At 37.7% G+C, this 288,358-nt stretch overlaps 2 protein-coding genes across 3 annotated transcripts; both read right to left on the minus strand.

The window, feature by feature from the left end:
* Positions 1-4,651: 4,651 nt before the first annotated feature.
* Positions 4,652-183,696, minus strand: dnah2 (dynein, axonemal, heavy chain 2). Its single transcript, XM_051115409.1, has 88 exons — positions 183,560-183,696; positions 181,370-181,551; positions 180,539-180,609; positions 177,954-178,124; positions 177,356-177,584; positions 172,820-172,930; positions 170,157-170,395; positions 168,638-168,829; positions 162,817-162,974; positions 153,272-153,359; positions 152,541-152,743; positions 150,021-150,150; positions 149,159-149,341; positions 144,864-145,078; positions 144,194-144,340; positions 142,188-142,344; positions 133,151-133,390; positions 132,138-132,326; positions 130,237-130,384; positions 129,687-129,879; positions 127,882-128,082; positions 126,256-126,412; positions 125,903-126,077; positions 123,623-123,786; positions 123,243-123,404; positions 121,017-121,120; positions 118,349-118,505; positions 113,152-113,234; positions 97,652-97,832; positions 97,037-97,175; positions 95,455-95,672; positions 95,260-95,361; positions 95,055-95,180; positions 94,858-94,968; positions 91,666-91,854; positions 91,484-91,587; positions 87,106-87,295; positions 86,833-87,013; positions 86,151-86,278; positions 80,619-80,771; positions 79,888-80,013; positions 76,801-77,019; positions 72,672-72,789; positions 63,463-63,599; positions 61,748-61,885; positions 61,515-61,673; positions 59,556-59,708; positions 59,001-59,092; positions 58,205-58,403; positions 55,123-55,347; positions 54,924-55,028; positions 49,407-49,595; positions 48,919-49,004; positions 48,711-48,841; positions 46,245-46,394; positions 45,136-45,303; positions 44,456-44,616; positions 44,223-44,362; positions 42,386-42,518; positions 40,351-40,490; positions 39,968-40,178; positions 39,248-39,364; positions 38,974-39,115; positions 38,517-38,686; positions 36,421-36,537; positions 36,143-36,307; positions 35,905-36,030; positions 34,820-34,968; positions 34,447-34,513; positions 33,274-33,424; positions 32,740-32,888; positions 32,523-32,656; positions 32,235-32,379; positions 31,829-32,028; positions 30,056-30,182; positions 29,717-29,903; positions 29,011-29,159; positions 28,314-28,497; positions 25,825-26,015; positions 25,516-25,707; positions 23,902-24,086; positions 20,447-20,681; positions 20,203-20,354; positions 18,809-18,923; positions 14,244-14,420; positions 10,691-10,762; positions 5,982-6,132; positions 4,652-5,877 (listed from the first exon to the last, which is right to left on the minus strand). The coding sequence occupies exons 2-88, from the start codon at positions 181,515-181,517 to the stop codon at positions 5,723-5,725; spliced, it is 13,521 nt and encodes a 4,506-aa protein (XP_050971366.1). The 5' UTR covers positions 181,518-181,551; positions 183,560-183,696; the 3' UTR covers positions 4,652-5,722.
* A 7,415-nt stretch (positions 183,697-191,111) lies between these two features.
* On the minus strand, positions 191,112-224,891 carry serpinh2 (serine (or cysteine) peptidase inhibitor, clade H, member 2). 2 transcript variants are annotated; one of them, XM_051115993.1, is made up of 5 exons: positions 224,525-224,891; positions 221,869-222,491; positions 212,691-212,783; positions 212,384-212,616; positions 191,112-193,826 (listed from the first exon to the last, which is right to left on the minus strand). In XM_051115993.1, the coding sequence occupies exons 2-5, from the start codon at positions 222,482-222,484 to the stop codon at positions 193,524-193,526; spliced, it is 1,245 nt and encodes a 414-aa protein (XP_050971950.1). In that variant the 5' UTR covers positions 222,485-222,491; positions 224,525-224,891; the 3' UTR covers positions 191,112-193,523. The 2 variants fall into 2 exon arrangements, with proteins under 2 accessions (XP_050971950.1, XP_050971948.1); XM_051115991.1 differs by having other exon boundaries at positions 191,112-193,829.
* Between the last annotated feature and the right edge of the window lie 63,467 nt (positions 224,892-288,358).

The following is a 288,358-nucleotide window of genomic DNA, read 5'->3' on the forward strand; positions in this document are numbered from 1 at the left end:
CTGGGTTTTCTGACATTGTCGAAAGTGTCAGAGATGGGAAGTAACTGGTTGCATGTAATCTGGATTACGTAATCAGATTCCAAAAATAAAACAATTGTAATTAAATGACATTTTAAAATCCTCGGAATAAGACTACGGTTACTTTTTCATGGATTACATGATTATTTACACATATAGAATCATTTATTCATAATTAGTTTCTCCCTAATTCCCCTTTTTCATCTTTTACATTTTCCTTTCTATACACTCAGAAAGTCTTCCAGTTTGGTGGACATTCACACAGAGATTTACAAAAATCATCAGGTTTCAGGAGTGTTTTAATGTTGTGTCAGCTACTGATAAGCATTTTCAATTTTATTTAAATGATCACTGTTATTTAACCATGTATTTCTGTCTTTGGAAGGCTTTTGTTTTTCAAACACATTAAAATGCACAAATGTACAAATTCTGATCCTCTTTACCTAATATATTTACTTGAAGTACACCTGAGATTTTAAAATAAATATTTTAATAATTATCAATTTTGCATGTTCACTGGTTCTCTGACATTGGTTTTGGTCACATGACATGCAGGTCAACAAATATAACATTTCATTTTTCTTAATAAGTTTTTTATTTTGATTGTATGGTTTAATTATTAATTAAATATGATTTAATTCATTATTAGCTTCTCATGAAACTCATAAACCCCCTGCAGAAACCTTGACGTAATATAATGTTTAATGCACTTAATGCTGTTAATAACAACAAATGGAATATGTTTTTCTTACTTTTTGATTTTTTATGTGAATATGGTACAATATTATCCTGTTTAAATCAATGTGATAAACCAGTTAGATCTAAAGTAATCTAAAAGTAGTCTGATTATATTACTTAAAATGTGTAATGTAATGTAATTATGTTACTAAATTTTTTTAATGTATTTTTTTTAATTAATGATATTTTTTTGAATTTTAAATATATTTAAATATTTATTTTTAAGTTTTAAAAATGTTTACATTTAAAAGTATTTTTTTATTTTATTTTATGAATTAATTAATTAATTTTTTATTTTATTTTTTTGTTTAAGAAATAGTTTTTATAAAAAAAAAATACATTCTGGTCATGTGGATTCAATTTAAACCACACTAGGTGAACCTGACATGGGCTATTCATTTTAAAATAAATTCCAGCTTTCAATAAAAAAAAAACATTTACCTGCTATTTTCTACTAGAAAAAAATAAAATAAAATAATACTACTACAGCGCATTTCTAAATACCTGTAGTAGTGCAACAAATTAAATAAATGGATTTGTGCAAAAATAGTGGTCAATATGGACTGCTCCTATAAAATTAGTAATTTATTTGTAAAAAATATAATTATTTAAAATTATTATAAAATGTTAGGTAATATGAAATGCCCAAAATAATACATTTATTTAAAGTGTTACTCTTAAAAATGTACAATTTATAGGAAAAATATTATAAAATATTATTATTAAAGAAATATTTATACATTAGTTTTTCTCTTTTTTCAATAATGGTGTTTAAACCTATTGCACTTGATTTGATCAAGTTTTGATCAAACTGTGTTTTTGATACAAAAAAAAAAGCAGACTTGGAGAAACTTTATAAAAAATTAATAACAATATTTATAAATAACGTTTTGCACAACACAGTTTGGGACTAAATTTTTTTCATTAGTTTGGGGCCAAAAAATTCAACAGAGTGTCTTTAAACCAACTGCACTGCAAACAAGAATTAATTAATTTGAATGTTAATTGAATTAAAATTTTTAATTGAATGTTTTGTGGGTCAAATGTAATTCTTAGACAACAGAAGGGTTAATAGTTATTGCACAATGACACATGCCTCTTGGTTAGTTGTTGAGTTCAGGCCGTGTGCGTGTGTGCGTTTTCAGTGTATTCCTCCTGGAATGTCTGCGGTCGGTGCATCACTGCCATAATTGAATACACAGATGGAGGACGTTTGATGCAATACCATACAGAGAAGAGCTAACTCGATTATGTCGGTTCAAATGTAGCGAGACTCGGGACTGGTGTCCCCGAGGGACCCAAATCACTCGAAACGCAAATCAGATTGTCCACTTGTCTTCAGCTGGCGCTTGCAGACCATTATTAAGTTCTCATCTGGTGTTTGAGAGGGGGGTTCAGGACTCAGTTTTACACTGACGCTTTTGCATCTCTCCACGAGCTGCCCGGGAGCAACAAGTGTCAGATTCGTGTGAGGAAATGCGGGTTGTTTCTTGTGAACGACCCCTCTCACAGTCTCAATGGGTCTGAGGTGGGAACATCGGGGTGATGAATAAACCCTGGGGACTTCATCCTCCATTTGGCGACTCAAAAGATGTCTTTCTCTCCCTTCTTCTTTTTAACTTCCATTTTTTTAAGAAAAAAAAAATCTGAAGTACTCTAAAAGATTACAATGGCGCCTCGGAGGCCAATTTGAATGTGAATTAGACATGTTGCTATGAGCACCCCAACAACCAGTTAGAGGTACAGAGACACACAGACCTGTGGCTGAATAAAGAGCTCCTTACAGTCTGAGCAAGTCTGGCTCTTTCAGAAGAGGATGGCAGAGTGAATGCAGCCTTACACGGAGGCCACCCTCACTCTCCCCTTCCCTCAGAACTATTCTTCTGTTCCAGTTTCTCTGCTCTCTTGTTCTCTTCTTCCAAGAATTTCCCTCAATCTTATGAGTGTCCTGAGGAGATCGCTGCTTCTCTCCCCCCTTTGGCACTAAAGAATCACCTCGAATCATCGAGGTCCACGCCGACTGGAAAAGTGGAGTAAATGACCACAATTGTCAAATCTGAAGGAATAATTCCTTTGAAATTACTAATTGGATCACAGTTGCACAATTTTGAGAATGTTCTGAAATTATAGCGCCCTCTATTACTAGAAATTGGGCGTGTGAACTCCGATTGTCCTAGACTCATCTCGGAGTTGTTGTCAAAGCAACAGGTCTGTAGGTGCAAACCTACTGGGAAACAGGATTAGATTGTGGCTTCACCTCATTCTTACAAGAGCGCCCTTCTGTATCAAACCAAATAACAAATCCATTTAACATTTTACTTATTACTATTACTTAATAAAATGTTGAAGCCTCTATAGAACATCTTAACAACATATTAGAATGATTTCTGAAGAATAGTTTGTATTGGGTGCTGATAATTCTAATGAATTTGCCATCAAAGGAAAAAAATGCATACATAAAATTGCTAATAAAAAATTGAGTATATGAGTATATGCCTTTACTATTAAATATCTGTATGACCAAATAAAACCTCCACTAAAGTCAGATGTAACATCACAAATTCTATTTAAATCAAAACAACTGGCTTGCATTCCTCAAAAAATTCAAATAGTAGAAAATTGTCACTGTAAATGTGTTACTTCTCTAACACATCTACTGCTTACACAAGCGTTGATCACACTACAAACAAAACAAAACTATAACGCTATAAGAAACAGAAAAGATTCATTGTTTACCTGGGTATTTAGTCTATGATTAGATCACCTCACCTCTTATCTGAGAAGTTTTCGGGTTTGAGTCATTCGTTCATCACGTGACAGCCCCATAAGATATAAAACATAAAAACCCGAAGACCCGAAACAGGTGATCTAATTCCAGTACAGAACCTAATAGGATGTTGCGCATGCGCGACTGAACAAATCACTCCCCGAGAGGACTCGTTCTTCCCAAATCACATTAAATATTTGTTCAAAATGAACGAATCATTGTGCTACACGAGCTTTTGTGCTTAAAAAGTATACAAATCTTTATTTTTCGGAAAAAATGACCAATCATTTCGCTGGATAAGACCCTTCTTCCTCGGCTGGGATCGTTTAGAGCCTTTTGAGGCTGCATTTCAACTACATTTTGGAAGTTCAAAATCGGGGGCACAATTGAAGTCCATTATATGAAGAAAAATCCTTAAATGTTTTCCTCAAAAACCATAATTTCTTTACGACTGAAGACAGAAAGACATGAACATCCTGGATGACAAGGGGGTGAGTAAATTATTTGTAAATTGAACTGAATAAATAAAACAGCACAGTTCAGTTCATTTCTGAGATCTAAGCAAAAATGCCACCTTGTGGCTGAATCTCACAAAATTGGATACACAGCCTATTGCTGACATCCTGCAGGCATATACTGAATTACATGCTGACAGCCCAATCAAATGAAATTATTGGTTGTTTTATGTATAAATCCATCAGGAATTGAAGTTGGGGATTGTGAATGAACAGTGCTCTTTCCACCTTCAATATCATGACTGATGTGCCCTTGAGCAAGGCACCGAACCCCCAATTGCTCCCTGGGTGCTGGAGCAATGGCTGCCAACTGCTCCAGGTGTGTGTTCACAGTGAGTGTGTGTGTGTTTGTTCACTTCTCACTGCTGTATGTGCACTTGTGATGGGTTAAATGCAGAGCACCAATTTCGAGTATGGGTTGACAATACATGACAATACGTCACGACTTTTACTTCACTTTCATATATACATTGCCAGTCAAAAGTTTGGGATCAGTAAGATTTTAATGTATTTTAAATACGTTTCTAATGCTCATCAAGGCTGCATTTATTTATTTGATCACAAATACAGAAAAAAATTGAATTGTGAAATATTATTACTATGAAAAACAATGTTCTTCTACTTTAATATATATTAAAAATCTCAATTATTTTTATGATCAAAGCTGAATTTATTTTTTTCATTTCATTACATAATTACTCCAGTATTCAGTGTCACATGATCCTTCAGAAATCATTATAATATACTGATTTATTATCAGTGCTGCAGTTGTGTTGCTCAATATTTTTTTGGAAACTGTGATGCTTTTTTTAGGATTCTTTGATGAATAAAAAGTTAAAAAGAACAGTACTTATTTAAAGTAGTTTTTTTTTTTTTTTTTTTTTTTTTTTTTTTTTTTTAATCTATTTAATCTGGGGTCAGTAAATTTTATTCTTTCTTTTTTTGAAAGAAATTAATACTTTTATTCACCAAGGATGTTAAAAAAAAGAAAAGTGATAGCATAGATTTACATGGTTAGAAAAGATTAAAATTTTAAATGAATGCTGTTCTTTTTAACTTGAAAGAATCCTGAAAAAAAAAAATCACAGGTTCCAAAAAATATTTTGGCAGAACAACTGATTCCAACACTGATAATTCTAATAATAAATCAGCTTTTTAGAATGATTTCTGAAGGATCATGTGACACTTAAGACTGGGGTGACAGCTGATAAAAATTCAGCTTTGCATCACAGGAATAAATTATATTTTGAAGTATATTAAAAGAAAAAAACATTATTTTATATTGTAATAACATATTGCAGTATTATTGTTTTTTTTTTTTTCTGTATTTTTGATCAAATAAATGCAGTCTTGATGAGCATAAGAGACTTCTTTAAAAAACATTACAAGTCTTACTAATCCCAAACTTTTGTGCAGTACTGTCTATATATATATAAATATATCCGGAAAATCTGCAACACTGAATGAGAAAATTCTGAGCTGTTTTATTTGACACATTTAAATTATTTCACAATTCCTCAAGTTTTCATTTCAGGTCTTGGGTTTAGCACACTTAATTCTCTTCTTAAATTAAATTGACTCTGTATATAAGTGTGTGTATAACAAGTGCTTGTCCTCTGTTGTGCACTGTATAAAATTAGACATGGAGTGTTAATCAAGTGTCACTGAAAGTGTGAGTGTGTGTTTAGTTATCGAGGCTCATGAGCAGAGCGGTTCCTCTCTTGATCCAGTGATCGTAAGGCGCAGCTCCAGACTTTAGATCCACTGCCACCACGAATGACGGCCGACCACTACCGCCGGACCGCACAGGGTAGTAATAGCAGGGACAGGAGTACATATCTGCACACACAAACACCTGAAAATTACTGAATGTACGGACATCAAGTTGACAGCTGAATTCAAGAGAGAGGATGCAGTAGCACAGGGATATGTGTAAGACTCACTCTTGGCGACCCTCTTTCGGCTCTCCACGGGTTTGAAGTGGATGGAGGGCATGGGGCACACCAGCTGCATGGGGTCTGCCTCCACCAGACAGGAAGCTTTCTTATCCCAGCCCGCCCCCTCCAGATACAGCCCCTGGATGAACACTCCATCCTGGAGGAGAGAGGGGGAAAAACAAGTGGTCGAGTGCAAAACAATGACACTGAAAGAGGACACGCAGCAGTCTCCAGTGCAAGAATTTAACTAGGAAAAAAACGTGTGAGTATTTTAAAGGGATAGCTCACCCAAAATTAAAAATTCTGTCATTAATTACTCAATCTCATGTTGTTTCAAACCTGTAAGACCTTCATTCATTTTAACATAAATTAAGATATTTTTGATGAAATCTGAGAGGTTTCTGACCCTGCATAGACAGCAACGCTACTGACACGTTCAGGGTCCGAAAAGGTCATAAGGGCATTAATTTTATGAAGTTACAAGAATACTTTCTGTGTGCAAAGAAAACAAAATTAACGACTTCATTCAACTATTTCTTCTATTTTTGTAGCTTCATAAAATAAATGTTAAACCACTGATGTCCTTACTACTCTTCTGGGCCTTGAATGTGTCGGTTGCATTGCTGTCTGTGCAGGGTCAAAAACGTGCGGTTTCTTCATTAGGGCGACAGGGTGATGCACTACCAAAGCACAAAAGGAAGGGTTTTTTTGTCTTTCACATTCAATCACAGTGTTATGCTAGTTTTTACTGTTCTAGACTGTTTGTTCTGCCTCTGGATATATAATCCAATCATCGTTGCCTCTGGATATGTAGTCCAGTTACGTTCTGTCTGGTACTGCCCCTTTTTGGGCGATTTCTCTCAGACTGAGAAACCAGTATTCTACCAGTGAAGTTTTGATGGATGACAATTGTAATGGAGGTAAAGACGATCACAGTGACATACAGAAAGGGTACACTATTAGACGCACGAGTCTGTTATTATTAGTGTGCAAATAAACAGGCTGGCTTTATGAGCACATTTCAGTATGGTTGCGTGTCTGGCAAGTGTTTTATAATGGACATTTGCTGAAGAAGTGTGTTTTTATTGGAGTAGACAGTATTATTTACATTGCTCTCCAAAAGTTTGGAAACACCCTAGACAAGTGGGGGTTTGGACAATATTGGCATGAATCCTTTTTAATTTGTGATAATTTTGCACTGATAAGGGACAACACAAATTACGAAAACATATTTTATTACATAAACAGTTTATACATATAAAAAAACTTAAATTTTCGATTCATCAAAATATCCAGCATTAGCAGCTATTACAGCTCTGCATAATCTGGGCCTAAATTCATTGCATTCTAAACTTAATTATGAAGGTGTGCTGACCCAAAAATCTTTTAAAAACCTGGGCCAAGATTAACCCTGTAACCAGGCATCACAGCCGGCAAAGGGGCATGTCTGACTTTGACATGTATATATTGCCATTATTATGTAATCAAAATGAAAATTATTATTGCTGGTCTTTAATGATAATGTCAAGTTACTTTAATGTATTTGCACCAAAAAATGATAAGGATTTATGCTGATATCGTCCAAAACCACACTTTGCCAGGGGTGTTTTCAAACTTTTGGAGGGCAGTGTATATCGGCATCAACTCTCAAAGTGACAAAGGAACTGTTCAATGGTCTTGGTGAGCTTCCTTCAGATCACCATATTTGACAAATTCAAAATGTTTTTATTTACTTTCTTTTTTGTGTGTTTTGCTCTGTTTAATAATTCTGAATAGAGATTTGTATATATTTATATAAATTTAATTCGACTGGGATAGTGGTCTGTTGGTGTCTCCATGTGGTCCTGCTTGGTATTACAGCTTGACTTGTCGTTATTTATGTATGTATAGAAAATGGTCTAAACAAATGTAACATTTATTTATTTTTTCTCACAGATTTTGCTGTTGCACTGTATACATCAATTTTGAATTATTATTAAAATTAAAAACAAAATGTTTTAATTTTTTTTCTTGAAAAAAGCTTGCAGAAAATATAGTTTTGTGAGAATCGTCCTCAGTCTTGAATTTGAATTTTAAGTCTTAATACTTTTCCATTTGTTATACTGGGATAAATCATACTGAGATGTGTGCTAAAATTGTTGGATGTGGTGCCCCACGTAGAAAATTTGCCACCAGCAGCCACTGGTCAGAAAGCTCTCAGACTTCATCAAAAATATCTTAATTTGTGTTCCGAGGATAAACAAAGGTATTACAGCATTTGGAATAACATGATGCTGAGTACACTCTTAAAAAGAAAGGTGCTCAAAAGGTTCCTCTGTCAGACCCTTTGGACTGTTTTGTGTGTGTTTTCCCTGTATTGACCTTATTTGGTCTTCCTGTTCCGTTTCTTATTATTTAAGTAACTGTTTGATTGCTCACCTGTCTCCCCCTGATTGGTTGTTTCCATGTACAGTACCGTTCAAAAGTTTGGGGTCAGTACATTTTTATTGTTTTTTTTTTTTTTTTTTTTTTTTTTTTTTAAGAAATTAATACTTTTATTCACCAAGGATGTATTAAGTTAATAATTAAAAGTTTATCAAAAGTTAATAATAAATAATTTACATTGTTATAAAATATTTATATTTTGAATAAACACTGTACTTTTTAAACTTGTTATTCATGAAAGAATCCTGAAAAAAAAAATCACAGGTTCCAAAAAATATTTGGCAGCACAACTGTTGATATTATCCAACATTGATCATTCTAATAATAAATCCGCATATTAGAATGATTTCTGAAGGATCATGTGACACTTAAGACTGGAGTAACAGCTGATAAAAATTCAGCTTTTCATCACAGGAATAAATTCTATTTTAAAGTATGTTAAAATAAAAAACATTATTTTATATTGTAAAAACATTTTGCAATATTACTGTTTTTTTTCTATATTTTAATCAAATAAATGCAGCCTTGATGAGCATAAGAGACTTCTTTAAAGACTATTACAAGTCTTACTGACCCCAAACTTTTGAACGGTAGTGTATATAAGTTTGGTTGTGTTCCTGTTCAGATCGTCGGTTCTTAATGTCTTTTTACGTTGTGTTCGCTGGTTCCCTACTGTTTCCTGTTTGTTCCTATTTCCCTGTGGATTATATTAATAAACTCATGCATCGGACCTCCTTGCTCCTCCTCGTCATTCCCCATACGCAACAGCGTGACATCCTCACAATAATGCCATAGAAGAACCATTTTTGCTTCTACAAAGAACCATTTAGTCAAAGGTTCTTTAAAGAACCATCTCTTTCTTACCTTTTTATAATCTGAAGAACCTTCTTTCACCACAAAGAACCTTTTGTGAAACAGAAAGGTTTTTCAGATGTTAAAGGTTCTTTATGAAACCACTTAGAAAAAAAGATTGTTCTATGGCATTGTGAAGCACCTTTATTTTTAAGTGTGTAATTAATGACAGAATTTTCATTTTTGGGTGAACCAGCATGAGAACTAGTGATGACCAATTAAAAAATCGAAACAAAAAAATTCATATCAAATATCATAAGTATGCAAACTCCATATTTAAGCATGCATCGAAATTACATTTCACACAGTAATTTATGTTTTCGATCAATGTCAGCAGAGTTTAAGGGGGTGTTTACACAGAATTTGTTCTTACAACACATCTACATGTTTAAAAATTGTCAGTCAGTTCACACATACATGAACGTTTTGGCCGTTCCATCGCATTATGCTGTTTTTAAGATGCTGTGTTATAATAGAGAAAATCTCTCTAAACCCCTGCGCTGTCAGATTTTTAAAATGTTTTTGATCACAAAAAATGTATCCTGTTTTGATACGAAAATAAAGATACATTGTTAAAATATTAATTGGGTCTGGGAGTATACAGTCAAATAAATGAAAAAATATTGTTGATCCATACCTTCATAGTAGAAGGATGCATTTTTGTTCAACAAATAATTAGACTTTACCTCAACTACAGCATATAGACATGAAATGTGATGCACTCTGTGCATCTCGCACAGATATACAGTTACCTTCAGTTATTCACATTAAGAAACACTATACAAAGTTACATAATTAATCATATACATTTAAATAATTATGAACTCAATTTTTTTCAGTGAGGATGCATAATTGAACAAAAGTGACAGTAAAGACATTTATAATGGTATAAAAAATGTATATTTCAAATAAATGCTGTTCTTTTTACTTTCTATTTATCAGTAAATCCTGAAAAACCTTTTTTTCAGAAATACTAAGCAAGTGACGTGATACTGAAGACTGAGTAACTGATGCTGAAAAATACATTTTAAAATAAATACATATAAAAACATTTTCAATTTGAATAATATTTCACAATAGAAAACGGTTATTTTTTAAATAGTTATTTTAATAATAGTTCACAATATTGTGTTATAATACAGTATTGTAATACCGCCTTGGGGAGCAAAAGAGACTTCTTTAAAAAAACATACAATTTTTTTTAATGACCCCAAACTTTTAAATATAATACAGCTGAATGTTTATGTACTACTAACAATAGTCAAGAAGATATTTGTGCTCCCAAAAACTACTAAACAATTAAAAATGTGGGCTGTTTTTTTGTTTTGGAGGCATGCCACATGAGTAGTGAGACAGAGAGACAGCAAGCGAAACTGAGCGAGATGCAAATGTCAGGTGCATCAGCTCCTAATGGACAGCGGATGGCAGCAGTTACTCACCTTGGGAGGGGAAAGCAGATTCTTGTCATCCAGAGTGACAGTGAACTCCCAGGATAGAGTGTCTACAGACACCTGCACAGAAAACACAATACTGATATCAGAATCACTGCCAGCAGAAAAAAACTCTCTCTCTCCACATACACACACACACACACGGTTACAGTACTGCCAAGATACGGCCACTTTGAGTGTATCTTCAGTTCTTGCTAGCCACCTGTCGGTGTGTGGGGACATTACACATTAGGACATTTGTTTTTCAGTCCATTTGCTGCAGAATTGGCTGCCCCGAAGCGTCGCAGGTGTCTCTTGATCATCAGATGCAGCTCATTTTCCTGCTATGCTCCTGAAGCTATTGAGCAGCTGAGCAGAGTGTGATTTTGGGGGAGCGTGTGAGAAAACTCCTGTTTGCAGATCCCAAAAGAAACCGAGAATAAACATCATCACTGGGGCATTAGAAAGGTAATGGAGCAGGACTGTGCAGTGTCCTCTGCAGAATGTGTGAGTAAGTGAATGTGAATGTGAATGTAATGCTGTAAAAATGTGCTACCGTGCATTTTACTCGATTATAAACTGACGATTTGGTGTAATTGAAGTCCATATGAGAAATATAATGCTGCATTTAAAAAAAAAAATCCTCTTGGGAAGTTTCCACTTGTGAGTTTGGAAACTGTAATTATAAAGTGATTTGTTCAGAATAAAATGAGCACATAGAGCAATTTCATACTTCTTTCTCTCTCTTCAAATCCCCAGGAAGATGTTTTAGAGGCTGATGCACTAAAGTGAAGTGCAGAGGACTGACATTAGCTGTGTAATTGATGCTTTAACTGTGCATTTTATCATTCTTGTGCTTCTACAGAGAATGATGGGAATTACTGCTTAGACACAAGCCTGTTGCCTCATAATCCGGCTGTTAATGCAGTTGTACTGCATTTTGTGGTAGGATTTATTGATATTCATTATTAATAGTACACACAATGCATAGAAATCAATTGGAACTTATTGCAATCAATAGGAATTTTTTAAACAAATAGAAATTTGTTTCTGCCATGATTTTTTAAAGTGATAGTTTGGACAAAAATCATTATTTACTTTAAAATAAATATTCATGTACAAAAGAAGATGTTTTTAAAATGTTGCATTGTTGTTTTGACGATACAGTGAAAGTTGTTTTTGACCCCACTGACTTTCATTACATGGATTCTGAATCTGGTTAGTTGCCTAGTTACTTCAAGTAGTTATACTACCATTCAAAAGTTTGCGGTCAGTAAGTATTGTTAACCTTTTTGAAAGAAAGTCTCTTGCTCACCAAGGCAGCATTTATTTAATCAAAAACAAGTAAAACAGTAATATTGTGAAATACTATTAAAATAGTCTAAATAAAGTAAAATATATTTTACATTTTTATTTTTTTCTTTGATGACAAAGCCACATTTTTAGCAGCATTTATGCCAGTGTCACATAATGCTTCAGAAATCATTCTAATATGCTGATTTGCTGCTCAAGAAACATTTTTGATTACCAATGTTAAAAAATGTTATGCTGTTTAATATTTTTTTGTGGAAACCATGACTTTCTTTCAGTGTTCTTTGATGAATATAAAGCTACAAAACTGCATTTATTTAAAATAGAAAGTCTTTACTATGACTTTTGATCAATTTAATTGTCCTTGCTGAATAAAAGTATCAATTCCTTAGGTTGTGTTCATGCTTGTCATGTGTGGTTCGATTAAAACAAACTCTGGTACGATTGCTCTGTTAGTGCGGTTCATTTGAGTAAATGTGAACGCTGTCATCCGAAACCTGGTGCGCATCAAACAAACGGACCGAGACCATTAAAAAGATGGGTCTCAGTCCGCTTCCAAATGAACTCTGGTGCGGTTCGAAAGAAATATGAATGCAACACGGACCAAATACTTCTAAACGAACCAAAAACAGAAAGTAATGACAAGATGCAATGCTATGTGACATGATTTCACGAAGGGATCAAGCAGTGTATCCAAAACAAAATGAGCAGAGGGCAAATGTGAAACAACGAGAAGGTAAAGTGTCTTTTATGAGCTCTTTGTGAGTTCGCAGGTGGTGAAAATAAAATCATGTACATGCAACAATGAGCACGCTTAGTCCAGCAGACGGCATTAAGTGTAATCGACTTAAAGGAGAAGTCCAGAACAAAAACGTACATATATTGTACTCACACCCTTGTCATCCAAGATGTTCATGTCTTTCTTTCTTCAGTCACAAAGAAACTATGTTTTTTGAGGAAGACATTTCAGGATTTTTCTCCATATAGTGGACTTCTATGGTGCCCCGAGTTTGAACTTCCAAAATGTAGTTTAAATGCGGCTTCAAACGATCCCAGATGCATATGTAAACAATCCCAGCCAAGAAAGAAGGGTCTTATCTAGCGAAATGATCAGTAATTTTCATAAAAATAATATAATTTATATACTTTTTAATGTCAAACAATCATCTTCTCTGCCTCAACTCAGTTTTTTCTGATTCATGACAGTTAGGGGGTATGTCGAAAAACTCCCATCTCATGTTCTCCCTCTACTTCAAAATCGCCCAGTATCGCTGTTTTACCTTTTTTGTTAAGGATGTTTGATCTTCTTTACATGTTCACTTTGCAAAGACTGGGTCGGTACTTCTGCAGCGATGTAGGATGATTTTGAAATGATTTTTGAAGTTGAGGGAGAAAATACAATCTGAGTTTTTCGACATACCCTGTCTTGAGCCAGAATACACAGAGTTCAGGAAGAGCAAGACGAGCGTTTGAGATTAAAAAGTATTTAAATTGTACTTTTTAAATGAAAATAACTGATCGTTTCACTAGATAAGACCCTTATTCCTCGGCTGGGATCGTTTACAACTGCATTTGGGATCGTTTGAAGCCGCATTTAAACTGCATTTTGGAAGTTCAAACTCGGGGCACCACAGCAGTCATTACATGGAGAAAAATCCTGAAATGTTTTCTTTAAAAAACATAATTTCTTTACGACTGAAGAAAGAAAGACATGAACATCTTGGATGACAAGGGGTGAGTACATTATTTGTACATTTTTGTTCTGGAAGTGGACTTCTGTGGTCAGCAGACCGATCAGTGAATGGGTACTTTAATGTCACACACCCGCAGCGCCACTTTAAGTCGAACGCACCTTTTGCTTTTGTTTGGAACATTCGGTGAGTTGGAACACCCGGCCAATCAAGTTGTCAACGTATCACTATGCCTCTAGGTTCGGTATCTTTAGGTTCACTGTCAAAAATGCCAGTGTGAACGCTAAGTGGACCAGGACCAAATGTGTAATTTTCCTTTTTGGTCCAGATCAAATGAACCGAACTACAAGTGTGAACACCCTTAAAAAAATCTTATTGACACCAAACTTTTGAATAGTAGTATATCATTGACTAAGCTGAGTAAGTATAAGAGGACACTAAAGAGTCTTCACCACATGTGTTTGATATCCTGAGAGTGTGCTAAGACTCCGTTAAGTATGTGTGAATATGTATGAGTCTCATGATGTGTTGTTGACTTTACGTGTGTGTGCGAGTCTCACGTTGTTCTGGCGTGCAGAGCTCTGCAGTACAGCGGTGAGGAAGCCCGTAGGGAAGGTGAATCCAGACAGCCAGAAGAGGACAGGAGGGTGAGCAGTTTCCGCCCAGCGAGCAAACTGGTCCACGCGCTGGCACAGGTCCCTCGTCCAAGACGCCAAGGGCTTCAGAGACGGATACGCCTAAGGATGAAGAGCGTCTTATTACTGATGCGTGTCTTTTTTAGTGGTGTAATTAAAATGATCTTACTGTTCTGCAACAGTATTTGCTCTCAGCAGGAACTTGACACCAGATGAATGAAATCTCGTCAAAGGCATAACATCAACTTCAAACAGAACAAAATAGCTTAGTGACATCTATCTCCGCTTACAGTAAGGCCTTTCATTGAGTATTGTGTAACTCAGAGTTCAGCTGGTTTATGAGAACCGCCGCTCAAGGCCATTGAGAGGATACAAAGGAAGAGTTTCTGTGGGTTTGGATGAGATGCATTACTGACTGTCATGAAGAATATCTTGACTGGCTGAACCGCTGAATATAATATTAAGCCTGGACTTGAAAGATTTTTAAACAAATCTTACATAACCAGTTCCAATTGAGCAATTAAACTAACATAAATCTGACGGTGCAGAACAGTACGGTGCAATGTTTTCTGGAATTCCTGGGACTGAAGAAATGATTCACCCTTCAATGTTATTTTTGGTGTTCAAACAACAAAGATATTTGGATTTGATAAAAAAAAGAAGAAGAAGAATCAAACGTGAGTGTGGCTTGTGCCAAAGGAATTAGCATTTCAAACGCAGCGACTGCCACACAGCACTAGGAAAATACTCATGATTAGTTTCATTTCACGCTGCGCCATAAAAAAACCTTTATGCGTTTAGGTTTTCGCTGGCATGAAAATTAGAACGTTTTGAGATATTTCTAGGCAGAATAAATGCTGTCGCTTTTACCCTTTAAAACTGGGACAACATGGAGTGATATAAATGAGGATAAAAGGTTTTGATGGAGTATCTGCTGATGTTTTAATCTGATCTAGCACTCAAGAGCAGTAGTTCCCAAACTTTCCCACCACCCACGCACCAAATTGAAGCTGTGCATGAAAATGGGGTGCCCTAAATAACCCATCAAACCCTTGCTCTCACAACGCAGCACAGAGGTAGTATAAATGTATTTACAAATTAATAACAATCTTGGGAACAAGTGCATGATGTCCATTGTTGATTTTTTCTAGGCAGTTTTCTAGGCTTTAAACTAGGCAGTTTAAAGACAGATTTGGTCAAACAGACACATTTCAGCACCACTGAACAAGGATTGACAAAGAAATAAAAGCAAATAGTCATATAGAATGCTATTAGAAATGACAAATAAATGATGAACTGTCCTGCAGAGATCAGCTAGCGTTAAGGGCACATGCATTAATGAATTACACATAACTTAATTTGTTTTTATTAACATAATCTTGTGCTTTCCGCACAGGTGATTAAAACTTTGAACTTTTGAACATCAGTTTTAATTTTGTTGATCAATAATTTTCATCATAATTTACATCAACAACATTTTTCACAGACGATAATGAAATGAAAACTTGTTTTGAACAACAAAAACTGACAAAAATCTACTGACATTTTCGTCCATGAATAAAGAGGTGAAAAGAGATTCATTTAGAACGAATCTGTTGTGTAGTTAGAGGGTTAGATCATACTATGAACTATATCACAGTCTATTGATCTATCCAGCGGGACATAAGGTAGAATACATTTGCTGCACATTTCATAAAACGTCAAAAATGTCAATATCTGGGATTAAGAGAAGAGCAGACATATGGATAAATATGAAAACGCAAAAGTGAACTCAATTCAGTCTGGTTTTCTGAGCGCACACACAGCACATGAGTACTCTTTCATGTCTCATGAACGGAGAAATACACACAAAATGATTTCAAATTGTCCGTTTTGACAAGTATTAATGTAAATATACTCAGTTATATCTTAGGTGAATGTAAACAGTTGTGAGAATATCGGATGTGCATCAGTACATTGCATCCTTACATTTGGTTTTAAAGGACAGCAGCCTAATTTAGTTGCTACTGTGGCATTGATGTTAATCAAGCAACAAAAGAAAGGCAGAAAATCACTCACTGCTCTTGACTGAATCACTTCAGTAGCGTTAATAAAATTTAATCTAAAGTTATTTATGTAAATAAATATGTCTGCTTGAAAGAATGAAGAATGTGGTAAACAAGTTGTTATAAAAGAATGCATAATTAGCCTATATAACCATTGGTATTTCACTGAAAAGAAGACCATTTTCTTGTTTCTTTATGAGAAGTGGTTTCATTCAGTTTTAATATAAAGGCATGTTGCGTGCCACAGCAGGTAAATCTGCCTATCATGATAAAACCTCAACATCAAACCTATACAATGAGTTTGCTAATTTAGAGAAATGCTTAATAAATGCAATACACAGTAAGAAAACCCATTAAAAAATCTTATGATATTTACTTGACTAAAACTAGAATAAACTAAAACAATTCAGATGACTAAAATATGACTAAACCTAAATGGCATTTTAGTCAAAAGACAATGACTAAGATTGGCACAAGTGTTGGCACAATCAACTAAAACAAAAAACTAAAGTTATTTAGTTTTTATTTAGTTTTTAGTCATTTATTACACTATTTATTAATCTTTGTTAATAAAAATACAGTTGTTCATTGTTGATGTTAGTTCACAGAGCATTAAGTGATGTTAACAAACACACCTTGTGATTTTAATAATGCACTAAAAATGCTAAATATGCTGTAGAAGTATTATTCATTCTTAGTTCATGTTAACTAATGTAGTTAACTAATGTTAACTAACAAACCTTATTGTAAAGTGTTACCAAAAAAAACTAATAAGAAGAACAGAAAATTAATAAATGTAAACTGAAAATACAAAAATAAAAGCTTATTTGACATTTTAACTATTACTGAAAGTATGTAAATAACAGTTATTGGTACATGGACCTACATTTTGCACTTTTTTTGCATTTTGTTTTCAGTAAGGAAAATTAACCTATGAAAATAAGCAGAGGTATTTGAGTTTGTAAAACTCTAATTTAGCTCTGCCAGTAATGCTTGTAATGTCAAATTTTATCAATCAATAAGCTAACATGAATGACATCAGAAGTAATTTTCCACCATTACATCTGTTTTCTTCAGTGCATTACAGGTATGAAAGCCTGGAGCTAACTGTGAAATAAAGACAAAACGTAAGACATAAAATCTCAATTGTGAGACATAAAGTCATAATTCTGAGATATAAAGCCACCACTATGAGAGATAAAACTGCAGGAAACAAAGTCACAATTATCTTTTTAATTATTCATTTTTCCTTAGAAATGGGCTTCTACAAATTAGAAACCACTGATCCAAGGTCAGCGGAAAAAGAACACCAGATTCAATAAATGGTGTGAGTGTTATCTTTTAATAGCCTTTAAGGTCGCAACGGGTTATGTCAACAGTGTCAAAGTGACGTATGAGGCCTGACACCTTCACCACTCACAAGCCAGCAGTTATAAAGAGCATGAAAGAACGGAAGATGGGAGAAAAAAAAAGAAATGATGAGTGAAGAACAGCAGAGAGAGTCAGCGGCAAATGAAAGTCATACATCTCAGCAGAGATACAACGAGTCGCTGCCAAAATATAACACTGGACAGAGACAGAGGAACTGTGCGTTCAGTGTTAAAGATAGGCTGATGGATGGAGAGAGAAAGAAAGAGAAAAAGAAAAAGACAGTAATGAGGCACCGCAGACGGCAGAAGGACAGTCCCAGCTGGAGAGGAAGTCTTAATGGATGCTCTCCACTTATTTTGTAAAAGAGGTGCAGAAAGACGGAGAACGAGACAGAATAGACCGATGGACGGATTGCCATTTGGATCGGTATATAGGCCATACGCTTACGGAAGATCTTCAAGTAAACATGGGTTTGTTTATTCAGTTTATTTGAGGCCAGTTACCCTCAGCATTGATCCAAGAAGCGTACAAGAGCACAAATCTACATCAGAATAATAAGGCTGTACTGTACACACAAGGTCTAACTTACAAGACTGCCCTTGTTGACCTAAACACACACACAATTTTTCTTGCATTCTTGACATGAATGGGTCAGCTCTCAGTCGATAACAAACACAAAGAGTGTTTAAACCCAAGATGAGTGTGTGTGTAATCCTCTCAACCATTCATTCACACACTTCTGTTGCTCTCCGCTGAACACACACCTCTGACCTCACGGCCCACTTTCACACACTCACGCAGGGCTGTGTTACAACTACAACACGACCTGGTGTGTGTGATACATAGAGTTATAGTCACTGTTCCAAAACCTAGTCAGATGCTTACCTAGATAGCATTTTAAAGGGAGCAAGTGTTACCCTCTAAGATAACTTGTTTTAGCTGAATTGTAAGCATTGCATGCATTCTATGCAGAGAAGGCAATCCCAGATATTTTATTGCATTTTTAATCAAATAAATGCAGCCTTGGTGGGAAAAAATACTGGTAAATGGTAGCGTATAGATGTTCTCTTTTACCTTTTCCCAGAGAGGAGGCACACGGGCATCGTGGATATAGTGAAATGTCTCCTCTAGACTGCTGGACATCACAACTAGACCTTTAATGCCTTTCTCCAGCTCTAAGAGAGACAATCTACACACACAAATATAGCATGGTTAGCATGTTAATATTAATAATCACATTTGAGTCTGGACCACAAAACCAGTCTTAAGTAGCATGGGGTATATTTGTAGCAATCTGCAAAAACATATTGTATGGGTCAAAATTATCGATATTCTTTTATGCCATAAACCATTGGGATATTAAGTAAAGATTATTTTTCATGAAAATATTTTGGTCCGAAAACCAGTCAGTATCTGGTGTGACCACCATTTGCCTCATGCAGTGCAACACATCTCCTTCACATAGAGTTGATCAGGTTGTTGATTGTGGCCTGTGGAATGTTGGTCCACTCCTCTTCAATGAATGTGCAAAGTTGCAGGATATTGGCAGGAACTGGAACACGCTGTCGTATGGGCCTCAGGATCTTGTCACGGTATCTCTGTGCATTCAAAATGCCATCAATAAAATGCACCTGTGTTCGTTGTCCATAACATACGCCTGCCTATACCATAACCGCACCGCCACCATTGGCCACTCGATCTACAATGTTGACATCAGCAAACCGCTCCCCCACACGACGCCATACACGCTGTCTGCCATCTGCCCTGAACAGTGGAAACCGTTTTCTGACAGTTTGTGCAAAAATTCTTTGGTTATGCAAACCGATTGTTGCAGCAGCTGTCCGGGTGGCTGGTCTCAGACGATCTTGGAGGTGAAGATGCTGGATGTGGAGGTCCTGGGCTGGTGTGGTTACACGTAGTCTGTGGTTGTGAGGCCGGTTGGATGTACTGCCAAATTCTCTGAAATGCCTTTGGAGACAACTTATGGTAGAGAAATAAACATTCAATTCACGGGCAACAGCTCTGGTGGACATTCCTGCAGTCAGCATGCCAATTGCACGCTTCTTCAAAACTTGCGACATCTGTGGCATTGTGCTGTGTGATAAAACTGCACATTTTAGAGTGGCCTTTTATTGTGGCCAGCCTAAGGCACACCTGTGCAATAATCATGCTGTCTAATCAGCATCTTGATATGCCACACCTGTGAGGTGGATGGATTATCTCGGCAAAGAAGAAGTGCTCACTAACACAGATTAAGACAGATTTGTGAACAATATTTGAGAGAAATAGGCCTTTTGTGTACATAGAAAAAGTCTTAGATCTTTGAGTTCAGCTCATGAAAAACGGGGGCAAAAACAAAAGTGTTGCGTTTATAATTTTGGTCAGTGTATAAATCGTGTAAAATTGACCCTCATGACTGTTTTTGTGGTCCAGGGTCACATATGACTGTTACATTCTCACACACAGACCTGATGGTGTGCAGCAGTGCATTGTATCTTTGGATCTCCTGCAGCAGTACTACATTCAGAGGTGAAAGGTCATCCTTCAGCAATTTCCTTGTACCCTCATAGTCTATCTCAGCAGGAATCTTTTGTAGAACATCAGCAGAAAGTTCCAACACCTAAACACACAATCAATTCTAAGAGTCACATTTGCTGAAACATCTTTAAAAACACCATTAAATAGTAAATCCCAAATCATTTTTGTACACACCTTATCTTCCCTGCTGGCTCCGGTGCTGGTGGCGTCAGTACTGGTGACTTGCGGCTGCAGAGACAGCAGTGTGTGGAAGAGGGTTCGAGCCTCTGTGATCTGACTAGCGATGTCAGCATTGGGGTGTTGTCCGAATAGTTCAGGGTGCTCCATTGCTGGCAACTGACCAATATAGTCCACATATGAGGACTGAGGCCCATCACGAGGAACATAGTAATGGACCAAGGAGGAGACCCTATACACACAAACAAACAGCTTTTAAAATGTAAAAAACAAACAAACAAACAAATTCACATTTAAATAAAATAAGTTTACAGGGATAGTTCCCTCAAAAATGAAAATTAAATCATCATTTATTCAACCTGGTGTTGTTCTAATATATGTCTTCCTCTCTTTTTCAAAGTTCAAAACAACGAGCTTACTAGAGCAGATGCGTTTACTTGCTAATAAGACTCGGGTTATGTGGCAACTAAACAGCACTGTGAGATCCAGTGTAAGGTGCGTGAATTCAGCGGAAAACACAAATGATTCGGTGATTTAAACTAGTTTAAAGCTAGATGAAACAGCGTTGACAAACAGGAGAAACACTGTGTGCAATGATACATTTGGAAGACTTTTCAATCTACAAATCGCCATCATATACCAAGGATTTACTCTAGTAGCACTAACTACACCACGTTATTGTGGTAGAAGTGGTAGAAGTATCCTAATTTATAACATAATTATAAAACGGATAGTTCCTGTCCTTGATTCTGATTGGTTGAGCTGCGTTCGAAGCTGTTGTAAATTACTCTACAAACATACACCTTTGTTTACATCTACGTGTTGCATGGCAACCACAACTTTTTCTGAGGAACTACATTGTTTGGTGGATGAATAATGTTTTTACAAAAAATGTCATTACACTTTATTTGTTCTGTTTTGTCAAACCTTACAATGTAAATGGTATAACCGTTTTATAAAAGCAATAAGCTCTGTGAAGCCGTGGTTTATAGTGAATTTATAACAGCTAAGCAGTGTTATTAGCTTCTTAGGGCTTATTGCTTTAATTTAATTTTTTAAAGTTATTTATTTTGTTAAGGAAAAATTATATGAAGGAAAGATCAAGGAAAAACGATATCAAAAACAAGAAGTGTTTGTCATGTTCTGACCATAAAGACTAGTTTAAAACCACAATTAACGGTCTAGTTTTAACAACTTTCACTTACGAGCAAAAATCTGCCTTTAGACTTAAATAAAGATTTGACATTTATTGTGATAATTAGCAATATCGACTGATATGAAAAATTATTTTTTGGCCATATCACAGTATCAAAGAGTGGTCCCAAGCGACTCGTGCTGTACATTCCAAATGTTCACGTGAAAAACGAACCAAAATGTAACATATTATTTAATGAATATCCTGACCTTGTTCGTTTACAAGTTCATGAGACTTTATTAGGACAGCAGTTCACTCTGACTCTGTGAAATTTCAAGATTAATAAAAACGCTACACAAAACAACCCCTAGAAATCCCCCAGAAATGTATCTGTGTGCTTTCTGAGTAAATATCTCTGGACCGAAACTGACAGTTGACAGATAACTTCTTGTTGCGACGAACACAACAGATATATTAACCTCAGCAGAAAGTACATAGATTGTATTTCATGTCACGTTTTTATTCATCTTGACTTTTCACATCTTGTGTTCTTTTCCTGGGTGGAGTGAACTGCAGTGCTAATAGAGTTTAATGAACCAGAGACCAATGGCCAAGGTCAGAATATTCGTTAAATAATACATTAAATTTCGGTTTCTTATTCATCAAACCCTACATTACACAGAACACTTGAAATATACTGTACTGTATGTGTCGCATGGGACCACTCTGTGATATTTGTGTCTTTTTTAAAAGCTTGATGCTGATTGGCATACACATGGACAAGCACGTATAGGACTTTTTTTTTTTAATCTCCTTTTGTGGTCCGAAATAGAAAGAAAGACATATGGCATTATAACAACACATGGACGAATAAATGACTTTAATATTTATAATTGTATATGTAAGCCTGAACCAAATTTTTGAAAGTGAAATACAACTATTTGAAAATCTGGAATCTGATGGTGCAAAAAAAAAAAAAAAAAAAAAAAAAAAATCTAAATATTAAGAAAATCGGGTCACATATACAGTATAGTGAATATTATATTTTTATTTAATTTAGTCAAAATGCAATGAGTAGTTTGTAAATGTTTACCTTCCTAATATTTAATAAAGGTTTAAATTGTTAAATAGTTCAATGTGCTAAAAAGTTATTAAAGGTTGCAAATATGAGCTTTACAAATTTGCAAAAATGCTTTGTGTTACTTAGTTGCATTAGATTTGTTGCGAATAGTGTAGGTGGCAAAAGAAAAATCAGTAAACGTTTGTCAATACGTCACATTTCTGCTACTTTTACATAGTCAGATTTGGCATGAACAATTCTTGTATTGGCTCATAAAAATGTAGAGCTTTTGGTCAATTTCATACACATTCCCAAAATAATACATTCTTTGGTTTTCATCTAGTAGCTAAACTGTTTGTTACTAAAACTTTACAGATACTGTAATTACTTCCAATTTCTATTTCACCCACCAAGTCCAGTAATCCATGCTATTTCATTTCTATTACTGCCTAAAACTTTAGAGCAGCCTCTGCTGTGCACTCAAGTCACCATGGAGGCACTGATTGAGGGTAATTATAGGATGTGGTTGCTATAGTAACAGATGTTCCATCTATGTATGCAGTATTGCTGGGTCCTGGAAGACCAGCAGACTCAGAGGAACTGGAACGCATTAAACTCCGGACGCTATGAGATTCAACTTTCAGCCCCATGGGGGAGCTGTTGGTCTTCATTAGATCTGGACCTGTGGAGGCAGACTTACCGGCTGAAGAGGACACACGGGAATCCTCACAGCAGGGTAAAGAGGGGTGTCAGGGATCAAAGAGTGTGTGTGTGATGGCTTGACATATATTCAATGCAAAGTTTGTGTGTGAGCGAGTAATGAGAAGATCTGTCCGTGAGAGTGTGTGAGATTTTCTCGTTCTTTTGCAACCAGGCAAACAGTCTCGCCATATGGGGACGCTCTATCTCTTCATAATGTTCAAAAACGGGGACTAAGAGTGACGAACATACAAACACTAAAGACTTTGTACAGTGTTTGGACCGAACAGAGAGTACATTAGAGATTCTGTGCGTGTGGTTGGGTTTACTAGGCTGGAGTTTGGGGATAAATTTGTCTCCAGAAGTGAGGCAAATGTGCCAAAACTTTACTTTAGGAATATCAATAAATTAATTAACTCATGTTTTTAATCTCAAAATGCAGTTTTCTTTAAGATGTAACGTTAGGGTTTGATTTAATTACATTTTTAAACAACTGATGTACCCATTTAACTTAAAACATTAAATTGTTTATGTGTGTGTGTGTGTTTATGAATTTACTTAAAGAAGGGAGTATCAATAACAGCAGGACAGAAATATTGGTTGATGTAGGTGGTAAGCAGACGCCGGTCCCAGTCGTCAGTCACATGTCCTCCATAGTTGATCCCAGCGATGAGGAACTTGAGAGCATCCCAGGGGATTTCCTCATACTCATCCAAATAAAGACTCAGAAGGTTCTCACTCACCTAAAAAAAACAAAAGATAGAGGAATAATTGCTGTAAACAATCAGTCTTCACAAACCTATACAGTTGACATGGATGCATATGGGTTCACAGATTTCTGTGAAGTGCATCTTATTTATGGTATATTTTTAAAATGTGTTTTTTCCAATAACAATTTCATAGCCACAGGCAATACCTATTAAATATGCAGCTTATCTTGAGCTTAAAATATTATGTGACATTTAGGCTACAGCGTCACAAGGATGCAAAGGTGAACACGCAGTTTCATTGAAGGTATGAGCCCGGATAAGATGCATGCTTTAAGCTGTAATGACTTTGACAAGCTGCCAAAATCCTAATAATTTTGCAGCCTAAAAAAATGAGTAGTGGAATAACTAAAATAAGGCCTTAACAGCTGTCAGCTCAGGTATGTGATCAGCTAAAGACAAAAAAAAAATCTATGACTATACAAGAAAAAGAAGAAAATGATTTTTATTTTAGTATTAAATGATAAAAAAATTATTACTAGTACTAATTTAATGATTTTCAGGATTATTATTTTTATTTTGAATGTGTATTTTTAATAGCTTTTTCTATACATTAAATATATTTTGGACATTTTTATATGTATTTATTATATGATTTAATTACTTTTTATAATTTTTATATTTTTTCAATTAACTTGTTTTAGAAGTAGTCAAATATCTATAAAAGCTATACTTGAATACTGATGATATTGAAAAAGTTTTGTCTTTGCACTATGCACTTTTTTTTATACTTTTTGCACTTTTGTATTTTTATGGCCTGAATAAAAATTTGTAAAGATTTTTTCTTAAAGGACTTTGTTTGCAGAATTTTACTATTGTATTGTAAAATAAAATCACAATAAATTAGTGCTGTCAAACGATTAATCGCATCCAGAAAAAAGTTTTTGTTTACATAATATATATGTACTGTGTATATCTATTATGTATATATAATACACACACATGCATGGATATATTTAAAAAATATATATGTTATGTTTATATATTAAATATATTTATATATAATATTAATTATACAAATAAAAATATACACATGTAAATACATGTAAATATTGTAAAAATACATATTGTGTGTGTGTGTTTGTGTTTACATAATAAATAAACGCAGTACACACACACATATATAATGTAAATAAAAACGTTTATTTTAGATGAATTGCGATTAATCATTTGACGGACTACGATTAAAAATAAATTATTATTATTATTTGCGAAGAGAGTTGGCACGTGTTTCATTTTCAAATACTGACCCGTGTGAACTTTTTGAGGAAGCTATGAAATAAATGCCTGAAATACATGTATTTTAAATGGATATGAAAATGCAATTTTTTACTCAAATTTATACTTCAGAAAACACAGATATCCACATAAATATGGAAAATTCACATCCTTGTCCTTTCTCTACCTCAAAGTCAGAGTCATTGAAGCTGTAGACAATGTTCCAGCCGAGCTGCAGGAACTTCCTCCTCTCCAGGATGACGCTGTGGAAGAAGCAAAGAGTGAAGAGCAGCTTACGGTACAGCAGCGGTCGCGAGCAGCGTGAGAACTGAGACTCAGACACCCGCTGATAGAGACGCTTCATATTCCACTTCACCCCCTACAGAGACACAAGACCACACACCCACACACACACACACACACCAAGAACACTTTAATTACAGCACACACCATTTCAAACATCTGACTATATTGTGCGAAGTCTGTATATGTGTACCCTGGGAGGCTCAGTAGTGATTTTGATGCCCGTCTGCAGGATGGCGATGGGGAATTCTGGGTGAGGGGAGGAGCTTAGCCACAGTCGGAAATCTGGATGACATTCTTGGACTTGTAACTCGTCTACTAGCTTATCCAGCTCACACATCCAAGAGAGAGACAGGTGACAATTAGCCAAAAACACCCAATGACCTGCCAGAGAGAAAGAGAGTTTGATTAGTAGATTTAGTAAAAGTAAATTAGATTTGACATTTTCTGAAGATAATGTGAATTGTGTTTGTCAGTGCTAGGGTGTTATGTTTGTCCTTTTTATTATTATTATTATTTTATGGGATTGCTAAGCTGCTTTTAAAACATGTTTTTAACAAGTTGCTATGAAGTTTCTAGGGTGTTGCTTATTGGCTAAAGACAAAATAGCCCTTCCCAAGTCTCTATGCTATTCATTCACTCTATCCCTAAATATGGATCACCCTGGGGATTTTGTATCTTCACAACCATGAGCACATTTACATAGAATCACCATACAATATCTATTCAGTATTCGGCAACCTGATGAAGCACTGTTACTTATTTTATGTGTGAAGAGGCTAGTCAGTCCTAGCTACTAAAGCTACTGTAGCAACATTCTTGAACTCAAACAGCAGAGCATGTTGCTAGCAACACCAAGGCCATGGGTTCCCAGGGAATGCAAAAACTAATAACATTTATAAGTTGAATGCAATGTAAGTCGTTTTGGATAAAAGCATCTGCCAAATGCATAAGTGTAAATGTAAGCAACAAATGGTTTATTTCTCAGGGTCAGAGATGGTGTGGAAAATACTCTTGTAAAAGTAAAATAAAGCTGCATTTGGTGCTAAAAGTGGAATATATAGTACACTACCATAAAAACTCTTTTGTGCTTATCAAGGGTGCATTTATTTGAACAAAAATACAGTAAAAAGTAATATTTTTAAATATTATTACAATTTTAAAATGTAATTTAATCTTGTGATGACAGGGTTGCATTTTTAGCAGCTGTGTATAGAGTACCCGAAAACCATACTTGAATAAAAGTACAGTTGCCTTACAGTGAAACTGACAAGTTATGTCACCAATTCCAATACAACTTGAGTAAAAAAAGTCTTAGAGAATCTGGTTTTAACAGTACTTAAAAGAGAAGTCCACTTCCAGAACAACAATTTACAGATACTGTACTCACCCCCTTGTCATCCATTCAGTCGTAAAGAAATTGTGTTTTTTGAGAAAAACTTTTCAGGATTTTTCTCCATATAATGGACTGGTATGATGCCCTGAGTGTGAACTTCCAAAATGCAGTTTAAATGAGGCTTCAAACGATCCTAAATACAGTTGTAAGCCAGCCGAGGAAGAAGGGTCTTATCTAGAAAAACGATTGGTTATTTTCATAAAAAAAAAAAATGCAATTTAAATACTTTTTAATCTCAAAAACTTTTTAACCCCATTCTGGCTCAAGACAGAAAAAACACAGTTCGGGAAGAGCAAGACAAGACGAGCGTCTCTTCTATGTCCTCATCTCATATATGAAACACCTGCAATTCAGCAACTAGCTGCTAATGCACTCGCTAGATAAGACCCTTATTGCTCGGCTGGGATTGTTTATAGACCTTTACAGCCGGTTTGAAACTACATTTTGGACATTCAAACTCAAGGGCACCATTGAAGTCCACTACATGGAGATAATTCCTGAAATGTTTTATAATTTTTTTAGAACATAATTTCTTTATGACTGAAGGAAGAAAGGCATGAACATCTTGGGGTGAGTACACTGTATGTAAATTTTGGTTCTGGAAGTGAACTTCTCCTTTAAGTACAGTAATTAATTATTAATTTACTCAAATACTTTACACCACTTTCATTACTCCAGTCTTCAGTTGTTACATGATCCTTCAGAAAGCATTCTATGCTGTTGAAAACAGCTGTGCTGTTCAATATTTTTGTAGAAAGTGTGATACATTTTTTCCCATAATTCTTTCATGAATATAAATTCAAAAAACATTTGAAACAAATCTTTTGTAACATTGTAAATGCCTTAATCTCACTTTTTATCAATTAAATGCAATTAAATATCCAAATAAAGTCGTAATGGTCACACATTATTTTAAGGTCTAATTCTCGCTATTAATAAACCATTAACTATGACTTTTAGTAAAGTAGTTGTTAAGTTTAGGCATTGGGTAGGATTAGGGATGTAGAATATGGTCATGTACAATAAAAGCACTAATAAACAGCCAACATGTTAATAACAGACATGCTAATAAGCAACTAGTCCCTATAATGAAGTGTCACTGTCGTAACAATAGTAAATAGTGAAGTTTTAATTTCTTTAAAAAACAAGAAATAAATAAATCCTTCTAATCCCAATCTACTCATCAAACTAAAATATTTTGATTGCGAACCATTAACAGATAGCAGAGGAAGCTATAAACAGTGAGATAAACAGTGGCAACAACACAGACAGGGGGAACACCTCACCATTTGCGACTCCCTCTTTGATCAGCCGCGTTGCGATGGGTGCCTGGCCCTGACCCAGCGAGAGGGCAAAGAAGCGCTGACCCATGCCTGACGTCTCTGCCAGCTGAACCAGGGCTGCCGTTGGGTCCACACCAGGAGACAGCACAAAGATCAGAGGAGTCCTCGTGGTGCTGTCCGCTAAAACCTGACACACATAACACATAAACACACACACACACACACAGAAGTTAATGGGTTTTTGACTGTCCCCATTTTCTAAGTAAAAATGCATGCAAAAAAACTGAGAGAAAAATAAGAAGGGGGGTAAATCAACTGCATTAAGGTAACCCTAAAGCATATCTGATTTATTTCATGCAGTCTCTCTGTCTAGAGGGAGATGCAGGCCAGCAAAAAAAAAAAAAAAGCTTTGGTGTTAGTAAGTTGTGCTGGTTGTTATGCTCCAGAGATCCAGAGAGGTAAGAGTTAAAAAGCAGTCTCACATTCAATTTTCTGAGTTCAAGAGCTGAAAATGTCAACTTCTTATAGAACGGTGTCATTGACAACCTGAGTACATTTCCCTTTAATGTAACACAAAACTTTGCAATTTTCACATCTCACCCAAGAGCCACCATGATATAAAGATAAAGAACAAAAAAAGTTCATTTGATTTAAGATGAGTAGCCATCTTTGTGTGTGCGCGTGTGTATGTTTGACTCACGGCCTTCATATCCAGAATGGGCGGCTCTACGAACTGAGAGCCCAGGTTATTGATGATGAAAGTCGTGACGCAGAGAGAAACACGATCCTGTCTGAGAGATCGTACAATGAGCATCCTCTGCAGCTCATTGCATTTTTTTTGCCATTCTCCTGTGCAGAGAGCGAAAGAATGGAAAAACAAAACAAAGAGGCAGATTGTGGCATTCAGGTCAGGGAGAGAGGGAAGAGAAATGAAGAGGGAAATTAAGAAACAAACTGATAATGTGTTTCACTTCACTAACTTTAAAAGGGGACTTTCCATTGCCTTGTATTGTTTTCATATTGCTCTAATGATGTTTGCTATTCCCTAACTAGGAACTTTTTTTAAGTACCAGAACTGAATGATGATTGCTTCTGTTAATAGTATATGCATGTGGACTGAATGCCATTAAAAATCCATATAACTCTGACACTGATTCCCATTAAAGGCTTTTATGAATCTGTTCTTTGATTCCCAAACAAATGATTCTTATTAGTCGATTCTTTTTAGGGAATCAAAATTATACACTGCAACCAGTGTAATCGAACCAAAAGCACTGAAGGAATTGTTACTTGAACCATCAAGGAGCCAGAATCATTCTAATTGTAAAAGTTTATATCCTAAAATTAGGTTCCCACGATGTACGCAAAACTTGACCCCCCCACACACACAAACACACATATATTACCAGGAAGCGGTGCTTTCTCTGGTTCTGGATTGGTGTACCAGAGGTGCCAGTCTCGAGGGTACTGCTCAAACGAGGCCATGAGTCCATGGAAATTAGTCAGTTTATCCAGTTCAGTTATATTGTCCCAGTTAGAGTCCGACAGCCAGCTAGAGCAGGGGTTATCCATCTGTTTCTCCTTATCCAGAACCTAACACACACATATGCACACACACCACACAGAATGTTTTATGTAACATGAGGACTTTTTTCATTTTTAAACAAGTCAAGACAATCCTCTCTCATAATCCACTTTCAAAACCAGAACACACACACAAACACACTCCACACTGCAGCCCTCACCAGTCCCCCCCGGAGAAAGAAGCCGTATTCATCAACGTTGAGCTTCCTGGACGCCTCCAGGATCTTGGCGCACATGTGGAAACTGAACAGGAGCTTGTGACACTCAAACAGTCCTCGACAGGTGTATCTACAAACAGATCAAGAGAAATAAATAACTTTAATTAGCAAAGATCCACTGAACTATTCAAAAGTGACAGTATAGACATTGTTACAAAAATGGCAGTTTTTTAAATTATAATATTACACAATATTACTGTTTTCACTGTATTTTTGATCAAATAAATGCAGCCTTGGTGAGTTTAAAAGGCTTCTTTAAAAAACATTTAAAAAATCTTACTGATCCCAAACTTGTATATAGTATATATCATTTTTTATTGAAATATTTGTTATTTTGTTTATTAGCAAGTTTTATGTATATATAAAGAATCATTTTTAAAATAGATTTTAATTCTTTAAAACACAATAAAACACATTTTTAAAGGCATTTTAAAATTGTAAAAAGTACATACGTAAGTTTTAATAAAAATCAACCTCTGGGGGATAAAAGTTTAAGTACAGTGCAAATACTCCAAAAAATGGCACAGTAACAAAGCAACACTTCTGTAAATACAGTTGAAGTTCAAGCTTACATACACCTTGCAGATGTTAATTATTTGACCAAAATAAGAGGGATCATACAAAATTCATGTTATTTTTTATTTAGTACTGACCTGAATAAGATATTTCACATAAAAGATGATTACATATAGTCCGCAAGAGAAAATAATAGCTGAATTTATAAAAATGACCCTGTTCAAAAGTTTGCATACACTTGATTGATGTGTTGTTACCGGAATGATCCACAGCTGTGTTTTTTTTAGTGATAGTTGTTCTTGAGTTGTTTGTCCTGAACAGTTAAATTACGTAAAAATCCTTCAGATCTCACAAATTCTTTGGTTTTTCAGCATTTGTGTATTTGAACCCTTTCCAAAAATGACTATGATTTTCATTTTTTCACACTGAGAACAACTGAGGGACTCATATGCAACTATTACAGAAGGTTCAAACGCTCACTGATGCTTCAGAAGGAAACCTGATGCATTTAGAGCCGGGGGGTGAAAACTTTTGGAATTTGAAGATCAGGGTAAATTTAACTTATTTTGTCTTCTGGGTAATTATGCAAGTATCTTCTGTAGCTTCTGAAGGGCAGTACTAAATGAAAAAAGTATGATATTTAGGCAAAAAAAGAAAAACGTACACATCCTCATTCTGTTCAAAAGTTCACACCCCTGGTTCTTAATGCATCCTTTTTCCTTCTGAAGCATCAGTGACCATTTGAATCTTCTTTAATAGTTGCATATAAAAGTTGCATGTGAAAATATAGATCTTAAAATCATGAAAAACCAAAGATTGTGTGGGTCCTGAAGGACTTTTATGAAGAACAGCAGGCAGTCTGACTGCTCAGGACAAACAAGGGACTTATGAACAACTATCTCTAAACAAAAAAAACACAGTTATGGATCATTCAGGTAACAACACAGTATTAAGAATCAAGTGTATGTAAACTTTTGAACTGTCATTGTTATAAATTCAGTTATTACTGTCTTTTGTGGACATAAACGTCTTTTATGTGAAATATCTTATTCAGGTCAGTACTAAATAAAAACTAAAAGGCATTTTGTATGATCCCTCTTATTTTGGTCAAATAATGAACCTTTTGCAGATTCTGCAAGGTGTATGTAAAGTTTTGACTTCAACTGCATGTGTACGAGCGTGTGATTTTGTGTTTCAGACCTGTAGACGGCATAAGTGTGATATCTGTTGAGGTTGTTTATCCTCTCCTCCAGTTTGTGGCTGCGGGGGCTGCTCTCTATGCTCAGGGTGAACAGGTTGATGTAGGCGTCCAGAGAGAACTGATACATGGGATCTATATAGCCCAGATCATTCAGTACAAAGAACAGGATAGACGCCCTCTGGGCGCAGGGGCGGTAGGCCTGAACACACACAAACACACACAGAGCGGTGTCTATAGCTTTATCTGCCTTTCCTGCTATCAACATCCTCATCTCAGCAGTCTTTTTATCTCTTTGCCTTATTCAGAGGCGCAATCTTTAATCCAATCTGGCAACCCTTTCAGCACCCTCCCTCACACCATCTCTCTCTCCTTGACCTCCCCCTCATCCCTCTCTCTCCCTCTCACCTCTCTGGCGGTATCGATTTGGCTCTCGGTCAGTTCGCTGATCTCCAGTTGTTCTGCGACCTCTGTGGCCGTGACTTTGGAGGTCTGCAGGGTGTTCACCAGCTGAACGTCATCCAGCAGGGAGCCAGACGCCTCATTCAGCAACCTGTACACACACACACGAGTGCAAAATGTGAGATTTGCTAGTATAAATACACTGTTGATTAGGATTACTGATGTGTTAGTGGCACTTGTATAAAGGTGCTAATGCAGAGCTGTGATGTGTGCGAGCGTGTGTGTGCCGCCCACCGCAGGATCTCGTCCTCCAGCTCCTGCAGTTTCCTCTTGCCAGAGGCAATGTTGATCACTAGAGAGTCCTTCTGTTCCTCTAGCTCAGGACGCTCCTTCCTCACCACGATCCCCAGCAGCTGGGCCTCCAGACCCTGATACACACAGAATAATGTTTTATCCTCAAAGACCTCTGCTGCATGCTCAAACACACAATTTCATTAACATACACACTGACCTGTTCTTTAACAGCAAAGTTGACAATGGTGGTTTTGGAAGAGATTTCAGGAGTGTAATGTGGATTAGACAGTTTAGTGGTCATGTAGAAACGGAATTCAGGACTGTATTCCACTTCCTTATCTCCCAGTTTTAACAAGAAACGCCCACCTGCAGAACACACACACACAAGAGATTTGCAATATTTCCACAGATCATCCCATGTGGGATCTGAACCTACAACCTTGCTAGGCCAAATCTTTAATCACTGTGACAAGTTTACTTGCTCAGGCATTTTTTCTTACATAGATTTTTCTTAATACAGAATTTTTTAGCTATTTTACTTCATTATTTCATTATGATTTGTATGCTTTAAAGATAATTTTATAGCAAAAATACTTTTTCAAATAAAATAACCTTTAATTAGCATTATACCTGATACATATTCATATGTGCACAACCTGAACCCATTATATCCTGCATATTCTGTCATCCTGATTGTTAAGCAATGTTATTAGTCAATTTTGGGTCGTGTGTGTGTATAGACGGCACTGACCAACTCGTGTGAGGGACTTGTTAAGGATGGGAGCCAGCGAAGGATCTAGTTCTTCTTGGACGTTCTGCAAAAGAACCGGGGAACCAAACTGCACCGCGTTCTCCAGGATCCGCAAAAAGTCCGGCATCTGTAGGTCTATTACCTTCAACCCCTGCGAGAGAGAGACAATATGAGACTAGGAGAGAACATGAAGGACACACAGAGGACGAGATAATGACATCAACTAAGAAGAAAAAAAGTAAAGGTAGCAGAGAGGATAAATATGATTCAAAAGTGATAAATGGACATCAAAGAAAGAAAATGGGTTGTGAAAGAGACGGAGAAGAGCTGGAGGAGGCAGAAAAGAGGCTTCGGCTCTGTCATTTTGTTATTGTTCGTAAATGTCAACGTTTAACTGTAGCGTGTGAACGGCGCTCGCCGCTCCAGACACTCACCACTACAGATGAGAAAAGACCTGCGAAGAGGAGGAAAAGGTCACAGACAGAAAGAGAGGGGAAGAACAGAGGCTGAAGCTGAACAGCAAATTATCCCGAGAGATGAAACGAAAGTGTGTCCTCCTATATCTCCTTCTGAACACACCTGACAGCCTTTCCGCCCATCCATCCATCTATCCTTCTGGTTGTGTCTGTCTGTCAGTTCATCTATCTGTCTATCTATCTATCTATCTATCTACCTATCTATCTATCGTTCGGCAAACAAAACCATCTCTGCCCCAGCAGAGACACAGAGAGCGAGTGTATTAATGTGCTTCTGTGTTCAGAGGGAGTGATAAATGGAAGGTGTATTCTGCTGAAGGAGAGCAGGTGAGGAGACGCAGCCTCACAGGGGAAGCAGTTTCCAACTCACAGGAGTATTGAGTTTGGAGTTCTTGCATTCTAATTAAGGGCTCTGAAAACGGATCGTCTCTGGGTTAGACGGTGAGTCATGTGATGAGGCATCGTGACTCTGAGCAGGTAATGTTGGCACTGAATGTGGGTTATATTTTTCTCCACGGAGAAGCAGATCTAACACTGTCTAATAATCACGGCAGTCTCAGTTTCCATTCTTTCTGTCCTCCTCTGATGTCTATATCCGTTACCAAGACATTTACGACAAAGTAATGTAGTCTGTGTTCAGTACAAGGATTCTATGAACTCAAATATATGGGAATGTGTGTGTGTGTGAGATATTTACTCGTTTGGACTCCATGTTCTTAATCCACTTTAACGCTTGTCCTTGAGGGTCCACCATTAGTGGCCATCTGTGGGAAGGACAGGGAAGAAACATTAGCTCTCACTATAAATGCATGTCACATTATCCATAAACAGGCTATTTCCTAATAATCCATAATCTCAAAATGCCATTAATCTATTTGGTATGTGTATGTGGGTGCGTGTATGTGTGAGGGAGGAAATTAGCATTAGCTATAAATGAACAATCAGGGAAAACTGAGCTTACTATTATCTTTAGCTAATTATTCTCCAATCACTATTCATTACCGCTCATTATTCATGAGATATCATCATTATTCTAATTAGCGTTAAGGGATTGGCTCTCTGGGCCTGACCGGTTGCCACGGGTGACGATGACTCCGTTCTCGGTGGAGAAGGCATCAGACGGCAGGCCTTGGATATTCCATTCGCGCACTGCCGTGGGTTTAGACAGGAACATTGCAAAGCTGAACCCCGGAGAACACGGCACCCCCAATTCTCTCACCTAGAGATGAAAAGGGTAGCGGAGGATTCGGGCAAGGACATTTGAATGAGAGGAAAGAGAAATTAAGTGTTACAGTTGTCACCTGCATAATGTCATAATATTCTAACCTGTGAAGTACGCAATACTGAACCAGTATTCAATGCAAAATTACAGTAACTTACAGCAAGTGCTCTAGATGCATCTGATGTTAGTTGACACATATCAATAAAAGCCATTAGCACCAAGTTTATACTGGGTGATAAAGGTGAGCTTTGGCAATACAGACAGTATAACAACAGACAAATAGAATGACATACAAAGCAATAGTTACTGAAAGACAGAAAGACAAGCAGATAGACAGACTGACTCTAGATACATACAGAACAATAGACAGAACGATAGATAGATAGATAGATAGATAGATAGATAGATAGATAGATAGATAGATAGACAGATGGATGGACGGACGGATAGATAGAACAGTAGACACATAGACAGATAGACAGACAGACAGACAGACAGACAGACAGAGACATATGGACAGATGGATGGAAAGACAGGTAGATAAAACAGTAGATGGATGGACAGACAGATAGATAGAACAGGAAACAAACAAACAAACAGACGTACTGATGGAAGGACAGACAGACAGACAGATAGATAGATAGATAGATAGATAGATAGATAGACATGGATGGACAGACAGACAGACAGAAGGACAGGCAGACAGATAGAACAGCAGACGGACGGACGGACAGACAGAACAGTAGACAGACAAACAGACAGACAGACAGATAGACAGATGATAGATAGATAGATAGATAGATAGACAGACAGACAGATGGATTGATAGATAGATAGACAGACAGAGACATACAGACGGAAGGACAGACAGACAGACAGACAGATAGAACAGTAGACAATGACAGACAGAAGGACAGACAGGTAGACAGATACCTGTTTCATCCAGATATTTGTGACCAGCTCATCTCTGTAGTTGGACAGGAAAGGGCCCATGTACGACAGGAAGGCAGCAGCCAGCAGGCAGTCTCCCACCAGACAGGACATGTTCTTCTCTAGACCCTGTGCATCACATTTACTCACAATCACATCAGAGACCCCTGGCTGCATTTTCACATCCACATATAAAACACCAAGGTGACTGAAGGGTGACTATGTGTGTGTTTGTGCGTACAGCCACTGTCTCCTCCCAGCGAACTCTTTCTCCTGCCAGTCCAGATACCAGCTTGCCGGCCCGGTCCAGTTTGAGCTCCATGTCCTCCGATTTCCTCCTTAGCTCTTCTTTCTGGGCCAGCTTTTCATCATATTGCCGCTTCAGCTGATCCAGTTTCTCTCCTACCTATAGACATAGGCATAAACATTTTTAGCACAATTTAACTCGAATAGCATTAATATAATGTCACGCCCACATGCATGCAAAATGTAGAGCAGAACAAACTGACACACGCTGACCTCTCTGAGTTTGCCCTGGGCCTCGGCCAGTGAGGCCTGTTTCTCAGCCAGCTGAGTCATTGCTCCATGCAGCTTGGCTCTCTTCGGCTCAACCACCCTGTAGATACGGCCGTATACCTGATATATGCACACACAAAGGTTTGAGATCATAAAAAATTTACACCAAGAATGATAACTTTAACAATATCTAAAAAAAATTCTCAAATTCTAAAGGTGCAGTCATATTACATAAATTTTAGAGACATTTTGCAGGAAAAAATGTCCATTGTCAATAGTGTAGCAAGAAGTAAAATTCAAACAATAGTCACTTTAAAACCAAGCAATTCTCTGTTGGCAGACATGGAAAATTTGCATGACCAGCTTCAACCCCAAAAAAATCTGTTGGGAACTTTTTCACTCTCACACAAAACTCTTAATAATTTCTACTGAAATTACTCAATTTCATCTGCAAAATTTAGCCAAGAAACATCAGATGTGTCAATATCACTTTAGGGTGCCTTTTGGTGTCCTGCGCATTAATAACTAATTTGCCATAATGACTTAACATAAAAATGACTATGAAAGGGTGTGTTATATTCGGCTAAGTATTTATATTCATAAAAAACATTACTTGGCTCTTTAGATACATTTTCTAGATTTTTTGAAGTTTTGTGTAGGAGTATGTGTGTTATTTTGCTATGTCCCATGCACTGCTCATTGAATTTGAATGAGAGTAGAATATACTCAAATCATAAAATTTGAAAAATTTGTTTTCCTAATAATATTTTGTTAAATAAGAGATTACTCAATTTGAGTGTATTGACCATTTGGTAATAAAAACATTATTTTTATTTAATAAAAAAGAAGAGTTTGTCCATCTCCCTTGAATGGTCGTCCACCCTGTCCTATTGGGGAATCCGCCCCTTTAAGAAAAGGAGATCCCCTTTAGTGACATCAGGACAACAGTTTAATTTTGTCTCTTTAGTGTCTCTTTAATTTTTAAAGGCTGAGGTGCGTAAGTTGGTGACTTTTAAATTGACAAATTTTCTTCATATGAGTTTGCTTACTTGCTTTTTCTAAGCTTAACATGTCCACCCTGTCGGCATAAAATATGCCAGATGTGATTAGAATACAGTATTTTCAACATATGTAAGTTTAAATATATCAAATTGTCTTCACCAACCAGATTAACTATTTAGCTAGTCACAGTTTGCTGTAAACTAATATGCTAATTGAAGCTCCCACCTGTCATTGTTCCAAAATGTCCACCCTGTCGTTGTTCCAAAATGTCCACGCTATCAAGTCAACAGGGTGGACAATATGTGGACATTTTGGACATATTGGAACAATATGTCCACCACGTCATGTGCTAGTCCACCCTGTCATCTTGATATTTTAAAATAATATTTTTAATAATAATTCAATCATATCTATATAATCCAATGTGCTCAATAGCTAGGTGTGGGGGCAATAACATGCAAACAAAAAACTGCATCCAAATATCACTCTAAATAAGAAAAAATACATGTGCGAATTTTATGAGTTTCTTTAAAACACGTTTTTCCAAAAAATCTTTTATGCATTTATAATTTGAAAGCAAACAAATAACCCTGTTTAGGAAAGGGACATTATACCTTTCAGAAAATATCATTTGCATCTTAATATTGCAATGAAAATGTATTTAACAGTCATTTATATGGCCAGGACAGACTGGACATATCTTATGGCTTATGCTTTGAATAATGGCCCATAATTATCTAAAAACAAATGTCTGGGAGCTCAGCTAATATGTTTATATAGTACTTGAATGTTTACTATTTATGACATGACATAATAAAGCAAATGGGAAATTAAGGCCAAACTTTCTGAGCATTGTAAGGGTTGAAAGGCACTCTATGCTGATATTGACCTTAAAAGGAAAGTTACCATAGGAGTTTCTGTAGGAGCGATTGTTTTACCTGGCCTTGAATGGACCATCGGTACTGATTGTAATGTGGTTAAAATTACAGTTTTGTTCTTGGTTTGAAATTTAGAAGAAATGTTTTTTTTTTCATAACAAGGGCAGCAGAATAGCAATCTGGTGTCTTCACTGTTGTAATCGTTCATTATTACTGTACCTCCATGGCCCTGACCCACATGCAGAGGGACTTTGCAGCGAGCGAGACCCGCCCGATGATCTCAGGCTGGAAGTCGGGCTGCGTGCAGTACTGTCCAATGGTCTTCAGCACGCGGTCGGAGATGTTGTCCTTATCAAAATTCACCAAATGCTTAATGAAGGTGGACTCTCCTAAAACAAATGGCTTGAATTCAGCCTCAGGCAAACACATATTTCATTTTTTTCTGCAATCTGTTCTGTGGTTATGTGCTTTCTACCGCATTATGCTGACCTTTTTAAATATATCCTGCCATGCTAATGAATCACCCAGCCCTCCCCTTTCTCTGTTCGGCTCATGTGATTTTGGTTATACAGTAGTCTGGTATATATTTCATGCCTGAGCCAGTGCCTGAATCCATGTGTGACATCAGTGTGATGGAGTGATTTAATAAAGATCTGGAACTTTCTCTTTTTCGTACCCAGTTGTCTCTTGGCCTCTGCCCAAGTTGGATCACATCCTTTGAGAATCATAACTGCCTGCATGACGGTTTCCACTAAAGCTGGAGGTCTGCCATAAGTCTTGATCTCCGTCATATCTTTCTTATTCAGCGACTCCAGAGCCTGAAGACAGTCCAACAAGATTACCAGAGTTTTTTCATGTGCTGATGAAAACATTATGTATCACATATTCAGTGGGCACTGTAGCTGTATGATGTCGTATTGAAAGTAATAGTCACATGAATGCGGAATGACCTTCATGGCTTCCTCTAGGGCAGGAAGCGCTTCATCTAGGTCTCTCTGAGCGTTCTCAGCCATGGCCTTACACTTGATTTCTTCTGCTTCTATTTTCTCACTGTGAGCACCCACCGCCTACACAAAGACACACATTAAGAAACACACCAATCTTAGAAGGTTATAAATATTCCAAGAATGCACGCTACCTAACACATACAAAGCAAAGAAAAAAAAAAACAGAAATGCACACAGACACAAATCATTTTACCAAACACAAACATCAATATGCAATAACAAAAAAAAAGGAGGACTGCTGAGCGGTATGACTATAAACCAGCTAACGGCAGAAATGTGTCAACTGGTAAAGTATCAGCTTTGGCATTTATAGAGCAGTATATCTAGGCATATTTATGATGTACAATAAATAGTACATATTATAAATATATACATTCTATTATGTATCATAATAGATTAAAAGTCTTTTGTGTTTAATGTTACAAAGTTAAACTGTTAAATCTTATCTTTTGGTTTGTCTCAAAAAAGTTCCTTTTACTATGAAGTTATATGATTATGTAATACTTAAAACATTTCAAGGTTGATTTTCCACCAAAATGAATATATCACAATGTATAATGTTATCGTGATAAGTTGTAATTATTCATACATTAACATAAGAGTTTTGTCGTACCTTTCACCCCTAATAAAGAGCCTCAACATTAGACAAACTGACACACGCACCTTCTGCTGTTCATCTGCCTCTCTCTTCTGCTGCACAATGACAACCAGATATTCCTCACACTGTTTCTGGAACTCGGCCACTTTCTTCTTGGCCTCCTCCAACTCTACAGACATGGCCTCCACCTTACTGCGCGTGTCATCAATCTTAAACAAGCCATTCCTCAACTTAGACACCTGTTCTCCAAGCTCACTACGCTTCTCAGACAGCAACCTGAGGAAAAAAAAGAGAGTTTGAGAATAAATACTTTGTTTTAGTTAGTGTTACCGGTAACAGACAACAATAAAATAGAAACAGGAAACCACCATGTTTTTAAATCTTCACAGCAGGTAAAAAAAACGAACATCAGAAAAGGTAAACTGAAAAAAGCATGTTTGATTCCTACTTCTTGTATCCAGAAACCAGCTCCAGGTAGTTGGTGGGTGTGACGTAATTGTGTCTCTTCAGTTCTACTTTCATCCTGTGAGAGAACTGGGCCACAGACTGGTGCACGGTCACAAAGATGCTGGCAACTTTAGTCTGGATCTGTGAAGCCACCAGAGAAACGACAAGATGCGGCAGCCACGGTTTTAAACAAACCTTGCACAAGGTCGCAACAGAAGTATGACAAACCCTAATTAATCCTTAAACAACCAAAAGCAAAACTAGACTTGAACTTACTCTAAACAACAGCGTCTCAATGGAGAACCTCAAGTCAAAGTGATTTGTAGTTCAAAAATGGTAAGCGAAAAGAAACACGGTTTGTATGACATCTCTCTCAAAGGAAACAAAAGATCCACACAGAGATGAAGGATGAGCAAGTCAGAGACTCCTGATGAATCTCGACACTTGAAATTCAATTAAACTGTGATTCAATAACAGCTACTAAGAGATGAAGTACCTCAAAAAGACTACAAATTAAAGCCCAGGGGTGAGTGTCACTGATTTTATTGGACTTGCAGAGTGTGTGAAAAGAATATTCTAAGTTAAAGTTAAAGAACAAATTTAAAGGTGCACTTTATTTGCCTTTTTCCGAATTGCGAATTCTGAAATAAACTTTCAGAGAACATCAGTCTTCTTTTCCCCCTTAAAATTGGACTTAAAGGAGAAGATCACTTACAGAACAAAAATTTACAGGTAATGTACTCACCACCTTGTCATCCAGGATGTTCATGTCCTTCTTTTTCTTCAGTTGTAAAGAAATCGTTTTTTGAGAAAAAATTTTCAGGAATGTTCTCCATATAGTGGACTTCTATGGTGTCCGCAACTTCCAAAATGCAGTTTACATTTAAAATGCAGCCATTTCAAAGGCCTCTAAATGATCCCAGCCGAGGAAGAAGGATCTTATCTAGCAAAACGAATCGGTTATTTAAAAAAAATTTAACCTCAATTGCTTGTCTTGTCTAGCTCCGCATGAATTCTGTGCATTCTAGTTCACGACAGGTGGGGTATGTCGAAAAACTCCCATCTCATTTTCTTCTCCAACTTCAAAATCATCCTACATAGCTGTTTTGCCTGTTTTTGCAAAGGGTGTTTGACCCTCCTTACTCGTTCACTTTGTAAACACTGGGTCAGTACTTCTGCAGCAATGTAGGAAGATTTTGAAGTTGGAGAAGCAATGAGACAGGAGTTTTTCAACATACCCTAACTGTACTGAACCAAAATGCATGGAGAGAAATCCTGAAATGTTTGCTTTAAAAAACATATTTTCTTTACGACTGAAGAAAGAAAGACATGAGTAAATTATCTGTAAATTTCTATTCTGGAAGTGAACTTCTCCTTTAATAACTTGCAAATGCAAGATTATATCTCACAGTTGTGACAAAAAAAGTTAGAATTGTGAGATATAAACTCACAATTGCGAGTTATAAAGTCAGTTGCAAGAAAAAAGAATTGCGAGTCTGAATCTCTTGATAACTTGCAAATGCAAGTTTATATCAGGTCTGAGAAAAAAATCTGAATTGCGAGTTTATATCTTACAATTCTGACTTTATAACTCGCAATTACGAGTTTATAACTCACAACTCTGAGAAAAAAAGTCAGAATTGTGAGAAAAAAAATTCAGAATGCATAGTAAAAACTTAGTTTTTATCATGCAATTCTGACTTTATAACTTGTAATTGCAAGTTTTATCAGTTCTGAGAAAAAAGTCAGAATTAAACTCGTAATTTCAAATTTATATCACATAATTCTGAGAAAAAAGGTCAGAACTGTGAGTCTATAAATGGCTTCCATATTACTGTCACATTTGATGTACCAGATAAAGACTTTGGTTATACTGGCTGCTTAATACAAGTTTTTATTACTATAATTATAATTTTTTGGGAAATTTTTTGGTTACAAGATAAGGTAGAGTTTAATTACCTTAACCCATAATATTCCATATATAGACAGCATTTGTAAATCAATTGTTTGATCATCTTTATGTTTATGTGTCTCACCCCATCCTCACTCCCTAGAGAGAGTCCATCCAAACATCTTTCTGCCACTTCTAACAGAGCGTCACGTGGCCATTCAGAGAACCAGTCAATCGTTGTGCAGTTCACAAGTGCTGGGTACTGTCGAATACGGTTCCTAAACAAAAACACACACAAGCAAACATAGCCATAAACCATCTATTATGCAGACAGTTCAAGATGGTTTGCATTGATTTGTCACAAACACTAATATCAGCCATCGGTCCAATCATGCTTATTAAAGTCAGACCACTGCCAGACCAATCAGAGTGAGCAGTTAGATGATTTGGGCTGTCATATTTAATGAGTCAGGGCCCTACGGGTCACATTACGCACAACCGCCTCCTTCATGTGACGGCGGATGCAAATGAGTGATTAACGAGAACATTTCCCATGCATGGTTCTATAGTGCTGCAAGTGTGACAGGCATAATTACTAAGCAAGAATGTTTTTGCCAGACGGCGTCTGGGGGCCAGTGAGCAATGTACTGCGTCTACTTATCACCGTCTCTCATTTAACCTAATATATACCTGTATTATAGCTCTTCCTTGTTATTTTTATTGTCATTTTTTATCATTATTGATTTGGTCGTTTTCTCTAATTTCACACAGTTGTATCTCTCATCCACTTTGACCCACACACTGAGTCATCGGTTGATTCATAAGCAGCTATATTGTGCGCGGGTCTGTTCGGTTAAACCGCATATTGCCATTCAACGTGAATCAAGCCAACAGAGAGAGATCTTAAGCCATATGAAGCCACAGGACGGATTTCAATGTTAGCATGGTAATCAAGTCTGACTCACTATTTGAGCATGTTAGATTATAAGCAGTATGCATGCATGTGTGCTGTATTACAGTCAGCTATTGAATCCCCGCACATGGGATTTGGTGGAGACTGAATGCTGAAGTGGTGGCGGGTTACAATCATACCTTTGCATGTAATATCCAGAAAATATACTGTAACTAGCATAGTATTTCTTTGACTGCCACACTATGGAAGACACTGATTGCATTTTCTCTTTGTCTACACTCCTTTATGTTCATTATTAATGCTAACTGCCACATTGCTTAATACAACTTCTTATTAATCTTAACTGATACTTCCAAAATGTATTCTTTGTTACATTTATGCTTTTTAGTTTTAGATATTTCATTTTTTTTAATTAGGTATGTGCTTCACTACTGTTTTTCTTACTGTTAATTATTATTACTGTTATTGCAATCATGGTGAATGTCGTATTAAAAAAACGGTAGCTGATCACATGCTTAATTTAAAAAAATTGCCAAATTAATTTAGCATGGTTGGCACTGATAACTTTGTGGGTAGTGCGCCAACGTTACGCTACAGGCGTCCCGAGTTCGAATCCCAACTTGAGGACCTTTTCAAATTTGGTTCCTGTCCTCCCCAACACTGTCCAGTCAAAATAAAAAGGCAAAAATGCCAAAAATAAATCTTAAATAAATAAATAAATGTTCAGTATGACTACATAATAATAATAATAATAATAATAATAATAATAATCTTTTTACTATTGTTATTTAAAATATAAAAATGTTAATCATAAAGAAATAAATTACGATTAAAATAATACAATCGTACTGTCAAATAAAATAATAGTAGAATTTATTAATAAATAAACAATACATTTATTTAAATTATAAAAACGAATAATTTAATTCATTATATAAGTGATATTTATATTTTATTCCATTTGCACTGTTGTTTGCCCCATGTCTTATTGTATGCAGTTTTGCAAAGGCTTAGCAATATCAATGCAGTTTTTGTCATGCAAATAAAACACAGTAAAACAAAATTGCACCTGAATGGATCTCCTACAGGGCTCATACACAGTACAATGTGCAGGTTGTTTCTGACGCGCTCTATCAGGTAGTTAAACATGGCGTCTGACGTCTCCAGGATATTATCCTTCCTGGCTGAGTCTGACAGACCATTCTGAATCTACACAAAAAAACGTGTTAAAAATCTGCTTTCATTGTCACTCAGAAGACAAACTTACAGTCACACGCATTAAAAGTGTATACAAGCACACACCTCATCGAGCTCGTCTGCTTTATAGAGATTGGGCACTTCCCCTGAGCTCAGGATGTTGTTAATGTCTTCAAGGAAGGACTCGTCCACAATCTGTGTGTCATTAAACAGAAACACTGTGGGCTTGTTTTCCACTCCTGTCAGCCGATAGAGCTTTTTAATATCTGTATGGGGACAAGAAATATGTCAAATATTCCATTGAGGCCACATTAAACTGTGCTGTGAAGGCTACAATGTGCATAACATAATAGATCCTTTGGTCCTGAGCGCTAGGGCAAGAGGCGTCATTCCTCCAAACATTTACTACAACACGCCACAGGACAAAATATCAAAGCCTTTGGTATATATCAAAACAGCTTTATATTCGAGATCTGAAATTGAAAGTATAAATCAGCCAAATGCTTTGCATTAGTTGATCTTGAAATACAATTCAACATGCCTGAATGTGCATATAACTCTTTAAACAACCAGCTAAATGGCTTTCGTTGCTGGTTTGTTGGCATCTTGGCTACTTAACATTTTCTTGGTCAAGTAGCTGAATTGAGGGAAGACATGAAGTATAGGAAATAGGTCAAACATGAGATGTTTGAGAGGCTTCTTGTTCTGTAGGTCAAGATGAAGAGTTGACAAACGCCACATTTACGTACAATAAATGCAAGATGTAAATTGTGTGCAGAACTCACCCTCTCTAAATTCCTGTTTGCGGTACTGTTTGGTGACCTCCACCTGGAAGACCGTAAACTTGCAGATGTAGGCGGCGAGTCTGGTTAAACTCTGCCTGCCTGAGCCACCGATACCAACCAGCAACATGTTCCCGCGGAGCTGACTGATCACACGCACCAAACGCGTTACTGAGGGGGCAGAAAGAGGGCGCTGTTTCCATCATAACAATCACAACAGTTTCATGAATCATGTGTGTCATTTGGTCAATGCAACATTTACAAACACAAAGTTGAACACATTAAAATGCCAATGCACACAAAGACACAGGCACACATGGTTCCTGCAGGAGGCCAAACAAACAACCGATCACAAAGGAAACTAATTGGCACAAAACCATAATTAGTTATGAACACGTAGGCATATAAACACACACGTTATGCTTGCTAATTTCGTAATCAATCAGCTATGCGCAGTGGCATGTCATTGAACTAAATGTTTGTGACGTGAGACGCATTCACCGAGCTGAATGTGAGAGCTCTTTAATGTCACAGTGAGGCGTGTGCGTGACAGGATGCATATAAAGCATTCTTATATGCGCCTTTGACAGTAAATGCCTGTATGCGGGTGAGTGACATATAGGCTGGGGAACCGGTCGCTTAATTATTCTTCCTGCTGAGGGGTTTGTAATGCAGTTGCGTTCTTCTTTGTGGGAATGAGAAGGGTAATTATTCATGCTCGTGGGGGATCTGAGGGCTGAAGTGCGTGTGATTTTGAAGAAAGTTATATTTGTGCGAGCACTGAAAGAGAACCGAGGAGATCGGTCGCTGAATTATGGGACTCGAGAGTGTGCACTGAAACATGGATATTGTGATGTGGGCATAAGCAAATACTGAGAGCTGTAATAAAACTGTACCATGAATACTGATGGCTTCAATATAACACAACTAGTGGATTTTGTTTTTATCATTATTCAATGGCACCTTGATAAGCTTTAGATACAGGAGCAACAATGCACAATGGTGAAAGCGAATGGAGTTCCCATTGTACACTCAAGCCTGCAACCTTTTGGCCCAGATCTTTAAAGACTAGTATGCTAAACTACTCCATTCACTCTGACTGTGACTCTTACCATGTTCTATAGCATCTCTAAAGAGCACTAGGCTCATGGGCACCACACCAGGTGTGAGGTTATAATCCTCCAGCTGGTTCTCCATATGAATCTTAAGAGCTTTAAAGTCCAACTGGTCCTCATACACATGTGGCTCCCTCAGGAAGTCACCTACAATAAAAACACATACAAAGTCAATATATTTGTAGGGTTAGGAGTGCCACTTAAAAGTGAATAATTAAATTAAAGAGAGGTAAAGAGAGTTTCCCAAATTATTTTATTTAATAATTAGTGGGCCTGTGGATTAAGTTAGAAGTTAAAAATATCTTGAAATAACTGAACTGACAGTTTATCATTTGGAAGCAACAAATGAATTTTCAAATGAAAGAATATAAAGATTTTTTGTTTTTTTTTTAATTTACATTACCATTCAAAGGTTTTGGGTCAGTAAGATTTTATTTAGTAATGTGCATTAATTAAAAGTGGCAGTAAAGACATTTATAAAAGATTTCTTTTTTTAAATAAATGCTGTTATTTTAAACTTTCTATATACTATATAGCACCAAATGAGCATATTAGAATGATTCTAAATTAGAAAAAAAAATTAAATATTGCTGAAAGCAGCGATTACTGGGGTGCAACCGCGTAAGGCATTTAAGCATATATAAAAAAGACATTACATATTATTTAGGCTGTACCCACTTTTTTAATCAATGATTAAAAAAGCATTTAAAAGTGCAAATCCAGGTAATTTAACATAGAATAGGATGACCAGACGTGCCACTTCCCAAGGACACGATCAGCACAGGATTTCTAAATTGCCTAAAATAACCAGGTGTTGGTAGTTTGCGCTGCACCGATCCATCGTTGTACAACATCGAAGTACCGCAAGTGGTATAGAGAGCAGAGCAGATGGGTCCATGCTTTCAAATCGTTCTTGCAGTACTTTGATGTCAAAGAACTAGCAAAAAAAATAAAAAATCCTGTGCTGAACGTGTCCCCGGGAAGTGGCACGTTTGGTCACCCTACCATAGAAATATGATATTTTTAAACGTTTAAGACTGTTATTGTGCCAGCTGTGGTCCGATACCCTTTTTTTTTTTGTATGCTTCCTTACAATCACCTGTTGCATGTGCTCAGCAGGTTTCGTGAAGTTTTGAGTTTTCCTTTAGGCTTTATAGGATTTTGGGTACATTTGGACAGGCCCCTTTTCTAAACGACCCCTTTATAGCTTTCTTAAGGGTAAACTTCAAAATTTTTAATGACTATTGCCCTAGAGAATTGTGCTGCAGTGTTTTTTCAAATTTTTTTACGAAAAACCTAGGACAAGTTCGCAAAAGTAGTTTTTTTTTTAAGATCTTCTCAATCATTTAACAAATTGATATTTGATTGACAGCAGTGGTTCTAGAGGCAAAGTTGTCCAGAATGAGGAGTTCTATTGTATGATACGAATATTGTGCAGAATTCTGAGAAGTCTTTATTTCTCAGAATTGTGAGTTTATGGCTGCATCCGAAAGCTCTAAAATGCTGCCTTCGAAGGCAGCATTCCAAGGCAGGAAGGCATCAAGGCATCAAGGCACGTCCGAATTCAAATTCTGCTTCACTTCCTGTCTCAGGATGTACCTTCTTCCGATCTAATTTTGAAAGCAGCACAGATGTATCCTTCGCTGCCTTCAATTTCCCACAATCCTGTGCGTGTGCGTCATATAGGCTATATAAATAAAGATATTCTGGTGAAATTAGACTTGTTACTTTATATAATAGACGAGATCTTGACCATGATAAACTTTATGAATTGTAATAGTGTAAAAAGCATAATAAATAATATTGTTTGTAATAATAGTATTTAATTAAAAAAATGTTAAAAGGGTTCATTTGAGTAGTAAATAAGAATATTTACAATATACTACCAATAATAATGAAACAGCCACTAATAACAATGACCTGTTCTGCAATATTACTTGCATCAGTGTTTTTATTTTTTTAAGCAAAAAGTAGCTGTCATTCTCAGTCGTCTTCTCCGACGCACAGACCTTCAGAGGATTAATGACATTGAGGTCTTTATGCATTATTAAAGCATTTATACATAACTGTAGAAGATCGTTTTTCTCCAAAATCTACAACCTAGCAACGGCGTCACGTTCTGCTGCCTCCGAAGTCTGTCCGAAACTCTTCTCGGAGTTGCCTTCGCAGCCTTTGAAGTCATTGCTTGATAAGGCAGCGAGGCAGCAAGTCAGCTGACTAGGCTTTCGGCGCAGCCATAGTCTCGCACTTCTGACTTCATAACTCGCAATTGCGAGTTTATATCACACAATTCTGAGAAGAAAAGTCAGATTTGTGAGTTTCGCAATTACCTTTTTTATTTTTTTATTGAGTAGTGAAAACGGGCTTCTATACATAAAAGACCTCAAATGTTTATTTAAAAAAATCCTCAGGTTATTCACCCAGTGAAACACAAATTAGAAGTGTGTTTGTGTGTGTGTGTACCAAATAGAGGGGGCTGTTTGTTTGGGCAAATTGTGTGGTAGGGGACATCAAAATGAGAAGCCAGTTTTTCTGACAGAAGTCCCACAAATGTCTCCATGTCTGCATGATCCACCAGTCGATCAGAGAAGACCCTGAAACATACACAAAACTTAGTTGGTTTCTTTTTCTACACAAGTATCTGTATGTGCAGGCCTGTGCCTGTTTGTACCTGAAGCACTCATGAATCCAGAGGCGGGTGATGCTCTGTTTGGTGTCATGGAAGTCTTTGTGTGCTCGCAATAAACCCTGGAACACCTGGATTGGAGGACATATTGAACATGCACACAAAGCCTTCAGTCTAATTTCTTGTTAGGTAAAAAAAAATATTTTTTTTTTTGTCTGATCAAGCACAAAAGAAATGTTTTAAGTGTCCTTGCGGTCTCAGATGCCTTCAAAGCGTATTCTGAAAAGGTGTTATTTTGTACAACCATGTACGTGTCTCCAATTGGCAGTCTTTTTCGGTCAGTCACTCTTTTCCTCAGACACATTAGAATCTCAGGCATGTGGTGTTGAAGTGGCAAAGCGGACTGATATGCTTTGTTTCATCTTTCTGGAATCAATCGGTCTGATATTATGCTCACACTAGGTGTACCTAAACCACAATCTGCTCCTTGTCTAGATGAGAGACAATCACACATGACGCATGATGTTAATCACCTTGGAGATGTCTCTGAGGTTGAAGAGATAATGTATTTTTGCGGGCGTGGGTAAGAAGCGGGAGGCGATGGTGTGGTAGAGCTCCAGGGTGGCCTGAGTCAAAACCCCCCCGATGGGCTTCACCTCCTCCTCAAACTCCTGCAGCTTTTGACTGATCATAGTGCCATAGATGCGCTTTATCTGAGACTCCTGGAGAGAATAGAAGATGAGAGGGAATTACAGGGGTGGATAAAACAGAAGATAAATACAGCGGATGAGACAAAAGAGGAAAGCTGATTGGTGAGTTTGATGCACAGAAACAGAGCAATGTAAAATACATTTATATTAAACCACCATCTGAGAAAAGAGAGTGCTTCACTTAAAAGGTTTAGACATTATTGTATATATCACTGCATTAGGTTCAAATGGGTGGTGGGCAAGATTTTCAGTCAATGACTCAAATTTTAGTCTGCTCTTTTCACAGAGCTATCATATGACTTCATAAGGTTCGGAATATAGCACGAGATATTTGGACCACTTTTATGGTGCTTTTATGATGCAGTGCTTTTATGTGCTTTTTGGAGCTTGACGGTCACAATCATCATCCTCTCGTCCCGCATGCATCTCATCCCTTTTGTTTTCCACAGAAGAAAGGACGAACTACATACGGGTAAGTAAATGATGACAGATATTTCATTTTGGGGTGAACATACTGCTTCAAGTAAAACAATATCCTTTTATGTATTATTATTATTATTATTATTTGATATATTAAAAGCCATTTTTTATAATGAAAGGTTTAATGTATTTTTGCAACAAAAATATTATAAAAAACAGGCAGAGTCCAAAACCGAAGAGAGCAGTCCGAAAAGTAACAAATAAACAAGGCAAGGAACGATGGCAAAACTAGACAGAACTATGGCATGAAACAAAAGCAAAACTATGACAATAAACAAAACCGTGGCAATGACAAAAACAGGGAAAAGGAAACAGGGAAAACCGCTTGGTAGAGTCCGCATGAGCAAAACAATACTTCGCAACTTCCTGTTTGGTAATGGCCTCCTTTTATTGCCACCAAACAGGAAGTTACCAATGAAGCAGCAGAGAGAGCAGCAACAGTCAGTCAGTGGGTGAGGGCTCCCTCTGCTGGCGTGGCGTTACAGAATCCCCCCTCCTAGGAGCGACTCCTGGCGCTCAAACAACAACAGTCCAGGTGGGTGGGGGAACAGAGGCAAAACAGGGGGTGGGATGGGGGGCCAGGTCCGTGCAGAGGAGGTGGGCCTGGATCGTGGAGCAGGGACAGACAGTGAAGCACTGGAGGACCTGGGCCATGGAACAGTGGCAGACAGTGAAGCACTGGGGGACCTGGGCCATGGAGCAGTGGCAGACAGTGGAACTGGGGACCTGGGCCATGGAGCAGTGGCAGACAGTGGAACTTGGAAGACCTGGACCGTGGAGCAGTGGCAGACAGTGGACTGGAGGGCCTGGGCCGTGGAGCAATAGCAGAGAGTGGAAACTTGGAGGACCTGGGCCATGGAGCAATGGCAGACAGTGGAACACTGGAGGGCCTGGGCCGTGGAGCAATGGCAGAGAGTGGAACCTTAGAGCAGGCCATAGCGAGGCAGGCAGAGCAGGCATGGCAGGCAGAGCAGACAGGGGCAGAGATATCCACAGTGGAATTAGTGACATCCATAGCAGAGCAGTGTGTTCATTGCAGGGCCTTGGCAGTGGCATGACAGGCAGAGAGTTCATAATAGGCCTTCAGCTGTGAACAGGCAGTGACATCCATAGCAGAGTGGCTGTGATCATGACAGGCAGAGAGTTTGAGATTGGCCTTCTTGGCATGACAGGCGGGCAGAGTTCACAATATGCCTTCTTGGCTGTGACATGACAGGCAGAGAGTTCATGAGAGGACGCCGCCCCCATAGGAGGATCTACAGCAGGTGCTGACACCTCTGGAGGCATGGGCGCAGATTCTTGGGCAGACGTGGCAGTGAGTTCATACAAGGACGCCACCTCCTTAGGAGGTTCTACAGCGTATGCTGACACCTCTGGAGGTATAGGCGCGAACTCGTGGACAAACGAGTCCTCAGGAGCAGACTTGGATGGTCAGATGAGGCCTCTGGGGCAGCAGACTCGCTCAGGCAAGGCCTCTGGAGCAGACTCGTGGATAGACGAGGCCTCTGGAGCAGATTCGTGGACAGACGAGGCGTCTTGTGGACAGACGAGGCCTCTGGAGCAGATTTGTGGACAGACGAGGCCTCTGGAGCAGACTCGTGGACAGACGAGGCCTCTGGAGCAGACTCGTGGACAGACGAGGCCTCTGGAGCAGAGTGTGCAGCCCACACACTGAAAATGGCGACAGCCATTACAGGCAGCACAGTAGATAGTGGGATGTCTGTTGGTCTTGAGGGTGTGGATGCTGTGAACTTGTGGCTTGGGAGCGTGGGCTCCAAAGTAGATACATGATGGCTTAGGGGATCAGCTGAGGCGTGATGAGGTTCTTGGTGGTCAGCTGAGATGTAAAGTAATTTGGAAAGGTAGGGGACCTGGACAGGGCAGCAGTTTCTTGACTTGATTCATGGAGGTATGTCGTGACTTGACTTGACTCAGGGAGGTCTGCCGTAACTTGACTTGGTTCATGAGGGTCAGCTGTGACTTGACTTGGCTCATGAAGGTCAGCTGTGATTTGACTTGGCTCAGGGAGATCAGCTGTGGCTTGACTTGGCTCATGAAGGTCAGCTGTGGCTTGACTTGGCTCATGAAGGTCAAGCTTGACTTGGTTCAGCAGCAACTTGACTTGGCTCATGAAGATCTGCTGTAGCTTGGCTTGGCTCAGGGAGATCAACTGTAGTTTGGCTTGGCTTGTGAAGATCGGTAGTGACTTTGCTTGACTTGAGGGCTACAGCTATAGCTTTACTTGACACAGGAGCAATAGCTGTAACTTGACTGGACTTCGGAAGATCAGCTCTGACCTGACTTGACACAGGAAACACAGCTTTAACTTGACTTGATGCTGGAACAACAGCTGCAGCCTGACTTGACACTGGAACAGCAGCTGTAGCCTGACTTGACTCTGGAACAACAGCCGTGACCTGACTGGACTTGGAAACTTGACTTGACTCAGGAAACGCAGCTGCAACTTGACTTGACTTGACTTGACTTGGAAACATGGAAACTTGACTCAGGAACAACATGGCTTGACTCAGGAACAACATGGCTCGACTGACATGGCTCGGGAACAGAACAACTGCTGACTCAGGAACAACTTGACTCGACTCAGGAACAACATGGCTCGACTCAGGAACAACATGGCTTGACTCAGGAACAACATGGCTTGACTCATGGGGAACAGCTGTGACTTGGCTTGACTCATGGGGAACAGCTGTGACTTGGCTTGACTCATGGGGAACAGCTGTGACTTGGCTTGACTCATGGGGAACAGCTGAGACCGGGCTTGACTCGTGGGACACAGCTGTGACTTGGCTTGACTCGTGGGACACAGCTGTGACTTGGCTTGACTCGTGGGGAACAGCTGTATCTTGGCTTGACTCATGGGGAACAGCTGTATCTTGGCTTGACTCATGGAGAACAACAGCTGTATCTTGGCTTGACTCATGGAGAACAACAGCTGTGTCTTGGCTTGACTCATGGAGAACAACAGCTGTATCTTGGCTTGATTCATGGAGAACAACAGCTGTGTCTTGGCTTGACTCATGGAGAACAGCAGCTGTGTCTTGGCTTGACTCATGGAGAACAGCTGTATCTTGGCTTGGCTCATGGAGAACAGCTGTATCTTGGCTTGGCTCATGGAGAACAGCTGTATCTTGACTTGGCACAGAAAGTGTAGCCCTGACTTGACTTGACCCTGGGGTAGCAGCCGTGACGTGATGGAGCGCCATTTTAGCTGCCCATACAGCTATTAGGGGTGAGTCCAGCACGTGGGCCATCATGACCATAGGCGGCGTCCGAGTGCTGACTGCGGGTTCTGGGATGGCAGCCATCTTATGTGGCAGGCTGAACAGGGGATGGTGGCCATCTTGTGAACTGGCTCTGGGGAGGCGGCCATCTTGTGAACAGGCTTGAGGATGCCATCTGAACAGGCTTGGGGATGGCGGCCATCTTGTGAACAGGCTTGGGGATGGTGGACATCTTGTGAACTAGGTTTGGGGATGGCGGCCATCTTGTGGACTGGCTCTGGGATGGCGGCCATCTTGTGGACGGGTGCAGGCTCTGGAACAGGCGGCCATGCCATCTTGTGGACAGGCTCTGGGATGGCGGCCATCTTGTGGACGCTCTGGGACGGCAGGCGTGGCGTGAGCAGGCCCTGGAGCGGCAGGCATGGCGTGAGCAGGCCCTGGAGCGGCAGGCATGGCGTGAGCAGGCCCTGGAGCGGCAGGCATGGCGTGAGCGGCAGGCGTGGGTGCAGGCTTGGCAGGCGTGGCGTGAGCAGGCTGTGGCTTGGCAGGCGTGGCGTGAGCAGGCTGTGGCTTGGCAGACGTGACGTGACGTGACGTGAGCAGGCTGTGGCGGGTTGGAAGTTACTGCTGGATTGTGGTTTGGGATCCCTCATCCGCAATCCCATGACAGTAAAAAGCACTCATCCCACAGTAAATGGTGATCCAGCCAATAACGTAAAGTCAATGTATTTTCCAAAGACCAGTGAATCTTACCTCCAGGTAGGCCAAAACGAATGGGTTGTTTAGTCCTGCTCTAAAAATGTCCTTGAGTGCCACATCATTAAAGTTGACCAAATGACACAATTGACAAAAGTCCACAACATAATCCTCAATGGGCCGATTACCTTGATGGAGACGGAGGAGGCGTGATGCTGGATCCATGGTAGATCTGTGTTTGAAAGCCGCTGGATCTTTGGGAGGCGAAGTATTCTGTAATGGGACTCGTCGGAAGCGTGTAAGATCCAAGTGCGAGCTTTTATTAACAGATCGTAGTCAAGACAGGCAGGGTCGAGTAACCAAACAAACAGAATATCCAGGGCAACACAATAACGTAAATCCAATAAACAGGCAGAGTCCAAAACCAGAAGAGAGCAGTCCGAAAAGTAACAAATAAACAAGGAAAGGAACGATGGCAAAACTAGACAGAACTATGGAAAAAACAAAGGCAAAACTATGATAATAAAACAAAACCGTGGCAATGACAAAAACAGGGCAATGAAAACAGAGATAAACGCTTGGTAGAGTCCACAACAGCAAAACAATACTTCGCAGCTTCCTGTTTGATGTAGGCCTCCTTTTATTGCCACCAAACAGGAAGTTACCAATGAAGCAGCAGATTAACTATTTAAACAGCAATAATGTCATCATAAAATTTTAATAATGACTTGTGATTTGTCTGTGCACTTACTTTACTTACTGTGATTAGTCTGTAGACTTCTTTCTATTTTAGTTTTTTATCAATAGCTGCCTTTACACTATCAAGCTGTTACATGCTGTGTACCAACGGGAAAGCGTTGCTGTCACATTTCCATCATAATTCCATCAATTTACACCTAGTTTAGAGTCAATGTCTACTCACTGTAGGAAATGTCATGTTGATAAGATTAAAGCGACTCTGCAGGCGTCCTGATATCTGAGTCCTCCCTCCACCAGGGGGACCCATCGCAGCCAGTAGGAAAATGTCCTTTTAGATCACGTAAGAGAGAAGACATGTATTCACACGCACATCTAAAATATATACTCATATGAAAATTGATGAAATGCACACACAGTTTTACCTTGATACACTTGAGGATCTGTTTCTGGCGGTCGTACCAGAAGCCATAGTCGATCCAGAGGCGGAGCAGCTCCAGAGGCGGCTGGGAGCCAAAGTCGTCCATGGCGGGCATGTTGAGATCATCCAGGAAAACGACCATCCTTTTCCCTCCCACTGGAACGTACACACCTTTAATCCTCTTTTCCACCCGAGACTCAATGATCTCCTGCACGTTATTAGAGCTAGTCTGAGACAAAGATAGAAAAATAATGTTATGAAGACAAGAATGTTAGCAAGTAAACCCAGAGACGATCAAATATTCAGCGAGCGTGACTGCAGATTTGAACATTAGTGGAAAACTCTTTATTATAATAACAAATGATGATGATGATGATAGTTGGAGATGGATGATGATGGTGGTGCTCTCACCATGTGTTCTAATATTTGCTCGTCAGGTTGGGCCATCTGAGCAATGACTCAGCTCATTACAGATGTGAGAGTGGACTGCTAAAATATCACTGCACACACTGATTAAACAGAGAGAGAGAGCCCTCTGAGCATCCTGGAGGTGACTAATGCAAAAATTCAGTTTTTTTTTTCTTTGAAAAAAAATTATACTTTATTCATCAAGGATGCATTCAATTAATCAGTAAAAAGTCATGAATCAAATAATCCTTAAAAAAAGGATCACAGTTTCCACAAAAATGGTTTTCAATATTGACAATAATAACCCCACTATAAAACGGATAGTTCCGGTCCTTTATTCTGATTGGTTGAGCCTCTTTTTAAGCTGTTGTAAATTTAAGACATACACCTTTGTGTACTTTTGTCTGTTGCTTGGCAACCACTTTGTTGCAACCATAGATATAAAATATGTATAGACGCCCCATTCAACCGCTCTAAGCACGTAGATGCGCCCGCCATTTCGGAATGGTGAACTTGATGTCATTCACCATACTGTAGGTTCGCAGACCAATGGCTGTGCGGGACTGTGGCATTTCGAATATTCAGTGATTACTATGGTGAATGACGTCAATATGACCAAAACAATATGGTGGATGGCTTACGTACAGTGGCCCACAGAAAAAATCGCTAATGAGGCATCTACGTATATATATCTATGGTTGCAACCACAACTGTTTCTGAGGAACTACATTGTTTAGTGGAAGAATACCTTTTTTTATTAATATCATTACACTTTGTTTGCTCTGTTTTATTTTGTGAAACCTTACTACGTAAATGAAATTTTATAAAAGCAATAAGCCCTGTGAAGCCATGGTTTACAGCAGGGGTGTCAAACTCTGCTCCTGGAGGCCCGAAGCCCTGCAGAGTTTTGTTCCAACCCTGCTCCAACACACATACTATGCAGTTTTCAATTAAGCCTGAAGGACTTGATTAGTTGGATCAGGTGTTTTTGATTAGGGTTGCATCTAAACTCTGCAGGGCTGCGTCCCTCCAGGACCGGAGTTTGACCCCTGGTGAAAAAAACAGCATATGCTGGTAGGTATGTTTTGATGCTGGGATGCTGGTTAGGTATGTTTTAATGCTGGTTTAAGATGGTTCTTTGCTGGTTTATGCCGGTCCTTAGCTGGTCATGTTCCTGGTCAAGGACCAGCATAAACCAGCTAAGGACCAGCTTAAACCAGCATAAAAACCTACCTACCAGCATATGCTGTTATTTTTAACAGGGACACCCCTGGTTTACAGTGAATTTATAACAGCTAACTCTTCGCGTCATGCCTAACAACACTCCTTAGTTGTTATAAATTCACTGTAAACCACGGCTTCTTAGGGCTTATTGCTTTATTAGAATGATTTCTGAACGATCATGTGACACTGAATACTGGAGCAATGGCTTGAAAATTCAGCTCTGTCATCACAGAAATCAATTACAATCTAGAATATATTAAAACAAAAAACAGTTACTTTAAATTGCAATAGTATTTCACAATATTATTGTTCAATCTCAAACTTTTGAATACAGTCATACACTGAATTTTTGTTCTCTGGAGATATTTCTATTCTAAGCACCAGAACTCATAACTATTTTAATATGTCAGTCTTTTATGCTAGGAAATATTCTTAACAAAACTTAAATGACCTATTATTCATTCATTATTACTCATTCTTTTATTCAACCCAAATTACAGCTCACTTATTACAGAAACAGTCCCCCTGGAGATACCCGGTGATGGCTCATGAATGGCCCTTTTTAACATTTCTTCTGTCAATCTTTCAGTGCACTTAAGTTTTCTTTGCTTATATTTTACTTACCAGTACAAGACTTTTATTTATAGCTTAAATATGCAATTAAATAAATGCATAACAACCTTAACAGAAAAGTGAGATATTTAGCTGAAAAGCAAAGCAAAAATGATAACTGACAATTATGCCCGTTTCATGTTTGGGTTTTTAAAAGAAACAAAAATCATTCAGTGGTACTGTTGAGATCAAAGTTGGTTACGCTTGATTTTAGGGTGTCATTGTTACAATGTATTTATACATTTTTGACCCTGCACCACAAAACCAGTCATAAGGGTCAGTTTTTTGAAACTGAGATTTATACATTATCTGAAATCTGAATAAATAAGCTTTCTATTGATGCATGATTTGTTAGGACAGGACAATATTTGAAAATCTGGAATCTGAGGCTGCAAAAAATCTAAATATTGAGAAAATCGGCTTTAAAGTTGTCCAAATGAAGTTCTTAGCAATGCATATTCAAAAAATAAGTCTTGAAATATTTACGGTAGAAAATTTACTAAATATCTTCATGGAACATGATCTTTACTTAATATCCTAATGATTTTTGGCATAAAAGAAAAATTGATCATTTTGATTCATGTGATGAATTGTTGGCTATTGCTACAAATATACCCGTGTTACTTATGACTGCTTTTGTGGTCCAGGGTCACATTTAAGTACTCAGTAATATTAATTAACATGGGTAAGGATCAGGGTTTGGCTTAGGGTTACTTGCATGTAATTATGCATAATTAATTGTTATTATAATAGTAAGTACATGTAGCATGTGTAACAAGGAGACCTTAAATAAAGTGTTACCTTAACTTAGCTTACTGCTACTAAAAAGTGATTCACATCACCTGTGCAGACATGTTGATGGTGAGCATGGCCCATGTGACCGAATCCAGGCTCTGCAGGACACTCTGGGCCACTGACGTCTTTCCTGTCCCCACTGGACCCGTCAGGAGCACAGGGTGCTGAGCGGACACTAGAGCCTTAACCAGGTAATGATAGCGCACCGTGTCCACTGTGGGCACCATGATCTTATAGAACGGAGCGCTGCAGAGAGACAGATGATAATTAAAAAAGACGCCAGCAAGAAAGTTGAAAAGTGGGACGGCTAAGTATGAGACATGCTTTAAAAAGAGGACAAAAATGAAGAGAAAAAGTAGAATGCAGAGCAAGAGAGAGAGAAAGAGCAAAAATGGGTGGGAGGAAATAGAGTTGAGAGAGCAGAATGAATGAGAATACCAAGGAGGAAGAGGAGGTGAAAAGTCCTGATTGAAAGACTGAAAATTGAAAGATGTAGCGAGACATTTCAAATGAACAGAGGGATAAAAAAAGAGTCAGGTAAGAAAAAAAAAGAACCCCAGGATGGAAAAATGGACAGCCGACAAAGAGGGAGCAAAGAGAGCCAAGAGGACAAAGGACAATGAAGGGGAAAGAGTTGGACTGACATGACAAATGAGAGCAGGGGAGAGAAAAGAGAGACGAAGAAGGATGAAAAAGATGAGAAATATGAATAGACAGGGAATTCAGAAGTCTGGGAGGGAGCCAGGCGAGAGGCCTTTGACTGAGCCTGCAGGCGGCTGGCAGAGACCCCTGAATAGGGGGAGGATGGGGGCACACACACACACACACACACACACATCTCACTTGGAGGCGTAGCGCCAGCCTTTGGGCAGCTTGTCCTCAAATGACGCCCACGTTTTGTTCTTGGTGTCCACGTAGTATTCGTAGATGGTGTCCTGAGATTTAATAAAACGTGATTATTTCTCTAGTAATATATTTGTTTCTGTAGGCAAAAAGGCCTAAATGTTTGTTCTAGATGCAGAGCATCAGTACTTTTCATGTAACATTAGCATGTCTGAGCATGTGTGTGCATACATTTGCATTAATTACACATACATGTTATCTATTTCACACTGTATATAGACTACTGCTGCTCCAAAAAGTATTTGGATACTTAAAAATGTGTGAGCTATATTTAAAATGCATTAAATAACTCTACATGTATTTAAAGATAAGACAAGAACACTTTAACTATAATAAATATATATAATTAAGTAACTAAATAAATAAATGAACCAGTGGAAGCCAGAGTGAATTGGCAAAAGTCATTTTTTTGCAAGTCTGTTTGGTAATACTATTGGGAGAGAAATTACACACTTCATATTTAAGTGCCCATACACTTTTTGGGCCACTGTCTACCTTGTTAGGAAAAGTTCCCTCTATTTCCCGCAGGAAGTTGTCAATCTTCTTGCGTCCATCCTCATCTACAGAAGCGCACACAGACCATATGAGACTGAAGATGAACCAGAGCTCCACCATACGGCCAAAGTTTTCCGAGTCTGCTGGGTTCACCTGAGCATCCAGAGAGAATTACAGTATTACGTTTCTGTAAATGAGCTATATTAAAACTGATTATGCCCTATCAGGCCCCTTTTTACAACATGTAATATAAATCTCAGGTGTCCCCAGAATGTGTCTGTGATGTTCCAGCTCAAAATACCCCACAGATCATTTATTATATAATTTTGAAAATGCCTATTTTGAGTGGAAGCAGAAACACGCTTTTTTTTCCTGCATGTCTCTTTAAATGCAAATGAGCTGCTGCTCCCCACCCCCTTTTCCAGAATAGGACTGTTCCTTTACAGCACATATCTCAGATACTCTGCCCAAAACATCTGTTTGGTTTTTATTATCATGTTTATTGCGGTGAAATCATGCATTTTAAATCATATTAGTTTAAACTTCTGATATCGGGTTTTCTAAGCGCACACATCCGACGCACCGCACAGAAATCTGTCACACAGCAAGTGAGTCTATATCATATTGTGCTTAAACTGTCAAATACACAAAAGTTTATGTTAAAAACACAAACGAGTTACAAAAACAGTCTGTGTAGTTAAACAGCTGGGAAAGAAATTGCATGTTTATATTAGATCTGTGTGGCAGCAGCATAATATAGCTACAGTAAATAAATCAATAAATCCACTGCTCTCGTCTCCTCTGAGGCTGGGACTCTAAATAGTGTTTTGCTGCCAATGACAGAACTTTTTGCTCAAACTTTTGCCATGGCGTTAGAACTGGTACACTGTTGTCGCTTGCAAAAACAGAATGATGTGGGTGGAAATGTGCAATTAAGGGCAGTAATATTATAATAAGATCCCCTTTCTACATCACGGGGGGAGCGAAATCTGACATGTTTACTTTTTCACAAGCTTGCAGAGAAAGCCTTACCAAAGAAAAAATTTACTGGGTTGCCCTTTTTCACGTTATCTGGGTTGGTAGATGCACTGGGGACCCGATTATAGCACGGAAACATGGAAAAAGTCAGATTTTCATAATATGTCACCTTTAACTGTGGCTGTACACCCCAGATATAAACAAAAACATGCTTTAAAAGGACTAACTAACCCCTAAAGGAAAATCATTTCCATGTCAATTTAAATATTTTGAGTAATACATTTATATACTGTTTAATGCCAAACGCTCATCTTGTCTTACTCTGCTTGGACTGTTTTTGTTCCAGTTCGTGACAGTTAGGGTATGTCGAAAAACTCCCATCTCATGTTCCCCCTCAACTTCGAAATCGTCCTATATTGTTGTTTTACCTTTTTTGTTAAGGGTGTTTAATCTTCTTTGCATGTTCACGTTCCAAAGACTGGGTTGGAATTTCTGCAGTGATGTAGGATGACTTTGAAATGATTTTTGAAGTTAAGGGAGAAAATACAATTGGAGTTTTTTGACATACCCTGACTGTCTTGAGGCAGAATACACATGGAGAGAAAGGCAAGACGAGCATTTTAGATTAAAAAGTATTGAAATTGGGATTGTTTACAACCGCATTTGGAATCGTTTGAAGCCGCATTTAAACTGCTTTTTGGAAGTTCAAAATCAGGGCACCATACCAGTCCATTATATGGAGAAAAATACAGAAATGTTTTCCTCAGAAAACATAATTTCTTTACGACTGAAGAAAGAAAGACACGAATATCTTGGATGACAAAGGGCTGAGTACATTATATGTAAATCTTTGTTTTAGAAGTGGACTTCTCCTTTAAAAAAAAAAGAACATTTTATGTTCCATGACTGAAGGTTGGTCATATGGTCCATCTACAGTTGCACTATTGGTTTTACACATCAATGAAGCGAAAGTATTCTGACCCCGTTTTCTGCAGTGGCTAGTGAGTCGTAGAGTCTACAGAGCGACGCCACTCCATTCAGTTCAGTGATGGGCACCAGCTCTTTACAGTGAGTCTTCTTAAAAGTGAGGATCTTGTCTATGTAGCGGTCAAACAGCTGTTTGAGATGATTCATTTCAGCCTGAGAGTGAATGAGAGAGAAAGATGAAGCACTTTGCCAAATTTATAAGACAATGTTTAACTTTGTGTCCCGACCTTTTGCCGTTTTTCCATCCAGGACTGAACGTAAGGCTTCCAGGTCAAATCAGAGTAGTCGTTGTAAACCATACCACAGCGAGACACGGTAGCAGGAGACGCCACAGCTAGATCCTCCACTTCAAACAATAATGAGACCTGCAACACACTCTCTCATTAATGGTTAAACCCAACCAAATAAGCACAAAACTGTCACTTAGCTGAAAAGTGAATCGCACAAAACCTGTCAAGAACATGACAGCATCCTATTTCACACTAAAACAAAAGAAATAAATATGAAATGTTATTTTGCATACATCTATTTTAGGGCCATTGCAATTTTATGTATTGTGACATTTATTTCTATGACAATTAAGTGGAAAAAATAGAATTGTATATAAACTAATTTAAAAAAAAAACTGTAAATTTAAACTGTAAAGCTTTTACATATTTAGTGTTATATATATGAAGAGTTTATTTGGAAAAACAGATAATGCCGCTTTTTTAATTTTCAAAAATCATGGTTTTTATTATGTTATCATGTTTTATAGTGTTCTATTGTGTTAGTTAGCTGTATTTTTTACAGTTATTTTTTAATAACCCAACTGCAGTTTGATTGAGATTAACTGGAACGCACTATAAAAAAACATGATTTTTGAAAATTGTTAAAAACCGAGTTATCTGTTTTTTGCAAAGTAACTCTTCATCTATCTATCTATCTATCTATCTATCTATATATATTTCATTACCAGTTTTTTTTTTTGAAGTTTCTTAAGCTTACCAAGGCTGCATTCATTTAATCAAAAATACAGTAAAAGCAGTAATCTTGTAAAATATTATTACAATAAAATAATGTAAATTAAATTAAAATAACATTTTTCTATTATAATGTATTTTAATTTTAAGCTGCCATTATTCCAGTCTCCAGTGTCAAATGAACATGAAATATTCAGTATATGTGATTCCTGGACCCCAAATCCAGTCGTAAGAGTCAATTTTTCTAAACTGAGATTTATACATCATATGAAAGCTGAATAAATAAGCTTTCCATTGATGTATGGTTTGTTAGGATAGGACACTACTCGGCTGAGATACAACTACTTGAAAATCTGGAATCTGAGGGTGCAAAAAAATGAAAATATTGAGAAAATCACCTTTAAAGTTGTCCAAATGAAGTTCTTAGCAATGCATATTACTAATCAAAAATTAAGTTCTGATATATTTACAGGAAATTTAGGAATATCTTTATGGAACATGACCTTTACTAAATATCCTAATGATTTTTGGCATAAAAGAAAAAAAAAAAAAGATAATTTTGACCCATACAATGTATTTTTGGCTATTGCTACAAATATACCCGTGCTACTTAAGACTGGGTTTGTGGTCACATATTTGAAATACAAATTAATTTACTGTTACTTTTGATCAATCTCACATGTCTTTGCAGAAAAAAGGTATTCTTTTATTTATTTATTTAGAAAAAAAAAAATTACTTACTGAATCCAAACTATTGGACAGTGTCTTTTATTTTTCTTTAAATGCCTTATGTATTTCTTCACAAAATTCACCCAATAACTGATGAAAAGTGAAGGAAATGCTAAATAGTTCTGTGTAGTACCCTGATGGATTAGTGAGGTGATGTGTACACTACCAGGTCTGGAATCAGAAGTGAAATAACCCTGGGTGGGCACCATTAGAGGTTTCAGTGTGTGCCGAGTATCGTCTGGCACCGATACCTGTTCGGGCATGGAGATTCTCTCTCCATTGATGAGTGTGAGGACTTTGTTGTCATCCATTACAGAGTTCATGCTCTCGATCCACAGCGTGTCCACTGGCCCGTCAAACACAATCCACTTCTCATCAGGCTTCTCATCTGAGTTCGGCCACACAGAGAGGAAGTGTTAGTGCTTCACACACACACACACACACACACACACACACACAAACATAAATGTGAATTTCCTAATACACCCTGGATCTCTTTGTCTCCCGATTTTTCATTTTGCCTTTCTCTTCTTTTCTCTGTCAGTCTCATTTCCCTGTTTTGGTTTCACAGACACCAGAGAGACTTGGAGGCAATTGTGGTGAAGCCTCTAATTGATCATTTATCTTTTCCTGTCCCTTTATCAGCCCATGTGTGTCTCATTTACTGAACTCAAAACAATAAAACACAAACACGGTGCACAGCCCATCTGTCTTATACACACACATACAAACGCGCCCTGTCTGGAAGCAGCAGGCCTGCTGGCTGCCTGGGTAAGCGAATAACACCAGACCTGTCACACACAGCTACAGGAAGTGTCACATCTCCTCTGGGCCATCTTCCCTCTCTGAACAGGGAGGAGGGGACACAGGCAACAGATACGAGCCGTACTGAGCCACTGCAAATCGTGATTAGAATGGGACAGTTAGCTTAAAGAGACAGTTCACCCCAAAATTAAAGTACTGTCATCATTTACTCACCTACATGTCATTTTAAACCCATAAGACTTTCATATAAACAAGAAATCCATACAAATAATGACAGAACTTTCATTTTTGGGTGAAGTTTAAACTTTTTCCCTTTAAAGGAAATTTAAAAAGCCATTGATTGCTCATGTGGTTCCAAACCTGTAAGTCCTTCGTTCATCTTCGGAACTCAAATTCAGATATTCTTTAAAAGCAGCTGAAAGAGTTCTGACTCTGCATAGACAGCAACACAAATGAAATGTTCAGGGCCCAAAAAGGTAGTGAGGACATCATTAAAATAGTCCATGTGACATTATTGGTTCAGCCTTAATTTTATGAAGCTATGAGAATATGTTTTGTATGCAACAAAAACAAATTTCTTCTCTTCTGTGTCAGGCGCACATCTACTAGAGTGCCACGACGCACACGTATGGTGCTGCTGACGCAAGATGACCTACTTATTTGAACCAGAATATACAGACGATGAACTAAAAGAGATGGACGTTCTACATCAGAACGCCAGCTCCTCTGTCAGCAGCACCACACATATGCGGTGGAAGAGAAGAAATTGTTGAATAAAGTCATTGAGCCTCATTCATAAATCCTGCGGAAATATATGAGTAAATTCTGAGAAATTTGCACGTAAAACTCCTCTGGATTCACAAACGCTTTGTAAACTTCGGATTTGATCGTTAAAAGTGTATGTTAATAAATTCAAATCATTTGTAAATAGGGCGCATATGTACGCTCATTCACAATTATCATAATCCCCGCCTATGAATTACAGCTATGCAAAATGCGTGTCCAGGAACCCAGTGGAATATGTGACCCTGGATCACAAAACCAGTCATAAGGGTCATTTTTTCAAAATTGAGATTTATACATCATATGAAAGCTGAATAAATAAGCTTTCCGTTGATGTATGGTTTGTTAGGATATGACAATATTTGGCCGATATACAACTATTTAAAAATCAGGAATCTGAGGGGGCAATAAAATCAAAATATTGAGAAAACTGCCTTTAAAGTTCTTCAAATAATGTTCTTAACAATGTATATAACTAATCAAAAATTAAGTTTTCATACATTTACAGTAGGAATTTTACAAAATATCTTCATGGAACATGATCTTTACTTAATTTCCTAATGATTTTTGCCATAAAAGAAAAATCAATAATTTTGACCCATACAATGCATTTTTGGCTATTGCTACAAATAAACCCCAGCGACTTAAGACTGGTTTTGTGGTCCAGGGTCACATATTCTGGTCTACTTTCTCAGGTTTGGCTCCAGTATATTGTATAAATGCAAAAAAAGATTAATAGCCAATATGCCTAACAATAAATATTCAATTAAAGGGATAGTTCACCCAAAAATGAAAATGTGATGTTTATCTGCTTACGCCCAGGGCATTCAAGATTCAGTTGTCTTGTTTTTTTAGTAGAACACAAACAAAGATTTTTAACTCAAACCGTTGTAGTCTGTCTGTCATATAATGGCAGTCAATGGGAACCACAGCTTTGAGAAGTTTAAAAAAACATACACAGACCTTTTTTTTACGGCTGGTTAAATAGTGACAGTGACAAGCGCTGTGTTTTACAGTTATCAACTCAACTATAAAAAAATTAATTAAAAAAGAGGACAAGGGCAAATGCACTTTATTATGACATAGTGCATCAAAATTAAGTGTCATTAGTTTGCTAAAAAGAACACAGTACATTTTACACACCATTTACACGTGGTAGGGAGCAGGTGTACATTTCTTTCGTACCAACTAACATTTTGAAAAACATTTTCATGAATTCGAAAGTTTCAGTACAATATCAGAACAATACAAATATCTTAGTTTGTGTCCCAAAGGTATTACGGGTTTGGAACGAGATGAGTGTGAGTAATTAATGAGTTATTAGTAATTAAAGAGTTAACATTTTTGGGTGAACTATCCATTTAAGACTCCTACTGATACCGGAAAGCAACTAAAGGAGCCCCTAAAACAGAGAGAAGAGCTTTGGGCTGCAAAAAGAACGACCATTTTTCGTTAGACTGACAACTGGCAGGAGAATGGCGATGCTTCATTCGAAGTCATGTTCTTAGTCAATACGTCCACAGAGTTCCGACTGATAGGAAACTCCTGTCTATGTGATGGAAAGAGTTTAGAGTATACAATATGAGGGCTACAGACAAAACGGCTCCACAAATTAGGTTAAAAGTATGGGGAAGAACTTAAGCGCAAACTATAGGAAAATTTAATTGCAAGGGAAGCAGGAGAAAAAAAAGAGTGTTCTAAGCAAAATTAAATAAACAAACAGCCTGAGGTGTACGAATCAGCTATTGAGATCAGAATCCATTAGATCTCTGCATTACCGTGCGAGAGCTTCAAGACAAAACGACCGCATTAAAAAGCAAATGCACTAGAGCTAAATGTACTAATTCCAATCTGCTCTCCAAAAGCTATTCAATATGGCTCTTGAAGGGGGAATGAATTTATCCGTAATAATGACTAAAGCATTTGTGTGGGAGGTAACTAGGGAAGGCTGTTTTGTAGTAATCAATACCAGACTCTTAGAATTCCTCAAAAAGCACACAATCTCCTGGGTAAAAGTAAAATTGACTTTTTAATACCAAAATTACAGCACATCTGATTATATTCCTAACATTCATTGAAATAAACTACAATTGCAAGATTTTTGCCTTAACTTTATAAAAGCCTTCCATTCTATCTGCTGTTTGACATTAAAAATTATGACTATATTGCATAACTGTCTGGAATATTTGATCCTGACTGATTGAGCGCAGCACTCTGAAGTCAAATATTTTTGTGTAATGGCTGCTAAACTACAGTGTCCCTTGGCACAACCCATTTCAGACATAGCTGCATCTCGCAAATAACTTTCTGACCTCTTCAGCTCAGACTCAATATTTCAACTCAAATCGATATTCAGTGTTCATTCATTCATTTATCTTTTAAGGAACGGTTTAACAAGAAGGTTAATGAACAGTCGGCAAGTCATTAATGCAAAATAGACTACACTAGGCAATGTAAGATTTGAACATCTGACCGTGATCAAAAACAAAACGATTGTTCAGAGAAAGCATGAATAAAATGAAAATATTTGAATAAAATTAATGCTTGAGCCCATTATTTTCCAACCAGTTCAGCGTCTGTAGTTTCTGGAATCACTCAATATGGCTCAGACCTAGCTCTGATTCAAGATCACAGCAAAAGTTGGTTCTACTTGAACAATGCTGATAGCCCTGGATCATTTACCTTGGCAGTAAACCTAAAATGACTCGAATATTGACCTTCAACATTCAGATGTACGTGCATGAAAAACATATTCATATCCAATTATATCACACATTCATCAAAGTACAATTAGGCCTGAAACTCAGGTCCACAGGCAACATCAACCCTGCGGTGAAAGAATTGAGGAATGGCGCACAGGGCCCACTGTGTCATAAAAAGGCAATGTCCTGTTGAGATTTCAATTAAAATTAGGCAAAAAAAATTAGAATCAGTAATTGAGGCCATTGCTTTTTATGGCAGCGAGGCGTGTGGTCCACTAACAAACCAAGAACTCGACAAATGGGAAAAACACCCAACTGAGACCTTCCTCACTGAATTCTGCAAAAAAAGTACAAGCGACTCTAGAAATAATGCATGCGGGGTATAATTAGGCCGATATCCATTAACTAAGATGACACAAAACAGGCAATTAAATTCTGGAACCATTTAAAACTTAGTGATCTCCAAACATACCAGTATAAAATCCTGTAAATTCAAGAGTTGAGGAAAGAAAACAACAAGCATTTCACTACAGACTGAGGCTCAAGTGCAGAATAATCCTGTGATTAGACTAAACCACGCTAGAACACAAATGGCATACGTTTAAATTAAACACACTGGGAAACCTAAACAAATGCAAAGTTATCTGGCCCAGAAATGTACACCTGTCCTCTGTGAAAAATGGGAATCATCTTGACTAGGTCCATACTCAGCAAACAAACCAGCAAATGGAACAAGTAGGCTGAAAACATGGCAAAATAAACAAAGAACAAGATAAATGGCTGTTCTTTTATAGCAAACCAAACCGAACTGAGTCAGAGCTGTATTTCACTATGACTCAATGCACAAAGTTTAATGAAAACCGCAAAAGTATTTATAAAATCACAAAATTAACAACTAAACAACTTCTCTATAATCAGCAAACATAAAGAATGATTGGTAGATGCATCTGCCACTGTATGAGGGACAGTAGGTAAGCAACCTAATGAGAGATTTTTCATTTGGGTACCTTTAATGAATTTGCTTTAAAACGTTTTAATAAAAAAATGAATCTGTAATGAATAATTTTGTTCTAATTGTTTTATATAAGCAATAAGGTACTCAAGGCTGTGCTGTATTATTCACAATTTATTCACAGTCTGTTGTATCTTACTGCTTAATTAATATTTCTCTCCTTTTCATTTTGCACTTTTCTTTTTAATACTCACTGACTCATTCTCTTTGGCAAATGCACCATTACTTGTCATGCCAATGAAGCCCATTGAAACATTAAAAGGGAAACAGAGGGAGGAAGGGACTGCAGAAGTCCAGAGAGAAACACAAGCACCCGGGGAAAGGCACATTTTTGGCTCTGTCAGACCGTTTCAAAAGAACAATGCAGCGCGCACACACACACACACACACACACATCAACAGTCCAATGTTAACCATCAGAGACCCCCTGTAGTAATACAAAATTTTTATTTCATTCACACAACAGTCAACACTGTAAAATCATGTTAAACTTAGCCTTATAACGCAGTACGTATCGAAGTTTCAACAATCTATTGTATAGACAAGACTTCTATCTTAAGCTGTAGGCCTCTAAATTTGCTTTCAGTAAGGGGAATTAGGTTCAGTAGGCTTTTAAAAACTGTTTAAAGGTTAAAAAACATTAACAGCAGAGAGAAAGCCTAATGAGGGAAACTGAGAAATTCCTTGAAGAGCATTTCTTTGTCAGCCATTCTTTGTTTTGCACTATTGTTATTCTTTGCAACTATGAGCTGCAAATGCTTTGTCAATACAAATGCAGTTATTTGTCATGCCAATAAATCAAACTATACTGAATACGAAAAACTCAAAGAAAGAGAAAAGGATGGAAAAAGAGCTGTTTGTTGGTCAAGTTCAGAAGATAAGAGACAGAGATGAAGAGAAAGACAGTGAACATCAACAGAATGAAAGACCAGATCAGTGTGACAGCAGCTACCAATCGCAAAACACAGAGATACACTACAATGAAGAACAAAAAAGACACATTACTGTAATATATTAATTAAAATAATAAAAACTGATATTTTTGAGAGACACAACAACCAAAGATGTAATAATTAAAGTGCCCCTGTTATGCCATTTCAGATAGCCTTTCATGCAGTGTGTAAATGATCTTGAAAATGAAGTTGTAAAGCCAAAAGTGCACAATAAATATAGTTATTGTCTCCCAAAATAAAGAATCGACTCTGTATAGCCAAAACGAGTTGTTAGTAACTCAAATCTCACTAACACAAAATTCCCGCGTATGTTCTACATGTTCTGCACTTAGCCCACCCACAGACACGTCATTTTACTGACGACTGCTTCTCTAATCTCGGGAAGTTCAACATGGGATTCACAAAACGCTTGCTCTTGAAAGATGGCTCAGTATCAAGTTTATTAAACAAGCTGGCTCCACTCAGTCACAACTTGTAAGTATGATAAATAATAGATGCTTATATTTTCTTTTCGAGAAATACAAATTCAAAATACAGAACTATGACAATGTGCATATAATTTCACACATGCTGTACGTGGTAGACTTATCATAGCAGACTGGGCCATCTGACCAATCAGAGCAGAGTAGGCTCACGGAAAGGAGGGGTTTAGAGAGACTGAATCTTTAAACTGGTTCAAATGAATCGTTTGAAAATCGCTGGAAAATTTTTTGACCTTGCATGCATCTATTGTAGGAGACTCCCAAAACAATATTAGGAATCATGGCATAATATATTAGGAAAATAATAGGGGGCACTTTAAGAAATATCAGAATAACACAATGCATCATTTGTCAATGGCTTGAAAGTCTACTTCGGACAGATTGACAAACTTCATATTGGATTGCACATAGAACACGAGTACAAAAACTGACAAAAAAACACTCACAAGAGCCGCCAATCCCTGCTGTTTTAGCAGGCTGTAAAGTGATCAAAGAGAAAAGCTGCAATGCTATGATTTCCTGTGATACTCAAGAGACTGGCACAGAGACAGAGAAGGTTTGTGGGTAGAGACCAGGCTGGACTGGATGGTGAAAAGAAAACAAATCAACAAACTTTTCTATAACCATTTTCTTTGTTTGTTTCTTTCTTTTGTCTGTTTGTTCTTTTCTGTCACATCAGGATTCATTGACTCATTATCTTTCCTCTGTCTCTGTCAGTGCTTCAGCTGACGTTGCACCTGCTATCTGTGGCTGGTATCAGCAAATTTCTAAACTTCTTGATGAGCACCAGCTTTAAAGTCAACAGGAAATGGCATTCACAATCTCTTAGTTTCATAATGTGTCACTCAGAAATACATTAATGGGAAAAAATGCATCTATTAAGAATTAACTGAAAGCGAGCATCCTATATACCAAATATCTGTTTGTAAACATTCGGGATGCGCACGCATCATGGTTGCAGAAAACCCTGGAGAAATAGCCTTTACGGCTAGAGAATTACATGGATACGTTACAAAACAGTTAGATTTAAAAAGATTATAGGTTATATTGATTAGATGTCATTTTCAAAATGTTCTCCGCATATTACAAGAGCTTGTCACCCAGCTTATTCAATGAAATTTGAAGTTAGATACAGATCCGAATTAAGTATGATGTTTTTGTGGGCGGTTCAGGTAGCAGTCTACTGAGCTATGGAATAAAAGAATAAAACAAGGTCAATTTGATTTTATATTTCAAAATTCTGACTTTATTCTCGCAATTCTGAGATTATATCTCACAACTCTAATAAGTTGTGAATAAGCACTGACCCTCTAACAACACTCTAATGTGTTGTTAATAAGAGTTTATATCCCACAGAATTTTTTTCCCCTCAGAATTAACAAACTCACTATTTTTAAGTTAAATCGAGTTATAAAGTCCGAATTAGGAGACATAAACTTGGATTTTGCAAGGAAAAAAAGCCTGAATTGTGAGATAAAATAAATAAATGTTATGTAAAATGTTAATAATAGGTTTAAATAATATTTTATGCTGTAACTGTAGGGCTAATACAATACGTCCCCTATGAACAGCATATGTGACCCTGGACCACAAAACCAGTCTGAAGTCGCTGGGGATTATATGTAGCAATAGCCAAAAATACATGGTATGGGTCAAAATTATTGATTTTTCTTTTATGGCAAAAATCATTAGGAAATTAAGCAAAGATCATGTTCCATGAAGATATTTTGTAAAATTCCTACTGTAAATGTATGAAAACTTAATTTTTGATTAGTCATATACATTGTTTAGAATATTATTTGAAGAACTTTAAAAGCAATTTTCTCAATATTTTGATTTTTTTGCACCCTCAGATTCCTGATTTTAAATAGTTGTATCTCTACCAAATATTGTCCCATCCTAACAAACTATACATTATTGAAAAGCTTATTTATCTAGCTTTCATATGATGTATAAATCTCAATTTTGAAAAAAATGACCCTTATGACTGGTTTCCAGGGTCCATATGTGAATATTATGTAGTCCTATTGTTTAAATCAAATTTATGCTTTAAAAGTAATCATAGCAGTTTTCATCTATAGTATGTCCGTTTAAATGTCTGCGTTTAGCTTCAAATTACGTCTTTGATGACAGTATTCTATAAAAATTATTTGCATTCTGATTTTGACATCAAAAGGCACCAGCATTAAACTAATGTGTTAACTAGAATTTAAAAGACTGTAGTTTGTACTGTACATCAGTGGCTAAAAAAATCTATTTTTTGAGTCTTACGTACCTCCACGGCCCCATCAGTAGGACCAAACAGAAATGGGTTTCTTTAAACTTCAATTAACTGGCAATCATTCAGGATTATGATTAATATCATTAAAGTGTCTATTATTACAATGATACTCTTTCAAACTAAAAACAAATCAATACTACGGCTGCAAAACAGACTTACCAAGTAGCTTCCTTTCCCTTTAATGAGACACCTGAGCTTGTTTTTCTTTAACAAGTTTTGACAGTTCTGGAGGCAAATGTATTTGACGTTGTATTGATGTGAAGAAGAGAGAAGTGCGAGAGCAACGATTAAAGTGCACTGCTGCAGAAATCTACTGCAGACTGCTGTCTTTATATGCACATATATTTGACTACAAGTGTGATCCAAACAAATGGTTGAATCCAAATCGTACACAGTGTTTTGTTTCCTACCTTTAAACTGAAGCTGAAATTTATGCAGCTTACACAAGGTACACATAAAGAAAAAAACAAAACAAAACATACCTGCACAGGCCGCCCTCATGAGCGAGGAGAGGACGCCATCTGTCCACTCATTGGTGGAAAGGTTGTATTCTCCATACAGCTCTCCCAGGCTCACTGCCTTTGGGTTTAGGGGACATTCCTAAAGGGTCAAGAGCAAAGTTCAAAGGTCAGGAGGGATTGAATCAACTACGGGAGAGGAATCAAACAGAGGTGGAATCGTACAGTGATGAGAGGCTGACACACAAGAGACTCAAGGGTGTGTGTGTGTTATATGGAGTGGAGGTAATGAGGAAACAGGGTGAGGTGATGTTTGCATGGAGAGATAGAGATAGGCACCAGAAATAGATATGCATAGAGGGAGGTGTTGAGTCAGATATGAAAGAGTGAGGAGACAGGCATAGAGAGATGGAGAGACACAAGGAGGGAGCGAGAGAGAGAAAGGGAGGATGCAAATAGAAATGGCAGCTTGAGTCACAGAGAGAGCAGAGAACAAGATGGACCCCCAAACTGTAAAGAATTACACACACTAGGCAGAAAGTATCTGGAGACGTTAACCAACAGAGATTTAGACTCACACACACTCATATGCTAACACCAGGACACCAAACCCACACAGTCACCACAGGTACCCAAACCCACAGAGAATTAGACAGTGACAGGGACAGGGGCGAAAACACTGGAGGGAGAGAGAGAATTAGGCTATGTTCAGAATGGAACACCACCTTACTACTTATGGAATACAACACTGTATATAGTGCACTCTAACTACGGTTTAAAAAATAGGGTCACACTTTATTTTAAGGTCCAGTTCTCGCTATTAACAAACCATTAACTATGGCTTTTGCCTAAAAAAAACTTCCTGATATGCTGCTTACTAATGGTTAGTAAGGTAGTTGTTAAGTTCAGGTATTGATTAGGTAGGATTAGGGATGTAGAATATGGTCATGCAGAATAGGTGCTTTATAAGTACTAACAAACAGTCAATTCGTTTATAATAGAGATGCCAATAATAATAGTGAGAATTGTTCCCTATACAAAAATGTTAGCAAAAATAGTATATAAATATAAGTTTATATAAGTTTAAGATGGAATACTTGTGTAATCCTTACTGCATACTGCACAGCATAATTGCTAAAAATGAGAAACATATTGAAGTAATTAAGAATGTTTGGAATGGATAAAATTGACAGAACATAATATATGATACAGAACTTAATAGAACTGAAATGGTCAATTGTTTGTGACCCTGGACCACAAAACCAGTAAGGGTCAATTTTTTTAAATTGAGATTTATACATCATCTGAAAGCTGAATAAATAAGCCTTACAGTGATGTATAGGATAATATTTAGTTGAGACACAACTATTTGAAAATCTAAATATTGGGAAAATAGCCTTTAAAGCTGTCCAAATGAAGCTCTTAGCAATGCATATTACTAATCAAAAATTAAGTTTTGATATATTTACGGAAGGAAATCTACAAAATATCTTCATGGAACATGATTTTTACCTAATATCCTTATGATTTTTGGCATAAAAGAGAAATCGATAATTTTGACCCATACAATGTATTTTTGGCTACTGCTACAAATATACCTGTGCTACTTATGACTGGTTTTGTGGTCCAGGGTCACAATTATTGTCATGGTGTGGGCTATAGGGGAGAGTGGGGTAAATTGAGCCAGTGGGTAAGTTGATCCACCCCCTGTATTTTGGCAACTGTACACTTTTAATGTCATGTGACCATATATTTTGGAATCACATATAATTTCTGCCAGACTGTGAAAATGAGAAACACATGGGAGGAGCGGAAGGCATTCATTTACTTGAAAAACTGTTTTTGGCTTGTCAAAGCAAAATTTTTGCATAACAGATGTAATGGCTGTTAAATCAAAGCAAATTTATCCACGTCTAAAAATATTTATGATGCTTATAGGTGATTTAGCAACATATCAAACCATGCAAATCATTTAGCTAAATATTAGGCTGAATTGGTAAGCTAGCTCGTTTTTTTTTTTATTTCCAAAATTCCAACTATGGGGCAAAGTGAGCCAAAGGCTGTTGGGTAAGTTGAGCCAACACTTTAACTTATCCCACCATAAGGCACTGAAGTTAAGTTAAATCTCTGAAGTATAAACTGGTATTTTAATGTGGTATTACGGACTGGTTTAGTTTATCATATATATACATATTATTTGTAGTTTATTGGATAGGGACAGTGTAAAGGAGCACCAAATCCTTCTCTGAGAACCAGTAGATGGATTTCATCACATTATAATCAAATATTTTGAAATCTTTCTATCTGTAGTCCCTAATGGTATGTTCGACATTGCAGAAAAGCTAACATGCCAAGAATCTTCTGACTAAAATATTTATTAGTTTCAGTGACCTTTATTCCTTTATTCTAATTCAGCTTTTATTTCATTTTATTCAACAAACTCTCTGTTTAGTCTGTTTTTGAGAAGGTTAAAACTTTAGTGTTCAACATATTGTTTCAGAAATGCAAACATTTAAAGACTGAAATTAAACTTCTCTATATGATTTAACAGCTTCCACATGTTTTTTCTGTGGTTTAGACAGCATAAATTAGTAGAACAACATCTTCAGTAGTTATTAACCGCAAATCTGTGCTGTTTGCATCCAGGTATCTCCAAAATGGCCATGCATCCGGGTAACTGACCAAACTGTGACATAGGTGCAAACACTCTATATATAATAAACATACACACTTGTGATATCTTAGATGATAACTGGAAACCACTTACTCAAGGTCATGTGACAAAATGTTTTTTTTTCACCTTTTTATATAGCGCTTTATACAGTACAGATTGTTTCAAAGCAGCTTTACATGGATAAACAGAAAAATAATGATTCAGTGATGCAAACAGAGATTAATTCTGCTGTAAAGCAGCTCTAACAACAACAACAACAAAACAACAGTATCATTGTTCAGCTGTTCTGTTGTTTGTAACAGGTAACGTGCTATTCTCAACATAACTAAATACTAAAAAACAGCAATATGCTGTTACCTGACCTCATTATGTTAAATGTTTAATTTAGCAAGTACAGGGTTCCCCATTTCTCATCCCAGCAGAGGTTAGTTTCAACTCTAATTAAACCCACCTGAATAAACTAATCAAGGTCTTTAGGTTTCCCTGAAAATTGCAGCCAGGTGTGCTGAAGCACGGCTGGAACTAAACTCTACAAAAACGGTAAGAGTAGTATACTGTTCCTTACATGTTATAGGGCGAAGCACAAAAGGGGGAAATTTGGATTGCATCTAAACAGAGAAACAAGAGACTTTGACAACATCAACAGAGCATAAAAACAGTCTGTCAGACCTCACCTGCACACATACACACACACCAGGAACATCATTAAAGAAGGAAAACCTGAGAAACACATATTCCCCCCACCCCTACCCCACTCTTCTATTTTTACCCACATCAGGATGAGACACGTGAAAAGGGTTACAAAGAATGAAGGAGATGGGGAAAACAACAGAAGTGAAAACAAAACAGATCAGAACAAACATGAACGCTAAACACACGGTTTTAGACGTGAGGAGTCTCAACCGACTGGGTGAAAAGACGTCTGTGTTAAAAGCACAGCGTGGAGTGGCGCTCCTTTAGCCGCAGCCAAACCAACTGTGAAAAGAAAGAGATCATAAGCTGCGGCAATTAGCGCTAGCTGCCGTCTTGACTACGCCATCATTTTCAAAACACCCACGAGTGAGCCGAGAGTCTGTCAGGGGGGCTTTTAATGAGTGTTAAGTCCTTGTTGCCACATGTTCTCTAAACAGCGAAGAGTGTTTAAGGGAAACACTGTTGTCTTGGTGGTAAATGTATCGGGTGCTGAATAAGCGTGGCCGCTAACGGCGGTTCATTTTCATGGTAATGAGGGATAGAAGGTTGGCGTAGCCTTTTAGGCTCTAGAACAGATGCTGCAAAGACATTCGTTTCAGAGGCATGATCTTTGCCCTTAAAACTACTCATGAATGGAAACAACTCGTTTCGAAAAAGAGCTAACGGGGCCGCTTTGTTTTGAAGAACCTTGCGCTGACCTGTTGCCCTTTAGACAGCATGAAAAGCAAGACTGCTAGCTAACAATCAATGGAGAGACAGAGATTGAGATAAAGATGGAGGTCTCACGCGTATGAGGTTGAATCCTGGTTCTCCGCTGCGGTGCAGGGCGCTGAGGGCGCTTTGAAGGATTCTCCACGTGACCGTCTTGCCGCTGCCCGTCTTGCCCACGATCATCGAGGAGTGTCGGGAGTTTTTGGTCTCGTACAGTTGAATCACCTTGGTCACGGTGAAGGGGGTCACCTGGAGACCACTCTGTCGGAGTTCTGCCTCTATAGCTTCTTTCAGCTAGGGATAAAAAGAAAGAAAATCTGTGTAAGTTCTTATAACCAAATATGTGCTAATTGCTTCATAACGTTGCATAAACTCCTTCAAAGCTGGAAAAACATCCCTTCGGTGGAGGTGAATCCCACTGAAGCACTAAAGGCAAATGAACTGGCAAGAGGTGGGCGGCCATCTTAATAAAAACACCCGCTGATACTGCACCCCTGAGTGAAGTCGCACCAACCAGAACTGCTCCAGAGGCACTAAAGCAGCCATGCTAAACTCTCAGGTTAATTTAATCTCCCTCTCTAAGTTCTCTCTCGACTCGTTAAACAGATGGAGAGGAGGAATAAAGGGAACGGCTCTGAGGCGTTTGTGCTGGAGTAAGGTGGAGATGAAGATGCGGGATGGGTAATATAAAACAGCAATAAAAACACTGTATGATGTGCATGAGTGGAGGCAGAGAAGAGGAAATACAGTACTACTTTTTGTCTATGTGTGTGTGTCACACTGCGCCTCCAATTTTGCCCTTGTCGCATTTGATTGCGGAAGAAGCAGGAAGCAGCTGTGCAAACGTTCGGATGTATCTGCCTTATTTCTCCAAACCGTATTCGCAAACACCATAAACTCTTCCTCAGAAACAACATTTCTCTCTTAGACAGTCTGTATTCGGAATGGGTTTAAACACTCGATAATTCATGTGAATTTCAGAATCTTCTTTCTTTTGCAAAGTAAACTTTGTATCTGGACAATGCATTAATCACAGCAGTCAAAACAACAGAAGGCAGTAAGAGGTTTAGCCAAGTTTTGAAGTTCTTGAAGATGGTTATCAACTATTTTGAGAATCAAATATATCAAATACACCTAATAAAAGTTTTAGCTTTCTATTATTCTCTACTTTTTACCTACATTAACAGTACAGTTTGCACTAGAAAGGAGATCCCTGAAAGCCTTGGAGTCAAAAAGGTCATTTATAAAACTTTCTGTAGTGTGTACATACACACAAAAGCTAGATTTTGTGTATGCACAACAGTTTTCAGATTTATAAAACCATTCATTCAGTTCAGATTTCAAATATTAGTGGACTGTCGCTAAAAGTTAGTGCTCTATCGTGTTTGAAATATGCCCTACACCAAACCCAACTCTAAAACCTACCCGATAGTGTTAACAAATGCAAAACTGTTATAAAAATGCATTTGTTGACACAAGCGTGCCATTTGAATCTTCCTTTTGTGCAGATTTGAAGTGTTTTGTCAAACCGTAGTTACACGGGAGCTTTTCACCTCTCAAGTACATCTCCGTACTGTGTGAGCTACTGAACAAACCTACCATTTAAGAAAAACCATAGATATGAAGCTGGACATGTCATGCTAACATTCAAAAGCATCAGCTTTTCAAATCTCCCAGCATATTAAAATAGTTTTTAAGTTGTAATACAATATTCTTCAAGTAACTGTGCAAAAATAACGCTTTATCAATCTCTGTAAATCATACTTTGTGTGAAAAGGAATAAAAGGTGTCAGAGTTTTACTGCCTCTAGAGTTCATTTCTTTTTGGAAACTGCAGTGATATGTACTTATTGGTATGTATTTCGTGTCTCGTAAAAAAGTGCCCCCAGGTACGTTTTTGTCATGAGACCAAGTAGAAAATATGAGATACGGACTATAAATGCTATTTGTGCCATACACATTACATTGCTAAAATCTTCCAGTATCCTTGTTATGTTTTAGAATAAATATTTCAAAATATCCCTAAAAAATAAATTGTTTACAATACTTACTATAACTTAAAAAAAAAAGTTGATTAATTTTTTTTCCACTGGCCAAATACTAGGCTATTTTAATTGTTTTAAATAAATACAATTTATGCCGTATTGCTGATAAGGTAAACATGCTTCAGGGAATTTATATATAGTTTGGCCTACTTATATTTTGCTGTGAAAATGCAGTTGTCCGACTCAACGCGTCACTGACAAAATATTTACAAAATGAAACGTGTAAATCTTACAGTTTCCTTTAAATTCTATCCTTCAAACACAACAGTATTTTTCAGGAAATACAGAAGGTGTCTGCCTTTAAACAATATTAACATCTTCGTGCAGCAGTAGTTGTACAGTATTATCGGAGCTATTCAAACTGGCCGATGGACTGCTCAACCTCCAAAATCCATCAATGTCTGTCGTAATATCGAAGTACAGTAAGTTCGCAATTAAAATCAATTGTTTCAGAGTTTAAAATGCTTCATTGTTTTGCTCACTGCAGTAAAATGCATACGCATGGGTCAGAATTTGCATGCAGGTTTTTATAAATCCCATCTTTTGCGTAGGAAGTGGAATACACCTCTTTCAGGAATGTTTTGTGTGTACGCAATGGTTATAAATGAGATCCCAGACCAGAGAAATGTGAAGAAAACAATAAGTAAGCCATTTCTAGGTGGACGTCCTGAGTTAGAGTTATTGGCACAGAAATTACACGCTACACTTTAAAGGCACAAAGTTAAACAGGGATCTATACCTCTCCAGCTCGCAGATCAGACTGTCAGACTTGGCTTTAAAACAGCAACCTTTGTGGTGCTTGTCAGGATATTTATCCACTAAGCTCCCCCTAACACCTTTGCATTGGCCTTTATCTGTATTAAAGAAGCAGACTGTGTGAATTGTGTACAGGCAGGGCAGGAAAATATCCGCGGGCTTTAATGGATCTTTTGAAAGGTGTTTCAGTGAGAGAGAGCCTGTGTGAGAGCTGTTCTCTGAAAAATAGGATGGGTGTAATCAAAAACACACAAAAATATGCTTTTAAGAGCTGTGAGTCAGAGCACGCATTCATGCACAAATACACAGAGACTTGCTTTATGAGTCCATTAAGAGGCCAGATGCACTGTGGGACAGGCTACCTTTCCGTAGTCGATAGTGGGCGTCTCCACGGCAGGGAAAAGATCCTGGATGATCCCATTAAACAGTGGCAGATCGATGGAGGATAGTTTAGCGATGTTCATGTCCTTCATAGACATCAGCAGGATCTGAGGTCAAAGGGTAAGAAGAAAAAAAATATGATGTTAAATTAGCTCAGCGAACGAGTACATCTTCAAAGCTAAGGCGGGCCAGCTTCACTTGACCAAATGTCAACCTTAATTTATGGGCAGGAAACGCACATCAGATACATCTGAAAACCCTACTTGCTCTTCGGCTATCAAAAGCAGTAGTCCTACTGCTTCCGAATGACATTTATTTTAACAAGCGTACCTTACGCACATGTGAACCTTTAAATAAACATGGGGCACCTTTTGCATGGGTGATGATATTCAGGTAAAAAGAGAGAGAGAGAGAGAGAGAGAGAGAGAGAGAGAGACAGAGAGTAGTGAGATAAGCACTCACATGAGGTTTATGAGCCCTTTTCAACTTCTCTTTTAAGGTTTTGTCCCCTTTGATACATTTTTTATCATAGCCAGAGAAGAGCACGTTTTAGTGACATGTCCCTGTCAGCATTAGCACTTTCTTCACACACACACACACACAAACACACACACAAACTGGCTGTATTTCTGAACATACACTGCAACGGTGAAGCAGGCCTCTGAGATAATGTTTCTAGATTTATTGGATGCTGCAGGTCTGTGTGTCTCACCTCTTCATCGACAATGTCAGGGCAAGCTCTGCGCTTCTTTCCAGCATAGCGAAGCAGAGAGGTGAGAGCCCTCAAGCCAAAGTCATAGTGGTCCTGTTTAGACAACTGCTGTACTGCCAGAGAATACAGAGTGAAGACCTTCTTAGCCAACACCTGAAAGAGAGAGGGGAAGAGACAGAGATTAAAAGTGTAATATGATGTCTCTTTGAACAAAATACAATGAAAATATAATGAGAACAGTTAGCATGAACCTGCATTCCAAACCCATTAATATTCTCATATGAAAATAGATAAACAGAGAAGAAAAAAATTAGGCCGAGAGCTAATTTTGTTGAGAATTGGTTTGATTGTGAAAAGTTCACTGATGAATTTTCCACAGTAACATGCAGCAGGAAAGTAAAAGTGTCTAAAAGGTTTTCAGTTCCTGTTGACATTAACATTACAGAAATTTCTTATGGGAATAAGAAAATGGATTATGTGACCTTGAACTCCCACAGCTAATAGAAACCATGAGAAGAGACACAGCAATACATCTGACAGTAATACTGTAATACGTCAGGCAGACAGGTAGAGAAAAAGCATGAGGGAGTGAGAGGAGTGTAAACGAGCAAATTCAATAACCTTTATTGCATCATTTTTTCATCTACGAAGGAACAGAAGTCAAGAAATCAAAAAAGTGAGAGACGGCACGACCTCAACAAAAATCGGTATGTTTTGTATTGTACGCCGTTGTTTTACAGCAGTGTTTATTGAGGGAACCGGTGTGGGTTTGTGAGTTGATGAAAAGCTAATAATTAATTAAATAATAAAACAAAAAATAAATCATTTTAAAATAAACTTAATTACTAAAAAAAAAAAATCAAATATTATACAGTCTCTAGTTACACTAAGTGCAAATAGCCTGCCTTGTTCCTCCCACCAACGTGTGATTGGGCTAGTCAACACTACAAAAGATGGTAATTATGCACCAACTGTTATCTTTTCGAAGCTATCGACCCGGGTTCAAATCCACCTTTTGTCAAACTTTTTTTCTCCCTTTTCAAATCTCATATCATATCAGAAAGGCATTTATTTCAATAAAAATGAAAGAAATTATCAAAAAGTTAAAAATAAAGTATGGGTTAGGGTAGGTGTAGGGAGGGCTTATTGTTCCAATAAGGCAGCATCTATTTAATAATTTGAATTAAAACTATAATTTACACTCAATACATTATTATTGCATAGTGTTTTATAACAACCTACAATACTGAGGTGCAGATTGCCTCTATTTGCAATAAGTATTATAAATACCAGAAAATCCTGCTATTTTAACATAGTTTAAATAGAATCCATAGCTATTTGCACTTAGTGTAAATAGCATGTATCGCTAAGAAAATATGCTATTTTCATTTAGTGTAAATAGCATCTAATTGCTATTTACACTAAGTGCAAACAGCCGCTGCCAATATTTAATTTTTTTTTACCTGTATGTCATGTGACCATTAACTGACATCAGAGAACCATTATTAAAATATTAACTTCTAGTAAATATGTTAGACCAAAAGGATTTGGCTGACAAAATAGTTTAGGGAAACCCTGTTTTACAGGAAATGTGTGTTTATGAATTTATGGAGTTTAATTATAGCCATTAAAGCATGGCAAATATGTAGCACTGGACTATAAAACTAGTCATAAGGGTTTTTTCTAATTGAATAATGAATAAATAAACTTTCCACTGATGTATGGTTTGTTAGGATAGGACAATATTTGGCCGACATACAACTATTTGAAAATCTGGAATCTTTAAAGTTGTCCAGATTAAATTCCTAGCAATGCATATTACTAATCAAAAATTAAGTTTTGATACATTTATGGTAGAAAATTTACAAAATATCTTCATGGAACATAATCTTTACTTAATATCCTACTGATTTTTGTATTTTATTTAATGATTTTGACAATGTATTTTTGGCTATTGCTACAAATATACAAGTGCTACTTCCAACTGGTTTTGTGGTCCGGGGTCACATATAAAAATGCATAGCGAAAAATAAAAAGTAAAAATGTTGTCTGGGCAAGTAAAAATCAGGAGCAAGAAGCTCTAAACCTGCTTCGATACATGTTAAATGCCCATAATGCAATTGCATGTCAACAACCATTCATGAAATATAATTGGAAATACAATTATTGTAAGCACAATTGTTTCTGAATGAAAAATAACGACAGACAAACACAATGGAAGCAATTTATGTCTGTGATTGAGAGAGAGACAGAATGCAAAAAAGGTGAGTCTATGTGTGTGTTCCCATGAACACCGTGAATATGTAACAGAAGGAAGAAGCCAGTGCGTGTGAGTCAGGGTAACCGTGTCAGCTCCGTTTCCACACTGCCTGCTAACAGTCTTACTTATACAGACACCAACGCTTGTGCGAGCGCACACACAGAAACACGCGCCAGAGTCACGCTAGGCTGAGCAGACTATGGACTCGCAGGGGACGGTCATCTCGCTGTCAGTTATGGCTCATAACACCAAGACCTGCACACTTCGGTGCGCCGGGGCAATACTCTCCCGCTCTCTCTCTCTAACATGGCTCGGCATTGATATGTCCATTTCCTTTCATTTGCAAAGGTAATAGTTCTCTCTCGACAGCACGCGATGATTCTGCCGTATTGACTATGCAGAGGGGCGTCTGGATGAGGGCCGAGTATGCCGGGACAATCAAATCTGCCATTGACATTCTGTGCTTGGCTGGGGCCGGTGCTGGTTCCCTTCCCAGCTCTCTTAATCTCAAGTCCATTATTTGTAATTCTGAGTCCAATTCCCCATGCCTGTGCCGCTGCCAGCCCGTCGGGCCTGTGTACGGCATCAACAAATGAGGCTTCCCGTTTGGAGCGCGCGCAGGCAGGGGGAAGAGAGGGGACGCAGCCAGTGGAAACTTGTGGGATTTGGTCAACCACAGGGGTGTGTGTTTGTGGAGTGTGTGTTTGAAGGGGTTGGCATTACGCATCGGTCGGATGTCTCTCGCACAAACGCGTGCGTAAACACACACTTGGCATGCCTGCTGCGTGTTGGAGGTAATCCGATGGCAGGATCAGACCCCTGGAGTGCGTAAGAGTGTGTGTGAGCCAGTTCATCTGTGTTTGCCTAACTGAGTTGATCTCCTCAATCTTCAATAGAATCTAATATCCCATAATAACTAGCACTCTCAGCTCCTTCAACAAATGTTTTCTAATCATATACACTGAATTTGAAGAAATTACTCAATTAAAAAAAAAAAAAAAAAATTAATGGTGTTCGTGGTACGGACATGCATGATGCTTTATTTCTTGCTGCTTTATGAGGAAAGGTATGCTATTACTGCACCAAGTGATCAGATTTTAGACAATAAAATGGCTGAATCATAAAAACTGTGTATGCTTTTTTGAATTATGTCTGTAATTAACCACCTAGCAACCTCTCAAACACCATAGCAACTGCACTGCAAAACCGTCGAAACCACTTTAGAATTGTGTAAAATATACACTACCATCCAAAGGCTTGGAGTCTGTACTTTTTTGTATTGTTTTGTTTTTTTTTGAAAAAAAAAATGCAATACTTTTATTCAGCAAGGATGCACTTAATTGGGCAAAAATAAGACTCTTACAAAAATTAAATAGATACAGTTGAGGTCAAAAGTTTACATACACCTTGAAGAATCTGCAAAATGTTAATTATTTTGTCAATTATTTTGTCTTCTGGGAAACATGCAAGTATCTTCTGCAGCTTCTGAAGGGCAGTACTAAATGAAAAAAATACGATATTTAGGCAAAAAAAAAAAAAAAAAAAAAAAAAAAAAATGTACACGACTTCATTAAATGCTCTTAATGCATTGTTTTTCCTTCACGAGCATCAGTGAGTGTTTGAACCTTCTGTAATAGTTGCATATGAGTCCCTCAGTTGTCCTCAGTGTGAAAAGATGAATCTCAAAATCATACAGTCATTGTTGGAACACTCAAAAAATGATTCTACAACACTGTTCAGTTTATTTAAAATAATCATTTTCATTTAACACCACTGTGTTAGGTTTCCCATTTAAACAACTGCATCGTGTCAAACTGACTTGAAACAGTTGCATTTTGGTTCAATTCATTTGAGTTGAGAGTACATTCATTATTTTACTAATAATTAGGAAGTGGATTTTCCCTTCTCATCATGCTTTGCACACGGTTGGATAAGGAGAGTAAATGTTGAAATAAAATGTTATTTTATGCATTTTTTATTAAGATGATAAAATTGGGAGACTTGTTAATGTTTAATGTTCTTCTATGTTTATATTTAAAACAGTTTCTGGTACGTTAGTGTTTTTGGGGGTTACCATTGTGGTGAAGTGTAGAGCATGTGTTTGGGTTGAGGACCTGCTAACATGAGTTAAAGTTGTTTTAATAATAAAATAAACAACTACTTTGGGCATGCCATGGATTTAACAAAGCCATCTTATGGCTAATGCCTGACAAGTTGGTTGCCAAGTTATTTGTTTATCAGTTTACCATGTTTTAGTTTGAGTTCAACAAGCATAAAATATCACTTCATAAATGTATCAATTTCATTGAAACTATATTTGATCAAATTGAGTTGGCCCATCCTAATTACATTTCATTGTGAATTTGTGTCTTATGAGTTGGGGTTACACATATTTATTGGATGGAAATCCTGCCCTCAATTAAATTGAGTACATCCAATGAATTATTTTTCTGAGTGAAAGGGTTCAAATAAACAAAAATGCTGAAAAACCACAGAATTTGTGGGACCTGAAGGATTTTTTTTGAAGAACCGCAGGCAGTTTAACTGTTCAGGACAAACAAGGGACTCATGAACAACTATCACTTAAAAAAACAAAACAGCTGTGTATAATTCAGGTAACAACAGTATTAAGAATCAAGTGTATGTAAACTTTTGAAAGGGGTCATTTTTATAAATTTAACTGTTATTTTCTCTTGTAAGATGTAAAATATCTTACAAAAAATAACATGCATTTCAGACAGACATGATCCCTTTTATTTTGGTAAATTAATTAACATTTTGCAACTTAACTTTTGACCTGAACTGCATTTCAAATAGTTGCTGTTCTTCTAAACTTTCTATTCATCCAAAAATCCTGAAGAAAAAGAGTTTCCATAAGCATATTAAGCAGAACCAAATTAGCATATTAGAATGATTTCTGAAGGATCATGTGACACTGAAGACTGGAGTAATGGCTGCTGAAAATTCAGCTTTTCCATCACAGAAATAATATTTCATGATAGTGTTTACTGGAACTGAAATATAACTGAAATATGAGAAACTATTTTAGCATTGACACTTCATCATTAATTATTAGGCTTTAAAACGGGAAAAATGATGGCTCTCTTTTGCTCAAGGCTGTCAGTAGATGAGACAATTCTTAATGTTTTAAAAGTGATCCTTAAGTGTCCATTTCTTGTTTGAAATTGATGGTGTTATTCATGCTGTGTAACCATTTAAAGCTTAAAGAATTTAAGAACTTTCAGACTAAATATGAAGAGTTGTATGCATACCTTGCAGTTATTGAAACCCTCTGCAAAAAGCGTGATTTCAGCTATAAGGGTGGAATCTGGCACTACCATAGAGATTGGCCGAAACATAGACTTCAAATTATCAGGCAGCTCAGTGCGGCCAGCGTAGCCTACAGAGGAAACATACACACACAGAAACAACAGGAACTGAGGGGATGAGAACCATAAACACAGACTGAAACACATATTACCAACACTATAAAGATATTTAAAGGGACAGAACACGCAAAAATGTTAATTCTGTCATTATTTATGCATTCAGTCCATTTTTTTCAGTGATCCAGTTTACGATATGATTCTCAATGAATCAGAATCAATGATTCAGTAATTGCGGATAAACTTACTAAAGGTGAAGATTATCAGAAACTAACCTTAACCCCAACCCATGTTTATTCCACATAAAGCTATCATATGGTATCAGAAAACTCAGAAAATAACATGTGAGTCTACTTTTAAGCAAGGTTTTTGAGGCATTTCTGTCATTTAGGAGATTGACTGCCTTGGTCATAATTTACTTTCAGTAAATGGGGAAAAAATATTATTTTGTTTCACAAAAGAAAGTAAGATGATGTGATGGAAAAACATAATGGTGAGTAAAAAAGAACAGGATTTTAATTTCTGAATGAACTGTTCCTCTTAGCACAACAACACGCAGTTTGAGTACCTGGGTTCATAGTGATGAAGATCCCACAAGACCAGACCAAGTTGATCTGTTTCCCCTCAAAGGTGAATTTGTTGAGTCCTGCAGACAGAGCAGACAGGATGGACAGGATCTGCTGAGCGACCACGGACAGCACCTCAATGTTTATACGGTTAAACTCGTCAAAACAACCCCACGCGCCTGTCTGGAGAGAGAAACATGTGCACATATTCAGTAACATCTCATTAATTGTTCTTAAAGTTTTAAAGTGTTTGTATGACATAATTTGCTACATACCTGAGCCAGGCCAGAGTACATGCGGCCCATAGATTTGAAGTCCAGGCCTTCTGAGCAGTTGACCACAATCACGTACATGCCCAAAGATTTACCCAGATCTTTAACCGTCTCTGTCTTCCCAGTTCCAGCAGGGCCTTTGGGAGAACCGCCCCGGTGCAGATGCAGCGCTGTGGTAAGAGTCATGTAGCACCTACACCGATAACAAACACACTGTCTGTAATGCATACAGTACATACACTGACATATACTTTTACATTTAGTCATTTAGCAGATGCTTTTATCCAAAGCAATTTACAAATGAGGACAATAGAAGCATTTAAAACCAATTAAAAGAGCAATAATATGTAAGTGCTGTGATACTTACATACCCCCCCCCCACCTGGCAGTATTGCCATATTTAAAGGGATAGTTCACCCAAAAATTAAAATTCTGTCATTAACTACTCACCCTCATGTCAAACCGGTAAGACTTTCATTCATATTCGCAACACAAATTAAGATATTTTTCATGAAATCTGAGAACTTTCTAACCCTGTGCCGACAGCAACACAACTGACACGTTTAAGGCCCAGAAAGGTAGTATGGACATTGTTAAAATAGTCCATGTGACATCAGTGGTTCAACCGAAATTTTATGAAGCTTCTTTTTGTCCACAAAGAAAACAAAAATAATGACTTTATTCAACAATTTCTTCTCTCCTACTGATATTACTGTGTGAAAGGGGCTAATGACAGAATTTTCACTTTTGGGTGAACTATCCTTTTAAGTAACTTAAGTATTTATTTCAATATAAACAATAATGTATTAAAGTCACTCTGATGGCCTCTGAAAGTTTGGTCCCTAGTGGGTTCCAGACCCCTGGTTAAGAATCACTGCTTTAAATTGAGCATAACACAAGGCACACAATTTTAGAAGCAAGCAATTTGTTGGTCCTCACTGAAAGAGAAGATGCATATTTGATAGTTAAAATCTAGTTAAGGTTGTTTACACCAAGGACAATTACTTTAACGATAACTATAAAGTTTTAATAATTGGTCTAATTCTATGAGAATAGGTCCACTAAACATAGAGGAATGATATTGTTGGAATAGCTTTCAGAATTATATTGTCTAAGCTGACGAATGATAAAAACATTGATAGCCAATCGTAATCCAATCGTGGACACTAATATGTGACCCTGGACCAGAAAACCAGTCGTAAGAAGAATGAATATATTTGTAGCAATAGCCATCAATACACTGTATGGGTTAAAATTATAGATTTTTCTTTTATGCCAAAAGTCATTAGGCTATTAAGTAATCATGTTCCATAAAGATATTTAGTACATTTCCTACCATAAATATATCAAAACTTAATTTTGGATTAGTAATACGCATTGCTAAGAATTTAATTTGGACAACATTAAAGGCGATTTTCTCAGTATTTATATTTTTTTGCACCCTCAGTTGTATCTCAGCCAAATATTTTCCAAAATATACAGCAATGGAAAGCTTATTTATTCAGCTTTCAGATGAAGTATAAATCTCGATGTCAAAACATTGACCATTATGACTGGTTTTGTGGTCCAGAGTCACATATAGTTATCTTTATAGTTATCCATCTTTGTGTAAACCAGCCATTATGCAGAGTGTAAGGAAGTGACAAAATGATCCTGTCAAAATCATGGCTAGCTACGGCAAAAATAAAGACACGTACGGAATAGACCACATGTATCACTTCCTACTTCATCATGTTTTATTGACTATTTCTAAACCATTTTACCATTAAAGGAGGATTTGTAGCATATTTTGTTAACTTCTGTGAACACGTTTTTGCAGTCATTCAGGCTAGGATAGAAACAGAGATAGGCACACTGGAACACACAATGACATTCACTCAAATCACATGCATCCGGAAGCGGGTACACACATGGAGAAGAGACAGACAGACAGGCTTAAGCACATTGTCCATGTCCTTGAGTGGGCTTAAGATGTCACCCTCTCAACATAATAAACCCGGATTAGATTCTTCCTTTCATTCGACTAGAGGCACGTTCTGTGCTGATTTTCTGCGGCCTCTAAAGGCACACAACAGGAAATCTGCCATTGACTCCTGACTCCACTTCCTAGCAGGAATCGCTGCATAATTTCATGTAAAAGAAAATTTTAGCATTTGTGTTCTATTATCACACAAGAGACATCTGGAGCTCCTCTCTCTCTGCCTCTACGTGCAGGTGTGCTCTGCTGATGGGGAGGTAAGATCTTGACTGATAAGGTTAATGACATGATCTCTGTCTCTCGCTCATAATGACTTGGATAATGGCTGAAGTCAGATAACGGCATCAGAGTCCCCATAATGATCATTACATACCAGCTGATCACATCAGTCAAATGCAAGAGTTGACTGTCACACAGGACAGAATATTGATATCTCTAATAATCTGAGAGTATAATATGAGAGTGTAGGTGATTATATCTCAGCTGGAGGTTATATTTGTTGGTGGTGTTAATGCTTCTACACGCACAATGAGACCCGGGCAAAATTCACTCTTATAAAGGTGTGTGAACTCAAATAACCTTATCAAGAGTAAGTCTAACACTACAGGCTTCACTTGGATTTTATTGTGTTTTGTCTGGTGAATTTCTCAAATGGATGAGTTGGACCAGACAGTGAATTAAAGCAGACAATAAAGTGCCTGGCATATAGGGGAACTTAAGAACCATCCCAGAGTGCCCTTCATAAATATGACTGAGAGAAATTGTGTGCAGAGATGTAATTTATAACAAAGAGAAGAAGAACCTAAAACATAAGTCTGATTTGCTCAGTCTGTTCATTTTCGGTCACCACATAATACTCTTTACTTTTTATTCTAAAATGTGCATTCAGAGAAATAAATAAAAAATAAAGAAAATGAAAGGGTAAAAGTGTGTCCACACTTTAGACTGTGCGATGTTACATTCAAACCACCATGGGGGACTTTCCTTTGTATATGTTGGTGGATTTTTTTATATTTATGACATTTAAATGTTTATGACATTTTTTATTTTTCATTATTTATGACATTTAAAACATTCTGAATTCATGCACCAAGTAACTCTGGAATATCTACTACTATATTTTATTGCAGTGGATGGATAAGTAACCAGCAAAATACATCACCCTGGAGGAAAAAAAAAAGATTGAGAATGACTGCATTCTTTTTATGAAGCATTTGTTTTGTTTGTGATTTAATACTTCATGCATCCAAAAAAAGCTTACTTAATTAGTTATGAAAAAATAACACGATTAACATCATGTACATCATCTTCATAAATGCAGTTATGCCCTAAAAATCAAGATATTGGTGCAAAAAACGCCCCTGCATGTGTTCTGTCTCATATCACATATCACACAACATCACACAGGCAACAAGAGCAATACGACACCAGTGCTGATTTTGTCCTGATCTATCTAGCTTAAATGTGATTTTATACAACAGTTCAGTAAATAGGAAGTTGATATTGTGTTATATTTTAAAAACAATATTGTGTTTTTGCTCAATTTTGCAGAGAACATATTACCTTAGAAGCCATAGCAGAATTGTTGTGTCTCAGAGCAACTCAGCTGTGTTTAGTTTCTGAATCCGCGTTTTGAACGAAATTAACACAAAAGTTAATTTTATGGGGTTTTGTGTCAATTCAAAAGCCCATACAAAGGAAGCCATTTAGTTCATTCCTGAATGAATCAACCCTTTGAACGAGTAGAACAAATAAAAGAATGATTCATAAAGACATTTACCGCCACCTGCTGGCAGATTTAGTTTCTTATTTAGAGTATCATTTCATTAAAGGGGTCATCAGATGCCAATTTTCCACAAGCTGATATGATTCTTTAGGGTCTTAATGAAAAGTCTCTAATATACTTTGATTAAAAATTCTCAATTGTTTTGTAAAACAACACCCTTTTTACCTTGTCAAAATGAGCTCTGCAAAAATCATCTCATTCTAAGGGGTTGTTCCTTTAAATGCAAATGAGCTCTGTTCGCCCGCCCCTCTCTTCTCTCTGTGGAATGACGATCTTGTTTACTTTAGCTGCATTTAGCCGCGTTTAGCCGCTGAACTTCCTAACTACCACGTTATAAGGAAAGGCGATCGCAAAGATTCATAAAAAAATGCTTATACGCACTTCTGCTGTAAGCGAAGCTGGATCATGAATGATTCGCGCGAACATAGACGGATATATGTAGATCGGGAGGTGCATTCCCTTCACAAACAAATGTAATCTACTGCATCTTCAGTGGCTCAGATGTCGGGAGTAAATGACGACCACTATGTTCATTACATCCAGCAACACAACACCTCAATCCTTAATACATAATTCTTTAATACCATTTAAATACTTTCACCACACTGATAAGTTACCTGTCTGTGAGGGGGGTGATAACCAGACGACCAGAGTTGCCCAGGTACTCGTAGCCATAGCGGAAGTGAGTATTGGTCTGTTTGATGATGCAGTCGTCCACATCCTGCACACACAGACAGAGACATTTAGAGGCTTCTCCCTATTCTATATGTTTTCTCCATCCCAGTATCTCCCCACTGACCTTGTCCCAATACAGGCGGAGCTGGCACAGCCAGTCAAAAGCATTGACGTCACAGCAGCCTGCTTTGGCCAGTTTGCTGATGACATCTCGGGCGTGGACCTCGACTGTGACCAGGGCTACAATCTTCAAGCGCAGAATCTTGGATAAGTTCCCTCGTATGGCTTCAGAGTACTGACTGAGCATGGACACCTGGGTAACACAATGCAAACACTCATTATTAGAAGACAGACACACTCAGTGACAACGCAAACTGATTTTATGGATCAGGGGTTTGAGATCAAACCTAACCACAGTTACTCCAAACACAGTCAGTAAACATCAGCTGGTAATGTAAATGTAAATTAACAACAAAGAAAAAAACCCCACCTTCCTAAAGCCCAACAAGCCATGCTCTGAGACTAACTCTCAACTCTCAAAGGCAAAGAGACAGGCCTGAGCCATTTTCTGTGTCTCACTGGCTTTGGCTTATAAGATGTGATTGGATTAAATTCATTTGAGCTGCCATCTTTAATTAACTTGTGTATCTTGTGCATCCTGTGCTCCAAGTACAAATGCACTTGAAATGAATAACTCATTTTCAATAAAGGGTTTGAGTGAAGTCAGCAGTGTATGTGGAGTTCATCCATCAGTTATTAGCAGACACGCATTGAATCAGTGCCCGCAGAACTCCACAGAGAGCTCTGCAGATTTCTGCAGAATCAGAACACCTGTCATTCCTAAAATTCTACAAATCCCCCACTGCTAACATGGTTGTTAATTAAATATTTGGGCTAATTTTATTTTGCTTTCAGCTACTAACAAGAGTGTAGTACTCTCAGCTTCATTTAACACCATGTTGTAATCCATTCCAGATTTCTATCTAAATCAGCACAGGAAATGGGGAAAACGTCTGCAGATTTTCATCTAGGGTCCTATGAATTCCATTTTACGTTTTTTCCCAAATTCAGTTGTTTTCTGTTAGTTGATAGTTGATTGACATGAGTGTCTTACCTCTGATCAGTTGTAACAGTCCAACCTCCATTGTTTTGATGCCAGAGCAGGGATGTAAATTAGACAAGAATATCTCTGATTAAGTGATAGAGGTGTTGTGTTGCTGGATGTAATAATGAACATAGTGGTCGCCATTTACTCCTGACATTTGAGCTGCTGAAGATGCAGGGGATTACATTTGTTTGTGAAGGGAATGCGCCTCCCGATCTACATATATCTGTCTATGCTCGCGCGAATCATTCATGATCCAGCTTTACTTACAGCAGAAGTAAGTATAAGGGTTTTTTATGAATCTTTGCGATCGCCTTTCTTAATAATGTGATAGTTAGCAAGTTCAGTGGCTAAATGCGGCTAAAGTAAACAGGCTCGTCACTCCACAGAGAGAAGAGAGGGGCGGGGCGAGCAGAGCTCATTTGCATTTAAAGGGGCCTCGACCAGAATGGGATGATTTTTGCAAAGCTGATTTTGGCAAGGTAAAAAGGGTGTTGTTTTATACAACCATTGAGAATTTTTAAACAAAGTATATTATAGACTTTTCCTTAAGACCCTAAAGAATGGAAAATGGGCATCCGATGAGCCCTTTAATAATTATACTAATAATTGTATTAGTTGTAGTAGTAGTATCATTACATTAAGTAATACATTTCTGCCTCCCTTCAAGTTAAACCAAACTTTTATTTTGATGGGTTGCTGTGAAGAGTTTCTCTTTGTAAATTATGGTAGTTTTGGTTTTTCTCACAAGAAATGGTAAAAATCAGTGTTTCCCTGACATTACATTACATTCATTTTATTTTATTTTATTTATATTTTTATTAAACAAACTAAATGGTCTTATGTTATTTATCTTATTTACACAACGGCATGTCATTTCTGTCTCTACATGGACGTGCGTCCACAATTTCTCCTCCTGCGAAAATGCAGACGGGATCACATAGTCCATTCATAAAAATGAAATTTATTCTATAACGCGGAATGCCATGGAATTCATCAATTTTTGGATGAATAAATCAAAATTGGGTCTGCCATATAATTCGAATCGTGATATGGACTAATGTCTGTGAAAATAAAACAAAAAAAAAACGGTATGAATCCTGCATGAATGACGGAAACGCAGTTTTGTTTACTACACAAATACTGAAGCACTCGTGAGGCTCGCGGTGATTTTCGGCCTCTGCTTCTCATTATATGATGACATGAACACATGAACTTAATCTCTAGAGCTGCCATGAGATTCATTTCATGTGAATTTTACCATTTCATTTGAGAAAACTAGCATCATATCATACTGTATAAACGCATAAACTTCACGGCAATCTGTCAAAATAAAAGTACGGTTTAACGTGTAACAGAAACATATCACTTAATTTTGTACAGTATAATGTACGTTTTTGCACGTCCTGATTTTGCTGAGTTAGACCTGTTCCTGGGTCAACATATTTTGTTGACAAACATTTTACAACATTTTAAGCCAAAAATTTGATCTTGACCACATCCCTACACCTAAACCTAACCTTGCCCATGAGTAATCCCTAAAATCAGAGGAAATGATAGATGAATGACACTAAACTTCACAAAAACTATAAACAGTTTTTTCAAATCTGGTTAATCACAACATTGTTTCAGTGTCAACAAAGATGTTGATCCAGGAACATGACCTACTTGGTAAACTCAGGTTTTGCGAACGTCTTTATATATTTCTATTTCTGGTCAATTAAAATAAAACAATTAAATGATAAAAAATAAATATTACAACCAGATTAACCACTTAATTGTCTACAATTATTTTTAAAACGTTTTTAATTTTTTTCATTTGATTAAAAATAAATAAATGTTTAATGCATTCATTTGATTATCAGAAAAATTAAAACAAAAATTTTGTAGGGGCCTATTGTTCAAAATGTTGAAACTGAGAGTTGAGTTTTTTTTTTTTTTTTCACTGAAATAAATGTTTTTGTTATTATACAGAGAGTAAAGTATCAAAAAAAGTACCGGTTGGTACTGGCATCCCTGCTCCATCCACCCCAACCCCACCCCCACCCCCACCCCCTTCCCTCCTCAGACTGAACAGACCTTTACTGTGCCTAACTGTTTTCCCAAGAGGACAACGGCAGCACAATTCAACATAATTCGTAAATTGCCCTTTCTAGTGTTTAAACTGGTGACCTTTAGTTCACTAGCCCAATCTGTAACTGCTCCTCTCACCTGTTTCTTTTTTAGTGATTTAAGAGCAGCTTTATCTGCTCTCTCTTTACTGGTCATGAGTGCTCTGGTGACGTCTGTGGTCCATTGGATTTGACTGGCTGTGATCAACATCTGTAAAGACAAGCAAAGCACATTTTGCAGTAGAATTACAGAATGCACACATGCACAGCCAGGCATTTGGACACACATACACTCACCTGTCCTGGCCAGTCTCGTACCCATTTGCCCCTCTTCCCTGGCATTTTCTTTAGAGCCATGGAACAGTTCTTCAAACAGTCCTTTAGAGTCCAACGCATGGTTCGCTCAACATCACACAACCATGCCTACACATACAAAATGAGAAGTTCAGTGTAGAGTGCATTTGTCAAGAAGGCTTCGTTGAACTGTAGGTCGGCAACACACCTCCACTGGCCCCTCCAGAAGAACAGGATGAGTGAAGTCAACAAACTCCCCATCAGCTGAAAACATCCCATTGGCCTCTGACTTGTTGTTATTGATCCCAACCTACACACACACAAGTAGAATATTTGAACTAATAATCATGCTTAATCCCATACATTTCTGAAATTTTAAACCAAGAATTTGGTGCATATGGACCTTGTTGATACGGAGACTTTTTATGTTGTCAAAGCACTTCTTGAGGTGCGGCTGTACAGCTTCAGGGTTACGTGACTGGCCCAGGATCTCCAGGAGGTCATCGTTAGACAGAAAGTAAAACCGAGGAAAGATCTGCCGTTTGGTCTCCAGGTACATATCCAAAGACTTCTGAATCTCCTCTAACTTAGTGTTCATTTCTGAGAGCTTTTCTAGAAGACCTGAGATAACAAAAAAGGGATATGTGTGCTTTATTGCTTCTTTTATTGACATTTTTCTACCTATTCAAAAGTGTAATACATTTTTCCAGTAGAACTAAGCTTGTTATATATTACTAAATATATCATCTTAATGTCCGAGGGTACTTTAAGTAAATATTCAGGTAAAAGGGGTTCGGCTAACATAAAAAATCTGGGAATCCCTGTACTGTACAGTAATGACGGTTACCACTGAGAATGACTGAATTTGCAAAAAGTTAAACAAATAAAAAATACATAAATATAGCTGCAAGCAGCAATTAAGCACTTAAGGCATTTAAGCATATAAGAAAAAAAAACATTCCATATTATTTAGCAAGGCTGCACCCACCTAATCAATGATTAAAAAGCGCCAGCTGTGGTTCAATCCCCTTTAATCTTTGCATGCTTGTTTAGAATTACCTGTCGCATGTGCTCAGCAGGTTTCGTGAAGTTTTGAGTTTTTCTATAGGATTTATAGGATTTGCGGTAAATTTGGACAGGCCCTTTTTCTAAACAACCCCGTTATAGCTTCCTGAAGGGTAAATTTCAACATTTTTGGCATAGAGAATTTTACTGCACTGTTTTTTTTCCAGACTGAGTGAACAACCTAGGACTTTTTTACATCTTCTTAATCATTTAACAAATTATTTGACTGACAGCAGTGGTTTTAGAGACAAAGCTGTCCAGAATGAGGAGTTCTATCGTATATGAAAACCGCGCGTATGAGCGAATTACCGCATGATGTACAATCGTTTACACCCTTGAAAAATGCGATATTTTGAAAATTTCACCAGGCTCACGATCGAATCTGAGGCATGCATTTTGTCTGGTGTGAGCCAAAGATTCCAAGGACATGAGACAACTGAGCCTGTGACTGACAGTTTAGGAGTTATTTGTGATTTCATACTTTTGATCGCTGTAGCGCCCCCATCAGGCTGACTGGGGCAAGCCTTGGTCATGTTGTAGGCAGTGTGAGTACTACCATCCCTCCACGTTTCCAGTCTCAACAACCTACGGTTTGATCTGCACGATCAGTTGTATGTGGAGATCACTGATCCATAACCATTCTAACGATTACAGTTACATGCTTGAACCCCTAATAATAAAAGTGAGATGACTGAATGAATTATGCTTGTGCTTAATTCTAATTAAAATAATTCTGCAATGCAAAAAATCTTAATAGTTAACAGGCCTCAGTATTTTTTGTCTAAATGTGACCTGGACACATTTCATCCATCTGCCCAGGGGTGTTGCCAAGATTGCTGCCAAGTGAACTGACTTGCTACAGTAAAGGCTTTTTTTACAATCACTGAGGGCGGTGAATTCCAACATCGTCCTTTCATTACCTGGACGGTGCGTTCCTCTGAGAGCATTTTTGTCCTTGTCTAGCTGATCCATGATAGTCTTCCAACTGGAGTTGACGTCATCAAATTCAGCCGTCTCACGAACCAACTGCTTACGTATGTCATCTGCCAGAAATATATTCTAAACAAAGAAAAAAAAAAAAAAAAACTAAGAATGTGGTAGCGGATGACCAAAATAAAGAATAGCACAGAAGGGAAGATAAAACAGTTTGGGGCTTGGTTGGAGCCATCACAGGTGTGTTTACAAACACTCATACACACAGGAAATCCAGGCTGACAGCCACTGTTTACTCTCCTCATCAGCTAGGAGAGAACAGATGTGTGACTCTGAAGTTCGTTATGTGTGTGTCTGTGAGACGCTAATCTTTTTTAGTGAGTTTGTGCATCACATGTAGAGAGCAGACCTCTCTGTGATCTAACGCAGCGGATTGTGGCTGGTGTTTATTAAGAATGAACCAGGTGTGGGGAAGGTCAGGATGGTGTTGTGTACAGCATATGCCTGGATAATATAACCATAGATTTTAAAGCATAAAAGAAGCATTTGGATGAATAATGTGCTGTATAAAACTGTAGGAAGTGCTGTTTGTGTGTGCGTACCTCTAGATACATCCACTGCCTTTGTACAGTGAGGATCATTTCAATGACTTCCAGCACCAGAGACAGACTGCGTTCCCAGTGGTCAACTTCCTTTTCAAATGCTTTGACAAAGCGGGATGCTTTCATTACAGAGAGTGTCACCTGGTTATCCTCCAGAGCCTGGAACACATCATCTGTTCCCCTGCGTACACACACAAACATGCACACACTTTAGAGAATATATTTGTAAATACATCTTATAGACTAGTGGTTCTCAGCCAGTGGGCCAGGACCCACTAGGGGGCCTCACAACACTTCCAAGGGGGCCGCAAATGCTTAAAATTATTTTAAAAGTTTTAAAATAAGCCAAAACAGCTAAAAATCTAGATATTTATTATTTGAATTAGATTTTCAACCAATTTTTATTTAAGAACTAGGGTATTCACAAAAAACTGCTATGAGGGAATTTACAGAAGTAGGAAAAGTAATGTAAATGAGAAGCATTTTTATTTTCTAGGGCTCTACCTATTGCTTTACCTACTTTGCTGTGTGACAGGGAGCACTCTCTTGCATGAAAATTACAGGTTGATTGGGAGATGCTCACAGGGGCTGAACTGCATGTTGCTGAAGGAGGTTCTGATAAACATTTGCATTCACCCTGCCATGTAACTGTATAAGAGGCCCAACCGCTGCTGCAGAAAACATCTCCCCAAATCATGACACTTTCTCCTCCACCTGACTTCTTTACGCGCTTGGGGTTCAGTCTTTCCTCAGTTTGATGTCGAACAAAATGTTTCTCATCAGACCCAAATAAATTAAACTTGCACTCATCACTTCAGTGAACTTTGGACCAGTTCTCCTCTCTCCACACAACATGTTCCTCAAAAGGTGAACCTAGCCTTTTGATTCTTTCTGCTGATGAGAGGCTTGGTCACTGCAGAGTGTGCTTTCAGTCCGACTTCTCTTAAACAAGCTGAGACAGATCCGTACCCTGTTCAGCACTGAACTAGTAAGCAATTCCAGCTGCAGTGCTGAACCGATTCCCCATTAAGAGTCCTGTATTATCCTGTCTTCTCATGCATTTGTCTTACGTGGATGACCAGCCTTTCTGGGGGACTTGAATGAATTAGTGTCACTGCAAACCCCCTTAGGATAACTTCAAACAGCACTAAGCAGTAACCTTGAAATTTAGGAAATTGTAAGTTATTCAACCACTTGGGGTTCAGTCTTTCCTCAGTTTGACTTTGAACAAAATGTTTCTCATCAGACCTAAATAAATCAAACTTGCACTCATCACTTAAGTGAACTTTGGACCAGTTCTCCCCTCTCCACACAACATGGTCCTCAAAAGGTGAGCCTAGCCTTTTGATTATTTCTGCTGATGAGAGGTTTAGTCACTGCATAGTGTGCTTTCAGTCTGACTTCTCTTAAACAAGCCGAGACAGATCCTTATCCTGTTCAGCACTGAACTGGATAGCAATTCCAGCTGCAGTGCTGAACCGATTCCCCATTGAGAGCCCTGTAAACCTCCTCCTCTTTTCACTGACTTCTTTACGCACTTGGGGTTCAGTCTTTCCTCAGTTTGACACTGAACACAATGTTTCCCATTGGACCCAGATAAATTAAATTGTCTCTCATCACTAAAGTGAACTTTGGACCAGTTCTTTCTCCACACAACATGCTTCTCAGCAAAGGTGAGCCTAGCCTTTTGATTCTTTCTGCTGATGAGAGGCTTGGTCAGTCCTACTTCTCTTAAACATGCCAAGACATATCTTACCCTGTTCAGCACTGAACTGGCAAGCATTTCCAGGTGCAGTGCTGAACCAATTTCCCACTGAGAGTTCTACATTATCCCATCTTCTTGTGCATTTGTCTTACATGGCTGACCAGATTTTTTGGGGGACTTGAATGAATTAGTGCGATTGTAAACCTACAATATTTAAGAAATCACAGATTTGGACTGACCAGCTTCTTGTGTAGTGGCTGAAAGGGTCATCCCTTTGGCCTTCATCTGGACAACCTCTAGTCACAGAGTTTCAGTCACCTTAGAGTGCCCCGCCATCTTGCGATCTCAGTGAAAATTGGAAAAATGCTTCCAGTTAAATAGGGTTTGTATATTTACCAGGTGGCAGATTAGCACCAATAACTTGGAGCTATCTGTAAGTGTTCTCTTATTTTGAACAGAGTTCTTTCCTCTTCAAATAAACAAATTCAAGTTTTTTATATTGTGCTTCAGAAAACAATTAATTTATAAAATATGCTTAGAGAAAAACACTTCTGCTCCTAAGGACTAAGCAGTGACCTTGAAAATTAGGAAATTATAGGTTGCTCTCTAAGTTTGATCTTCACTGTGTGTATATATATATATTCTTGTACAAAATGTTGAGAACTACTGGCATAGATACAATGGTTTTCATACTAAAATGATATTTACTATACCTTACCCCCAAAATCTAACCTTCACACACACCTGTTGACATTATAAGACTAGCTAAACATGATTTAGTTGTTTTTTGTGCATTTTAAATAATGAACACTACTTCAAATGTCTGTTTTTAACAGGGTTTACTATATACATTTTCAAAAATGTGACCCTCATAAGAACAACCAAACCTGAACACAAACCCAAAGCATATTTATAGAAGGCACAGTCACAATACAAGTGAAATAAAGGGAGGTAATACAAAGAGCTCAAGGTTCAGCCTGTTAATAATTTCGACAAACTATCACACATCCCTTTCTATCTGGCGCACACTCAGCTAGATGTATGAAGCAAACAAAAGAGAGGACAAAGTGAACAGCAGTGGCTCTCGACCCCCCTCTTTGGCATACTGCGTTGCCATGGCAGCAGCCTCACGCGCTGCCGCAGCCGTCTCCATGCCAACGGCGGAGCTATAGCCTCACTGCGGGGATGAACGGTGACTGCCGGCACCTGATGTCCGCATGTACACGCATAAACACATACTCAAATACATCAACACAAGTGCACAACCCACAGAAAAGACACACAGTGTGTTTTACACTCTCACAGGCACAAAACATGTCACACATCCCTTGATTTCTCAGATTGCAGGTGTGTGTGCGTGTCATTCATCTCTGTTTGTCTCTGCCTCTCCATCTCCCCGAGCTCTAACCGATGCCCCTGCATGCAGAGTGTGTGCATACGAGCCATGGAGAAGCACTGCACACACAGACACTTTGCACATTCAGGACAGCAATGTTAGTTTGTGAAGGACACAAGGGTGGGATAAGAAAGAAAAAAAGAGAAAAGGATGAGTGTAAATACCTTAGAAAGACATCGTCACAATCTTTCTTTCTCTTAGAGGGAGGAAAAAGGCTGAGAGGGAGCACAGGGCTGGTGGGAAAGAGCGAGTTTTATTTGTAGTGCATTACTGAGGGAAGAGAGAAAGAAGAAAGGCAGGAGTGAAGCAAAGGAGAAGAGAGTTCCAGAGAGGAGGAGAGAATAAGAGGAGGTGAGTGACAGTCGTGGGCCACCTGACCTCCAGAGCGACAGCATGAAACGAGGCACAATCTCTCGCCTGCGGCACCTACCGCCACACACTCAGAGGAATAATCTGTCTGTTTTCGAGTCCAGGCAACATGACAGACACATATAGCATTCGACACACATCACTGAACCAGCGCCTAAGGAAAAACACTTTACACACACACACACACACAAGTGAAGTCCGAGAGCATTTATGGTTGAGGTGAGCCACTTTGTCTGTAATGGCTGATATTAGTTGAATTCAAAGTTGCATATCATGACCATTTTTAGGAATGAGTTCAACAGGTCAGAGCACACATTCTCTCGTGCACAGCAGAGTTTAAACTCTCTGTAAAAACTTTTGGTATGTTTTAAATTAGATTAAATATTTTTAATATTTCATACATTTTGTAAAATTTGAAAAACACAGTAAATATTTTGAACTATTACACTGAAATGATAATGAAATAAACATTTTCTATTTTACTATATTTTAACATTTAAAGGAGAAGTTCACTTCCAGAACAAAAATTTACAGATAATTTACTCACCCACTTGTCTTCCAAGATGTTCATGTCTTTCTTTCTCATTTCTTTCTTTCTTCAGTCATAAAGAAATTATGTTTTTTGAGGAATACATTTCAGGATTTCCCTCCATATGGTGGACCACGAGGAACATGGAAGAAGGGTCTTATCTAGAAAAAAAATTACAATTTATATACATTTTAACCTCAAACGCTTGTCTTGTCTCACTCTGCGTGAACTCTGTGTATGCCGGTTCATGACAGTTAGGGTAGGTCGAAAAACTCCCATCTCATTTTCTTCCCTAACTTCAAAACCGTCCAATATCGCTGTTTTACCTTTTTTTTTTTTGTAAAGTGTGTTTAATCTTCTTTGCACGTTCACTTTGTAAACACCGGGTCAGTACTTCTGCAGCGAAGTAGGGCGATTTTGAAGTTGGAGGAGAAAATAAGATGGGTGTTTACGACATACCCTAACTGTATTGACCCGGATTACACAGAGTTCACGCAGAGCTAGTCAAGATGAGCATTTGAGGTTAAAAAGTACATAAATTGTCATTTTTTAAGAAAATAACTGATCGTTTCGCTAGATAAGACTATTCTTCCTCGGCTGGGGTCGTTTAGAGCCTTTTGAAGCTGCATTTCAATTGCATTTTTTAAGTTCAAACTCGGGGGGCACCACAGAAGTCCACCATATGAAGAGAAATCTTGAAATGTTTTCCTCAAAAAACACAATTTCTTTACAACTGAAGAAAGAAAGTCATAAACATCTTGGATGACAAGGGGGTGAGTACATTATCTGTACATTTTTGTTCTGGAAGTGAACTTTTCTTTTAATTTAATTCCTGTAATGGTAAAGCTGAATTTTCAGCAGCGATTACTCTAGTCTTCAGTGTCACATGATCCTTCAGAAATCATTCTAATATGCGGAACCTTTTCTTATTGTTATTGATGTTGGAAACAGTTGTAGCATTTTTTAAGGATTGATTTGACGAATAGAAAGTTCAAAAGTACAGCATTTATTTGAAATAGATAACTTTTGTAACATTATACATGTTATTACTTCCATGTTTGATTGATTTAATGTAACCTTGTTGAATAAAAGTATATATTTATTCTTCATTTTTTTTTACTCTAGTAGTGTAGATTACTGCAAGTTCAATTTAAGCGTTTAATAATGTGATATATACAGTAACATATTAGTATATTTTAAAACAACATAATATAATATAATATATTGTTGTATTAATACAATATATCCCCTGCTCCGTGTGTAGAGAACACGATGCAAGAACCCTTTGAATCATAACACAGCTTTAATCAAGTTTAAGTGCACTTATGAGCACTTGGTGTTTTGCCCCGAAGCCACCATAAAAATATAGCACAATAAACGCGAATGATGATGGTAGAGAAAGAAGAAATCATGTTAGTACGCTCTGCATTTCAGCATGTTATAGTATATGAATAAATGACCCATGAAAAGCTCCTCTGCTGACAAGCTGACAAAGTTTTGGATTATGATCATCAAAGAAAGCATTAAAAACATACATCAGAATATAACAGGATATATTCAAAGATGAATGGCAGAGAACCTGTTTTAAATCCCCAAACCCAGACAGTTAATATGAGCTTTAAGCTATTACAGTATAAGTGGATTATCAGGGTGCATATAACTCCAGAAATATTACATAACTTTAATCCCATCATTACTGATCAATGTATAAAATGTGACTAGAATTTCCCATTGTTTGGTAGTGGTCCAACACTCTTCACCAGGTGTTCAAATGTATGTTTTTTAAATACTTTTATTCATGGACACATTAAACTGTTCAAAACTGACAGTAAAGACATTTACCAAAATATTTATATTTTTAAATAAATGCTGATCTTTTAAAGTTTAAATTTCATCAAAGCATCCTGAAAAAATGTTTCATGGTTTCTCCAAAATTATTAAGCAGCACAACTGTTTTTAACACCGATAATAAGAAATGTTTCTTGAGCACCAAATCAGCATATTAAAATGTTTTCTGATCTATTACCAACCCCAAACATTTGAATGAGTGTAGGCATTAGTATATGCATACTTTTTTGACTTTTTTATACAGTATATTGGTGTTTTGTATTATAGTATACAGTTGCTATCATATTGTTATTAAACAGACATCTGTTGTCATGGAATCAAACAAAGATATTGTTAAATATGGATGGAAGCATACAGCACGGCTGCTATGAGAGGCGGCGTCTCTCTCACACACTCAGAAAGGCTGTAAATTATCACCTCTGCTATAAGTGATCACACATTCCACCCGCCTGCCGCAGGCCTCTGATTCAGACCAATCACCGGAGACCTGCTCAATCTCCTGTGCTCTCAACTCTTTCTTTCTCTCTGACTCTGCCTCACACACATATGAACATTAGCGTCGGGAAAGGTGCAGTGATGAGAGGATTCATTCTCTCTGTCTTTCTCATATATACACACACAGCACAGCAGCTCTTGATCTGTCATATTCATCACTCTCATCACATCATCTAACTGTGTGTCTTCACTGCAGGCTGTAGCAGCAGGTGAGAGAGAGGACTGAAAATCCCTGACTACATTACTACTGCCACAGCATTATCACATACACACATACAGCTAGCTATCAAAATAAGGGACTGTGTCATTGCTTTTTAAGCAGCAATATTTGCCACCTGAAATTGATTTTCACTTTTATAATGGCATTTTTTCTAACCGCATAAAAAACAGGTATGTCGTCCATTTATGACAGTTACTTGAACTGAATCAACTGCAGTAAATTCTCTGGACAGTTATGTCTGTTATCTATAAAAACAACATCATCACACAATACAAAACATCAACTGACATAATTTAGACCGGTCCTTATAGAATTCTATGGTCCTCTGTTATGTATCACAGTGTATCTTAATGCAATCGCTCTTTTAGAATTGTTAGGAGGGCTTTCTTTATATCAAGTGTATCAAGCTGATTCAATTTTTTTCCAACTTAATTTTAGCTACACATTCACCAGTAGTTGCTTCTGAGACAGTAAATGCACATACTTGACAATTACAGCCACTACAGTGTCTCCAGAGAGACCAAATCCATCATTACACAGAATATGAAAAATATCATATATTACATAACAGACAAAAATGGATAAATTCACTATGCTATAAACAATCATATCTAGGACATTTTTTGATGTAAAACTTTTTTTTAATTCTAAATACTTTAATTTTAATTACTACAGACTATAAAGATTTCAAAATGAAACAAAACAAAAGACCATCCACTGAAATGCTTGTAACTAATAAAGTTAGCTTCTTATTTACAGAACAAAACACAAAACAACCATTAAAGCTGCAAGCAGTGTTGAAAGGGCCCTCACACCTGGGCTCGCCGCCACTCGGTAAATATAGGAGGAATGTGCCAAACTTCCTGCTTCCAGCTGGTGGCACTATGACTATAACTGAATATTGGCATGTAGATGTCTTTAGGCCAGGACTTTTATAAACATATGATGTTTAGTGCAGATCAGACACTGCATGTTTGAATTAGTGTAAAGCATGACATATCCTGTCGCCAACAGGTGGCGCTATGGTTATAACAGTACAATTACACATTTACATGGGGCGTTGGTGCCAACGCTTCAACGGGTGTGGCTGATGCTTGGTGCTGACGCGACCGTCATGGTGGCAACAGCCAATCACATTACTCTTCTGGTGTTGCATGAACGCGATTGGCTAGCGTCTGCACTAGTATATTTGCATAAGGTGATCTGATTGACTGACGCCTACATTGCTGCTTGAAAAGTTAAAAGGTTTTCGACTTCTGCCGCGAACAACACCAGTGACGCAATGCAACGGACCTCAGATATAAGATTATAACGGAATATTGGCTTTTAGATGTGTTCAAGCCAGGACTCTTATCGAACATGTGAAGCTTGGGGCAGATCTGACATAGTATGGCAGAGTTACAACAACTTCTTTTTCCATTGTGAAACATCAAAATTTGTCAGGACGCCACAGACACACCCTTTAATGAAAATTCAAGATCTTCGCAATTTAACATCGCAGAGGCCTTTAGATTAGACCAGTGATAGGCAGTGTTGGTCCTAGAGTGCTGCTGTCCTGCAGAGTTTAGCTCCAACCCTAATCAAACACACATGAACAAGCTAATCAAGGTCTTCAGAATGAGGGTACAGGCTGGTGAGGTTTTTTTTTTCAGGGTTGGAACTAAACTCTGCAGGACATCGGCACTCTAGGACCGACATTGCCATTATAATGTTAATGCTTTAATCTTTAAATCTCTAGGAGTAGTTTGTTACAGCATAAAACACGTCACTTCCTGTTGCCAGTAAGTGGCGCTATGACTATAACTGAATATGGGCATGGGCGTGTGTCCAGGTCAGGACTTTTATCAAACATGTGAAGTTTTGGGCAGATCAGACATTGTATGCCTGAGTTATAACAACTTCCTGTTTCATGGCGAAATAGCAAAATTTGTCAGGCTGCCACTGACACGCCCTTCAACAAAAATTCTAGGTCTTCACAATTTAGCATCACAAAGGCCTTTAGACTGCACTGACCAAATTTGGTGTCGATCCGGTTAAATCTCTAGGAGTTTGTTTAAACAACGCCTGAAATGGCAAAAAAGGCACAAAACTTGCAGAGTTAATTCATAATAACAGACTTCCTGTTGAGTTTTGGACATCGTACCAAGGGACTTTTTTGTAGGTATTGGTGTGTTACATGTGTCTACCGAATTTCATACATGTATGTGAAATACACCTCAAGGGGGACTTTACTGAAATTTTATAGGTGGTGTTTTGAGCCATTTTGTCACACCCACTTCTGAAACCAGATGAAAATGTTCACCAGTTGTTCAGTTTTCAAGCATGTTTAGACCCTCAAAATGCAATTCATTTTGAAGAAGAAGAAGAAACTGAGCAATTCCAATAGGATCCTTGCATCACCAGTGCTCGGGCCCTAAAAAATGAAACGGGGGGGCATCCTGTAAAGTTCTGTCTGGTCAGATTTAGATTTAGACTTCAATAAAAGATAAACAGCAAGGAGGATATATGAAGAGAATCACCAACTAAAGATTCCTTCTGTATCTCTGTTATGAAATGCTTATTTTTCTTAAACAAAATTTCAAACATCTCCATAGAGCAAGAGTATGTCTTTATCCCTCCCTTTGTTTCATAGCAAACACAATTCCATAACCTCTTTGAATGAGGCTGCTCTGTGTATGTGTGTGAATGTGTGTGTTTGATCAATGACTTTTCCATTCGCCCCGCTGTCATGCAGAGACTTCATCAGAGAATGCTGAAACTCATATTTACTGCAGAGTAGTAACTCCTGCAATGGCCTTTATCTCCCTTCCCATCTCTCCCTGAGCCCAATCAGGGGGCTTGTGGATGTTAATTGAATTGGGCTGAGGGTCTCTTTCTAATGTGCAGCAGATGGTCAGGGCATTCCTGCTTCCTTTATCTCACACACACACACACATCATACACATAAGCACATATAAACACACACATATGCACACACACTAGGTGGCAGTGTTGTACTACCCTGGCCCAATAAGTCACGCTTAAAGCCCTAAAGCCATTATGAAGCAATGAACGCTGATCATTTAGAAAAAGTGACCATGTGTGAGTTAGAATGTGAAGCTTTGCTCTATGTCTAAGAGCAAAGTAAAGTGCCAACCTAGGCTGTTTCTTGAACGTACAACGATGTTCAAATTGAAGCCATTGATGTCTAAAAATGCTGTCTATGTAGGCATCTCACTACATTTTCAACAGCCCATAGATACTAAATCACACAAATTCGCACACACACCAACCAACTTAAAGTGTGCTAACAGAAAAACACATAGAGGAGGACATGACCTCTCAAAATACCTAGTCATCAGCAAAACTGGGCTGGGATGTTCATCTGCAGCTGTGTGTGTGTGCGTCCAAACAGCAGCATATGTGCGTCAGGGCAAAAATGTGCACTGTAGCAAGCCATAAATATAATACAGTGTTGGTAAGGAAAGTGTATGTCTAATTTAATTACAGAAACTAGCATATGCTAAAAGTGTTTGCATACACGTTTTGTCCCGCGTCATTAAAGACCGTTTCCCCCACTGGCTCCGCTCCGGAGAGTCCATCGGTCAGTTGAACCTCCGGTGCACGACGGTTTTACCACATATTCTGCAGAACTGTCATTTGTGCAACTGCAGAGCAGGCAAAGAGATGCTTCTATGCACCGTATTTATACAATGGCTGTGTGTGCAGTGCGTACAATGCGGGGCTGTAGGTGGTAATTACAGGTGATTTGCACTCCGTCCTGCTAAATGTGTGGAAACGCTCAATTATAAGTACACGGCAGCAAACAGAAAGCCTCTTCACTGCAGGACCATTAACGCACACACGGCTCCATCTGTGTGTGCGAACACTTCAGCTTCTATCATGAATACTATCATCATTAATCATCTTTTCTCCTTGCGGACGGGGCTGTCCGTTATTGAGAGCCTGAGTAATTTGGAATTGATTCTGTCCCCTGTATACAACCCCACCGCAGAATACTAAACACACAGTATTTGTTGATATGGCATACACCCCGCCGACATAAAAAAAACAGAGGAAGAAACAGAGTTATCAAAGAAAAGTGAGAGAGGGAGAACTAAAGATAAAGCATATGTCCACCTTTTGTTGCAGCGCTGACGGGGTCGAACAATACCAGCAGGTATGTGTGCTAAAGAGGGTGGAGAGAGAGAGAGACCACATCCTTTCTCTGTTCTGCAGGATCTAAGCTTTTAGAAATAAGCAATATGAATTTTCCCCCTTTTTCTCTATATATCCCTTCTCTCACTTTTTTCTCACCATGCCTACCTGTCAGTAAGACACCACCCCCTGTGGTTCTCTCTCTGTCTCTCTCTCTCTCACACAGGTGGGTGTGAGACATGACGCATATGACAGCTTATAGCACAGAGAGCTGCAGTCTTTATGACTCTGCGTATTAGTGCATTACTAAACATACACACAATCACGTTTCCCCACAGATTTATGGGAATGCATGGGGTATTTAATTTGATCTGTGAAGAACAGATGTACAGGTTGATTGATATCTTAACAGAGACCACAGACAAATATAAATGACTAATTCAAATCCCTAAAACAAACTTTTTTTGAATTTATAAATATATATTTATTTTAGCATTGCTTTATTTATGCATTGATTTTCCAATTCAGAATGTCTCCACAGGGAGGTTTGTCAGATTTAGTTAACATTTAGGAACAATTTGTCCCAAAATTGAGAAATCAAAAATGAGGACATAGCTTCATTCAAACATTTTGGAACAGTAAGATTTTTCATGTTTCTTCTCTTCTGCTCACCAAGTCTGCATTTATTTGATCCAAAGTACAGCAAAAACAATCAAATTTTTAAAAATAGTTTACTATTTAAAATACCTGTTTTCTATTTGAATATATTTTAAAATGTCATTTATTCCTGTGATTTCAAAGCGGAATTTTTGCATCATTACTCCAGTCACATGATCTTTCATAAATCATTCTAATTTTCAGATTTGCAGCTCCAAAATGTATTATTATTATTATGTTGAAAACAGCTGACTAGAATTTTTTTTAGGTTTCTTTGATGAAGAACAGCATTTATCTGAAATAAAAATCTGTGTAACATTAAAATGTCTCTATCATCACTTTTGATCAACTTAAAGCATGATAACTAAATAAAAGCATTAATTTCTATAATCCCCCCCACCAAACCCTTTGATCACAGGAATACATTACATCTTAAAATATATTCAAATAGAAAACAGTTGTTTTAAATAGTAAAAATAGTTTATAATTTGACTGTTTTTGCTGTACTTTGGATCAAATAAACGCAGGCTTGGTGAGCAGAAGCAGTTCTTTAAAAACATGAAAAATCTTACTGTTTAAAAACTAGTATATATAGCCTCCCCAGAGACCACTTAGTCTTAACAGATCCCCTAAAGCGTGCAGTAGGTTTGGTGGAGGGGGGTAATTGAGAATGAATGGGGGAAAGTCACGTGAGAGGAGGCAATGCCTCCATCCCCAAATGATTGAATATGACTGGTTACGATTGGCTGTGATTGGTTCATGTGATAAATCCCACCTCTTTTTTGATTGTGCACATTTCGTGTTTGAAAATCAGTCTGAATGAACAATAAAATGTTGTTAATGGGAAGACTACTTTAAAAAAGTAAGTACACAATCCACACATTAAGAAATAACAACTTTGTTATGTCAAAATAAGACTTAAAAATGGCATGATAACAAGATCAGCTTGGTGACATTTTAAGTAGATCACCTTGACTGTGAAAAAATTCAAAAATAGTTAAAAGTTAACTATTAAAAAGAAAATCTGAACATAAGTTGACAAATAAAATATATTGCTTTAAACATATGCGTTGAGTTATTATTGTGGAAAAAATGTAAAATGCTTAAAAACAGAAACTTAATGAGATTCATACTTGGCTTTATAAACTAGAATATTATTTAAAGGAGAAGTCCACTTTACAGATAATGTACTCACCCCCTTGTCATCCAAGATGTTCATGTCTTTCAGTCGTAAAAAAGTATGTTTTTTGAGGAAAACATTTCAGGATTTTTCTCCATATAATGGACTGCTATGGTGCCCCGAGATGGAACTTCCAAAATGCAGTTTAAATGCGGCTTCAAATGATCTCAAATGCGGTTGTAAATGATCCCAGGTGAGAAAGAAGGGTCTTATCTAGTGAAACGATTGGTTCTTTTCATAAAGATAATACAAATTATATATTTTTTAATGTCAAATGCTCGTCTTGTCTTGCTCTGCCTGAACTCTGTGTATTCTGGTTCAAGACAGTTAGGGTATGTCGAAAAAATTCCAATCATATTTTCACCCTCAACTTCAAAAATCATTTCAAAATCATCCTACATCACTGGAGAAGTTCTGACCCAATCTTTGCAAAGTGAACATGCAAAGAAGATCAAACACCCTTAACAAAAAAGATAAAACAGCAATACATGATGATGAACATGAGATGGGAGTTTTTTGACATACCACAACTGCCATGAACCAGGAAAAAACAGTTTGGGAAGAGCAAGACAAGACAAGCATTTGACATGAAAAAGTATATATATATTTATTGTATAATAAATCGGGGCACCATATCAGTCCATTATATGGAGAAAAATCCTGAAATGTTTTCCTCAAAAAACATAATTTCTTTACGACTGAAGAAAGAAAGACATGAACATCTTGGATGACAAGGGGGTGAGTACATTATCTATAAATTGTTGTTCTGGAAGTGGACTTCTCCTTTAATGTAAAAATATAAAGTAGATTTTTTTTCCTGATAGTTTAAGTAATGTTTATTTAACCAAGAAAATGTGACCATGACATGAATTTACATTTGATTCAGAAATTAAAATAAATAAATGTGAAACTTCTCATTTTTGTTCAATATCAGGCTCCTATGAGTTCAGTAATTTCTCTGTAATGGCATTGAACATGTTCTTTTCATTGCCATTAAAGTGAAGTAACTGAACATAAACATAGGAGCCTGAGAAAAATGCTAATTATAGAAGAAAATTTCAAGCTGCACTTAAAGGCTTTTGCATCTGAACTCTTCATATATAAAGGCTTGTGTTTGTGTGTGTGTGTGTGTGTGTGTGTGTAAGCATATATGAGCAAATTCACATAAGAACTATCATAGGCCAAATTGTCCCCAGAGGCAAACTCTCACAAACAGCAAAACAGACGCAAAATTACATAAGCACGCAAAAATCTATAAGAGAGGTCTCCGTAGAGATGTATAAAAACAAACTACAGAAGTACTCTTACATCAAAACGGACAAACAGGCAAAGACTTTCACAAACAATGTTTTTGACCCGTTTCCGATTCATCCACGCACCTCGCACATAAACACGCCGATACACGCACACACACTGCTTCCAGCTAAATACGAACAGGCCTGAAGGCATTTCCAGAAAACTTTCAGCCCTTGGGAAAGAGGCTGCTTGTACAAATGATTCTATTAGATTAGAGCTTTTGTGCGGCTGCCATATGCACAAAGCATCCTCTCCAGTTCTTATCTGCTCACAGCTCGTTTGTATAATTGTAAGCACTAAACACTTTGTGAAACTCCCGAACGGGTCTCAATCAAACCCAAAAGAGCAACAGCATCATTTGAGCTCATCTAAACACAAGAATGACTTTTCCCGCTAGTATTTATTCATTCATAGACAGTCGGTTTATGTTCTTTATTGGACCCTTGACTTGTTTGCCCAGAAGGCTTAAAGCAGCCATTCTGACTCCTGCTCTCTAAGGAGACTGATAGTAATTATGTTTGTGTCAGAGCTCAAGGTGCCCTGGCATTGATAAGCCATTTAGTCCGTGTATAAAAACATGGCTCGCTGTCAAACACGGATTTGAACCGGACTCTGAGAGAGCGATGCCGTCCGGCCATTGGCTGTGATTCACACCCCAGTGAACTGCCCACCTAGACAGCATTTTTGGGCATCAAAGGTACATTTAAACACTGGATTTGTTTCAAAACCAACTGAGCTACACACCTAGCCAGAATTTGTGAATATCAAAGGTCCATTCGAACACTGGCTGTCTTTCAAAACCTAGTGAGCTGCTTATCTAAACAGCATTTTTCCACATCATAGGCGCATTAAATCCGATAAGAACATTTAAATGTGCCTGTAATGCCCAAATTTCTGTCCAGTAGGCAGTAGGCGGCCCACTAGGTTTTAAAACACAGCCAGTGTTCTGTCTCATTTGCTCGTTACTTCCTCTGTGCCACACAGAGTAATATGATAATGTGGAGTTACTGGCTCCTCACGCGTGGCGGTTCTCCCCTGCAGCAGGGCGCTCCATCATGTTGAGGAATGGTGTTTTTTAGGCTATGGCTTGTTTTTGGCACTAATATATTCACATTACGGTGCTGTAACAGCATGGCTGAAGCCAGTAACAGTCCCTAGGTGGACAGGGAGTCTACCAAAAAAAAAAATCTGCAATTACCCCTCGACTGGACACGCATGAAAGTTATGGTACAATTACGCTGGAGTAAAAAACAATCCAATATATCAATTAGGCGAAGTCAATTAGGACAGCTCCCCATTTAAGAGGGAAAATTTGCTGGTGGAGGCTGTAGGCTAAAGCAAGCTGCTAGGAAAGACAAAGTGACTTGCACAGATGAGTTTTTTTTTTTTTTTTTTGCTTTACATTCTTGCTCTCTTTTTCTGAAAGAAACTACACTGCAAATGAAATCTATTGTGGAAAAAATAAAATAAAATAAAAAATAAAATACTTTCTTGTTAGTCGCATGATTACGTGATGTGAATTGGCCTTCAGGCCAGTGACTTGCAGAGAATCTCTGCCACCTCAGGATGCTGAATCATCATTATCATCTTTTTAAGATTCTGCTTATTGAGCACCTGATTGTCTTCAACCTTTCGACGTCTGACCTTCTGGAACCTCTGGCTTCTCACCTCAGTTTGTGGTGACCTTTGTCTTTGTAGGGTATGATGTCCAGAGATGTTTCCTCCCATGTCTCCGTGATGCCTTCCAGTGTCTGTAAATCAGAGGTCAGCATTAGGCCTTTTAATGTTAGCAGTAATCTTTCCAGACACATTGCACCTCAGCACTAAGTGGCACATTGTATGAAATGGAAGGGCAGCCATTGTTAGATGGCTAGTGACAGGGAAAGAACGTTGTTTTGGGCCCCTGCAACAATAAACATCACAGATGGAGTCTTTCTAAAAAATCCAGACGTGCCAATGACACTTCTCATTTACTGTATATATTTTAAAACCTAGCAAGCAATACATAGACAGCATTTCTGGACATCATTCAAACATTTAAACACCAGCTGTCTTTTAAATCCCACTGAGCTGCTCACCTAGACAACATTTTTAGGCATCACAGGCACGTCTGAACACTTGCTGCATTTTGGGCATCAGAGGTACATTTAAAGATTTAAGCTCTAGCTGCATTTTAAAACATAGTGAGCTGCCTACATAAACAGTTTCATGAGTCATAAGGTCTTGTAAAATATTTCAAAATCTAGGAAGCTGCCTAGTTTGAATTTTTGCCTATTATACAGTTGAAGTCAGAAGTTTACATCCTCCTTTCAGAATCTGCAAAATGTTAATTATTTGACCAAAATAAGAGGGGTCATACAAGATGGATGTTATTGTTTATTTAGCACTGACCTAAATAAGATATTTCACATAAAAGATGTTCACATACAAGAGAAAAGAATAATTGCATTAAAAGCTGGGGGGTAAAAACTTTTTGAATTTAAAGATCAGGGTAAATTTAACTTATTTTGTCTTCTGGGAAACATACAAGTATCTTCTGTAGCCTCTGAAGGGCAGCACTAAATGAAAAAATATGATATTTAGGCAAAATAAGAAAAATGTACACATCTCCATTTCTGTTCAAAAGTTTTCACCCCCCGGCACTTAATGCATGGTTTTTCCTTCTGGAGCATCAGTGAGCGTTTGAATCTTTTGACCTCAACTGTAGGTACATCTCAATGCTCAATGAGTTTTTTTCTCAAAAAGTGAGCTGCTAATCAAGGCAGGATTTTGTTGTATTAAAGTCACATTAACATTCTGCGAATTTTTGTGGACAAAATCCACTTCTTTTAAGGAATCCAGATGATCAGAAAATGTGAGAATGAGTTCGCCACACAGATTTTGCAACTGGTTGAAGTTCAAATCCATGTTAATCAACATTAAGCTGTTTGGTTTTAATGTAACTTCTGTATGAGCTGTGAATCATACGTCGCTATACTATTGATCATTGACCCTTTGCAGCAAGTTTGATTGACAGGCAATCTGACCAATCATGATGCTGAATCTGCCATTTTGTGGGGCAAACAAACCAGACAGAAGAGTAGATTAACATCTGTAAACCTGAACTAGAAAAATTTGTATGTATTAACATCTTTCCACAGTTGAAGCAAGATACTTTGTTTCTTCATGTTTATTTTGTGCTGTAACTAGTAATAAGGAAGAGATAATCAGTTCATGTGCTGCTTGAACTGAGTCGCTACAGCAACCAATCACAAAACATTAAAAAGCCAAAAAAATGTCTTTATTATTTGAACTTCTTACAAAATGACAAAATTTGAAAGCTGAGATTTTGTTTCATACCAAAAGTTTGAGTGTTGTGAAAAGTTGTCAGTGTCCTTTTTTCTCCGCTATGTATTTTTCATTGAGTGAGAACATGATGTGTGGCGGGAGAGCGCCATGGCTTGTCGGACACAGCAACAGTAACGAAGCTTCAATAGAAAATGAACCATTTTTGCTCACGAAATTTGGCCGGAAATTACATGCGACCGCACCTTTAGAGCTAAAAAGACAGCCATCTATATTGTGAGTACGTTAGGTGACTAGTGACAGGGAAATACCATTAATCGTGGCCCCTGCAACAATAAACGTCAGAGACGGGGTATTTCCAAAAACACCAGGCGTGCACCACGCCAGCGATTCTTCTCATTTAAACTCTATCTGTCTTTCTCTTTTTCTCTCTCTGCAAGTGACTTCTAGGTGAACCGCTCTGTGCTTTGGGGGTTATGAGGGTTTGCTCTCCCATTGCCGCTCTCGAACCAAAGCTGTGTTGTTGTAACCTCTGCGAGCGCAGAGCAGAACGTCTGGGAATCTCCCTGGGCCGAAAGCGAGAAGAAAGAGAGGAAGAAAGTGGGAGAGAGGGGAGAGAGGAGTACAGCCTCCCACAGTCTGACAGCTGGACAGGGCAGCTCTCCTCTGCAGGGGCAGTAAAGGCTGCGCTGAAGGAAATTAAGCGCAAGGCTCATTTCCCCTGTGGCGGCCACACATGACCTGCGACTGCAGCCTGGGGACAGACGCCTCCAGCAGCACAGCGCTCATACTGTACTGTGCTATTACTGAACACAGTCCAGGAAATTTTCCTTTTCAAGTCTAAAATAGGACTATAAACCAGTCGACTCATTGGCCTGTTTCACAAATCCTGTGTCTGCTTGTACACTAAAGGCATTTCTGCTGTGTAACAGCTCTATGCAGAAAATAAAGTGGTTGATGGTTTACTCCACTGCATATTTCCTCCAATAGCAGCCATAAATTATAATACAAATAATATAATGGACATCGGAAGTGGGCCACTGAGAATTATTACGAACTTGATTGCCATGAAATCTAATTTACACGAGGAGGTGCGATGACATTTATAACCAAATGGTTTACACAGGACACAAAATGCAGTTTTAAACTGTTTAAAGCATCTGGAATCAGTCAGTCTTTACTGAATAAAAAGTGCTCTTTGTGAGTTTGCATCAGGCCTGACATAGGAGTGTTTTTCAAGCAATGGGAGATTTATACTTCTCTCAGTATTATGTTGCTTCATAAAAGCCAATATTACAAAATATAGTTTTAATAAAAAAGTTTACAGTACATGTTCAACATTTTTCTCATGAGTTCTACAAAAGCCTGTTTCTGAATCAGAGTATAAAATGAATAGATACACTATAGTTTAAAAGTCGGTAAGCTTTTTTGTTTTTTGTCGTTAGCATTTACTAATGCATTATTAAAATCACAAGTTGTGTTTGTTAACATTAGTTAATGCACTGTGAGCTAACATGAACAAACAATGCAAACGACTGTATTTGTATTAAGCAACATTAACAAAGATGAATAAATAGTGTAATAAATGTATTGCTCATTGTTCGTTTATGTTAGTTACTACATTAACTAATGTTAACAAATAACACCTTACTGTGTTACTACTTTTTTATGTTTTTGAAAGACGTCTCTTATGCTCATCAAGGCTGCATTTATTTGATCAAAATTTGTGAAATATTTAAAACGTGTTAAACAACTTTTATATTTGAATATATTTTCACATTTAATTTATTTATGTGCATTCTTAATTTTTTTGGAAAGCATGATGCATTTTTTTCAGGATTCTTTGATGAATAGAAATTTCAAAAGAACAGTATTTATTATTTTATTAAAAAAAACTTTGATCAATGCTTTTATGTACTGAATTCTTGCTAAATAAAAACAATAACGTATTTGAAAAAAAACTCAAAGATTATAACATTAGTGTAAAAAGCCAACTGCGATTTAATTTCTTGTGAATGTGACTTCAACTGACCCTTCGCAAAAACCCGCCCTCCTTACTGTTGCTATGTCGCTCTCACACTACACATCATGTTCTCACACAGTGAAAAATACATCACGGAGCAAAGAGGAAACTGACAACACGCCAACAAACAAAACACAACCGGTTACTTCCAGTATAAAACAGTCTAAGCTTTAAAATGTTGTCATTTTTTTTAAAGAAATTCAAACAATAAATACCATTTTGTGGCTCTTTAATGTGTGGTAACAGATTACCTTGTTAGATCAATCGACACATAAACCAGTTTTTCTTATTTACTTAAAGCACAAAATAAACATGAATGAACATCAGAACATATATTATTTCAAACGCAGAAAGACGTCAAAGTTAATCTACTCTCCTGTCTGATTTGTTTGTCGGACAAAATGGCGGATTCGTTATGATTGGTCAGATCGCCTGTCAATCAAGCTGTCTGCAAACAGTCAATTCACTCAGTGTGACTTTGAAATTGTAAATATACTTGTCATAATTGTGACTTATTTCACAATGTGATTATATTTCGTATTTTAAAGTTCATCACATAATAGTATTTTTTACTCTAAGGCAGAAACAGGCTTCAATATTCAGTATGACATGCAGCAAAACTATTTTATACCTTTATTGCTGCTCATATGCTGTAAAGCGGATACCAAATGGGAACCCAAAAGAACATACGCCTGCAGCACCACAAATGCAATGTGCCTAAGTTTTGAAATGAATAAAAATCTGACTGTATAACACAGCAGTTCGATAGCTTTCATGAACACCACTGCCTCTACATTCAACTGTTTGGCTAATAAAAACCACATCTGCACTGCTGCCAGACTCTTAGGCTGGGGCTCTCAGCTGTGATTCTCTGCTGGGTTCGGTCTGACTACCGGATGTCACCCTGAGGATATCGTCTTTGACCTTTCAAACCTGACCTCTGACCATAATCCTCCTGGCAGTGACTTTCCTTTTCTCTTTAACATACTGAACCTCTGAGGATCTTATGCACTGCGAGAGGAGCAGAGAGAATTGAACCTTGATGAACCTACAGTCCTTCACAGAGACAAAAGTAATAGAAACAAAACAGTTATATTCGAGTAGGGTTTCACGGCCTCAAACTATCTGAATCATATCACATGCTTTTAAGCATTTATTTTTTTCCTATGAGGTCCACTTATTATGTCATCATTTGGTTTTCAGGTTTCCACAATGTTTTAAGTGAAAGTTTCAGTAGTTTTCAAATACTCCTTGAAAGGATCAGGAACAATTAAATTTATGTTTTGCTTTCAAAAACCTAAATCAAATACACTGATCTGAAGAACCTAATAACAAATAAAAAGGGCATTGTTCATTTCAAATAAACAATACACAGTGGCAAACTCAAAAAACGCAAACAGAGGAAAAACTGATGAGAAAAAGCGCTCTTTGTTGTACTTCAGATTCAGAACTCTGTTCTCTGTAAAATCACTGAAGAGTCTTTTTAAGTCTGAAGTGACAAATGAAAATAAATGAACCCAAATGAGAAAGAAAGAGTTCTGAAGAGGGATAGCATACCTGTTCGATGGAGAGCTCTTTGCTGGCTGCTCCTGATATGTCACTGATACGTTCAGCATGGTGGTCCAAACCCAAAGCCACAATCTTCTCCAGAGTAAAGTCTGCACTGGTCGGGTCAAATGTTTGCTGCACCTCTTGCCTTATTTGATCCCAATGTCTAAAATAAACAGATTCACACAGACTTTTGAAGATAAAATCTGACTGGCCAAAACGCTTTGACATTGACACATGAATTTGAGCTCAAATAGGGCGGAAAAACCTTATATCAAAGCCATTTGATCTAATCCAAAACCTAATGAGCCGCCTACGGGCCAGCATTTTAAGACAACATACACGCAGTTTTCAACATGCAGGCTTTTTTCAAACGGTAGGCAACTTAATTACGCTGCACTGAACACATTGCACTAAAATTAAATAAATACATGAGAATTAGGTAAGAGATACTTGAACAGTTTAATTTCAATACCGATAAGTATTTAAAAAAAGTTTATAATACATACACTCCGTTCAAAACTTTGGGATCAATTAGACTTATAAAGTTTTTTAAAGAAGTCTACAGAAGATTTGATTAAAAATACAGGAAATGTTATTAGAGTATAAAATATTGGTTTCTATTTTAATATTCTTTAAAATAAAATGTATTCCTGTAATGCAAAGCAGAATTTTATTTAGCCATTATTCCAGACTTCAGTGTCACATGATCCTACAGAAATTATTCTAATAAGCTAATTTATTATCAATGTTGGAAACTGCCAAATATTTTTTGGAACCTGTGATACTTTTGTAGTATAATACTTTTGTAGGATCTTTAATGAATAAAAAGTTAAAAAGAACAGCATCTTTTCAAAATATAGCAATTTAACGCATCTATGTAGAATGAAAGCATTCATTTCTTTCAAAAAAAGTTTGAAAAAAATTATATTTTAAATGAATGCTGTAGTTTTTAACTTTTTGTCAAATAATCCTGATTTTTCCTTTATAAAAGTACAAAAATGTGTATATTTAAATAGAAAAACTGTATTTGACATTGAATAATATTTCATAAGTATATTTCATACATCGTAATAATATTTCTGAAAGGCTCCAAAAAAATATTAAGCAGCACAACTGTTTCCAACATTGATAATAAATCAGCATACTAGAATGATTTCTGAAGGATCATGTGACACTGAAGACTGGAGTAATTATGCTGAAAATTCAACTTTGATCACAGGTATAAATTCGATTTTAATGTATATTAAAATAGAAAAATTGTATTTCACATTGCAATAATATTTCACAATATAATTTTTTTTCTGTATTTTTGATCAAATAAACAAGCATAAGAAATTTCTGTAAAAACATTACAAATCTTACTGATCCCACACTTTTGAACGGCAGTGTGAAATATTATATATACAATATTTAATCTTTTCTAAATACTCTTTAGTATTAGACAAAGTTCAGCATAGATCATCTTATCCAGTGTTCACATAGGTCAAAATGCCTAAATAAACATGCTTATACAGTTCAACAGTTTTTGAAAGACAGCTATTGTGTAGGCCTTTAGGAGAAATGAGGTTGCTAATTCATTAATCATAATATCTAATGAAATTCTTAAGCTAAAATTCCAGAGAATGTGTGCTATTTGGAGTATTTTATGAGCTGAAGAAAGACACTCCACTGCGCTGTTTAGTCATAAAAGACTGGTCATGTTGACGGTCAGATTTTGTCATAATAAGCAGGTGTGACGGGCGACGACAGCGCAAGGATTGAATTCTCCCGTGAGAGATCCCGCAGCAATGACGCACAGCTTGTTGTCTTCTCTCAAAGAAATCCACAGAGACCGTCAGCACATCTGATCCACAACAAAACACCACACCGCTATTTAAAAAAAAAACATCCTGCCAATGACTGGCCCCTCTGAGATCGGGCCCAAGCATTCTGGGACGCGATCTCTCCTACGAGTGCCTGTTTTTCTTTCGCTCCTCTTGTCTCCTGTTCTGTCGGTCATGGACTTCTGAGGCTGGAGCTCTGTTTATTTTCATCTGCTTCCCTGATGTGCTGCGCCGGCCAGCGGGAGACGCTAACAGGGATCTTTCAGAGGGTTACATCAGTGTGATTAGCCGGCTGTCATCAGGGGAACGTGAGGCCTGTCTCTGCCGTCTCCACCAGGGCTGTTGTAGCACGCCTGATTGGGGCCGATGGGCTGTTGTTTTGGGAATGCCAGATCCAATCAGATGGCTTAGGGAGCGAATGACAGGACAGAAGAAAAACGAAGAACGGAAAACGTCGCCTTGCTCTCGGCAGGGATGGCGCCGGAGTGCACAAACGCTCTGCGTGATAGAAAGGGGAGAGGTGACGAGCTGTAACTGAGGGCTGGCTGTCAAAGTCTGGGATTACAGCTGATCCTAGAACAGCAATTGGCACCAAACCTCTGATGATTATCAGCCAGACTTTACAGCAGGCCTCAGGTCACAAGCTACAGAGGGCAATATCTCGAACAGAGAGAAGTTACAAAGAGCGGTTGTCCGCCGAAGACATAACATGAAAGACGACAGTGTCATTTTGTCAGGAACCACTCTTGATAAGGAGGATTAGTGAGAGAATGACACTTCATTATGCTGAGGACACTGATTCATGTGTGTGTGTGTGTGTGTGTGTGTGTGTGTGTGTGTGAGCCCCCCACCTCTCTCTCATGGCTGGATTTCTAAGGTCTGTGATCAGTGGGATGATTTTCTTAAACTGTGTGATCCTGCTCTTCGAGAAGTCCACAACCTCCCAGTGCTTGTCCTGAAAGAACACACACACACACACACACACACACACACACACATTTGCAATAGTCAGGAACCCACTGCAGGCTGCAGTGTGAAATGCTGAGTGCTGTGTTGTGATGGACTGATCCCCTGTCAGTGGAAAAGCACCCAAAGGGTCTGAATCAAGCAGGTGTTTCTAATCTGCTTAAAGCTAAATGTCAGGATAATGAGAAGCTGGTGAGAAGAGAAGCTAAATTAGCTTTAAAGGGTAATTAGCTACACAAAAGGGCTTTTATCACAGTTACAAAGAGAAACGAAGAAATTAGAGTCTCTGCTGGACCCTAATGAAGTAGCATCAGTATGTGTGTGAGTACAGTAGATGATGAGTGAGACAGTGAGACATCACTGACGCCGCTGATAGCAGTTAAGTGGGTCCTGATGGCTGCTAGTTTTTTTATGCGAAAGGTCTCTACAAGGTCTTAGTACTCAATCTGTTAATTGTGGTGCTTAATTAAATTTACAAATTAAAAGTGCATATTAATAAATCTTATATATATTATTTATATACACTGCTGTTTAAAACTTTGGGATCAGTAAGATTTTTAATGTTTTCTACAGAAGTTTCTTATGCTCATCAAGGCTGCGTTTAGTTGATTAAAACTCCAGAAAAAAAAATATTATTGTGAAGTATTATTACAATGTACAATAACGTTTTCTATTTTAATATACATTAAAATCTAATTTATTCCTGTAATCAAGGCTGAATTTTCAGCATCATTACTCCACTATTCAGTCTCACATGATTCTTCAGAAATCATTCTAATATGCTGATTTATTATCAATGTTGGAAACAGTTGTGCTGCTTAATATTTTTTGGAACCTTTGGTACTTTTTCAGGATTCTTTGATGAATAAAAGAACAACATTTATATAAAACAGAAATCCTTTCTAACAATATGTACTACCGTTCAAAAGTGTGGGATCAGTACATTTTTATTCTTATTTTGAAAGAAATTAATACTTTTATTCAGCAAGGATTTAAATGCTAAATGAAAGCAATTTAACAAAAGATTTAAACTGATAAAAAGTGATAGCAAAGACTTACATTGTTAAAAAAGAATTATATTTTGAGTAAATGCTGTTCTTTTTAACTTTTTATTCATCAAAGAACACTTAAAAAAAGAGTCACAGGATCCAACATAGATCATTTGAATAATAAATCAGCATATTAGAATGATTTCTAAAGGATCATGTGACACTTAAGACTGGAGTAAATTACTGTAATGGCTAATGAAAATTCAGCTTTGCATCACAGGAATAAATTATATTTTAAAGTATATTTAAATAGAAACCATTATTTTATATTGTAATAACATTTCGCAATATTACAGTTTTTATCTAATAAATGCAGCCTTGATGAGCATAAGAGAATTCTTTAAAATTTTACAAATCTTACTGATCCCAAACTTTTGAACGGCAGTGTATATTATACATATTACCACACCTGGAAAAAAACAAGAGTCTGTGCTGAAAACCTAAAATATGAAGATGAAACATGTGCATCACTTCCAGGTATGTTTGCAAATCAAAAAGAGCAAAAAGACATTACAATATATGTTACGGTTTAAATGTTTGCGATTAGTAATCTTTTTGAAATAAGTATGCTCAGCAAGGCTGTATTTATTTGATCACAAATACAGTAAAAACAGTAATATTATTACAATTTAAAACAATGTTTTCTATTTTAATATATTTTAAAATGTCATTTATTCCTGTGATGACAAAGCTGTATTTTTGGCAGCCATTACTTCATTGTTAATTGTCAACTGATTCCTCAGAAATCCTTCTAATATGCTGATTTGGAGCTGAAGAAATTTATTAAAAATCAAAATTTTCAGTCTTACTGACTCAAAACTTTTGAACTTATTAAATATTAACAAGTATTTCAAGCAAGTACGTATTTACATATTTTTTATATTTAGTATTTATGTATTTTTTTTAGTGTTATATTTTGATACATTTTCTTATGTAACTGTATATAGTATCTGTACTATTCTAGAGTAACACTGTTTATTGGAAACTCCCGTAAATGTCAGTTTGGCCTCTGAACTGACTAAAGCTGAGTTTACACCAGTTGTGTAGGGTATGATGGCTTGCCTTGAACTCTCTGCTGAGTGTGTGGAGTTTCTTGAACATGGTCTGGGCGGTGTTGTTCATGGTCTCGGTCTGTAGAGAGGCCAAGTGACCCCCCTTCCACTCCTCCCACAGAGCCTCCCACTGCTGGGCGATCTCCCATACCTTCTGCAGGTAATTCACATCCTACAAACACACACACATAAACACAATCTAAACATTACGGTATACTGTACCAGAAGGGACCTTCACCAGTAGTATCAATATTGTTCGATTTGCCGTCATGCAGGACCAGTGAATCGCCCTCAGCCTGTTTGTGCTTTGTTGTGCTGCTTTGTGTTGTGTGTCTGTGTTGTATTGTATGAAAAAAAGTTTTTATTACTGTAACAGCAGTGAATACGCACCTTCTCTAGAGCGAGGATGTCTTTAGAGGCTGGATGTTCAATATTAAAGATGTTGAGACCATAGCTTATGTTCTGCTCCTCTTCTTTAAGAGCCTCCAGCTGGGCATGCAGCTCTGACACCTGCTGCAGTGCAGAATCTGGGGCTACACTGCTGCCAAATGGACCTGCGCATACATACACACACAAATAAAACCGTATACATGAAGACAAAGATAAGACCACACACACAAGCATACAGATGCATATGCTTAATGATGAAAAAAACTGCACATTCAGCTGTCATTTCCCTAGAGAGCAGCTTGTCGCTCTAAAAAAAGCTCTATGGATTTCTATTGGCCAGAAAGTTAGCAAAGTGAGCATGTTTCTCACAATGTGCTATTAATGTGGTTTCACAGTTGGGAGCTCAGCAGGTCAGTAGGTCTCTTTCCTGAGCAGAGTGTGAGTTCTGGCTCGGACCCAGCTCCGCTCACAAGCCCGGACTCCCACGATCCACGCGCACTTGCGACAGCTTTGATTTACGAGATATTTGATCTTTTGAAAAGCGCCTCATTCATCTCAGGACAGCAACACACAACGTGTACAGTAACACACTCGCATAGACACCAGCAGGGGCCGTTATCTATAAAGGCCTCCGTGATATGTTTATAGGCGCGACTGTTTACGTCTGTCAGCGTTTATAATGGATTCCATCAAACACACTGGCTAAATCGCATATGAGCATCTCCGGCAATTACAGAAAACACACATTTACACAATTCTGCATTAAGGCGAGCCATTAAGCAGCATGTGAAGATCCATTGGGGATCTCCAGTCAATATTTGCGTAAAGTCTGGTTTACTGAAGCATTTAGCACTTGCTGAAGTGCGTCGCTAGAGCAGAACGAATTCAGGAGCACGGGTGTTGAGAGGTTTGATGACGCCCATTCTCTCTCTCCGTTGTGCCTGACTAAAACGTAAAGGAAAATCTAATTAGCAAATGTTAAAATGTGCTAAATTTTTGATAAATCTGCCTTGGAGACTTTAACCAATCATACATGTTTAATTGGCTCTGCGCTGAGAAACGCAATGTCGTATTTTTCCTGCGTGCCGGATCTGAGAGGAAAAGTCACGCTGGGTCCATGGAGAGCAGGAGATGAGATTTTGAAGGGGCACCTTGGCAGGGGCCAGTAGTATGTGTTTGGACTGAATGAGTGTGATATTATTGAAACCGTCTCTCTCTCTTGAATACAAATTTCTCCCTGCACAAAGCTGCTTCCTGGCCTCATTAACCTGAAGGAGCCCGCCATTGTTTGCAGGAACAATCCAAACAATCCCGCCGTTCTCAACAAGTTGCAGCTGCCGCCCACGTTCGGAAATTCTGGGGTTGTGGGAAATAATGACAGTGAGCGCTGAGCGCGTTCGCCACGTGTTGATTTAGCGCGTTAATCGGCTGTGCCAAAACTCCAACTTTGTCTGAATCGAGACGGAGAGGCTTTTGGATACATACTGGGAGGAGAAGAACATAGGAGGAAAAGACGCAGGGAAGGAATGGCAGGAGATCAAACCGAAAAACAACAGACTTCACAGAGCTATCAACGATCACAAGGTAACGCAAACACAATGGAAACGAGATGGGGCGCGAGCGAGCAAAGAAGTGCGAGAATAATGGAAGAATGAAAGCGGAGGGAAGGAAAAGTAGGACGAAAACTCTGTCCTCTTTGATACAGTTCGGCACAACGTGACTTTGTTCGTGAAGAGAGGTGGCAGCGTGAGACAGAAAAAAGAATTTTTCAATCCCGTTTTTAATAGAGCAGAGAATAAACAGCAGAGCAGAGACACCAGCAGGAGGTGGAGCAGCATTACGGGACAATGAGAGAGAGACAGAAAGAAACAGAGCGGCAGAGTGCAGTCAAGGGCAGGATGTCAGCGTGACGGTCACTTCTGCTGTAGGTGAGGCTCCATGGCGTTCTGAAACATTATCTCAAGGCTAATTGGTTGTGATGTGCCGTGGGGCATGTGGGAGGTTGATGGCTCTACCCAGCACTCCCCGCCACGCAGAACACCCACGGTCCCAGAAAGCAAAGGCCTGCGGTGCCGCCCATGTAGCGAGCTGACCTACAGAAAAAGAGGCATGCTGGGATGTGAAGCTCACAGTAGGGTCTGAGACAGCACTGGCAGTCGTCCTACTGACCGTGTGTGTGCGCGTGTGTACATGTGTACGTGTGTGCTTGTTTTCCCATTCTGTAACATTTAAATCGTTATGTGTACGTGTGTGTGTGTGTGTGCGTGTGTGTGTGTTCACCACTGCTATTGAAGCTCTGCAGGGCAGACTGTGTCTTCTTCTTAAACTCCTCAGAGGACAGGATCAGCCCACTCTTCATCATGTCTTTGTGCTTCTTCAACATGATGTCACTGTCAATCACAACCTGCTGGAACCACACCCACTCTGAATTCAGAGCCTCCAGCAACTCCAACACCTACAGAGACGGAAAGAAAGAGTGAGAGAGAAAGAAACTCTAAGAGCGCTGAGTCAAATAAAAGCACAGTCAAATATGGAACGGAGGTAAGAGATGAAAGTGTATTTAGAAGACAATTTGACTGGGACACCAGAGGGAGTGTGCGTGTGTGTGTGTGTGTGTGCGGCGCGACACTCACAGCGGGGTCGACGGCAACCTCATATTTCTCTAGGATGGCAAACTGCTCGTGGATGGGCGGAATCTGACTTTCTATCTTACTCAGATCTGCCTGGAGAGTTTCCAGAAGTTTTAGACTCTCTCCCAACTCTGGGAGAGTCTGAGGAGGCTGAGACACCCTGAAAACACACACACACACATACAGTCAATAACTCTATGCATATGGTAAATATTTAATGCATACCGAATGATACAGATGCTCTGATTCAAAACTTACTGAACTGCCTACCAATGTAACTTTTTAGTATATATTGCTGTGGAGCTGATAAGGAATTCTAAGCGAAATGCTAAATGTTAAATGCTAAAATTTAAACTATTAAATGATTACATTGAAAACAGAAATTTAAGGATTAGCTCACTTCCAGAACAAACAATTATAGATAATATACTCTGATATACATGTCATCCAAGATGTTCATGTATTTCTTTCTTCAGTTGTAAAGTAATTATGTTTTTTAAAGGAAAACAATTCAGGAATTTTCTCCATATAGTGGACTTCAATGGTCCCTGTGAGTTTGAACTTCCAAAATGTAGTTTAAATGCAGCTTCAAAGGGCTTTAAATATCCCAGCTGAGGAAGAAGGGTCTTATCTAGCAAAACGATTGGTTATTTTCTTGAAAAAAATGACAATTTTTATACTTTTTACCCTCAAATGCTCATCTTTCCTAGCTCTGCAATGCGCATGCATTGGGTTGAAGACAGTTAGGGTATGTCAAAAAAATCCCATCTTATTTTCTCCTCCAACTTCAAAATCATTCTACATTGCTGCAGAGGTACCGACCCAGTATTTACAAAGTGAACATGCAAAGAAAATCAAATGCCCTTAAAAAAAAGGTAAAACAGCAATGTAGGACAATTTTGAATTTGAAGGAGAAAATGAGATGGGAGTTTTTCGACCTACCTTAACTGTCTTGAACTGAACGCATGTGCATCACAGAGATGGACAAGACGAGCATTTGTGGCTAAAAAGGGTATAAATATTCATTTATTTAAGAAAACGATCAATGGTTTCGCTAGACAAGACTCTTCTTCCTCGGCTGGGATCATTTAGAGCCCTCTGAAGCAGCATTTAAACTGCATTTTGGAAGTCCACTATATCCAGAAACTTCCTGGAATGTTTTCCTCAACAAACATAATTTCTTTAAAGACATGAACATCTTGGATGACAACGGGGGTGAGTAAATTATCAGTAAATTTTTGTTCTGTAAGTGAAATAATTGTTTAAAAAATACTGGTAATTCAAAATATTAATTAACAACTATAACAGTATGTCAATGATCCTAAAATAACACTGGCTCATGTCGCTAGTTGATAGAACTGTTTATGAGAGTGTCAGGCCATTAGCTTAGCAACATGCTAATGCCAGACTCTATTGGAATCAACAGAGAGGTTTGTCGAGTCTCTTATGCTCTTCACGTGAGGGGTGTTAATTGCTGTGGCATGCATGAGTGACCATTAAAAGGGTCGCTGCCCATGAAGAGCGTTTCAAATCGGTCACTTATGAGGTTTCATTTCAGTTACGATCCCAGCTGCTTATATAGAGAGCAGACAGCGAGGCAGGATTTTGTAACAGAGCTCTCTCACACACCTGAGTGCGTTTTCCTGCAGGAAGCTGTGCAATTCCTTTAGTTTGGCACTGGCCATAAGGCTGAGCAGCTGTGTGAACTTGCTCTGCCACTCGTTACAATGTTGCAACAGAGAGAATTTGAGCGGAGAACAGTCCAGCAACACAAACTGCAGACTTAACACTGTCTCCTCCTTCTGGACGTTATTCGCCACCTCTGTGTATCTGCACAAAAAGAGAGAGAGCATAAACGAAGCGGATACTTCTCATGAAACATCTTGAAACACAGCACTTTAAAAATGTATATGTGACCCTGAACCACAAAACCAGTCATAAGAGTCCATTTTTTTGAAATTGAGATTTATGCATCATCTGAAAGCTGATAAATAAGCTTTTAATTTTCTTTACAATAGGACAATATTTGGCCGAGATACAACTATTTAAAAATCTGAAATCTGAGGGTGCAAAAAAATCGAAATATTGAGAAAATCGCCTTTAAAGTTGTCCAAATGAAGTTCTTAGCAATGCATATTATTAATCAAAAATTAAGTTTTGATATATTTACAGTAGGAAATTTACAAAATATCTTCATGGAACATGATCTTTACTTAATATCCTAGAAAAATCAATAATTTTGACCCATACAATGTATTGTTGGCTATTGCTACAAATGTACCTTTGCTACCTGAGACTGGTTTTGTGGTCCAGAGTCACATTTATAAAAAAATCTATTATGTAAAACTTAACATAAGAGATGTGCTCCTTTTTTAACAAAGATTAGCAATCATTTAATATCTTATTTTAGCTTCTTTTTTTACTGCAATGAGTCCTGATACACAATAAAGATTGTTTGGTGTTGTGTAACAACACTTTTGCAAATAAAGATGTGTTTTCTCATGATAAATCTGCAACTGGAGTTCAAACGAGTTTAAAGATGGACATATGGATGCTTGTCTCAATTTTTTCTTCCTAAGAATGTTGTAATTGTATCTGTACTTCATGTTCTCTACATGTATGTCATGTCTATGTATTCTTATTACTGCTACTGAAACATTTTAAACGATTTTAATTATTACTAATGGGCACTAAATTACTTTTGTTTAAATTGATCTGTAAGATAATAAGATAATGTAATTTGATTATGTTTTTTTGCTCCCTCATAATGGCTACCCTATTAATAGCAATTTAATTTGTCATCTCAGTACTACAACATACCTACTGTAAATGAAATTAGTTTTTCAAAGTGTTTAGCATCATTAACCATATTCGTTTAAAATAAAATGTGTCTGCGCATTCATTAACTGATGTGTAAAAACTTTAGACATTAACAGGGGCGGTAGGGAAGCACACAAGTGTCCTTCCAGCATGCACAAGGTCATTAATGCACAAGCACACACAAAGTCTGTGTCTTACTGGCACTGCACACACTCTGATCCACACTCAACCATTCATTGTTGACATGATAACGATTTGGCGAGTGCAGATCAAATCTATAGGGAAGAGATGTTGACCCTGCCCTCAGGACTGGCACCTCTGTGCTACAAAGACGTCAATAGTCTAAAAGGCCATCACATTGTTCTCACGTGACCTCAACCACACCGTTCTGGTGTGCTATCACGACTCATGCATTTTAAATGAAAAGAGATGCATGTATGAGGTTGAGAAAACATGGTGAATCCTTCAGTGGATTTGTTTACTAAAGAAACTTTTATTTTACTAGTAGCACTGCAGTGCAAATAATTCATATGCTCACTAGATCTTACAGGGCATACTTTTTAGACCACTAATTTTGCTACTAAAAGAGAATGTACTGTAAGAGAACTACAGACCTGGCTATGTCAGCGTCGAAGGAGGTTACTGTAGGGTTGAGCCGCTGATAGCGCTGTATAAAGCCGTCTTTTTCGATTTCCCAGATCTCTCTGTGTTTGTCCCAAGTCTTCAGGTAGGTCTGCAGGTAAGATGCATTAGTCACCATACCTGCAGCTATGGCTCCTTGGATCTTACAGATCTCTTCATCTTGCTCTGAAACAGAAAAAGAGGAAGGAAGTGAGAGGAACACAGAAAGCATTTTTGATGCCAAACAACTTTGATTGCTTTAAGCAAAACTGATGTGAATAGATTTTTTACTTAAAATAAAAACCCTGTCATCATTTAGTCAACTATGTTTCATTCACTTCCTTTTTTCAGTGGAACACAAAAGGAGGATTTTGTATGAGAAGAATGGATCCATACAATTCTTCATGATTTCTCCTTTTGTGTTCCACTGAAGAAAGCTATATAGGTTTGGAATGACACAAAGGTGAGTAGACAGGAATATAAAGAGGGCATAAATGGCAAATGTAGGGGGGATATGGCAAATGAGATAGACGGAGGATGTACCGATGATGATGTGGATGGGTTTTCGCTGCGAGTGCTGGCGGGTCAGCAGGTCTGGCAGACGTTTGAACCCTGAGATTGTTTTGATGAGCTGAGAGCTAATGCTGTTCACTATGTGAGCCAGTTTCTGGAGAGAAGGAGAGAAATCCACCTGGACAAATAAACACAAACACACAGTGGGAAAAGATTTTCAAGGTCAGAATCGTTATATTAATTTCATAAAAGCTAGGGCTGCCAAATGATTACAACAATTACATGGTAACAATTTTGGAATTTAGTTATTTACACTATAGTTTAAAAGTTTGGAGTCTTTTATTCAGCAAGGATGCATTAAATTGACTAAAAGTGACAGTAAAGATATTTGTAATGTTGCAAAGATTTCTATGTTGAAAACAGTGTTCTTTGAATATGAAGAGTTCATTTGCAAAAACAGATAACTCTGTTTTTAAAAATGTTCAAAAATCATGTTTTTTCATTGTGCATTCCAGTTAATCTCAATCAAACTGCAGCTGGGTTATTTTGATAAAGTAAAACAAACTAAAATAAATAATTAACACAATAAAACATAGTAAAAAAAAAAAGATAACATCATAAAAAACATGATTTTGGAAAATGTAAAAAAAAATTCATGATCTGTTTTTGCAAATACACTCTTCATATGTATATTCAAAGAGCCATGAAAAATGTTTCTGCATATAAACATGAGCATATCATTTCTGAAAGATCATGTGACAATAAAAACTGGAGTACACCCTATAGACCCTATAGAGGAAAAAATTACATTTTAAAAAAATATATTAAAGTATTTTGAATTGTAAATACTTTGTTTTTGCTGTATTTTTGGCTAAATAAACCTCCCTCAAACTTTTAGTGTACTTTTTTATTGTAGTGAACATTAAGACAGCTTTAAAGAAAAACAAAAAACATATAAATTATTAAACCACAAATGCAAATGATATGTTAACAAGGACTGCATTATTTTTTAATTTTAATAGCCAAAAAATATTTTATCTGTTCTCATGTGGCGTTTCATCACAGAAGTATGTAAATGTTACCACTCTGGCTCTGCTAATGTAAAGTTTTCAAATACTGTCTCAGAATATTTTTTTATTTTTATTGCTGAAATATCACAGAATCCTGATTTTGCTAGTTTGTCCAGTGCCTTGTGGTTTCCGTGACCGTTTATAATTGTCACCGTGAGAGCTGGAAAAGGTGTGTCGCAGCAACTATTGTACCAGCGTGAATTCGGTTGTCGATCAGCCTGACGGATATTCGTTTCGCTCTCGGTGTGAACAGACCATTCATCAATGATTTGTTTTGCTTATTCATTTTGCATTCAGTGTGAAAGGGCCTTTAATGGTGTGTCCTGAGCTAGCATTAATGCATTTCCCTTCCCTCTGGCACTTAGAGCGCTTTGCCTCAGGCAGTCTGTCTCCGAAGACCAATGCAACCACTGTCCCTAAAATACACTCAATTAAGTCACACTAACGTTTCTGCTTTTTCTTTCTCACTGTGTTTAGCTGACTAAGCATCATGGGACATTACCCATAGGCCTTAGTCCAAATATACCTCTGTAGAGCTGAGCAGTAGAGTAGACTGCTGAATAACGCAGCAGTGCTGCCACAGCTGTGATTTATAGAGGTTGCCGTGTTCTGAATGCCCTCTGCTTGATGTATGATAGTGTCTTTATGCTGTATGTAAAACACATGGCCAGCAGCTCTCCGTGACCAACACAACGATTCGCACTGACACAGTGTTTTTTTTAGGTATACTTTTGCCTTGAAATCACAGAGGGTATGTTTTTGATGTCTAAATGTGAGTTACGGGTCACCTCGTCACGTAAACAATGGTATCAATGGCTGCTGCATTACTAGATTTGACAAAGAGAGAGTTTCTGTGTGTACCTGAGCAGGAGATCGAGGAGTCTGTTGTGTCAGCACCACTTCTACTCTGAATAAAGGGTTTGGGGATGTCTTGCCATCTCCATTGATGGCTTTAGAGAGTTCCTGCAGTGAACGCTTTATATTCACACGAAACGCCTCCTCAACCATTCGGTCCATCTTCTCCATGTATGATACCCAATGCTGTTGCACCTGAAAACACACACAGATATTGAAGTCATTGGAAAGTCCTTACCATGACCTCAAGCCACCTTGGGTTGTGCATTGTGCTGTTTTTACACTAACAATACTCCATAAAGGGGTAGTTCCCTGTTGAAAAAAACAGCATGTGCTGGTTAGGTATGTTTTGAAGCATGGCTGCTGGTTTGAGCTGCTTTAGGCTGGTCATGAGCTGGTTTAAGATGGTCCTTAGCTGGTCATGTGCTGGTGGACCGGCTTAGGACCAGCACATGACCAGCTTAAACCAACTCACGACCAGCGAAGGACCATCTTTAACCAGCTCAAACCAGCAGCCATGATTCAAAACATACCTAACCAGCATATGCTGGATTTTTCAACAGGGTTCAGCCAAAAGTTCATTGTCTGTATGTTCCTGTTCGAATAAGTAAGGCTGGCCAAAAAATTGCAAGTCATCCTCTCTGTCGGCATCTTCAGACATGTTTTATGTACAAAGAGTGTCTTCCTTGTCAGAACGTTGTGGTACTCTTGTGAATGGTTGAGTAGTAGGTTGAACCACTGATGTCACATAGACTACTTTAACAATGTCATTACTACCTTTCTGGGCCTTGAACGTGGTAGTTGTGTTACTGTCTATGTAGGGTCAGAAAACTCCTGGATTTCATCAAAAATATCTTAATTTGTGTTCCAAAAGATGAACAAAGCACTTACAGAGTTAGATTGACATGAGCGTAAGTAAGTAATGACAGAACTGTTATTTTTGGGTAAAGGTGAGGTAAAATTATTGCTTATTGTTTTAGTAGAAAAGATCCTAAGACACAACAAACAGACAGTCCAACCTCTGGGCCATCCAGGTGGAAGGTCCCGTAGACTCTGGCCAGGTTTTTGATGATGTCCTGGTGAGCGTTCTGCAGTCGGAGCAGCTGGCTATGCTGATGACTCTGCTGATCCTCCTGAAACTCCAGGTCTCCGTAGACCATCTTGCCATCCACACGCACCAAAAGCAGCTCACTAATCTGCTCACAGAGCTTAGAGGCGGCTAGGTTAGCTGCCTTATACTCATCCACCATTAACTGCACCTGTGGGAGGGATGAGAGATCAAAATCAGAGAAAGCAGAAAAACAAAGAGAGAGCGCAAATGTTAATCCCAAAACACACAGCTTAGTAAACTGTAAGATTTGATCATCTCCTTTTGTAAACAAAGCATCTCTACACAGCAATTCAGTAGCAAGCTGTCTCAAGGTCAAATGCTAAGTTCCTGGATGGTTTACATTAACAAATGTTCTAATGCATACTGCAGACAAAATTGCCAAAGTACATACTTATATTTCTCTTGCTATATAACCTTTTCCTGACATTGTTGCGCCAGTATTTAAATGAGCTACCACTTTACTGGTCTTGCATCATTCCAAAGTCTCTAAGCTATAGTGAAACAATATTTTAGCTTTACATATGGGAGCACATGTTTTTTACCTGTAGCGAGGAGCAACACTCAGGTAGTTTTGACTAACTGCTCTGAGAGTAGTTACAGCACAAAGCAACCATTAAAAGCTCAGGTGCTCCTCCATTAGGCTGTCCCACCTAATGACCAAATTAATGAGGAAAACTAATTGCACTGAGGAAAAAAAATGCAAAGACTAGATATTTGTAACCCTGCACTGCAAAACCAGTCATAAGGGGCCATTTTTGAAATGGAGTTTTATAAATAAGCTTTCCATTGATGTATGGTTTGTTAGGATAGGACAATATTTGGCTGAGATACAACTATTTGAAAATCTGGAATCTGAGGGTGCAAAAAAAATAATAATTTTAGAAAATTGCCTTTAGTTGTCTAGTTCTTAGCCATGCATATTACATCATTATTACATCAATCAAAAATTAAGTTTTTATATATTTACGGAAGGAAATTACAAAATATCTTCATGGAACATGATCTTTATCCTAAAGATAAATATAGCTGCAAGCAGCAATTATGGGACCAAGCATTAGGCAAGCAAGCATCAGACCAACTGAAGCAATCAGTAATTAAAGCCATTTTAAGATGATTTTAGTCAAAATGGGTGAAAAGTCAGAAAAACAACCACTAATAATTTGATTTAATAGGTTTTCACTTTTGACCAATAGGTGGTACTGTTATCAAATCAATGTGGTGTGTTCAGTGTGAGGTGACAATGACACACACAAAGTTTGGTGTCAATATGTCAAAGCTTTGCAGAGATACAGCCTCAGAGTCATTTTGACATCATGCCTAAAATTTGTTGCGGCACTGTATGAATACAGTTTCATCTATCGACATGAAATCCATAAATTTTTGTCAGCACAGTCTGAAGATGATATGCCTCAATTTTGGGGAAAATCGGATGCACAGTCTAGGGCGAGTTTGAAAAAGTATGTTTGAAATTTCATAATTAATGGTTAATGAATGATTTATCACTCTTGACCAATAGGTGCCACTGTTACCAAATTGATGTGCAATTTTGGCATAACTGGTATTGATGTTCTCGGCATGACCCAAGGAGTATATTGAGACCAGTTTTGTTATAATTGGCCAATTTATTAAATGCTATTAGCATTTTTTGGAATTTCTTTATAGCTTTTGACCACAAGGTGGCACTGTCCCCATACTTTTTGAGTATTGTCAGGGCATGGTGCTTAAGGCACATACCGCGTTTCGAAATGATACGCCATTGCGTTTGTAAAATATAGCTTTTTATGATAAAATTCAAAATGGGCCAAACCATTCAGAAGTTATAAGCAAAAATTGACATTTTCCTTATCTCCTGACCACTAGGTGGCACAGCACCAAAACAATGCAGGTAGCCTCAGGTAATGCTTGTTATAACACACACCAAGTTTGGTCTCAATAAGCCAAACAGTTCATATCAATTTTTGTGTGCTCTTCGTCAAATTGCTCTCACATTATTCGAGAACAGTTTGACTAATCAACTTTAATTCCATAACGTTTTGTCAGAATGGTCTCAAATTGATCTGAGCCAATTTTGGTGAAAATCAGACAAACCGTCTTAGGACAAGTTAAAAAAAGTAGTTTTTTGAACTATTAAAAATAGCAAAAAAACTAAACCTTACAATTTTAAATCTCTTTGACTCAGCATGAGCCAAGGAATTAGAGGAAAAAAAAAAATATTTTAGACCTAATGCTTCAAAAGTTATTAGCATAAAATTAGTGAAATTTTGGACAAGTGGTGGCGCTAGAGAGTTTGAGTTAGAGACTTCAAACAGGCAATGGTTAATGTTGAGATTGTCCTCTATCAGTGTGCTAAATTTCAAAACTTTCTTGCGAGCGGTTCTATGGGCTTCACACCTTCGGTACTTCGCCACTTATAATTTGGACCTATACAATGTATTTTTGGTTATTGCTACAAATATACCCGTGCTACTTAAGGCTGATTTTGTGGTCCAGGGTCACAATTACGTTTTAGCTGAAAGAAAAGAAAAGAAAAGAAAAGAAAAGAAAAGAAAAGAAAAGAAAAGAAAAGAAAAGAATGAGTGTGAGAGGAATGTTGTGGGAGAAGGATGGAAAACACATTCAAACAGAGCAGCAGGGGTTTTCCAGCAGGATTTTCCAGCTCATGTCTCCCTCTCTCACTCTCCTACAGAAATAGAGTATCTGATTTCAACCTATCCCTGTGCTTAAAATTAAAGGAGGCAGTTCTTATCCACAAAGCATCAGGCTTTCTCATCCAACAGCTCCCTATTCAATCTGTGGAGGGCAGCGTTGCTGAGACGTTTCTGAGAGTTCGCACAGAGGTTCTCAGAAGCATCTTACATGCCGCATAATCTCACTCTTCCTTCCAGCTCTGGATCCAACTCGTCTCATGACTTTTTCATGGGATGAAACGTGTCACATGAAATAAGCCTCAAAGGGGAGGATTACTCTATGTGCACGAGTGTGTAGAATGTATACTTGCATTTCTAAGTGTGTGTGGGTGTGTGTAAGCTCAGATGTGTCGTGTTCTCCACACTTCTCCATTACCACTGAAGCTCTTGCCAGCTCTGTTTTGGGCTCGAAGGATGTCTGACATTGACTCTGACGTGAACCTGATCTCTCCCTCCCAGCTCTCTCCAGCAAGTGAGAGAGAGAACCAGGCACAGTGGCGGCATGAACGAGGCTGGCTGCCTTTTATTGTGAACGCTGGGGCTGTTTATACTGAGAGATGCCTGTGTGGCCTTTATTAAAGTAGATGGGGCATTCTGCTTGCACGCCTTTGTGTATGTGTATGTGTGTGTGTGTGTGTGTCTTTACCACATGGCTAAAGGGCACTGCCAGTGCTTTAATATCATATTGCCTTGTACAATGTAGGAGTGATGGACAGCCAGCAGAGGAAGTGAATAGATTTCACAATTGCTCTCCACTGAGTCGCACCTCCATTCTCAGTAAAGCCTGCTGCCTTATTCTTGCATTACAAAAGCAATATCGGCCAGCAAAAAGGACACGGCTGTATCGGAACAAAACAAGAGCAAAGCCTTCTGTTCTCGAATAACCATAGCTAGGGTACAAAATTAACTTTTTTTGCTACACCTGCCAATAGTGAGTGACTTGAGGAAATTTACTAGCCATAAATATTTCTTACCTGCCATGAAGATGTATTCTACACTAGATCTTATTGAAAAATACACTACCACTCAAAAAGAAAGAAAAGAACTGAATACTTTTATTCAGCAAAGATGCACTGAACTGATTAAAAGTGACAGTAAACACTCAAAGGTCCACTGAAGTTCTGTGAAACACACAGCGTTATTCTATTTGTTCATGTAATTTCAACTGAAACAGGAAGACAGGATGGGACATATCCAGCAGTCCCGCCCCCTTTTTTAAATAGCCAATAGCGTTTTGTTTATATCACAGCTTGGGTCAGAGCCGCTGAGCTGGGTAAAGTTGTATTTGACAGCCACAATCTCATCCATATTGCATTATTTTCTCAGTAAATTAGAATGTCGTGGAAAAGTTCATTTATTTCAGTAATTCAACTCATTGTGAAACTCGTGTATTAAATAAATTCAGTGCACACAGACTGAAGTAGTTTAAGTCTTTGGTTCTTTTAATTGTGATGATTTTGGCTCACATTTAACAAAAACCTACCAATTCACTATCTCAACAAATTAGAATACTTCATAAGACCAATAAAACATTTTAGTGAATTGTTGGCCTTCTGGAAAGTATGTTCATTTACTGTAAATGTACTCAATACTTGGTAGGGGCTCCTTTTGCTTTAATTACTGCCTCAATTCGGCATGGCATGGAGGTAATCAGTCTGTGTGTAATGCCACGCCAGCAGAGGGAGCCCTTACCCATGGACTGACTGTTACCACTCCCTCTGCTGCTTCTATGGTTACTTCCTGTTTGGCAGCCATATAAGGAGGGCAATGCCAAACAGGAAGTTGTGAAGTATTGTTTTGCCTGTGTGGACTCTACCAAGCGTTTTCCCTGTTTTCATTGCCTTGTTCCATGGTTATTGTTTTGTTTCTTAGTCCTAGTTTTTGCCTTGTTTCATTGCCTTGTTTATTTGTTACTTTGGACTGCTCACTGGTATTTTGACCTTCTGCCTGTTTTCTGGATTATGCTATTGTTTTGCCTTGGATATCACTGTTTGTTTGGAGATCGACCCTGCCTGTCTGACTACGTTGTGTTCAATAAGGCTCGCAACCTGGATCTATCACGCTTCTGATGAGTCCCGTTACAGTCCCGTTTTTTGGTCTTTTGTTTCTCATTTTCCTCTTGACAATAGATTCTCTATGGGTTTCAGGTCTGGTGAGTTTGCTGGCCAGTCAAGCACACCAACACCATGGTCATTTAACCAACTTTTGGTGCTTTTGGCAGTGTGGGCAGGTGCCAATCCTGCTGGAAAATGAAATCAGCATCTTTAAAAAGCTGGTCAGCAGAAGGAAGCATGAAGTGCTCTAAAATTTCTTGGTAAACGGGTGCAGTGACTTTGTTTTTCAAAAAACACAATGGACCAACACCAGCAGATGACATGGCACCCCAAATCATCACAGACTGTGGAAACTTAACACTGGACTTCAAGCAACTTGGGCGATGAGCTTCTCCACCCGTCCTCCAGACTCTAGGACCTTGGTTTCCAAATGAAATACAAAACTTGCTTTCATCTAAAAAATCCATTTCTTCTTCTCTTTAGCCCGGGTAACACGCCTCTGACGTTGTCTGTGGTTCAGGAGTGGCTTAACAAGAGGAATACGACAACTGTAGCCAAGTTCCTTGACACATCTGTGAGTGGTGGCTCTTGATGCCTTGACCCCAGCCTCAGTCCATTCCTTGTGAAGTTCATCCAAATTCTTTAATTGATTTTGCTTGACAAGCCTCTTAAGGCTGCGGTTCTCTTAGTTGGTTGTGCATCTTTTTCTTACACACCTTTGCCCAGTTGCATAAAGCACCTTAAGTGTAATTTTCCCTTAAGATCGCCCTTATGTTTCCCTTACACTTAAGGGCGTTGCATAAAATATCCCTTAAATGTCACTTAAGGGTTTGTTTAGTTGAAACGTCATAGACCCTTAGAATTTCTATTAAGTATCCCTTAAACCCCTTTAAGTGTTGCATAAAGCCCCTTAGCTGTCATTTCCCTAAGTATAACATAAGGTATGGAAAATGTCACCTTAAGTGTTAAACAGCGCGCTGATTCAATCCACGATCGTCCTCTTTATATGTTAAACAGATTAATTTAGGCATTTATTCACATACAACCATTGATTAAATTACATTCACACATAATACCTCAAACAAGAGTCCGTCACACACGAGAACAAATTCATATTCGATATTTTATTCCTGTATTTTCCTACGTATTACCTGGAGATAACTTAAAAAACACACATAAACCGTATATTGTCGCAATCGTGTGTTTATTGTGTTTACGTTTCAGTTTAGCTGCAGCGATTACTGCTGTATTCCATCATAACACTTCTATGAGTCCGGATTGGACTTTCAGCGCAAGAGCGCCCTCCGGCTTCGAGTATGAATGAAACATACGCTTCATAATGTTCACATCGCCTCGGAAACTCAATAAAATGATTTTTCAGAATTTTTCGTTTTGAGTGAATTATCAGTTTGAGTTTCCGTCTCGCTTGGTCCTTCTCGTTTATATTTGGTTTATATTTTGTTCTCCTTATCCGTGTTATACTGTTTTCTGTGAAAACTTACACCACTATCTGCATTACAAAATAACGTGTCCATAGCAACAATAGATTTTTTTAACGGCAAACCTTGAATCGCTGTCGTAAAACACTTAACGGTTTCCCTTTAGTAAGGGAAGTGTTTAAGGGATTAAATGCAACACCCTTAAATCATCCCCTTAGGTAAGGGGAAATCATGCCTTAAGTTTCATACTTAAGGGAAAAACTTAAGGTCCTTTATGCAACCGGGCACTTTTCCTTCCACTCAACTTTGTTAACATGCTTAGATACAGCACTCTGTGAACAGCCAGCTTCTTTGGCAATGAATGTTTGTGGCTTACAATCTCTTTATGAAGGGTGTCAATGATTGTCTTCTGGACAACTGTCAGATCAGCAGTCCAAACTGAGAGACCATTTTGAAGGCTCAGGAAACCTTTGCAGGTGTTTTGAGTTGATTAGCTAATTGGCATGTCACCATATTCTAATATGTTGAGATAGTGAATTGGTGGGTTTTTGTTAAATGTGAGCCAAAATCATCACAATTAAAAGAAACAAAGACTTAGACTACTTCAGTCTGTGTGCATTGAATTTATTTAATACATGAGTTTTACAATTTGAGGAATATTCTAGGAAGAATATTCTGAGGAAGATTCTAGAGAGCATTTGACTGGACAGAAAGTTTGACGAGAAGCTGAAGTGCAGGGTGATGATCCATATTGGCGGAAGTTAAAGACTGTACGTTTTGAATGCTTATATCTTCTAAATAAGAATTTTGTCATGGTTTTGGGGCACACTAGCTTACAGATAACCTTAAGGCTAACATATTCATACTAAAAGCCAAAAAACGTACATTTGTATTGCATGGGGACTTTAAATTGTTTGCAAAAATTATTCTGCATTGAATTTGACTGTATTATTGTTTAATTAAATGCCTCGATGAGTCTTCTTTCAAAAACATAAAAAGAAAATCTTACAGACCCTAGTGGCACTATTGTTATTCCTATAAAAATGGGATTTATATAGTTGATTTTGTTCTTCATATTTCCTTTTGGATGTCTTCCTAATAAAACACCAGCCAACTGTTTTATTTACTCGTCAAAGCCAGTCCTTCTTCTCACAGTCCAAAACCTAAAGTGTTGGTCTAACTCCAAACATATGAGAAAAGTCCAAACCCCTTAAAAATAACTACAACTGAACTCCAAACATGTTTTTGTCTACGCTCAGAGTGAAAGTTGCAAACATCTTTCATTCACTGTAGATGTCTGCTTTATAAGCTATTAAATAGCAAGCCTATATTTGGCCTTCCTGGTCTTGTTTAATAAAAACACCTGCCAGTTATCTGACCACTAATTCTAGTGCAGCATTTGCTGTCTGCTACAAAGCTCAAAGCTCATACCACATCTTAAAGCCCACTCACCAGAGCCCTGTGGTACTCACAAAAAACAGTGTGCCACTAATAACTGAAATAAAACCTGTAGGACAAGGGTGAAACTTCGCATAGTAGAATAGGGCTATTAAATACAATTGATCATTGATAAAGGAAATAATAATAAATACAAAGAAATATAATATTATTGATTGGTTGGGTCTCAGTGAAAACAGGATTTCTTAACAGCAAGTGAGCAATTACATGTTGCTGTCTTTTAAATGATATACAGTAAACTTTTCACATCAGCAGACAATATTCCACACAAAATATCCCTACAAAAGTATCACAGATTTTTGGTACAAATGTCAGGGCATGTCAAAACACCCTCAGACCCCAGAGGGTTAATAACTACTTGACTATCTACACTTTTATTGAACTAAAATCAACATAACATTTGCAATCGTGAGAATATTCAGCAAAATAGCTCTCTTGGTATGTTACTTAACTATATTATGTTATAAATAAACTACACATTTTGAATTTTTACCTCAGTGTTTCTTCTGAGTTCTAAAAAATACACTATCCATCATCAATCGCTGTTACGTTAAATGTATTAAAATCAGAAGAATCATTCTTGCGTTCCGATGCTTTGCTGGTAATTTTTTATTTTTATTTTTACGTTGTAAAAAAAGTCGAAAACAGTTTAAACTAGCTAGAAGGCTGGTGGTCAGCTAGCTGTAGCTCGACCTATATTTATTATTATTATTACTGAGAACATTATATACAGAAAAAAGGTAGTTCGACCTGTATTCTGTTAACTGTGAGTCTGTCTGTTGAAACAGTAACTACCAGTGGGGTTCTTTGGTCTGTCCAATGATTGCAAACGGTCATTAGGTCCGTCTGACAAGAAGATATTTTAGCGGAAATGTGACCCAAAATATTTAAGACCCATCGAATCTGAATTTAAGACATTTTAAGACTTTTTAAGGACCCGCGTATTCATCTGCCAAGCAAATCCAGCATTTCTGGGATGCCTTGAAACTAGATGTCTATAATTCTCTGCAATTTTTGGACTCGGGAGGTTTCTCTGCTGAAGAAACTAGGCTGGTGTCCACACCGGGCTTCATGCCTAGCTAGCCGTCCATCAGCTTTACCAGACAGACCATGCTGGCTGACCAGCTTCACCACCTATATTTTTCTGGTGGCAATGCACCGGACCAGCATTGAAATTCATACTGCTATGATCAGAGCAAATCCAGAAAATTTCCGTCTGCCTGAGGAACACAAGCTTTTCACTCTACCATCTGTTTGGGCACAGTATTCTGTTGTGTATATTTGTGTGTGTGTCAGAAACTACTGACCTTGTTGGCGTGCACTCTGCAGTCATTGATAAAGACGCTTGATGTTCCTTTTGTGGACCAGTGCAGTTTTGACAGCCCTGGCTGGATTTTCCTATCCAAGAACCGAATTCTCTCAGAAAAGAGACCCAGCTCATCTGCATTTAGAGCCTTAATGATTCTAATTGAGAGTGAACACAAAAATATAAGGGTAAGTTTAATGTTTTCATTTTCAGGTTAAGTCTTTCAGGCATTAACAAGTTTCTTTCACAGCATTTTTCAAAAACAAGCAAGGCCATTTTAAAAGAATAACAGAACAAGAGGGTGGTAAAAATGGATTAACAAGTCTTAGTGGATGTGCTTTGCCATTTGGGGCAAGTGGCCTGTTTAGCTTGTGTTGGGTTTAAGTGTTTGTTTCCAGCTGGCATGTGTAGAATGCATTAAATGTGGTAACAATACTGACAGAGATGACTCACTCTGTCCCTCTGAGAGTTACAATGAGTCCTCCAGTCTGAAGAGCGTGTGCGCTCGCGTGTGTGTGCGTACACGTTTATGTGAGAGAGGAGGAGGTTATTATTCACTACAGAATGAGGGACATAAGTGTGAATTGTTTTGTTCAGTGGAAGTGTGTATGTGTGTGTGTGTGTGTGTTTAATTCAAGTGCTTTTCTCTAGATTGGATGTGCTAAAGTCTTGAATGGAGATGTGTATATTGAGGCAGATGGAATGTAAATACTCAGTTTGTACTGAAGTGTAAGTGTGTGTAGGCTGAAGAGGTGAAGAGTAATAGCAATGTATATTAAAGATGTGAAGTTACCTGACAAGTACGGCATTTAAATATGCATGCGACTGGTAAGCATGCATCCATGTGTGAAAGTGCACTTGTTTTTCTGCACTTATGAAAAGCAAATTACAGTGCATTTTCTTAGAAATATATATTTCATCCAACATTTTAGATCAGTTCTTAATATAAAAAATATAAAAGTTTTATAAACTTAAAGGAGAAGTTTACTTCCAGAACAAAAATTTACATATAATTTACTCACTCCCTTGTCATCGAAGTTGTTCATGTCTTTCTTTCTTCAGTTGTAAAGAAATTATGTTTCTTGAGGAAAACATTTCAGGAATGTTCTCCATATAGTGGACTTCTATGGTGCTCACAAGTTTGTACTTCCAAAACGCAGCTTCATAGAGCTCTAAACGATCCAAGCCGAGGAAGAAGGGTCTTTTCTATCAAAACGATTGGTTATGTTCTAAGAAAAATGATAATTTTTATACTTTTTAACCTCAAATGCTTGTCTTGTCTAGCTCTGCGATGTGCATGCGTACTCTGTGTAATCCGGGTCAATACAGTTAGAGTATGTCGAAAAATTCCTATCCCATTTTCAAAGTCATCCTACATTGCTACAGAAGTACCGACCCATAAGATATATATTTCTCAGCTGGGATTGTTTAGAGCCCTTTAAAGCTGCATTTAAACTGCATTTTGGATGTTCAAACTTGAGGGCACCATAGAAGTCCACTATATGGAGAACATTCCTGAAATGTTTTTACATTTTTTACACTTTTAAACTTTTGTTCCGGAAGTGAACTTTTCCTTTAATACAGACATAAAATATAAAAGAATAGAATATACATAAAATTAAAATGTACAAAAGTGTCTGCGAGGCATATGGTTAGGATGTGCCACTTCACATACAAAATTTTGCTTTTAAAACACAGTGAAAGGAAGTGCTTAACCATCATAGAATGTTACATATCAAATACAGGAGGTCAAAGGTCAAACAAAATTCTATGAGCTGTTTTAATGATTTTGCAAATGTTTGCAAATACAACTTAAATGCCGAATCTCTTAGACTGTGTTATTTCCTAGCAATAAACACTAAATATATCTAAATAGATAAAAATAAAATAAAATAAAAAACTTGGTATTTGCAGAATTAAGAAGAATAAACATGTATGAGAGGTCCTGACAAGTTTTCCTGCATGTGTGTGTGTGTAACAGAGAAAGTTTCTGTCAGCCATACTGACCTGTTATAGTCCCTAACAACTAGAAGGACATTCTCTCTCAGGTTGTGGAGTTCCTCTCTGCGCTGATACACCTCTGTGGCATAGTGAGGGATCTCAAAGAGCAGCCGGTCCCAGTAATGAATCTCATTAAACATCTTCAACAGGTTCCTGAACACATAAACTCAGTTATACATTCAGAAAGTCTGTGTATTTGTGCTCATACTAGAATATTCAGCATGTACAGAAAATCTCCAGTAATGACTACAGAGCATGAAAGATTTAATATCAGCACAACCACAAATACCTATAAGAACTATAATTAACAGCATTCGAAACATATTCAACCTGAAGTCTAAGAGAATATTCAATGTAGCGTAGGATTTTATCCACTGCGGTCAAGTGGATTAAAATTACTATTTAATATTATTTATGTCCCTCAGCAGAAAAAAAGTGAGATGCAGATGTCTATGATATTTATACTCTGTCGTCTCTTTTAAAGCTAAAGCAATGATTTTTCAACAGAAACTTATGAAAACAAATATATTTTTTATACTGTGCAGCACACTGAATACTGAACCAGACAAAAACATCCCTGGTCAGTAACATAGGCACGTCTAATTATACTGACAATCACAGTGTGCACAGAGGTACTGGAGGGCCTGTACGCATGTGTGTTTGCGTAATCACATACTTGTTAAAGTTGATGTCCAGCAGGCCTGTCTTCCCTTTACAGCGGATCATGAGTGGCTGGTTGAGACTGCTGAGACACTCTCTGTTCAGACTCTGACTCCAGTCTGTGAAGATCCTCCTCACCCTTTCATCCAGAGTCTGACACAGCTTAGCATAATTCACATGCACTTCCTCTGCACTGCTGACGTGTGGCAAGAAATGAGCGCGCCGGAGAACCTAGACAACACATGTGCAAAAGACACATATAAACAGATGGGAAGAGCTCAGAGAGAACGCAGAGCCTCCTGTGAACACACATCTCATCACTTACAAACAAACAACGTCTTGAAATCTTACCGACTCACACATGCAAGGTCACAAACAATCAAAACAACCGTCAGAGCACAGCTAAGCTAAACAAACCAAGGGTAAACATAAAAAACAAATGAAGGATAAACTCATGTTGGGAATGTCTCAGGCTATGCAGCAACTATGTAAACATTCTGCAATGTCTAATCAGACCATCATTAAGCTCTGGTTTTTGTCTCCCTTTTGTTTCTTTGTGGGCCTTTTTGGGATCAGTTGTGGGGAAATGAAATATAATCATATCTGTGTCCAATTAAAGCTTATGTCTGCTCTTAATTGCCTTCTTAAAGAAAGCGGAAAATGAATTTAAACACAATGGAGAAGATAATGCACTTTGTAAGCAAACTGAAGACAGAAAGAAAGATGAGAAGTGAAAATAAGAGAAAACAAGAGCGAAAAATAGAGAGGAAGGGTGAGTGAAATGGAAAGTGACAAAAAGAATGAGAGAGCGAGTTTGTGGCGGCACAGCTGGCTTTAATAGCATTAGGGCCTGTGTGGCTGGATCCTGGCTGGGCTCCAGGGCCTCTGCTGGGGCCCCTCATTGGCCTCTGACACAAGGCTCTGAGCTCAGCACAGGGAAGAGCTCATCAGTGAAGTTAAGCTATCCTGTGACACCTTCCAAATTTACCATGATGGAGGTTTTGGGTTAGATTCATTTGTCCATAAAACCCAATAAAGAAAAAAGGGTACGGCCTAGTGCATGCTGGGACTGGACTGATTAGTCACACTGTGGTCTCCTGACGCACATCCAGTTGGTGCATCTTTCAGGCAGCTGTGATGTTTTGATTTGACTGTGGGCATTTTCACATCAGAGCTTGTGGTGTGGACAAAGTCACGTCTGTTTGAAGTTAGTATGTTTGACATTTTTATTATGAAAGGGAAACTTTTCTGTTTCTGAGTCAACAATTCCATTTATTTGGTGTCTTTGAGAAAGCACAAAATAATTAAACCTAACTACTGTACATTACACCATATATCCGATTACACTGCTCTTACAAAACAAGTGTTTGGTTTGTTTTAAAGGGATCCAAGATGTAGGTGACTTTGTTTCTTCAGTAGAACAAAAAATGATGATTTTTAAAACCATTGCAGTCTGTCAGTCATATAAAGGCAGTCAATGGAATCCATGGCTTTGAGAGTCAAGAAAACATACACAGACAAAACCACATTAAACCCTGTGGCTCGTGACGATACATTGAGGTGTTAAGACACAAAACAATCGGTCTGTGCAAGAAAGTGAACAGTATTTACATCATTTTTTTTCCTCTGATCCACCGCAGTGTCCAACTGTCCTGAGCACGTTCACAACAGCTGGCACATGACGTGTCAACGTGCTCTGGCATATACAACCATAACTTCAGTCGATCAGGCTCAAAAGTTGCGAGCCGGTGAAAAGTCAACATTCCCAGATGAGTTTGTGCAAGCAAACGTTATCTTTTCGTTTTTAATTGGTTGCAACAATCAGGATAAGCACTAGTAATTACCATTTTGAGTAGCAGTCGTACCCACAATCTCTGCACTGTGTTAACAATGAGTGACGTATACACACAACAGATCGCTTCCACGCATACATCTACTATGCCAGAGCAAGCTGACACTGTTGTGAACGTGCTCAGGACCATTGGACATTGCGGTGGATCAGAGGAAAAAATGCTATAAATACTGTTCAGTTTCTTGCACAGACCGATTGTTTCGTGTCTTAACATCCTCACTGTATCGTCACAAGCCGCAGGGTTTAATTTGGCTTTGCCTGTGTATGTTTTCTTGACTCTCAAAGCCATGGATCCTATTGACTGCCATTATATGACTGACAGACTGCAACGGTTTGAATTAAAAATCTTAGTTTCTGTTCTACTGAAGAAACAAAGTCACCTACATCTTGAATGCCCTTAGGGTAAGCAGATAAACATCAAATTTTCATTTTTGGGTGAACTATCCCTTTAAGTCAAATACAAACAAAATGAAAGTCATTGAGTCATCCTTGAGTGCCGATGTCCTGCAGAGTTCAGCTCCAACCCTGAAAAAAAAAACCCTCACCTGGCTGTAGCCTTAGTGATCCTGAAGACTTTGATTAGTGTTTGATTAGAGTTGGAGCTAAACTCTGCAGGACAGCGGCACTCCAGGACCGACATTGCCTATTCCTGTTTTAGACTGATGAGTTTTAAGTTTAAGATTTATTTGTAAGTAGTTTCAACTCTTAAAAAAAACAGCTTATGAGATGCATTTGTTAGTGAATCTGATTAATCAGTCTTGACAGTTGCTTGAAATACAGAATTTTAAACTGACCCTTCGCAAAAAACCCGGCCTTTAGTTACTGTTGCTATCTCTGACAAGCCATGGCACTGTCACACTACACATCATGTTCTCACGCAGTGAAAAATACATTGCAGAGCAAAGAGGAAACTGACAACATGCCAACAGACAAGACAGAGCAGGTCACATCTGGTATGACACTAAGTCTCAACTTTCAATTTTTGTTATTTTTTTATTTATAAAATTCAAACAATATATACCGTTTTGTGGCTCTTAAATGTGTCATGACAAATCACTGTATTGCCTCAGTTCAAAAAGCACACATGAATCAACTGTCTTTACTTAAAGGAGAAGTCCACTTCCAAAACAAAGATTCACATGTAATGTATGCACCCCCTTGTCATCCAAGATGTTCATGTCTTTCTTTCTTCGGTTGTAAAGAAATTATGTTTTTTGAGGAAAACATTTTTTGCATTTTTCTCCATATAATGGACTGATGGTGCCCCTATTTTGAACTTCCAAAAGGCAGTTTAAATGCGGCTTCAAACGATCCCTAATGCAGTTGTAAACGATCCCAGCGGAGGAAGAAGGGTCTTGCGAAACAATCGGTTATTTTCATTAATAAAAAAAACAATTTAAATACTTTTTAATCTCAAAAGCTCATCTTGCCTTGCTCACATTATATGTGAATTTTTGTTTTGGAAGTGGACTTCTCCTTTAAAAGATTACTCCATTTCCAGAATTAAAATTTTCTGATAATTTACTCACCACAATGTCATCCAAGATATTCATGTCCTTCTTTCTTCAGTTGAAAAGAAATGTATTTTTTGAGGAAAACACCCCAGGATTTTTCTCCATATAGTGGACTTCAATGGTGATTAACGGATAGCTCTGCGATACGCAGAAGTTGGAGGTGAAAATGAGATGGGAATTTCTCAACATGCCCTAACTGTATTGATCGGAGTACACAGACTACGCATGCACATCACAGAGCTAGACAAGACGAGCATTTAACGTTAAAAAGCATATAAATTGTAATCTGTTTTAGAAAACAGCTGATCCCTTCTTCCTCAGCTGGGATTATTTAGAGGCCTTTGAAGCTACATTTCAACTGCATTTTTGAAGTTCAAATTCACGGGCACCACAGAAGTCCATTATATGGAGAACATTCCTGAAATGTTTCGTCAAGAAACATAATTTCTTTACGACTGAAGAAAGAAAGACATGAACATCTTCGATGACAAGGGGGTGAATAAATTATCTCTAAATTTTTGTTCTGGACGTGAACTTCTCCTTTAACCTCTCTTCACTGCTTTCTAAAACCTGGAATACACTACATGATTTTTGCCCCGATTTTCTGCCAGTCTGGAGAAGTTGACGCTAGTTACTGAAAGTCAGAGCCAATCTGCAGATTTGAGCTGACAGATTCCATAGAAAATCACATAGTGTGTGATGGTCACAGACTCATTTTCAGCCAATTTTAGATCACATAATGTGTTCATTTGTCATGCATCTCCTAGCAAGTTTGTTGTGATCAGAACAACTGCTGGATGTCTGCTAGTGTGTGATCCTCAGTCGTGTAGTGTATGATGGCCAGTTTTCCTCTGTCACTATTTACAAAGTCGGTAAATGTATAATGCCTTGTGTTTTAAAAGCCGTGTAGTATATTCCAGCCTTAACTCAAACATAGAATCTCACCTCCATGGGTCTTTCTATCCGTGATCGGAGTGCTCGGGTCCAATGCGCCTGTCCTGCATGTCGAGGCATCTGAGCAGGAGTGAGAGATGACAGCCTGCACATCACCAAATTGATATCACACAGCTCAGCACTGAGCAGAGCGTATACATCCACTGTCTTTCTGTCAATAGTCCGCTTGATAGCCTGAGAAAGGTATAAAAGAGAAACACTCAGGTAATGTGGCAAATTGTGGTACAATTACTGTAATACACAGCGTCTTTTAGCTTATTTCTTCATGCGAATACATCCTCTTAGAAATCACAACCTAACAATTTACAGCTTTTCTTTATAATATTTGCCAGTGCCTTCTTTTCTAAATTATTTTATTTTATACATTTTTTTATATTACATTAACATTTTATATTTTAGTTTTTCACTTCTAATGGCATTGGCACCTTTTAGTTTTTGACTTAATATTCAGTTATAATGCATAAAAATCATTCTAGCTGAAGCTGCACTTTGAAATTTGAAATCGAAAAGGGAGAAGGGGAAAAAAAAAACTGACTGAAGGGGAAAGCAAAAGCCACGAGAGATGAAGGTGATTAACGAGGTAAACACATCTTAATGACAACAACCGAAGAGACAAGTGACACAGGTGAGACAGCAGTGGGCTTATATGTGTGTGTGAGGTCCTGCTACTGACCTCCTGAGTAAATGAGAGTAAAAAGGAAGTGACATCAGAAGTCTGTGTGTGGTCTGTTCTGCCTGAGTCATTTGTATTCACTGTATTTGCTAAGAAGAGTAGCAGTCTGACAGTGTGCAAGGTTTTAAAGGAGGTGATAAAGTGTGTGAGAATTGAAGGCTAAGTGTGTGTGAGAAAGACCTCTCGTCCAGACAGGTGCTGAAACACGTCAAGCAGCTGTACTCCTTCCTCCACACAGTTCACAGTCTCGAAGGTCGAAGTGATCAAATTCTGCATCATCACCTCCAGATCTTTCACTTTAGCACGGAACCTAAAAACACACACACGCGGATAAACAAGAGGCACAAAACAACAAAGAACTGGGCAGAGCTGTACAGCATGTTCCAAACACAATCAGTGCCCTCTATTCAAAGGCAGAGTCCAGCACACACACACTCAGCCATAAATGGTGGCTGGTATTGATTTGGGTGCTCTCAATATGCTGAGACACTATGAAACACCTGCCCCAGACACAAGCACAGCTGTTTGTCTTGGCAACAACATTCTAACCCTATGACCCGCCTCGGCCCCAATCCATCATGGCCATCAGACGCACATTCTCGCTCGCGCACTGCTCCCTTTCCCAAGGTCCGTCGGTGCCTGGGGCGGGGATATGAGGGATAATGGTCTCTGGAGGCTGATGGGCAGCCCAGGTTCCGTCACACAGACGGTCATGATGGTATTCAGATAAGCAGCCAAACTGCCTGCTGTCACAAACAGTTGTGAATGACAATAGGGGCATGCTGGGCTCAGACGCAAAGGCAACGCAAAGTGATCTTCTCCCTACTGCACATACATTTAGGCAGAATATTCATGAAAAATATCTATATGATCCGAATATGCGGGTCATTATATGCATATTTATGAAGATATGCTAATACGAGACGTATGGAAATTCCCAAAAGGCCAGTAGGCCAATAAGCAGCCGAGAATGACAAACATTTATAAATATACATGAGAACCAGAAGGACCGACTGCCTCATAGACAGGCTGGCAGAAAGACAGACACACAATTTGACGCGTTTTGCGTGTCACTACACAACAAAACTAGATCGCTCCCATTATAGTCAATGGAGCCATCTACAATGCAAGAGCCAGATGTGGCACCTTCATTTTACAAAAAACACAGCAACTGAAGCTTGTTTTTCCTACCCATATAAAGATCCATTTTATATATATTTCAATATAATGAATCTGAGTTCATTTTTTTTTACATTTTTTTTTTTAAGAAATTAAGAAATATATATTTTTATATTTTTTAAATAAATGCTGTTCTTTTGGACTTTCAATTTATTAAGAATCCTGAAAAAAATGTATCATGGTTTCCACAGACGTTTTAAGCAGCATAACTGTTTTCAACATTGCTATACTAATAACACATATTACTTGAGCATCAAATCAGCATATTAGAATGATTTTGGATCACGTAACACTGAAGACTGGAGTAATGTCTACTGAAAATTCATTTTAGCCATTACAGGAATAAATTACATTTTAAAATATATTTAAAAGGAAAGGGGTTATTTTTCATTTTTACATAATATTTCACAATTTCAAATAATGCAGCCTAGGTGAGCAAAAGACTTCTTTCAAACTTTTAAATGGTAATTTAATATTACTTAAATTTAGATATTTTTACTTATATGTGATGCGATCTAGGAAAACATAACACATTGTGAAATTTCACCTTGTTTAGGTTTTGATTCCATATGAAAGCTGAGTTCAAGCCCTGTTTTTATTTTGTCCAAAGCCTGAACGTAACAAAAGTTACGGCTATCGAAAAGGAGAAGTCCACTTCCAAAACAAAGATTCACACATAATGTACTCACCCCCTTGTCATCCAAGATGTTCATGTCTTTCTTTCTTCAGTCGTAAAGAAATTATGTTTTTTGAGGAAAATATTTCAGCATTTTTCTCCATATAATGGACTGGCATGGTGCCCCGAATTTTGAACTTCCAAATGGCAGTTTAAATGCGGCTTCAAATGATCCCAAATGCGGTTGTAAGCGATCCCAGCCGAGGAAGAAGAATTATATAAAAATAATACAACTTATATAATTGTTAATGCCAAATGCTCGTCTAAGCCGCGCATTCTTAACATAAGAGAAAATTATTTCTGCTTCCTGCAATAAATCATTATTTTTCTGCACTAAACAAGTGAACTTTACCAAGATATTTTCAGAGATGATAGACAAGACGTTATAGAATAATAATTTATTGAAAACCTTATTTTGACAAAAAACTGACATTCAACCTATTTTCCGAATTTCCTCAAAATGTCCCAGCGCAACATCCGACGGGTTTTCCCAGATCGCATCACATATATTAAATAACATTATGAAATTATTTGCTACTCTAAAAACTGCTCAGGATTTATTTTTATACCTCATTTGTTAAAAATGTAAGTAGGCTTTTATTATTAATGGAGTGCATTTAATCTTGATGAAGTCTAACCTAAAGCTCACAGCTGAGTGGTATCTGGTTATTGAACATTTAGAGGTGAAGCACAGCTTCCAGCAAATGCAACACACTGGTCGCTTCTAGTGTAGACATCGTGTTGGCCATATGGACAGGCTGTAGCTCATCTAACAATCAAAGCCAGCTATTTCAGAGCACCTCATATTTTCTCTGTGCCCTGATCAATTTACAAACACACTGCACCTGCTGTAGTCCTCATGCCAAGAGGGATTTCTGACATCCAGGATGTCCTTAACAGAGCGCAGGACCTGCAGGCTGTTGTCAAAGGTCGCCTCTATGTACAGCAGTCTCTGAGTGACCTCTGACCCCTGACGTCCTGCAAAGCATGGCAACGGCACTCGCTCACCCTCTTCCCAGCGAGCAAACTGCTGCTGATACTCACACACCTGAAAAAAAGAGAATGTGTTAGGGAAAGAAACTTGCGCAAATATGCAACTTTTGCGCAAATTTTTTTATTTTATAAAAAGTCCAACAGTCTGAAAACATTTCTTGCGAGAAAAAAAGAATGAAACAAAATAGCTCATAAAATTCAGTTTGACCTCCTACGGTTGATATACAACAGTTTCTGAAGGCTAAGCATCTCCTCTTATTGACCATTTGTTGAAAGAGAAAAGGGTTTTCAAGCCCTATCCATAGAAAGTGTCAATAGTATGAGGAACTAGTAGGAGCACACAGCAAAAAAATGTGCATGAACAAATATAAAAATGACAAGTGATATAAAAAACAGATCTCAGCAAGGACAGGAGTCCTGGGAAATACGAGAAATGAAAGCAATAACGACACAGAGATGTGAATTATTGAGAAATCTGAGAGGATACTCTCAAAATGTGTGCTTGAGAAAGTAGGGTGTAAAAATTCTGCATGCGTTTGGGAAGTGTACAGTTTGTTTGCATCATTTTGTAGCGTTTGCTCACCTCTATTAGATCTTTGCATCTCTGCACAAAGGAATCCACCAGAGCAAATATGGTAATCTGGTCAAGCGACCAACCCTGGGATGAATATCTAAAAAGAGAGAAGAAAAAAACAAGTTTAAGAAAAATATAAAGGGTGAAGATCATTCATCTTCATCCTCATTTTGGCTTCTACAGAACAGGGCCGTAAGGGAAAGCAGAGAAAAATTGAGAAGTCTGCTGTGTCACAACTCCCTTGCTAAAGGTTTTCACATTTCACACGGCGCACAAGCAAAACAAAACAACGGCGGTGGCTGGCTGCCATCCAGAGCAGCGAGGGATCAGGTCAGAAATGATCTGTCATAGGCATAATTGCATCCGCCAAAGTTCCATATCAGCCGGGCCTGGCGTTCCTCAGATTGCTTTTCACACCTCATTCTTCTACTGATGGAAAGGTAATCCTCACCGCCGCTCACAGACAAACACCTTTAGTGGGGCAGAGAGGAAGCCAGGGTCACAGGGAGGGGAAAAGAGAGGGAGCGCAAGAGAGATATATAGAAAAAGAGTGAGACTTCAGCAGGATAGCTGTGTTATCGGATAGGCGTGATAGTACATGTAAATTGAGTGATTTAGTCAAAGGGAGAGACCTGATCCACGGCCTTGTTTTGAGGGATTTCTATCCTGGAACTAGGAACTCTGTCAGACTGGGCCTCATATAAAACCAGACCTCTTAACTGGCCATTTCTGGCTTTCATTCTTGGTTTCCTCACAGATCAAACCTGATGTTAAGACACAATCCATTTAGAATGAACCGTTAGCCAGCGTTTTGCTATTTCTTTCATGTTAGCATGTGTGGGGTAATAACAGGCCACCAGATAGGCGCTAGGAAGGTCTCCACGCATAAAACACAAATTTCCTTTCATCTTTCTTACTACTTTGATTTATGCAAAGAAATCCCAGAAAAAAATGTAATATTTATTATTAAAGAGAAAAATAACCGCCGTCTGGCGCAACGACTAAATTACGATTTTCGCCCTTGCACGGCGATCATAGTCGTCAGAGCGGAGGATGAGAGCTTAAATTGAAATGCGGCCCGAGCTTTAATGACTGAGATTCAAAAACACATTGAAATGACGGTGAGCCGCGCACCAGCAATCAGTTCTCCTGAATCATTTACAGGACCGCCCGGCACGCGCATCTCCACTTCGTCTTTTAAATCCTTAATCACCAGTTAGCCCATGTTATTTCAGAAGGAACGGAGCTGCGCCAGCCTGCTCAGTTCACTGCGAAACACTTAATATCGCCATGAATTGTGGTCAGTTTGACAGCTATGCCCTTTAACCACGGGGATAAACAGCCAATATGAATGTTTTGGCATGTGAAAAAGCGTAAATCCGTCCAAATTGGTGTCTAATTAAAGAGGGGCTTATACGGGGCGTAATAATGCTCCAGTAAACGGCTGTCATGCAAAAGAAAGAAAGGAAGAGGGTCGGGGGAGGAGAACTTTTCTACAACTAAAAGAGGGAGAAAGAATAACAGACAAAGAAGAGATGAACACGGCTGTTTTGGGGAAAAGAGAGAGAGACGGAGTAAGTGATTATGAGAGAGACATGATCCAGTGGTGTAGGTCTCAGAGAAGGTCGTCATTGGGCGCAAAGTGATGAATGCACTGTCTAAACACACAGGAGGACACTGAGGTGAATGTCAGACATAGGCAGTAATACAGATTACAGACGATAAGCTATCTTTATGTTTATTCTCTTACACGCTCTCTGGCTCCAGGGTCACATCCCTTTAAACGAGTTACTGCATACCATGAACCATGATAAAACACTATTACAACATCCAGCAAGGTTAGAGATGTTGATTTAAACAGAGTATGAGAGAGAGTGGATCAGACTAGGAAGTTAAGTGCTTACGGAAAAGCGAAATGCAAACAACTGACCGCATTTTCACTTAAAATTAGACAAGTGTTTCCTACAAGTCTCCTCCATTACTGGTTTTAACTAGACAAAATAGCAGGGAGATTGGGACAACTTTATGCGGGGCAATTTGAATCAAATTTAATAAGATTCTCTCTCAGTCTGACGGAAAAAAACTGACTTTGGAGTTACATAAAAATATTTTTGGATGTCCAATATTTTTCTACTTCTGTCTGAATTTTTTTATGCCTATGAACTCAAAGTAACATGCATTTTATCTTTAAGTTGTTAGGTTAACTGCAAACATGAATGAAAATATTCTCACTGGTAGCTGTCATACAAGATTTCATCATGGCTGTGATGTCAGTGGCAATTTTAATGTTATGAAACGCTATAAAATCAGTGTATGACTCAAGTGTATGACAAAATTGAGAATTCTATCTGTAAAATGAAATGTGTAATGTATATCTTGTGTTAAAGTCTCATATACAGTCATAGCCAAAAATATCGGGACCCTTGCAATTCTGTCAGAAAATGCAAACCTTCTCTAGAAAACTGTTGCGGTTGCAAATGATATTTTTTTGTTTGCATTGGAACAACACACACAAAAAAAACAGAGAAGAAAAGTCAAATCTGATACAATTCCACACAGAACTCAAAAAATGCACTGGACAAAATTACTGGCACCCTTAACTAGCACCTCCTTTGGAAAAAATAACTGAAATCAATCACTTCCTGTAACCATGAATGAGTTTCTTACACCTCTACTGGAATTTTGGACCACTCTTCTTTTGCAAATTGCTCCAGGTCATTCAGATTTGAAGGATGCTCTGTTTTAAGATCTCCCCACAGGTGTTCTATGGGATTCAGATCTGGACTCATTGCTGGCCATTTCAGAACTCTCCAGCGCTTTGTTTGTAATCATTTCTGAGTGCTTTTCAAAGTGTGTTTTGGGTTATTGTCCTGCTGGAAGACCCATGACCTCTGATGGTAACGCAGCTTTCTGACACTGGGCACTACGTTGCGCCCCAAAATTCTTTGGTAATCATCAGATCATGATACCATTCACACAGTCAAGGCACTCAATGCCTGAAGCAGCAAAGCAGCCCCAAAACAACTTTGAACCTCCACCATGTTAGATTGTAGGGACTGTGTTCTTTTCTTTGAAGGCCTAATTTCTTTTTCTGTAAACAGTGCCATGATGTCCTTTACCAAAAAGTTGTGCTTTTGTCTCATTTGTCCACAGTATGTTCTCCCAGAAGGATTGTGGTTTTGTCACATACGTTTTGGAAAACTCCAGTCTTGCTTTTTTATGCGTTTGTGTCAGCAGTGGTCTCCTACCATAGCGTCCTTTTTCATTCAGATGGCGACAGATAGTGCAAGCTGACACTGTTGTACCCTGTGTCTGCAGATCAGCTTGAATTAGCTTGGAAGTTAACCAGGGTTCTTTATCCACCATTCGAACAATCCTTCATTGTAATTTTCCATTAATTTTTCTCTTCCATCCACGTCCAGGGAGGTTCGCTACAGTGCCATGAGCTGTAGACCTCTTGATGATATTGCGCACAGTGTACACAGGAACATTAAGATCTCTGGAGATGGACGTGTAGCCTTGAGATTGTCCATGTTTTTCCACATTTTTTTCTCTCAAATCCACAGACAACTCTTTACACTTCTTTCTTTTGTCCATGCTCAGTGTGACACACAACACAAAGGTTGACTCAACTTTTCTTAATTTTAACTGGTTGCAAGTGTGATTACTCTATTGCTCACACCTGTTACTTGCCACAGGTGTGTCTAAATACAAATTACAGGAGCATCACATGCTTGAAAAGCAATTATTTTTTACAATTCTGACAAGGTGCCAGTAATTTTGTCCAGTCCATTTTTGAGTTCTGTGTGAAATTTTATCAAGTTTGACTTTTCTTCTCTGTTTTATTGTGTTGTTGTAGTGCAAACAAAAACAATAAGCATGTGAATACCAAAATACTTGCAGCTGGAACAATCTTCTATTTTCTGAGAGACGTGTTGCATTTTCTGACAGAATTGCAAGGGTGTCGATATTTTTGGCCATGACTGTACGTAAGCAGTACACATACGGTACATACATGCATATATTAGACAAACAAACTGTATAAATATAGTATAAATTGTACAAACTGTATTTTCTTTCCCCTAAGCCTAAACTATACTAAATTTACTGGTATTACTATCCTTGTGGAGACATTTTGGTCCCCGTAATGTAGGGGGTACCAGGTACACACATAAGCACACTGGAAAAGTCACAAAATGGCAAAAGCAATAAATTGGTGTGATTAATCGACCAGATTAGTCCAGCTCTGTTCTGTGCATTTAAACTATACAAATACAATCTGCTTATCTTTTTTTCAAAGCACAACTCCCTGAGCAGTTAGTGGCAGTTGTGGTACCATGGCAATGTTTCCAACCATGGCAGATATTTTATGAGGTCATCTGTGTTTCAGAAGGTCTGAAAGGATTCAAGCTCAATCATTATACAGAAGAATAACCAGGCTGACCACAAGGGTTACGACTGAAACGGGGACAGGCTGCCCTACTCCTTACTGAGCAACCTTTAAAGGTATTGTCTGGAAAATCTGACATGATTGACTTGTAATTCAATAAACCTAAGGAAAAAGAATTAAAAAGAGGGAATGAAAGGAAAAGAGAGGGGTGGAGAGAAAGAGCACTTGAATGAAAGGATGAGGAATGAAAGGATTTTTATTGATTTTAATACCCTTTTATTCATTTATTTCAAGTTCTCCGTTTCGTTTCATTTCAGTATCAACTTTGTTTCATCTTTTCTTCTGTATTGTGAAGTACATCTAGGTAAAATGATCATTAAAAAATGCAGGGTAGAGACTTATTATTTAAAAAGCTAGTATTGCATCCCAAACACACCCTTTGATCTTGGCAAATCTAAGCACATAGTTGTGATATTGTTAGGATCTCTTCTGAAATTTGGAAAAATGTAACATTACTTCATGAGGGAAGACTTTTCCATTAAATCTCATTATTGTCCAGGAACATCAACTGAAATATTAGAGATCTAATTTGTGATTTTTCTTTCACATGAAAGTGAAAGTGAAAAAAAGAGGTGGAGAAGAGAGTGTTCAAGGCAAAAAAAAAAAGAGACTGAATGATAAAGTGAGTGAAACAGCAAAAAAAAAAAAAAAGAGAAAAAGAGAGGCCACCAGGAGGACAGAGGATAAAGGGCATGCCGCAGCTGACACCACATTAATCATGTCACAACACACACACGTATATATATATAAACATACACATGCACCGCAAGGTTGAGCAAACCAGCTTAAGTGATTCCTACTTATACATATGATGCCAGTAAAATAGCTCTGGAGAAAAACACAGGTGACCTTTGATTCATGGCTGTCCAGAGTGATAGAGTTGACGGCTGGCTTTGATCAATCATTTCTCTGAAAGCATCAGACGTGATGTGAGCTGCAAAAGTGCCAGTGACACTTGCTAATTTTCTGCTCCTCCAGTCTGTGCTAAGAACAACACATGATGGTAAAAATCTATGACGCTAAGTGCGTTTGCTTGCTGTTTATTACTAACAAACACACCCATGACATCTTAAAGCCTCGATCTCCAAGACATCGACCTAGAGCTGAACTCTAGTCTAGTGAAGACATTTGCGAGTGTGTGTGTAATGGTCTTCCTCCTCCAACTGAAAATAGAAAAAGGTCTTTTTTCGTTGCTTAACACCAAACCTCAAGCATCTGGATCCAAGCTTTAACATTGGCCATTTATAACGCTGTCTGCTTTACACAGGGCACTCACTCTCGCACTCAATACATCGTAAAGCAGGGACAATCAAATCCTACCTCGGAGGCCTGCCGTGCCTTAAGTTTTTAGTTGCAGCGCTGTATTGAATTTACTAGTGCAGCAATCGATTCACTTCAAGTGCTGCCATCGGCCCAGGCCGCAGGAGTACAGGCTATTATTGCTGCAGCTGGCAGGCCATTAATGGTACTGCAACAACAAATGCCTCATAATAACAATACTAGCATGCTCTTCTGTAACGATTCTATTCACAAGTTCTCAAATGTAAAGCGTTCCTGATGCTCTTGTGCAATCAGTAAACACAGTATCATTACTGAAAAAAAAACAGATTTTTTTTTCTCCCAAATATCAATATACTAAATAACAAACCTGAGTATACTACTTTGACAAATATCTTCATCAGATCTGCAACTATGCCAATGCTGACAATGTCATGACAATGAGTATCTTGTTTTTGGTGGAAAAATTGAGAAATGTCAAGACGATGATGAAAGAATTTTGATGCAAAAATAAATATTTAGTCATAATTTTTAGTCCATTATGTTGTTTTTTTCCTCACTTTGTTCAGTGAAAGTCTGCTGGGACCAAGTCTGTTTGTTCATTGGATGAACAAAAATATTCTTCAAAATAACTTTTCACATAGACAAGAATTTGCATGGTTTTTGAATTGAGTAAATGTGTTTGATTGTCACCAGATTTTATGTAAATAAAACAGTCAAACAAAGCACCCATAATTAACCATAGGGGAGATTTGGACTGAACTAAAGTAGGCCTGTTTTACCAGCTTTAACTTTTAAAGGGATAGTTTGTGACAGAAGAGCTGCATTGAGATGCATTACTTGTGTTCCTTAAATTAGTAAACAAAAATGTGACCCTGGACCACAAAATCACAAAAAGTCTTAAGTCACTGGGGTATATTTGCAGCAATAGCCAAATATACATTGTATGGGTCAAAATTATCAATTTTTCTTTTATGCCAAAAATCATTAGGAAATTAAGTAAAGATCATGTTTCATGAAAATATTTAGTAAAATTCCTACTGTAAATACATCAAAACTTAATTTTTTGATTTGTAATATGCATTCGAAAGAGCTTCATTTGGACAACTTTAACGCAGATTTTCTCAATATTTAGATTTTTTTTGCACCGTCAGATTCCATATATTCAAATAGTCGTATCTTGGCCAAATATTGTCCTATCCTAACAAACCATACATCAATGGAAAGCTTGTTCAGCTTTCAGTTGATGTATACATTTCGAAAAATTGACCCTTGTGACTGGTTTTGTGGTTCTGGGTCACAAATATTCAATATTTCTACAATTTTCTAGTAAATCTGGTAGTTATTTAACATTATTTACTGCATCTACAGTAAGAATCACTGTACAGTGTTGGTAAAAGAGGTGGAACACTATATTCCTTGTTCTATCTGAACACTGGCTGTATTTTGGAGGATGAGGTCAGCTACTTAAGTGAAGAATTGGAGATCTCAGGATCTGCGGGGCAAAATAAACTCTCTGCTTCTATCACAACAAATGGAGCCAACAGTCATAAACAATCAGCAGGCCCACAACACTAAAAATGTGATACAATCCAAAAAACCACAGGGTTGGGGTGAAAGCGAGAGACCTTAGGGTGTAACCCACTAAGAACATTGTGCCGTGTTTGGTTGACCGCACATTATTTTCCGTGAAATACCTCTGGAGCCCCTTGCTGTTTTTAAAAGCCATAACTGAATGGCTGCATCCTGTAGGGAAGACTTGCTTAGGAAATAAATGTTTCTTCTCTACAGTATATCCCTCCCACTGAATCTGTTACATTCAGCTTCAACAATGCAGCATTTGCTACGCTGTTAACATCTTTCAAAATCACAGCCACTATGAGTTATGCCATAGTTTACGGCGGAATGCTACGAAGCAGACGTCGCATTCTGCTGGGACATGATGAAACTGTATTGCAAAGTTTCACCACACCTAAAGAAGAAACGGCAACCTAAACCTAAGTGCAATAAAAAACTCTGGGAGATGACTCTGAGAGAGCTCCTTTCAAATGGATGCTGCAGTGTTCAGCCTCTGTCATTTGGCGGTAAGTTGCCATCACTTTGAAGAAGAAACTCTGTCATCGCACCGTAAAATGCTGTTCTTTTTAGCAGGAGGGCTGCAATCACGGAACAGCTTTGGCACTCTCATTTAGCAGCAGTATCATTTCCATTGCGAAAGGGAGAGAGCATGAGTGCAAGAATTGTGTGCAGAAGCTGAGATGACCGGGTAGGTTAGGCAGAGCCAGTGATGGTGGAAATGACAGGGAGAAGAAGAGCCATAAAGCTGAAAGACAGAGAGGTGGGCGGGCAGTAAATAATATAGGTTTAAAGCATGCTCTCTATTAGCTGCTGTATAGAAAGGAAGACTAGGCGCTGACTCAGTGTACAGCTGACTCAGACAGAAGAGGACAAACATTTAGCTGACAGATGTATATTACACTCTCTATAGATGTATATTTCATGTCTGCGAAGCAAGTATACATGGAAAAATTTTCACACTTAAGTCCACAGAGACCAAGACGGCAGAAAGCGCATCCTGTTTGCTTTAATTATTTTACAAAAGCACCAAGTTTTGTTGTTATTCTGAGTGCACACAAATAAATGTCTTTCTTCTTTACCAATTCAAAATTGACTCTTTTCTGTATGACCAAAAATGACCGAGTATTTTAAGAGCAAGTGACCGCACCGACACCTCCATTTGTCATGCAGGGAGTGCGCTACTATTCAGCTTCCACACTCCAAACAGACACTTTAATAGTGCACATTTTTTCTACGTTAACATTAGACTGCATTTAACTGCAGTGAATGGCTGTTGAGATTTTGAACGTGGGATTCAATTTCCGAATAAAACACGGTCGGAAAATCCCATTCTCGACATCCTTTCAGAACACCATAACTGTGCTTTACTCATTCTTATTATCACTAATTTGTAATTTTGAGATAATTTAATTTATTATTATTTATTATTGTTGTATTTTCTTTTGTAGGAAAAACATTGAAATCGACATCATTTTTCTCAGGGATGTTAAATTGTTCTGTTAAAAAGTGATTTCATTTGAAATGGCTAATACGCATGTTCACAAGAGTGCTGTTCCAGTGGATGAATTAACTTTATTGGACTTCAAAATCTCAACAGCCATTCACTGCCATTATAAAGTTTGGAAGACCCAGGACATTTTTAATATAACTGCAGTCATATGAAAGATGAAAGTCATATACGCCTAGGATGGCTTGAGGGTGAGTAAATCTTTGGGTAATTTTCATTTTTTGGTGAACTACCCCTTTAACTGTAGAAACTGTAGAAATGCTAGGTAAAGGTAATATTTAGTAGCGGTAGTAGCGCAGAGAAACATACTAGCAGTGATAAAAGTAACAATATCATTAGTAATAACGGTCTTCAAAAAATCAAAGCTAGTTGTAACAGCAGTGGCAGTAGCAAAAATGGCAGCTGCAGTGATAATACCAGGTTTAGTAGTAGCAGTAATACTTGTACTAATAGTGGATAGTAGAAGTGGTAATATTAGTGGCAACGCAGATACGAAACAAGTATGGCAACCAGCAGAGTGTAAGCAAAGATAAACGACTGAAGCAGCTTAATTATATTTGAAATATACGGCACTCCATATGTCACTGCTGACCGTTGTAATTCTCAGAGTTGTAAAGTGGATGGGTACTGCTGTAATACAGTGCAATCACAGTGCAGTTCTAAGTGGTGTGATCCTGTGCTGTAGGGAACAGAGCAGAACTCAGAGAAAGAGACAGAAATGATGATTGAGGACTACAGTACTTGTGGTGGAGCTGGGAAGTGTGCAGGTAGAGCTCTTTCCAGTCTAGGCAGCACTGGATACAGTCATTCAGAATCTGCTTGCTGGAGATCACGTAACCCTGGAAGATCCTGTCCAGAGAAATCTCCCGACAGCACAGACAGATGATCTCATTACTAATCTGCAAAACAAAACACACAGTATAGTAATTTACATGAAACACCCAATGATCCGAGTATGAATCTGTCTTTGTGTCTGTATCTACTGCATGTCACGATTTTCATGTGCAGGATTTGCACATGAATGTTTGATGAGAGAACCGCACTGACTGTACCAAAGCAAGCACAGACAGGTGTGTGCTGTAATGTGCTCCGCATTCAGGTGTAGATTAACCTTGAGTACAGACTTTGCTATGAATCAGACAGGATTTGCTCCTGTAAAAACCCTGGCTTTTGTGCCTGGTGTCATTCAAACCTTACGCCTTACAAAAACAGAGATCGTTGTATAGAAATGAGTAAAAGAAGAATGAAGAGAAGGTAACAAAGAAGGGAGAGGGAAAAAAGAGGAGAAGAAAGTGTAATTATCGCTGATGATCCATATTGTGGAGGATGTGAAACGACAGATTCCCATTTATTCTCTGCTTCATCTGACAGATGAACTCCATAGAGCACTGAAACAAGCATGTGTGTGAGAGAGAGAAAGAAAGGAAACAGAAAGAATGAAAGTAGTGCGTGTGTATCTGCGAGAAAGGGGGAAAGAATGTGTATGTGGAAAAAAGATAGAGAAAATGTGTATGTGTGTGTTTGTGCCATGCTGCAGTAATGTGTACTACACGCTGATTACAGTGCCAGGCAAATTCCTGTTTTAATGAAGGAGGCACAAAACAAGAGGAAATTAAATTGATATGTAAATGACTCAAAATTCTCATTTAAGCAAAAGGTTAAGAGAGCCACAGAATTAAACAGCTTATGAGTTCATAATATATTTCTTTCCGTTCCTCTCTTTACAAAGAGAAAAAAGAACCTTCTGTAAATGAAGACAACACATGTCCCAACGCCTGCGTCTCAAGAGATTTCTAAGGCCTTGTTCAATCAGAGACGTTTCTTCCATTTCTGTCACAGCAGCTCTTGAAAATCAGCAGAGAAGCGTGTCTTAACTTTGGCGCAGGAGAAAAAAACGAATCGCCGGCTTTCTTCGGGGAGCTGAAAGTAGGGTTAGGTGGACGTAGGAGGTAAGAATAGATGACAGGCGCTGAGCTTTAAGAAACCCCGGCAGATGGTGTTTCATATCAGGCAATAGACGACGGGAAGCAGACAGCTTATGGAGCCGTGAATCTCATGTACGAAATAACAATGAGCACATCAGTCTCGGAATGCTGGCACAATTATTACAAATTATTCTTTTGAAGGCCTTGTGTATTTGAACTCTTTCTTTACCTCTTTTTTTTTCTCTTGGTATTAAACGGAAAAGCACACCGGAGTCCAAAGCCCATGGCCGCTAGCGCTGGCTGATTGGAAAATGATATTAAATCCGATGTAGGCTCTACCAGCTCGGAGAAATAGGACGGGGGGAAAAAACAAACCAAAAACAAATAAAAGAAATGCAGAAACCCTGAGGGAGAGACAAGGGAAGGTGGTTGTGACGCACACATACAAATCCACGCACAAACACACTCATTGAGACTCAAATGCCCTCTGATTGGAAATTATTAGCTGGAAACCTCTGACTGGAAACTGAATCAAGAAAGCAAGTTCTGCTCCATGTCTTTTCTCTCTACCTCCGCTCTTTCTCTCCTTTCTCAATGCAACCACAATAAAATGCTTCCCTGCTGAAATAATCAGGTTTCTTATGTTATTTTATGTCTTAGAGGGGAAGAAACCCACTGAAAAGCAGTGCAAATACCGTTTCACCCATTTCACCTTCATTAAACACGGCACTGCTAACACGCTACTGCACGCAGCCAATGACAACAAAGCGCCGGGTGGACTTTACAGACCATTTAGATGTATTTGTATATGGGTGTTGATAGAAATCACCATTACACTCTGATTTTAGAACAGTTTCCTCAATTTATTCTAAAATGTTTCATTTTAGATTTGGTTAGGGGAAGTTGATCCCCCATCAGTCTTATAGGACCGTGGGCCAAATCTCTGAACCAGGTACAAGATTCAAGTCAGTGAGCATTAATGGACCTTAGCGGGTGATTTAAACTCACAGTACATTCATGGCACGTTGGAACTGCCGTGAGAAAAATGGCTACGTTATTTCATAGAATAACAATAAAAACATAAAAATCTCCACGGAGAGGCCCTATATCAGTCACAGGAATCTTTCACTCAGGCAAATAGAAATTCAATTTTCCAGTAGAAAAAAAAGCATGTAAACTGATGAAGCCTCTTGTTCATTGCAGGAGAAGAGAACTTTTTTCACTTCAAAAATCATTATAGCATAACCTAAGCCATTCTTATAGCATGAGCACTGACCTAACACAATAGGACTTTTCACATTAGATAGTCTGTATTTGACAAGGAAAGAACAAAGTGCAGAGAGCTCACTTGACTGAACCGCAGGCATTTGGCCTGGGTAAGAGTGTGTAAAGAATTACAGTGTTGTGGACGAACAGGAGTACACTTTTAGACAGTCTAAAAAGTATACATCAGTGTTTCTAGCTAAAGGGGTGGTACTGCAATGACCAGCAGAGCTTGTGTTAAAGAGGTAATTCACTCCACAATGAAAGTTTCGGTAACACTTTAGTATAGGGAACAATTCTCACTATTAACTAGTCACTTACTAGCATGCCTATTAGTAACAAAAGCTGCAGTTAATAGTTTGTTAATAGTTAGAACTGGTCCTTAAAATAAAGTGTGACCAAAATTTTATGTTGGTCTAAACCTGTATAACTTTCTTTTTCTGTGGAACACAAACTGTTTTTGTCTACACACTAAAAGTCAAACAGGTCTGAAACAATACTTTGGAAATATTCTTTGGAAAATGACAGATCATTTTGCTAGATAAGACCCTTATTCCTTGGCTGGGAACGTTTAGAGCCCTTTGAAGCTGCGTTGAAACTGGATTTTGGATGTTCAAACACCATTGAAGTCCACTATATGAAGAAAGTTCCTGAAATGTTTTCCTCAAAAAACATAATTTCTTTACAACCGAAGAAAGAAAGGCATGAACATCTTGGATGACAACGGGGGGGAGTACATTATCTGTAATTTTTTGTTCTGGAAGTGAACTTCTCTTTTAAGTTTGAACAAAAGGGAAACAAACGGGAAAAAAGATTGTCTAGACTTGAACTCATTCAGCACATGCAGGTCAAAGGTGCAAATGTGACCTCAGAGAATAAAATGCCCCTCTGGAAAACAATTGCTAATTTAATGCGGGCATTTCAGCATGTGTGCACAATCTCACCCCTCAGGAAACAATTAGACCAAATGTTTTTGTAGCAGTCCGATTTGCCTTGATGTGTTTTCAAAGAAGAGAATGAAAGAGAGGAAAAAAGAAAAATGAAACAGACAAAAAAAAAAGAGAGGGAAACAAAGTGGCAGTGGTACCATGTGATTCCAGCAGAGGAAGGGTCAGAGCGTAATTACATAAGGTTAAACGGTTTCCCTGATGCTCTCAAGGAGCCAGGGATGGAAATGAAAAGCAAGTGGAGCGATGCGAGCGGGTGGCGTAGAGACGCAAGGCCCCACTCCTCTGATCTGAAGAACACGTGTTACATGTGCTACACGACTGCGGCTGATGGCTTATCTATGTGGCGGAGCCCAAAGCAATCCGAACTTTGATGTGCAGGAAGCAGAGGAGGGAGGAATGTGGGATCCAGGCAGCAGGTACTAGTATGACTGTACAGGTCGGTGTGAGTGGATTCAGGGAAAACCTTTGTGCGTGAGAGCTTAGCTGATTCATACAAAATTATGCATGAAGTGATTGATCTGTGAGCCTAGACAAAGGGTTGTGCATAACAATAAAAAGGTGTAGTGGATCAATCTTCATTGTCGGAGAACTGAAAATCAATTCACTCAATGATATAAAGAGATAACCTATCATATAACGTATCGCTTTACTCAATCATTCCGCACAGGTGATTTGCATTTGTAGAATGTACATTCGATACAATTATACTAAAACAAAAAGAATTAGGCTGCGTGTCCACCAAAGCGGTTTCCCCTGCGGCTAGCATATTTTTTCTATTGTTCTCAAAGGGTGCGCCACATTTTTAAAAAGCTAGAAGTGTGCCGAGCACTGAACGTGTTTTTCGCACTGAACGCTTAACGTTCGGGCGCTTTTTCTCAGCACCGAGAATTGAAGAATGTTCAACTTCGAGTAAAACGCTGCGGTCATCACTGTCACTTTTAGCGTTCAGCTATCCAATCAGAGTGGAGGAGGGTCTTGACTAATACCACCCACCCTGCTTCTGCTATGACTGAACAACATTGGGGAAGTTAATATTGCTTGTCTCTGAGTATTTATGTCTTTATCAGATGGAAATGCCAGACTACCATATTATTGTTATTAAAAATAATGCTTTGAGAAGCATTTCATTTGCGATACGTCTGCCATTACTTCGGTGGATTCCGTATCATAGCAACCACAGCATCGCAACGGAAAAAAAACGCTGCGCTCTCAAGTGCTCACACCTGAGCCTAGCATTTTTAGCTGACAAAAAACGCTTTACATATCAGGGCTCTACACTTACTTTTCTTTTTAGGAGCACAGTCAAAATTTTAGGATAACCTTCTAATTAGTAATAAAAAAATCTGCCTTCCCATTGATATTTGATTTCTTAAAGTGATTTACAGGGGAATTTTGTTTTTACCTTTGTAACTTTATTAAAAGTGTCATCTTTTATGTCTCTTTTTTTATTATTATATTTTTTAAGGTTTTTAAAAAATTTCTAATTAAAACAACAGAATAAGAAAAGTAGAACAGTATTAACAAAATTAATTTGTACTACAGAGGTGGCATAGAAGTGGCTTGTAGGTCTATTTGCATATGTCTAATGAAGCTCGGAGGTTGAGATTGATGTTGAGATTAATGTTTTAAATATACAATTTTGAATACAGAAATATTAAATGATTGAAATAACTGAAAAGACACTAAAAATGAAACTAAATCTGCCAGTAGTTGGTAGCAAGTCACTGATTTAATTACTGAATCATATCATTCATTTGTTTCCTTTGAACGGCTGATTCATTCAGGAATAAAGCAAGTGACTGTCTTTATGAATGGGAAACAATCACTGACTCGCTAGATTTGTTTAAAAACATTAGTGTTATAATCAGACAATGTAAGTCACTTAATATTAACTTCTTGTTTATTTAAGTGTTGTATTAAATCAACATATCATTTACAAACTCCCTTAAAAATCATTAGAAGCTGTCACTCATCTTAGTTTATCACGATCTCACCAAGTTCCATTATAATCAACGAAGCACTCTACACTACACAATGAATCTCTTATTTACACTCTCTCTACACTTTGTTTATGAAAGGACTCGAGAGATATGTCTGTGGCACATTACTCAACATTGCAAAAAACACGTAGAAACATTTGAAGCTCCCCTCAGCGCAAACACAAATAAGCTGATCGGGACAGTCGCACTTGGTGCTCCTAAATATTTTTTCATAGTTGCGCGCAGTAGTTTTTTAGTCACAAATGCGACTGAAATGGTCGCACTGTAGAGCCTTGCATATTATCTATAAAATTACATTTTAGCATTATCACATGAGCAATTGTGTGCTTCTAAACAGCAACACACAAGAAAATAATCTTGAGTAACTTCGGATAAAATATCGCCAGTTGCTGTCTATTTTTTTTTAATCAGGAAAATAAGGTACCTTGCATAATAGAGGCGTGATCCTGTCACGGGCGTTGTAGTAACTGGAGTTGACCCATATCACACGGATGAGGTTAAGGATGTGAGCGAGTTTGGGTGCAATCTCACGAGGTTTAAGCTGCGCAAGCTCCTCACATGGCTCTTTCAGTAGGGACAGGAAGGAGACATTTGACTGAGCCTGCAAAGTACTATCCTGGAAAGCAAAAAAAAAAAATCAATGTTACTTCAATGTTGGAAAGCAGATAGAATGACAATTAGAGAACAGACAAAATAACAGAATGTACAGGTAATTTGCTTTTTAAGTCTGACATCACGTGTCACCTCTTTCAGGGTCCAAGCGCTCTATCAGATGACACGAGAAAACAACAAACAGTGCTAATTATACACTCAAATTATAATATAATACTACCAAAAAATTATAATCCTACCCTATACTGAAATCCCAGATAGCCAGACAATGAAACTAGAAATATAAATAAATAAATATAAAAAATGTTGTGTTTGGGATGCTGTGAGCACGGAGACTGTTCTGTACACTGTAAATTTTTAAACGTTTAGATTAAATGTTTAATATGAATAAACAGTGCTCATAAACGACTGCTGAGATAGTATTCTCAAGTGAAATGAGTTGGGGCTTGGACCTGGAAACAGCATTGGCGTCACCACTTAAGCCCATTGAGATAAACATCCTTGCATTGTTACAGGAATTGATGAACATGCTCCTCCCAAATTTAGCACTACCTAAACCAGGTCAAATAATTGAGAACAACACTTTTACATTGCCCTGATTTGACACAGTTAAGGTCAACTTCAGTGACATCTGAATAAGCTTAGAGGGTTTTATCCCAGTGAGACCTGTTCTTGGATCAACAGCCTTTGTTGATTGCCACCATACACAACAGTGGCTGTTACGGAGCAATGATCAGGCACACAGCTGACTCGACAACGTCACTATTACAAGCAGTCATGGGTGCCCCTGAAGGTCAAATAGGCCTGATGTTTAATTATTTCACTCTGGTCACATTGATTTTTTTAGAGGCTTTGGAGATTGTATGAAATGAAGGACGGCAGTTGCTGCAGCCTTGCAGTTTTGCGCAGCATGAAGCTGGAGGCATAACAATCGGAAAAAAGGACACGTGTCCTCCACACTGATGCAGGACTAGCTTCCTCTATCTAAACCCCAATCTTGACTCATTATAAGAACAACCATAAACTGATCCAAAATCAGTGTTAAGGGGCAACGAGGGTGCGACACTAAGCGCTGAAGTAGAGCTGACAGACATGCTCCGTCTCCCGTTGAAATGAGAAGCCGGGCCAACTCGTAATAGCGAAGCCTGAATGTGAGACGGCCTCATTTCCGAGGGGTGAGGAGAAGCTGTTCAGAAGCAGCATATAAATCATCAACAGCCAGAGAATGTTCTTGTTCAGCCCATTACCCCTCGGCTCAATTCCTGCCATGTAGCCCCGCACATATTTTCACACACCCATGGACACACACACACGTAGATGCTCAGCTGTACCTGGATCTGCTTGGCTAGTTTACAGAAGGGTGGGATGTAGGTTGATGTGTAGAGCTGCAGAATCGCCTCTATATGACAGACTCCAGGTTTCTGCAGCTGCTTACTAATGCTGTCCAGATCAGCACAGCGGCTCTTCCAGAAAGAGATCTCCTCCAGGAGGCCCGAGGTGTCTCCTATGTCGCTTATGGGTTGAGCGCTCAGCACTGCTTTTATCTGACGTGTCCAGTGGATCATCACCACTGGGAGAGACAAAGAAAGAAAAAAGGTTTGTGAGGTGCTGCATTCTATTTAATCAAACCACCAGGTCTGCACTGAATCTTTGACCACAGAATTGAAATGTCCATCATTCACAAAGCTCTACACACCCTTGCAAGATCTTTCATTAAAAAGATCTTTCAGTATGTTGGCTCATTTGAATGCTTTTAGCAACTAATGAGGGTATAGCTGTAGTACACTTCTATTAACAGTATTAAAATTCAAACTACCTGACATTTATAGAATCGTGAAAAGTGTGTATTCCATCCTAGAATGGAGCAAGATGAATCCGGTTGTGGATGACCACTCTGCTCCTGAAACTCCAATCTCAAATCTCACTTTAGAGGCGGATTTTTGAGGACATGCTGAAGGTCAAGTTTACCCTCAAGAGCATCTCAACACATCCCATTGGCAATGCTTTTTTTTCTACTATTCGGCATTTTGGCCGTGACCAGCTTGCACTGACCAGCATTAAATTACTGTTAACTACTTGCAACATATTGTATTGCTGCATTACATACAGCAATAGCCTAAATCAAAATAAGTCATTCAGTTTTGACAAAGGATTTCAAAAACCATGTATACAGAAATAATATTAATAATATATTAATAATAGAAATAATATATTATTCGTTTGGGGTCAGTATGATTTTGTTATATATTTTTAAAAGAAATTAATACTTTTATTCAGCAAGGACTCATTAAATTAGTTAAAAATAACAGCTACAAATAATGTTTCTATTCAGTAAAGAATCTTGAAAAAAGGATAACAATTGACCGTTCGCAAACAGCTTGGTTGACAGGTGATCTGACCAATCATAATGCCGAATCTGCCATTCTGTCGGACAGGAGAGTAGATTCACTTCAGTGGACTTAGACTTGAAATATTGTGTGAATTGACGTCTTTCCGCAGTTGAAATAAAATACGTTCTGATGTTCATTAAAATAAGAAAAGATTGATCTAAAAAGACAATACCGTGATTTGTCACAATACATTAAAGAGCCACAAAACAGTATTTATTGTTTGAATTTCTTAAAAAAAAACATATTTAAAGCTGAGATCTTGTTTCATACCAGAAGCAACCTGCTCTGTCTTGTCTGTCCACATGTTGTCAGTTACCTCTTTGCTCCACAAAGCATTTTTCACTGCGTGATGTGTGGTGTGAAAGCGGCATTGTTTGTCGGACATAGCAACAGTAACTAAAGAGGGCGGGTTTTTGCAAATGGTCAATTTTCACAAAAATATCCACCTTTTTCTTTAACGTGGAAGTAAGCCTATGGGTGAGACTTCCAGTTCATTATCCGCTATAGGCCAATAACAAGAAGAATAACAACGTATGGTAAAACTGTTTGCACTACAAACCAGTGTGCTCATAATTCCGATACATTAAAATAATATAGTAAAACACACCAATTTGCAATATCAAGCAGCAAAGCAAGCTGTTTTGTACAGCTAAATATAGCTGGATGCAGATTAAACTGAAAGCCCATAAAATTTACAAATGGTCACGCCCACTCGGAAGGAAAAGGTGAATTTAGCAGCCCATCTTTTTCAACACTGATAAAAAAGAAAAACTTTTAATTAACATCAAATCAGTTTATCTGAATATCTGTCATGTGACACTGAAGATTGGATTAATGGCTTCTTAAAATTCAGCTTTGGCATCACATATTTTGTATACTTTGCCATAAATTACATTTTAAAACATTACATTGAAAACAGTTACTTTAAATTGTAATATTACTTCACAATATTACTGTTTTATTGTACTTTTGATCAAATAAATGCAGCCTTGGTGAGACTTTTAAAAACATTTTAAAACAACGTTTGAACAGCATATATATATATATATATATATATATACACATTAAGCTAAGCCTAAATAAAGGCTAACTTTTGACTTCATTTTGACTTTAAGACAGTGGAGAAATTTCAAATAAAAGTGCTTGGAGGACAAACAGTCTCTGCTCTGCCGCCTGCTGTAAAAGACCCTGAGTGGGGTATCATTCATACCATGTCCTGTTGTTTATTTTTTTCTTAAGTTAGCTTCTAAAATACCCTTTTTCTTCAACACCTCCAAGTGCCCCCAGTATGTCCCTTTAACCCTGGACCCCTCCAGGATGGCCAAATTTAATAAATATTCCTTTAACTTTCTTAGAGCAGCATGGCAGTGTTGAATTGAATTAGCCCTTTATTTTTGCCCTTCAGCTGTGGTTACTGTGTAAATCACACTCATAGGCTCTAGCCACAGACTGTCACGGTAGATGTAATTTCCTGCATACAGCGTCTTATGTACTTTTCACACTGTTTATACCTCACAGTCCACTCCATCAGAAATTATTCAAGCCCTCACACACCCATTTACACACACAAGCACCCATGCATACACCCACGACCACAGTCTTACTCTCCAGCCTTTGCACCAGACTCTTGTTCGTGACAGCCTCCTCTGGGCGGTGCTGCAGAGCCTCCAGAGGGACATACAGCACTGTGCTGCCCAGGAGTTTATATCTGCAATCTGTGGAGAACAACAACAGTTATCCGATCAGTGAAAGTTGTCCATACCAGCAACAAGTACAACACATCACACATCATCACATCCATCATACAGTTTTATGGAAAAGTTTGGGAACCCCTTGCAGAATCTGTGAAAATGTGAATAATTTTAACAAAATAAGAGAGATCATACAAAATGCATGTTATTTTTTATTTAGTACTGTCCTGAGTAAGATATTTTACATAAAAGATGTTTACATATAGTCTACAAGATCAAAAAATAGCTGAAATGATTAAAATAACCCCCTTCAAAAGTTTGAGAACCCTTGGTTCTTAATACTGTGTGTGGTTACCTGGATGATCTATGACTGTTTTTTTGTTTAGTGATAGTTGTTCATGAGTCCCTTGTTTGTTCTGAACAGTTAAACTGAGCACTGTTCTTCAGAAAAATCATGCAGCTTCTGCAGATTCTTCAATTTTCCAGCATCTTGTGCATATTTAAATCTAGACTTCATGGTTTTGAGATCCCTCTTTTCACACTGAGGACAATTGAGGGACTCAAACACAGCTATTAAAAAAGGTTCAAACATTCACTGATGCTCCAGAAGGAAACATGATGCATTAAGAGCCGGGGGTGAAAACTTTTGAACAGGATGAAGATGTCCAAATTTTTCTTTTGCTGAAATATCATTTTTTTTCCATTTAGTATGGCACTTCGGAAGCAATAGAAGACACTTGCATGTCTCCCAGAAGACAAATTAAGTACAGTTTACACTGATCTTCAAATTCAAAAAGTTTTCACCCCCTCCGGCCCTTAATGCATCGTATTTCCTTGTGAAGCATCAGTGAAGGCTTGAACCTTTTTTAATAGTTGTGTTTGAGTCCCTCAGTTGTCCTCAGTGTGAAAAGATGGATCTCAAAATCATACAGTCACTGCTGAAAAGGGTTAAAATATGCAAAATATGCTGGAAAACTGAAGAATCTGTAGGATTTGGAGTATTTTTCTGAAGAACAGTGCTCAGTTTAACAGTTTAGAACAAACAAAGGACCCATGAACAACCAACACAAAACAAAAAAACAGTCGTAGATCATCCAGGTAACCACACATTAAGAACCATTATTAAGAACCAAGGGTTATTTTAATAATTTCAGCTATTCAGCTTGTGGACTATATGTAAACATCTTTTATGTAAAATATCTTACTCAGGACAGTACTAAATAAAAAAATACCATGCATTTTGTGTTATCTCTCTTATTTTGTTAAAACTTTTCACGTTTTCACAGATTCTGCAAGGCAAGGGGTTCCCAAACTTTCACATTAAACACATTCCTCATTCTTACTGCTGCAGACAGCAAATCTGTCTCACATTCTAGTGCTTTGCATGTTGGTGAAATGAATCAACACAAGAGCATAAAAGGAAAACACAATAAAGTTTACTGCTACGCTTTTATGCCCGTGTGGCACGTGTCAGCCGTCACAAACGGTTTTTACGACCGCTGTTCGTTTTCTTTGTGGCTTTCTACAGTATCCGCTGCTCCTTCCACGCTGGACATCAAAACGGCGCTCGCTACAACCACTTTAACGGGCGTTTAAAGAGTGAAAGGCAGATAAAAAGATAATAGAGGTCTGTCACATTAAATTTTTGGAAGGAGAAGTCTGACGGAGGGAGACAGAAAAAAAGAGCGAGATACAAAAAGTGCGTAGCGTATTGAGAGATGAAAAGATTAAAAGGAACAAGGCCAATGTGTACAAGTTAGACTAGCAGCTTCATTCTGTGATGGCAGTTATGAGACATAAAAATAAAGAGAGTGTAGGAATACAATGACAGCATTCGATTGGCCTTTACAGGGAGAACAAAGACAAGCAAACGGGATACACCAGAGGGAAAATAATAAGACATCAAAAAAAAAAAAAGACACTGATGTTAGCTGACGGAAAATGAATGAGTCAGCTGGCTGAGATGCGAAAAATGTGCATGTGTGTGTATTTGTGTGTCTAATCCTATGGTGTGCGGTATTTTTGTGTAGGAGTGGGTATACAGTGTCTATATTTACTCAGTACAAATTCCAGCCCAAGTTCTTCAGCTTTGGTAAAGGAGAGAGACAAATTGGCAAGGCTTTACCTCAAGGAGTAGGAATGAACTGAGCCTGTGCTGTTATTATTGGAAAAGGCATGGCTAACATCAATATACCTGTGGCTCTTACTCACTTCTTTCATTTTCAACCTGAATTCCCTCTGAATTACACCACTTAACCGACTGAATACATCACTGAAGAGCACTTTGTGACCTCACTGTTATTTGTTAGCTTAATTAAAACAGATTCAAGGCAACTTTTCTGTATGCCTTTTGAATCATCTTTCCATACATCTTCATTGGCTTCAAAAATGTATTTCTTGGCACCCAGGCTTAATGCCTTGAACATGATCTACAGAATGATGTGCTAAAAGAGGAGAACCAAAAGGCGAATTGTTAAAATCGTCGAACGGCTTTCTGATTACCCGGCGGTGCCTTTCCCTGTGCAAGAAGAGCCTGTGATTGGTGGCTGCGTTATTTCTGTTTAGTCAGAGTCGTGCTGCTCTGGGTGATGTGGGTGTGCTGATTGGACTGATGAGCATAATAATTGAACCATCACAGTGCTCCACTGTGCCAGGTGATTACCTCTGAATGGCTGACGGTGGAGAAGCTCAGTCAGATTGCAAAAAAAACCCTACAAAAGCACTGATTCTGAATCAGCTACGCCTGTTAAGCCGATGGAGAGCAAATCAAAATACAAAATGGGAATCTGATCCCAGGTCAGTAGTGCTTGGGCTTAGCCTAAAGTGAAAGAAACATATATGAAGCAAGTCGCTGACTGCAATATGGATGAGAAGAAAGATCAATAACATACATGTGAATTGAAATAGAAAGTAGTAGTAAAAGAGCAGTCGATGCACTTCAGTGAGCGAGTAGGTAAATAATGAAAAACCTGAGCTGCAATGCAGCACTTTCATTATTTTTTTAATGAAAAAGAAAATTCTGTGCAAAATTCTGTTACAAAATTATTTTTGAAAGCATTTGAGATGTTAATCAAAGACTGTATGTACTTTAAGCACCTCTTTACTCTACATGCACTAAAAATGATTTTTCGAAACTGAACATAAAGCAAAGATTACAGGAATACATTTTTTTAAGAAAATGTTAGTTTCTATTGTCATGTTTAACTCAATTTGTTAACGTTTTTTCTTCCTAATTATTTGTGAAATTTACAATCAATTTCTGAGAAAATTTTGTTTTGAAAATGTTTTTCCCCCAATGTACACTACCAAAAAATTTTTAATCAAAAGATTTTTAATGTTTTTTTTTTTAAGAATTCTCTTCTGCTCACCATGCCTGCATTTATTTGATCCAAAATACAGCAAAAGCAGTAATATTGTGAATTATTTTTACTATTTAAACGGCTTTCCATTTGAATATGTTTTAAAATGTTATTTATTCCTATTCCTTTTATTATAACTTTTTTTCAGAATTCACTGAGCAATAGAAAGATCCAGAAATTAGTATTTATCTGAAATAAAAAGCTTTTATACACTATACCATTCAAAAGCTTGGAATCAGTATAATTTTTTTTTATTTTAGAAATTAATACGTTTATTTAGCAATGATGCTTTAAACTGATCAAATGTGATGATAAAGACATTTATAATATTACAAAAGATTTCTATTTCAGATAAATGCTGTTTTTCTAACTTTCTATTCATCAAAGAAACCTGAAAATTCTACTCAGCTGTTTTCAACATAATAATAATAATAATAAACATTTTTTGAGCAGCAAATCAGAATATTAGAATGATTTCTGAAGGATCATGTGACTGGAGTAATGATGCTAAAAATTCAGCTTTGAAAACACAGGAATAAATCACGTTTTAAAATATATTCAAATAGAAAACAGTTATTTTAAATAGTAAATATATTTTAAAGTTTTACTGTTTTTGCTGTACTTTGGATCAAATAAATGCAGGCTTGGTGCGCAGAAAAGACTTCTTTAAAAAACTTACTATTTAAAAAATCTTACTATTTAAAAACTTACTATTTACAATTTTAAAACCACCAAGACACCCTTTATGACCCCTTTTTTTAACTGTTATTTATCCATTTTAAGACGTTTTTTGCTGTGTCAACTATAAAGTCTAGAGCAGGGGTGTCAAACTCCGGTCCTGGAGGGCCGCAGCCCTGCAGAGTTTAGATGCAACCCTAATTAAACACACCTAATCCAACTAATCAAGTCCTTCAGGCTTAATTGAAAACTGCATAGTATGTGTGTTGGAGCAAGGTTGGAACAAAACTCTGCAGGGCTGCGGCCCTTCAGGAACTGAGTTTGACACCCCTGGTCTACACAAACACAGGAGGTTGCAGTTACCATCTGAGGAGGGCCCACACTAGATGGCGCTGTGACTGTCTGTCATTACCTGTAAGTTTGCTGAGGAAGCGGTGCAATTCCACAGAGTAGTTGTTCTTGGCGGTCTCTGGCCAGGCAGTGCTGAGGGTGACCTGAGGGGTGTGAACGCCGTTCATTAGCCTGAGGAGACCCTCTATGGCGCCTCCCCTTATAGAACCAAACTGTACCGAGCTCCTAAAACTCTCCTCTGTGATTATACTGTCCTCTGCCCGAATGAAGTAGGACATGTGCTCAACCACCTAGGGGGAATGAGTGAGAGAAAGAGAGAGAGAGTGATGGAAGATGGATAAGTGGGAAAGAGAAGATGTTGCTAATTCATATTTTTTGAGTGCTAATGGATGACTAGAGGTCATCACACACAGTTTAACAATGAGATCTTTGGTATCCTGGCAAGTCACCAGATGCATTTGAAATGAACACAACGCACGAAGAATGAATTTATTAAGAAACCTTGGCATGTTCCTTCATTAAATTGAAGCTCAAAATATCATTATAAAAACAAGCACGCTCAACCCCTGAATAATCTTCAGAGTCTTTATGAGATTGTGACACAAAAGGCTCTGATTGGGACGTTAAATGTCATTTCTCAAAATAGAGCTGCAGCATACCTGAGCTGGTATGGCGTAGTCCACGCGTAGGCCGGTGAAGGGGTCATAGTAGACAATGAGAAGCCTGACAGAAGAGTCTGAGATGAATTTATCCAAGGCTCGCTCACTTTCCTCTGTCCATGACTCCTTTGATATACCACTTAGAGCTAAACGGCTTTTAAATGCTTCTCTCTGGCGGAAAAAAGATAAGTGAATCATAACCATTCTAAGTATTTTAAATAAATATTACTTTTATTTTGTTCAAACAATCATTTAAAAGGCTCTTACACTCACCAAGGGTGCATTTATTTGAGAGAAAAAAAGTAAAATCACTGATATTGTGAAATATTATTACATTTTAAATTAACTTTCTTTCTATTTTAATATATTTTAAAATGTAATTTATTTTTGTGATGGCAAAGCCGAATTTGAGCAGCCATTACAGTTCAGTGTCAAATCATTCTAATACACTGATGTGGTGTTCAAAAAGCATCAACGTTATTATCAGTTATTACAATTTTCTTTGATTAACAGAATGTTTAAAAAAAGAACAGCATTTACTTGAAACAAAAATCTTTTGTAACAGCGTTAATGTCTTTACCGTCACATTTCATGTGACCTTAATAAAAATATTACAAAATTACAATACACTACCAGTCAAAAGTTTTTGGACAGTAAGATTTTTAATGGTTTTTAAAAGAAGTCTCTTCTGCTCACTAAGCCAGCATTTATTTGATTTAAAATACAGCAAAAGCAATAAAATTGTGAAATTTTTGTGATCAAAGCTACATTTTTAGCATTATTACTGCAATCTTCAGTGTCACATGACACTTCAGAAATCATCCTAATATGCTGATTTGCTGTTTAAGAAACATTATATTAATTATTATTATTATTATCAATATTTAAAACAATTGAGTACTTTTTTTTCAGGATTCTTTGATGAATAGAAAGATCCAAAGACCAGCATTTATCTAAAATAAAAAGCTTTTGTAACATTATACACTATACAATTTAAAAGCTTGGAGTCAGTATATATATATATATATATATATATATATATATGAATGACCTTTTCTGATCCACTTCAAATGATGACTACTAATTTATATATATATATATTATATATATAATATAAATTAATGCTTTTATTTAGGATGCATTAAATTGATCAAAAGTGATGATAAAGACATTTGTTCTATTTCAGATAAATGCTGTTCTTCTGAACTTTCTATTCATCAAAGAAATCTAAAAAAAATAATGTTTTTTGAGCAGAACATTTCAATGATTTCTGAAGGATCATGCGACTGGAGTAACAATGCTAAAATTCAGCTTTGAAATCACAGGAATAAATTACATCGTAAAATATATTTTAATAGAAAACATTTATTTTAAATAGTAAAAATATTTCAAAATTTGACTGTCTTTGCTGTACTTTGGATCAAATAAATGCAGGCTTGGTGAGCAGAAGAGACTTAAAAATGTAAAAAAATCTTACTGTCAAAAAACTTGACTGGTAGTGTACAAATTTCTGACTATATACTTTTTTGATGTGGCGTGACACTATTAACAATGTACTAACTACTTTTTTGTCACTGGTACACTGTTGTCATGTGTCAGGGCATATGCAATGAGAGTATGAGCTGATCTGAATTAAGAGACTAGTCAAACTGGATGAAACATGATATGCGTAACATCAAATTATATGGTGAGACAGTATTTTGCATGTCAAACTGGATGAAAAACTCCCATCAAAACCCCCATCATCCTCTCAGAAGTTGCATGGTGTAACACATCACATTAATAATTAGTCTTATCTTTGAGCTAAAAGCATCACATAACTACCATAAACATATTGATATTTGTCTAAAGGGCTAATGTCAGTGAATGTGCATTACTATAACAAATGTCATTACAACCAGCTCACCAGCTGCTTTTTCTACAGGGTCTCCCAGCAGGGGCGGACACACTGAGCCACTGCATGTAAATGCCATTGCCTTTTTCCAGCCAGAGGGCTGTAATTAATTCTATTAACCTCATTGATGAAAGGACAGAGATGCTGTAAGTTCGCTGGCTGGCTCTGCCCACTCGCCCCTCACTTTCTCAGTTATTTCTTCCTCCCGTGCTATTTGCATCAGCCATCATTTGTGACCAGGGGTTATCTATCTTGTTTAAGCCAAAGACCTCGTCATGCGTATGCATGAGCCCGTAACGGAAATTACAGTTCAACAATATGCTTCTCTTCTTCCTCTATTTTGAAGACCACTGGGTGGAATTTAACGATGTTTCTCGGACTAACTTTCTGCCGTCCTCCGGATTTGTGTGATCGATGATAAGGTCTAATGTGTGAACGGGGCCCAAACAAGACCTTTAAGCACACGGAGCATGTGGAGAGTGGATGAAATATTCACTCACATCATTAGAAGAACTCAATAACGCCGATATGAAAGCACTGATTAGTAAGCCAGGACCGCAGGCGTGAGACTCAAGCGAGGGAAAAATTATAAATTGCAGATTATAATCAGATAAGAATCCCAATCATTGTGAGGTGATTTATCAGTGTCTGTGCCTAAAGGCTTGTAATTTAGCATGTATGAGTGAATTACCAGCCGTTTCGTGTAGGAATCTACTTCCTCTGCTGAAACATCCACCTCTGAGACAGGCTTCTCTTTCTCAGCTGAAAAAAACAACATGCACAAAAACACGTAATGCAAAGAATAATTCAAACAACTAACTCATTTTCAGATCAGGTCTAGCTGAGCTTGAAAGAGCAGAATAATAAAAATATAGTTCTTCTGCAATAACTTTGTTTTACATTGTGCCCAAAAACACAACTGATCAAGAAATGAAGAAGTAAAAACATATCAAGCAAAAAGTAACAAAATAAACACAATACAATAAAGAAGTGTGAAAATAACCACAAATATACAAATAGAGTAGTCAGCATTTGAAGTGGATCAAAAAAGTTAATCAAAGTTGTCCTAAGACAAGAACGGGTATTCTTTTTGGTTTTAGGACAAATTTGATGAAAAGTTTTGATCCACTTCAAATGTTGACTACTGTATATAGCTCCTACAATTAGATTGCAGTGGAACCAATCCATTTGCAGCTCCTTTCCTACTGAAAGCCCCTTGCACTACTTTAGAAAAAAATAAAAGTAGCAAGTCGAAAAAAAGGAAAATGAGTGTGAGTGCATTAGATGTTAGCGTTGAGTGGCAGTAAAGGAGCTTTCTGTCACACTGTTCAATGTTTCATTACTCTGCACCAGCATACCGTTATGCTGACACTTTTGGCACTGTTTTAAATACATAATGACGTCAAACTCAATGCCTTTTTTAGCATAATGTAAATAACTGGCAGATCAGAGAGCTGCTTGTACACTATTCACAAGTGGGAGGCAAACACTAACAACACTGTAGCTTGTTTCTATTTCATACCTGCAACCTCTGGCACTTCTAGGGAGACGCCACTGGGGACCGGTGTGGAGGATATGGGTTTGCTCTTGGAGTGACCTTTCCCTGTATCGGACTGCATGGACATGCTGGAAGATGAACGGGCAGGCTTGGGGGTCCCTGGGTCAGCCATCCTGAGAGACTGATACCTCTGTGGGCACGTTTACCTTTCAGTAAAAGTAAGGCAAAGATATAGTCATACAAGTAACCACATACTCTGTGTTTACGTATCACTGTTTCTATTGTTTATATATGGTTCAGAATTTGAACAAACCACTAAATTGAACACATAACTCATCCCATCCTGTTTGTGCTACAGTATGAACATGAAACATACCTTAAAATAATGCAGCCTGTCGAGGACAAGACAGTGAAAATGACAAACAATAAAGCTGGGAAAAATTTATTTCAGCTTGCAACCTAATGAACCAAATGAGCTCTTTTAAACCTTCAATTCATAAAAAGGATGCAAGGATGCTTTAAATTGATCAAAAGTAATGATAAAGACATTTATAATGTTACAAAAGATTTATTTTCAGATAAATGCTGTTCTTCTGAACGTTCTATTCATCAAAGAAACCTGAGAAAAATCTACTCAGCATGTGACTGGAGTAATTATGGTAAAAATTCAGCTTTGAAATCACAGGAATAAATTACATTTTAAAATATATTCAAATAGAAAACTGTTATTTTAAACAGTAAACATATTTCAAAATTTTTGCTGTACTTTGGATCAAATAAATGCAGGCTTGGAGAGGAGCAGAAGAGACTTCTTTAAAACATTAAAAAAAAAATCTTACTGTTCAAAAACTTTTGACTGGTAGAGTATATATTAAAATACAAGCAGCACAACTGTTTTCTACATTGATATAATAATAACACTGGTGTTTCATGATTACCATCTGCATATCTGAATGTTTTTTGAAGAATTATGTGACACTGAAGACTGGAGTAATGACTGCTGAAAATTTGGATTTGCGATCACAGGAATAAATTACATTTTAAAATATGTTTATATAAAAATAGCTATTTTGAATTGTAATAATATTTCACAATATTGCTTTTTTACTGTATTTACTAAATAAATACAGCCTTGTTTAGCATAAAATACGTCGTTTAAAAACATTACACAAACCTACCTACCCCAAATTATACAATTATGCACAAATCAATGTGCACATATAGATTTGACAGTAAGGAGGGTTCAATCACAATATGTGCTCAACATAATGATGCCTCATCAGTTGTCTAAGAGCTCTGTGATTTCCCTAGATGCTATTTTTGGTCAAAGTAAATAAATGCAATGCAGACCAGAGGCAGAAGCAAGCAGGCATTTTGAACATCACAGACGGAGAAGAACCTTTTAGCATAGGCGAGCTACCAGTCTCCAAGCACCACAATATTGCGTTCTCTCATAGTCTCTTCCTAGACAGACGATATGGATAAATCTGCCTCGCTGGATCTGCCTCAGTCAGGAAGCGAGAGCAAAAATATCTAGCTCATAAACTATTTATCTTTTCCAAGCTGATGTCTCTCCCTCCATTTCCACATTTAGTTGTCAACACCAGCAGACCCTCCTTCTTTATTGAAGCTTTGATTCAGTTCCCAACTTGTCAGTTTTGTTGAGTGCTGTATGTAATAAAGCAGACAGTTTGGAGGCAATACAAAAGGATGAAAAGGTAAGACAGGGAGTCTGTGAGTAATGGAAAACATTTAAAACTGCAGATCCCGTCAGATCAGATGAAATTTGCAACGCAGCAGGTGAGTTTGATCAGTTAAAATAAGTCTGAGAGCCACACTGCATCAGATGAAGTGTCAAAGCAAAGACTGTGGGAGGCAACAGGCTGATTATAAAGGACTTTTGGAATTTAAGCTCTTTATTGAATACAATTATAAGGTTTTCGAGATCTAAATCTGATCCTGTGAGATTATTATCTTTCTTCATTCTCCATTTACGGATTGATGTCGACTGATAGGGTTATTGAATCAATTAAGCTGTCAGAAAAGCTAAATTGCACTAGTTCTCCTGAAACACATTCAAAATGAGACATCAAAAATCAAAATAATCGCGTAATTCAAGTTGAATAAGTCGTGTTAGAGCTAAAATCTCAACCGTCGTCTATTTTCGACAGTCTCAGCTGAGTTTCAAATAAATAAGCAAAATATCACTCTTACCTCCGAAATACTTTCTCTGACAGCGTCTTCCACTGCGTGACGTTAAATATAGCTCTATATGAATAACTAAAAGTTCTTAAAGTCAAAGTTTTCAAACAGTTTCAAGGAGTAAACGCCATTCAGACGCTGCTGCGTGTGGGGACTCTGTGGACGCGTCTCCATGGAAACGGCGCACGACGCTGGCTTTCTCTGCACGGATATTACGTACGTGTGTGTTATTACGTATGTCATTGACGCTTTAAAACACAAAACACTTTGTTTGTAAATATTTCATAACTACTGCAATGGTTATATTTTCTTGTAAATAAGAAAAACATGAGCTCACTCAGTGGGTGAGAAAATGGCACGAAAAGGAAGACGTGTGTTTTTCTTTTGATTGACAGCGATCACGACCATGTTTCACCTTCAGCAGACGTGTGTTAAATAAAAACCTACTGGAATGGCAGTGTGTTTATATATTATGTTAGCTTGTAATACTCCAATGTCACACATGGCCTTGTCTCCAGAGAGAAATGATTATTATTCTTTCTCGAGCACCGATGAAACACTATTGCCTTACTGAATAGCTCAAGGATGCATTAAACTACTGAAACATAGAATATGGGTGAGAAAAGACATGCTGATTGCAGCTACTGTTTAGTTAGTAAAAGATAAAAGGGACATTTTAAGCTGAAGGTCTATTTATTACAACTCAGCAGTACGCTTTGAACTCTTTTCCATACAAGTAACTGAAAAACATTCTGAGGCATCATCAATGGTTGAATGCACTCATATAGACATATGAATAGACCCCAGAAGAGCCTTTGTGCATTTATCAAAGTTCAAGCTGCCCCACATGTCTTTTAAAAACAAAAACATTTTTTGTCATTTTTTTCCACTGTTAAAAAAGGCTCTGAGTGCAAATGGACATGCTGTAGGATAGAAGTCATCTGACCCTGGGGAGCCGATCTGTGAGCCTCCATTCACTCTTTGTATGTAAGTACAGCAACTCAGATGGCGCACAAATCCCCAGATGCCATTTTCATTCCCTTTTTTCTCCATCAAAATGGTGAGGAGCAGGACTTTGACAAAAGGCAGCAATGGGAGTTGAAGTTCATGGCTCGGGCCTGTAATCTTTTATTTAAAAATGGAAGATTAAAGATTAAACCCTCTAAACCCATTGGATGAAGAAGGTGCACTTTCAGTCTCTGATAATGTCACTCACACTCATTCAACCTCCACCCATAATGCATTTCACTTTTTGATTATAGACACCGACACACGCAGGCGTACACTCCCTACATTTCTCTCTCTCACCCATGCACACTCCACTGAGATATATGACTTGACAGAGCCCCTCCGAGAATCTGAGTGCAAGTCAAACTAAATTTTCCTACCGGGACCTAAAATGCTCCCCCGTAATGCTACGGCAAACAACTTTGCATTGCTCACTGGATTGTCTTGTGCAGTATATTGAATTATGAGCTAATGCACCTTTTGCACACACACAAAAAAAACATCCTCTTGAGCGGTGAAAAAGAAAAATAGGCCTGAAATAATAAATGGGAGGCAAAAGAGGTATGATAATTTTTTGAATATGAATTTAAAAGCAACAGGTTTTAGTGGTTGTTATTATGGACTACCAAGAATAATAGAGAGAGAGAGAGAGAGTTGCGGGGATGGCATTTTTCTCAGCTAAAGTATTTTTGCTCTTCTGGTTACACCGTCTCGAAGTCAAACGTTTTTTTGAACAGCTTTTTGTTTAAATGTTTAAAATATGGTCTGTGGTTAACATAAGCTTAAGATATTTTCATGTTTATTTCATGACAGAACGGCAGCTCCTGTGTCAGCAGCATAACACACATGCGTCGTGGTACTCATATGAACGCGCGTTGAAGACTGACACGGAGGAGGCCGTAAGTGCGAGCGCCATTTATAAATTTTATGGGTCAGGCTTCCAGTCTCATCCGCATCCAGCTATTTATAGCTGTACAAAACAGCCTAATTTGCTGCTTGATCTTGCAAATTGGCTTGTCTTACCATATTCTTTTAATGTATTATCTTAATTATGAGCACACTGGTTTGTAGTGCAAACAGTTTTACCGTTTACTGCATGTTGTTATTCTTCTCATTATTTCCCTATGGCGGATAATGAACCGGATGTCTCACCCAAAGGCTTACAATCACGTTGAGGGAAAAAGGTGGAGAGGAATTCACACAATCAGGAGTTTACAGTGAAGGCAAAAAAAATTCCCATTGCAGATTTTGCTTATTTTCAAGTTGGTCGCTTGAATTCACCACAATGACCAACACAAAGCTGCTTGGTTTTTGTCATTTGAACATCACTATGTTATTGACACACAAACATTGGACCTCTTTTTCCCATCAAAATGTTGCTATTATTGCTAATCTTTCAGAAATATCACTAATATAGACATTTGTTGGTCACAGAGCTTATTTTATTCACTTATCCAAAAGCCAATGGAAAAATCCTATCCACCTTTTCCTTTAACACGGAAGGAAGCCTATGGGTGAGACTTTTGGTTTGTTAGTCGCTACACCGAAATGACCATGAATTTAACAGTAAACAATTGTTACAGTAAAAACCTGTTAAGTGGTTAACAGGAAAAGACAGTAAAATTCACAGTGAATAACATTCCCAGAATTCCCTGTTACATTTTTTAAAATATGTTTTTTTTTCTTCGTTTAAATAACTCTTTCTTCTTAGTTTTTTTCTTATCAGTTTTGTACATTAGGGTTGTATGTTACGTCTAATGTTGTTAAATTAGTTTAGTTAGTTTTATTGCATTATTTCAGTTTCATGTGTGTTACCATAATGGTGTTTAGTGTTTGTGTGGATGACACTGTGCACCTTCTGTATATGTTAGTATTTAAAAGTTGTTTGTGATGAGCTAGTCACCTGCTTTCGTTGATTATCAGTGTATTACAAAGGTAAAAAAAAAAAAACAGATTTCAGTACTTCAATAGGTTGGTACAATAACATTATACCAGTTAATGAAATTACGGTATTTACCCGTAAATTTAAAACCGTAAAATGAAAAACATATATTTTTATGGTAAAATTCCAGCAACCACAGCTGCCGTTTTTTTTAACCGTTAATTTTTATATAGTTTTATATAGTAATTTTTTTTAATATAGTGTATAAAGGGTATGCATTTGTGGATTGATGCAATTACAAAAAACAAACAAACTCCAGGCAGCGAAACACAGATTTGCAGAAATTATTTCATGTTAATATGTTGAATTTTGCTGTAAAATCATGCCCTATATACTGTATTATAGTATATATTATAATTATAATAATTATTATAATAATAATATCCTATTGACAACATGTCAATTAAATATTCACCATCTTAAATTCTGCATAACTGGATGTTTTTAAATAAACACTGATAAAAACTGTACGTTTTTGGGCGGACAATATGATGACATATATTACATCGATATAAGTGATCACCTGGATTTAGAACAACCTATTTTGTATTTTCAAAATGCGTTCACATGAAATTTTGCTTTATTTATTCCCCAGGGTCAAAATCAGGAAACACGACTCCTCGTTGCATATCAATATCAATGGACCACTGGATATCTAGTAAGTTGTATTATATCGAGTCCAGCAACCTTTAGTTTAAGCTGATTATCGTTTGTTTCACTCGCGTTTTCGCAGCTTAACTATTAAATCCATTCACACAGCAGCTCTTTTGCCACTCAGTCCAGCTGAGGGGGCGTGTCCTTATAGTGCATACCATCTATAAGGAAATGACGAGAAGAAAAACAACATGCAGTAAACGGTAAAACTGCACTACAAACCAGTGCGCTCATAATTAAGATAATACATTCAAATAAAATGGTAAGACACATCCATTTGCAATATTAAGCAGCAAAATTAGTTGTTTTGTACATCTAAAAATAGCTGAAGGCAGAGGAGACTTATAAGCCAGACCCATAAAATTCACAAACACCCACTCCTACAGGAAGAAAAATGTGGATTAGTTGGTTTTGTTGAGGGAAGCAGGGTGATGCTAACTGGGTTCTGGGTTTGCCTATAAAAATACATCACTGCAACACTCTATACATTCGGGTGAGTAAGTCTCAGCGAGGAGACACGCGATACGATGGATTCGAATGAATTTGACTGGAATAGAATGTGAGCACGAATCAGCGGCGAAGCTAATGAGAGCTTGAGCAAAAATAATGTGCTCTCGTTGCACAGCCTCAGGCCTCAGAGTCTGAGACAGCAGCACAGCACGCTTTATGTTCACAACGCACATGATATATGAAGACCATACATCGAAACGGACGGACGCGCTCGCACACGTGTGCGGAAACAAGCTTGCATGCAGGGTTCTGTTTCACACGCGCTTATAAAAGTCAAGAGGGTTATGAAAGCCTTATGTCATCGCCAGAACACAACATCTGGGTTCCTCTAAAAGTTTTAGAAGCTGCAAATGAATAATGACATTCTTCTGGTGGTTTTTGGGAAGGATAATTACGTAACTCATTTTTTAACATCGTCACATATTGCGTTCGGCGTTCACAGGGCACGCCGAGGCTCTTGTAGGAGTGGTAGCAGCAGCAGGCAGCGACGCACGCGTTTTGACATTATGCATTCATCACGAACAGGGCCAAACATCTTATGTTCCTTATGTGGACAAATGTACAATGCATTTACACTTTTTCCATCTAAAAGAATCCATCTATGCCCTTCCACAACCCCCTTTTAACCGCAAACACAGTCGGTCTGTAAAAATAATAGCCCTCTAAAAATACGTGATTCCAGCGTGGGGAACCAAAGCATTCCGAGGTAATCAAATAAAACTGCCCTCAAAGCTTTTAATAAAACATGGCCGTGTAGGGACACTCTTTTTTAAGATTAATGGCAGAAAGGGGATTCTCTTTTTTTACACTCGTTCCTTTTATTTCTCAATAATTCATTTGCGAAGGGACGAAACTAACAGTTTGTGTTTATGTGCGGTATTGGCTGAAAGAACCGCCGCTGAGAGGATGAGAAATCAGTCGGGCCACCGCACATTTTCCAGCGGCCCTTAATTAGCGTTTGCGCTTAAAAGGCCTGACGGTTCCAATATCACAGCTACTTTTAATATCTCTGGCCCAGTCGCTCATGTAATTATCGTACAGGGGTTGGATAAGGATACAGTGCTCTGGCCATTTTTATAACATAGTTATTCTGTTTCGTTTTATGTTTCTTTGAGAGGTTTCCACTCTGGAGAATTTAAATGAATAAAGCGCTCCGTAAAATGGAAGCTGATTAATACGCTCATTGAAACATTAAAAGCCTTATAGCCTTGTAAACCCGCCTTGCAAACAGCTTTATTGGCTTAAGATATTACATTTTTGCTTGTTTTGCTTATTTATTTATTTAATTTTTGGGTGCACTAAGTATATTGAATGCAGCACTATAACCCAAAGCCACATTACAAGCTCTTCTACAAAACACTAGGCCTACTTTACAGTACAGTCATTTTCCCCAGTCATGCACAGCTGAGCTTTCCCTTCTACCACCACAGCGGTCCCAATAAAAAGCCAACAAATACTAAGTCCTGGGATGCAAAATAAACATGTAAATTCTTAATTTATAGCAATGATTTGTACACCGTATAACTGGCATGAAGTGGTACGGCCGTGGCCTTCATTGATCGGGGCAGGCATTAAAAGATTAAAAGGTTTATCATCTGTCTGTGTTGTTGATGGCAGTCTCGAGTCATTAGCGCCATTAGCATTAAGCCTACCCCATCAATAACAGCCCGGGTGAGTGATCCGGCTCCCCGAGAGAGTGATCCCGGGGCGGGGACAGCGCAGCCAGCTTAGCCCTTGCTCTTCTGGAGTCCCTGATCTGCTTGGGTAAGTCTGTCCGGGAAGATGAGTCAGCTACAGTGGGAGAAATTAAGCAAGATATGAGGTGAGGCAGGAGAGAGAGAGAGAACGGGGACCTTCCTGTGTCAGAGCCGAGGTTAAGTTAAATCTTTCAGAGGAATGAGTAAAGACATATACTGTAAACTTAAAACACGTCACTACTAGACACAAAAGTGTTTACCAGTGGTGCCTGCAGCTACCATGAGCTCACTGACTGACCTGAGACAGATTTTAGGGGACAGTTCAACCAAAAATGCCATCCATGAAATTTTACATCACTTGTTTACCAGTGGAACCTATGCAGTGAATGGGTACCGTCAGAATCAGTCCAAACAGCTGATAAAAACATTACAATGATTCATAAGTAATCCAGTTCATCAATAATGTCTTCTGAAGCAGTAAGCTATAGGTTTTTAGCAAATTATTATGATGTTTTCATCACATGTTTGAACCCTCATTCTGACAGCACCCATTCACAGCAGAGGATCCAATGAAGAACGAGTGTATAAGGCAAAATTTCTCCAAATATCTTCCAATGAACAATCAAACACCTTTACATCTCTTACCGCCTGAGTAAATTTTCAGAAAATGTTCATTTTTGGCTGAACTATTCCTGTAATTAAAATAATCATTCTTTTGAGTCGATTCATTCTTTTCACTGAACTGGCCAAAAAAAAGGTATGAATTGATTTGCATTAATTTGGGCTGCTCTCTCACAGAATTATCTTGAGTGATTTCTCAGTCAGTTACTTGAGAACAACAGCACTGGGTGAACTAGATATTCACCAACAACTGAAACAAAAAGCTACTTTTAGATAGGTAACTTTGAGAAAATTTAGTCGTCACGTGAATAACCAGCCTTTTGCTTCAAGAGTGTTGCATCCACCTGTGCTGTTTTGTCCTGTATTTCATTGCTTTTGCCATTTTATGTCAGTTTTAAAAGATTTAAAATGCATTTAGAGTCTCTTTCATTCTGTTAAGGTGTATTGTTGCTCTCATTGATTGTTCGATCTGAATAGTCTCAATCTTTTTTTTAAAAAAGTGCATTATATATTATTGAAAATGAAAACTTCTGTCCAAGTTGGATTTTTGACATTAGCATATATCGAGTTTAACTTTTCGTGTTTAGAAAAAAAAACTCCTCCGTGCGTGTACATTCAAATGAAATTCTGCAGGTGCCCCTGGTGTTTACATGTTGACAGCAGTAGAGTCACTTTGCGTTGCAGTGTAAGAGTGTGTGGTGATGTCTGTACCAGTATCTCAGCATCAGCATGTATTCACTCGGCTGTCACCATGGTGGTTTTCCTTACAGTAACAGTAGGGAATGAGTTATGTCAGTGCGTCGATATGAGTGTAGTTGACACCCACCACACTGGCTCCAGAGCTTCCCACTGCCGATCTCATCGCAGTGCACGTCTATCACTGTGAGTGTTGCTGTCAGTCAGTGTCTCTGTTGTGAATGGCTTGCAGACGTAGAAACACATGTACTGTGTATTCACTGGTGTCCTAACTGACCACAAACACTTCACACTAGGTTTTTTAACTGTAACTATATCATTAAGCCCACACAGAATCTGCACACTGATAGTTTTTTTAGACCAGTGGGATTTCATTGGGTAGGGCTACAAATTGTACCACTACAGAAATAAACACTGGACACAGGTGGGTGGCATATAATATTATTGAATTCAAATTTAATTCTGTTTAATTTGACCCAAAATCACTCGTTGAGGGACACACAAATAGGCTAGAAGATACTTGTACAGTATAAGTCAAAAGTTTACATACATATTGCAGAACTTGCTAAATGTTAATTATTTCACCAAAATAAGAGGGATCATACAAAATGCATGTTATTTTTTTTTTATTTAGTACTGACCTGGATAAGATATTTCACATAAAAGACGTTTACATATAGTCACACAAAAGAAAATAATATATAGTTAATAATAATAGTTGAATTTACAAAAAAAAAAAAAAAAAACGCTCACTGATGCTCCAGAAGGAAAAACAATGCATTAAGAGCCAGGGGGTGAAAACTTTCTGAATTTGAAGATCAAGGTAAATTTTACTTATTTTGTCTTCTGGGGAACATGTAAGTATCTTCTGTAGCTTCTGAAGGGCAGTACTAAATGAAAAAATATGATATTTAGGCAAAATAAATGTATGTTAACTTTTGACTTCAACTGTATATAATCAATTTACAGGCATTTTTTTTATTAACAAGTCTGTCTTCTTATAGTTTGATACCTTGAATAAAGCTTTGACTACATATAGACAAATTGCATAATAAACATCACCTTTTCTAATCATTCAGTTTGTGCAGTTGCATTTGTTTTTATTTAGAAAACTAAAATCTATGTATATTTAGAAAACTGTAAACTATGGATACACAATATTTTGATGCTGATTAGCCAATAAGTATTGATTAATAACTGAAAGTGTAATTGAAAGATATTCATTTAGAGAGATGTAATTAAAAATATTCAACAGTATTATAAAATAATTAGAGTAAAAATAAACTATAAGTGAGTGATACATGACAAGAAGGGTTACAAAAATATACAGAAATCAGCATGCACAAGTAAAAAAAATTACAAATCTCTAATTTGTTGTCTCTTTTAAAGGGGTCATTGGATGCAAAGTTCACTTTTACATGTTGTTTTAACATTAATGTGTGTTGGCAGTGTATGTACACAACCACCCTATAATGATAAAAATCCACCCAGTGGTTTTTATTTAATCTGTAAAAATAATTTCCCCTTTTTCAAATCAAGCCATTCTCAGCATCTTGTCTGTGTGACGACACACCGACAGCGGCCGCTCCCACGATAGTTGATTGACACGGCCGCCTTACCTTAGACCCGCCTTAAATGAACAGTAACAGTCCGATCACCATTGTTTCAATGCCAGAACAGGGACGTAGACAAATATGACTTGTAAGCAATTGAGGTGTTGTGTTGTTGAATAATGAACACAGTAGTTGTCATTTACTCCTGACATCTGAGCGCTGAAGATGCAGTGGATTATGTTTGTTTGTGAAGGGAATGCACCTCCCGATCTAAACAAATGAGTCTATGTTTGCGCGAATCATTCGTGATCCAGCTTCACTTACAGCAGAAGTGAGTATAAGGTTTTTTATAAATAAAACTTTGCAATCGCCTTTCCTAATAACGTGCTAGTTAGCAAGTTCCATGGCTAAACACGGCTAAAGTAAACAGGCTCATCACTCCATGGAGAGAAGAGAGGGGTGGGGCCAGCAGAGCTCATTAACATTTAAAGCAACATCGACCAGAACAGGATGATTTTTGCAAAGCTGATTTTGGCAAAAAAAGATGTTTTTTACACTACCATTGAGAAATTTTAACAAAAGCATGTTATAGACTTTTCATTAAGACCCTAAAGAATTATATCAACTTGTGGAAAATGGGCATCCGATGACCCCTTTAACAGAGTTGTGACCATTTCACTCATAAAGACAGCTGAAAGCTTTATTAAAGGGATAGTTCACCTAAAAATTCTGTCATTAATTACTCACCTCATGCTGTTCCAAACCAGTAAGACCTTTGTTCATCTTTGGAACACAAATTAAGATATTTTTGATGAAATCCGAGAGCTTTCTGACCCTGCATAGACAGCAAAGCAACTGACACGTTCAAGGCCCATAAAGGTAGTAAGAATATTGTTAAAATAGTCCATGTGACATCAGTTGTTCAATAGTAATGTTATGAACTATCCCTTTAAATGACCAAAACATTTAATAAACAAAAACACAAGTTGAAAGGATACATAGAATTTGAATAAAACATTCAAATTCTGTAGAAATCTGCAATGCTTTCCATAGAATGACTGTATGCCTGTGCAGGTTCAGTGCAGGCCAACATATCAGTTTAATTACATCCTATTCTAAGCTCTTTCGTATCTGTAACAGTAAAATATAACATGTCAGCACAAAACATAAGACCAGTAGGTGAAAGAGAGTGGATTTGCAGTGGATAAGTCAGTCAGTTTATTGTCAATACTCGTAGGTCAGCCATTTTGGCTCTTCAGCCAACTGTCAGTGCCAGAGAGTGCAGTATTTTGGTTCTACAGCTCGTCGTGAATTGCAGGGCCGTCAGTGTGGTCCAGTGCACCTACCATGAGCAATGCCCCAGTGCTGTTGTCCCTGACTAGTATAATGAAGGAATGATCTGCATAGAAGATTTTTGGCTTCTCCACATCCTCATCCTCATGCATGCCGTCCTTGCTGCCGGACTCAGGGGCTAGCTCAAGAGACGTCCAATGCAGCACGGCTCCCAAGTGAAGCTTCCCTCGTCCGAGGCTTGACACAGCGGAGAAATCAGCCGATGTCTCGTTCCAGGCATCAACTAGGCCCAAAGCAGCTAACTGCTTCTGAGTGAGAGTAAGGAGAGAAAAAAACAGAAGGAGGGAAAAAGAGTGCAAGAAAACAGAGAATTTAATACAAAATGATCTCTGATTCAGAAGGCAGGTGAACACTAGACCCCAAAATCCTTCTCTGCTCCAAATGACTAAGACGATGCGAATCAATTATGCAGACTACATAAAAGAAAAGCTCAAATATGAGCCAATAGAGACCTTGAAAAATTAAACATTCATGCCCTTTTATGACTCTCAAATGGTGGAAATAAAAACATCACACACACAGAGACCAGTCCTCTTCAGACAGGTATAAAGGACAAATGAAAGCAAAACATAAAGAATGTCACTGTAAATCAATAATGTTTCAAAAAATTCGGTTGTTTCCCCTCTTCATTGTCTCCCCTTTATTTTAAAGGCATGACAGATGCCCTTGTTGGCGGTGCGGGCGGTACAAAGCATGCGACAGGAGCTGAAGACGGTGGCCGAGGGAGAGCTGCTTATGAATAATTTAAAAAAGATCTCTCTGACCTCGGCCCGCTTTTGTTTTCCTTTCAGATATGAATTTGGCAGAAAGATGCTCGCTGACAGGTAGTTTATATTCCCCCTGGATGAGATCCTGGATAAACGACAGTTACCCGCATAGGGAGAGAGAGAAAGAGACTGCGAGAGAGATGGGCGAAATGAGGAAGAGGAGATAATAAGTGAACTACTGTGGGAAGATTGAGAGACACCCAACGTGTTTGTGAAAGCCGAGACCGAATGGCAAGTGCTTTAACTGAATGATTAAGCACTCTCGCCTAAATGACTATTGTAATTAAAACAGAGCGAATGCACACTCTATCTTCTTGCAAAAAATTGATGCGAGCTCACTGGGAATGGCTGTTTTTGGCGTGCTAGCAAGATTTCTGCAAAATTACGAATTAAAGAATTGGCTCCAAATCAATAAGTTGGAAATCTAATTAAGTTGTCCTCACCTGACAGGGAGTTGGATTGGAATTTGCATTAGAATGACAGAATGGCAATTCAATAAATGTATGCATTCTGGGAAATGCATTCTGTAAGAATATGTATTGTTGAATTAGAGAACCTGCACTTTTGCTGGAATAAAGGGGCGTTCAGACAGAACATTTTTTACTCTACTGGTTCTGCTGGTTTTCCATTGTTTTTCTGTGTAAACGGACATCTTTGACTTTTGTATAGAGTCTCTCACATGGCATGGCATTCTAAAAGCAGAGCGTTCAAGTTGAAGTGATAGTGATCCCCAAATTTAAATTCTGTCATTAATTACCCACCATCATGTTGTTCCAAACCCATAAGACCTTTGTTTATCTTTAAAACACATATTAAGAATTTTTTGATGCAATCCGAGGGCTTTCTGACTCTGCATAGACAGCAACAGAACCAGTGGCGCCTCCAGAAATTTTTCATAGGGGTGGCCAGATGGGGCCACTTAAAATCTTGGGGTGGCACACCAAAACTATAAACCATAATTTCAGAATTTTATTCTACTGTTGTAGTAAACCGGCCTGTAGAAAACTATCAGAAAGACTTAAGGAAACTCCTACTGATATACTTTGGTTTATTGTGTTATATTTAATGTTACTAATGATATAATGTGCATAGACTAATAACAGTACAGTTAACATTTTGAGTTGCACAACAATTCTTTTTATTTTGCAATTATATTTGGCATAAGGTGTACATTTATTGCAAACAAAACAGTTCCTGGGGAAAAGCAGATACTGGCAGATACAAATAAAAGCAAGGACAGAAACAATCACATCTTTGCTTTATGTAACAGGAATTTTTATTGTCTGAAAATTGACATAACATATACATGCACCAGCTAACGACGTTAGCTAGGTAACTCTTGTCAAAACGTGTCAAAAACACATCAAAAAGCTGCTGTAACAGTATACTGTAACCATTTGGAATTTAAAAAGCACATGTCACGACACATAATTCCCCTTCTTCTTTTACTAAAGAATATTTTTGACTTATTTACTTACCGGTAGTCTTCTTTGTCTTCTTAACTTCTTTTGAAATTGTTGACCGACGGGCACGCGCTGAGCTGTTGCTGTCTGAGCGCGCAACAGTGGCATGGACGGAGGGGCGGGGCGGGGGAGAGGGCTGGCTACTGTGTGCGATCGAAGGTCTAGAGCGGCTTGCCTGCCTGGCTGTGCATTAGGGATGATGCATAACTGATGCTACTAAAATTTATACTGGCCAGTGGGGTGGCCAATGGGGTGGCCAGGAGTCGGCCAGGGGTGGCCACGGCCACCCCTGGCCACCCCCTGGTGGCGCCATTGAACAGAACTACCACAATGCCTTCAAGCCAGGACTTTGATCAATCTTATAAAGTTTTGTGCGGATTGAACACGGTATATTTGAGTTAGTGTAAAGCGTGACATATCCTGTCACCAACAGGTGGTGCTATGATGATACCTGAATATTGGCCTTTAGATGTCTTCAAGCCAGGACTCTTACTAACTTACTAGTTTGGTGCAGATTGGACAATGCACGTTTAAGTTAGTGTAAAACAAGTCATTTCTTGTTTCCAGCAGGTGGCGGTATGTTTACAACGGAATATTTGCCTTTAGATGTGTTCAGGCCAGGACTCATATCGAACATGTGAGGTCTGGGGCAGATCGGACTTTGTTTGTCTGAATAACAACAACTTCTTTTTCCATGGCAAATCATTACTTTGTCAGGCCGCTATGGACACGCCCTTTACCAAAAACTCAAGATGTTCACAATTTTATGTCACAAAGGGCTTTACATTACACTGACCAAATTTGGCATTGACCTGTTTAAATCTCTAAAAGGACTTTGTTTAAATACAACGCTTGAAAATGGCGAAAATGACACAAAACTTGCCGAGAAAATTCAAAATAACAGACTTCCTGTTGGGTTTTGGACTTTTTTGTAGATATTGGTGTGTTACCTGTGTCTACCAAATTTCATATATGTATGTGAAACATAGCTCAAGGGGCACTTCGATTAAATTTTATAGGTGGTGCTATCGAGCCATTTTGCCACACCCACTTCTAAAACCCATATCAGATTAACGTTTTCACAATTTTTGATGTGTGTGCAAAGTTTCATGAGTTTTAAGCATGTTTAGGTCCTCAAAAACGCAATTCATTTTGTAGAAAAAGAAACTGCAATTCCAATAGGGTCTTCATACTACAGGTGTTCAGGCCCCAATGACTTTATTCAACAGTTTCTTCTATTCTCTGTCAGTCTTCAATGCACCTTCACGAGAGTACCACAACGCATGGGTGTTCATTCCTCTGTTTGCAAACAAGGTGCAGCACATCCGGTTTCTTTCTTTTTAAAATCCTAACCGAAGAAATCTGGTAGCAGAGCACACATAAGGAGAATCTTTGCAGATTATCTTCCCTGAAATCTTAAACATGCACACACTACAAGATTTGAAAATTGTGGCGCATCACACACTACAAGATATTATTACGATTACCATGATGGAGGGAGACCCTCACGTGATCTTACACAACAGATCGTCATTTCAGCAACTAATGTTTACAAATGTTAGTTAGCGTGCTAGCAGCTTTATGCACTCACCCAGTATGTTAAAAACTGAGATGATTTCACTCCACAGCTTTCCTTGCTCCATGCGGTTGTGGTATGTTTTCAACATATTATACAGACAGTGTTACTACAAAAACATAAGAAGCAGTTTCCTCCATCTCCACTATCCAATGGACCGTACAGCAGCTGTTTTGCGGTCGCGCATTGGCTGTTGTGAAAGTACTGACATAATCATAGCCGTGATCATCCCGATTTAAAATCTTGAATATCAAACATGTTTGATATGATCGGGCGGTCCCGATTTGTATGAGAGCAGATTGGGAGGTGCAAGATTCGATCTGTGAACACCTCACATTACCAGATAATCTCTGCCAAACATCGGGGCAGATCAAGGTGCTCGACAAGATTTTTGCTCAGAATGTCGGGAGGGGAAAATCGGGGGTTTCGAACGACATGAGGTCAATGTAATTAATGACAGAATTTTAATTTTTGGGTGAACTATTCCTTGAAACTTTGACATTCACAAAGTTTGACATTCTGCCATCCTAAAATGTTTTTTCCCAGTCCACCGGACCAACATGAAAAATATGCTTTTTTATGCTATTTGAGCATGAGAAACTACATTTATGTGACAGTTCATGTCAAGGTTTTGTTTCTAATTTGAAAAAAATGTTACTTAAATCTGAGTTCGGCAAGCAGTTTTTGAGATTTCACTATTTTCCTATTCAAGTCGATAAGAGCTAGTCTCGCACGCCTGAAATAGCTTCCCGGAGACATTGCAAATATGGCCAGCAAGTGAACTGGCTTTTCTTCGAAAGGGACTTTGAAGTAATTCTGCATCCTGTTTGCTTCCTCAATTCAGATTCAGCAATTAAAAGTCATTCTCAATTCAATTCCGAATGGGTGCACAACCCAGGCGCTGGCATAGTGATTTAAATCAGAGGTTGTTAAAGGGGAAAAAAGGTAGAAAACAAGAAAAAGATGGACGGAGAGGTTGATAATGAGGCAGAGAGGTGGGGGAGGCTGTCACCTGCGCTAACACTGTTCGACCCTCTGCGGTTCTCTCTCTCTCAACAGTCTAGGCACACACCTGCACTAATGCACTTCTATTGTCCTCATCCATTATTCTCCTTCTCCTACCTCTTTCCTCCATCACTTCATCACTGCCTCATACTGTCGGCCGCTCAGCCACCTCTGTGGCATCCTCATCCCTCATCTGACCATCCGGCGCTTGTTTAATTCCTCTCTCGCCTGCTCTCATGCGCTCCCTGTCTCTTTCCCGCTCTGATCCAAATGTCCAGGCTTGTATCTAAGCATGTATTTATGTTCCGGAGAGTGACGGTCTTTCCTCTCTGTCTCCTGAGGCTTTCTCACCCTCTCTCACGGCTGTATGTCCTTGCTATAAGGGCTGACACCGCATTGGGCAAATTTATTTCCCCTTAATTAATTCTCAGTGTTGTCTCCGAGGGTTTTTCCTTGCACCTCTCCAGCTTTCCCACTGTATAACTTTGATGTTTTCCGGCACTGCAGACGCAGATCCGCTCCTGGGCCGCGTAGCCTTGACCCGAAGCAGCTTGTTGCCACGACGGTGACATGGCGCCGTGTGTTACTACGACAACGCTGTCTCCAGCAATTAGAGTCACATGCAACATTAGCAGACATCTCCCAGCCTGCATTGTGACAGGCTCTATAAATAGCACGCCTCTTTCTTTGTCTCGCTCCATCTCGCTCTTTCTCCTTGGGATGGCGGCACCTCTCAGATTTGCTGAGGTCACTTCATTTTTAAAAAACAATCAGCGTTTAAATATTCAACGTGGGCTGTCTTCGTGCAAGCGTTCACCCTAGAAGCCCCTGGGGTTCCGACGGTCGAAAAATGCTCATTTCGCATATTCACTTAATCCAGATCTCTAAGATGCCACACGGCTATTAGCTTTGAGTTATTTGAAGCTAGCGAAGCTTGGCTTGGCTTCTACAAAATTCAATGCAGCTCACAGGACGCCCCCGAAGGAGCAGGTAAGCCCTCCCTAGGTGCAGCGAGCCCCAAATGAATTAATGACACGTTTGCGGAGAGGAGATGTGCCCAGCAGGCATCGGGATTGAGTGATGGGTCTGCAGATGAGTACAGTAGTTTCTCCACTGGAAACAGATGAAAGGAGGCTAATAAATATCATGTAGTAATATGGCACACAGACTCTCAACTAATGCAGTAAATGTGATGGGCAGATGGAGGAAAACGAGAGAGGGAGAGAGATGGAGCGAGGAGGAGGGCTGTGTAAACATGGTTCAGCTCTAATGCTGCTCATTGGGTGGAAATGGAGCGTCTCTATTTTCTTCTCTTCTCACTTGCTCTTCCTGTCTGTTTCTGTCTCAAGCCAAAGTTTTCCAAATGCAGCCTATCCTTGCGTTCCATTTTTTAGCAAACTATGCATTATACTGTAGCATAATTCAAGCGCCTACATCAATAAACACAACTACAAAAACCATACAGCTCATGAATAACACACAAGAAGAAACAACCCTGGAGTTGACTGCATGTTGTATTTTCTATACACCATGATGGTGCATAGGAATATAAGAGGGTGGAGATGGCCTGAGCTTACAGCAACTCAAGCAACTGTTTTATTCAGCCTTGAGGCATCACAGCAGTCAGCTCGCTTTTTAAAGGGGTCATCGGATGCCCATTTTCCACAAGTTGATATGATTCTTTAGGGTCTTAATGAGAAGTCTATAATATACTTTGGTTAAAAATTCTCAATGGTAGTGTAAAAAACATCTTTTTTACCTTGCCAAAATCAGCTCTGCAAAAAACAACCCATTCTGATAGACTGTTCCTTTAAATGCAAATGAGCTCTGCTCACCCCGCCCCTCTCTTCTCTCTGTGGAGTGACAAGCTGTGCTCTGAGAGATTGTTTACTTTAGCCACATTTAGCACGTTCAGCCACGAAACTTGCTAACAAGCACGTTATTAGGAAGGGTGATTGCAGAGATTCATTAAAAAAACCTTATACTGACTTCTGCTGTAAGTGAAGCTGGATCACGAATGATTTGCACGAACATAGACGCATTTATGTAGATCGGGAGGCACATTCCCTTCACAAACAAACGTAATCCACTGCATCTTCAGCGGCTCAGATGTCGGGAGTAAATGATGACCACTATGTTCATTATTACATCCAGCAACACAACACCATAATCGCTCAATCGGAATTATTCTTGTCTAACTTACATCCCTGCTTCGGCATTGAAACAACAGAGGTCAGACTGTTACAGCTGATTTACGGCGGGTCTGAAGTAAGACGCTCATGTCAAACAACTATCATGGGAGCGGCCTCTATCGGTGTCAGGCATCTGAGAATGGTTTGATTTGAAAAAGGGGATATTATTTTTACAGATTAATTAAAAACCACTGTATGGATTTTTATTATTATAGGGTAGATTTGTACATACACTGCCAACACACATTAATGTTCAAACAACATGTAAAAGTGAACTTTGCATCCGATGACCCCTTTAAGAAAACATCTTGGGCATTATTGAGTGGCAGAGAGTTCTTTATCACTGTCTTGTTTCTTCTTCATGCACGATATTATTATTTTTTGTTTATCCTTTGCATCACACTCTGCCACAAAGAAAGTCGTGCTGTTTATCAATCACCTAGAATCACAATTACAAATGACAAGAATTTGCTAAGAGGCACAACCTTGCTGGTTCAAAACAGAACTGTGTTAAAGGATTAGATGACTTCCAATAATAATAATATAAAAAAAAAAAAAAAAAAATCAAGATGTTCATGTCTTTCTTTGAAAAGAAAAGGTTTTTGAAGAAAACATTCCAGGATTTTTCTCCATATAATGGACTTCAATGGGAGCCAATGGGTTGAAGGTCCAAACTGCAGTTTCAATGCAGCTTCAAAGAGCTTTACATGATCCCAGCTGAGGAATAAGGCTCTTATCTAGCAAATCGATCTGTCATTTTCTGAAAAAAAAAAAAAAAAAAAAAATGAACATTTTGATACTTTTAACCATAAATGCTCATCTTGCACTAGCTGGACTTCACGCATTACGTAATAACATTGGAAAGGTCATGCGTGGTTAGTTCTTCATCTTGTGCTTTGTTGTGTTCATACTTTGTTTCAAAAAAGTAAGCTAGGGTGAAAAACTAATTTCATCTCATTTTCTCCTCTAACTTCAAAATTGTCCAACATCTTTGTTTTACCTTTTTTTTTGTAAAGGGTGTTTGACTTTCTTTGAACGCTCGCTTGGTAAACACTAGGATGGTTATTTCCATCTACATCATACGTGATCTTTCCAACATGACTACGTAATGCGTGAAGTCGATCTAGTGCAAGACGAGCATTTTTGCTTACTATATAAATTTGTATTTTTTTTTTACAAAATGACAATCTTTTCGCTACATAAGACCCTTATTCCTCATCTGAGATTGTGTAGAGCCCTTTGAAGATGCATTGAAAATGCATGTTGGACCTTCAACCAGAATAAATGACATTTTACAATATTTTACAATATATTAAAATATGAAACATTTATTTAAAATTGTAATATTATTTCACAAAATTGCTGTATTTTTATCAAATAAATGCAGCCTCGTTGAGCATTAGAGAAAACATTTAAAAATCTTGCCCACTCTAAACTTTCAAGCTTAGAGGCTTTGTATTTTTCTGCGATGCACGTCTGCGACTTCATGCATTACGTAATCACACTGGAGAGGTCACGTGTGGTTAGTTCTTCATCTGTGTACTCCGGTCCAAAAAGGCAGGGTATAGGGCGAAAAAACATCTCATTTTCTCCTCCAACTTCAAAATCTGACATTGTTGTTTTACCTAGCCACTAAGGCTCAACTAAAATCAGCTTGATCCTTTCCAAATGTATGACTCTTATGAGCAGGTTGCATAGTGAATCAAAAACACTTCTGAATCTTTTGAAGCAGTTACAAAACCCTCCCCCAGGGGGAGCCTCCAACTTAGGTTAAAAGATGCATAATGCCTGGGCCACATAGGGTGGCTATCAAGAGTCTGCTAACTGAAATAAGAGAAATCACACAGAAGTTTTTAAGGCAAAAATCATTTTACCGCACTAAAACATTCATTTCTTCGGTACATGTAAACAGTTACTTCATCAGGGTTACTTCATCCTGAAAACTGAAAATGCCGTTATTAATTATTCACCCGTGTCATTCCAGATTCCAGAACTCTCAGATAGTTTCATTCATCTTCAAAACACAAACAAAGATTTATTAAACCTGAGATATGTTTACTTTGATGTGCTCTATGTATGTGACTTGATCAGTGTTTATATGTAAATAAAAGCCTAAATGAAATCTGTTCATCATATGAAGCAGCCACGTCTCCTAAAAAAAAACTTGGATTAAGCCACTCGATTTATATAGATTTATTTATGAATTTTTCTAAGCATCAAAGTTTTGACAGAAATCTCTTAGGTTTCATTAAAAATATTTTCATATGTGTTTCATCAGTTTTAATGGCTTTGAGAGTATCTGATGACAGAATTGTCTTTTTCTTTCTTTTTTGGATAACTAAGAAATGACTCAATGATTTTACGGGTCAATTTCTAAAAAATAATTCAAATTTATTCATGTGTTGCCTATTTTTGTTTATTTTTTAATAAAGTTATGGCTAATTATTAAGACTGCATTTATGACACTTGTGCCTTAATAAAAAAGTCTTTTATAATAATTACATCCATTTCTGATTTGCTCTGTTGACAGCTGAAATGATCTCATCATTTGGCGCAGGACTGGAAAAAAAAGGACAGTGTCTTATTTCCAAAAATTTTTGTTCTTCAGAAGCACTAAAAGAATCATTAATGTAATTAATAGAATATAGCTTCATGGCTGCCAAGAAATAATTATAAAAATAATAATATAAATTCACTTGCCTTTGGCAAATGTGACGAAAGGTTTTTAAAAAGCTGGTTCTAAACTTCAATAAATTATGCATTATACATAAACAGGATGTGTCAATATTTGCATGTGACTACGAATAAGCATTTTATCACGGCGTGGCACTGCGGTCTAAAACACTTGTCCAAATACAACAGGCTTTTCCCAAGTCCTGGCACACACACCATATCCACTTCATGACCTCATCAATGAGTGTGTGTATGTTAGCTTGACACCCTCTGTCTCTCTGGCACACAGAGAGAACTGTGCAATCCAATTACAGGCACACTGGCATCCACAGGCCTTGGCACGGTAAGTGTGTGTGCGTGAGCGTTTTCTGTGTATCCCCGCGTCAGACTCTTAAGGTCAGTGTGTCTGGCTGTGTGTGTTTGCCAGGCATCAGGCAGACGGTGACCCCTCGACCCCTCATGCTCGTTATGGAGTCCAGACTCAATCTCTTGTTAGCCGCTATCGCCTGGCACTAACCGTTCCTGAGCTCCGGCCCCGCTGCCGCACCACCAGAGCGGATATTTTTATCCGGCTCGCCCGCTCTCCTGCCCTTTCCTCCTCTCTTTCTCTCTTTCCAGCACTCAACCCCTTTCCACCTCCCTCACAACCACTCACCTCTCCAGCTGCACGTCAGTCCAATTTGGGTCATCCTGCCCCGAGCCGGGCCCCCGCAGCCACGCAGCACGGCTACATTAGTGCGTACGCAAGTGCACGGATTGGAAATCGGGATGATGGCAGCTCCTCGCGGGAGCATGACAGAAGGCCTAGAGCGACTCGAGAGTGACAGAGCGTCTGGCGGCCATGTTGGAGGCTGAGGCTCTGAGGCGAGATGATAGATAAAAGGTGGAAACGCTATTAACGCCTCGAGATGGAGGCTGTGTTTGCTCACTTAGACCCGATCGGAGAGGGAGAGGGAAGCTGCACTCAGCACGCCTCTTCTGTCACTGCCCATATAAAAGTGGAGGAATCAAGTGTCTCTGACCTACGGTGATATTTCTTCAGATACTACACGAAGAAGTGTGTGTATGTGTGTGGCGGAAAAAAGAAAAAGCCAGATGAGAGCATGAAAGAGCAGAGAAACAGACAGAGAGCAGAAGGATGTGGAGAGCGAGGGAGCAGCAGGAGAACTTGTCAGAGAAGTAATACAGCTCTATTCATGTCATGCAGCCGTGGCAGGACTTTTCGGCCTCTTTCCGCACGCTGGGGCATCACTTATGTGAACACAGCGAGTCCAAAAAAGGGAGTCATGTCTGGGCTGTCGGTGGGTTTCTTTTAAAGCAAGCTTCTAGGTCTCTCTTGGGCATCCTTACTGCTCATGTTAATGTCAAAATCTTGTTCTTCTGAGCAGAGCTGCATAAGCGGACATGGCATGCGAGCGCTTATATTTCTCGGCCGACATTACAAGACTTTAACAAAATGCTGTCCTGCGCTACAGCGACCGTTCACTTCTCTATTCGCCCTGGGAACGGTTCTGCCCTGCTTGACCTGTCTAGTTCAACAACTGTCATTTTTGTTGTACCTTTTTTCTACTCTATCTGTGTCTTTTAACCTCTACTTCTCTGAATTCTTACCCCTTTTCTGTCACTGGACTCCTCTTGACATATTTTTCTTGACATCTGCTGTCTACTACGAGGATAAAACCAACCTAGCGGTTTAGACGGTTTGTCATCTGCCTGCAGCATTACCCCGGGACAGTGACCCTACAGCAGGGGTTTTTCAAAATAGGCTCTGGGGACACATGGATGCCAAAAGGGAGTGCAAGGGGGTCAAAGATTTTATCAAATAGAATTTTAGGGCTCAAAGAGTTAACTTATGCAATTAAGATAATAAGAAAATATCATATTTATAAGACTTCATCATATTTACATTCAATTGAATACGAATATGTGTTTCATTTTGCTTTCTAAACACTGATCAGACTGATTATTTTAAACAAATCAAAGATAATTAAAATGAAAGAAAATATAGTTGTATATGATATATCATTATGTATTATGATTAAGTATATTTTTATATTGTGTTTATAATGTATAAAAATACATATTGTATATGTATTCATTTTATATACGTTTATTTTATAAATTAAGCATTGATTTTCTTCCTGAAAACATTCAAAACAAGTCAAAACTATATAGGTGCACGTATATATCTATATATGTGTGGGGTATATAATTAAATATATAGGTAACACTTTGCAAGTTGTCATTTGTTAACTTTAATGCATTAACTAACATAAATAAACAATGCATTTTTACACTTATTAATTTTTGTTAATGTTATATTAATAATACTACAGTCATTCATTGTTTGTTAGTTCACAGTGCATTAATTCATGTTAACAACACAAACTGTGATTTTTATAATGCACTAGTAAATGCTGAAATTAACATTAACATTAATAAATGCTGTAGAAGTATTGTTCATTCTTAGTTCTTGTTAACTAATGTAGGTAACTAATGTTTAACTAATTTAATAAATAATTAATTAACTAAATCATTAACTAATATTTTTTTTTATGTCTACGACATGTCTATGACATGGAAGAAAAAATATGCATATGGGTCAATATTACTGTAGGGTGCCTATGTCCCATTCACTGCTCATTAAATTGTGAGCAGAATATAGTCAAATCATAAAATAAAACATTTTGTTCTCCTATTATATTCTGAAATTACTCAATTTGAGTATATTGACTATTTGGTAATAAAAACAATATTTTTATTAAATAAAAAGAAGAGTTTGTCCATGTCCCTTGAATGGTTGTCCACCCTGTTGTATTGGGGAATCCGCCCCTTTAAGAAAAAGCCATCCCCTTTAGCAACATCAGGACAACAGATTTTTTTGTCTCTTCAGTGGCGGGAATTTCAGTGGCTGAGGTGAGTAACTTGGTGACTTTTAAATTGACAAACTTGCTTTTTGCTTTTGAAGCTCAAAATGTCCCGATTGAGTGGACAGACACATGGCAGGGTGGACATAGCATTAATTTGTAGTTAATATTGCTAAAAAACAAATGTGATTGAGAATGTAATTATATTATTTATTTATTTATTTTTTTAATTTTTTTTTTTAACTTGAATAAATGTTTTATCGTCATATTTTGTCATGCTTTATGTTCTGCTTTATGTGTCCACCCTGTCATCTTGATATTTTAAAATAATATTTTAAATAATAATTCAATCATATCTATATAATCCAGTGTGTTCAATAGCTAGGTGTGGGGGCAATAACATGCAAAGAAAAAACTGCATCCAAATATCACCGTTTTCTCCAAATAAAAAAAAAAAAATACATGTACGAATTGTATGAGTTTCTTTAAAAACACATGGTTTACATAAAATCTTTTATGTATTCATAATTTGAAAGCAAACAAATAACCATGTTTAGGAAAGGGACATTATACCTTTCAGAAAATATCATTTGCATCTTAATATTAAAATGAAACGTATTTAACAGTAATATATATACCCACGACAGGGTGGACATATCTTATGGTTTATGCTTCGAATAATGGCCCATAATTATCTAAAAAAAAATGTGTGGGAGCTCAGCTAATATGTTTCTATAGTACTTGAGTGTCTACTATTTATGACATGACATAAAGCGAATGGGAAATTAAGACCAAAACGTATTGTGGGGGTTAAAAGGCACTCTATGGTGATATTGAGCCATATATATTTTTAAATTAATTAATTAATTATTTTTATTTTACCTCTATCATATGTGACATACTCTTATAAATTGGAATTGGAGGACACAAAAATGCCATCAGTGTATAAATAAGCTTAAATGAATTTTTAAACTATCAATTTTATCATAAAATTTAAAGACAAACAAACAAAAAAACAAGCCAAAATTGACTGCACATTCCTTTACATACACTAAAAAATAGAGTGCAAAAGAAAGAGTAGAAAATGTCAAGGACACAGGTGATTCCAACTAAATAGAGAATAAAAACTGAAATATGTCACAGATATGAGAGAAAAGAAAAAGTTAAAGAAGAAGGCTGCAGAAAGAAGTGCAGGCAAATATGAACGAGGTAAAGAGAGAAAACAAGAGTGTGAGAGAAGAAAAGGGGCGAGGCAGAAGATGAGCAACAGGGACTCTGACCAGCTAGAAATGAGAGAGAATGAGAGGGCAGACACAAAGATTGAGGTGGTAGATGAAGTGATGAATAAAGAAAGGGAGACGAAGGATGAGTGGGAGGAACCAGTGGACTCCGGGCAGGAGATAGATGAGCTGAGGTCAGACGCAGAGAGAGGGAGGAAGGAGAGGTAGCTGGAGAGAGAAAAGACAAATACGAAAAACAGGCAGGGAGACAGGAAAGAAACGAGGAAGGAGCAAGAAGACTGAGGTGAGCGAGGAGAGAGGAGAGCCAGCAGCATATGTCACAAAATCATTCATCAAGCTCCAAAACACTTCACCTCAACGATCCCCGAGAAGAGCACTACGAAGGCGTACTTGACATATCCACCCACCGCAAGAAACCAAAGAATCCAAATGTGCTTACCCACGAGCCAATCATACCAGACACGGTCTCATCCACTGAACTCAACAGCCCAAACAAGCCCGCCACAGTCACTGTCACTCTCTGTCGTCCAAATGCAGATCTGTTCAGCAGTGCAGACAGAACCATCTGTGCTATTCTAAAACTCTGTCACTCTTTGCTGTCTAAGTCCAGGCTGCTTCCTGTGGCCGAGCTGCTGGAGAGACTCTTTGCTAAGCTTCTAACCCAGGATGTCATCTCGCTGAGGGCCAAGACCTTGAAGGAGCACAAATGTTTGGGATGCCAGGAGAGTCATTAGTCTGTATGGGAGACACTTAGAGAGATCGCGGGCATTCAATTATAGGACGACTTTCTGTTGCAGGGCTTGGCACGTGCTTTTTCCAGAAAGAGCACGTGTACACATTAAAAAATTTTAGGGACGCAATGGAAATGTATTCAGTTACGTGTTTTTAATTAATAAAGGGTTATGAGGAGATATTTCGAAGTGAAATCATTAATTAATTTATTTGAATACATAAAGTACACTAGGTTTTCTTTTAATTATTACTTATTTATTTACTCACCCACATGTCATCCAAGATGTTCATGTCTTTCTTTCTTCAGTTGATAACAATGGTTTTTGAGGAAAACATTTCAGGATTTTCCTCAATACAGTGGATTTCAATGATGGCCAATGGGTTGAAGGTCCAAACTGAAGTTTCACTGCAGCTTAAAAAGACTCTACACAATCCCAGGCGAGTAATAACGGTTTTCTCTAGCGAAACGACCGGCCATTTTCATTGTGCACTAGCTCTGTCATGTGTGTCCGTGACTTGCCCCATTTCAGTAATCACTTTGCCAAGGCCACGCGTGGTTAGTTCTTTGTCTATGTACTTGAGTTCAAAAAGGTAGGGTAGGCCGAAAAAGTGCATCTCATTTTCTTCTCCAACTTTAAAATCGTCCCATATCGTTGTTTTTAACTTTTTTGTAAAGGGCGTTTGACTTTCTTTACACATTCGCTTTGTAAACACGGCAGGTTGGTACTTCTGCCTACGTCACACGTGACCTACATAACTACGTACTAAAATACTTTTAATCGTTTAACCAGCGCAGCGTCTTATCTCCATTGGCAACGGACACGTTTTGTGTCGATTGCAAGTGACGTCGCAGGTAGCAGAGAGTGCAGGTGGCGATTGTATGTGACACTGTAACTTTGTATCTTTCTTCTTGTCTTCACCTGCTTACTATTGTAAAATGATAAGAGATTCAATTAAAATAAATAAATAAATGAATAAAAATACTGCGATTGATGTCACTTGCGGAAGCGCAGGTGTCTGAGTGTGCATGTCTTTGACGCAGCATATGGACCATTCCACCGAATGGGTGCCATTTCTGTCCCCAGGACGTAACATGTACAAATATGTATAAAAAATTAATTACAAAATACATTTTATTATTAAGCGAAGTGTCCAGCACATTAATCTAACTGCAAATTTAAAATGATATTTTTAAAAACTACCTAATAAAAATGACTCAAAACACTATAAATATAGCATTTATGCATTTCCCCAGTGTCCAACTCTACATGTTAACATGAAATATAATCCTTCAGAAATCATTTTTACTTTGCATTTTTGTGTACCTCCTTATCCCATCTGTGATTTAAATACATTTATTTCAAAACAAATTTAGAATAGTTTAGATAAAATACACATTTTAGTCAGGTCCCCAGATTCATTCACTCAGTCCTGTTACCCTAACACATTCCCCCCTCTAAAAAACTGGGAAAATTCCACAAGACATATTTTCAACATAATATTGCAACATCTAAATCTACTGAAGGCAATGAAATGACCGAAAGCATGTGGTCTTATTTTCTTTTCTGTATATTTGATAATATTGTAACTGTGGCAGGGAGCGTCATTATAAATATACTGTCCTGTTACCTAAATTATTTCTTAGATGATACTTGTTTATTTTAAAAATACAAATCTCTGATAAATCACTATAATTTGCTGAGTATCCTCATAATATTAGTATACAGTCCACGTGGCTATATTTTATGTATTTGCTAATTTTATCCTAAAATCTCAATCCTGTTACTTTCATTCCTGATACTCATATATCCTATACTCATCTATAGCAACTGAGTAATAGTAACAGGAATGAGTGTTTTATTAATGTAAATATTAGGCTACATCCATACTAATCTAGATAAATTTAAAAATGCATCTTTTTCTCAACGTTTTGACCTTTTATCCACACTAAAATTATGTTTTTGCCTAGAGATTATGGCCAACTTGGTTGTTCCTGCATTGTTGTTTTATATTATGACACATAAATGTACTTGCAATTTCTGTGTGGCAATTATGTATTAGACCCAAACATGGAATGGCGTTTGAGTGTGACCTGCGCAGTAAGAAAGCAATATCCACAGAAAAACTGAAAAGACATTATTTGTTAAGTTTATTATTTTTAATATCATTTTTAATTTAATATTTATTATTTATCGTTATTTATATCATATCTCATAATCCGTCCTCTACCCCTAAACATAACCCTAACAAAAACCTCTGCAGACCACTTGATTTAAATAGAAACATGATTGATGAGTGAGGTCAGCTCACTAGTCAGTGTTTAACACTCTTCACTATACCAGTGCAAGCATTAATACCTCACATGTGCAGTCAAACCTATATACTAATATAATGGATATTCATTCCTGTTACCCAGTTTCATTCCTGTCACTAAATAGTTTTTTCTTAAAAAAAATAAAGGTAAACCACTATTTTTTTAATTAAGTTTGGTCAATCATTTGTCCCATTGTTTAATAAACTGCATCACAAAAAACTGACCATGCATCCAACAATTTATTTAACATAAACACCTGTCTGAGTGGAAAATAAAGGAATTTGTTGACATATTTTAAACATGCTTTTTAAAAGACATAAGAGTTTTGGTAACAGGACTGAGAAAAATCTATCCATCTTCCACTTTAAAATTCTATAAAAAAATGTAATAAAGTTACCTGGGATGGACCAATACAGATTTTGAATACTTAAATATGTGTATTACTAGATTCCATCTGAAAAATGTAAAGTAAATGGCTCCCATTTGGTGGAATGGCCCATGTAGCAGTGTTGTGCATTTTAACTGGATGATGTGTGAAAAAAAACTGTGCACCTATACATTTTACAGTTCACACGCACCTATTTTAGCTGCAAATGCTCATACTGTTGAGCCCTGTGTTGAATTCTGTATTGCACAACACGAATAGTGTGCTGCAGCTGTGATATTAAAACCTAGAGGACTAATTCACCATGGGTTCCCTCAAGATTTTCCTATTTTTATAATGGGGTTTTTCAATTTTGTAAGTAAAACATGGTCTGTGGTAAACATAAATTTATGACACTTGGACATTTTGCTCTACAACATAAATTGCACACAACCATACTGAAAATGGCAATTTTGAAGCAGTTATTTTTCTTCAGGTTTCTTTTTAAGCAACTACATTAGAATGTTTGGGGTGTGAGTGTATGCTGTTTACTGCAGTAAAAACAGTAATATTATGAAATATTACTACTACTTAACAAAACTCTTTTCTATATTTTAAAAATGTAATTTATTCCTGTGATGGCAAAGCTATATTTTCAGCAGCCATTATTAAAGTGGTCCTTCAGAAACCTGCTGCTCCAGAAACATTTCTTTTTATTATCAATTATCATGCTGCTTAATATTTTAATAGACACTGTGATACTTTAAGGATTATTTGAATTTATATATAAACGCCCCGGCCCCCACCCCCACAAAGTACAGACCTTCTGGTCAATACTTTAATCTTAATGTATTAGATAATGACAGTAATTATCAGAAACACATGGCAGATCACAAATCACAGCAAGGAAGCACCTAGCAACCACCTAAGACACCTTAGTAAACACATATGAACCACTAAGACAACTCAAGAAAGCAATGCCCTGGCAGTCAAACAAAATTTAGTTTTGCACCGACAAGCAAAAAAAAAAATTCTAGTTTTAATTCAAATAATGCTTTTGTCACCTAAAAGTTGATAAGGTTTAAAATGGACCAAAATGAATATGACATGACAAAATATTGAGTGAATTTAAAGGATATATTCACCAAAAAAAAGTCTTATTCTTTTTATGACTTAAAAATTAACATTCCGATCACAGGTCAAAAAAGCAACATGCTCAGCCTGCTGATGTTCAAAAAGAGAGCAGCACAAGATGGCAATGGAAGCACTTACAATGCTAATCTGAGGAATGTTTTAAAAAATAAAGACCATAGCTCAGTGTCCTAAGACACATAAAACCGCATTCCAAAGCCTGACTGCAATTTCAGTGCAAACACAATTTCCATTAAAAGGAAAATAGCTTTCCCACTGAATGAGAATAATCTATGACCTATGCTTCGTCTCATTATGCTAATGTCATATCTGGATATCTTCCATTAGCTTTCTAAATGAGTCTTATCTACATTGTATGTTAAGAATATTTATCTATAACGTAATGTTTTGAAATTGTATTTCACACTCTCATAACAGCCGTGTAGGAAGTGATATGTACGATATTTAGACTATTACCTGTAGATTGACCGTGCTGCTTATCTTGGTTCTCGGGAGGGATAATGCCATACTTGTGGAGTTCAGTTTCCCCAACCACTTCTCCACCCGATCCAGGGTCAGCAGACGGTCCAGCCGAGCCAAATTCTCCACATGGAAGGGCAAAATCAACACCATGCTGGCCTTCCCTTCCCAAAGACCTAGTTCCAACACCTGTACCATGTTCTCTATGTCCTCATAGTGACGATATACACCTGGGAAAACAAACATTTGGTTGTTTGGATGTCTTTGTGGTGTATTTCAATCATAAATGACTGGTGGACCTTACCTGATCTGTGCATCATGGGAACTTTAGTGTATTTGGTACCCAAGAAGCTGCGCAAGTCTTGGTTTTCATGGTAAAAGCCTCGATCCCAAAATCCTACAAACACAAAAATCCACATAAAACATAGTGAATAGATGAAGAGGACACGGACGTCATGACCTGGACTGCGCAAACAAGCACAAACAAGCATTTTAACATTCTGACACAAACATCAAGTACAATCATCTTATAGCCAGACTGTTTGGATCTGACATACTGTACATTGAGGCTTTGATGAGTCAAATCATACAAAGGAACATCACAGAAGCCATGCCAGAAAAAGATTCAAGGATAAAAGAAAGAAAAGGCGAGAGGAGGGGTGCAGGGGAGGCAGAGGCATAGGACATATTATTACAGCCCATTACACCCATTAAATTCACTGACAAAGATGAGATTCGATAAAGAGACTATTAGCAGTATTACAGTCACATGTTCTTTTCCACAGTCTTTTCACCTTATTGGATTAGTCAAGGGAAAGATAAAGAATGAGAGAGCAAGAAATAGGGAAAAAGCAGTATGAAGTCAAATCAAATACTAAGGATGATTGCAAGACAATACGGGGTTAAGCCAGGCCGTGTTATTGTATTTGGCAGCTCCAGAAGCACTATATTGCTGTTCAAGAGGAGACATACATAACACATAAGGCAGTCAACGGCTTCTGCAACTCAATTTGAACCTTGCCACGTGTTATTTGGACCAACACTGGCCCCAAAAATTATTTGGATGCTTAAGCCAAACTTAAAGTGCCTCTATTATGGATTTTTGAAAATTACCTTTCATCCGGTGTGTAACACAGCTCTAATTGAATGGAAAGTTTTAAATCTGAAAGTGCTCTATGTATAAAGTTATTGTCTTTCGAAAGAATGAGTCAATTCCGAGTCATGTAAATGAGTCGTTTTTAAAACGAATCTTAAGCTGTTTCAAGTTGACGTCAAAATGAAACATTAGCATATTGCCAGCCCACTTGTTGAGCACACAGATCTGGATAAACTGTTATGGTAAATCCGTTAGGGTACGGTTAGGGTATGTCGAAATACTCCCATCTCATTTTCTCTTCCAACTTCAAAATCATCCTACATCGCTGTAGAAGTACCGACCCAGTGTTTACAAAGTAAACATGCAAGGAGGGTCAAATACCCTTTACAAAAAGGGCAAAAAACAATGATGTAGAACGATTTTGAAGTTGGAGAAGAAAATAAGACAGGAGTTTTTCGACATACCCTAACTGTTTTGAAATGGAGTGCAGAGTACGCATGCACATTGCAGAGCTAGACAAGACTAGCATTTGTGGTTAAAAAATGTATAAATATTAATATAAACATATTAATATAATATGGCTGGGATTATTTAGAGCCCTTTGAAGCTGCATTGAAACTGCATTTGTAAACTTTAATCTGTTAAGCACCACTATACGGAAAAAAAAATCCTGGAATGTTTTCCTGAAAAAAAAACGTAATTTCTTTGCGACTGAAGAAACAAAGACATTAATATCTTGGATGACATGGAGGTGAGTAAATTATCAGGACATTTTTATTCTGAAAGCGGAGTAATCCTTTAAAAATTGTTGCTCTCATGTACTCTGTAGCATGCAAAATATATATTTAGTTGTGTGTTGTGTTTACTCCACGCAGCTTGTAGGTCTCTGGCTAACCGGCTAATGCAATATCTGTTTGCTCACAATTGTCTAGACATGTGTCGATGAATAGTGGATGTTTGTCGTTGTTATTACTTAGAGTTTTGATAAAGAATAGAGCAATACGTTGGTGTACCACCTGCAATGCTGTATCAATACATTTCTGCGTTGGGCTAACGCATATACAATGGCTGTCTGGGTGTCTTCATCATCTTCAATCACCACAGACCTTGCATGACCTTGCATGCATGTCAACCTGTTATTAGGGACTCCCAAAACCAAAATATGAACCTTTCATAATCCCTAATAGGATCACTTTAAAATGTCTAAATACAATTGCATCAGATACAAAATGTTAAAGTGTCACCAGCAAAATTTATGCTCTTTATCCAGATATTTCTGAATATCCAGAGCCAATTGTTTTAAAACGATGGGTCCCAAGGACATTTTTAGTGAATGCATTCAATAAAAATGTGTCACACAGGTGTCCTAGCTGAGTCACTACTGGGGTAGCTTGTCAAATTAACTGCAAACATGGACACTAAAATCAATTTTTTGAGTATGTATTACTTTCATATTCAAATGAATGCTGTACTTCCAAAGAATCCTGAAAAAGTAAATGTAACACTGTGTTATTGCTGTTTTCAACACTGATAACATGTTTCTTAAACACCAGATTAGCATATTAGAATGATTTATGAAGGATCATGTGACACTGCAGACTGAAGTAATGGTGACTAAACATTCAGCTTTGTTATCATAGGAATAAAAACAGTGTGCTTGTGCTATTTTTATTTAAATGAATGCCACTTGATCTTTTTTAGGGTTGTTGAATATTTTGCCAGTATTAGAAGGATCTCCCCTTTTTTTAATTTAGTGCTAGTTTTTTACTGTCTCATCAAAGTTACCTGATCGCACGTCTGTATTTATAGCTGCAGTTTATCCAGGCCTCAGTTTTGCTGTGCCTTAACAAGGAATGTGCCACCCAAGATGAAATTTCCATAATCACCTTAAAACACTCCTGCTCCCAAAACCACCGCTTTCAGCATTAAACATCCTCCTCCTGAGGGATTCAAAACATATTCCTTACGTATAATTAGGAATACCATTAACAAAACCAGAAAATAAACAAAACAAAGAGACAGAAACTAGGGTAGAATTCCTCTTTAAAGAAAAGGGTCTCATTTCACAAACCCGAGACGAGTCGCTCTACTGTCATTTATTATGAGAAACACCTGATCCTGTGTAGGCAAAGCAAACCTCTCAGTTCGGCGCCGTGCCAAGCTTTGCATGCGCCTCAATGGTATGCTAGCAGCTCCCTTTAAGCTTGTGAACACAAGCCAAGAGCCAGAGCAGTTGGATTTCAATAATTATACAGGGGGATGAAATTTGATCAGCCTAAAGTTCAAAACACATGGCATGGTATCTGTCAGTTATTATGGGGTGGCAAAGCTCGTGGAACTGCGAGCATTAAAAGGGGAATTCTGCCATGCGAGTTTCTGAAATGCCACACAAGGATTCTTGTCACTGCGGTCTTGGCTGGCAATCAAAAGAAAGAAAACATCCTGGGAGATTCTGTGACTGAAAGAGAGAAACAGAATGACCCAACGAGCATTCGCAAGAGAGCGACACTCATACCTTCTTCATTAATTACAGAGTGTAAAGACAATGCAGCTATTGTGTGGTTTTGCATCTTGAAGGCTCTCTCATGCCCATTTTCAGTAATAAGCGAGCCACAAACAATAAAGCTAAAACGCTCTGAATTAAAGCGCTTTCATCTTCTCTCGCCGGATCCTTTGGTGCTCGGAGCAGGGCTGCTGTTCAGGGTGAAGTGTGTGTGCTTGTTTTTTGGGGTTTGCTGTACAGAGCTGTACAGGCTGTGGTAATGAGCTAGTGTGGTGTCTGCCACCACAACACACTTTGAATCGGCCTACAGTACCCTTTTTCTTTCCCTCTCTCTCTGTCTCCCTTTAAATCCTTTGACCATTTCCCCAAAAATCTCTTATCTTTCACCTCTGTCTTGCATTCACTCCACACCTGTGGCTCTCCATTTGCCCCCTGCTACGAGCTCCAATCCAGTTCTCCATGGTGCGTGGCTATTTGTTTCAGTGTACCTGGAATTATGAATTGTACATCCACCAGAGAACTGTAGCCAATCCCGCCAGTCATTCCAGGTGGGAGTATCATCAAAAAAGTAATGTCCCTTTTTAGAATACTGTTTTTTAAAGATAAAAAAAATAAGCTTTACACACTTTTATTGGAAAGGGTTTGAATATTTCTGAGACTTTTGTGCAACAATTATTGCACATGGACCTGTGGAACAGCTTACAGGCTGGAGGCAATTAAGGCCACAGTTATAATAACTCAGGACATTAAAAAGACCTTTCTACTGACTCTGAAAAACACCAGAAAAAAGACAGTCAGGTTTCTTGCTCACCTGCGTGAACATGTCTTTGTCTTGCTGCAGGAAGGCACAAGGACTGCAGATGTGGCCAGAACAATGAACTGCAATGTCTGTAATGTAAAACACTGAAGACTGGGCAGGGAGACAGGAAGGACAGCTGATCGACCTTGGAGTGGAAACTCACATGTAAGCATGTGTCCCCTCAGGCATGTTTAAGAACTCGCAAGTGTCTTGGTGAAAGAGTAGAGTAATATCTCACAGAAAGAAGTGGCTGTTACTACTCAACTGTGACTTTTGATTTATGTGACCATGGACCACAAGTTATAAGGGTCAATTTTTGAAATTTAGATTTATGAAAGCTGAATAACTGAACTTTCCATTGATGTATGGTTTGTTAGGACAATATTTGGCCGAGATACAACTATTGAAAATGTAGAATCTGAAGGGTGCAAAAAAAAATCTAAATATTGAGAAAATTGCCTTTAAAGTTGTCCAAATGAAGTTATTAGCAATGCATATTACTAATCAAAAATTAAGTTTTGATATATTTACAGTAGGAAATGTACAAAATATCTTCATGGAACATGATCTTTACATCTTATCCTAATGATTTTTCGCATTAAAAAAAGAAAAATCATTTTGACACATTCAGTGCATTATTGGCTATTGCTACAAAAATACCTGTGCGACTTATGACTGCTTTTGTGGTCCAGGGTCACATATGGGAATAAAAGCAGCTAATAGTGAGAGGACGTTTCTTTTCTTTTTTTAACTTCTTAAAGCAAATGATCTCCAGAAGGCGCAAATTTTCCTATAAAATATTTTTTTTTTGAACATTATTCATTTTTTTTGAAAGTCGCAATCCAAATCCACTTGGCTCAAAAAATCTGAAGCAGGCACATGCATGATTGAACAGATTTCAGGAGAACAGAGAAAGCGCTCTCAGATTAACACCAAGAGTAAAAGTCCACAAACGAGCCATCAGAGGGGCGATGAAAAAGCTTCGGACAAAGTTAATATTACACTGGCGACTAAATGAATTACTACAGAACCCTGAAGCGGTGCGACTACTGACTGCCTTTAAATTATAAATCCAAACTATGAATTCAATTTTCATAATCTCATTCACAGGGCCCAATCTATTGTCTGATCTAATTTGTATATTTCATCGGCTGAATTAATGAACTTCCACCGACTTGCGCTTCTTGCTTGCGAACGGGAAAAAAAAAAATATGTAATTAAGTCAAAACATAAAACAAAAGAAATTAATTAGATTGCTTATCAACCTAAAATCAATCCAAACTTGATTTCCTGTTGCGTTTGGTAGTAGAGAGAAGCTCTCCTCCTACCGCTCCGTTCCCATCGCTCTGTGTTTAAAATAGGATCAAAGCACCTGCCAGTATTACTCAGACAAAGAAATCGATGAGTAGAACAAGACTCCAGCATGTGGGTGAGACAATGCACAAAAAGAGAGAGAGAGAGACAGAACTCCGGTGAAGTAGAACAGCATATAGCACCGGCATGTTAAAAACTCATTCTAAACCCTTCAAGCATATTTAACATCTCTTCTTGGAAGTGACAAGAAACTTAAGTATTGTCGAACTGTCTCTGATTTGACTAAACACAGTACTGAATGTACCGCACGGCTTTTGTGCAAAAACAATATTACTATTACAGCTCAGTAATAATAAGACAAGAAAACTACCCTCTCTTGAGCATGACAAATTTTTTTTCCTTTCAGTTTAAAATGCCTGTACATGGGTTCAGGGTTAGAAATACTAAATCAGTGCCTTGGCATAATAGTTACCATGCAAGCTTTAACACACTGAACCATGCTGCTCATATGACTGACACAAATTTAAAGCTATCTCGCAAAAATTCCAGTAACTTAAATGACAGGGAATGGTGCTAGCAATGCCATGGTCATGAATTTGATTCCCATGGGGAATGCTTGAACTGATAAAAATGCATACTTTAAATGCACTAAGTTGCTTTGCATACATTGCAATACAAGCAAATATCCAAGAAAAGACATGTTCTGTGCATATTATGCTAATTTTCTGCACGCGTGGATTTGAATAACCATATATATATTCCAGAGGTGACAAGACGATGCAATTCACAGAATTGCAAAGTGACTGTCATGTAACAATAATGCAGTTCACTGTTGCATACAAACTCATATGTTTTTTAAATGGCAGGCAGTATGCACTATATACTGCACTCTATGCAGTCAGCAGAAGAGTACTGTATGAAGAATATAGCCACTCACTGGAGGGCAGGAGATGCAGACGATCGTTACTAAATTATTTAAGATGACACACCTCTTCTCCCGGGAAGATGCATAGGCTCTTCCTGATATACTGGTGATGGTTTGTCATCAACCTTGCAGGCTGGGTGTGAAGGAGAATGAATAAACTACTGATTTATAAAGAATCATTCTTTTGAACCAACGCTTTGATTCACAGAGTGTTTGTAAATCACTTGACTGTGGTTTGAAAACTGTGATGAAAATTGCATTGAAATAATGAATCATTTATTCCAAACAATTTGTTTACTAAACACAAATTCACTGAAATAAATCAGACTTCCCAGCGTGAACACAAGCAGGTGTGTACTGTATATACAGTAAACAAATACATAAGCAAACACATGCACTTCACAGGTGCATTTGCTACACAAACATAAATCACTATAGTCACACGTATGTTTTGCACACCCCCTAAAGTGTGATTCCTTATCCTCCAAGCAAATTTTCACCTTCAGCATCAGTCGTGCAACTGCTTATAGTCCATTTATCAAGCAGCAGCACAATCTGTACTAGCTAATTCTCTAGCACGCAAGAGAGCGGAAGCCCAGCGGTGCTATGACCACTCTTGTCTGATCCTGTTTGGCTCAAATATCACTTCTTGCCTTTTTTTTTAGATATGAGGTGATATCTGTGAGTGCAAAACTGTTTTAACCCACCTACGACCTTGGAATTGGCAATGAACTGGAACTGTTTTGTTTGTGTTTTTAAAATGTTTACAGGGTTAGTTCACTCAAAAATTAAACTTCTGTCATTAATTACCCACCCTCATGTCAGTGTGAACCTGTAAGACCTCTGTTTATCTTCAGAATACAAATTAAATTAAAGCTGCAAGCAGCGTCAAAAGGGCGCTCCCACCCGGGCTCACCACCGCCCAGCGGCTTTAAGAAAACAGCAAATGGTGAGCAATATGGATTTAAAATGGTACATATAGGAGGAACATGTCAAAATCATTTATATGTGGCAATCTTCCTGCTGCCAGATATGATTGTAACTGATTATTTGCCATTCGATGTCTTCAGGCCAGGATTTATGTGAAGTCTAGTGCAGAATGGACATTACATGTTTAAGTTAGTGTAAATCAAGGCATTTCCTGTTTTCAGCAGGTGGCGCTATGATAATAACTGAAAACTGGTCTTTATATGCGTTCAGGACAGGACTCTTATCAAACAGGTATAGTTTGCAGCAGATTGGACATTGTATGTCCAAGTTATAACAACTACCTTTTACATGGCAAGACATCGAACTTTGTCAGGCCACCACAGACACACCCTTCAACGAAAACTCAAGATCTTTGCAATTTAATGTCACAAAGGGTTTTAGATTATACTGACCAAATTTGGTGTTGATCTGATTAAATCTGTAGGAGGAGTTGGTTTAAATACACCCCTGAAAATGGCAAAAATGGCTGTTGAGTTTCGAACTTCGTACCGGGGGACTTTTTTGTAGGTATTGGTATTACATGTGTCTAACAAATTTCCTACATGTATGTGAAACAGCTCGAGGGGCACTTCGTTGAAATTTTATAAGTGGCCCTATCGAGCCATTTTTGCCACACCCACTCCAGAAACCCAAAATTTTCACCACTTTTAGTGTGTGTGCAAAGTTTCATGAGTTTGAGCATGTTTAGGCCCTCAAAAATGCGACTGATTTTGGAGAAAATAAAGAAGAAACTGAGCAATTCCAAAAGGGTCCTCACACCATTGGTGGTTCAGTTAAGGTTGAACCACTGATGTCACATTGACAATTTTATCAATGTCCTTACTTTTCTGGGCCTTGAACGTGTCAATTGTGTTGCTGTCTATGGAGGGTCAAAAAGCTCTTGTATTTCATCATTATATCTCAATTTGTGTTGAACGAAGGTCGTTCAAAAATATCTTAATTTGCATTGTTGCACTGTGGTTTATGGAGCTGCCTGAAGTGTACATGTGAAGTAGACTCACTTCCTCGGTCAAAATCGAGGGGTCAAGGATCTGCCCATATAAACTTCCCTCATCCACTTCACAAAGTAGAACACACTTCAAAACCGCAGCGGGGATTCCCCGAGGGGAAGTGCTTAGGGAAGTTTGGAAGTGTGTGTCTAAAAGTGAAGTGGAACGCAGCCATACGAGCAGTCTCTTGTTTCGTTCCAGAATGAAACAAATCAGTTGAATCAATGATTCTAATCCCACTTGAATTCATGATTGAAATTGCAGTGCTGTTGGAATTTACATCAGCGCTCTTGGAACGTCGATCTGCCAATCTAATTACAGAACTGGATTTAACCACTAATATATTTTTATCTTTACAATTTGCGTGTCTACAAATCTTTCATGTCTACAAGTCATTCAAAAACACTGATTAGTTCATGAACAAAACATCACTAAGAACTCAAATTATAGAAAATCATAGCATTCACTTCCCACAGGCCATTTAAGTAAAGGCAGGTATTACAGTGCATCAGTGAAGGATGAGACTATGAATTTTGCAATGCCGTCTGGCTAAAGTCCAAACACATAATGGACCATAAAACTTCAAGATTAGACACAACTATTCTGATCCCCTAAGTACAGTAGACAAGCCACACCTTCACTTTAACTGTGTCTAATGCCTGTTCCTAAAGCATGTTATTCACAGAAGCTTTTTAGTCTGTCTTTGTGAAACGCCATGGCCTGTTATATGTAATTCGCACTCAGTGATTAAAATAACTTTCCTTAACCTCATTATGTAACTCAACACAATATCATATTAGAATATAATTGTGTTCTAGCATTATTAAGCCAGCTAAACTAGTTTCCAACTTATTCTTTCTTCTCACCTTTAAAGTTCAGTGCATTGGCAAGGATCATGGCTCCAGGTTTGGTCTCCAGTGCCAGTTCCAGATCTACTGTCTCTTCTCCATCCATCCCACTTTTAGCCCAGGACTGGAGCTTCTCCATGTCATGTTTCTGTGCATCCTCCAGTGCCACATGCTGCAATCCAAAGTGGGTCTGGAGCTTCTCCAGAAAACTCTTCTCCAGTTTAGGGGCTTGTTTGGAAAACAGTGCAGAGGAACTGCGCAACGCATAACTGGTTCCATTAGCTTCACGCACAGATTTCAATGCCTTGGTTAAAGCTTCTCCTACGGCCTTATCATTTTTGGTGATCCTCAGGAGATCATGAAACTGGCCTGCTGTGGATCCTTTAGCTCCACCCTCTAGAGCTAGCAGGGAGTTAGCCAACAGAAGTGGGGAGATGAAGGTGTTGGTCTGGGAACCATCAATGCGGAGCGACCTATACAGCTGCAGCCCCAGGCTCCAGGTGGGGTGATGTAATCTGGAGATTTCTGGCTGAGGCGAGCTTTGAACTTTCAGTTCCTGTGAGGCAGATGACCAGATGCTCTGCAGAGCCAACACTAGTAGAAACAGGAGAGGAACAGGAGAGATGGGCACCATTGCAGGACTGGAGAAGAAAGAGCGAGAAATATTAAAATATCATTCCACGAATGCTAAGTATGTTACATTGCTAGAGCCAATATGAAAGTTAAACTGATCTCATTATTTTACACCACATATTCCTGTTTATACTGGGGATAATTAACTGGTGCACTGAATTCAAAAGAATAAAATGTCTTTTTGCTCTACCTCTGAAATGACTTTCTTTTCGACTGATGTCAAACACTTTTATTTTTTCAAATAATAAAAAGTGCTGTATGTAATATTGACAGCCAAAGGTTGAAATGAGTTTTGCAGTCCAAATTCAAAATATTGAAGAGCATTGTTTCACCCGCCCCCTCCTCCTCATACTCAATGCTCATGAAGGTTGCCAGATTGAAGACATGAAAACAAAACGAGCCCAACTGATAATGAATGGCGACAAGCCTTGCACTTTAAATCCCAAAGTATACTTCACTTTTTGTACATACACAAGGGACAGCGTACAATGCAAGTGACACAAATTTCGTCATCATAATTTTATGCGTGTACTGTACGCGCACCACCCGATTTTTCGTACTTTGTATGCGCAGGTCACACACGCGCACTAAAGTTATTTTGCAGTAACCTTTGTTTTCACAGCGTGGCAACACTGTCCTGGGCCATTGTTTCACAGTAGAAAACAAAAAGAAATGGACGCATTCATGCACATCAAATGGAGTATACTTTGAAAGGCTATGCATTCGACTGTACATATACACAAGCCTACAAATACAAAAACTAAGTATACTTTGGGCTTAAGCTGGTAAATTGGTGAGCCAGGGTTTTTTTTAGGTGGGGTAGAATCTGTGATCTTTGACCCCAGTTTGTTTCCTGGCAAGTTTTTCTGCTAACTGGCAACCTGATGTGTCAAAATAATATTAGGTAAATTGACAGCGGGTGGAATCACACAGACCAAAACAAAAACAGACATTACGACATCGAACGCACATTTCAGTGTAGAATGAATGGCTGAATCATTTCAGAGAAACAAATATGTGAACCTACCATGTTTTCTAAATATCTACAAACATATTATGCTTTAGTAGAGTGAAGAAAAAAAATAAGCACTTATAATTCTGATATGTAACACCACTTTTTACAATTCATCTTCAATTTTAGATGGATAAAAACCAGTCCCATCCTAGTACACATCTTTACTGCATCTATCTTTACAAATACTAATTTATGTTTAAGTACTGTACTCTGAGGATGGATTATGGTCCTGTGAGGTCTCAGGACACCAGCCTCTTGGAGAGTCTCCAAAATTGTTTGTTTTAATTTATTGTATTTAATTATATTATTGGCCCACATTCAAGCACTGTTTACCTATCTATATCAATTTTACATTAGCAGTGCCTTCTAAATGCTTCAGGAAGCTCGGCTCAAGGCCTCAGGGTCCAAACCACAATCTATCACACAGAACAACAATACTGAAAAGCAAAAAATACCTCAGCTGTCTTTACAAAAAATGTTTGTGGTAACCAGAGTTTACCTCAAAATACCACAACTATGATAAAATCGTGATGTTCCTGTCATAAAAGAAATTAAACGATGACAGATAACACTGAATGAGATTTAATTCAAATTTTACAGTAGTAGATATGATATTTTGGCGATAAAAAAATGGTTACCATGGTAATTTTTTTATAAAGCTCCATCTTCTGACACTCTAATCCCGACATCAAATTCATTTTCCATTCAGTTGCGCTGCTGACAGGGTATTAAGTAGTGACCAGGCATTTTCAGGGCCTATACATCACTAAAATAAACGTTACAATCCTCTTAAATCTAAACCGTAAACCGAAGAGCGTCCTCCGGACATTTCGCTTTATATCCGAGAGATCACAGAAAAGACAGAATAAACAAACACCCTTAAATAACAGCAGACGTTGGAGGATATTATACAGGCGGAACAGTAGATGTTGATTTTTGCGCTTGCTGAGCGAGCGCAGCTGTTCCGTCTGCTCGGAGAACTGAGGGGCAAAAAACAAAGTGAAAAAGTTCCTTGTTTGCTCGTACCGTTAATTAATTAAAGCTTCCTTCCTCCTCCGGCTTCTTCTGCTGGTTTTGAGCTGAAAGGAACTGATAGGGCAGGTTCAGACGTGGCGGAGGAGGGTCTTTTTACAGTTTGCTCACTTTTCCTCCAGTCAAATGTATTCTCGCTGGGTTCAATCCGGGTATTTTTCCTCTTTCCAGAAATCTCGCACATTCCATTAAACTCCTTACGATACCTAAACAGTTAAGCTGTTTTTTGTCCTCTATCGGTGTTATAACAGTAAAGGGAAAAAAGTGACAAAACGCCTCGTTTTTTCTACTGTTTGTCCTGCAAAATCATTATACGGCTGTTATTTAAGATCTCTTTTAGTTTTCAACGCAACTGGTTGTTTTCCTCATCTGTGCACCTCCAGGAAAGCCCGCAGTTGCAATAGCGACCGAAAGGGGGCGCCCGCGATCTACACCGCCACGGCCTAACATAAGGTCGACTTGTCCCATAATAGCATGTCATGTATCCGCCTGCGAAAGCATTAAACACACTCCTCTTCGTTGTGATTTACATTTTGAGATCCCAGTTTTGGATTTCAGCTGTGTTGTTCTCCAAAATCCACACAGAAAGCTTCATTTTCTGTTTTTAAAAGGCAAGGTTCAAGATTAGGCAAGTTGAACTGCAAATTGATCAATGAGCGGATAGCACTAGCAGACAGAATCAATTGATGTTCACATAGTCAGAGAGGGTGGAAAAGGAGAATCAGGCCTGGAGACAGACTCTCAGATCACGACAAACACGCCGCAATACTAAACAGCCTGCCGGGACATGACAGTACATAGACTCTGCCAATTACTCCTCTAATCCACATCGCACTCTCAGATAGTCGTCTACAAAGCACACGCTGGTGAATACACAAGCACACGTACAATGGCTGTCACACATACACACACACTGCTGTAGCTTGCACTCATATGCTGTGATGGGTAATTAGACATACATGCTGTGCATATGCTTTTTGAATCTAAAGCTGTCAGAGGCCTCACGCATCACATCTAGTGCATTCACCCCCGAAGTGCACATACTGCCAGCATGCTGACTGGAAATACGCCCCTCCTTCACACACGTGCACTCACAGTAATGATGACTAATGTGTGACTGGTCATGGCTGCTTGCTTTATGTGGAGGATAGGGCTTATTGGTGTAACTGGATATGTCTTAACCATCTCTCTGGGAGCTGCTGCCTTAAGGACCTTCGCAGAACATCACAGTCGTTGGAGCCTGTAATTAGTTGCCCTTTCATATTGGTCTAGAATCCCCCATCCCCCTCCCTCCCTGCTTCGAAATCAAAACCTCAGCCGTTATAAGAGAAACTGTTAAACCGATCAGGTTATCACAGTCAGCCGAGCCTATAATGAGCGGGTTTCACGGACACACCGGCCCAGGTGATCCATCTGCCCGCGGCTGCTTCGCACCTAAACGAGTCCCTCGGGAAACTGCAGACATCCGTGGACACCCTGTTTGGGATTTGCATCTTTCAGGGGTCTCACCTTTCACCGGTGTGACACCTTTACCCTTCCCTTTGCTACTCGTATATCCAACCTTTGACCTCCTAGACGCACCTTCATACCATTAATGTTCATTCCACCCCTGTGGTTGTAGTAATGCGTGGCCCTCCGTTAATGATCTCACATATCAAATGTCATTGCATGATCTTATTTCTACTTATCAGGTCATCCACGTTTGCCTTGCTGTAGGTTTATGGGTTAAATGTTTGGCCTCAGGGCTGAAAGGGAAAAGTATGGCTTATTTATGAAGATTAATTTATTAAGACGATATGAATTAATATTCTGAAGCATGATGGAGAAATTAAAATGTTCACTTAAGGAGTGATCTGAACATCATAGACAGTTTTGACTTGGAACAGGAGTCACACAGAACACTCTTGCAGACTCAGCAATTAGAGATACACCAATATAAAAATCCTGGCAGATACCAGTAATTATTTACTGTAATTATTATTCATTTAAGCCAGTAATTATTTTTATGTTACAGCCAATAACCAATAAATGGCTGGTAGAAGAGAAATTTTAATATTTCTATATAATATTGTAATATTGTTACATTTATAAATAAAAATATTTATTATATATTTATAATAAAACAATATAAAATTTCTAAAATATTTTTTTACATTTTTTAAATAAATAATAAAAAATCTAAAATTAAATGCCACTTCTAAATTTTGGCATCATAAACTTTTTAATGTACAGTAGGAAAAATGTATATTTAGGGGTTCAAGCACATAGCGCTGAAACCCTATTGTAATTTTTAGAATGGCCACGGATCAGCGATTTCCACGACTCACCATTGCAAAGGGACGCCAAAACGTTAAAAAGGGGCGTAGACACTTTTAGATCTCCGTCAAACTTAGAACACTTATGTAAGAGCTCAATCTAAGGAATATCACAGGAATAAAAATCACAGCGCTTGGGCACTTGGTGGAGCTATTAAAGGGAAAAAACATAAAAATGGCTATAACTGCGCAATCATTTGTCCTTTCAACATGAAAATGCATGTGCATGATCTTGGTCCAAAGTGCCACAAGTGTCTATAAGGACATTTTCGTCTCTCAAAAAACATGGCCGCCATTGGCCGCCAAGTTTGAGCACTTGTTAGACAAGGTTAACGAAGACCAGTCGGAACGAAACTCACCAAAACTGTTCGATTCAGGGCCCTTTGAGAAAGCTTTGAGAAAAATTTGAAAGATATCGGCCATTAGGGGGTGATATCACATTTTTCAAGTCAGGGGTCACCAGATCCGGTCCTGGAGGGTTGGTGTCCCTGCAGAGTTTAGCTCCAACCCTAATCAAACACACCTAAACCAGCTAATCAAGGTCTTACTTGTTATACTTGAAACTTGTGTTGAGGAAAGCTGGAGGTAAACTCTACAGGACACCGGCCCTCCAGAAACAAGTTTAATGACCCCTGGCGTAAGTGATTGTACGTTGTGCGGTTTTTCGCATATTCGTATAACAGAACTCCTCAGTCTGGACAACTTTACCTCTGTAACCACTGCCGTGAATCAAATCGTTTATTAAATAATTAAGATGTCAAAAACCTACTTTTGTGAACTAGTGCTGAGTTTTTTGCTCAATCTGGAAAAAAAACACTGCAGTAGAATTCTACGGACTCTCTCGGTCAATAATAATAAAAAAAATAATTACATTTACCCTTTGGGAGGCTATGATGGGGGATTTAGAAACGGGGCCTGTCCAAATTTACCCAAAATCCTATAAAGCCTAAAGGAAAACTCAAATCCTCATGCAACTGGTTGAGCATATGCGATAAATGATTCTTAACAAGCATGCAACATTTAATGGAAATTCGACCATAGGTGATGCTACAACAGTCATAAATGATCAAAATCATCATATTTCTATGGTAAATTACCTGTACTTGCCAAAAATGCTTTTTTAATCATTGACTTATGATGGCTACAGCTATGTTAACACAATGTCTTTTTCCTTATGTGCTTAAATGTCTTAAGTGCTTGAACCCTGGTAATCACTGCTTGCAGCTATATTCATTTTTAGATTTGTCAAAGATTACATTTTACAGTGTTATTAAATTAGTAATGTTTTTAAAGATTACATTTAAGCAAGCATTACATTAATCTAAATGTAAAACTAGAGGAAATGTGCATGGCTAATTAAATATTGAATATTAGCTGATGTTGATTAATATAAAAATCCTTTAATGTTCTCTAAAATTGTGGCAGTTTTAAATATGCAAATACCACTCACATTTTCGTCAGAATGTAAAAATCAAGTTTACTCTGCTATTTACCACATTATATGCCCCTCAAAGGGCACAACTGCTTCCAATATGTTGGACGTCTCTACAGTGCCAGAGACAATATACAGAAATAATGGACTTTTACCATTCAGCTTAATTGCCTTTCCTTATGGATGCTGTCTTATAAAACACACAGAAACCAAAATTCACAGTTCATCTTGTGCACGAGTCTCTTCCAGCATCTTCTGGACACCTTTAAGGCAGAGCATTGGTGTCCATCCAGTCTCATAACCCGCAAAACGCTCTGCCAGCGACAGGAGACGAGAGGCAGGGCGAGTGACATTTATGGTACAATAGGCCCCTGATTTACTTTCCGTACGAGCCTGTAGACGGTGAAGCTCACACACACACATATACACACCTTTACTGCAGGGCCTTTTATATGTTGGAGCCATTTCAGGACAAACAGTGGGGTTCAGCTCCTCCATGCACTCCGTCAGTTCATCATCATCCCTGACCCGCGGGCCCCGCCGGTGCTGTTTCACGCTTAGTCTCCTATATATGCTGGTTTGAGAGCAGACTCTCTCATCTACATTCAAATTCCCATCATAATAAGAGATTCTGGAGTACCGCTCTGAGATCAGCGTTAAAAGAGAAGATCTGTCAACACCCCGTTGTACTCGTTTTGGATCCGAGCGTGTTGAGTGACGGACCTGTGGCGCGTTTCCCAGTGCTTTTAATCCATGATGATCCCTGGGTCAGACCCACAGCAGCAAGTAGGCCTGAAAAGAACATAAACATACATATTTCCACTCTTCCTTTTTTTCTCACTCTCTCATTCATGCAAATACACACCCAAGGGTATATAGTCTACAGGAGCGGAGGTCTAGATAGCAAAAAGAGCACAAACACACACACACACACACACACACACACAAACACAGTTGGGGGGGAAAACATGTTCACAATTGTCAGAAATCACAGCGCCATCTGTTCTCTGTCTCAGATGTTTCCAGGCAGAGGCTCTAGGAGTTTCCTGTGAGACGAGGCAAACCGGGCGGCCGACCCTCAGGGCGATCCCGAGTCAAGAAAAAGGGTGTCGGGTGAAGGGAGCAGATGACAGAGGTGGGCGTGATGGTTTTTCTGTAATGGCGTCTGGTTAAAGTGCACAGAAGCAGAGAAATATACATACAGTTAACCCAAGCCTGACATATGAAATAAAAGAAAAATTATTTGTCTGTTAAACATTTACACAAAATATATATTAAAAGATAAAAAGTGCATGGATTTTCATCATATTTAATGCAGACATTTCAGTGTGTAAAACAGATTTTCCCATAAAATAATGCATGAGATATGATGTAAACATAAGTTGTTTAAATGCAGCAAATGCAAAGGTTCAGTGTCATATGTGTGATATGCTGATTTATTATCAGCACTGGAAACAGCTGAGCCGCATTATATTTTTTGGAACCTGTGATACCTTTTTCAGGATTCTCTGACTAATAAAACATTAAAAAGAACAGCATTTGTTTCAAACAGAAATCTTTTGTAACAATATACACAGCCGTTCAAAATTTTTTTCTTTCTTTCTTTGTTTGAAAGAAATTAATACTTTTATTCAGCAAGGATGTGTTAAATTGATAAAAAAAAGACTTATATTGTTAGAAAGGATTTCTATTTTGTATAAATGTTGTTCTTTTTATCTTTTTATTCATAAAAAATCCTAAAAAAAATATTGCAGGTTCAAAATAAATAAGTAAATAAAGCAGCACAACAGTTTTAACACTGATAATAAATCAGAATGATTTCTGAAGGATCATGTAACTGGAGACTGGAGTAATGGCTGATGAAAATTCAATTTGCAACATGGAAATAAATTATATTTTAGAAAAACATTAAAATAGAAAACTGTTATTTTAAATTGCAATAATATTTCCTAATATTATCTTTTTTTCTGTATTTTTGATCAAACAACTTTGATCAGCATATGAGATTTCTTTAAAGGGGTCATCGAATGCTAAGTTCACTTTTTCATGTTGTTTGAACATTAATGTGTGTTGGCAGTGTATGTACAAATCTACCCTATAATGATAAAAATCCATGCAGTGGTTTTTAATTAATCTGTAAAAATAATATCCCCTTTTTCAAATCGAGCCGTTCTCATATGTGCCGTCACACCGAGAGACGCCGCTCCCACAATAGTTGATTGACATGAGCTCTTACCTTAGACCAGCTGTCACAGTCCAGTAACTTTCGATGCCGAAGCAGGGATGTAAGTTAGACAAGAATATCTCCGATTGAGTGATTAAGGTGTTGTGTTGCTGGATGTAATAATGAACATAGTGGTCGTCATTTACTCCCGACATCTGAGCCGCTGAACATGCAGTAGATTACATTTGTTTGTGAATGGAATGCACCTCCCGATCTACATATATCAGTCTATGTTCGCGCAAATCATTCATGATCCAGCTTCACTTACAGCAGAAGTGAGTATAAGCATTTTTTATGAATCTTTGCGATCTCCTTTCCTTATAACGTGGTAGTTAGGAAGTTTAGCGGCTAAACGCGGCTAAATGCGGCTAAAGTAAACAAGCTCGTCACTCCACAGAGAGAAGAGAGGGGCGGGGCGAGCAGAGCTCATTTGCATTTAAAGGAACAACCCCTTAGAATGAGATAATTTTTGCAGACCTGATTTTGGCAAGGTAAAAAGGGTATTATTTTACAAAACCACTGAGAATTTTTAATCAAAGTATATTAGAGACTTTTCATTAAGACCCTAAAGAATCATATCAACTTGTGGAAAATGGCATCCGATGACCCCTTTAAGAAAACATTAAAAATCCTAAAAACAAATCCTAAAACTTTTGAACAACAGTGCATATATGGTAACTTAAAAGGATAGTCCACCAAAAAATGAAAATTTTGCTTTTATTTACTTATCCTCACGTCACTAAAACATTTTCGTTCCCATTGATTTCCATTGTTTGGAAAAAAAATACATTGTAGATCAATGGGAAATGAAACAGTTTGGTTACCAGCATTCTTCAAAATGTCATCTTTTGTATTTGGCAGAATAAAACATGCACTGGTATGGTACTGAGTAAACGATCATAGAATTGTAATTTTTGAGTGTTTTTTCCCTTTAATATCAAACAAGTAATTTACTTAACTTCACTTGTTCAAAGATAAATAGCAGTTCTGTTATGAGGTTTATGTTCTGTAAAATTTTAGTCTACAAAATAAAAAAGAACTTCTTAACCACTGATGCATTCTTTAGGTATAAAGATTTCTGGACACGTTACATCAGCCATATTGACCTTTGACCTTTACTCAACCAGTGTATAATAGAATAGCAAAACATCCAGTAGAAGGTGCAAGTGCAGTTTGTCATACAGCTAACGATTCATTAATGCTACTCACAACCTACTCATACTGCTTTTTGCATAGGAAAGTATGCGTATCAAAACGCACAGCTTTATGCATACAAGCGCCAGCACAGCCATACAAAAACAAGCTGCGAAGTCTCTGAACAGTCTGAGCTAACTCAGACATGATCACATACACATGCTGCTTTAAAGCTCACATGCTGGTTTAAACAGGCACACCTTCCCAGACAGATGGACAGCCACGCACACAGACTTTCTTCAGTTCTCACACTTTCTTGAACACACATGGTGATTTGCTCAAACAGATACACTCGGATACTGTTTTTCCCTCTCTCTCTCTCTCTCTCTCTCTCTCTCTCCTTCTCTCTACTCTATCAACAGAAGCGAGGTTAACTGGAGCAGTTAATTGCTCAGAGTGAGTCAGCGATGAGTGGAGTGTTTGGAAGTGGCACACACTCCTGTGCTGACAGCTGTCTTTATATAAACTGAACACTGCTCAACCCAGAGCGGCTTTCCGTCCCAAAAAAATCCGACCGGCACGGTTCTGCAACACGTCTTAGATCAGCGGGGAACGGAACAGACGCCGGAGCGCTGCAAACCGCGCCTCCCACCGCCTCCCCCCCCGCATCCTTTCTTCACATTGTCCTGCTGTGTCTCCATCTCTCTTTCTCTCTTGGATTCTCTCTCTTTCTCCTCCTCCCTGCTCGGCTGCTGCCAGGAGCCCAGCTGGCACTGTCATGTCTGATAGCCTGGAACAGACTGGGCGTGCGGAGGGGGGGGGGGACGTTGAAACGGCTACAGCACAATGCATTATGCATTACACGAGCGTGTGCGCGCGCGCGTGTTTCCGTGATGCGATAGGGGCGCATTCGTTTTTGGCTCAAAGAGGTGAGTAAGTAGAACCAATATGGTCGTTGTGAAAAGCGAGGGTGAAAAAGTGAAAGGCGCATAATGCGCCATTTAGCCCGGCGGTGGTTTGCGAGCGGCACAAAGGAAGTGCTCTTAATTTTTGGCATAATGCAGCCCGCATACACTACTACACAACAGTCGCACACGTACACACCTCCAGGGGCTGCGCGTGTGCTCCATAGGCAGGTTGGAGAGGAATCGTGCTGTTTTAGTCTGTAGTGAGGTGACTGATGGCTCATGCCCGCAGGCGAGGAGAGACAGTCATTTCTGGGCCTCGCACATTTCAGCCATCACTCAGGGATTAAAATGGAGAGATGAGAGAAAAAGTGCTCGATGCTTTCACCCCTTCACACGGCCCTAAAAATACCAGGCCTGCGGCTTGGGAAAGGAGAAGAGTACGGGAGACAAAAGAAAAGAGCAGGAGAAGAGATATGAGCCTTCGAGGGTCTGGAGAAAATCAACAGGTGATGTCATTTATCCAAATAATGACTTCAGCTACCGTGGAGACGAGACTGTAAGTGTGTTTTGGGGGCATTAGGCAGAAGCTCATAAAACAAGAGCGAAAAGAGAGAGCGAGGAAAACAAGGCTGCGTTTCCATCATGTCCCCATCCAGCTGTGCTGAGTAATCAGCCACGGCTAATAATGCTGGGGAGTTCATTATGTTTCTTGCTGCACATCCACCGCAACTAAACCCAGACATTAAACCATTAACAGTGGCAAAGGTCATCCACTGTGTACATTAGCCCCAGTCACACGGGAGTTCGATTATTCACCGAATACGGGCGGATTTAAGGAACGACCCGTGGCTTGGATTCATGTGAAAGATGGCGTGGAAGCAGAGGTTAGTCATATAAAGTTTTAGCCCCAAGGCAGGTTAGCTATGGAGACTCAGTCTGTGTAGCCTAATTAGTAAAGGGAGCTGACAGGGCTGAGTGGTGAAGAGCTCACTGCGGTGAGGTAATAGAAGAATGTAGTGAATTCAACAGCTCATCTTGCCGAATTTCCCTTTAGGGATCAGTAAAGGACATTCATTCAGCCATCCATCCATTTACTTTGCTGAAAAGATAAACTTGGGCCACTATGAATTTCCATCCGGCTTCAATTTCCATGCTTCCTAGTGCCTAGCTCCTCACTAGAATGTTATGTATGTTATATACAGAAAGACCAAATGCATAAAATAATAGAAAGTTTAAAAGTTATTCTAAAAAACAGCTTAGATTGAAGCCAGTGTGCCTAAACGACAAGTTGTGGAATGTGCCACTTTATGACGTAATAATGTGGCTAAACACCACCTCTGAAGATAATCAACGCCTGTTAAGCCCTGCCCACCATTTCACGCATGTAATGTAAATAGCGAGAGAGGCAAACGCAGGTCTACACAGAAACCAAACGATAAAGATGGCTTTGAAGACAACAAGATTCTGTACAGTGGAAAAACAGTCTGCATTGCCTTCGTTCTGATCCCAACATTAGAAAAATATTTTTAATGAAGTTAAAGACTGTGTCATTAAGAACTTGGTCCTTTGTTCACTTCATTTCACCACAGATTCGTTTACAAACAAGGTACAATTTGACGCAGCAATTTCAGAGAGATTGAAACTAAAAGATGATGCTGTGCCGACTACATTGAATGTAACAGTAATGTCGCACCACACAAGTGTAAGCAACTGTTTTTATTATGAGGTCACAATTGCTTTGTCTGTTATTACATAATGCGTTTTTGACCTAAATCACAGCAGCGTCCATCTATGAGGAATGTAGGCTGTCACACATACATAAGTGTGGCCTCAATCAGACAGAAAGTGTTTTTGCATTGAGAGGTGCCTTTTTTGAATTGTTTTCTATGGGCATTGAGCATTATGCGCTTTGGGCGCCTCGTGGTTTAACCACTTGCTGCGCCTCTTGTTTTTGCCGGAGCGCTCTGAGCGCCTGAAGTTGAAAAAAAAAGCAACTCTGAGCAGAAAAGCGCCCGATGTCACTTTTTTCGATGTCACTTTTTTTTAAAGTCACCAAAAAAAGGCACCTAGCGTTTTCAGACCTAAAAAATGCCATAGCCAATCACAGAAGTGGGCATTTACTTCTGAGTCTACTGAGTCTCCACGCCTATTCAAACAGAGCGTTCTGATGAGGGGAGTTAAAACAGGACAAAAAACAGTCTATTACTTCTAAATCTCTGTTTTTTGATGTAAAAATGACCTCAACAGTAGAAAATAAAAAACCAAGGCAGTTCATGACCCCTTTAACATAAATGGCGATATAAACTTTTTATATGTCAAGAGGATTTAAGAGGGATGTAATGGTTGCAACTAGGGCTGCCCTTGACTAAATTTTTTTCTGGTCGACTAGTAGTCATTAATTTTAGGCATTAGTCTATTAGTCGCATGTTTATTAATAAATCATATAAATCATAATAACGAGCCTTTAATTGCCTACATAGCACACGCAAAAAAGCTTGCCACAGCGCACTGGCAGATATAATAATCATCAATGTGTCAGGGAAAACAGCAAGGAGACATTAACTTTTTAATAATTTATTGATAAACTAGTTCTTTCTTTGTTTTTGGCTTAAGAGATAAAGTCAGCAACAAGAGATGTACTCGTCATCTCCGCAGCAGTGGATGCGCCTGTATATGCATGTTTCATATGGATTACATAATCGGAGAATATTTGTTTTCTATTTGAATTGGTTCATTTAAATGTAGACATTTCACTTTTTTTATATTTTTCATGTCTGTAAGGCAAGTATACACAGAGTTTCACACTCAAGTTTACAGAGACAGAGATGGCAGAAAGCGCATCCTGTTAGCTATAATTATTTTACAAAAGCGCAATGCTTTGTTGTTATTCTGAGTGCACACAAATAAACGTATTGTCTTTACAGATTAGAGAGACATAATATTTTTATCTGTATGACCAAAAACGAGTATTTTAAGAGCAAGTGACAGCACCGGCGCCTCCATTAGTCATGCAGGGAGCGCTACTGTTCAACTTCCACACTCTCCACAGGGACTTAATTTTTCTAGGTTAACATTAGATTGAGCAGCCATGTAAAGTTGATACTACTTACATATTTCAGATGAAAAAAACATATTTAAGGTCGATGAATGATAGGTGAGCGCTTGGATGTCCTGCACCGATGTAATATATTACCACATAGACTAGCCATTAACGATCTGTCAGTCATGGACTGACTTCATCACTTCCTGTGGAATTTTTTTTCTGTGACTAAGTGACTAATAAAATTTTGGTTGACCAAGCCTCTTCTTATTGACTACCGTTTAGTCATCTGTTAGGGGGCAGCCCTAGTTGTAACTCACAACCACAGTGAACATATGGTGTGTCACACAAGAAAATATTGGTTTGCGTTCACAAATCTGCTTGATAAGTGCAGTAAAGCCTGATGATACTGTACACAACAAAATGAATATTTTTTACAAGAACCAATATCTATTTCCAGTTCTAAAGTGCTACAAACCTGCAGTGACCATTCATATATATGATGTCCCAGACTTAAGATAAGCATCGTAAATCCACCATGCCTGCGGTGAAAAACCACCAGCCTCTGCCATCAATACAAAATGACTTGATAAAGCGTAAAACCACATTAGAGACCGCACAGATCACACCAGTGTGCCAATCACAGGAAACCCACCCAGAACAATGACTGAGGGCGTATTCCTGTGTCTTCCTCTTTCTCCATCATATCCATCCCTCTGCAGCAGTTCACTTTCATTTAGCTGCATTACAGCAGGCCGAACACTTTCATAAAGGATCTTGGTCTGGGTCTGTAGGAGAGGCAAGAGGCGGAAATGATTTACAAGGCTCTGGTTAGGCTAATTAGGAGTCTGATTAAAGATTTTAATTAGAGGAAACCAGCCCTCTCCAATTTGGAGTGGGCTGCACAGGCAGGGATGAAGAGTGGATGAGGATGAGAGGAGAAAAGGAAAGAGGAGGTCACAGAGATTGGGAATGATGCTGCATCACATTACAGGTGGTAGGATGATGAACAGAGCAGAAAGAGAGAAGGATAGAGGAATAATGGAGAGAAGGGTAGAACTAAGGAAGAGTAAATGGAGAGAATTAGATGGATTTGAGGACAGCAGAGATGAATAGAATGGCGAAAATGGAGGGGGATGGATGAATGGAGGATAGATGGAGAGATAATGAGGGGCTGTTGGACGCTAAGAGGGTAATTTTAGCAGAACTCCAAGAGAATGGACCTTTGTCCCACAAATATAAAATAAAACATGCTCTCTTGAGAGAGCGAGAGACTGAACATGACAAGCCATTTCACCTCTCTTCACCCAGAAAACCTCAAAGTGTCTAGAAGGTCTAAAAGGGTCTCAAATCCTCTTACGGTCCATTTTGCCCTGCCTCGTCTGCCATGGTTGGACAAACAGGTACAGTGGTATCACCTAAAAAAAATAGGCTGAGCCTCAACTTGACGTGTCAGACTGATACACACAGTACACTACACTGTAAAAAATAAAAAACACAATTTGCTGAGTCAGCTTAAAATAATTTGTTACCCTGCTGCCTTAAAATTTTAAGTTCAGTCAACTAATATAAGTTTAGTCAACTTGAAATGACAAGTTGTACGAAGTAACAACTTAGATATTTGTGTTTGCTAAACTTAACAGATGGGTAAGTAACCCAGCTGCCTTAAAATTTTGAGTTGATTCAAATCAAATATCTAAGTTGTCACTTAGTATAATTTAACATTTCAAGTTGAATAAACTTTTTTTGAGTTGACTGAACTTAAAATTTTAAGGCAGCCAGGTTACAAATTATTTTAAGTTGACTCAACAAATTGTTTTTTACAGTGTACCGTTCAAAAGTCTGGGGTCAAAAGTGACAAAAAAGATATCTACAAAGATTTCTATTTCAAATAAATGCTGTTTTTGAACTTTGTAATCACAGTTTTCTCAAAAATATTAGAAGCACAACTGTTTTGATTATAGTAAGAAATTATACTAAATTAGCATATTAGAATAATTTCTGAAAAATGAAATGAACACTTAGCTTTGCCCTTACAGAAATAAGTTACATTTCAAAATATATTCAAACTATTCATTTAAATTGTAATATTATTTCACAATATTACTGCTTTTACAGTATTTTCCAAACAAATGCAGCTTTGAGGACCATTCAGAAAGCAAGAAAAAAAAGCAAGATTTGGGCAGTGGAATAGGGAAAAATAATGTCTTGAGACATGTTGAACTTCTTTTATAACACATCAAACACGTCCATCTAGCAAGATAGGATAGGAAAAAACAATGAAAATGTACACTGTAAAAAATAAAAAACACAATTTGTTGAGTCAGCTTAAAATAATTTGTTACCCTGCTGCCTTAAAATTTTAAGTTCAGTCAACTAAAATAAGTTTATTCAACTTGAAATGTTAAGTTGTACTAAGTAACAACTTAGATATTTGTGTTTGCTAAACTTAACAGATGGGTAAGTAACCCAGCTGCCTTAAAATTTTAAGTTGATTCAACTCAAATATCTAAGTTGTCACTTACTTAACATTTCAAGTTAAATAAACTTTTTTTGAGTTGACTGAACTTAAAATTTTAAGCAGCCAGGTTACAAATTATTTTAAGTTGACTCAACAAATTGTTTTTTACAGTGTAGAGCAGTGGAGCAGTAGTCTGTGTGAATGACCCCTTGATGTGTATGAAAAGCTAAAACTAAAATTCTTACCGATCCCAAACAGGATATACAGTATATAAATTATATCAGTTCACTACAATAATCGATTTAAAAGAGTCTTTCATTATCAGAATGAACACTACTTTGTCTGACAGAATACTGTACATGCTTTAATATTGAAATACTGTCCGTTGCGCTACGGGTGTCCCATGTTCGAATACCGACTTGAGGACCTTTCCCGATCACGCTCCCTATCTCTATCCCACTTTGCTTCCTGCCCATTCTGATCTGTCCTGTCATAATAAAGGCTAAAACTGCAATAAATAAATAAATATTGAAATACTGTCAAGAAAGCTACCTACTCTTAAAAATAAAAGTTCTTTATTGGCATCGATGGTTCCATGAAGAAGCGCCTTGAACATCCATGGAACCTTTCAAATGCAGAAAAGGTTTTTATAGTCGAAAAAGGTTCTTTAGATTTTTAAAATGTTCTTCAAAATGTTTTTTTTAAGAAATGTTCACTGAAAGTTCCTTTGGGGAACCAAAAATGATTCTTTTTTGGCAAAAACACCTTTTTGGAACCATTTTTAAGAGTGTAATAAATAGCTTCAAAAACTAACAACACTACTATTTGGCTACTGAGAAATGTAGTTAATCTAAAAGCTTTGCTACTTTTAGCAATGCTACTGCCGTCATTTTGTAAACAGTAATATTTTAAAAGCACCTCTTATATGTACCAATCTTTGTCTCAAACCATGTCTCCATCTTGTTCCATTGTTTCCTTTATGGCCATGTTTTGTTATGTTCTCCCTCCCCATGTGACCTGCACTCATCCACTCTTGCCCTCTCCTCTCATTTCTAGATGTCTCTCATCTCTCATCCAGGTCCTCTCATCTCTCTCCCTCTCCTCTCATCTTTTTCTCTTTCACCTCAATTTTCAGCTACTGCATGATTAATTAGCAACTGTGTTCACTATCGCCTCAATTATTCTTAGAGGAGAGGAACAGTTTTTTCCTCTCTCTTCGAAGAGACGGAGAGTTTTGTTCCGGGAGGGAAAAAACTGTATCGTATGATCTCGATTAAGTGAATAAGTGCTGCCATTATGCGAAAACTCTATTCCCGTGTGCATTTGCACAGATGACCTTAAAAGCTTTTCAAAATGGATGAACACAAAAAACATTACAGATGACTCAACAGTGCATAGAAATATATATCTAAACTTACACCCGACTCGCTCTATGCGTAAAATACAAATGCAAAGCATAATAGAGAAATAAGTGTTTAAGTGACACAGTGAATGAAGACATTAATGTGTGCCTTAAAATCAATCCCATAATGCACTTCCATGTCTCATCACAAAAAAATAAATAGCTCCATTTATGACAATCAATCTATGATTTTCAAAATTAAATCCAGAGAGTAAATTAAAAACGCAGAGGTAATTGAAAAGCAGAACGGACAGCAAATGGCGGCCATGGCGGTGCTAATTTAGAGGTACGGCGGTATGGAGAACGAAAGACAACGGTGGACGAGAGAGGAAGGAAGAAGAACAATGATGAGTGTGATTACAGAGAAACAGCTGTGTGATTGAAGGCTGAGTTTTGCACCCACGCGCCACCGTCTTCGCCCGTTAATGTCTTTTCGGCCTCCAATTTGACGGAAATTTCCATAAGGCTTACCTGGAGCGCCATTATTAAAAAACATTTACTCTAAACCTTAATGAGAACGGCAAACAGAGGACCGAGCTCCAGAAATATAACAATAAATAACAAAGACAATGCGCCGGCACGCACACACACACACAAACCGAACGGCGTGTGCTTCGCCAACCTGGAAGGTGATCATAATGACTCTAAATGCATTGAGGCGGCATTGTGTCTGGTTCTGCTGGGGTTTGGTCATTTGCATCAGAATGGATCTCCTGTGTTAATTGTTTACCCCAGGCTAATTACGCTGTGCCTGTCATTACTGACGGCGGGTGAGGCTTTGGGCCACGGCTACACAAGCGCACACACAAACCGATTCCATTATGCGTATTTACCGATACGTACGCCGGTACACATGCAAATCATTTCGACATTCGTACGTACAGGTGGAAAATAAGAAGAGATTTGTTTTAATAAGACGTTTATGAGAGCCGCTGGAAATGAGTTGCCGTACGCGCGCGCTCGGTTCAGGAGTCGCCGTATCTGATGTATCTTAATGAGAATGCCATTCCTCAGGTTGAAAGCGTGTGTGTGTGAGGCCAGTGACTGATAGACTGATAGAATCTCAATGAGGTGAGACATTAAGAAGCACCGTTATCGCTTTGATCAAGATGGAAGTGAACACCGCAGGAGTCACCAAACGTGTTTCTGGGATTGGTGTGCTCGCGTGTTCGCCGACAGTTGCAACAGCCATTACTCTGTATGACAGATTGGTGTTCTTGTATCGTGCGCACATGGCAGCCCTGAGCGCTCTTGTCTTAATGAATGCAGACATCAATGCGGGTGGCATTAGAATGTTAATGCGCACAGGTGAGGGCAGCGCCGCGTTCGCCCGCGGGCCCCCGGATCCGCTACAGACGCGCAAATCGGCACAGAGTTAACTGCTGTTGATCTCTTCCGACTGACGGGACGTTTATGAGAGCGGACAACACCGAATAGTGACGGGAGTGAGGGTTTAATGGAAAATGAAGTTTTGCCGAGATAACCGTGGAGTGTGTGCGCGCAAAACTTTATTTCCCCCGAGTTACCTCCATATGCTTGTCCAGTCTGTTAAAGTCAAGGGTTATAGAGGTCACGACCTTGCCAGAATCATGGGGAGCTGAGGGTGAAACGGGGCAGAGGCTGGCGCGAGCGAGCGTCAGCGTGAGCGTAAGCGAGTGGATCCCATCTGTCTCCCTCAAACAACATGTCATACCACACATACATATGCACGTGCCAGAGTTTCGCTTCATATGTCTTGGACCGAGGAGGAAAAAGTGGGCGTACTTGGTCTTTCACCCCAATCAGCTTGCCGTGATGTCGCCTTCGTGGCCAGATGGGGTGCTATCATTATCCATGACCCTCCCACTAAGGCTGATGGACAGCCCGACGCAGCCAGTCCCGGCCTACTCTGTGTCTGATGGACAGGTGATGAAGGTAGGAGACAGGATCACGACCCTTCCACCTGAGTCTCTCACCGGCCCCAGACTCAATAACAACAACACTATTAATCAAACTAAATGCGTGAAGACAACGTTCATTTAGCATTTCTAAAGCATTGCGGTCTTATTCCAGAAACCATCTGGATTAATACGAGACCATATGAGGCCCACAAACAACATAATTAACTTGAGTGCGCAAGCACAAAAGCCATCGTACATCTTTAGGTTCATCAGTCGTTAAAGTAACGGCTCTCTTACGAGCGAAGACACTCATCCTACACAGTCAGCACAGAAGCTGTTCATCATGGGCACCGTGCACTTTTTATGAGGGCGTGTGAGTGGCAGTCCTCTATGGAAGCCTCTTACAGCCTTAGAACCAAAAAGTTAACATGTAATTGTGAGATAAAGTTAGAAGAAAGAAATAAGAGACGTGTGAGATTGTGAAATTTAAGTTGCAGGTATCTTTTTGGTGGAAACAGACTTTAATACTAATAGCTGTAGGCAAGAAAAGACCCGAAAAACTAATCAATCAATTAATCAATCAATAATAATTATTATCGCATTGGATGCCCATTTTCCACAAGTTGGTATGATTTTTTAAGGTCCTTTTTTTTTTGTATTCAGTGGCATGTAAACATCAAAAACAAAACCAATCCACTGCATCCTCTGATGTCAGGAGAAAATTAAGACTCTTATGCCTGTTTCACGCAAGCTTGAGCTTTGTGTTAGCTTCATGTCATCACTGCAGCTGCAGACTCGCAAGAGTATTCGTACTGGAAGCGTTTGTACAAAATCACAGCAGTGGCTGTTCACGCTTGCAGTGTGAAACCAGCCTTACACTCTTAAAAATGAAGGTGCTTTAAAGAACTAAATGGTCTAAATGGTTCCATGAAGGACCTTTAACATCTGAAGAACCTTTCTGTTTTACAAAAGGTTCTTTGTGGAAAAAGAAGGTTCTTCAGATTATAAAAAGGTAAGAAAGAGGTGGTTCTTTAAAGGAACACTCCACTTTTTGAAAATAGGCTCATTTTTCAACTCCCCTAGTATTAAACAGTTGAGTTTTACCGTTTTCGAATCCATTTAGTCAATCTTCAGGTCTGGCGGTAGCAGTTTTAGCATAGCTTAGCATAGATCTGATTAGACTGTTAGCATCTTGCTCAAAAATGACCAAAGAGTTTCAATATTTTTCCTATTTAAAACGTGAATCTTCTGTAGTTATATTGTGTATTAAGACTGATGGAAAATCAAGAGTTGCGATTTTCTAGGCCGAAATGGCTAGGAACTATACTCTCATTCCTACGTAATAATTAAGCAACTTTGCTGCCGTACCATGGGTGCAGCAGGCGCAATGATATTACGCATTTGTTGGATCTGGAATAATTTTAATGATGTACTAAAATGTGCCAGTTAGTTAATTCTATTATTGATTTTGGTCTGTGTTCAGAAAGGAGTCTTAAAAGAGAAGGCAAAGATAATAGTGGTCATGAAACCACTTTTCTTTTTCTTTTTTTTTTAGCTAATCATCTTGCTCAAATGTTGTAGGTGTTGTGACTAATTAAACTAAACAATTCTGCTTGGTTGATGGTTGAAAAACCCTTTCAATAGCAACGACCCTGAACTGTGAAAGGTATCAGACAGAGAAAAATATGTGACCACAAACCAGTCATAAGGGTCAATTTATGGAAACAGATTTATACATCATCATACATGAAGGTTGAATAAATAAGCTTTTAATTAATGGTTTGTTAGGATACAACAATATTTGGTCAAGATACAACTATTTAAAAATCTGGAATCTGAGAGTGCAAAAAAATCTAAATATTGAGAAAATCACCTTTAAAGTTGTCCAAATGAAGTTCTTAGCAATGCATATTACTAATCAAAATTAAGTTCAGATACATTTACAGTAGGAAATTTACAAAATATCTTAATGGAACATGATCTTTACTTAATATCCTAAAGATTTTTGGAATAAAATTAAAATAGATCATTTTGACCCATACAATGTATTTTTGGCTATTGCTTCAAATATACCTGTGCTACTTAAGACTGCTTTTGTGGTCTAGGGTCACATATATGTTTTAGTACATCTCACATTATATAAACTACCATTCAAATGTTTGGGATCAGTATGTTTATTAATAAATTAATACTTTTATTCAGCAAGAATGTATTAAATTATTAAATGATAAAAGTAACAGTAAACAATTAATCAAATCCTGGCTTTCAAAAAATAAATAAATAATAGACAGCACAATTGTTTTCAACATTGATTTGGTGTTCAAATGTTTCTTGAACACCAAATCAGCATATTAGTATGATTTCTGAAAGATCATGTGACCCTAAAAACAGGAGACTGATGATAATTGCCTTGGCTATTACAGGAACAAATTACATTTTAAAATACATCAAGATAGAATACAGTTATTTTAAATTTTTTTTTTTTTTTTGGTTCTAGTTGGTGTAGTCTACCAGCATGTAGCCAAACACTTAACTTAATAAGTTTTGACTAGTTTTGGATCACATAAAGGAGGAAAAGCCATTTCTACACAAAGTGCATCCACCTGGAGTGTCATTTGTGTTTCAATAGCAAACTGTAAGAGGAAAATAAATGCACATGCTAAACTTCTAAAATGAATGTTCTTGAAAACCACCCTGAGACCTCCAAGAATGATATGATGACTAATTTACATTGATTCAACCAGTCAACAGCTTCTCAAGACGACTAGCAGCAATGAGTAATCACGCAAGTGCTTTCGCATGTTTATCTAAACGTTTGGTGGCAGAAACAAAGGTCTTTAATGTGGCCTATCTCTTCGTTGGCAGTAGTGATTTTGTTGCTTTGACCCTTTCTTTTTCGTTCTCTCTCGCTTAAGCCAGTTTGAACTCATCTCTCCGTCTCCCCACTTGTTCGCTTCCATTTCTTGTTGTTTCTCCACGCTGCCCCCTGAGTCACCGTGATCCTCGGCAAACCTCGCCGTTATTGAATTGGTTTACAGGGAGAGGTTCTAGGTAATGTATCAGCCCTTATCCGAGGAGCCAAAGGGAACAAATATTGACATGTAATTCTCTTTTTCACCCCTCCTGTATCTCTTTCCCTCCTTTCTCTTTCTCTGTCTTTTTTCTTTTATTGTAGCCAGAGGAAGGGGATCCGTGTTGCTGGGGATGAAAATGGATCTAAATGAAATATTTTTCTGCCTTTTTTCTCCCCCCTCTCGCATCCACACCCTCGTTCTGCCTCTCTTTCTTTTTCTCTCTCTCACGTGGAGAGTTTCTGTTGTTCTCTTTGAGAACACTGTACCCTTTCCACCAAGGCAAATAACCATTAGCGAGAGCAGAAAAAGAAAAAGGAAGAGCAGGAGCGAGTTGGCGGGGGGGAGGGAGGGTTGAATGAAATGAAAATAAGAGGTCATTTGTTTCATTTGGATTCTTTTTTTACCCTCCATCTAGGGCCTGTGTTTATCTTTGCTCAGGCAGAGGATGGCTGGTGAGGGGGAGCTGCAGCAAAGAGGTGTTTTAACGGCCGTAATTTGTGGCCGGTAATATACAGACACAATGGCTTTTCTTCTCCTGCACAAACTTTTCTCATTACGTTTCCTTATTTATCTTCCTGAGGCTGAGTGGGAAAGAAAAAGATTTTATTTAAACATAATTTCCTCTTGGAAAGCTGTCATGTTGAATGAGATATGCCTGAAGAGCGCTCTTTTCTCGGTCCATTTGTCCGTTCTTTCCACTGTACAGTCACAATATGATGAGATGCTACTATTACCGTGGCCGTCAGGAATGTCACGCACCTGTTATTTCTGAAGGGACACCGGTGGCAGTCCTGGCTCACTTTCTAAAGACATCATGAAATCGCTTGATGAGCGTAGTTTTCTTTCCTGTATTGACGTTTTCCTACTGAAACAGAAAATGGAAATATCAAAAGGCTCATCACATTTGCTAGTCCATTGGCTTCAGAGGGAGAAACATTCTCAGAGCATCTGGACAGCAGGATTTATTAACATTTTTGGTTGGTTTTCCTGTAAGAAGAATCATTTTGGCATTTTAAATGCATGTGTCTGCTAAAAGTGAAGTGAGCCAATGTTTAGAAGTACATATACTACCATTCAAAAGTTTGAAGCTGGCAAGTTTTTTTTTTTTTTTTTTTTTTTTTTTTTTTTTTGAAAGAAGTGTCTTGAGCTTACACCAAGGTTGAACTTATTTGATTAAAATACAGCGTAACAGTAATATTACTGCTTTTTAAAAAACTATTTTTTTGTTTGAATATATTTTAGGATGTCATTTTTTCCTGTGAAGAAAATGCTAAATTTTCAGCATAGTCTTTACTGCCACATGATCCTTCAGGAATCATTTTTTTATGCTGATTTTCCTGCTCCGGAAACATTTATTATTATCACAGTTAAAAATGGTTGTGCTGCTGATTATTTATGCAAAAACTCTTTTTTTCAGGATGTTTTTTTCAATATAAAGTCTTTACTGTCACTGTTATGAATTTAATGTTTCCTTGCTCAATATTAAAATCAAATATAAATACAAATAATATATATTTAAATTTCTTAAATAAAATAAAATAAAATAAAATAAAAAATCTTACTGACCTCAAAAAAAAGTACTATTTTTATTGTCTTAACACTAAAGGACAAGTTAAAGTCTCATTTTAAATGAATAGAGTCTTCAAGAACTTAGAAATGCATCATATACAACACCAGTCAAAAGTTTTTGAACAGTAACATTTTATGTTTTTTAAATAAGCCTCTTCTTCTTACCAAGCCTGCATTTATTTGATCGAAACTACAGCAAAAGCAGTAATATTGTAAAATATTTTTACAATTTAAAATAACTACTTTCTATTTGAATATATTTTAAAATGTAATTTATTCAGCATCATTACTCCAGTCTTCAGTGTCACATGATCCTTCAGAAATCATTCTGATATGCTGATTTGCTGTTCGAGAAACATTTTTATTATTTTTATTCATTTTTTTATTTTATTTATTTAAAACAGTTGAGTGGATTTTTCAGGTTTCTTTGATGAATAGAAAGATCCAAAGATCAGCATTTATCTGAAATAAAAAGCTTTTGTAACATTTACACCATACCATTCAAAAGCTTTTATAGAAAGAAATTATAGAAATTAATTCTTTTATTCAACAAGGATGCTTTCAATTGATTGAAAGTGATGTTAAAGACATTTATAATGTCACAAAAGACTTCTACTTCAGATAAATTCTGTTCTTCTGAACTTTCTATTCATCAAAGAAACCTGAAAAAATTCTACTCAGCTGTTTTCAACATAATAATAATAATGAATGTTTTTGATCAGCAAATCAGAATATTAGAATGATTTCCGAAGGACTGTGTGACTGGAGTAATGATGCTAAAAATTCAGCTTTGAAATATAAAATATATTCAAATAGAAAACAATTATTTTAAATAGTAAAAATATGTCAAAATGTTACTTTTTAGCTGTTCTTTGGATCAAATAAATGCATGAGAAGAGACTTCTTTAAATAGCATGCATTAGATGTGCAGTTTTCACTCAGCAAGCCAGGAAACCAGGGTTTAAAACCCAATATAGATATAACTGCAAAGAATGCAAATCTGCAAATGCAGACATTTCTGCCACAGAGTACTATATAAATACATTTCACCCACAATAATTGGCCAAGCAAATTATCAGTTATATATACTGCATGCATTGTGTTGTATTTCTAATCCACTTTGCATGTGTCCCCTCAGTTTAAATGGGCATGATACTTCTGGTCGGCGTATTCTCTCTCTCTCTCTCTCCCTCTCACTCTCTCTCAGAGTCCCAAAGCTCTCATATCCCTCCATCTGCCAACCCTCCATCTTCCCTTCTGTTTTGCTGTCATCCATTGCTCTGTGTTGCACAAACCCTGATTTCCTTCACCAATCTCTCTCTCTCTCTCTACCTCTGTCTCTCCTCCTTTCCCCGTTTCACTTGCTTTTTCTTGACTGAACGTGGCACGGAATAAGTTTCTGAAAGCTGGGGAAAGCGCACCCCTGGGACTCTCATGCACTTTTCATTTTGTAGAAAGAAAATTTCGAAGAGAGACAGTGAAAACAGAAAAAAAAAGAAAAAACAGAGCGGGAGGGAGAGAACGATGCAAAATGCGAAATCAAGCGAAAATCAAGTTCAAGGCCAATCGCCCTTGTCGAGTGCTCGCTGAGCATCTAAGCCATTTCGTTTGCCTAACTCATGAATAATTGATTAGATAATGAAAATCGTAATGAGGGCGATATTTTAAATTCAAATTCAAATCAAACACTGTCGACGACACCCAGACGTACTTCAAGAGCGCAGTTGTTTGTGGCAGGATGCTGATTGGTTACGGCACGTGTCACGTGACGAGGCTGAAATCATTGTGTCTCGGGATGAAGACGTTAATTTCCATGTCACGTACGTAAACGCACACATCTGGAGGGCTGAGACAGGTGCCGAGAGGCCACGGTAAACACATATAAACTGCATCCGTGTACATGAGCACGGAATTGATCGAAAATGTGACTAGATGGCGGAAAATATGGGAGGTCTCATTCACAGTGGTGGATACATACGTCAAAATCGTAAATTGTCATCAAGTGACTTTCCTTGATGAATAATTCACCAAGCCATTTTTCACCTGAGCGTGTTTGTTTGCTATAAACTATGTGCGAGGTTATCAATCTGGTCCGAAAAAGTACGTACACACATGCGTTGGGTGTGAAACACATGCAATACATCTCCGACTTTCCCGGAATGCAATTATTAAGTCACTTCCCTTGTTCTCGCTCTGTGTTCCTCCATCTTTCATATTTCCCTTCTTCAAGCTCGGCTTTGATGAATGCAATCCTTTACTGCTCAAAAGTAACACAGCAGTGTTATTACTGGCTGCTCACCTTTCTCCTTCACTCATTCTGTTCCCTAGCTGCTCCTCTTCTTCTCCACCTCTTCTTCTCCTCCCTCGCTCTGGGTCACCGTTGACATTGAGCTGTCAGTGCAGAAGGAGAGAGCGAGTTGTGTGAGTTTCTAATTCTCACAGATATTGGAACAGAGAAAGTGGCATGGGAATGAGAACATCACTGCACACACACACACTGTTTCTCCTTTATTCTCCAGTGTTTGCTGTCTCTCTTATTTGCTCCTTGAGTTTGTTGCTGCCGCACATTTTCTTTCTTGCTCTGTCACATTCAAGTGGTTTCATGGGCAAGGTTAAAAAAAGAAAAATGATATAGAAATTCATGCACAACTAAATAGATGTACACATAAACCAAAATACCAACTAACTGCCAAAAAAACATCTAAATAAAAAAATAAATCATTTAGACTGTCAAAATCAGTGCATGCAATTAATTCTTATTTTTTAATGGCCTTTGTTTTTAAAGTCGGCATGAAATGCCTATCTGTTTTCTAAACACAAGTTATAGAACTTACTGTGGATGATTCATCCATGTGTAGGTTTTTTTTTTTTTTTTTTTTTTTTTGACCTTGTCATTTTTTATTTAAATGTCATAAAGACTTCTTTGTGGTGACGTATGCCGGACTTCTCCAATCATTTAATCTGCTTAAACCACGCCCCTTTTTACAATTAAGCTGCAAGCTCTCATTCAGATCTGCGTCTGTCCAGTAAACAACTGACTGGACAGAACCAAGTCTTGCTTATTTTTCTTTAATAATCTGTTTTATCCAGTTACATTATGACTTAAAGCAAAACATAAAATAAAATAATCAAATTAAATAAGATTAATTCAATGCCACAAATAAATACATTTACATAATAATACAACTAAACAAATAATACTAAAATAAATAATTACATTTTAATTAAATTGCAATACTTCAATATAATAGTCAATAACACATTTGCTAAATTAGTTATTATAATGGTAGAAAAATGATAATTTAATAATTAATCATAAAAATCATAAAAAATGATTTATTCAATATTAATTCAATGTCACATATATCAATTTTTATTAAATTTGGTATTATAATGTCTGAAATAAAAGAATATATTCTTAATATGTAATAATTTAATGATGAATTCAATGTCATATACTAAATGTGGTATTATAATGATGTAAAATAATAAAATAAATGTGATTAATTCAATGCCACAAATAATCACATTTACATAGTAATAAAATTAAACAATAATAAAATTACTAATACAATTAAAATGAATTGTAATAATTCAATAATTATTATTAATGTCACAAACACATTTGCTAAACTTGGTATTATAATGGAGTCAAAAGAAAAAATAATAATAATCATAATAAACGATTCATTCAATATCAATTCAATGTCAGTTGTCTAAATTTGGTGTTACAATGTGTAAAGGAATATATAATATTCTTAATATGTAATAATTAATTCCATGTCATTAACTCTAAATGTGGTATTATAATGGTATTATATACCATTATTATAATAATTAATTAATTCATTGCCACAAATAAATATATTTACATAATAAAAAAATAAATATAAAATGATAAAATAATTAATTCAATTAAAATCCAATTGTAATAATTCAATGATTATTATTAATATCATTAAAACATCTGCTAAATTTGGTATTATAATGGTGTCAAAAGAAAAAAAAAACTATTAATAATACTAATAAATTATTCAATCAATATTAATTCAATGCTATAAATACATTTACTAAATTTGGTGTTATAATGTGTGAAATAAAAGAATATATAATATTCTTAATATAAAATAATTTAATGATTAATTCAATGTGGATAAAATAAAATAAAACTGATTAATTTAATGCCACAAATAAATACATTTACATAATAATAAGTTAAATAAATAATAATTAAATAAATAATACAATTAAAATGTAATTGTAATAATTCAATGATTATTATTGATGTCATTACCACATTTGTTAAACGTGGTATTATAATGGTGTTAAAAAAATAATAATTTAATAATTAATAGTAATAACAATTGGTCATTAATATTCATCCAATTTACCATATTTGGTATTATAATGTCTGAAATAAAATAACATATAATATTCTTAATACGTAATAATTTAATGATTAATTCAATGTGGATAAAAAAATATATATATACAATTTATTAACCTTTTAACTGTCACCGTCCCCTCTGTGGGACGCCTAAGTTTACTTCACCATATTACAAATAAATCCTAATCTAATCATGACAAAATATACATCGTTGGAAAGGCTGGAAACGTTGAAAAGACTCCTAAATAGATATTTTACCATATTTTTGTGTTACAAATTATGTAGGAAATTTAATAAATTAATATATGTCAAGAGTGCAACTTAAAAAAATGTACATCATGACATGAGTTCTGACCCTTGTCACAAAAGATTTTGTTTGTTGTCTTTTTCCCTATCACGTTTTAGAAATCATAAGAAATTATATCAGACACTGCATTACCACGGAAAATGTACATTAAAATCATATTACAAAATGTTTTCATTCATGAATTATAAAAATGTAAGTCTGGATAGTGCATTTTTATGTCTGTGTTCAAAAATGGGAGTGAAGTTAAAGGGTTAATTAAATGCCGTAAATAAAATTTGGTTTAATATTTAAAATATTTAGGGTGAAATAGGAATATAAAAAACTAAACTAAAATAAATAAATGAATGAATGAATGAATGAATAAATAAAATAAAATAAAATAAAATAAAATAAAATAAAATAAAATAAAATAAAATAAAATAAAATAAAATAAAATAATGGTAAAGAAGTGACATAGACCTGATACTCTAACACAATACTCCAACTCAAACTCCCTCCAATTCCCACTTGTGATCAACACCATGTCAGAACATGTCTGGCTGACTATAGTGTGACACAACCACATAAACACATGCGCACACACACACACACACACACACACACAGTGTACCTCATGTGCAGTACACACAGTCCCACACACGACATTCCCACAGCCTTGCACTCCTGTATCAGGACAGTGCAAGAAGGATTCTAATTAAATATTCATATAATAGATTTGCCTTGTTAATTATTAAGCAGGCCTGCTGTGTGTCTGTGTATCGGTCCATCTGCAAAGGACCCAAATCTCACTATTATGTCTTTCTCTCTCTCACGCACAGTGTATTTGTGCACGTCGCAATCCCGATCCCACAGAAACAGCCACAGACAGGACAGTGACGAAATGAACTTACACTTCTTTTTTACCTTCATCCTTACCTCTGCCATCACTTATCTAGAGTCTCTCTCTCTCTCCGCAGTCTATTCCTCTCTCATATAGCTCTGATAAATGGCTAGCGGTCGGAGACAATCACAGATCACTCAACACAAGCAATATCTGTAGAGCTGTGCTGCAGTCATTAACTACAAGAGATAAAACACACGCTGTCTCCCTTACACACACACACACGCACAGTCCTCAATCCTGCTCGATCCCACCAATCAGGGTTCGAGTGTGCAGGGCTTTGCACTATTTTATCCTGATTTTAAGGATGGCCTATAGACATGGAGGTGGGTAAAATGAGGGTTAACACACACACACAAACACACAAAGCGAACGCTGTCTATTGATCAACTCAGACAGACTCATTTATGGCACTTACACACAAAAGTACAACACACATATAGTGTGATAAAGAGAATGGTGTGTTTCAGTGTTTTTATTACCTAAGGGACGAGTGAGGAGGTGATTGGGGTTTCAATTTAGATGTGTGTGTGTGTGTGTTGTGTGACAAGCCATCGCCATGGTAACGAAGAGACATCCTCGTTAGCCTTGCAGGTGCTAATGGAGATAACGAACCCGCACTTATACTATTTTACCTCTCCACTCACCTAATACCCTATACCCCCTCTCTTGCTTTTCTGGTGAAAACCTCTTTTTACATTCACCCTCGGCTTACATTTCTTTTCTTTTCCACGTACATCACATCACCCCACATCTCTATTTAGCGCTCGCACTCTGTCTCTCTCCATTTTCCACATATTTTCCGGCCAGAAATGTGATGATGTATGTTTGAGAGACACAAAAGATTCAATGCAACTTATAAGTAGGTTAACTGAGACAAGAAAAGTGGCTAACAAACAACAGTGTTGGAGTAGTAAATTAGTAGCTGCTTCCTTAACTACCACCTTAGTAGCTCAGCTATTTTCAAACTTTTCTACAGTCTGATGTGACTAAACTCGACAATGTCATATTGTACTGCACAGCTTTAGAGCCGAAAAAGCTGAGGAAATCACCATACACACAAGCGAATTGGATTATCTAAACGATTCATGTAAATAAATTATTCACAGGTTCAATCAATAAGTCATTTGACATAAAATATTTAGTTAAATGTTGCTATTCATCATTGGCTCAGTTATATAAATTAGTTTGTTTTTAGATTTATGGATTTCATTAAATGCAAAGTGTTTTTAAAAATCTGTTTTTAGGGATAGTTCACCCAAAAATGAAAATTAACATATCATTTACTCACTTTCTTACTATTTAAATTATTTAATATAATATTTAACTGAGTTTTTTTATGTAATATTGATGAAAGAATGCATAGTATTGTTATGTTTTTTAAATCGCAATTTTATTTGTTGTTATATTAATTCTATGTTCGATTATTTCTTAGGGATGCAATTTTGTGGAATGACCCGTATATGACTTTCTTTTAGACGAATACAATCTGAGTTATATTAAAAAAAAAAAAAAAGTCCTGGCTCTCACAGGGTATATAATGGCAGTGAATAGCTGTTAACATTTTTAAGCCCAAAAAAGTACACTTTTTATGATGGATGGACACTTTATTGGACTTCAAAATCTCAGCAGCCATTCACTGCCATTATAAAGTTTGGAAGAGCCAGGACTTTTTTTAAATATAACTCCGATTGTATTCGTCTAAAAGAAAGTCATATACAGGTCATTTGACAAAACTGGTGCCTTTTGCTTCCCTAAGAAATAATCAAACATAGAATTAATATCACAACAAATAAATATGCGATTTAAAAAACATAACAATACTATGCATTCTTTCATCGATATTACATAAAAAAGTCAATTAAATATTATATTAAATAATTTAAATAGCATTTATGCTCATAAGGGTAAGGTTTTTGGCATGTCCCTCACTCTGATTTTTCTTTTTCAGGACTTTTCATTTGCAAAATAAAGGCAAAATGATATAAAAATCACATTTACATATTGTTCTAAATACAGTCTCATTGTTAAGCAATGTTTTTGGCATAAGTATACATTTTTTCTATAAAATATAAATAATTTTATTAATGTCTCCTGATTTCGCATCAGCCCTGTTACCCTCCTCAAAAAACCCTTATAAAATAATGGTGCATTCAAATGACATAATTTCTAGGAAGCTACATCATCTCTCAGGCTACAACACAAACATGTTTCTCTCACTCCTCTATAATGTTCTATTTTTGATGATTTATTATGCTTGACTAAGGTGGGGACATCATGCAGTGTCAATACTGTTACCATTTTTAAAATGTAAACCTAAACAATTATTTATTACATTATAATAAATATCTACAAGTGTACAACATGTGCTTTTGTGAACATGACAGCTAGAAATTAGCAAATTTTGGGGAAAAATATTAAATCTGTTACTGTCAACCAGTTACTTTTTAGAGTAACAGGTTTTGACGTAGGTAACAGGGTTGACAGATTAGGTTTCACCCTGTTTTTAAAGATAAAATTAAAATTCAAACATTTTAAAGGTCACCCTCGGTATATTATTGAGCTTTATTATTTATCATGTAGTGGCATATGAGTTCTAATTGTAGTAGTGCTTGTGTCAGTAACAAGGTTGAAAAAATACCAAAACACGATACAGATTTTAAAGTGTTTTCATTTCATGAATATTTAAAAAACGTTGATTAAACTTATTTTATTTTTCAATTTTTCCAAGTGGAAAAGACAACGATTTCGTAGAATCACTCATACATCTAGGATGGCTTGAGGGTGAGTGAATCATGGGGTAATTTTCATTTCTGGGTCAACTATCCCTTTAAGTTTAATGCTGTCAGCCTAACTGTTCAAAAACTTACAGATTAATACTGGCCTGATTCAATTTCATAATATTAAAGGATTCTGCATGTCAACTGTCTATGTATTTTCACTAAAATCTCAAGCTACTGTATTCTTCAGTAGCAAACTGTGGTAGTAGCAAACTTTGTGTTACATTTCTGTCAATCACAACTAATAAAATATGCCTTCAGAGCTTCTTAATTCTTTGTGGCACAGTTTCAACAAGATTCTGGAAACATTCCTTAGAAATGTTGGTCCATACTGACATAATAGCATAACGCACATCCCAAAGGAGCTCTATAGAATTGAGATCTGGTGACTGGAGGACATTCGAGTGCAGTCAACTCACTGTCATGTTCAAGAAACTTGTCTGCGATGATTTGAGCTTTGTGACATGGTGCGTTATCCTGGAAGGATATTTTTGGTCATAAAAAGAAGGACTTGGTCATTAACAATACTCAGGTAGGTTATGGCATTTAAACAATATTCAGTTGGTACTATGGAGCCCAAAGTGTGCAAAGAAAATTCCCTCACACCATCACACCACCAGCTGCCTGAACCTGAATGATAAAGTGCAGGATGGATCCATGCTTTTATGTTACTTAGGCCAAATTCTGACCCTACTATTTGAATGCCACAGCAGAAATTGAGACTCATCAGGCAAACTTTTTCCAGTCTTCTATTGTCCAATTTTGGTGAGCCCATGTGAATTGTAGCTTCAGTTTCCTGTTCTTAGCTGACAGGAGTGGTCCCGGTGTGGTCTTCCTCTGCCGTAGCCCATCTGCTTCAAGGTTTGATGTCTTGTCCTTACAGAGATGCCGTTCTGCATACTTCAGTTGTAACGAGTGGTTGTTTGAGTTACTATTGCTTTTCTATCAGCTTGACCCAGTCTGGCCATTCACCTCTGACCTCTGGCACCAACAAGGCATTTTCGCCCACAGAACAGCCGCTCATATTCTCTGTAAACCCTAGAGATGGTTGTTCATGAAAATCCCAGTAGATGAGCAGTTTCTGAATTAATCAGAGCAGTCTGTCTGACACTAACGTTTTGTTAATAGCTAACTAGTGCTGGGAAAGCTACTTTGAATTGCACTGTAGCTTTCTAAGCTACAAGATATTTGCAATTTAAAGTTCACTTCCAAAACAAAGATTCACATATAATGTACTCACCCCCTTGTCATCCAAGATGTTCATGTCTTTCTTTCTTCAGTCGTAAAGAAATTGTTTTTTTGAGGAAAACATTTCTGCATTTTTGTCCATGTGGTGCTATGGTGCCCCGAGTTTGAACTTCCAAAATGCAGTTTAAATGTGGCTTCAAACGATCCCAAATGCGCTGTAAACGATCCCAGCCGAGGAAGAAGGGTTTTATCTAGCGAAACAATTGGTTATTTTCATTAAAAAAAATACAATTTAAATACTTTTTAATGTCAAATGCTCGTCTTGCCTTTCTCTCCCTGAACTCTGTGTATTCTGACTCAAGACAGTTAGGGTATGTCGAAAAACTCTAATTGTATTTTTTCCCTCAATTTCAAAAATCATTTCAAAATCATCCTACATCACTGCAGAAGTACAGACCCAGTTTTTGCAAAGTGAACATGCAAAGAAGATCAAACACCCTTAACCAAAAAGGTAAAACAGTGATATAGGGCGATTTCAAAGTTGAGGGAGAACATGACCCATACGAGGGTATGGCATTAAAAAGTGTATAATTTGTATTCTTTTTTTTTATTAAAATAACCATTCGTTACGCTAGATAAGACCCTTCTTTCTCGGCTGGGATCATTTACAACCGCATTTGGGATCATTTGAAGCCGCATTTAAACTGCATTTTGGAAGTTTAAACTCGGGGCACCATATCAGTCCATTATATGGAGAAAAATGCTGAAATGTTTCCTCAAAAAACATAATTTCTTTACAACTGAAGAAAGAAAGACATGAACATCTTGGATGACAAGGGGGTGAGCAAATTATATGTGAATCTTTGTTTTGGAAGTGGACTTCTCCTTTAAAGTAGTTGAACTCTAGCCAAGCTAACTATTTTCAACTAAAAGTGGTTTTCTGAACACAGCTAACATAAAGCAGCTAACTACACTGAAACAATTCAAAAGAGCAATGAATCCATGCTTACAAACCAATTGAGAGTGAAAAAATTGTTGAAGGAAAAATATCTGTGACTAAAAGCAAAACATATTCAGATCATCTATCTATAAAAGTGGACAGGGAAAATACAAAGAGAGAAAGATAAAACCATGTTAAATACAAATATTAGTCATATCTTGCTTCTTCAAGTGTTTCTGTTCAAGGTCATTTTCTGTCTCTAAACAAAGATTACCTGACCCTGAAACCACTACCATATCCTGCTCCATCACAATTCAAGCAGTGGCTTCATTGACCCATCAAGAGCGGTGCCACCGCACTGTCTATTAAAGACCTGGCCTTCACATAACAACATGCTTATGTTATTCCACAAATGCAGTTTTTAAAACACACACATAGATTTATTCTGCAAGCAAATTTGATATATGAATAAAAATACTAAGCATAAATCCACACACACAGGAGTAGATTATCACACGACTAATTTCATAAACATACATTAGCAGATTCAGATCCGCAGAAATGGTATACATATGCATTTGTCTTGCAACATTAATATTCGCATATACAAATGGGGCATGTGTATACGTGCGGTCTTCACTCATGCATAATATGACATGTTTAGAAATTACAGACAGCAGGAGATGAATCTCAAGTCTTCATCACGAGATATAAGCAGATGCACGTGCAGAAATGCTCCAATATAAAGGGTATAGTGAACAGCCTCAGATACAAGACCAGACATGAATACACTTTCAGTATTTATTTATTGGCTTTACTCATCTTATTTAGACTGTCGCCACAGAATGAAAAAAAAGCACAGTTGCCTGATATGATATGAGACAGATTCTGAAATATGAACACCTAAAAACCAAATCAAGATGTATATTCCACTATGCTGTGCATGTTATAAACATTAGGTTATAATGAAATATGTAACGGTACACTGAACATTGGAACTCAAGAGAGCTGCAAAAGATGCTTGAGTTCAATGCAAACAGCATGTCTGAAAAAACTACTCAAGCTGTGAATTATCAGAAACTGTGGTCTAGCAGTTCAAGGAACACCAAAAAATGAAAAATTGCTGAAAATGTATTCACCCTCGGGCCAACCAAGATGTAGATGAGTTTGTTTCTTAATCGGAACAGAGAAATTACAGCCCTGTAAAATCAGTTTTATTTTTCCCAAATTCCGCATTTTCAGTTTTAATATTTTTGGATTCCGCTTTTTCCATTTTAATTTTTCTAGGCTCTGTTTTAATGATTAAATAAAAAATTATTAATCAAAAAGCATGTCTAATTAATTAAAATTATTAAAATTACATAACAGCAATTTATTAAAAGTTTATATGATATATGATATATGATATTTTAGTTCCCTAAAAAATTAAGTTTTAATAATAAATCCTCTGTTTCCCATTAATGATCTGGATACCATTTTAATAGTTTCATTAAATGTAATTGATAAAAAGCATCTCTAATTAATTGATTTTATTAAAATAATAGTAATAATAATATAATAATAATTTTTTCCCCAAAAAAACAGTGTTGTGTATTTACATTTTTCTGTTAAATAAATTCTGGTAAACAATCTTTCTGCCTAAATATTCCTTTAAAAATAATAATTCTTATTAGTAGTAGTAGTACACTGTAAAAAAAAAATTGTTACCTGGCTGCCTTTAAAATTTTAAGTTCAGTCAACTAAAAAAAAGTTTAGTCAACTTGAAACGTTAAATTGTAGTGTACATATTTGAGTTTATTCAACTTAAAATTTTAAGGCACTAGGGTAACAAGCCCAGCTTTTAAGTTTAAGAAACCAAAGTTTTAGTGTAGTCAATTCAAATATCTAAGTTGTCACTTAACATTTCAAGTTGACTAAACTTATTTGAGTTGACTGAACTTTAAATTTTAAGGCAGCAGTGTAAAAACTATTTTAAGTTGACTCAACAATTTTTTTTTTTTTTCTCACAGTTTCTTCAAGTTAAACCGAACCTTCATTATGATGGGTTGCTGTGAGGACCTTTAAGTTTCTGCTTGTATATGATATGACGATAGTTTTTTTTTGTTTTTTTTTTTTCCCCCGAAAGAAATAGTAAAATGCTCATGAAGTGACTCTCAGAGCATTTTCTTTTCTGGGTGAACTATTTCTTTGATATGTCGACCTTCGACATTTGTGCATGTTCTTACCCTCTCTACACTACTGTTTTTGAAAATTGTTTTTGAATAGAGTTTATTAAGCCAACAGCCCAATATTTATTTATCTGCATATTATGTTTATAATTCTATATTTTTTTTTTATAAATGAAATTATAATTGTAAATGAATTTAAAAAAAAAAAATCTAACGATAACAATAATCAGCGTTACTAAATTATTAATGTTTTTAATGACTAACTTTAAGTGAGCAGCAGAAGATTTAATTATATATATATATATATATATATATATATATATATATTTTTTTTTTTTTTTTTTGCAAGCCATTTGTAAGCTGTGCCTTACAGTAGATCACCTAACTCAACCAATGATCTCACATTACAGCAGGTCGTACATGCATCTCTGCATGATTGACCTCAACATTTCCCCTGCGCAAACTCATACTGACAGGTAACACAGCAGGATACGTACCTACTTTAAGTCACGAACAGAAATAATCTAAAGGTTAAGACATAATACAACATGCATTTTCAGGTAGAGGTTCAGTCAATATCTCTCCTTATCACAAAGCCTGCTGGGAAATCACTATAGCAACCAAATTTAGGGATTAGCGGTTCAACACTTTGACTGTGTCCTAAACTGAACGCAGACAGGGTATTAGCATGAAAGCACCTTCTAAGAACTGGTTTTAAACCAGCACGCCATGTCAAGACTACAACACATAGAAAGTTGAGTGACAACAACCAATTCAACCAAACCAATTTCAACCAATTCATCACAGACAGTAGACGATACATCTATGCTGTTTTTAATATAAGTATATAAATATTTTCCTTCCCCACAATGCCCCTGTAGACTGTAAGCATGGCTAAATGTTTCCTAGCAAAGTCCGTCTAGATCCCAACTCTTGTAAACTACAATCGACAGAGATCACGAAACATTTCCACTTTTTTTTACCCTCTCTGTCTTTTCATGTCTGTTCTCTTTTTGCTCATGCTGTCTCTCACTCTCTCAGTGGATGAAAACCAGGTGTGCCTTCACACCCTGTCTAGCCCCATCTGTTCCTCACTGTCTGAAAGAGCGCAGGAGCGAGAGAGAGGAACGAGGAGGAGAGAAAGCGGAGTGCAGAAGATATTCCCAGTGGCAAACAGTAGTAAAGACATTCCAGAGGTGTGAATCTCTTCCTGTGCCCCGCCCACTTTCCGTTCAACATTCTACCGCTCGCCCTGTTCCGACTACTGTTCCAAGAGCCAGAGGCAAGGTATGACCCTGACACACACACACACACACACACACACACACACACTCGCTGAACACCTGCAACCGCAGGATTGAGATGTCATCTGTCAAAAACAGGTTTAATGCTGCAAAAAAGAAAATAAGTCTTTTAAATAAACCACACATGCACACACACAACGGTTATGTTTGCATAAGATGTCAAAAGACATTTCCTCTGTTTATATATTAAGCACTGAGCAACAGAATTGAATCACACACACGCACACACAACTGTGCGAAATCAGGAAATGAGCATAATTAAAACATGTGCACGTAAACTAATCTGCATGCGAGGGGGGGCAAACACACACACACGTGCAGTATTTGCAAACATTTGAATTGCTAGTTAATGGCCTGCAGGGCCCGGGAAGTGCACGCTTAATAATCATAGGTGTGACTATTTCCTTGAACTGTCAGTCAAAGCGGAGGGGAGAAACAAAGAGAGGTTTGATCTCAGTACCCACACACACATCTCATTCACTTTTTCCTTCTTCCCATCCGTGAGCCGGTGTAACTGTCCAAGGTCATTCGAATTCTTCATGTTCTCCAGAACTGCCCGACATCTGAATATGACTCAGAAATGCGATGACCTCCTCCTCGCCATGAAGTACCGGTGGGATTCGGCCATTTTTCCACATCTTCGCAGGCTGTATTTTAATGCTCGATGCTGCCAGGATTACACACACACACACACACACAGAGGGAACGAGAGGCTCAACGTGCCATTAGTAAGAAAAATCTCATAAAGGAGCAATAATAAAATCAGAGAAGTCACAAAGGACTCCCTCTCTCTCATTGGTTTTATTGGTTGCTCTCCAAAACTCTGGGATTGTAATTGCAGTCACACACACACAAATGGCATTTGGGTTTTTGGATGGATACGTGGTTTGGAGAGACAGAGGCAAAAAGGGAACAGAACAAAGGACCGAGATGGTAACAATTAGAGTCAGAGAGAGCAGAAGGAGAGAGATTGGGGTGAGGCCGAGTCTCCATTCAAAGGTTTGGCGCACTCATACTCTGTTCCAAAAGCTGGTGAGCTACCTACCTAAACAACATTTTAAAGCATCATAGGTATGCTCACAACATGATGGCAACATTATGATGGCTTCTAAGGCACCTCAACATGACATCAGTTGCAGAAAAGGCAATACTACAATGCACTATGACGAGCTCAGTAAAAAAAAAAAATCAAAAATTGCAGACGAGTTCAGACAAATGTTGATTATAATTACAGTATACTTGGGCTTCATTCAAAACCAACAAAAAGTAAAATCTGAAAGAAATTAACTATTCTACCCAATATTTGAGCGTGTTATATATTTTAACTTAGCAACACCAAATGTTAAACTATATGTAGGGATAGACAGATAGACAGATAGATAGATACATAGATAGAATGACAGAAAGACAGACAGACAGATAGAACGATAGATAAATAGACAGACAGACAGACAGACAGACAGATAGATAGATAGATAGACAGATAGATAGATAGATGGATAGATGGATGGATGGATGGATAGATATAATGGCAGACAGAAAGATAGAATGACAGACAGACAGATAGACAGATCGAAGTCGAACGAACAATAGATAGATAGACACATAGATGATAGATAGATAGACAGATAGATAAACAGACAGAACGATAGAATGACAGAGAGACAGACAGACAGACAGACGGATAGAATGATCGAACGATAGACAGATAGATAGATAGATAGATAGATAGAATGACAGACAGATAGATAGACCAATCGAACAGTCAAATGAACGATAGATAGATGATAGATAGATAGATAGATAGATAGATAGATAGATAGATAGACAGAACGATAGATAGATAGATAGATAGATAAATAGATGGATAGATAGACAGAATGAGAGAATGATAGAACGATAGATAGATAGATAGATAGATAGACAGACAGAACGATAGAATGACTGAGACAGACAGACAGATAGAACGAACGAACGAACGATAGATAGATAGACAGAATGACAGACAGAACGATAGAATGAACGAGACAGACAGATAGAACGAACGAACGAACGATAGATAGACAGATAGACAGAATGACAGACAGAACGATAGAATGAACGATAGATAGACCGATCGAACAGTCGAATGAACGAACGATAGATAGATAATGATAGATAGAATGATGGAATGACAGAGACAGACAGACAGATATAACGAACGAACGATAGATAGATAGATAGATAGATAGATAGATAGATAGATAGAACGATAGAATGACAAAGAGAGACAGACAGATCGAACGAACGAACGATAGATAGATACATAAATAGATGGATAGATAGACAGAATGAGAGAATGATAGAACGATAGATAGATAGATAGATAGATACAGTAGATATAATGATAGAATGACAGAATGATATATAGATAGATAGATAGATAGACAGACAGACAGAATGATAGAATGACTGAGACAGACAGACAGACAGACAGACAGATCGAACGAATGAACGATAGATAGATAGATAGATAAATAGATGGATAGACAGAATGAGAGAATGATAGATAGATAGATAGATAGATAGATAGATACAGTATATAGATATATAGATAGATAGACAGACAGAATGATAGAATGACTGAGACAGACAGACAGACAGACAGACAGAACGAACGAACGAACAATAGATAGATAGATAGACAGACAACGATAGAATGACAAAGAGACAGACAGACAGATCGAACGAACGAACGATAGATAGATAATGATAGATAGAATGATGGAATGACAGAGACAGACAGACAGATATAACGAACGAACGATAGATAGATAGAACGATAGAATGACAAAGAGAGACAGACAGATCGAACGAACGAACGATAGATAGATAGATAAATAGATGGATAGATAGACAGAATGAGAGAATGATAGAACGATAGATAGATAGATAGATAGATAGATAGATAGATATAATGATAGAATGACAGAATGATATATAGATAGATAGATAGATAGACAGACAGACAGAATGATAGAATGACAGACAGACAGACAGATCGAACGAATGAACGATAGATAGATAGATAAATAGATGGATAGACAGAATGAGAGAATGATAGATAGATAGATAGATAGATAGATAGATAGATAGATAGATACAGTATATAGATATATAGATAGATAGACAGACAGACAGAATGATAGAATGACTGAGACAGACAGACAGAACGAACGAACGAACGAACAATAGATAGATAGACAACGATAGAATGACAAAGAGACAGACAGACAGATCGAACGAACGAACGATAGATAAATAGATGGATAGACAGAATGAGAGAATGATAGAACGACAGATAGATAGATAGATACAGTAGATATAATGATAGAATGACAGAATGATATATAGATAGATAGATAGATAGATAGACAGACAGAATGATAGAATGACTGAGACAGACAGACAGACAGATCGAACGAATGAACGATAGATAGATAAATAGATGGATAGACAGAATGAGAGAATGATAGATAGATAGATAGATAGATAGACAGATAGATAGATACAGTATATAGATATATAGATAGATAGACAGACAGACAGAATGATAGAATGACTAAGACAGACAGACAGACAGAACCAACGAACGAACAATAGATAGATAGACAACGATAGAATGACAAAGAGACAGACAGACAGATCGAACGAACAAACGATAGATAGATAAATAGATGGATAGATAGACAGAATGAGAGAATGATAGAACGATAGATAGATATAGATATAATAGATAGATACAGTAGATATAATGATAGAATGACAGAATGATAGATAGATAGACAGACAGACAGAATGATAGAATGACTGAGACAGACAGACAGATAGATAGAACGAACGAACGATAGACAGATGACAGAATGACAGACAGAACGATAGAATGACAGACAAATAGACCGATCGAACAGTCAAATGAACGAACGATAGATAATGATAGATAGACAGAATGATAGAATGACAGAGACAGACAGACAGACAGATATAACGAACGAACAAACGATAGATAGATATATAGATAGATAGACAGAATGATAGAATGACAGAGACAGACAGATAGAACAAACGAACAAACGATAGATAGACAGAATGAGAGAACTGTAGAACGATAGAACGCTAGACAGAACAATAGATAGAACGATAGGCAGAACGCTGCTAGATATCATTATAATAACATACTACATTTTTTAACAGCTAGTGAGGAAGGAGACCAGAATTCTGCTCTATGCTGTATGAGTGAACTCTGTGCTCCCTCACTGCAGGCCCCGGCTCATCGTGATGATGTTGTAGCTGCCAGTCACACATACACAGAGTTGACACTTACATTACGACCACAACTTCTTGGAAGGAACTCGCGTAAGCACTGTGACTGGGTGTGTGTGTGTCTCAGGTGCGGATTAAAGCAGGAGGTTCAAGAGGGGCACGTCAGAAGCAGAGGGGCGGGGTTAATTAATGTCTCTGTCTCTCACAGCAGATGCTGATATTTTCTCTCTGGGTGGTGGGAATAACGTGTGTGTGTGTGTTGATAGGTGCATGTGCATGTGTGTTCTGCTTCAGATGTGAGTAATTGCATTGAAGTCCACAGGGAGAAACTCACAGACTCAGATTGATATACAATCAAGAGAGCATGTCAGATTAGGAAGAACTAGAAACAGACTGACATGTTAGCGAGAGACATTGTATTTAGCGACTAATGAACACTAAAGTTGATTAAAGCCAAAGAATAAGTGTTTAAACACGATACCCGCAGCTTCATGCACTAATGGATAAAACTGCATTAAAATACACTCCAGTAGAGGACAAAAGTGATGGACAGAAGGAGAGTGCAAATTAAAAGAGAGGTCTGTCAGAAACGGACAGATAGCAGGAGCTGAGACTGATAAACAAAAGGGCCGATAAGAACGAGGGACGCGGGGAAGAATAAAGATATAGACAGATATGAGAAGCTGGGAGGAGATTTGAGACACATCAGTGCATACACACACACCCACGTTAATCTCACACAGACACACACTTCTGTGATCTCCCTCATTTACCCCCTCCCTCACACACACGTCTTGAGCTGTGGGCGTGGTGCTCTTTGAACCCTCCATATGGGACACATGTCATCATCAAATATTCATACTATGGTTTTGTCTCATTAAATATTCAACAACGCGCACACACACACTTAAACGTACAGCATGGAATTAAACCTTCAGTTGCTCCTCCTGGGGTGCATGTGGTGCGTCTGGTCTTGTATTGGAAATGGAAATGGCGCGCTAGAATAATTCACACCAATCTCAGTGAGCACGGAGTCAAGAGAAGCAGACTGATCTCAATGCTGTTATCACTCTCACACATACACACACATGATTGAGTGCTGCAACACAAGTGGCGTCAAACGTCCACTCATACAGTATATCCCATACAGTCTCTCTCTCGTCAGGCGCACCAGCATGTAAGGATTTCCTATTCACTTCCATATCACTGCAAAATATAAGCTAATTATGATTATAGACTAGGACTGTCAATTGATAATTAATTGTATATATCAATATTTGCCAAGATAAGCTTTCAACTGAAGATAATTCAGTGACATTATTGTGGCAACTGAGTAAATTATTGCATTCAATAGTAGGGCCCTATGATATCCACAATGCGGAAAACGTGGACGGAATCGCAGAATCGAATCATAAAAATGGAATTGACTGTATAAACTGCTACATTTTGGATGAATAAGTCAAAAGTAGGTCAGTACACTTTAATCAATACGTGATGTAGTCACGTGTCTGTGAGTATTAAGCCACAAAAATACTATTTAAATATGAATCGTGCATGTTCTCTGTGTGAATGAATGGCGCATATGCACGGTTTCATTTACTACACATACTGAAGCACGTCTGACGCTCACAATGTTTTCAGCCTCTGCTGCCTCGATACATGACTACATGAACACATAAACATAATCTAGAACTGCTCTGAGAGTCACTTCATGAGCATTTTAAAGTTTCTTTTGAGAAAAACTACTGTCGTATTATATGCAAACAGACACTTAGGTATTCGCAGCAACCTGGTTTAATTTGAAACTATGACAGAAATGTTTTACTTAATGTAATTATACTACTACCACTAATAAAATTATTATTGTAACATTACTTTAAAAAAAAAAATGAACCAGAAAAATGTAAATACACAACACAGTATATATATATATATATATATATATATATATACACATATATATATATTTATATATATATATATATATATATATATACATAATCAATTGGAGATGTTTAAAATTTAATAATTAACTTTAATTTAAATTATTAAACCAATAAAATTCATGGAAAACAGAATTTGGTAAAATTAAAAATAATAATAATAAAACCCATCGCTGGGTAAATATTGGACAGAACACATGCTGGGTTATTTTGACCCAGCTGATTGGGTTAAATGTTTCTAACAAATATGTTGGATTATTTTATTTAATTCAACTATTGTTTAAAAATTATTATATTGCTGGCTTAAAGTGGACTGGAACTTTTAAAACACACACAGAATTACTAGAGGCAACAGCAATAATCAAACGATGAACATTTATTTTTAAACAAGAACACATGTACGAAACACAAGACTTATTTTGATGAATACAGCATAGTTTACAATATTGCATACATTTAGACTTGTTTAACAAGCATTTTAGACATAAAAAATGCATTTTTATTTTAGTGCATTCAACCATTCTCTGTAATTGCTTTTTAGCGAAATAGCGCAAATTCTCGTGCCGGTGTGTCGCCGAAATCTGAGCCAGTGAAGGGCTGCTGTTCGTCAGGGTAACTGCGAACTCCAGACCGCAGCCTCGCATTTCACTCATAGCTGAAAGATGCCATGACTGATTCCAAAACCTGCCCATAAACAAACAGTACTGTCATTAGAACATATTTTAACATCAACTTAAATTAAACTCAGTCCAGTAACGAATAAAATGCATTTATTTTATGAAAGGCAAAAGGCGTTTCTATCATCCAAAGTGGCAGCTGCTGGCGCTGCTAACGCAGCTGACTGACGTCTCGTCCTTATGTTGCATTGAGTATAATAATACAATTTACAGCACAGTAAACGTTATAATTGAAATAAAACGTATACAAACCTTTATTTCGTTGAAGTAGTGCACCAAATTGGCGGCGCTGAGAACCGCTCTCTCCTGTAAAGGACCCAAAAAGCCTGTGCTCTTACTGTAACTCAGCAGCTGAGTTGTATCGTGGGAGATAGGCTTAAATCAGCGGTTGGGTAGAAAAAATAATCCAGCGTTAAAAATGACCCAGCAACTTAGTTACAGAAAAACTACCCAGCACCTGGGTAAAAATATTAAAAACAACCCAATAAAATTACCCAACGGGCTGAACCCAGCATTTGGTTTAAAAAGAATAACCTAGCCTTTTTTTTTTTTTTTTTGAGTGTAGGGCCTTAAATTTGGATTTCATCAAAAATATCTTAATTTGTGTTTCGAAGATGAACGAAGGTCTTACAGGTTTGGAACCACATGAGGGTAAGCAATTAATGATAGAATTTTCATTTTTGGATGAACTATCCCTTTAAATAAGACTAAATTTGAGTTAAATAGACAGTCATACAATACTAGGCTAATACTAACCTATAAAAAACCCAGACTATTTGGCATGTTCAGATCTGAATTAAGACATAAATTATGTCCCCTCAAGGTTTTGTTATACTTTTGGGGACATTAAGAAATTTCATGTTCACTTGGAAAAGAAAACATCCCAGAAGGTACATAAAACTCAGATAAAACATGCTTACCCTAACTTAGTTTCATTGCATGAAGTCACGGCCTAACAGGGTCAGTAAGTTTTCATCAGCCTTGGAACATTTCCCAGTCTAATTCCCCTTCATTTCCTCATCATTTCCTGTTGTCTCTCTCGTTCTACTATTCCGATAAATACAAAATAACCCACAATTTTATCAAATGCAACGTAGAAGCAGAACATGAGCCAAATAATGCACTCTGATTTCGAAATGTATATAAATGTTTTACTGGCTGTGGCTCATTCAGCTTGTTTAGTAATCAGTCAAATCAGTAATTCTGTGATCACGTTAGTGCTTGTCTGCACTGGTGTTTTGGCTCCAGCTGGCTCTGGCCCAGTTTAATCCCGTCATAAGCACACAGGTAGCCTAAGGCTCAATACAAGCTCTGTTCCGTTATACTGTTATACTTCACAGCTCTATGGTCACAATGAGAGTTTAGCCCACCAACTATATATAGCAGCTATTAGCATAAAAAAGACAAGCAAAAGAGGGAGAGAGTGTTATGGAAAATAAATAAAGAAACGGAGATTCAGTACTGACCCCTCCATCTACTCCACAGTTCAACCTCAACTGTGTTTCAGAGGCACATCTGATGTCTGCCAAACAATGAAGGATGTTTCCTTACCACTACCTCACCTCGATGGACAATAGTTCAGCATTTGATGAAATAACAAATGTAGTCATTATTATAAATGTTCAGTAACTAAATTATTATGTACACATTTTGTACTTTAGTTCCTTCCAAGGTTTCTTCTTTGTTTTAAGCATTATTGTTCACAGTAGGTATTGAAAAAAGTTTATCTTAAATTAAAATGTCATCATTTGCTCACCCTCATATCATTCTAAAAGTATTAATTTCTTTCAAAAAATGAGAAATTATATAGATTTTGAAAGAAATTAATACTTTTATTCAGCAAGGACACATTAAACTAATCAAACTCTGTTGACAGTAAGACTTGTAATGTTACAAAAGATTTCTATTTCAAATAAACATCATTCATATTAATCAAAAAGTCAGAAAAATCATGGTTTTAACATAAAAAAATCTGTATTTTATGTATATCAATTAAATTAAAATACGCCATATTTATACCTGTAGTATGTACAAATGTGATGAAATTTACAAGACAAGAAAAGAACGTGTAAACGTGAAAGTGAAACAGATTGAAACAAATGTAGACAGAAGAAAAAGAAAAGGCGCGCTGGAGTGAGTGAGCCGGTCTGGATTAACCCGACTGACCCGTTACTGCTGTGGAGTCGTAACACTGTTCAGATCACACGCGGTGAGATCAAACCTCTACTGACTGTCTCCATTACTGCTCCTGCAGCTCTCAACTCCAAACTTTGACCTTGAAGGTGTGGTGTAAACACTCAAACTGCAATATCTACTGCTAGGCATGCATCCTTATTATCATGATTGAAACAGCAATTATCTCTAGGCCAAACAAAGTATCTTCATTATGGGACCACAAATAATGGGACCACAAATAACTAATGTGTCAGTAAATACTGGATTTAGAAAATTTGCGTATGTGTGTCCAGTTTTTCCCTAAAAACCTACATACAGTATATTCTGTGGAGCAGCCAACTGTTCACAAAGAAAATGGCTTAAAAACATACCAAAATATTCACCTTTTTTCTGAGTAACCAATGAGCATCGCCATGATGGGTTCTAACTTCCATTTGGGTGCTCTCGTGTTCTGGTCTCCATGGACCCTTTTCACATTTCCAGGTTTCTCAGCAGCAGAAGTTGTCATAGTTGGGGTAACTTTGAAAGCAGTGAATGGACGAGCACCACAAATATATTTTTTGCATTCCCATTTGCTCAAATAGCAAAAGAAAAACTCCACAATAGCGTTTTCGTGACTTTCAAAAAAAGAAAAAAATTGAGAGAGACTGATAATGGCAGTCAGAAGAGAGAACGTCATGAATGTCAAATTTACCATCCCCCACCACAGACGCTGCATTAGAAACACCCTCACATTAGCGTTAACTTGTTTTTTTGGTAATTATAGTATAGTGTTATAAATGTACAAATTTTTTGTCTAAAATCAAAATATGAAAAACTTTCAAAGATTTATGATGCTGATGACTGTTGAAATGCGTCATCAGAGACTTGTGAAAAGGGTCCATTAGTGGTCGATGGTTCATTTCCGCGAACCAGTTCTTTTCAGACAGTTTGGTGCAGTTAATGAGCTTTTTCATGTTTTAGTAAAAACGTAGGCCTATTTTATAAAACTAGTTATAAGAATATTCCAGTATGTTTTATTTTATTATTAAATAAACTTACATAGCGCATGAGTCTGTTCAAGTCCTCGGTGTTACAGGTTTTCCTGCGGAATTAAGCCACTTCAACACTGTTGCCACAGGTTGTTTTTACTGTCTGTGGGTCGAATTGACTCCAATAACGTGATATTTTGCCCCTGAGATGCACATTTACCAGGGGAATCTGTATTAACAGGGGACCCCTCAAAACTCAATTGGGCTAGTTTTGAGTAACAATTGGGCAGGTTTTGTTGTGAAAACTAAATATTAAAATGTGCGCATTTAGGTGTGCAGATGTGCAGTTGTTGGAACCCACAGTAACAGAAACAAAAAAAAAAAAGCAAAAAGACGGTCATTGCACCACTTGAAAGTTACAAAACTATGGCCCCATGTGCTTTTGAAAATTATTTCCATAGGTAAAAAGGTATAGACCGATTTGGTGTTTGCAAACAGTGATGACGTTTTTTTGTGGACAGAGCCTATCTGGTGGCAAAAAATTACAGTTTTCAAGTGGCAGTCAATGAAATTTTTTTAATAGTTTATATTTCAAAATTCTGACTTTATTTATAAAGTCCGAAATACAAGCTATGAACTTGCATTTGCAAGGAAAAAAAAGTCAGAATTGTGAGATAAAACAGATAAATGTAAAATTTTACCTATTGTTTAAATTACATTTATGCTTTAAAAGTATACAAGGTTTCATCCTTAAGTCTGTCCGTTTAAACATTTGCGTTTAGCTTCAAATGGCGTTTTTTGTCGACAGTATTTTATAAAAATGATTTGCATTCCGATTCTGACACAACAATACATTTTATCTCTTATTCTGTGTATTTTTCCCATTTTCACTCCACTTGTTAACAGTGTTTTTCTGCCACCACAATGCGTGCACAGCTGCAAGTGACATAACTGTGACGTCTATTTCAAATTAGTCTATTATCAGCTTGGAAAATACATTAGTTTGACTAAAAACACAAGAGACCGGAAATGTAAAGCATCATTCCGCGTTTGGTAAAAAGATGGATATTATAATGAACATTAAAAACATACATTTTTATATAGGAATAAAAATATAAAAATTTCTATAAATGTTAGATTTAGAACTAGATGAAAAACATCATCAGCTCAGTAGAAAACCAAAAGTCAATGGGGAAAAAATCTAGACAAACACCATGGTAGAAAAACAAGTATAAGTCTGTATGTGTGTGTGTGCAATGCCAAAGAACTGATTAGCAATCAGTGGCATTGTGGTAGATTTGGTAGGGGTTTAGAGTACATTACTGCCTGTGTGTCATAATCTCCATGCAGTTGTAACTTTGTGTGTATGTGTGTGAATAATGTGCCGGAGTGAGTTGTGTGTTCAAGCATTCATATATTCCATCAGAGCATGAACACTGCAGTACATTGATGTTTGTGCATGCGTGTGTGTGTGTGCTGTACAGCATGTAGCTGTGGGCAGTACTGCTCCTAAATTGCAGTGTGTCCAGGGAGTTTGATTTGTGATGGTGCTATTTTGGATATTCATTATTAATGGACACTGGCCTAATTCAGACCACAGCTTTTAGCACTCCATTCTAAATGAGACACACACACTCTAGCTCAGTGTCTCTCAAACAAATCGCATCTCCCTTGAAAGTGCTGCCCTCAAAATTTCTCCCTCTCGTTCATTTTCTTCCAAAGTCTCTCTATCATATCAGCTCTCGTCTTTCCATCATTCTCTCTTCTTCCTCTGTTCTATTCTCTCCATTTCTCTCTCGCTCCATGTATGTTGCAGCATTAGCCGTGTGTCTCCCAGAGGAGCACTATCCGTCCCTCTTTGCTAATAATGCCACTTCATTAAAAGCAGCTCATTTCTCAGCGGGCCCATCACAGGCAGGCCTCTCCCTCAGACAGACGGCTCTGCGGAGCCATCTCTCCATCACAACACCGCCACACTAAACGCACGCTCATGCCGCAAGGAATCTCAACGTGGAGGGCCAAATGTTCACAGAAATGCACGCTGAGGTATTTCACACACCATTCAGTTTTGCACACATTCTCCTAATGCGAGTACAACATTATCTAAAGGTTAGCATAACATTACTGAAAACATAATAGCAATGTTCCTGTGTTTAAAAGGATGTTGTTTTAAAGTAGTGCTCAGAATTATGTTGCAAATAGATTATAAAAATGCTAACAAATTCTAAAAACGTCATACAGATATTCTAAAAGCTTCAAAGCAGTCCACTCCATCCAAAAATGAAAATTCTCCTCAAAACTGTTTTCTATTACAAAAACATTTTTCAACCTCCAAACACAACAAAAGAAAAAAACACAAAAGTATCACAGAAGTATATGATATCTAGAGTATATTCCAAGCAGTGTCTCTTTCTAAAAACATAGGTTGACGAAGAGCACTTGGATTTCATCATTGATATTGCATCCTATAAACAAAATCAGCTATATCCACAGCATAAGCATAAAAATACATTTTCACAAACAATAAAACAAGTAAATGGTATAATGCAACATCCTAACAGTCTCTAAGCATCTAAAATGCAATTTCAAACACAGTAGCTTCTAAAAAAAAAAATAAAAGAAAGAAAAAAAAGAAGTTAATTATAAAGTACAATCTAGAGTTCAAAGGTTGGTTAGAGTAGGTTTTTTATTTTGTTTTGTTTTTAAAAGAAATAAATGAATACTTTTCAGAAAGAACATTAAACTGATCAAAAGATTAAAAGAGACAGCATTAAAAATGCTGTTTTTTTTCTACTTTCTATTCATCAAAGAATCCTGAAAAATGTATCATGGCTGCTGAAATTCAGCTTTGCTATCACTTTGCTATTTTACATTTTAAAATAAATTAAAATAGATCACCGTCACTGTTAATTGTAATACTTCACAATGTTACTGTATTTTTAATCAAATAAATGCAGCCAAACTTTTGAACGGTAGTGTATGTATACTAACTGTACACAAAATAAAACACAAAAATATACATTTCTTAAAAGTCACAAATATGTGATAAACCATTTGACATTTAGCCTATTATCATCAAAAAAATGCAACCTGATCTCATGACGAACACGTACCTATGGGAACTTTTTGTGTTGGTTCTGTACATCGCAGTCCATTGAGTGGCGCTATAAATCTAATGCTCCGTGACGTTTTAAAATAATGTACCATCTGCACTACACCTAAACCTATGTAAAAACACAATTGCAAGCATGCTGTTTTAGCTTTCAATTTCTCATCTTTCAGCACTTTTATCCTGAGTCATGTTTTTCATGGGATTCGTACCCAAGAATTCCACAGCCTAAGTCCAATTCCGTGCCGGCTGAGCTACCGAGCAAGCTTGTTAAGTCTGGAAAGCGAAACATATGGAGCTGAAATCATAACCGTGTACAAAAACGATTACAAGTGCTCACTGTTGTACTACCTCTAGTATTTATTTCTGTTGGAAACTGCAGTGATATGTACTTACGTATTTCGTGTCTTGCAAAAAAGTTCCCACAGGTATGTTTTCATCATGAGATCAGGTAGCAGCAATGATATGGTATATTAAAGAGAGTAAAATGAATTAAATGACTGAATATTATACAACAAAACAGATATTTAAAGAAAAAGAATAAATTAGAAAATAAGAAGAAACAGAAACTTTAAAAATTCTGAAAACATTAAAATCTTAGTGTGAGGAAAAGACTGAAATCTTCCATTTTGCCATAGCTCTCAAATCTCATTTGGGCTCGCACATATTAAATCTCAGCGTACACCATTGCTTCTTGTAATACACTAAACCTAATGTACCATGTTTGGTTTTGCTAAATAATAACAATATTTGAGAGCCACAGCATAAGGTCAGTTTCACAATATTCTCTTACTGAATAAAAGTGGTAATCAGTGGGAATATTGCTAAACAACTTCTAACTCTCCTGTTTGACAGAAAACAGACCATCACACAGTTGTGGAACACAAATGAAGGTAATAATGAAAGAGTTCATATCACTTCCACAACCACAGCTTTCAGCCCATTTCCTTTTACATAGACAGCCGTGTTTGAAGAATGTGAACCATGGCACATGCACATTAGAGCAACAGCGTGCGAGAGCTCAGAGTTTACGGGAGCGCAGACACACGCGCTGCTGCTGACGGCCCCGCAGGACGACCACGACTGGGTTTGTGGAAGCGTTAGGTGTGGATTTACCTGCCTGTGACACAAAAGCTTAATATACCGAGAGGACACACATCTGTCTCCCCCAACCCCTTCACGCTTCCCTTTCTCCCTCTCTCTCTCTTTCTCCTCTCCCCGTCAGGATTTTTCCATCTCCCCGACCCCCCTCCTCCCCCCAGGTATCCATTCAAATGGACTCAGTTCCCTTGACAACCTAAGTGTGTAATGATTACCAATAATGGCTACCTGTAGCTTTATGAATCATGATTCATAAAAAGGAAATGACATAGAGTGACACACCATGGCAAAATCAATACAGCAGGAAATGAAAGATAAATGACATCAATCAAGACGCCCATCACTCTGTCAAATTATGAGAGAGGACTCGGGTGTCTATAAAATGATCAGGAAAACATCAAGATGGAGGCGAAAGGTGTACGTCTAAATTTACTGTGTGTTTCCTGGTCATGTACTAACAAATTAAACTGGGTATATTTTTTTTTAAGGTTTAATGAGGCATAATAAGAGGACATAAGCTAAATATTAGTACAATAACCACATAACAGTCATAACTAGTCCCTTGAGATGTTATTTATCAGGAGAAACATGTTTGAAATACGACAACATGTTCTGCCAACAATAATAATCAGTGGTGCTTCTATTAAATAACGTGTACGTACATACACATACACACAAGACCACTTTAAACCAGTTGAGATAAAAAAAAAATAAAAATCTTACTTTGAATTCTGCCAGTGTTATTTTAGTATCACTGAGATACTATTGTAGTGTTTGTTAATAGTTTGAACTATTTTTATATTTTTTTTATATTTTAGCAAAAGTTTTTCTAATTCTGTTATGTGTTTTTGTCATTTTTATTATTATTTGTGTATTAAGTCATATTTTTAGGTTTCAGTTCATTTAGTTTGTTATTTTTTTACTTTAAAATGAAAATGAGACTTGTTGACTTGGCAACTAACTGAAACAACTTAGAATTTTTTTTATATATAATTTATTCTATGAGGCTGTTGAATGCTTGAATTTGATTACCAATTATTAATGGTAATTATTTTCCAGGGAACACACAGAAAAAGTAGTTCCACACAGGTCTTGACTGCAATACAATTCCATATCACTTTGCCAAATGATTTTATATATGTATATCATATATATAGATATCATATCATTACTATTTTTAGTTATTTTAGCCCTACTGCAGTTTGATAGAGATTAAAACATGAGATATGAGAAACATGATTTTTGAAAATTGTTAAAAACTGAGTTATCTGTTTTTGCGATACAGATACAGATATAGATATAAATAGATATAGATATATAGACATAGATATAGATAGATAGATAGATAGATGTGTTTGTGGTCTTGTTTTTATATCCTGGTGGGGACCTAAACCTGAATACACACAGACTCATGGGGACTTGTGTCACCTAAATTGAGGTCCCCATGGGGAAACAAGCTTATAAATCATACAGAATAAGGTTTTTTTTTGTTTGTTTTTTTGAGAAAGTAAAAATGCAGAAAGTTTTCTATAAGGGTTGTGAATATGTATATCCAACTACAGCCTACAGCAGCAAAAAGGGAAAATAAATAGCACACAAAAGAAAATAAAAATGAAATATATACACCCACACACACACTCCTAACCTGTGGTGCTCCCAATTAAATAACACAATATTAATACTAAAGCAAATTTAAGAAAAAACGTCTGAGCTGTCTTTGCAAGGAAAATGAAGACACATTCACATTCCTATAGGTGTTTATAAAGAAACAATGCATGGAAACTATTGTGGTTGGAAAGAAATGAGAGCACCCTAGAATGTTTACAGACGGAGAGAGTTCTGATGAAAATTTGAGAAACTAAATGTCATGTGTGGATTGACACTGAGACAAACAGAGTGAGGACACTATACAAACACACATCTCAGAGAGACGTGCACGCAAACAAGCGGTAAAGCGCAGAAGAGAACTTGCTGTTTCCTTCACCCCTCCATTTCCCCTTCTTCATCTCTCCCTCTGCCCTCCATCACTCCACATGTGTGAGACATGTTGTCGTGGAAACGGCTTGCAGCGCCGCGTGTTTATAAGAGGAGGAGAGGCTGTGTTCGGTCGCTCTCTTTTGCTTCCCGCCTTTTGAAACAGAATAAAGCGAGTCGGAAAAAGAGAACGTGAGGAGTGAGAGAAATGGAAATTAATCATCTTTCTCCATGTTCTCCCTTTCATCTCTCTTCATATGTACCTCAGTGTTTTAATTTCCTTTTTGTCTCAGGTCGTGACCCGTTTCAGTCTCTCGCACTTTGATAATAAGCACCAGGATGAAGGAGAAAGTCTCATATACTCAAAGACGTGTGTGAGAGGTATACGATATGCACAAACACACTCTAACCTGTTATACTAGATTAAACACATTCAGCAAGGAAATACATGCACATTTACACAAAGATTAAACTACTACAGCCTCGCAGTTAATCTTAAACCAGGTTTACTAATTTTAGAGGGATTTCAGACAATTTTCATCAGGAAGACCCATTAGCTGCTTTGCTAAATACCAGCTTGACCAGGCTGGTGACCATTCTAAACCATATTAGTTTGGCTAGTGTTATATGGCTTGTCATGAAACATGTTCATGTCTTTCTTTCTTCAGTTGTAAATTTTTTTTGGAGGATCTCTCTCCATATAATGGACTTCTATGGTGCCTGCAAGTTTAAACTTCCAAAATGCAGTTTAAATGCAGCTTCAAAGGGCTCTAAACGATCCCAGCCGAGGAAGAAGGGTCTTATCCAGTGAAACGATTTTCTAAAAAAAAATTACAATTTATATACTTTCTAACCTCAAACGCTCATCTTGTCTAGCTCTGTGTGAACTCTGTGTGAACTCTGTGTATTCCAGTTCATGACAGTTAGGGTATGTCGAAAAACTCCCATCTCATTTTCTCCTCCAGCTTCAAAATCATACATTGTACACCTACATCGCTGTTTTACCTTTTTTTGTAAAGGCCGTTTGACCTTCTTTGCAGGTTCACTTTGTAAACACTGAGTTAGTACTTCTGCAGTATGTAGGATGATTTTGAAGTTGGAGGAGAAAATGAGATGGGAGTTTTTCGATATACCCTAACTGTCATGAACCAGAATACACAGTGTTTATGCAGAGCTAGACAAGACGAGCGCTTGAGGTTAAAAAGTATAGTTTCTTCCTCGACTGGGATCGTTTAGAGCCTTTTGAAGCTGCATTTAAACAGTATTTTGGAAGTTTAAACTCAGGGGCACCATAGAAGTCCATTATATGGAGAGAAAAACATAATTTCTTTACGACTCAAGAAAGAAAGACATGAACATCTTGGATGACAAGGGGGGTGAGTACATTATCTGTACATTTCTGGAAGTTAAATACTTATTTAACATTATGATTAAAATTTCATTTTTATATTTTATGCTGTAATCATAGTAATTTTAGTTTTAGTTTATTTAGTTTCAGTTATTTTAGTACTTCAAAACTATTTTTTTTAAATATTTTATTTCACTTAAAGAGATAGTTCACCCGAAAAGAAAATTCTGTCATTAATTACTCACCCCCATGTCGTTCCAAACCTGTAAGACCTTTGTTCATCTTCAGAACACAAATTAAGATATTTTTCATGAAATCCAAGGGCTTTCTGACCCTGCATAGACAGCAATGCAACTGACAAGTTTAAGGCCCAGAAAGGTAGTAAGGACGTCGTCAAAAGTCAATATTTTAGTTTTCTTTGCACACAAAGTATAGCTTCATCTTGTATAGCTTCATATAAATTACAGTTGAAAAATATCTTAATTTGTGTTCTGAAGATGAACAAAGGTCTTATGAGTTTGGAATGACATGAGGGTGAGTAATTATGACAGAATTTACATTTTTGGGTGAACTATAACTTTAATGCTTATTTCAAGTAATGAAAATGTTTTAATGTATATTTTTGATTTTAGTTAACAATAATAAACCCAATTTAAATAGACTTAGGAGGGTTTAAGAGAACACTAAAGTATCAACTTCATCTCAGATGTTTCTCATAAATTCCACAAAAGAATGTGGGGAAAAGGATCTGGAGCTCTAACATTATTGCAAAACGTATTTGCAATCATATCGATATCTCTGACTTTTTGAACGCAGACTTTAGTATCTTGGCAAATCTGAGCACAGTCTGAAACACTGTTGAGATTTCTTTTTTTAAAACCAGAGAAGCCACATGTGAAATTCCCTGGGTCTTTTTTCCTACAAAAACTTGAGACATAAAAGTCTCAGTTTGCTTTAATGCATTGCTTTAATAAGCAATGCTTTATTCACAATGGTATTAAAGAGATCTCATTTGTGATTTTTCTTTCCAATGTCTGCTTGGACAAATTTCAAACGTTCAAATGACATGAAGCAAAACCTAGTATAAAGCGGATGAAGGATGTGCAGGAAGAGATGGTGATTGTATGTTCTTATGTGTGTGAACTTGACACTATACCGTAAAACCTTCTGGCCATTGGCTTTTAGTTCTGCCTGGTATATCCCTGCATGAAAACCATCATGTGAACGTTCACCAACACACACAGAGACACACACACACACACATTTGGCTCATATGACATATATAAAACACAGATGTCCGTGTGTATATAGCTGTGTTTGTTCTCGCTTTGTTTTGTACTACACTGACTCTCACATAAAACACAAGCCCTTTAATCAAGCCTGTATGTCTACAGAGAACTTCACTGACAACAGCAATAGATCCACCTGTCAACGTACATTAAACACACTGTGTGTTTGTGTGCACGTTCATTAATTATACTCCGCCTTTCTGTGGCATTTTGCATTTTGACAGTTATGCCAATAAAGCGCTATTGAACTGAAACTACATTGTGTCAGAGTGTGTATGTGTGTGAGAGAGAGAATGAAAAAGAGAGGGAGACTCTGTCCATCGCTGCGTGTGTGTCAATAATAATATCAGTCTCATGAATGAATATATTGAGAGTTTAATAAAGTCAATAGACTGATTCTCTCTCACACATACACACACAAAGAGACAGATACACACTTCACCTTTTCTCTGCCGTCTGAAGCTCTCCTGTCCGTCTCAAACCCTTCTCTCTGGCCAGACAGACCACTACGCCGTCGTCAGGGTTACCGCACCATTGTGTATCCCGTTGCCAGGTAACCGGTCGCTGTGGCAATGATGGAGAATCCTAACAGTGGGGTTCTGATATAAATCTTCCCTCCTGTTTTCATTTCTTGTTTTTCTTCCTTCCTCTCTCTGTGTCTCCCATCTGCTGTGTAAAGGGACATGGCGACCTGTGAGAAACTGGACACTGCAAACAATGAGAGCGACGGACAGATGTCTTGTTTGTTTTCTTTTCCCCATTCCCTCCATCTTCCCCAGCCTTTAATAAATGTCTCGATTTTGTCATTAATTTCTTCTACCACTCTTTCCCACTTTTTTGTGTCTCATCTAGGTCACTTGGTTTTTTCTTTTATTAGTTTTCTCATGCGTTTTCACAACAACGTCTAAGAATTTGTCATGATACCAGCATTGTGATTTCAGCAACCCTCAACCTTCAGGAAGTTTTTAACTTTGGCACGTAACTCAGATATGAATAGCACTTTAAATCATGCAGCTTGTTGAAGAGATGTGTTCTTTTATTTTTGCAAAGACTTACCAATTTTGGCTAGTGGTGCACCAAATGAAAATCCATTCAATGGAGTCAAAGACTTTCATTCTGCAAAGACACACTGAATGATCAAAAGTGACAGCAAAAACATTTAAAATGTTACAATATATTTCTATATAAAATGAATGCTTTGAACTCTCTATTAGTCAAAGAATCCTATTCAGAAAATGTATCACTGTTTCCATTATAATATTAAGCAGCACAACTGTTTTCAACAATGATAATAAGTAATGTTTCTTAAGCACAAAATCAGCATATTAGAATGATTTCTTAAGGATCGTGTGACACTGAAGCCGGCTGCCGAAAATTTTGCTTTGCATTAACAAAAATAAATTATATGTTAAAAACTAATATATATATATATATATATTTTATTGTAATATTTCACAATACTACAGTTTTACTGTATTTTGATCAAATAAATGCAGCCTTGGTGTGCATAATAGACTTATTTTGAAAACATTTTAAAAAGCTTAATATTCACAAAATATTATGCGTATTAATATACATAATTTCCTTTAATTAACATGACTTTACAATAATATAAAAGGTCTAAATAATTAAAAAATATTTTTGAAATACTGTAAATTACATGAGACGTCGTGTACATCTCTCACTGTCTGTATAATGCATGGATGTATGCATGCAATCTGTTTGAAAATGGAAAACACTCTCTATTAATCAGCCAGTATCCAGAGGAGTATCCTGGAAAATGCAAATATGTGATATAGTATTTGAATAATGTATGTTATCTCATCAACTGAAATCCTGAAAGAAAAAAAAAAAAGAAAAAAGAATTTTTTTTTTTTTTCCAAGCTAAAGTAAAATGTTAATTATTTTACCAAAATAAGAGGGATCATACAAAATGCATGCTGTTTTTTATTTAGTACTGACCTGAATAAGCTATTTCACGTAAAAGATGTTTACATATAGTCCACAAGAGAAAATAATAGTTGAATTTATAAAAATTACCCCGTTCAAAAGTTTACATACACTTGATTCTTAATACTGTGTTGTTACCTGAATGATCCACAGCTGTGTTTTTTGTTTAGTGATAGTTGTTCATGAGGTCCTTGTTTGTCCTGAGCAGTTAAACTGCCTACTATTCTTCAGAAAAGTCTTTTTCAGGTTTTTCAGCATTTTTGTGTATTTGAATCCTTTCCAACAATGACTGTATGATTATGAGATCCATCTTGTCAACACTGAGGGCAACTGAGGGACTCATATGCAACTATTACAGAAGGTTCAAACGCTCACTGATGCTTCAGAAAGAAACACAATGCATTAACAGCTAGGAGTGTAAACTTTTAAACAGAATGAAGATGTGTACATTTTTCTTATTATTTTTTTCATTTAGTACTGCCCTTCAGAAGTTAAAGAAGATACTTACATGTTTCCCAGAAGACAAAACAAGTTAAATTTACCCTGATCTTCAAATTCAAAAAGGTTTCACCCCCCTGGCTCTTAATGCATCGTTCTTCCTTCTGAAACATCAGTGAGCATTTGAACCTTCTGTTGCATATTGTGTAAGTCCCTCAGTTGTCATCAGTGTAAAAAGATGGATCTCAAAATCATACAGTCATTGTTGAAAAGAGTTCAAATACACAAAAATGCTGAAAAACCAAAGAATTGGTGGGACCTGAAAGATCTGAAGAACAGCAGGCAGTTTAACTGTTCAGCACCAACAAGGGACTCATGAACAACTACCACTAAAAAAAAAAAAAAAAAAAAAACTGTCGTGGATCACTCAGATAACAACACAGTAATAAGATGAGGTCATTTTTAAAAAAATTCAACTATTATTTTTTCTTGTGGACTATACGTAAGCATCTTTTATGTGAAATATCTTATTCAGGTCAGTACAAAATAAAAAATATCATGTATTTTGTATAATCCCTCTTATTTTGGTAAAATAATTAACATTTGGCAGATTCTGCAAGGTGTATGTAAACTTCTGACGTCAACTGTATTTTTAGTCAAATGTTGGTGCATTCCTACTTGAAACACTAACCAAACACCTGGCAACCACACAGCAACACCCTGGCAACCACCCACAATGCTCTTGCATTACACCAGTGAGTTTTGCAGGGACAAGCACCAATCATATTTTCTTTAAACCCCAGAAAGTGTAAAAATCTAGTTTTGGTAACAGTTGCAGACACACACTTGCCATCTCATTTTATTCGCTCTCATAATACACTGGCAACAAACCCTGAGTTATTGCCGACATGATTGCACTCTCTATCTATCTGCCTGTCAGTCTCTGCTATTGTGTATTATGTGTGTATCAGGGATCTCCTGTCTATGTGTGATGATAATCGTGATCCAAACTGGCCTTCATGGTTACAGGAGAACAGAATGCAGTTTGCATCTGATGTTTGAATCTGAAATCAGCGAGTGATAGAGTGCGTGTGGCGCAGACGTTGAGAAAATGCTTCGCTGATTTGTATGGTAATACCGCCTGTTCACGCAGCGGGTTCTACCTTCTGAAACCATCAGAAAGAGAGAGTGGGAAAACGAGAGAGAGAGAAAGGGCCGCAGGTCAGTAACGTCCACAACAAACGTATGTGTGAATGGATGTCTGCTCACCTATGTACTATATGTGCGAACTAAAGTATGGACTTCCATAAATCCAATCTTAGCTTCATTACAAGTGTGTTGCATGTGTGAGACAGGGTGCTGTATGCTGAAATACATGGGTTCCCTATGGATTCCATATCTCTTCTCTTTCTTTCCCTGGAGGGGGCTATTTACAAAGTTTGAGTCCTAAGGGAATATCGACCATCTTCTAGCAACCAAATAAACACCTTATGGTGCCTGTCTTCCTGTCTGTCTGTCTGTCTTCCACCTGCGAGATGTGAGCCTCCCACCTCTTTTTCATCTGCGGCGTTTGCTCTCCCTGTCTGTTTCCTCACACTCATCTTCTCTCTCTCTTTCGCTCTCTCTCGAGGGCTGAGATTGAATCAGCGTCTTGACCCTCAGCACAGCACCTGCGCCTCTTCAAATGACTAACCTGAAGAGGAGGAGGGAAAGAATTATGGGTAGAAAGCATACTATGGCGCCTTCCGCGCACAATAGTTTCATTATCTGCTATATTGTGACTTTTCCATTCAGGCTTTTTCAGCTCGTGAAACAGAAACATTCAAGTGTTACGACTCATTACGTTGAGTGAATCAGTGAGGGATCTGACTTGTCTATGGTCAAAAGAAAGAAATATCACAAATGAGATCTTGTCCGTGTCTCAATTGTTTCTCTTAGACAGCTATGAGATTGAATTGAGAGCAAATGGAGAGTGTCCTGCTTTTGAGAACTTTCTCCTAAGAAAAAGACCCTAGCGATGACACTTCTGAAGAGAGATGAGATTTCAATGTCTCAGATTTTCCAAAATATCAAATAAAACTCTGACATCTTAGAGATGTGGGGGAAAAATGAAATAAAACGTCAAAATAAGTGAATAAATGCATTTTAAAATAGTAGTTTTGTTCAAATAAATGCAGTCTTGGTGAGCGTAAGAATCTTTAAAAAACAAAGACTCAAGACTCAAAATGCTAACTTTTGAACAGCGGTATTTATTTATTTTTTTTACTTGTTATTTATTATAAACACAAAAGTCTGTGCCTGAGGTTTATTTTGAAGTGAACTGAAGCACAACACCATCTGTAAATGTCATCATAAGCATTTGATTTAAAGTTGAGTGATATCATTTGTGTTCTTAGCTACTAGTGTTTTTTTTTACGATGACAACAGTCGCCTGGAGTAGTGAAAATAACTGATATTATTGCTGTATGTGTGTGAAAGCATCATGCATGCAGTTCCTCAACCTCAGGTTTGTGGTCTTATGGGAGTTACCTTGACAGTCAACAGAGCAAAGTGTTGGCAGAATAGGACACATTACGTTAGATAGGCCTCATAAAACTGGAGCGCCTGTAAAAATCACTCACGCACACCACAAGTTATCTGTCTCAGATACACCAGCGTTTTGAACAAGGCTTTTCATCTTTTATTAAAGGAACAGTTCGCCCAAAAATGAAAATTTCCTTAGAATTTACTCACCCTCAGGCCATCCAAGATATAGATGAGTTTATTTCTTCTTAAGAATGGATTTGGCAGAATTTAGCATTACATCGTTTGCTCAACAATTGATACTGTGCAGTGAATGGGTGCCGTCAATCCAAACAGCTGTTAAAAACATTACAACAAACCACAAGTACATACAGATGAGGACAAAAGTTTACGTACACGTTGCAAAATCTGCAAAATGATAATTATTTCACCAAAACAAGAGGGATCATACAAAATGCATGTTGATTTTTATTTAGTACTGACCTGAATAACATATTTCATGTGAAAGATGTTTACATATAGCGCACAAGAGAAAATAGTTGAATTTATAAAAATGACCCCATTTCAAAGTTTACATATACTTGATTCTTAATAGTGTGTTATTACCTGAATGATTCACAGATGTTTTTTTGTTTGTTTGTTTGGTGATAGTTGCTCATGAGTGCCCGCTGTTCCTCAGAAAAATTCTATAGGTCCCACAAGTTTTTCAGAGATCCATCTTTTCACACTGAGGACAAGTGAGGGACTCATATGCAACTATTACAGAAGGTTCAAATGCTCACTGATGCTTCAGAAGGAAAAACGATGCATGGGGGTGAAAACTTTTGAACAGACTAAAGATGTGTCATTTTTTCTTATTTTGCCAAAATATTAAATATTTTTTCATCAAATACTGCCCTTCAGAAGATACTTCCATGTTTTCCAGAGGACAAAATAAGTTAAATTTACCCTGATTTTCAAATTCAAAAAGTTTTCACCCCCCAGCTCTTAATGCATTGTGTTTTCTTCTGAAGCAAGTTTGAACCTTCTGCAATAGTTGCATATGAGTCCCTCAGTTGATCTGATCCCTGAATGATTTTTCTGAAGAACAGTGAGCTGTTTAACTGTTCAGGACAAACAAAGGACTCATGAACAACTATCACTAAACAAAAAACACAGCTGTGGATCATTCAAGTAACAACACAGTATTAAGAATCAAATGTATGTAAACTTTTGAATGGGGTCATTTTTATAAATTCATCTATTATTTTCTCTTGTGGACTATATGTAAACTCTTTTATGTGAAATATCTTATTCAGGTCAGTACTGAATACAAATTACATGCATTTTATATGATCCCTCTTATTTTGGTCAAATAATTTATATTTTGCAGATTCTGCAAGGTGTATATAAAATTTTGACCTCAACTGTAGTCCATCAAGTCTTGTGAACCGAAAAACTGTGTGTATGAAACAAATCCATCAAGAAGATGTATTTAATGTCAAACCTTTGGTTCTCTTTAAAGGTCTCTTTTCAGTACCTATAATATTGCTTTCTTCAGTGAAAAAGTCATCCTGTCTGAATCAGGAGAGAAACATGAACAAATCAAGCATTTTTTACAAGCAAAAACAGTCTAAAGTCGTTTTAAACAAATACGTTGGTGGATTTTGATGTGTGAGCACAATGGGATAGACTTTAAGGAAGCTTTATTGGATAGCGTTATGGATTATAAAGTGATATTTTGGCCGGAAGCAATGGTTTAAAGTTAAAAAGCTTTAATAATGGGTTTGTTTTGTACAAGCATACCGTTTTTCACTTCACAAGATGATAATTGATGAACTTGAGTCATGATGTAATACAAAATTTCTCCAAATCTGTTTCAAACTCATCTACATCATCGATGGCCTGAGGCTAAGTAAATTTTAATTTCTGCATGAACCATCTCTTTAACCATCATCTCTCTCTGACTTTATTCATCGTCTGCCTTCATATTTCCTGTTTTACTTCCTCTCCTTTCCCTCCTCATATCCATCTCTCCCTCCGTCTGTAGTGACCCTGTTTCCTTCGCTCTCCAACAGAAGGTGGTGGTGACTCTCCGGAGACGAACCCAGAAACAATGAATGGAAATGGGACAGTGGCTGAATACATTTGCCACCACTGAAAGAGGAAGAATGAGATGAAAAGATACATAGATGGATTGCGTCCATTGCATTTCCCTGTATGAAATGCATTTGTTTGAGTGTGTGTGTGTGTGTGTAGCCTCACATTCACCCAACAGGCTTTGCCACTGATGCAACATAATTATGACAAGCTCTCTGCTGTACATCAGTGTGCGTTTCGTACTGTACGTGCATCGCCACACACACTGATTTATCTGGTGTCCCCCGGCAGGCATCGCCACATTCATCAGCGCAGGATTAGAGAGGCATGATGCTGAGAGACGGATCGATACTGAAATATATAAATAATCGCTAACAACTGACCCAGGATCAGCTGCTGAAGCAACAAGTGGCAGCTGCAGCGCTGCACTCTGACAGCAGAGGGAGAACAAGAACTGCCCACTGCAAAAACACTATAAAAGAAACCATTACTACATATCAAACACGTGCTCGTAACACCAAAGCAAACATTCACACTGTTATAGCTGCTTTCAAACTAATTCTTTCATGAGTGGGCACACAACAGCTGGCAGAGGGCATGGATGTGTGTGTAAGAAAGACATAGATGAAATAGATGTGTGTGAGTCAGAGTCTCCACAGCTGCTTTTCATTGTGGAGTATGAGAAAGTTGAGTGGCGTTTTTATGAAGCAAAAGCACGCAGAGTAGGATGCGCACGGTCTACACACACACTTATGGATCGTACTGGCTGGAGGGCACACGCACAAAAATACAAACACACACACACTGTAGTGTTCAGTCCTGAAACCAAAAGCTCCGAGATTCAATCCTAATGGAAACCATATTGCCGGAGAAAGCGAGTGTGTTTTCCGTGTGCATTAGTATGTGATTGATGGCTTTTGCATTCTGGTGAACATGTACTTCCATATTCTGTTAATTAAACAGACTCATTTAGTGGGTCTGTATGAATTAATGTCTACACACACACACACACACACAGACACACACACTCTCACAGAGTCGTGTGGAATAATATTAGCACTCTAGTGCCGTGACGCTCACAGCTGTAATTAGTTGAGTACACTCAGCTAACTGAACAAACTCACTCGCTCTCTCCATCCACAATGTGGTAAAACTGGAAGAACGCTGTTTCCAGGTACATATCTGCATAATTAAACCTGTTACAAATGCATTCGATTTAAGGCCTGGAATTAGATTTGACAGGACACCTTAATTATTTCTGCCTAAAACGAAAAAGTGACATTTGGAAATTGCGCTTTTTAAAGCTTGATGAAGCTATTCCTGGATAAACTGGTCAGACATTTGCAGCAAACAGTATTTTACCCAGCACTAAAACACTCAAACAAAGGTTTTCTATAATGGTGGAGACTTTACATCTTTTTTTTTTTAATTGAGCAAACAAACCTAAATATATCCATAACAAAAACCATTGTGCATTTTACATCTAGTCACTATTTATTGGTATTATATTTTGCTTAATGTGGGCAGGTTCAGATTTTAATATACTTTTGACCTCGCAATGTAGGCAAAACCTGTCCCGCTCATATACATACACTGAAAAACTATTTTTACTCAGAAACTAATATATTTCACAAATTTTTACAAAGAAATGGCAAGTAATATATTATATTAAACATGAAATTTTGAAGTAGAAAGATTGAAACAGATCCAAAAAATAAATTTTTATTTAAAGGATTAGTTCTAGAACAAAAATTTACAGATAATGTACTCACTCCCTAGTCATCCATGATGTTTATGTCTTTCTTTCTTCAGTCGTAGGGAAATTATGTTTTTTGAGGAAAACATGTTAGGATTTCTCTCCATATAATGGACTTCTATGGTGCCCCCAAATGTGATCGTCCAAAATGCAGTTTAAATGTAGCTTCAAAGGGCTCTAAATGATCCCAGCTGAGGAATAAGGGTCTTATCTAGTGAAACTATTTAAAAAAAAAAAGATTTATACTTTTTAACCTCAAACGCTTGTCTTGTCAAGCTCTGTGTGAACTGTATTTTTTCCCGGTTTATGACAGTTAGGGTACGTCTAAAAAGTCCCATCTCATTTTCTCCTCCAATTTCAAAATTGCCCTACATTGCTGTTTTTATCTTTTTTTGTAAAGGGTGTTTGATCTTCTTTGCATGTTTACTTTGTAAACTCTGGGTTGGTACTTCTGCAATGATGTAGGACAGTTTTGAAGTTGGAGGAGAAAATGAGATGGGAGTTTTTAGATGTACCCTAACTGTCTGGCTGAAAAAAAAACCAAAAAAAAAACACAGAGCTATAGATGAGACAAGCGTTTGAGGTTAAAAATGTCAATTGTAATTGTAGTTTCCTTGCCTGGGATCATTCAGAGCCCTTCGAAACTGCATTTAAACCGCATTTGGGAAGTTCAAATTTGGGGGCACCACAGAAGTCCATTACATGGAGAGAAATCCTGAAATGATTTCCTCAAAAAACATAATTTCTTTACGACTGAAGAAAGAAAGACATGAACATCTTGGATGACAAGGGGGTGACTT

This window comes from Labeo rohita, chromosome 7 (assembly GCF_022985175.1).
Source record: "Labeo rohita strain BAU-BD-2019 chromosome 7, IGBB_LRoh.1.0, whole genome shotgun sequence".
Classification (NCBI taxonomy): domain Eukaryota; kingdom Metazoa; phylum Chordata; class Actinopteri; order Cypriniformes; family Cyprinidae; genus Labeo; species Labeo rohita.

Coding starts and splice junctions, on each gene's coding strand:
- dnah2 (XM_051115409.1), bottom strand. CDS start 181,517: ATGGCTGACCCAGGGACCCCCAAGCCTGCCCGTTCATCTTCCAGCATG. Junction 128,083..129,686: donor TTCGACGCTGACATAGCCAG/GTCTGTAGTTCT, acceptor CTTTTTGTGCAG/ATACACAGAGGTGGCGAATA. Junction 36,538..38,516: donor TGTGGGTCAGGGCCATGGAG/GTACAGTAATAA, acceptor TGCATATATCAG/GTATACGGCCGTATCTACAG.
- serpinh2 (XM_051115991.1), bottom strand. CDS start 222,484: ATGGTGCCCATCTCTCCTGTTCCTCTCCTGTTTCTACTAGTGTTGGCT. Junction 212,784..221,868: donor CAATGCACTGAACTTTAAAG/GTGAGAAGAAAG, acceptor TTGTGTTTGTAG/GATTTTGGGATCGAGGCTTT. Junction 193,830..212,383: donor GCAGCACGGTCAATCTACAG/GTAATAGTCTAA, acceptor ACTCTCACTCAG/AAGCAGTTAGCTGCTTTGGG.